Consider the following 288,358-nt stretch of genomic DNA (forward strand, 5'->3'; position numbering starts at 1 on the left):
AGCTGGGTAGCTTTGGGCATGGAACCATGGCATCAGTCAGCAGGCTTCACCTTCAAGTCCTGCTCAAATTCACTTGAGTCTAACCAGGAGCTGGGGGGGGGGGAAGGAGAGAAGAATGTTGGGGTGTCTTCAGTTTGGAGTGTTAACAGCTGCCCAGTCATTCAGAAATGTAGTTGGAGCAAAAATGAAGAGAGCTGGCCAAGGAAGCCTGGTCTTCTCAGTTGATAGTATGGGGAAGATTTAATTATATTTATTTATTTGAGGGAGAGAGAGCTCGTCCATCTGCTGGTTCATCCTCCAAATGCCAGCAATAGCCAAGGCTGGGCCACACTGAAGCTAGGATCTAGGACCTCAATCCATGTCTGCTACATGGGTGTCAGGGACCCAAGTACTTGAGCCATCACCTCAGACATACAAAGGACATGGTAAATAAGAATGTGAAAGCCTCTAAGGTAATAATCAGTTGCATTAAAATCAGAGACTGGATGAGCACACAGGAGTTGCTCCATCTTCTGACACCATTCCCTCCACTAGCTCAAGATGATGGGCCGCCTCCCAGAGTGCACATTAGCAGGAAGCTGGACTCAGAAGCAGAGGCGGGACTTGAACTCAGACACTCTGATAGAGGTTATGGGAATCTTGATCGCTGTGCCAAACAATGCGGGGTTTTAAATCAGACTTTGCCCTTCTCCTTGGCTTCCTCTTCTGTGTTGGCTGAGCTTTGGGAAAATGCTCTCATGAAAACAAGAGCTCTTTATGTAATTTACGTAATTCCTGACTTAGGAAAAAAGTCTCTAATCCCCGTAAGTCACTATCTTTATAAGAACATTAAAAACAGACAAATGTGTGAGAAGCCAGATCGTTCATCCAACACAGGTGGACAGTGATTACAATCAGTAGCCCTTAAGTGAAAACCGTATATTTGAACCAAAACCATAGTAGCCCTGGAATCCGCACTTATGTAGCAGGTGTGCTTTTCCAGTTGTGTTGAGCTTACACTCTCTGGGAGGTGGCAGTGTGGCAAGGCTCTAAATGCTGAAGACAGTGGCCTTCGAATAAAAAATTCACCCAAGAAAATCCAGAGTGAATCATGAGAAATTTGCTGTCTATTAAGTTCATTATTTTTCAGCTTAAGAGATAGCCACAAACATACAAAGGACATGGTACATAATAATGCGAAAGCCTCTAAAGTAATAATAATCAGTTGCTTAAAATCAGACTGGATGAGCACACAGGAGTTGCTTCATCCTCTGACACCATTCCCTCCACTAGCTCCATGACGTCTTTTGAGGAATGGAATGAAGAAGACTTGAGGCAGGCAGCCTACTGCCCACAGTTGTGGTAGAAGAGACCAGTGCGACTCTGGGACATCCAGCTTGGGAAAACCAAGACCTCCTGAACCGAGTCATAGTCAGATGGCCAATGACAGCCGACTTGCTACCAACACAATAAATGCTTCTAGAATCCGGTCAAAATAAGGATAAAAAAAAAACACCCCAAATGATCCTAACAAAAAAGAAAAGAAACCATGAGATAGTGGATCATAAACTTGGAACATAATAAAAATTTGGGGCAGCATGAAAATCAGCAGGACCCAAGTCCGAGAGCAATTCCTGGGCTCCACCTGCAGAGATTCTGATACCCAGAGCCCAGGAATCCCAGGCTGAGGCAGGTGCTAGACTGGCTGTGGGGTGTGAATTCCAAGTGAAAGCACCTATGGTGTGTGGCTGGAGGGGAGAGAAGTTGCATCTTGGGCCCCTGAGGCCAAAGCTGTGCCCCCCCCTCCCCCAGACAGCTGGGCAGGCGCTGTCCGAGCTGAGCAGCTGTCTGACACAATGAACCGGTTCTGTAGGCAGCTGGGTGGCAGCCGCAGAATTGACCACTCCGAGCTTTACTGGGGAAGGGAAAGCAAACCTTGTGACCACATGTTTGGGGAGCGCACTCCCAGAAGAGCACGGTTCACCCCAGCGCTGAGGACAGAGGCACCCCCTGCCCTGACGAATGTCAACACACTTGGCGGAACCTGACCCCACCCTGCAAATGACTCTTGCCTCCTGCTCCTGGATCCTCCCTATGTTAAGTCTAATTCACAACCCAGTTCCTTTAAAATAGAGGTTTTTATAATTTAGATCTGAGTGGAAGATCTCTTTGGGAGCAGAGGCAGTACTATTTTTGGATCTTGTTTATTTTATAATTTTGCATAAAAGATTAGGCAGCCAGAAACACAAACGATCTGCTTTTTTTTTTTTTTTTTCTCAATTCTCTTCCTTCCAACAGAGTTCACATTAAAACTAGAGCGATTTTATTTTCTAAATTGCCATGTAGTGGGTGCAGGAAGCAGTCAATTCAAGGTGGCATAAATGCCCTCCACCAGCACACACACACAGGCCCCACGGCAGGTGCACATCACAACACACAGCCCCAATAGCCTTTCTTCTCTCATGCCCATTCTCGCGCTCCCTTGCTCCCAACTTTGTGCTGGGGTCCACTTTCTGATTCAGTCAGGGCGGTAACGATCTTACCGCTGACCATTAGATTTCATCAGAGGTGTTGCCACTAATAGAGGAATGCAGGCAACAAATGGTCTCAGCACAAACAGAAGAGATTAGTGAGCCCCCCATCTGCAGCTGGTCTTTGTGAGCTTAATGAAAGCAGGCTCAGGTTGGAGATCTTGGATATACAAATTGGCCAAACTAGCATCAATTTGTCTACCAAAGTCCCTTTGAATTACAAATGAGTAAAATAGAGTTGTCTTGGGATCTGAGTTATTTGACTTTAACTTGGCTAGCAGGACCATTAACTATTGATCTGGTAATTTATGATGGTTTAGAACAAGACTTTGATGGAAGCTGCTAGGGCTTTGACCAGAAAGTCGATAAGTCTCTTCTGGAACAACCTTAGCCATGTATTATACATGGGTGCGCTGGCAAGACCTCAGCTGGGGCATATCTCAATCAGACTTGAATTCCCCAACCTGTTCATGATGATGAACACCTCCTATGAAGTCCAGGTCACTTACGGTTCTAATTACCTGGCCATGATGCCTACCTCAACACTGATGACTCAGGACCCTGTGCCTCTGTAATCTGCTAATAAAAAGAAGTGAATCATTTTCATATGTCTCCCCCCCCCTTTTTTTGTGTGTGTGGAAGATGAATCAGAGTCTGCTCCAACGCGTGCATTCAAAGTGTGTTTCAAAACCGGAATAATTGAAAAACATTTCTCTATCTGGAAAATCTAATAAAAATGTTCTTACACTACTGCAGAAACGCGGGCGAGCTTAATGGGGCAAGGGATAGGGGACCAGAGTGGCCTGAAACTGGGAAAACCAAGATCAAGTAGAGAGAAATGCTGTCCTCACGTCCCTTGTGACTGGTCCCGAGTGAGTCTTCGTCCTTGCTCAAGCTTCCCTTCCCTTCACACATCTCCCTTCTCCCCACCAGACTTCCAGACTCCTTGTTAGAGCACTCCCCAGACCTAGCTCTCCATAAACAGTCCTGAAAGAATGACCGCATTTTGGATAGAAGCCCATTTCATGGCGCTGAAGACACTTCGCCAGTTGAAGGAGTATTTGCGTGAAGACAAGCAACAGAAGTCCTTGGACACCTTCAGGCTTGGTTCCAACGTGACCTTGACCCCGTCTTCTGTGGACTGCTGATCTTTGAAAAGTCTTTCCATGGTTTAGGAAAGGCCTACTTCAAAAAGTTTTTAGAAAACAGAGTTAACAGGAATTCATTTTGGTGCAAAACTCTTCGAAATCCAACAGAGATCTTTCCTAATACACATTTCCCATGAACTTTTTGGAGCTTCCTCATATCTAAGAAAACTCTTTGTAAAGTATTATTAGCAACTATGGCAACTCTGAAATATAGGTATTCTTGGGTTCATTTTGCAAATGAAGCAACCAAGTCTTAGAGATGTTCAGTAGCTCTCCAGACTCACAGAGCTAAGTGGCAGAACAGGGATTTGAGTCCAGGTATCCCTGGCGGTTTGGACCACAGCCCCATAGTTGAGGAGCAATCCTCTCTCTTCCATGTTTATTGTTCCTTCTCTGTAGCTGATGGATAAGCTATCCATGACTTTAGCTACACAAGCAGAATGAGCCCCATGTTTAAGAAGGCTGGTGCCTCCCTCCACCTGTGATGCCAGCAGCCTATATGGATGCTGATTCCAGTGCCAGCTGTGCCACTTCTGATCCAGCTCCCTGCTAATGCACCTGGGAAAGCAGTGGAGGATGGCCCGAGTACTTGGGAGACCTGGAAGCAGCTCCTAGCTCCTGGCTTCGAATCAGCCTAGCTCCAGCATTTTTGGCCATTTGGGAAGTGAACTAGAGGATGGAAGATCTCACTCCGCCTCTCTGTAACCTTGCCTTCCAAATAAATAAATAAATAATTTTTTTTAAAGACAGACACTCAGCTGGTGAAGTGAAATTGAATAAGGACAATGGGCAATTGAGGGGCCAAGAAAGGAGGGGGGATAGGAGAGTAGGAGAAGGAGGACAGAGAGGTGACGGCAAGGACTACTGAGGGCTTGGAAGTGACCTGAATTTTCCGATGTCCCTTGTAGCTGAACGTGGTCTCAAGTCCAGCTTGGTGCGCAGGCCCTGCTGTCGAGGATGGTCCACGCTGATTTGCCAAGAGCCTCCAGCCATGCCCCAGGTGCTTCAGTGGATTCTGGATCCTGGCCTAGTTCCGATGCTCATCAGAAACCTCTGCCACTGGGGCTGGCCAGATCAGAAGGGGATGGTGCATATATGATGATAGGAGCAAAGGTGGCCATTGGTTGAATTATGCAGACATTTGAAAATGTTCATGAAAATGGAATTAAGAGATAAGCTTATTTTGGTGCAAAACAACTTTGAAATGCTTATATAGCTTTCTCATAAAGCACGTTTTCCACAATATTTTAAAAAATATATGTATTTATTCGAAAGGCAGAGAGAGAGAAAGAAAAGAGAGAGAGAGAGAACTCTTCCGTCCACTGGTTCACTCCTTAGTTGGCCACAAAGGAGCCAGGAGCTTCTTTTGGGTCTTCCCATATGGGTGCAGGGGCCCAAGGACTTGAGCCAACTTCCACTGCTTTCCCAGGCCATAGCAGAGAGCTGGATCAGAAGGGGAACAGCCAGGACCTCAACTGGCATTCATATGGGATGCTGGCACTGCAGGTGGCGGCTTTACCCACTACACCACAGCACCAGCTCCTTCCACAAACTTTTTTTAAAGAAGATTTATTTTATTTATTTGACAGGAAGAGTTAACAGAGGGTGGGGGGAGACAGAGAGAGAGATATCTTCCATCCACCGGTTCACTCCCCAAATGGCTGAAATGGCCAGGATGAGCCAGACCAAAGCCAGGAGCCAGGAGTTTCTTCCCAGTCTCCCATGTGGGTATAGGGACCCGAACACTTGAACCACCTTCTGCTGCTTTCTGAGGCACATTAGCAGAGAGCTGGATCATAAGTGGAGCAACTGGGCTTCGAACCGGCGCCCATATGGGACGGCAGTGCTGCAGGCAGTGGCTTAAACCACTATGCCACAACACCATCCCCTTCCACAAACTTTTTGAAAACTATATGTCAAATGAAAGAGCTACCTGCACTTCCATGTTTATTGCAGCTCAATTCACAATAGCCAAGACGTGGAATCAACCTAAATGACTGTCAATGGAAGACTGGATCAAGAAATTATGGGATATGTATTCTATGGAATACTACGTAGTGGTAAAAAAAATGAAATCCGGTTATTTACATTGATTTCCAAATTTTTGTGTGTGTGTGTCCTAAAATAAATTTATCTTTTACTTCCACTTTCCCCGTAGTTGTAGTGCCTTCCTATTGTTTAGAACAATACTCATAGCCCCAGGCAAAGGATGTACTTGCCATTAATCAATGGAAGCAATTGAATTAAAGAGATCAACAAACAGAAAGGACACGCGCTCCTGCTGTTGTGCACACCAGTGCTGTCTCTGCGAACCCACGCCCACAGCAGGCCCAGCGACACACACAGGCTGCAGATGTAATCTACAGATGCAGAATTTATCTAAATACAGGCGCGGTTGTGTTTGTGTTTAGATGGTGACCAAGAGAACCGCCAATCAGGCCTCCGCGCTGTATTTTCACCACCATGTCCACCTGGGAGGCGAATGTCTGCTGTCCCAGCATCAGAGTATGGAATGATCAGCATCACAAGTCCCCTGGCTCCCTTGTTTGTAAGAGCAATGCAAGAATCAAACAACCATGCAAGAATAATGAGCATCACAGCTGATTTTGGAAAGCCCATTATAATAACAAATCAGTACTCTCTACAACAAAAATCACGGGCGATAGAAAGCACGCACAGGACCAGTTCTTTCGGAGGCAGCAATACATACTGTGGCTTTCTGATTCTGCCGGGGCATTTAAAGCTAATTTAATCCCCCATTTAATATTTTTAAACATATTTTCTATGCTTGATGTTTCATATCTAGCAATGCAGTAACTACAGGGAGAGAAGAAATTCTTGTAGGGGCGGAATCGTCCACGTGGACACTTCTCCGTGCTGGGTCTGTGTGGATTTCCCCCGTGGGCCTTGTGTAGGCAGCAGGCCACCCTGGCAAGCTGAGCCCATTGCTGGAAACCCTTTCTCTACAAGGGCTTTCATGAGCACCAGTCCAGAAGTCAGGAGAGGCGGCTCAACAGCCTGGGGCTCCCCCTGTAAACCCACGAGGGAATTCTTTGGAGCTTAGCAAAGGGAGAGGACCCTGGGCTCCAGACTCTAGGGGGCTTAGTCCTGCCCTTGATAGGAGCTCTTTAAGCGCTGGTAAGGGATGAGACCCGGGGCTGGGACCTGTTGGGCCAAAGTGGTAACCAGAAGAGCTGGGAGCAGAGGGAACCAGAAAGGGGTGGGGGTACGACAGACTAGATTTGCCAAAGAAGAGGCGAAGCTAGCCCCACTCAGAGCAAAGGGTCAGGAACAGAAGGCAAGGCTAAAAGACCAAGAGGGACGAAGCAGAAGAGGTGGGAATGAAACCCAGGATTCAGGACTGGGCTCTCCAAAGAGCTGCTCATCTGCCAGCCTCCAAGAGTCTGGGTGAGAGCAACTGACCACAAAGCCCGGTGCCCTGGGAGGAGACCTCTGGGAGCACCTGCAACTGGCCTAACACTGAGTACCCAGCACAGAGAACGTCAAGAGAAGACCAGAACAGCTGCTGTCACTCCGCAGTTGTCATCTTTGTCCTGACAATTCAGTTCTGGTGAGAGCCAACTTCAGTGAGCAGCACAGGAAGGACCTGCACGGTGTAAGCTTTCTGTCAACTCTGACTAATTGTCAGGACCAGTGACATCTTTGACATGGCCACCCCAGGAAGACACGTTACCATACATGACTGCCATGTCTGATGTGTCCCTGGCTGTGAGGTGAATGGAATCACCAGTGTAGGATGTGAGGGGCAGGGCCATTGCTCCAGGGTACCGGCCAGAGGGAGCACCCACCCAAGGGATCTCTTCCCTGTGGGCACTGCCCTGGGGACCTGCGTGCTGAGTGACCTGTGAGGATGGAGGAGAGATGAGGGAGAGGTGGTGAGCAGCCTCAGTCCCTCTATCAGAGATGACTGGAGGAGATCACGTCCAGGAAACCTGCACACGAATCTTCCTAACATTTCCAGATCTTGTGCTGGGAAAGCCCTGAGCTGGTGTCACTCGGTGTCATCCAGGAACCCAGTGCGGGCCAGGTTTGACCTTGGGGAGTTCAGTCAAGGACATCTGCCTCAGGAACAGGGTGTGCATGTCATTCCCCTGGGACAAGGGACATGGGACATGGCTCTGAGGACAGCCACATGTGGACTTCTTACTGGTTCTAAATCCCAATCTGCTCTAAGAAGGAATTTTTTTAAATAAACTTTTAATTTTAGAATAGTTTTAGATTTATAGGAAAATTGTTAAGATAGTACAGGGACGTCCCATGTATCTCATACCCAATTTCCTAATTGCTAATACCTTCCATCATTAGTGAGGTAGGTTCATCACAGTGAATGAGGCCAATATTGATACATTATTATTAACTAAAGTCTGTATTTGATTCAGACTTCCTTAGTTTTTACCAACGGTCCTTCTTCTAGCCTAGGATTCCTTCTAGCAACTGTATTACATGGAATTGTCACATTGGCAAGCTGGGTTATAAGTAACAAAAAACGTGTGCAAAATCACCTAAGTGTTTTCTGTTCTATACTCCTACCTGGAATAAACATTTTATTCACTGATAAAGGAGGACTTATCTCTGAGGCTGCTTTGGTCAACAAACTATTCCTGAAATAAATCATCAGAAGCAGTTTCAAATTTTCCTCTTATAATGCCTACAGCGCCAGGCCACAATCAAGTCTCCAGGAGAGAATAAGGTCTGGAGTGAGAAGCCACAGCCTTTTGTACAGTGTCTGTCATTGTGTCCTTGATCCATGCACAGTTTTCCTGTAATGCACAGTTTCCATGCTGTTGTTGGAGACTTCCTGTGTGCATGGGTTTCAAGATTTTTGCACCCAGGTAACCTGGTCTTTTAGTTCCATTTTCCATGCACGTGGTGGGATGCTCTTCCTCGTTGTTACTTTTCAACCCTGCCAGTTTCCGCTCCTTCCCACTTCTCATCCCTTCCAGGTGTTTCAGGTCAGTGGTTTGAGGTGGTGCTTTCCAGCTTTCGAATTTTAGGAGGTGCAAAGGTTGGAAGTCAAACATGCTTCAGCTGGAAGAAACAGGAACTGCCCTGAAAAGCGAAGTTTTCTCAAGTCCAAAATGACTGGCTCAATAAGCAAGCAATTAGGTTCTGAACACAAAGGCTGGCGAAGCCCACCAGTCTATTCAAAGTGTCTACGGAGCATTGCACCTGCCTGTGTGTTGGGCAGAAGGCCCATGGGACAGTCCTTGCTACTGGGAAGAGTTTATCTGGGGAGATCTGACTTCGCTTATTTTGCCTTCCTATGATTTAACACGTTTTTGGAATAATTTATAATAATTATTAAATATATCTTGGAACTATGCTTTAACTGTGCATTGTCAATGAAGAGAAGTTTGATAGAAGGGATTTTTTTAAATTGTGAAATAAATTTAGTGGACACATATGAAGAAAAATCTTTTAGAGAAGAATGATTATTGATATGATACCAACAAAGACCCCAGAATGAGAAGTCAGGGGACTCTTTTTGCTCTCTTTATACAGAGAGTGTTGTACCAAGAACAAGATTTATGACCATGAGAGTGACCTTTGCCCTTGCCTTCTCCCTCTCCACATTCGCTCCTCTGGGCAGTGTTTGTCATTGCCAGATACTCTTTTCTGGTGTTTTTGATGTTGGATCAGAACTACCAGCTGGGAGAGACAGGAGGAAGAGAGCAAGTAAGGGGGTTCCCATCCACTCTCCACCACTTTGCCCCACTGTTACTGTCTTATATTGTTAGTATTAGAAAAGGTATGAGCCTCTTTCCAGACCACCCGTCATAAAGAGCTGGATAAGAAGGGAGGAGGGGAGGCCACGGCTGCTCCTTGGGCTGGGCAGGAGGAGGTGTTTCGGTTTTGGCTTTGGTGTTGCAGTGAGGTCTTGGGTAATGGAGAAGTTCCTGACAATCTGATGGCCACACAGCTGGGAAAGCGAGGGAAGGTTAGCTGAGGTTTTCACTTCTACCCTCTTTGATTCCCCTAAAGAGATTCAAGGAAGTAATAGAATTCCTTCTTGGGTAGGGCTTCTTGAAATATGTCTTAGCTCTGAGCCTGGGCCACTCGAACTGCAGCTTCAGGCAGACTGCGGATCTACAATGGTAAGAGCTTACCATCTTCCAGCTCCTGGCAAACTGATCTTATCCGTCACTAGAATTGCTGAGCATGTGTTAACTCATCTTTCAACTGGATGATCAGTAGGATCAGCATTCTAAATTATGCTCTATGGAAACTTAATTCAAATTACCCGGGAGAAAGAACGCCTAAACCTAACCAGTTTTGGAAACAATGGGTTAGATACAATTAGACTGACTTGTTACCTCAAGGGTTGGAGATCAAGCCAACATGACTTGCTAGTTCACATCAGTGTTCTCCAAACTTGTTTGATTATGGAAACTTTTTGGCACAGCATCTCTCTTCCTGGGGGTTCTCAGATTAAACTTTGGGTAAATGTTGAGCTAGAGGTCCTTTACATTGCCTTCCTCAATGCCAAGATGTGTGATTTTATGGAAAATCATATCCATCAATAAAAACAGTGACTCATTGATGAGTTAAGAAAAAGTGAGTCCTGAGAAATCAGAAAGTCAGATTCAGTTCGTGAAGATGGCAGAAGAGAAGGTTCTGGAAGGAAGGGTGGGAGGAAGAGGAAAGATGATTGTCAGGAGGGAAGTCTAATTCTTCCAGGGATCTCAAATTCACTTGCCAATGGAATGGCGAGAATGCCCATGTATATGTGCTTTTTTTTTTAAACCGTAGTACAAAACACAGGAGACCTGTCTATCATCTAGGACAGTGGTTATGAAGCCAAGGAAGACAGTGTATTATAGGCTAAGAAGTTCTGCCAGCAAGATCTCTACCCATGGAAAACACAAGGTGGCTGAAGAGCAAGAGCCCCTTTCACAAGCTGCAAACACAACCCAGCGTGTGTGCACGCCCACACTTCCCTCCGAAGGTTGCTTACTTTCTTCCCTCATTCAAAATCCGTGGGTGGGGGTGGGGTGGCACTTGGCACCGCAGTCACGATGCTGCTTGGGATGCCCACATCTTACGCTGGAGTGCCTGGGATCAAATCCTGGCTCCACTTCCAAGTCCAGCTTCCTGCTAGTGTGCACCCTAGACACGGCGACGACGGTTCAAGGGCTTCAGTCCCCGCTGCCTATGATCTACATGGGGTTGAGTTCAGCTTTAGCCTGGCCACGGCCCAGCTGTTGAGGCCATTTGGAGAGGGAAGCAGCAGCATAGAGGAGATCCCTCTCTGTTCATTTGTCCATCTGTTTCTCTCTCTCTCTCTCTCTCTCTCTCTCTCTCTCTTTTTGCCTTTCAAATAAATAAATAAATGAAATTTTAAAAGAAAAAGAATACCCATGGACATGGAGATCTACAAATGTCAGTCATTTCTAGAGGCCAGTTTCACAGGAATGACTCACGCGAATTGATCGTAGTGACATTTATTTCCTGTGAATGCCAGTTTCCTATGGGCAAGCCTCAACAAGCAGAGTTACACAGGAAAACAAAAACAAACCAAGATGGAAGTCAGCATGGGCTGCCTTATCCACTCCGCACCGGAGTTCCCTTCTCTCGTTCAGGGGTGGCTAGCGACTGGTCTGGGACAGGTTGGCTGTTTTCACTCACTGAAAATACTGCTTATTGAGAGTCATTTTTTAAAAGCATGTACTGTGAAGTTTCTCAGTGGTAAAATCTGGCCAGATAATCAGACCCAATTACTCTGTTCATTTGCTCTGGGAGCAGATCTCTTTGCTAGCATGGTGAGGGTCTTGCCGAGCCCACTAGCAGATCCCACCCCACCCTCCTAAGCTGCCTCCCTTAAAGGAAGACAGCAATTCAATCACAACATAAAAACAGCATCGGGGGGAAGCAGAGCCGGGCGGCCGAGACTCACCCAACCAGATTGCCGTACTATTTTTATCTCTTGAGCTGAGCGTATTGATGGAATGCAGAATTGCTTTTGTGATTAAACGTGGCCAAAAACCTAGCAAGTGTTAATCTCTGGAAATCTGTTACAAATTGGATGGCAAGCGCCTGGAAGCTGCTATTTTTTAAGTCTAAAAATAATTCTTGGTGTTCTTATAAGTAATACATCAGGAAGAAGAGAAATTTTAGTTTAATCGGTTGGGCTGGATTGGTTTCTAGCAGTCAATTCCTAAATATAACAGTGGGTATGGACCCCGGGGCCCCCGTCGTATGGAGAGAAGTCGGATGCTGGGGGGTTGAGCAGAGGCTCCAGCTAGTCTTTGCTTTTTCATTGTCTTTGTTACTCTGGCCAGGAGAGCCCAATTTAGAATGAGAAATACTCCAGCTCCGCTTTGTAAGGAATTTATGTGATTGGAATAAGAGTAGTAGAATCCAAGGACAAGAAGAGAGTGGCAGACTCATTGAGCAGGAACCAATTTGAACTCACGGTGGATGTATCGGCCGTCCAGACTCAGCATTGGCCCCATTGCCTCTGGCTCGGCCCCTTGGGAAAGCAGATCATTTTTGTTCCGTCATAAAAACGAGTGGAGTTTCCAGTTGGGGTCCATGTGGAGGAGGCTGGGGCCAAACCAGTCGAAGAGCAGTCATCTCCAGATCCAGGTCGGGCAGCTCAACCACTCAGTAACCCGAACTCAGGCCCTCCACAAGCACCTTGCGTGCAGTCATTCCATGGCTTGGTCCCACTCTTCATTCCCTGTTCCCTTTGAGGAACTCACTAGATTTTGGTCCAGTGTCCCAGGGTTGAGAGCCTAGGCTTTCTCATTCTCAGTGATGTTCATCCTGGTCCTGGAGTGTAGACCCTTCAGTTTCTGAACTTTGTTCCTAGAATAAGCCTAACACAAAGCTTGAGGAAAACACAATTTCCTCAGAGAAAGGAGGAAGCTGTGACAAACAACTGAAATCATCCAGCAATAGCAAAACTAGGAGTTTAATGAGGCTTTGCTATCTCATTCTTAAACCTTCATAAACCATAAGGAAAACTCTTAAAGATTTTCCAGGGCCACTTCCATTCTCCCATATGTATTCACCTTAAACAGTATGACAATGTTATATGCTTCTTTATGCACACACATATGTTGATGAAATTTACTAGCAGATGTTCCTATACACACCTACCTCACAGGCAGGAATAGATGATAACCCTTTAAAATTCTCTCTTTCCCAGGTAACACCTTCCTCAGTGAACCATTGGCTTTTGGACACCGCTGGGGAATAAATTCATCTGGATATCTGGGTACACAGGAGTCCTAGTAAATCAAGACTTGACCTCTTCAATCACCAATTTTAGTTTTTGCCTTTCTGGACAGCAACCTTTCTAAAAGGTGCTTCCTCTTCCTCTACAGTCTGAAGAGAGAGTACCAGACCCCTCGTTCTGCAGCATCTTGGTGCTGTTGTTGAGGACATCGCTAACACTAGGGTGTAATACACGCCCTTGGAGCGCATTCCCGAGATTTGTGGTACTGGCTATTTTCTACTCTATGAAATGGGTTCAGCCCCCAGCACTCTTTGAATTCTTACTTTCTACATTTTATAGATTGCTCTTTCTACTTCTGTGTTTCAGTTTGCATCTATAGTAGCCACGTGGCCATCCCTTTTAATTGCTGCTTCCAGTTTGTCTTCCAAACCAGACAATCAAGCTCGTTGGTGTGTGAGCACATAATAGAGACAAGAGAGCCTGCAGAGCACCTGAGATCCTGTTGCAGGTGAAGTGTGTGACCTTCAGTGGCTGCGATTTGTGAACATTACAACAGCGCTTTGCTGCTAAGAGGTCTGTTTGGTTGCCTTTCGGATTCTCAGCCATGTTTCACGTAAGGGAAAGACACTGTCAGAAAAGGGTTGTTTAGAAACACAAGATAAAAAAAAGTGTCCTTGGAGTGTACTTGACTTGGAGGCTTCCATTAACTCCCATTAGAGAAAATATATTTTAGTCTCATGGGAAAGAGGATACTGCTTTTCATAAATTCACAATGTACTCTCATTATTCTATGACTCCAAACTCAGAAATTACCCTTTTAAAGCAAAACACAACAGGTTTAATATCTTCCTCAGTTCCTATTTGAAAAAAAATTCACTGTTCAATCCAGACTCCTGGAAAAATAATGAAATTTGCAAAGATCATATTTAGGGTTTCTGCACATACAAATGACTGGTGGCAATATGAGCATTTCATTCTCTTGAATGGTTTACTGCTTAGAGAATTTTCTTGTCCCAATCCAGGTAATACTTGGATGTAGTTGGGGTAGGCCTGGGAGATTGATTTCTTGAAGTACCCGGTTGAAGTCCGTTACTCCAGCCTTCTAGCCTGTGTGGCTCTCACTCCCTCATCTCTCCCTCTGTCAGTGTATGATCAACACAGCACAGATGCTCTATACGATGTCACACACTATCCCCAGCCCCAACTTCTTTCCATTAGGTCCTAGGCATCCTCAAACTCATCCAGATTAGATAAAAAGTAGGTGCTTGTGGATAACAGCCAGAACGCTTCAGATCCCCTTTATAAAATCCACTAGTGCTTTCCCAATTAAAGTGGGCTTACCTGGCTCCTTGCGATCCGAAGCGCAGCGTCTGTGGTTTACTGTGTACGCAGAGAGTAGACTGCGGGCCTTAAGAGCACCAGCAACGTGATCCTCGGCTTTTCTGAGCCCAACAGCTCCCAGGCACACGGAACCATGAGTGTGTTACTGCAGGAGCAAAGCATTTTCATGGAAAACGAAGCCGTTAGCACATCCTCACAGCACCTTCTCTCTATGTGCCTGGACACCACAGGAGGAAACTGACCTGACCCGATGCATCCCAATCCCCTTTAATTGTGGTGAATAAGCCAGCACTGTTACTATTTGAGTCCAACATGTGTACTCGCCACTATTCAGACACTTGTTCTCTTAAAACGACAAATATCTTTATGGCAGCTAACTGTTCCTGACCTGGCTGGCCTCTGGCATATTCTGCCTTTATTCACATTTTAATAAAGTATCAGTGGGGGTGGATTATAGGAATATGAAGACAATAAAGTTTTCTGTTTTGGGGATCAGAAATACGCTCAATTTCAAAAAGAATTTTCAGGCTTCTACTTATGTCTTCATATATTATGCAGTTATAACTAAATTGACTTTTTTTTTGAAAAAAAAAAAAGATTCATTTATTTGAAAGGCAGAGTTACAGAGAGAGAGGGAGATAGAGAGAGAGAGAGAGAGGTATTCCATCCACTGGTTCACTCCCTAAATGGTCTCGATGGCCTGGAGCTGGGCTGATCCAAAGCCAGGAGACGAGAACTTCTTCTGGGTCTGGCATGCGGGTGCAGGGGCCCAAGGACTCGGGCCATGTTCTACCACTTTCCATGCACAGACAGGGAGCTGGGTCAGGTGGGCCTGTCTGAAGGGTTGGCTAAGTCTGTGTTATCATGAGCCAGCTTTAGGTGGAAGAAGAGAGACAATAAAGAACGGAAGTTAAGTGCACAAGTCAACTTAGACTGATCAAAGTGATCAACCCACTGCAAAATAGCAGGATGATCTTTGGCCTGAAATGGTTTTAACAGGGCAAGTACTTGCAAAATTGTTGGAAGAGCTGGCACATTTTCTAGCACCGATGATGGCAAGCAAATAGCCACCACTTCATCTCTATTTTTCAAATTTTAAGCCATCGCCTCTCACAGGTGGAACTTTCCTGCATCTAGCGCCCTTGATTTGAGGGAATACGGCTTTCAGATTCCCAAGACCAGCAAGGTAGGCATGTCCCTGGGAACGGGTGCAAATGGATACTAAATGGCAGTCAACAATGTCAAGGGCATGACACCTACCCCACTGATTGGCTGTTAGGAGCACAGGAAGTAATAGGAATAAAGCACTCAACACAGTGACTGGAAGTTACCAAGCACTAACCTCGTGCTGATTTTTATTTATACAGTTATCATGTTACTAAAATGTGCGCACCCCTGGGCATCAGACGCCTCTTATTCCCACAGCCCCTTCCTTGCAGAAGGATCTCTCTCTTCCTGAACAACTTTTCCAGTATTAATTCCTAGATGTCCCAGCACCAATTCCAAGGCCCTGCCTCAAAGCCAGCTCATTTTCTCCTGGTTTCCAACTTGTTCCAGGCTTTTCTCAATTCCCAGTTTCACCCTATCTTTATCCCTCCACATATCCTCAACTGGAAAAAAATGTTTCTCCTGTTTTTTTTTTTTCCCATCATTAGAGTCCAAATTATTAGTAGTCAATCAAACAAACAATCCTCCTTTCCTTTTGGGCAGAGAGGGGTTAATCTTCAAAGGTTCCCAGAGTGAGAATATTTCCTTTCTATCTGTCGATTGCGGAAGAAAAGGGAGAGTAGCAAACAGGCACTGGTCCATTTTGCAGTAGGCTCAGTGGCAGCACCTGACAGAGTTACAATCAAGATTCCAGGGGCCAAGGACTGCTCAGATTGCTAAATCAGAATCTTGACTATGTTCCCTGTTGACCTAAGGTTTCCAAAGCCACAAGATCATCAAGAATTTGCATGACATCACCCAGTCAAGATGGCAAATTCAGCATGTGTAATTCTTTGCTGTCTTCCAGAAAGTTCTACGGAAAAGGAAGGACACTGTAAAAGGAAAGCCAGTTGTGGTGGTACAGAAGATAATACAGTGCTGCCACCGTCTCAGTATAGACTCCCCAAATTCATATGTTGAAACTTAAATCGCCGACGCAATCGTGTTAAGAGGCGAGGCCTTTTGGGGGTGATTAAATGATGAGGACAGAGGCCTCACATATGAGTAGTGATCCTTATGAAAGAGGTGTGAGGGAGATGTCCACCCTTTTTCTTGCTTCTGCCCTGTGAGTCTGCAGGAGGCCTCATCTCAGAGGAGCAGGCAGCAGACCCCAAATCTGCTGGTGTCTCCAACTTGCACTTCTTCACCACTAGAATCATGAGAAAGTTCTCTTGGTTGTGAATTACCAAGACCGTGGCAACCCGAGTTGACTAAGGCAAGAGCCCTGAGCAGATTCGATGTCTGATGGCTTTTCTGAGAAAGCAAACGGGCATTGGATGGATGGATGGCTACATGAGCCAGAGCAGCAGGAAAGAGGTCAGAAACACGGACAGCAAGGACACTTGAGGGGCTGGCGCTGTGGTATAGCTGGTAAAGCCACCGCCTGCAGTGCCGGCATCCCATATGGGCACCGGTTCAAGTCACAGCTGCTTCACTTCCGATCCAGCTCTCTGTTCTGGCCTGGGAAAGCAGAAGATGGCCCAAGTCCTTGGGCCCTCACACCCTCATGGGAGACCTGGAAGAAGCTCCCAGCTCCTGGCTTCGGATCAGTGCAGCTCCAGCCATTGTGGCCAACTGGGGAGTGAACCAGTGCATGGAAGACCCCCCCCCTCTCTCTCCCTCTCTCAGTCTCTCTGCCTCTCTTTCTCTAACTCTGACTTTCAAATAAACAAATAAATCATTCAGAGGAGAAAAGAAAGATATGACAGAGGAAATCAGGGAGAGGTGATTCTTTTCAAAGCAAATGCAAGAAAACTTCCCAGAGATCTAGGTTTTTGGGAACTTTATGCCAGCAAAAAAACCTGCCATCTTAGCCTGAAAGGGTCAGCGAGGAAGAAATGGAAGGAGGTTGTCAGATCTCCTGATTCCGCAGACAAGAAATAGGCTGGTAAAACTACACAGCTGCAAGCAACACTACACTTTACGGGAAAGGAAGAACTACGGACGCAGGCGGAGGGGAAACCTTCCTCGCCATGTAAGAGCTGCGTCTCCTCCACACTCCTGCAACCCGCCTTCCTCCTCTCAGCCCCCCACCCCACCCCGCTCCGCCAGGCTGAGCTAGTGCGTCCACAGGAGCCAAATGCACAGATACTGCAGCTCCACTGCCCTCGCCTCCTACGGCAACGAGTCAAGAAATACCGTCCGCCCCTAATAGAGTTAGCAGCAGAGGCTTGGCCACGCCATGCACAGTGGAAAAGGTAGAGGGCTTTACAAAAACGGCGTCGCTGTATCTGGAGAAACTTAGGGCGCGGTGGAAGTGAGCCGAACGCGTCCCTCAGGGCAGGAAGCTGATTGATAAGGCTTAGAGTCGATCACCGTGAGCAGCACACACTTGGCAGTCCTTACACACATGGAGGGAAGCACTTGAAGACCTAAAATACTGAGAGAGGGAGCGCAGGGAGGGGAAGAGAGGCAGCAAGAGCTGGCCGATGTTTAAGTGACTGCCAAGGACGGCGGCACTTGTAGCCCACGGTCGGAAGGAGGTGGACTTAGACTTGTTCCTCATATGAAAACTTTAGTGCCTCTGCATTCATTTTATAGCACTAGGACTTGTAAGATCACCAGTTAAATATATGGTTTCTATTTTATAATTCAAATTAGACCGTTTAGGCGAACACTGTTGTGTGAGCTTTATTCCTGGGATCCCAAAAGTCCCTACCTTTCTCCAGAGTCCCACTGCCTGCAACAGCGACTCCCAGTGGGCTGGTAATGTCCCTGTTGCTGCTTCCCCAGCGCCCGTTCTGCAGCTCATTGGGCCTCACACTTCCCACATCGGAGGAAAATCCCCTTTCATGCGTGCACCCATCCATCGCCATCCAAGTGAGACCAGCTCTTGCCTTTGACTTTGCAAGGCTTGAAACTAACTCCCAACCTTTCTTGCCTTTTCTTGTCTTTTTACCTGCACCGTTCCCCGACCCTTAAAAAAAAACTTCCAACAACTACCACAACGGTTGGACTAGAAGACATTTGAGAAAACGAATCTCTGTAATGTAAGTTTCCTACCCACTGGGCCCTTGATAAATCCTCTCTTACCCCCACTCTCCAATTCAAGAGTAGATTAAGCTCCAGTAACACTGGATGGGTATCCAACAGGCTCAGCAAGTTTCCGAACAAACAAGAATGAAACCAGCCTCACCATGGTGACTCCCAGCGCCATGTTCTTCTGAGTGACTGACACTTCTGAGGGCCAGGGATGACTCTTGCCACTCCAAGAAGCCTGGGTGTCCGATTTGGGGCCATCTCAACCTTACACCTACCAGAGCCAGTAGTCAAGGCCTCAGCATCTGTTTAAACCCCTGCCTGGTGGAAAGCCAAGACACTCCGGCAAAAAAAAAAAAAAAAAAAAAATGACCTAAATGAAAGATCTCCGCGAGTGAGATCCCAGTGGAAAGAACAGGTCATCAAAGAAGGAGGTACCTTTCTCTGAAGGGAGGAGAGAACTTCCATTCTGACTACGACCTTGCCTAAATATGATCAGAGTCGGTGAACTCAAAAGGTTTCCATAGCCTTGACAGCTCATGACAAGAGCCTAGGGTGATTACTGATGCCATAAACAAGAGTGTCAATTTGTTAAGTCAACAACAGGAGTCACTGTGCACTTACTCCTCATGTAGGATCTCTGTCCTTAATGTGCTGTACAGTGTGATTTAATGCTATAACGAGTACTCAAACAGTATTTTTCACTTTGTGTTTCTATGTGGGTGCAAACTGTTGAAATCTTTACTTAATATATACTAAACTGATCTTCTGTATATAAAGAGAATTGAAAATGAATCTTGATGTGAATGGAAGGGGAGAGGGAGCGGGAAAGGGGAGGGTTGCGGGTGGGAGGGAAGTTATGGGGGGGAAGCCATTGTATTCCATAAGCTGTACTTTGGAAATTTATATTCATTAAATAAAAGCTAAAAAAAAAATAAACCCCTGCCTGGAATGATCTCTCGGAATCCACAGCTGTAGGTTCCGCCAGGGGAGATGCTGGAACTTGAAGCTGCAGTGAGAACGGGCCCAGTGGATGCCATGCCCAACAGCACTCGCTCAGCTGGGCCCGCTGTGTGCTGACTGCATATGGCCAAGTCTAAACTCCTGCCTTCCATTTTTGAGCTATGAGACGTTGGGCAAGTCCCAAGCTTCCCGGAGTTGTCTAATTTCCCCCATCTGTACAATGTAGTCTATTAATAACATTTGTACATTTATCCGCTATGGGGTTGACATGAAATGGTGTTCAACATTTGCATAAAGTACCTGATGCGTATTTACTGAATGTTAGCTCTTAATATTAACAGCGTGATTTTTGTTCTTATTATAGTTGACACACAGATTAACCGGCTTTACTAAAATGGCCCAGGAGACAGAGGTGAAATCCCAAGCTGCCATTAGAAATAGAGAGAGTTGAAGTCCAAAGATTGATCCCTTCAGTGGGGCAGGCGTCTTGGCACACGCAATGTGGAAAGAGCACTTTGGCATTTGGATCGCTTTCAACTTCCCTGTCCAGTATCACAAGCAGCTTTGCCTGGGTCATGACAAGGACATCCCAAATGAAAAGCTGGAAGGATGACTTCTAGCAAAATCAGAGGGAGATCACTGCTATGCGCTGAAGGCCCTCTCAAGGGTTAACATCCTCGGGGCAGAGCAAAGCGCTGTGACAGCTTCCAACAAGCAGCTATTTTTATCTTGTGTTTTGAGCATCTGACTCAAGCTGGGTAAAAGGTTCATTTTCTCACTTGGAAAGTTTTCAAAACACCAAGAGGATTTGGTCAAAAGGGAAATATACCCACTACAGCCAACTCTTTCTCAGTGGTCAGGAAAAAAAGCACCAGCAAAAAAATTCATCATCAATCTGCTTCAGGCGATATATGGATCCATTCAGGGGAGGTTGTCATTTGTTTATCAGTAGTGGACAGCAGCTTCCTGCAACCAACAGCAGCTGTCACCCTGCAAAAGGACATCTTTTCATTTTCATGGAGAGTAGTGAAAATTTTAAGGCAAAGCAAATGACAAAATATTGGACTGCATTTATCTGCCTTCTGGCTATTTCTGCTCCTGTGCCATGCGGATGCCTTGCAGGCTTCCCTGACAACATCTTACTTTTCATTCCCGTCCTGCGCAGCGGCCAAGGCACAAGTGTTGCCATCTACATATTGCGGATGGAGACACTGAGACCCTGAAACCCGGGTTACACAGACACAGCGGGGCCAGGCAGACCTGGAAACCACCCCATGGTGGACTTCCCCCCAGGTCCCGATGGAGGGACAGCGCCATCAGGAAAAATGGGGACGAGGGCCAAGTTCATGAACAACCACTTGCAGCAAGGCAAGATGTGAATGTGGTGACTGAGAAAACCAGACAGCTTGACTGCTCCTCTTTTTCCCCCAATGAAGAACCTGATATCCGGCACCCAGGGCATCCTCTGCCCACAAGGTTAGAATTCTGTTTTCACAGCGGGGAGTGAAGAGTGGGGTCCCGTGCCTCTTGGTGCCGTTTATGCCCCACCATTCCTTCTGCCAGATTTGTAGAGTGGGAACTTCCTCTTCGCACGTGTGCCGGGCTCCGTAGTTCTGTCCTCGTCCGGAGTTGCTCTAAGGACTCTGCTGAGGTCGCTGCGTCCACTCCTCCGTTTATTCATTTATGGATCTCACACTGAGTCCCTGCTGCAGGGCGCAGGGCTGAGATCCTGGGGACACAAAGATGAGCATGTCTCCGTGGCTAGTGGCAGGGGGTTCAAGCCTAGCTCGGGAAAAGGACATGGAAACCAGCAGATCTGCAGAGAAATGTCCTGGAGGCGAAGAAGGATCCGTTGGTGAGCCATTCTGGGTTCTCCCTCCTGGTCACCTCCTTGTGCCACTGCAGTTCTGCCCCGCCTGCTCTGCCCAGTGCCCTTTGGTGTTGACATTACTTCTGCCATCTCCCTCACTGCACTTCCGGTGTAGACCTACACCACCTATAGTTAACATATGCTAGACCACAGAGGACAGGTTCGTGCCTAGAACACCGAATTTTCCAGATGTTTTGCTCATGGGCAGTCTTCCCCGCAGAGTAGATCAATGCTAATCCTTTAACACAAAGCAAGGTCAAGGCCTTATTTCCCATCCCCCTCCCCTGCCCTGGTACACATCTGCAGATTATAATCTACAAAGGATATGAAAAGATAGGATACCTGGGCTGAGCTTGGTACCAATTTTTATTTGTCTGATTCACAGCATTGATAGGTAAGGCAATGTTCTCATCTCTGCACTGAGCATGTGCTGTGGCTCTATCCATCAGGCAGGTTGTCAGAGCACAACATTTCACAGAAGCTGGTAAGCAAAGGTCTGGCTGCTAAACAATTCGAGGAGATGCGAAAGAAGAAAGTGAGCCTGTGTGTCGGCAGAAATGTGTTCCATTCAGCCAGCAGGGGAATGGGCATAGCAATAAAGTCGTTAGGCAGAGGTACTGGGTTTTACTTTATATATTTTTAAAAGATTTATTATTTTGAAAGGCACAATTATAGAGAGAGGTACACACACACACACACACACACACACACACGTCTTCCATCTGCTGGTTCACTCCCCAACTGGTTGCAACGGCTGGAGCTGAGCTGATCTGAAGCCAGGAGCCAGGAGCTTCTTCCGGGTCTCCCATGCGGGTGCAGGGGCCCAAGGACTTGGGCCAACCTCTGCTGTTTTCTCAGGTGCATTAGCAGGGAGCTGGATCAGAGGTGGAGCAGCTGGGACTTGAACCGGTGCCCATCTGGGATGCAGGTGCTGCAGACTGGGACTTTAACCCACTGTGCCACAGCGCTGGCCCCAGAGGCATTGGAATTTAAAGACAAATTCCAAATTGATGGCTGCATTTCTCTTTCCTTTATGATCCTGGGATCAATCTCTGCTTGGAATACATTGATAAATAGCCAGCCAGCAATGACCACCTCAATGAAACTAACATCCATATGCATTAGCAATTGTAAAGGTCAATACGTGTACAGAGAAAATGCAGAGAAACACCCCCAAGCCACAGTTGTGCTGATTCACGGAGTGGCTGGACCTTAATAAGCAGGAACATGGGAGTAGGACAGCCACCACCTACTCGGTCACATTAGCAGTCTGGCTGGTGATCATTTTATGGCATCTTGAAGAATTTTAAACACATATAAAACATCCAAAGGATATATTTTATCTGCTAGACTTAATGTATTTTTTCTTTCCTATTAACACCTTCAACACCTTTCAACAGTGTTGCATCCTGGTGAGTTTTAGATTACCCAGGTTCCTCCAGGACAGAGAGCGCTTCCATGAGGGTGTGAGAGAGACTCATAGAATGACCTCTTCCAAAGTCAAGGTCAAAGAGACAGCAAAGTGCTTCCAGTGGTGTCAAAGACCTTGGCCAGGCTTGGGGCCTGGAGTAGAGCTTCTAGGTAGGGACGAATGTGACAGTAGCACACAAGGGCTCTCCACCTGCAGGTGGCACTGCAGTCTTTGGCGACTGGAGCTCCGGGGGTGCTAATCGCGGTCTTTGTTGATCATCACTCTAAGCAAAGGGTTCCCTTTCATTGGCTTCTCTGCCCTCATTCGACTCGGCTGAGTCATTCCATGCTGCGTGAAAGCAGCTCTAAACCCTCTGTGGCTGGTTCCCGGGTCACCCCCAGTCACGCCCAAGAACCCCAGGGGGTGACAGAGGAGAGGATCTGCTCACAGGAGCAGTCCAAACCTCAGGGAGGCGAGGGGGCCATGTCAGTGGTGCCAAACACGCCTCTCCAATGCACGTTCCAGCCCCAGACATAGGGCGTCCACAGGGCATCGGCAAGCGCATGGCCACTCAGAAAGACTCCAGCTGTAGGGCAACCCTGTGCACCTCACAGAGAAGGGGACGTCCCCCTTCCCCCTGGGCCTGGGTCAGCTGGACATGGAGAAAGCGGCGGGCCACGCTCTCCCCAAAGGCACAGGTCCACCCTTAAGGAGAAACTCTGCTCGCTCTGCTGGACTGGTGAGGATTGGGAGCTGGTGGGGGGAAGGAGAGAGTTTTACAAGCCCTTTCTAATAGGAAGGACCCCAAAGAAGAGCCCGTTAGGAGCTGGGGAGGACCGAGGTGTTGGGTTGATCTAGGGGAAAGGATGCACACTGGTGGGGGGCACCTAAAATATTCTGGACGATAGGGGAGGGGGGTAGGGAGGGCAGAGGGGAGAAGGGGGAGACTGTGAAGTTTCTCTGGGCAGGGTACGATGTACTCTCCTTCTTCCTAGGAAGCCACCTATGAAACCAACCTCTCAAAACAGTGCTTTTGAAGTTCTCTTGGCGGGGGTGAGGGGGAGGTGGGAGCCTGAGGAGGGGTTCAATGTTTGAGCAGATGCCGGGCACCAGCACAAGGCAGGAGCAAGGAGCACCTAATGGGCGGAGTCTGAACTGGACATAGTAAGGTCAGCCCCAACGTGGTGAGGGGCAGCACTCCACATAGGTCTGCTATGTACAGGGCCAAGACCATTTGAAGGTGACGGGGCCACTTTCCAGGAGAGTCCTGGGAAAGATCTCAAGGGACCAGGGGAAAAGGCTCGCTCAGCTACCTCTGCTGGGGATCTGAGAACAGAAGGCCCTCTCAGGCTGAAAGCAGGATTTCGTGGGCTTCCATGGAAATGTCCGTGTTGATAAGCAGCTGTTTTAATCTCACCCGATGTTTGGTATGATGGTTACACTTGCCTGTAAGTACAACCGGGTCCAGCTATCATTAACTTAGTGGTTTTCTAATTGTGAACCGTGGTCCTTAAACATCAGTATTGGGTCCAGCACTATGGCATAGAAAGTTAAGCCTCTGCCTGTAGTGTCGGCATCCCTTATGGGCGCCAGTTTGAGTCCCGGCTGCTCCTCTTCTGATCCAGTTCCCTGCTAATGTGCCTGGGAAAGCATTGGAAATAGCCCAAGCACTTGGGTCCCTGCACCTGTGTGGGAGACCTGGAAGAAGCTTCTGGCTCCTGGCTTCAGATCGGCCCAGCTCCAGACATTGCAGCCATTTGGGCATTTGGGGAGTGAACCAGCAGATGGAAGATTTCTTTCTCTTTCTCTCACCCCCACCACCTTCTCTCTCCATATCTCTGTCTTTCAAGTAAATAAATAGTTCTTTTAAAAACATCAGTATCAACTGGGAACTCAACAGAAATGCCAATTGTCAGGCCACACCCAGAGACACTCGGGAAGAAAATCCTGCTGATGTGGTCACATAAGTCCCCTAAGTGATCCCCATAACTTTGACCCTGCAGAATATTTGTCTTACATGGTCCCCGATATTTGGTGGCATCAGAACTCTCAGTAGTCACAGAATGCCTGGCACGCACCCCAGTAGTTTTGGCCCTGTAGGCCTGCAGTGAGCTTGGTATCCCATGTTCAGCAAGCTCTGCAGAGGATTCTGGTACCTATCTGTTGTATGTCTCCCCTGAACTCATGTAAATATTTAAACTCTGGTGTCTAAATGTTAATGGTTAATTGATTGGGGGCAGAGACTTGATCTAATGATGGCATCTAAGTGGGGGGCACTGGTGTGAGATCTTTGGATTGTTTGAGGAGGTGTTTCTAGTGAGAGGTCTGAATATTTAAGTTCCATTTCTGCCTAGGTTCTCTCTTTTCTCCTTCCTGCCTCACCATGTGATCAGCTTCCATCAGAGGCTGGACCACAGGGCCACCCAATCCTGTAACCTCCAACTATGAGCTGAGATAAACCTCTTCTCAGGTATTACAGGTAAAGTAATGAAAAGTGGGCTACTAAACTGCCCAAACAGTAGTTAAGAAGAGACCAAGTCTCAGAGCCTGAAACTATGAGCCAATGTTGCTGGCCAATTAAACCAGGTACTGAAACAAGTATGGCCCTCCAGGTTGGGTAAAGTAGCTTCATTAGCACACTTCATTATGCAGAGTGTCCTGCAAACCACGTGGCCTGGATGGAGACGCATGGAGGACCCAGGTCTCCCAGTCCCACCCCAGGAAGGACAGCGGGTTGCTTGCTCTCAGCAAGGCCACTATGAATTGTTGGTTTTCATGACTTGGCTAAGAACTACTGCCTGAGATCGGCACTACATAGGATCTTAAGTATCTGAAATGTCGTACATCTCTGTAGTAAGAGTGCTTGTCTGATATTTAAAATATTCCTCAGGGTGCCAGCAAGGTAAGACAATGCCTACCCAGCAATTTACTATGAAATTTCCTGGGGAAATTGCTCCGATGTAACTATAAATAGAAGACGTCCCATAATATTTAATTCCCTCATTTCTTATTCTTTTTGTTACTCCTGCTTTCCTTTTGGTGTCCATGCTAAAAATACCTTAAGAAATAACGAAAAAGACTAGTGGGTGCATAATTTGGAGACAGCAAGGAAGAGGTGCTGCTACAGAGGCTGGAAAATCGGTTCCATTCTGCGGGGGAGGGGGGGGAGTGTGGAGGTCAAGAGGGAGACTGGGGAAAGGAGTTCCTATCCTTGGGGCTCCTGGAAGTGGCCAATGGGAAAAACTGTCCAAGCGTTCTATTCCCATCCCCCACTGTCTCCCTTCCAGGGAGCGAGCTGGCTGATGCACAGCTGGAATGTTTATCACTGGTTACCCTATTGGACAGTAGGTGTTGGAATACACACGCCTATAAGCACCCGAGGATTGAGAAGTAACTAGTCACCTTACCAATTTTCCTAAATATTTGCAGGCCTACTTCTGCAGTACGGGCTGGGACTATGTTTTTAAAAACCTACTGCTTTGAGTGCAGCTTCATTAGAAGTCAGCTGGCCTTCGGACTAGCGTTTCAGACTGATGATTTCACCCAAATCCATTAAACACATAAAATCTCTTATTGGAAACTCCAATTAAAACTTAAGACTCATAAAAGTGGATGGAGTGATTATAGGAAAGCGATCTAATACAGTGCAGAGTGTGAGGAATAATAATGCTGTCGATGTTTGCAATGCCTTTTGCCCAAGGAGCTAAAAGCATATTCTCTAAGGGAGCAGGTTTTCGTGCCTATTTTGTTAATTACTTGACCTTGCCTATATCCAAGTTTTTCCACCTGTAAAATGGGTGTAACTGCTTAGCCTAACATCTAGAGATAATTATTTTATATGAGGTGTCTTCAAAAAGTTCATGGAAAATGAATGTTATGGGGGAAAATAGCTGTACGTGGATTTCAAGTTTTTTTGCACCCAAATCAACTTACATATGTGAATTCTTCTTCCAAGAACTTTTTGAAGTGCCCTCATACAAAGCCAGAGGCCAGGTGTCTTTTTCATAGTAGAAACCAGGGTAGGGTGGTCCCTTGCCTTCAGGCTTGTAAACCTTATGATACGTTCAGTGGAAGGTTTTAGGCTGCCAGTACCTAGGGATTGCCAGTGTCCACGCACAACAGGGCAATGGTTCTCATACTTAATTTGCCTAAGAACCAGCTAGAGGGGCCTATAAAAACAGACTCTTGGGCTTACATCAGATATTTTTTTCAATGATTTTGGATTGGGCTTGAGAAATTCATTCATCCGGGACTTATGTGCACCAGACACCATTAAAGACATGGTGGGTGGTGGGCAGTGTGTGGCAGTGAATAGACAAGAATCCATTCACAGCGCTAATGATCTACTTGCATTTGTAACCAGTGTCAAACTCTGAAAGGGCCAGCCCTTGAGGACCAGAGCTTCAACAAAACTCAGCAGGCCAGATGCTGTCGTCTGCCACACCGTAGAAACTTGATCACATTTCTGAATTGTGAGTCTTGTTCTTCTCCTTGGTTACCTACTTCTTGGCCATAATCTCTCTTTTTTTTTTTTTTTTTATTGAGGAGCACAAGGTTCAGGAAGGAGGGCTCATTCCTCCCTTGCTTTTCATCCTGGTGCCACACATCATTTATCCCGGTTTCCCGGTGCTTCCCAGAGGACTCCGGTCACATCAGTCTTTAAGGAGCCTGGTTTCAGGGGCTTTCACAAAAGGACTCCTTGTGAATAGGCTCCTTGTGAATGGGTGTGGATTTGCACCCCCCCCCCCCCCCCGGGGGTGTTCAGAGGGAATTCCCTTGTCTGGTTCTCACCTGAACCTTGTGTTTTCTTTGAATGGAAATCAGCCTTGGACTGGACTTACTCCAAGTCATTTCGTTTACATTTTCCTTTCTGTATCATTTTGAGTTGGGGAAATCAGCTTTCTAACGCCTCCCCTCCGGTTTCCTGTGGCACAATGGCTCCATGCTGGGCTGCGGTGCATTGATTTCTCTTCGGCTTTGGACGCATCCACCCTGAGGATGTCCTGGAATCTCAGCTGACCCGGAGAGCAGAGAGCAGAGCCAAGGAAGCGCAGCTGCATTGTGGCTCTGGCATTTTCGTAAAAAGCAAAAACAAACAGAACAATTTTTACGTGCAGTGCCTACCTTTAAACGTTGTGCTAATAGACAGAGCAGCAGAAAAACAAACCATCATTTCACTCCAACCAACCTGCAGTGCCCTAGGATGACAGCAGATGATCCAGGGAGCAAGCTGGAGGGAGAACAAAGCGACAAGGACAAACACGACTTCAGGTCGGTGAAGAAAATGAGGAACTAAAAACGCCCCGATCTCAGGTTCATTAACAAATGCATCTAGCGAGTAACATCTGACATCCACGTTTTGTGATTTATGTCTTGCTTCCTTCCCAGAAGGAATTGAGGCAGCTCGTTGAGGCAGCGTAGCACAGCTAACATTTGAAAGGGAAGGATCATCTCTCTACCTTCATCTCCGCCCTCCTCACCAGTTCCCCAGCCACTTAGGACTTCAGACGCGCACCGGACAGCCTCGACTCACCCTCGGGTTACTTTTCCAACACCTCATCTCTCTCAGGCTGGCAGCCATTCTTAATCTCAGAGTCCTCCCTAACAGCACAGTCTACATGCAGGCAGGGGGTTTGTAAGGATGGCAATAGAGAGGTCCAAGTAGACATCTTGCTTTATTTTCATTTTTAAATGTAATTACAGAACTTTAAGAAAGGATTCTCCAGTTTTGACAATTTTCCTTTTCCATGTCCCTCCAGGGCCCTGTCCTCCTGTATACATATTATATACCCATGCCCACCTGGTGTGCAATTATTCTACACAATATTATATTGCAAACATTTTCTACATTGTTTCAAATAAAGACTTCAAAAATGTGTAACGCAGAGTGTAAAAGCAAGCAAGCAAACTAGCGTGGCATGGGGTTGGGGGTTGGGGGGGGCGGGCCAGCTCTTCCATCTACTGGTTCACTCCCCCAAATGCCCACTACAGCCATCACTGAATCCAGGAGCCAGTAACCGAATCTGGGTCTCCCGCATGAGTAGCAGGAGCCCAAGGACTTGAGCCATCATCTTCTACCTCCCTGGCACATTAGCAGGAAGCCAGATCAGGGGCAGAGTCAGGATTCAAACTCAGATCCTTTGATACAGGATGTGAGCGTCCCTAGCAGCAGTTCAACAGTCTGCGACCCCCCCCCCCCTTTCAGTATTTTTTTTAAGTTGTCACACATTTTTAGGTTTTTTAATTACCCTTTGTAATGGTGATCTAATTGCCTGTACGGTTGCTGGATGGTGATAAGGAGAGAAAAAGAGGGGGGTGGGTGAGCAGGTGGCCATGACACAGTGTGGGAAATGAGTTGTGTTGCTGTTCTTTACTGAGTCCTGGAGCACTTACTATTCCAGGGAGAGCGCTCTGCTGCCGAAGAGTTTATTTCTGTGACAGTTTATCTACCACGCCCAAGACGGAAGTTGTCCTGGTCACAGTTTTGTTTTGAATCCCCTCTGTATTCATTTCCTGTGTTAATATCCTGCAAGTTCTGCGAACAGCAGACACAATCGCTGGGATGAAACGCCCCATGCCCAGCTTGTGCACAGTGGCTTTGCTGCGGGAGGAGGACTGGGTGCTCCTTCACAGCCCAGCAGGCCTGTGGGTGCATACACGCACACGCACATGCACACGCACATACATGTGCATGCATGCACACGCATGCACACATTCCACTTTAGCAGAATCATAGAGAACATAATTATGAAGATACGCAGTGCAGAGGGAGCAGGTATGTACCCTGGAACCAGGCGTTGCCAATTGTGTTCTCACAACCTAAACCTTCTCATCTGTAAAATGGGGGATATGATAAGGTAATACGCGTGAACATAAAGATGGGTACTTGGCACACGGCAAACACCACGTACGTGTTCATTATTATCACCTTTCCATTCACCTCATAAAGAAAGCAGAGAAGAGGTTAGAGTGGCAGGACACTTCTGGATAACAGTAATGATGATGATAAAAATAACGATCAAACTTTCCACTACAATCCTCCTCCCATTTCCCTGTATCCACTAGAGAAAAAAAATGGCACGGACTTCACAAAAATTTTAACTCAGGGACAACATGCAAGACCATGTGGATGCATTTTGAGCCCATCACCTGAAGAGCAGCTCCTGGAAGTTTCAGCTTTGGTTTTGACTGCAAGGACACAAATGAATGCTTCTGTCATTGGCTGGAGGAAGGCTCTCTCACCCCCAGTCCTTTCCCGTTTGCGCACCATCTGCGTGCCAGGACACTCTCCCCTCCACGACAACCTATTTATAGGCTAAGTATTATTATTCTTGTTTTTTTTATTCATGTTTATTATTCTTGTTTTTAACAGGTGTGGTAACTTGAGGACAGAAAGATAAAGTGATTTTCCTAAGGCCAAGTAGATTCAGAATCTGGAATTTAAATTCAGGTCTGGGTGATTCCCAAATCCATTCTTTTCCCACCGCACCCACTCAGGCTCATTGTGTTGTTCGCACAAAGATGACTTGAACCCAGGGGGCTTGCGCTGCTGACTAAATACCCTTGCTGATGCCCACAGCATCTTCTCTGAACTTCTCGGTGCTGCCCACACATCCTGGGCTCCATGTCAGCCTTGTAAACCCTGCTGTTCCTCCCACACTCACACCCACTCTGCAGACTCAGCATCTACATTCTGCCCTTGGCCCGTGTTGGCTCCCCTCACCCACCAGTGAACAGAGCGGTGTGCAGTAACACAAAGACAATCAGATAAAGCCTGCTGGATCCGGTCCCGCTGTCTGCTGCCTACTCTGTTCCCACGTCTCTTGACCTTTGGTCTTACTTTGCCTCCTCTGCCCACGTCTCACCCTCTCATTGCTAGAAAGCAGGCTTTGGGGGCCAGCGTTGTGCTGCAGCAGGTTAAGTCACCACCTATGACACCAGTATTCCATATGAGCACCAGTTCAAGTCCAGGCTGCTCTGCTTCTGATCCAGCTCCCAGCCAGTGCACCTGGTAAAGCAATGGAAGATGGCCCAAGTGCTTGAGCCCCTGCCACCCATGTGGGAGACCCAGAAGGAGTTTCAGGTTCGTGGCTTCAGCCTAGCACAGCCCCAACTGTTGCAGTCATTTGGGGAGTGAACCAGCAGATAGAAGATTGAATGATCTCTCTCTGTCCCTCTCTCCCCATTCCTCTCTCTGCAACTCTTTCATAAAATAATTTTTTTTAATAAAGAAAGGCTTTGAAGCATGAGGGAGACTCCTTGACTTTGTCCCTTAAATTCCAGCTGAGGGGGCCGGCACTAAGGCACAGCAGGTTAAGCCACCACCTGCAATGCCGGCATCCCATATGGCGTCCGTTCAAGTCTTGGCTGCTCCACTTCTGATCCAGCTCCCTACTAGCTGCCTGGGAAAGCAGTGAGGATGGTCCAAGTGATTGGGCCCAGCTGGGAGATCCAGATGAAGCTCCTGGCTCCTGGCTTTGGCCTGGTGATTGTGGCCATTTGGGGAGTGAAACAGCAGGATGGAAGATTTTGTCTGTCTCTCTCTCTCTTTGAAACTCTGCCTTTCAAATAAATAAATCTAAAAAAAATCCCAGCTGGCACTGGGAACAGGGACCCCCGACTCCACTCTGGTGGTGAGGGTACATACCCTTCCCTTGCGATGGAAGCTGGGAGAGATGAAATGAGGGACAGACAGGGGCATCACGCTGAGCTGCTGTCTGGAATATCAGGCAGAAGGGGCTCACGCTAAGATCACAGGCTTAGCACACACTGTTGTGGGTTCAACAGCGCCTCTTCCCCCTCCTCCAACGAGTCCTATGTTGCAACCCCACTTCCCAGTACCTCAGAATCTTTGTGACCTCACTTGGAAACAGGACAGATGTAATTAGTTGAAGCGTCTTACTGTTTTCTGTTGGTATAACAAAATACCACAGGCTCACTGATTTCCAAAATAATCAGGTTGATTTTGGCTTGTGGATCTGATAGATCTCGAAGCTGGGAAGTCCAGGAGCATGGTAGGAGCACCCGGTGAGTATCTGGGCTGCCCCAATTCTTGGCAGGAAAGCAGAGTGGCTAGCACACCCATGGGAAACAGACCAACATGAGGAGCTACTTCCCTTGATGGCAGCCTGCGCTCTCAGGGGCTAATCCAGTCCCGTGGGAGTGATTTACCCAGTTCCTGGGAGAGTTAAAATACTCCCTCGAGAAAAACATTAATCCTTCTTTTGTTTTTAAGATTTATGTATGTATCTGGAAGGCAGAGTTACAGAGAGGAGAGGGACAGTAAGAGAGCTCTTCTACCTGCTGGTTCACTCCCCAAATGCCTGCAACAGCCAGGGCCAAGCCAGACCTCAGCCAGGAGGCCAAAATTCCTGGTGAATATCAGGGACCCAAGCACTCACCTGCTACCTCCCAGAATGCTCATTAACAGGAAACTGGGGTGCCAGACCTGTGGTGTAGCAGGAAAAGCCACTGCCTGCAGTGCCGGCATCCCATATGGGAGATGGTTCAAATCCTGGCTGCTCCACTTCCGATCCAGCTCTCTGAGATGGCCTGGGAAAGCAGTAGAAGGTGGTCCAAGTCCTTGGGTCCCTGCACCTGCGTGGGAGACCTGGAAGAAGCTCCTGGCTTCGGATTGGCCCAGCTCTGGCCATTGCAGCCTTCTGGGGAGAGAACCAGTGGATGGAAGACCCCTCTCTTTCTCTGCCTCTCTCTAACTCTGTTTTTCAAATAAATAAATAAACCTTTTCTTTTCCATTTAATTTTATTTTTAATTTCATTTTTTTAGAAACTTAATTAACTTTAATGAAGCACCCAAGTATGATATATCTTTTGGGAGCACTAAGACATAGTCATAATAGAACTCTTTGAGGACAGAAGTCCTATGTGGGAAGTTAGTGCACAGACTCCTGTTGATAACTTAACTAGCACTCTTAATGTATGATATCAGTGATCACTCTAGGTTCTTGACATGAGCTGCCTAGGCTATGGAAGCCTTTTGAATCCACAAACTCCATCAATATTTGGACAAGGCCATAAGTAAAGTGGAAGTTCTCTCTTCCCTTTAGAAAAAAGTTACCTCCTTCTTTGATGACCACTTCTTTCCAAAGGGGTTTCATCCTCTGAGGTCCTTCATGTAGGACATTTTTTGCCACAGTGTCTTTGCTTTTCATGCTGGAAATGCTCTTATGGACTTTTCAGCCACACCAGAATGCCTTCAGGGCTGATTCTGAGGTCAGAGTGCTATTTAAAGAAATGGGCGTGAGTCTGCTGTACGGACTGCTTCCCATGTTAGAGCAGTCACTCCTTTTTAAATCTATCTATTATTATCAGACCCTTAATCCTATCCATATGATCACTTTAACACTTAAGATGGTATTTTTACCACCCAGCTTAAGGGGATTTGGGATCTCATGGCAAGTTTTAAAACTGTACCTTTAGAAGTAAGTCCATAAGAATGTATGCAGAACTATACAGCTTTATAATTATAAGCATCATACTCTTCATAATTATAACTTTAGGAACATGGTGATTCTTCCCACCATTCTCACCCTCCCACCCATACTCCGAACCTCTCTTCCTCCTCTCTCTCTTATTCTCACTCTTATTTTTTTTTACTAAGATCTATTTTCGATTGACTTTATACACATATGTTTAACTCTATGTGAAGTAAAGAGTTCAACAAATATTTAAAGAAAAAGCTGTTCCTCAACAGTCAAGACAAGGGCTGTTCAAGTCATTGCTTCTCAAAGTGTCAATTTCACTTGTACAGATTCCCTTTCAGGTGCTCTATTAGTTATCACAGGTTGGGGAGAACATGTGGTATTTATCCCTTTGGGTCTGGATTATTTCACTAAGTGTGATGTTTTCTAGATTCATCCATTTTGTTGTAAATGACTGGATTTCATTTTTTATTGCTGTATAGTATTCCATATTGTACATATCCCATATTTTCTTTATCCAGTCCTCAGTTGATAGATATTTGGGTTGATTCCATGTCTTAGTTATTGTGAATTGAGCTGCAATAAACATGGGGGTGCAGATAACTCTTTCATATGCTGATTTCATTTCCTTTGGGTAAATTCCCAGGAGTGGGATGGCTGGGTCATATGTTAGGTCTATTCTCAGATTAATGAGGTATCTCCATACTGTCGTCCACAGTGGCTACACAAGTTTACATTCCCATCAACAGTGGATTAGAGTACCTTTCCCCCCACATCCTCGCCACTAGTTGTTTGTTGATTTCTGTATGAAAGCCATTCTACCTGGGGTGAGGTGAAACCTCACTGTGGTTTTGATTTGCATTTCCCTGACAGCTAGTGATCCCGAGCATTTTTTCATGTGTCTGTTGGCCATTTGGATTTCCTCTTTTGAAAAGTGCCTGTTTGATTCCTTTGCCCACTTCTTCACTGGGTTGTTTTGTTATTGTTGAGTTTCTTGATCTCTTTATATTAACCCTTTATCAGTTACATGGTTTGCAAATAATTTCTCACGTTCTGTCAGTTGCTTCTTCATTTTCCTGAGTGTTTCTTTTGCAATACAGAAGTCTCTCAATTTGATGTAATCCCATTTCTGAATTTTGTCTTTAAATAAATCTTTAAAACCCAGGTAACTGGATTGGAAGTGGAGGGGAGACTTGAACCCAAGCACTCTGAAACGGGCCACAGGTGTCTTAAGTGGCAGCTTAACATCTTAAAAGGCCTTACTGCTTGATACTGCATGATAACAATCAGATTTCAACGTGCATTTCAGGGGGACACGAACCACATCCAAACCATAGCACGGGGTCCTGGTGGAGTGACCCCTAATTCAATATGGCAAGTGTCCTTATGCAGAGGGAGCTTCAGACACAGGCCCTCCCAGGGCGATACCACGTGAAGACAGAGGATCAGGGTGCTCCTCTATGAGCCACGATGTCAACAATCGCCACCATGGGGCGGATTCTTCTCCGTGGCCCTGGAAGGAGCCAATTCTGGCGGCACCTTGGCCAGAACGCCCAGCCTCCAGCACTGCGAGAGAACAGATCTCAGCTGGGGCAGCCCCCAGCGTGGGAACTTTGTGAAGGCTGCCCTGGGAAGCCACTCGGAGAGAGGCCTCCAGGAGTCACCTGGAAGCTCACGAGGAGCCAGCCCTGGGGCGGATAGGGTGTGGTAAAGTCAAGGTAACACAAGTGCTGCCAGGAGGGACTACAGGTAGTTACAGGTTCACGGCCAGCCCCAAGGCCTCCCCGAGATCTATGGAGAAAGATCCAGACCAGAAACTGTTTGCCTCCACCAAACCCCTGATGCCAGGGGCAGGCTCGTGTCTGCCTGGCGGGGAGATGCCAAGAAGTTAGATTTTAAGCTTAGCATGATCTTCATGGCACAGACTCATGGCTCTCAAGAACCTTGGGCCTTTGTGGCCCATTAGAAAAAAAACAATTGAAATAGTTTGTTTCCTTGGTGTAAAGACCAGTGTATATACTGGATCCATCACTATATGTTCATTATTATTATATTCACATTCTTTTGATTTTTAAAAGAAATTAAAACATGTTTATGGGCCCTTGAAGCCTGATGGGCCCAGGCACTGTGCTTATTGTACTTGGAAAAGTCAGCCCTGCCACACAGATGGAATGAAGACCCACTGGGGACACAGAAAGCCGCCCTTCACTGTATGATTTTGCACAAAGAACCTGACTTTGCAAAGAATCACCAGCAGGTGCACTGTATTAAGCTCTCTCTCCATTCTTCAAAAGTCATGCACTCACGGCACAGGTTGCATTTCTTGTTTTCAAAAGTCCTTAGTTTGCCTCACAGCTTTCCTTTACCTCAGGGTGAACCAAAAAAAATAAACACCCCCAGGTATAGGCAGAGAACCAGGCTACATATTAGCTGCCACCACCTGCAAGTGTGGGACCATAAATCCACACCCCTCTGCCAAGGCAGCCATTGTACATTGTCAGAACCATACATTAAACATCCCCTATGCGCTGTATTATTGGCCTTCCTGATTTACTGTATATACAGTCTCCAAGTTAACTACCAATGGAAGTGCCCAAAAACACATTCTCTCCCAGCCCCTGTCGGAAAAGCACATTGCCCAAATAATGTGTGCTCATTCATCATCAACTTCCCATTCTCCGACGTGCATCTCTACAGCACCGCCCTGGGAAAACCAGGAGCACCGAGAGAGGGAGGCAGAATCTTGGGCCCTCAGGCCCAGGCATTCTAATGAGCCAGCCTGTTTCAGAAACGAGGCTGAGCCATTCAGAGAGTTGGTATCTGAGCCCTTGTTAGTGGGACTTTCACTGGGGCTCCTTGATGTACTATCTGAATCCATCTTCCTTGGGTGCTCACCTCCTAGGAATAGGAACGGTGATAACAAATTGCGTACATAAGCCCACACCAAATGGCTCTTCCCAGAAACCACTGGGAAGTAAGTGTCCGTTTCTGCAGAATCCCAGTGGCTTTCCGTGGGGAACCCCGGAGCACAGATCCCTGCTCAGTGACAAGCCACTGGAACGCAAGCACCAGGAGCTAGAAACCCGTCCCCTCGTTACGGGGTATCAGGGTGCAGAGGGGAGTGAGGTCATGGAAATGCACTGGCTTCCTAAACCGACCTGGACTTGAATATCAGCTTCCTAACAACTACACAGCTGACATCCAGGAGCCCCCGGTTCCTAATCTACACAAGGAAGATTCTGATGATGTCGTTTGGGAAGTCAATCAAGAGGTAACTGCCCACCCCAGGTTGGCCGGCCTGACACTAGGAGGGCCCTGTGCTCTGCTGTCACTGTCGCGCTGTGCTGTGTGCTTTCATCTCCCGACTTGCCATCGGGATGTGCACTGGATGCACAGTGGAGCGCGCACTGAGCGGAGCAGGTGCTTGTGATTCGCACGTCTGCTTCCGTGACCTGCCTACCTCCAGGCTTGCTGAACTCCCATCGTCTGGGGGAGGAGTCACTGGAATTCCATGACCATGCTCTGCAGCGACACGTGTACAGCCGAGTGGGAGCTGACAGCCCCGAGTGGCCACACTTTGCGTGTGAACCAAACTTGCTTTGAAAACATAAAGAAGGCAGCACAGATGGCTCAGAAACACGGATGACTGAGGGATCCTGCCAGAGGTTCTCTGATTCACGTAACTTCCTTGTATTAGCCAACCACTGATGCTGAAAAGGATGTAAGGGGGAGTGAGGCAACCCAAGGTTCTTTGTCCTTTGGATCCTTCTTTATTCAGTGAGAGTAGAAATGGAGAGCATTGGTCAGATGCGTACATACCAAGAAACAAAATAAAAACCCCAGGTGAATGCTTTGTGCAGCATATCTCTGGTAAGAACAAGATACCTGTGTATGTGCAAGCTACAATTTACAAGTGAGGTAATTTTAGAGACTCCACGTGGGAGTTAAATGCTGTCATACAAGGGTCTTCAAAAATTCACAGAAAAAGTGTATTTTGCAAAAACAATGCACAGCTTTCAAGACTTTTGTGCCAAAATAAACATCCGTAATTCCACTTTCCACGAACTTCTTCATGTGTTCTGACCACACCCTGCTCTCCAAGTGTGGTACCGTAGGACGAGGGTAATTCCATCCACTTGCCAGTGATTGGTTCAGGACTCAGCAAGAACTTCAAATCTGACCATTGAGAAGCTCGCTAGGAGCTCCGGAAAAGTTCTGTCTTTTGCTCCCAGAATGCACTCTCTCTAGTTCATCTTTCTAGAGGAGGAAGGATAAACCAACATAGAGAGGGGCACAGAGTCAAGAATTCCTAAAATGAATTTCCAAAAGAAAATGCAGAAAAGTAGAGTTTAAGCTTCCTGAATAAACAACCTAAATGCTGGCCTTCCCTATGGACTGCCAGTAATGCGCACCAGCTGTTTCATCCTCACTAATCGAGTTCAAGATGGACTTCCTGTACCCCGATGCAGAACGCCTGTTGATAAATGTTTACTGAATCAGTGGGAGGGTATAGCATTGAAAAACCAGCAGTCATTCCTGGCATGGCCTTTGTGAGTCTTGTAGAAGGGGCAGATCCAGTAGGTGAAGGGCAAGGTAGAAGGGCATGCTGGGAGGAAGAGGGAGAATGGCAGGTGCAAGAGCAATAGGCAGATAGGCAAGACGTGTGGGAGGGACCTACTCTGGAGAGGCCAGCAGAGCATGTGAGGACAGTAGGTACCAGGGAGGGGCTGCCTTGAGTTGTGGTAGGTCTGGGGTTTGTTTGGGGCATGCAATTAGCTGCAGGAGAACCCCATGCTAGGGCATGGACCAGAAGGACTTGGGGGTAATAAGATCTGCAGTCATGCAGTCCATGGTAAGATCGTAGGAGATCTTCCTCTCTCTTTCTCTCTCTTATTTATTTGAAAAGCAGAGTGACAGAGAACAAGAGAGAAAGCAAGAGCAAGAGAGAGACTGCAACAGCTGGGGCTGGGCCAGGCCAAGGAACCCAGAACTCCATCTGAGTCTCCCACAAGGGTGGCCTCTTCTGCTGCCTTCCCAAGCTCATTAGCAGGAAGGCGGATATTCATCCAGTGCCTAGGGCATGCCATGTCCCATTGGTCAAGCTGCCCCACTTAACTGCATCCTCCATACTATACACCTTGTGACTGATGACCACACAAATATACTTCTGCATTGTCAAAAATAGCTCGAACCAAACCACAAAAGAAATGTGTAATTCACCCCTAAGCAACCCATAAAAACTTCCCTTCCAAACTCCAGTCAAGAACTGGAGAGTCTAAAATTCAACTCACTTCTGACCTCTGGGTTAGTCTAAGCTTTCTGAATTGGATATGGAAAGGTAGCTTCCTCCAGCCATAGTTACTACTGAGATTTACAGCTTTCCTTTACAAAGCAAAAAATAAAAATAAAATAAAAATGAGGAGGAACCAGAAAAATCTGACTTCCTATACAGGATACAGCAGGCTTAAGCTGCTGTGTCACAATTCCAGCCCTTCATCCGAGTTTTTTCCGATCACACTTGAGCCTGTGATGGGGAGCGTGGCACGGCAGGACTGCCTTCCTCCACATGCATGGGACTGTGGCTGAGGGTGGGGATCCGAGGACCAGACTGGACTAGGGCCATAGGGCACAATCCATCAACAATAAGGGTAGGGCTGGGCAGTGATGTTGGGGCGGGGCGAAATGTTGAGCTTCCTGTGAGGTTGTCTTGGTTCATCATCCACAGAATTTGGATATAGCACTAGTCCTATAAGAGACAGAACGCAGCCACCAATAGCCAGATTTAATTACAAGATCCTAGAATACTGGAGTTTGAGGTCAGTTTTTAAATAGTAGATTTCCTAGAGCCAGAATCAGAGACAAAATGAATAAACACTTTGTGCTAACTTCCGAGATGCAGAGCAGAGCTCTGGTTGAATGAATTTCCTTAAAAATGGGTGCCTTCTCCTGCATCCAAGCAGCCTTTACACACAAGCGAGTGACACTTGATAGCTTTCTCTATGGACTCAGTCTCCCTAATTATGATAAAATTATGCTGTCATCCGATGCAAGTCAAAAATGAAAACAGTGGGACAATCTGAATATGCATTATTATATTCATTACCATGATTGAACCATTAATGTGTATCAAAGTCTTGAGTAAAATAAACATGCCTTTGTTTTAAAAAGTCAGTGAAAAATCCTATTATCCTCATTTTTGTCTTTGCTGTTCCCTTTTCTGGAGGAACTAAGAAGCAATGAAGCATCAAGAAAGTTGTCCAACTTCAAGGGGAAGCTTCTTGGAGCACCTGTTGTCTTGGGCACAGAGTCCTCAATCTGCAGGGTGGCCCCTTGTCACCAGAGTCCACACATCTCTCCTCACTCCCAACAGCAGGCTGAAGGGGCTGCTTTTCCTTCAGGCCCTGTGATGAACAGATTGGTGATCCCCATCTTGAAGCTTTCCACGCAACCCTCCTAGAGAATTCAGCAATTCACTCCCGATAGTTCATAGGGCAGGCACGGTCCCAATCAGGAACGAAATGAACAAGCACTGGTAACTAAGCAGCTTCCTGAAAGGGGCAGAAGTTTCCCCAGGAAGTAGAGGGTCAAGTGCTGGTGCCTACTGGAAGAGGGAGACCAAAGTCCCTGCAATGGACAAGCTATTCTTTGAGATGAAATCAGACAGCTGACTCTAAGAAAAAGATCACTGTTGACCTTAGCTGCAGCTCCCTTAGGTGGGGGAATCGGCCTGGGATTGGAACGCCCAATTCTTCCAATGTGTTGGACTCATCACTATCTTCCACCACAGTCTACAACATCCAAGAAGAGGAGAATACCAACAAGCTCTGGTTGCTATGCTGAGGCAGTTCTTGGACCTTAAGTCAGAGGAGGGGGTTGACAGCATCCTACTCCTCTTTTGGGAGAGGTAGAGCTTTTGAAGGAAGGGTCCAGGCTGCCTGTGCGGAGTGAGGGATGGGGGAGGGGCTAGAAGCCAGGGAGTGGAGACGGGTGGTGGAAGGACTGTGGTCTAGAAACACACGCATCAGAGATATCGGTACGGGGAGCTGCTCCCATCGCACTACTGTAGGCAGCCAAGCAGACTGCTGTTGTTGCTTGTTCCAACCCTTATTTGTCCCAGCAACATGCACAGTCTAAGTCATACTCAACTGAGCCACCAACTAAGAGTGCAACCCACGAGGCCACAACATTCTTAAGTGACTTTGAAAAAAAATCTTTTTTTAAACAGCCTTTCTTACTGGAAGTGTGTTTTCCTCCCTAGAGAACTCCCACATAGCTTTTTTGTTTAAGATTCATTGATTTATTTGAAAGGCAGATATATATATATATATAGAGAGAGAGAGAAAGATCTTCCATCCACTGGTTCAGTCCCCAAATGGCAACAACAGCCAAGGCTGGGCCAGGTGAAGCCAGGAGCTTCTTCTGGGTCTCTCACGTGGGAACAGGGGCCCAAGGACTTGGACCATCTTCCACTGTTTTCCCAGGTGCATTAGCAGGGAGCTGGATCAGAAGTGGAGCAACCGGGACTCACACTGGTGCTCATGCGGGATGCCGACGCTGCAGGCAGAAGCTGACTTCTACGCCACAGTGCCAGCCCGAAACAAGAATCTCTTTAAGACCAACCACACTTAGTGGTGAGGGGCATGTGGAACACTTGACTCGAGAGATCACAGCCAAGTCAAAGTAAGACCTGAGGAGTGTGGTGAGAACCACAACAGCCCCAAACGGCGGGACTCCAAGATGCTCCGGAGTGATCACACGGATGCAAACCCGAAAACTCACTGAATGTTCACAAAGTGCCAGGCACTGCTCCCAGTGCTTCCTCGGTGAGAACTCATTTCACAGTAGGTTTGCAAAGCCAGAACAAGCAGAAGTTTGTGCACAGTCTCGACTGTTCCTCTTACGAAACACACCAAGCATGCAAATGATCTCTTATCTGCTGTATATACTCCGTTGTTCACCCATCACCGATGGCATCCCCGGACAACCAGCAAGAGCCAATCCCAGACACCCATGTGGCAAGGCCAACTCCAGATTTTCCTAATGATGAGGTTCCTCGTCCATGTTCCAGAGATCACAGACAGCTGTGGAAGTGAGCGCCCTTCCTGGGTGATAATGATTCGCATTGAAAGAATGGTCTGTTGTTTGAGCAGCATGAATCGAAGCAGTGTTTCTAAATAGGCTATCTTTTAACCAAAACCAATTTAACTACCTTTTTCTGTTTACAATTCATTAATTTTAAAAACATGTTATTATACAAAACCTAGGCATCATTAATTAAAATCCCTACAATCAATTTAGGCTCTGTAGGTCTGGGACATTTAAAAGATAATGTACAGGGGTTGCTATGGTAACTCATCAAGTGGTAATTCTGAACCTTCCTGAATACAAGCCGAGAAAGAAGACGCCAAGCAATCTGGGGACATAGTGGCACCAGGAATCCAGTTCATCTGTGACTTACGCCCTCTGCCATGTTGGTTACCAGTTATTTACCATGGGAAAGAAAACCAGATAGAAGGCCTAAGAGATTCCATTTCAAAGCTCCTTAAAATCGCCTGTTCCGATCTATGGCTGATTCTTAGCAGAGGAGGAAGTGGAAAGGGTAGCAAGGAGACAGCGCTGCTATCAGACGGTGAGCTGGAAGCAGGAGCACCAACCACTGCTTCAGAATGGCAGGAGGCAGGTGCTTTCCCTCGGGGCACGGGTTCTGTTTAATGCTTAGATTAGAATCCACTGTCAACTCAGGACCCCAAGCCAGTTACCAACCCTGGACAAGGAGGAACCAAACTCACCAGCTGGACCCCGTTCCTTTCCAGCCCACCCAGGGTGGGATTTCACCAGCCACTGGGTGAAAGACAAGTCCCCCCTGCCCCCTGCCCCGCCCCGTCACACCTGTGGTTCAAGATACCTGCATGAAAACGGAGGGGGAAAACTTACCCAAGGTGGTCGGGAAAGACGGACAGCCAGAATAATTTTGAGGACATTGTGAATGGCAGGGCAAGCTGAAGAAGTTCCGAAAGAATGGAGATGACGGAGCCCACGGTGTGGCTGCCGCCCACAGCACTGTGTCACTGTCTACAGCGGTCTCACCTTCCCCCCGCTGGCGCTGCAGCAGTTTGCGGTTCTTACAAACATTTCTCTGCTGGGTTCATGTCTCGTGAACACGAGAAATGAGGAGCACAGCCAAGGAAGGGTGTGGAAAGCAGAAGCGGTTTGCTTCAGGAGGCAAAAGTAAAGGAGGGGAAAAAATACAAAACAAAACAAAACAAAACATCTCAATAGCACTAAGGATCCCTAAAGAAAGGGACGGGGCGAGGAAGACTCTATAGACGGGAGCTGTGTTGAAGGCTGATTGACAAGGGTTTTGTAGGTTGTAAAAGGGGCCATTCTCATGATTGGTCCAGGAAAGGTACAGTTTTCATTGGTTAATTGGATGATAGTTCCAATCAAGACTTGACAGAAAGCACATGAAATTCCCCCAAGACACACAGAATTCTCATTACCCAGATCAGTTACAAAAGTACAGAAAAACCTGAATTACAAGGACTAGCACATGACATCACATCCTCCACCCCCGCGGAAGCTGGTGGCTTGAATTTTCCCACCTCCAGATAGGGAGACGGGCCCCCGGCCCCTGTCTACCTAGCCAGGAGTCTCTCTCTCTCTCTCTCTCTCTCTCTCTCTCTCTCTTTCTCTCTCTCTCTCTCCCGCTCCCCGACTGGATGCACTGGTATGCTGGTATGGCGTGCTCTTGTGCCCAGAGTGAGGCCAGAGAGGGGTCTCCTCTGAGAAGTTGTGAGTGTGCTGAAGTTGTCTAGAATGCAACTGGAGATAACACACTGACCCCAAAAGGGGCAACTATTGTCCTAGTTACCAGCACAATTCCAATACTTGTTGGAGTTGCATTGGCGACTATTTAATTTCTTAGGAACTTATTCAGCTTCCTACCTTGGCACTGGGGAGTTGCTTATAAGGGAACTGGAAGGAGATCTAATGCTAACCTAACTCAGTGTTGTCCACACCTGGGCTCAGTCTACTTTTCAACACAAACCAGCAGCCACAAGTTGATAAGTCACACTGGCAATGAAGAGTTACTCTTCTGTGAACGGCAACCTCGGCTGGTACAGCACAGCATGGTGCACCCAGGCTTCCTTCCTTGTCAAGGATCGTGTCCCACCCTGCCTTCCACAGAATGACCCCAGCCCCCTCTGACTGCCTGCACCAGAAGAGGAAAAACTTGACTCAAGTCAACTTGCTATGGAGCATGGTGATGGTTATATGACATCGCAAATGTACTTAGTAGCACTGAATGGTACAACTTAAAAATGGCAAAGTTCATGCGATCTATATTTTATTACAATAAGAAATTGCTATTATCAAGGTTTTTGAGAGAGAGAAAGAGAGAGAGAGAGAGAGAGAGAGAGAGATGTTCAGTGTGGTGGGAATTTTTCAGGCAGAACAAAATGATGCATTACACAGATGCTCTTTGCACATTTCTCTCCAGCTGCCTGGTATCTGGACACCTTTACCATGGAAGACTCTAAGCATGGAAACCATAGGGTGGCATCTGGGGGGGAGGTGGCTGGCCTGCAATGCTCATGCCCAGGATCTCGAGGGAGGGTCTTAAAGCTGCAGGTGCAGCTGGAGACTGGCTCCACAGAGTGGCAGGGCAGTGCGGGGCAGGCTGGTACCACCAGGGCTGCCTCCTGGGCCAGCTAGGGGAGCTCCACTGTGTCCTGTGGTTCCTGCCCACTTCCCTGGCTCTTGTTGGTTCTGCAGTGATGTTCTAGTATTTTTCCCCCCATGGAAATGACCTTGTGTGAGTTCATATGTTTAACAATGCTAAAATGCAAAGAGGATTATCCCCTTGTTGTGCAGCAACACAGTGTTGCTGTGGATTCGTTCTGAGAGGCGGAGTGTGGTGGGGGCAAGAGGTGCGGAGTCACCACACAGACCCCAGAATCTGGCAACACCAGGCCAGAAGCAGCAGCCTGCAGACTCGTTTATTTCAGTTGCTACAGCAGCTTATATAGCCAAGGTGGCCAATCCAGTCAAGGAGCGGTCTATGCCCTAACCAATCACAGCCTGTTGCTAGGCGGTTTCCGAAGCCATCCAATCACAGCCTGTTGTTGGTCAGGCTCTGTTGCCATGTGGTTTCTGAAACCATCCAATCACAGCCTGTTGCCAGGCAGGCTCCGTTGCCAGCGGCCATCTTGGCATGGCTTCTCATTTCTACCACAATACAGTTCTTCAAATCAAGTAAAAATGAAAGCTCAGTTGTTTTGTAACTGAGAATCTTAAAGTGATTTTGTAGCTACAAGTCTTCTGTGGCCCCCAACCATTGACCCTGTCCATTCTCTCTGGGGCAGGGGCTCCGACCATCAGGGCATGGTTTCCTTCCCTACCACAAAATGCCAATTCTCCAGAAGATGGGAAGGGTTGGTTTCATGTGCTCTGGTTTTGGTTACGCTGCCCTCACGGTTGCAGTGGGAATTCCCAAAGAAAAAAAACATAGTTTTCCCTTAAAAACCTTAAGGACAATGGTGCAAGCAGCAAGAGCTGGGTCACTCCTCCAGGGTGATGCAAAGGAGCCGTAGACTACCCGGGATCCAGGCTCCAAAGGCCAAACCTCGAGTCCTGTGCAGAGACAAGAGCTCATTCCTGCTCTGGGGCCCAGAAGGGGAAACTCCCTGCACCTCAGTGCTGTGGGAGTGAGGGCTGCTGGCCGACCGGCATGCCCATGTTCCCACCTGTCCATCCTCCCTCCTTCCTTCCCTCCCTCCCTCCCTCCCTCTCTTCCATCTTTAAATGTTTATTTACTTGAAAGACAGAATGACAGAAAGAAGGAGAGACAGAGATTTTCCATCTGCTGGTTCATTCTCCAAATGGCTGCAACAGCCAGAACTGGACCAGGCTGCACCAGGAGCCAGCAGCTCCACCTGGGTCTCCCACACGGGTGGAGGAGACTCAAGGACTTGGGCCATTGTCCACTGTCTTCCCACAACAAGCAGCAGCTTGGGATGCCATCTCAGTACTCGGTCCCCTCCAGCACCCCAGCCAGGGTGCCTGCGTTTGGGAGATCCGGGAGCCAGCGGGACGGTAGGGTGTAGCACCAAGCACAGCGCCCCCTGGAGGTGATCCGCGAGCATCGTGCCTGATGGGAGTGCTCGTGGCCAGGCTTCGGAGTAGATAGCAGGTGGACAGTTAAGGGGCGAGGGAATTATGGAAAAGCTTCCATTTCTTGTCGTAGAGAAGAGAAAACAGATGGAAATTCAGAACGGGAAGGACTCGGAGGTAAGCCGGGTCCTCTCTGGGAAGTCTGAAACACAGGCTGAGGTGGAAGTGACCCTAACGGTATTGCCATTTTCTTTCCTTAGCACCAGCCTCCTAGTTAGCCTCCCCTTGCTTTGCTTTCCATCTGCCCGCTTATTCCACCGGAGGAATTATGTGCTTATCCCAGGGAAAGAGGAGGGGCAAAGACAGGGTCGCTAAGGAACAGGCTGTTACTAAGGCATCCTTGTGATGGAGAGTAGCCTTTAGGAGGCTACCCAGTGATGGTTCTTGACCAAAGTAAAAAATAATAACAACAACAACAACAATAATAACCAGACAGATTCTGTTATGGAATCAGCACTGTCTTTTGTAGCAATATCATACTATTTTCCATGACAATTTTATGGGGTTTCCAGAAATTAAAATAGTCATTAAAATGATTACATTAATACCCACACAGGCATGCTGGTGTTTGATATCCTTGTAATATTTTAAGCTCTCTGCATAATCAGATTAAGTAACATGAACACATAACTCCAGTGCTAAGCGCTAAAGGCCGCTGTCATCCCAGGAAAGATTCCAGCATCGGCAAACAAATTAATTCCTGGGCAAACCAGAGGGAAAGAGCGAAGGCTCTGATCCAAGGTTTCTTATTTTCACAGCATGTCCAAGTTAAAGAGACACGTCCTGGAGCCAGTCATTGGAAATCGGGGTGCAGGTGCCACCCCCTTCACTCCCACTCAAGCCCCGTAGAGGGAAACACGCTCTTAGGAGAAAAACCCATTGTTCCAGTGTGGTAGGAACCGCTGCTGCATTTTGAAGCTGTCGGCCAGCTTCCCCCCTTCACGCCCTTGGGTGAATGACTTGAGCGCTTTGGAGCGGGGAGCTGCCTTTACCACACCATGAGAATGGAGATGGTGTCTGCCAATCATGCAGAGGTGCTGCGAGGATTAATTTAGTAGTTAATGTTTCTGTTACACTCTGCTTTGCTTGGATAGATGGTGCTACGGAAACACAAAGCAGCGATAGATGGCCTCCACCCACCGCTGCCGCCTCCAACAGCTCTCTAGCAGGTGTGCGTTGCTTGCGCAGGAATGATTGCTCCAAAAATGGACGATTTCATCCAGGTCCTTCTCGGACTGTAAATTGTTCCCCCTCCTCCCACGGCACACAGAGGCTCTGTGCAGAATTCACGGTGCGTGTTGTCCCCCAAATGGCCATGTGCACTCTCTCCCTTGTGTGCGTGCCTTATCATCATTACTCACCGGTCTACCGTATTCCTCCCCATGCCATGGGGCCCTTAGAATCTGGCTCTTCCTTTGTTGTTGAATTTTGTATATGGGCATATTTTATCTAGCCCAAGAGTTTGGTGCTTTAAAATTTGGCAGTACAACCAAGAGCAATCCCTTAAACACTTCTCAAAAATAAAAGAATTCAAAAAACATTGATTCTCCAAGTCTGAATATGTTCTGATGAGATTAAATTAGCTGCTGCTAATAGTGGACATGACTTCTGCTGGTGTTAATTCTGCCTATCATTTTGTTAAAACTCTAGCAAGAATCCCATGTTGGATCATTCTCTCCCTTTTTTATTCTATCAGTTAGTATTAGCAGACACTAGTCTTGTTTGTGTGATCCCTTTGACTCTTAGACCTATCTGTGTGATCCAACATGGGAAGCGGGATACACAGCAGACTCATAGAATGGCAGATGTCCTAAATAGCACTCTGGCCTCAGAATCAGCCCTTAAGGCATTCGGATCTGGCTGAAGAGCCCATGAGAGTATTTTAGGCATGGAAAGCCAAGACACTCTGGGGGAAAAAAAAAAAAAACTAAATGAAAGATCCCTGCAAGTGAGATCCCAGTGGAAAGAACAAGGCCATCAAAGAAGGAGGTACCTTTCTCTGAAGGGAGGAGAGAACTTCCACTTTGACTATGACCCTGTCGAAATAAGATCAAAGTCAGCGAACTCAAAAGGTTTCCATAGCCTTGGCAACTCATGACTAGAGCCTAGGGAGATTACTGACGCCATAAACAAGAGTGTCAAAATGTTAAGTCAACAACAGGAGTCACTGTGTACTTACTTCTCATGTGGGATCTGTCCTTAATGTGTTGTCCAATGTGAAGTAATGCTATAACTAGTACTGAAACAGTATTTTACACTTTGTGTTTCTGTGTGGGTGCAAACTGATGAAATCTTTACTTTATATATACTAAATTGATCTTCTGTATATAAAGATATTTGAAAATGAATCTTGATGTGAATGGAATGGGAGAGGGAGCGGGAGATGGGAGGGGTGCGAGTGGGAGGGAAATTATGTGTGTGGGGGGGAAGCCATTGTAATCCATAAACTGTACTTTGGAAATTTATATTTACTAAATAAAAGTTAAAAAAAACTCTAGCAAGAATCCTACAGCAAGTGGCTAATTATTCCTGTAGAAATTCCATAGCTTCACTTACATGTGGGGGCCATGCAAAAAGTTTATGGAAAACAGAGTTTTTTTGAAATCTGGGCATTTTGCTCATAATATGCATCTTCATGAATGTTTTGAGGCCCCTTCATATGTATGGCTTTCAAACATTTTTTACACCAAAATAAACTTATGTTGTAATTCCATTTTCCTCTAATTTTTTGAAGTGTCTTTGTATGTGTTTGGATTTAGTGTCTTTTCCAAACATGATTAGAGAAGGAAAGAAATCATTTAAATTATTACATCCAAAGGTTTTACTCCTCCCATCTTTTTACTTCCAGTTCAACTTTTAGAGTATATTTTTTTTCTTTGCATATTATTCTTCACTTCTATGGTTTGTGCTTCTGGGGGTGTCTGACCGTGTACTGGGGACTTGCTGGAGTCGGGGATAGTAAGATGACGGAGATAACTGCTTTTGAAAGAAGAGTTTATGACTTACAGTTCCCAAGAGGATGGGCAGGCCATGTCCTGGAGGGCTCCTGGGGCTCCCGGGTCAGGCAGGAGGCCTATGAAGCGGGGAGAACAGCATGACCCACACACTTGGCTTTGGTTTCTGTGGGAAAGGCTGGGTGTTGCAGAGTAGGCGAGCGTGAGAAGGCTTAGGATCGGATTGCGTGAATCATTCCAGTGGGCTCCAGGCTGTAGGGCTGGTCTCTGGCTGCCTTGGGATGATTTAGGACAGATGAAATATTGGCTGGGTGTGCAAGAGTTAGGTCAGGGAGGCGGCTGGGGGCTGAGACCTCGTTGGTCTGTATGCAAGAGGTCTATCGCTAAGAATCAGCAGTTTTGGAAAGGGCACTCCCTTCCCAAGTCCATAAGGCCTCCAAGATGAAAAAGCAAGATACAGAAAAGTAAAAAATTATTAATAAAGGGAGCTCTTCTGGCATCTTCCAAGGAAATCTTTAAAAATAAGTTTGGCTCCATAATTCACTTTTTATGTCATGATCACATCCATGCTTCCTAAGGAAGAACAGTTATAAAATTAATCACAGAAACTGCTTCCACTCTGTCTACCCCTCAGTGAAATTGCTAGATATGTACTTGTGCCATAAAAAGTTTGTGGAAAGTGGATTTAAAGTCAGTTTATTTTGGTGCAAGAAATTGGAAATTCATGCATACAAGTGGTCTTCAGTAAGTTCATGGAAATGCAGGTTATGATAAAACTACACATGACTTTCAAAATTTTTTGCACCAAAAGAAACTTTAATTATATTTTTCCATAGACTTTTCGATGTACTAAACTGCATGAAAGGTAAACATTTAAATTACTTCTTTGTCTTTAACTATTTGTTGTCCTCCATGAAGTGTTCCAAGGTAAAATTGGTTTGTGAGAAGCTGACGCAGGGATCTTTGCAAGAGTGAGAAGCCAACAGGCATGGGGACTGCCTCTCTTCCCCGCGGAGGTGAATTGGGTGTGTGGCGGGGTGCAGCTGGCCCATAGGGGTGCGCTCTGCCGCACTTGGCAGTGAATGGCCAACGTGCATGAGTTGCGGCATTGTTTGGAAGCTCCGTCCTGACACGTGGCTCTAGTTGGAAGCCTGTCCATGCAGGCGACCTCTGTGGGTGAGGGTTCCTATGCTGGCGCTATCCAGGCAGCAGTTCCTGGCAAATGGGACCGTGTACCATGACGCCCCAGACCGCGCTCATGGCACGTGTCATTCTGTCTGGGCAGGATACAGCCTCAGACTCTCAGTCCACTGTCCTCAGGAACTCACACCCAGTTTCCGGGTGGCATGAAAGAAGAAAAATATCTAATATATTTATACAGAGGAATGAAGACCTTGTCTTTATATATTAGTTCAATTAATTTTTAGAGTGTTGTAGATTTAAAGATAACCAATACATTATTGGTATTATTATTATTATTTTAAAGATTTGTTTTATTTATTTGAAAGACAGATTTACAGAGAGAGGTAGAGAGAGAGAGAGAGGTCTTCCATCCGCTGGTTCACTCCCCAGATGGCCACAACGGCCAGAGCTGCGCCAATCCGAAGCCAGGAGCCAGGTGCTTCTTCCGGATCTCCCATGTGGGTGCAGGGGCCAAAGCACTTGGGCCATCCTCCACTGCTTTCCCAGGCCATAGCAGAGAGCTGGACTGGAAGAGGGGTAGCTGGGACTAGAACCGGCGCCCTTATGGGACGCTGGTGCTTCAGGCCAGGGCTTCAACCTGCTGTGCCACAGCGCCAGCCCCAATACATTATTATTGATGAAAGGAAATTAGAGACCTAATTAGATATTTGTGTTTAAAATAGATCGTTGTCTTATGCAATGTAGCACCCTATCCTTTCCAACTTAGCATCAGATGGTCATCTGTTGCTTTACACCGCGTGACATCACCCCAAACAGAACTGTCACATGGGGACTTGACTCTATGGTTATGTTGGCTTGGTTTGGTGTGGGGTGATTGAGTTGGAGTTGTGCTATCAATCTCGCCCTCCCTGCCCCGCCCACAGCCCTCCCCCACCCCCTAGAAGCGTTGCGGAAGAAGGAACCTGATCCTGGTTAGATACCACCCTTCTACCCACGGTGACGAGTTCTAGGCTGAGACCATCAGGAATTCTTCATGGAGCTCCTTTGTGGGAGCGTCAGGGGAGCCCTGTTAGCTGGGCCGGGAGGGTGCAGGTTGGTGGTGTGGACAAGTGCAGGCCGGAGTCTGCAAACACAGCCAAGAGATGGAGAACTGGAGACTCCCCAGGCTCAAGAGGCCATGAATTTCCTGTTTCAACCCTGTAGGCCAGTTCCGAAACTGGATTTCTGAATTTTGAAGCCATGGGGTTTAAGCTAATGCAAAAGTATTTAGAGGCCGGTGTTGTGGTGCTGTAGGTTAAGCTGCCGCCTGTTACGCCTGCATCCCATCCCAGCTGCTCCGCTCGCAATCCAGCTCCCTGCTGATGTGCCTGGGAAAGCAGAAGAAGATGGGCCAAGTGCCACCCATATGGGAGAACTCTTGGCTCCTGGCTTTGGCCTGACCTTGTCCTGATCATTGTGTCCATGTGGGGCAAACCAGTGGATGGAATATCCCTCTCTCTGTCTCTGTAACTGCCTTTCAAGTAAAACAAATAAATCATAAAAAAAGATCTCTGTCTCATCTTTTAAATAAAATGAAAAATAATTTTCAAATAATTTAAAAATGATATTTAAAATATATAAAAGGAGTATTTTTATTCTCTATGAAGTGCTATTTTGTTGTGTTTCAATTGTTGGTGCTTATTATTGAAGAGATATATGAGCTATGTACAATATGGTGACAGAGGGCCAGCGCCGCGGCTCACTTGGCTAATCCTCTGCCTGCAGCGCCGGAACCCCGGGTTCTAGTCCAGGTTGGGGCGCTGGTTCTGTTCCAGTTGTTCCTCTTCCAGTCCAGCTCTCTGCTGTGGCCCAGGAGAGCAGTGGAGGATGGTCCAAGTGCTTGGGCCCTGCACCCCATGGGAGACCAGGAGGAAGCACCTGGCTCCTGGCTTCGGATCGGCACAACGCGCCGGCCATAGTGGCCATTTGGGGGGTGAACCAACAGAAAGGAGGACCTTTCTCTCTGTCTCTCTTTCTCTCACTGTCTAACTCTGCCTGTCAAAAAAAAAAAAAAAAATAACAGATAGCATTTACTGTCCACCATTGTGGGGAGCAACTGAGACTAAACTAAGTTACTGGAATTAAGACTTATTCTATGCATCTGCTCTCCCACAATATGGCGCTGGGGAGGAGTAAACTTCCTCACAGCTGCCTCTCACCAATTTGACTGATAAGCTGCAGGAGCTGATCCTGCTCCTGATTGGAGGAGAGCAGCGTGCTCGACGTGTGGGTAGCAGAGTTGGGATTGGTGGACGAGGACTATAAAGGAGGAGAGAGACAACATGCACCAGGAACATCTAAGGGGAACATCTATCTGAAGGAACACCTGAGCAGCCCCCGAGAGAGCCCGCCGGCGGTGTGCTGCTCCCCCGCGGAAGTGGGGAAAGTGGCAGGGGGAGCTGCCCCTCCATGGAGGTGGAGGGGTCGGCAGCCAACCCAGGAAGGACCAGCAGCAAACCCAGGAAGGGCCGAGCAGACAAAAGAACAGCGCAGGGTCTAGTGTCGTTCCTCCGCAAATGGGGGAGCGACACACCATGTGATAGGCATTGCTCTAAATACTTTCCATGAAGTGAATCTCTGATTCTCACGAAATCATTTATGATGCGAACTCTCATCACTGTTACACAGAGACACTGGGGCACCCAGCAGCTGAAGAACACAGCCAGGTTTACACAGCCTGTAAGTGGCAGAGCTGGGATCTGAATCGAGGCAGACAGGCATGGGTCTGCATTTTTAGTCACTATGGTGATACAAATTTACGACCTAGTTTAATGCTAGTGTGAAAGTTTTTCTAATAACAAGCGGACGAGGCATAGATCCTGGCTCCTTTGAATGTCTGCCTGGCCCCTTGTCCAGCCTCCCAAGGTGAGCGAGAGCACCTGTGACCCTATCCACAAACCGTAGCCCAAACTGGTGCAGCCTTTCTCCCTGAAATTGCCCGTCTTCCTGTGAGTTAATTCCAGAATGTTCTCACACAGCAGTGAATTAACCTGGCTATATTAGGTGCACTGCGGTGTATCCTAATGGGTAAATATATCTAAGAAAGCCAGGTGTTATGGGCTGAGGGAGGGGATCCCTTCTGTTCGGGGATCAGAGTCACAAGCCGGGAAATCTGCCGTGCTCAGCTGGGGAAGCCCCGGGGCTGACGATTATGGCTGATGGCTATGAAGCTGGTCCTTGCAGCTCCGGTCCTCGCCGCCCTGGGTCCCCGGTCGCTGTGGACTTGTCACATCCCGTGCTGCGCGGAGTGACTTGATTACCGGCTCAACTCCTGAAACCGCCGCAGCTGCTGCTAGTTTAGCTCCTGCATTCGCGAGCAGCAGTGCGCTCCCCGCAGCTGCTTCGGAAATGAGGCGCGAGCACCAGGGGCGGCTCGCACAGTCCTGGGGCAGCGAGAAAAGGAGCCGTCAGCGTCATGGCAGCAGCAGAGGACGATAAGTGACGGCTCTGCCTTCTGAGCACTGGCAAGTGCTTTTACAGAGCCCTGCCTCAGCAGGCAGAAATACAGGAAGGCACACGGGACGCAGTTGGTGTGCGGTGCAAGGTCTGGCTGCTCTGCAGGCGTGACGGTGAGGGGTCAGCTTCTGAACTCCAGGAGCACCTGACACCAAGAATACCAGGGACCTTTCTCAAAGGCCCCTGGCAGCCCAGGGGCTCGTCCTCTCAGATGGTTGACAGGGAAGGGCAGGGCTGCAGGGCAGGGAGGGAGACGGGTATGGAGATGGAGAGTGGGGTTATTGTCTCCTCATAAGCATTTTTCTCTCTTCAATGGAAATCAACACACACTCTGGCCTCTTCAGGGTCCCAGATCTGGGTGACTTTGAGCCCAGGGCCAAGCCCACCAGACACCCTTGACAAGTCCCCCGTGTGGGCTTTGATTGGGGGTGGCCTCTTCTCCGTGTTTGTCTGATCTTTGACCTATCCCTTTTTCCCCCGTGGCCTCAGAGGAAGGCCGGTGGCTGAGCGCTCACACACGGTTCGGTTTGGAGCCTCAGCTCAGCCGGATGTTTGGGATGCCACCATGGGGTCCACTGGCTCTCCACGCACAAGTGCCACACTCACCGACTGAAACGCCCCGAGTGACACCGAACGTCTTCCAGCCCTGGAACCGCCAGCACCTGCTGTCTCTCTGCTCCCAGGCACAAGTCTCCTAGTGACAGAAGGAGAGGACCCATTTCCCCACCAAAGCAACGCTGGCCTCTCAGCCCTTTAGGAGGAAAAGAGGGTTCGATGGGCAGAACTGGATCCCATTTGAATGATCAGAAGCCCTGAATCAATGGATTGATTACAAATTGCAGGTGTCACCTGTGGCGTGTCAGGCCACGACGGGACCGCAGCTGCGACACAGCTGTGAGTACACTGCACGCGGGGCTCTCCTAACACAGCCTCTCCCCAAATACCATTGTTTCTGCTTCTTTTGTGTGTGTGTGTGTGTGTGTGTATTTCGCCTGTAGTAAGAATGTAGTCTATCCACTTGCTGTCTACCTCTACTTACTGGCTATGCCAACATGAGCTATATAGATGTCTTTGCACATAGGTGCCATTAGGTGATTTTTGTCTGACACTAATAGGTGTGATATAATTATTAGATATCATAAATTATTTAACTTCTAAAATGTTCTATTACTTTTCTTTCAAGCTTCTAGTTTTGCTTTAATTCAAGAGTATTAGGATGGCAGGTGAACCACAAATCATTTTTTCTCCAACACACACACACACACAAAATGAAAAATGTTTGCTATTTTTCCAACCGTTTGACATGTTTTCTTCCTAGATAATTTTCCCCGCTGAGGCTTACTATGCCACTAAAATATTGCTTTTATCTGTTTACCTATTGGGAAGCTACATGGGATTTTTTTTTTAATTTATTTATTTGAAAGGCAGAGTTACAGAGATGGAGAGAGAGAGATTGTCCAGCTGCTGGTTCACTCCTCAAACGACTGCAATGGCTGGGGCTGGGCCACCCTGGAGCCAGGAGCCAGGCCATTTCACGGCACGTCCTGCAACTGGCTGTGGGCGTCCAGGCTAGCAACAGAGTCAGGATTTTGCTGAGGCTTACAGTTCAGCACTCACAGCAGCCCTGGCCTCCCCTGGGAGTCTCAGACGTGTTCCTGCTACAGACATGCAAGACCTCGCCTTTTCCTGCTCTCAAAAATACAGCCCAGAACCAAGATAGAAATGGAAGTCTCAATGTAAAATTACTTTAAGTTTAGAAAGATTACTTCCAGGGGCTGGCGCTGTGGTGTAGTGGATAAAGCCGCTGCCTGCAGTGCTGGCATCCCATATGGGCACTGGTTCAAGACCAGCTGCTCCACTTTGGATCCAGCTCTCTACTATGGCCTAAGAAAGCAGTAGAAGATGGCCCAAATGCTAGGACCCCTGCCCACATGTAGGAGACCTGGAAGAAGCTCCTGGCTCCTGGCTTTGGATTGGCCCAGCTCCAGCCGTTGCGACCAGTTGGGGAGTGAACCAGTGGATGGAAGACCTCTCTCTCTCTCTCTCTCTCTCTCTGCCTCTCAAATAAAATCTTAAAAAAAGAAATTACTTCCACATATCGATAGTGTTATCCTCTGGGTGATGGAATTATGTTTTTTTTCCAATCATACTTCCCATGTTTTTAATTGTTTACATTAGCCCTATATTGATTTTGATCATAAGCTTACCTTTTCAAGAATGTGTATTTTGAAACCTTTCAAAATAGCATTCTAGGCTTTCATCCTAATAGGGGAAAAGTTATTAGGGCCTTGGGAATACGCAGTTGTCTTCTAAGCTTCTTTGGAAGGCCTATTTGTTCTTTTTTATCTAATGGCGAGTGGCAGTGCGTTAGAAGGAAAAGGCCACGCGTTCAGACTCTGCAGAACCCCCCGGCAAACACGGGAGGATCCCAAATATTCCCACGCGAACAACCAAAGATTATGGTATTTCAATTCTAAGACGCAAATTCTTCACAACCTAACATCTCTAAATTTAGGATGTATCTTGTTAAAAATAGCTTTCCTGAGAAACAACTCACATACTATGAGTCACTCTGAAGTGCACAGTTCACTGGTTTTTAGTATATTCACATATTCGCATAGTTGTACAAGCGTCACTCTCGCCCAGAGAAACCCTGCAACTGTTAGTAATCACTCCTTATTCTTTCCTTAACCTCTGACATCCACCAGCCTACTTTCTGTCTCATGGATTTGCTTATTTCTGACATGCAGTCCGGGGACTTTCATGTCTGTCTTTTCACATATTATGTATTGGAGCTTCATTTGTGTTGCACTGTGTACCCGTATCTCCATTAATTTGTATGGCTGAATACTACTCCACTGTATGGATACACAGATACTTTAAAATGTTCAAGGGACAATGGGATTAGAGGGTAAGTTTATTCTGGTGCAAAAAAAAATTGAAACCCATGCAGTTTCTCACATGCATTTTTGTGAACTTTTTGAAGATCTTTCATATGCACGGCTTCTCAATTTTCTTTGCATTAAAATAAACATTTTTAATTCTATTTCCTGTAACTTTCTGAAGTTCGGAAGTTCTGAACATTCATAAGCCATGATTTTGCTCAGTTGGACATTTTTGGGTTAACACTTTTCAGCTATTATGAATAATGTTGCTACAAATACTCATGTATGTGTTTGCAATGAACATTTCTTCAATTCTCTTGGGTATATACCTAGAAGTTGAATTACTGGATCACACAGTAATTGTGTTTTCCACCAAACTCTTTGTCCCATAAAACAATCTCCAGTATTCATATCTCTGTCAACATTTGTTAGTCTTGTTGACTTCGGCCATCCAAGTGAGTAGAAAGTGTTATTGTGTGGCTTTAACTTGCGTTTTCCTGCTGGCTAAGTTACTGAACATGTTTTTAATGTGCATATTGGCCAGCTGTATATCTTATTTGAAAGATATTTAGTGAAATTTTTGCCCATTTTTAAAAAACATGGTTTTTATTGGTAGTTGTAAGCATTCTACGTATGTATGTATATATACGTATATGCATACACACAATATTTACACACACCCTGTGGATGCAAGTCCTAAGTCAGACTTACGATCACCAAATATTTTCCATTTCATAATTTTTATTCTTTTGACAATGTCCTCTTTAACTTGAAGTTCAACTTGTCATTTTATTATTGCTTATGGTTTTTAAAAATATTTTTATTTTACTTGAAAGAGAGACAGAACAGAGACCTTGCACCTGCAGCAGTGAGGGTTGCTGGGTCACAGAAGCCAACCTGGGTCTCCCCTGGGCACGGCAGGGTTCCAAGCTCTTGACCCACCACTTGCTGCCTTCCAGAGTGCACGTCAGCAGGAAGCTGGAATCCCAGGAGGTGGGACTTGACTCAGCACTGATACGCGATGCAGGCGCCCAAGCACTATCTGTCCTCGCTTCTGGCATTTTCTTCACATTGTATTTGAGAAATTTTGGGGTCATCCAAGGCTGCAAGGGTTGAATCTATGTTTTCTTTTAGGAGTTGTGCAACTTCAGCTCTTTGATCTAGCTTGAGTTAATTTTTCTGTGTGTGAGGTGGGACTGGCACATGCTTTGTCTGGTGGATATCCCTTCGTCCCTGCTGTTTTTCCTACCCATTAAGTAGTCCCGTCACCCTTGCCAAATGGGACATGTCTTAAGAACATAACTGGCTGTGGTTTTTAGAATAATGCATCTTAAAATCTGTGACATCTTAGATTTGATGAAGTATGGAACACTTATTCCCTTATATGAAAACCTATATAAATGAGCATTTTCTTTTTTTGGAAGTGAAAAACTTAAGACTCTATGAGTATCAATGCAATGAGAAAAGTGTCATAAATACATATATTTCCTTATGACAGATACACTATTTTAAGGCTTGAAGGCTCATACATTATCTTTGTTGCCAGAATGAATGAGCGTTGCCACAAAAGTAGCAACATGACTATAGCGATCATGAAGGAAGTCCATTAATTCTACAAGCCGGGTTATGTTCTGCTGGATGTTAAATACGTGTGACAGTCATGTAGTCACAGAAATAGTAACACACACACCAATGGAGGTTCTTCAATAAAACAAAAGTGGCGAATTTTCAGAATCTGGATTTAAACATGTATTGTGCAGGATACAAATAATAACTCACTCAACTGGGACGAACTTGCCAAGTTCTAGAAATGCCAAACTCGAGTCTCCTTCTGTGTCAGCCTTCTACTCAATGACCTGAGGAACCCAGTGACAACCATAGACCCCAAGGACAAGGACTCACACACGTACGGAGATCCATTTAATAGTTTCTGAAGATTTTTCCTGTAAAATGGCTTGTATTTCCACAGGTACAATAGTGAAGAAATAAAAACTTTTCAATTTGACATGAAATATAAAAGAATGATCTTACAAATATATCCATAAAATTTAACTGCTCATAACACTATACGTGGTAAATATGACCACCCCCTTGATGTCCGGACTGTTTAACACAGAGAAGCAATCTGTCATCTCAGCTGGGAAGAAGTCACTTCCCTTTCGTTCAGTTTTGTTTAGAAACAACGAAGTAGACCTGGAAAAATAGTTCTTCCCCATCTTTCCTTACGGATTCTTCATGAGGGTAAAACGTATCTGTGAGGATGTACGTCTCACTAAAAGGAAAACACTGAGCCGCCTCGTGTGTCACTGCTTCAATCCTGTTTACATTCTTTGCAAAAGTTCCCGATGCTGTTCCCTGGGACTCTGGGGCACAGACATGGCCGCAGAGCTGTGCTGTATCTCCAGCACCGGAAGAGCTGCACGCTCTGAGCTGGCAGAGGCAGCACAGCCACCGGAACAGGACAGGATGTGGCTTAGAGGTCCCGGGGTTTGTCCCTCAGAGATTCCACTGCTGTGGGGCGAGACCGCACGGAGCCCTCCTGTTTTACCCAGCACTGGCAATGGTGTGGCCACACACTCTCAGAGAGAGAATGGCTTCAAAAGAGAAGACAAAGTGAGCAGAACCACACAGAACTGCGGCTTACAACTCCAAACCTCGATTACACGTAAGTAAAAAAAAAAAAAAAAAAAAAAAAAAATGTGCTCCTTACACTCTCAAAAGTGCCCAAACACCACCACCAAGCTCTCCAAGAACAGAGGTTTGAGTTTTTCTATGTGTGAGAAAGTAAAAGGCAAGAGTTGCCCTCACCTTCCCAACTATGGTACAAGTAATAACTTCTAAGAATGATTGCCCTACTGGTACTGGAAAATAAATTCTACTACAATCATGTTTACGCCAGTCCCTGGCATATTTCTGCATCCGGATTCATTAGTCTCCTGAATGGAGCCCACCGTTTTTCCAATGGCTTTCTCCTTTCTTTAAACCCTAACCCTGAAATTCTATAACCAGTCATACCATGTGGCTTCCCTGAGGCACAGAGGTACCAAACTCTATAATTAACTATCGAGGAATGATAAATATGCTTTCTATTTATATTAAAAGATTTCAATTCTTTTGGGCCACAGTTGGGGGGGGGGTACCCAGAAAGCTAAGTACTTATTCTGCAGTGTGAACTGTAGCCCTTTTTGCAAACAGTTTAGCCAAATAAGAGAAATGTTGAGAGTTACAGCATGCATGACCCGACAGCACCGATTAGTAATAATAAAAAAATTTCGGACTAGAAAAATACTCAGAGTTATAACCAGTTAACTCTGAATCATTGTGGTTTCTTTTGTTTGCTTTGTTTTTGTAGTAAATTGACATAAACAACTGAAAAAAAAAAGAACATCATCTATGGGAATACGTCACTTGGGATTCGCTCCTGGAAACTTACTCACAAAGGCATCTTAGCCAGGGTAACTGGTGAGCAATTTCCTTCCGTGTCCACAAGGGGCCTGAGACCTGCCTTGTAATGTGACAGCAAGCAAGACGGAGACACAGAAGTGGCCTTTTCTGAACTGTATTATTCCACTCTGCTGAGCTAGAGTTCTTCATTCCCACGCACGGAAGTGCTTTCAACGCTGAAAAAAAGTATCCTTCGTCCACATTTTAAGGGAACCACGTTGAAGGGGGCCACGCTCAGCATGGTTTCCTTGGGTCAGACCAAGCACCTCTCCGCGGTTCCCTGGGCAGAGGGAGAGGAGGCCTCACCTGGGACCCCACGGGAGAGATGTGGATCCCACAGGGGATGGCTTTGCTGTCACCGCTTGAGTCATTACCCAGATTTCAACTTACACATAAACTCTCTGCGCTTATGAAAGTCAGAAACTTTTCAAGTGGAAAGACCACTTTATGTCGGGGTGCATGTCTCAGGCACAACTGCTAGACATGGCTCCTGCAATGGAAAATCATGACATCGGAGCATTACTTTTTGGAAAAAATATATTTTTTTTTGGTAGGTAAAAATCTGGCTTTTCTGGATGCGAAGCCATTTATCTTACAAGATGATTTTTAGGGTGTCAAGAATCCTCCAATCAGCTCCTAGCCACAAGCAAAGGGAACAAGCTGCCTCCTTTATTATCCTTTGGAGCCCAAAGATTCACAGGCTAAACAGACAGTCTTGGGGAAAGCGAATCACCGGCGACTCTGGCTACGTCAGAAGGCATCCGCTGTATTATTCCAGGTTATTCCATGTTTCCGCCTCTCGTTTTCTGGGTACAGGAAGTGGAGGCTGCACAGAGCAGAGGAAGCCACCAGGAAGAGGACTGTTGTTGGATTTTTGCATCGTTTAAAAAAAGAATGACAAAAACAAAACCCAAAGCCAAAAATGCCTCATCCTAAACAATGCTCGCCATTGTAAATAAAGCTATTTTTAAAACGGAGAGGCTGAACTTTGAAAATATGAAGTCCAATTAAGCAGCAGCGGTCACAAGGAATATATCATCACTTTTAAGGAAAAGGGCAGTCAATAGATCAGAATGACTCAACAGAGGCAAAAAATATTTGCCGGTAGGCAAAATATGGAAGAACCAATTCAAGTAAGGATATAACAGTATATTAGAATCATATAAATTACATATGTCTATATACAAACATTAAAAAAGGTAGCTCAAATCTGCAGTGGTCAGTGTAAGAGGATGTTAGCTTACATAGAGACTAGCCCCAGGCGGCAGGGACCTATTTTATCTCAGCCAGCCCCTAGCAGTTCAAGGATCTCTACTGTCTGGGTGTGGCGATGCTGGTGGTACCGAGAACAGAGAAATGAGCATCCAAGAATTATTAATCAAAACGAACGAAGCTAACGGAGAGGGATGCCGGTGCATGTGAAATTCTGGTTTAATTATTCTTCTGTAAACACTCGCTCACTCTCCCAAAATCAAGAATTTCAAATTACCTCTGCAGATGTACCACTTGGTGTGTGTGTATCTAATGATCACATATAAATTTAGTCTGATTTGCAAACATTTTCAAAACTTCCAGAGCGCCTTAGGCTGCAGGGGAAGGTGACAGATGGTGGGAACTGAGTGAATAGAAATGATTTTCGCTCTGATTTGTTGCTTTGAGGCTCAGGGATTCTTGGCTTTCTTATGATCCAACAAGTGGCTTCAAAAAGCAGCAGCTTATTTTTAACCACTCTTGTATCTTACACAGTTCAGCAAGCAAAGGAGGTTGGCATCACAGTGCTGAGGCCACGCCTCCTGCTGCAGGAACCACCCTTTGTTATGGAAGCTCCGAGAACTGCTGCGGTTTAGTCAACCAAACCGTTCTGGCTAAGCGAGATGGGTATCACGGCCCAAGAACATTATGCACGAGTAACAAAAAGCTGACGGAAAACTTGTGGGAAATTCTTTGAAATGCCAAGTTATTTGATGAATGAGTAAATTCCACTAAAGTTAAAACAAAATTAGGTGACTATTGTCTCCCCCAAAATTAAGAAAAACAGGTCAGAAGAGAAGCCCCAGATTCTGGGACCCCCCACTTGTGCCTAAGGCCCCCTGCTCCCTGTCACACAGAGGGAGCCCCCTTTGGCCTCCGGTGGCGTTCCCACCACCATAGAGGCTGCCCAGGGGCGGCCCCCTCGGGTGCCCACTGACCGTCAATAACCGGCCAATCCATGTCTTCTACAGGTGTAAAACAGGACTTGTCCAGGTTTAAAAAGGAAGAAACAACAACAATAACAAAACACTTGGTTTAAAAAAAGCCCCAGGTTACAAACAAAAGCGTGGCATCTGCAATGCAATTCTTAAGGAAGCTGTTACGCTAGGATCCAGGCAGAGCCCGCGGGGGCCCCATCACCGCCCCCGCCCTGCGCCGCGCGGGCGCCGCGCCCTCCGCTCATCCACAGCCTTAGGAAAAGGTCGACTTGAGAGCCAGGGCGGAATCTTCACAGTAACTTGTTAACAGAAGTCGAGGGTGGCGGGCGCGGGCGCGGGCGCTAGTCGATCGGGCCCTGGAAAATGAGTTTGATGCAATTCTGCTCCCCGACCAGCTGCGTGGCGCAGAACGGGCAGGCGGCGTGAAAGGCGTGCGTGCCGTGGGGCAGCGGGATCTGGGACCAGTACTTGGCCGACTTCTCGGAGCACACGTGTCCGCAGGGCGTGAAGGCGTGCGTGGGCGGCCCCGCGTCCACGTAGAAGCCGGCCTCGCAGCCCAGCCACAGGGGCACGTAGGGGCCCACAGTCCTGCACATGGGGCACTCGCGCTCGTTGGCCTCCGCGTCGCTGCGGTGGCCCCAGTCGTGGTAGCCGTGCACGTGGCCGCAGCTCAGGTAGGCCCAGGGCTGCTTCTCCTCCACCACCTCCTTGCGGCTGATGCTGGGGAAGGCGAGCGTGTTGAGCCCCACGGGGCACTGCGGCCGCGCGGCGTTGATCTCCTGGCGCAGCGCCTCGATGTGCTTCTGCGTGGGCGTGTGCAAGAGGCCGTCGGCCGTCCTCCAGAGCAGCGTGGCCCCGCACAGGTCGATGAGCGAGCCGTCCTGCAGCGCGTTGCTCTCAGTCTGCACCTGCACGGAAGGGGCGCGGTCAGGGCAAACCCCAGCCCGGCCCCGGGCAGATGGCGCCGGCCTGCCCGCCCCCTCTCGGGGAGCACAGACCGGGAGGCACCGTGCTGCACGGAGGACGGGCCCGGGGCGTGCCTCGGTTTCCCCTCGGGCCCCGCGCACGGCTGACCCAGCTTTACACGCCCAGTGGACACGGGGGCTGTTTTCGATGAACTTTACAAATCTCCCTAAATTTTTATTTTTCATACTTTTGTATTTGAAAGGCCAAGTTAGAGGAGAGAGAGAGAGAGAGAGAGAGAGAAATCCATCTTCCATCTGCTGGCTCACTGCCCAAACAGCCCCCGCGGCCAGGTTCGCGGGACAGCACAGGTTTCCCCGGATCTAAGCATCACTTCAAGGGGCTAAATTCAGAACTAGCCCGTGTGTGGAGCCCACGACATTTTGGCACTGCCTCTTCTCCGCCGGGGCTCACCCAGCTGCCTAAGCAGGTGCATATCCCACGGCCCAGAGCCCAGCGCTCCTGCTCTCAACTCGAGAGCCGAGGCTGCACTGTATCCTACCCCGGGGCGTGGGTCCCAGGACGTGGCTCCAAGTGGCAGGGAGCCCAGGCTCATGGCCGTGAACTCCCCCGTGCCACACCGTCCTCATCCCTAACTGGGACGACGCCACTTCCCTCAGAGGGCCACAGTGCGCATGCACACAGGCCTGGAACCAGGGCACAGCACGGCGCCCGCAGCCACAGGCTCGCGCTCTCCTCTCGGGCCCAACGATCAGGGACCAGGGCGGCCAGTCGAGGTCAGTTTTGTGCACAGCTATCCGATGCTCAGAAACAAAAAGTTACTTGGGAAAAGAAAAAAAAAAAAAAAAAAAAGATCTGCGTTCACATTCCTTTTCCCATTTATAATTCCTTGAAAAATGTTCCAGCGAAATTTCTGGAACTTGCTTGGCCTGGGAAAAGCCTCCTAAACTGGTTCAGCAGTGATGCTGCAAGACCAGGCTTAACTGTGCGATGCAGACGCTGGGCCCACGGCGGGGACGTGGTGGACGATGGCCCCACAAGCCAGATTGTCTAAGGACAGGCGTCCAGGAGAGAGCAGCAAGGTAGGCGGGCAGAGCCGCCTGCCCTCTGCTGTGGTTCCAGCTTTCCCCCGGGGGACGCACGCGGCCTCTGCCCCCTACATTTTCCCGTGGGAGGGCCCGAGAAGGCCCTCTTTCTCAGCTTCTACCTAAAAATTAGTGAAAAGTAAAGGAGGGGAGAGTTTAGCTTTCTTTGGTGGCTGTGCCCTAAAGCTCTGGCAAGATCCGAAACCGAAGGTTTCCCATGGAAGGTACTAGAATTAGTCTCCATAGAAGAAGGTTAAAAAATATACACCGCTTTAGGACAGGGCGGAGGTAAGTATGATATTTACAAGAAAACAGTCACATGGAGTTTAGAAGTCCTTTCAAGTTAAGACGTGGGAGCCTGGAGAGCAAGACACAAAGTTCCACGTTAATGCTTACTATCATGTGGGGGGGGGGGGGGCAGTCCATTATTTCTTGGCTCTAGAAAGTCTAGTGGATCATTCTTGCATTCATAAGTGTGACTCATTAGTGTTGGAATACTCAGGATTTTTTTCCAAATCTGTGGGGTCTTACACCAAATCAAGCGAGCCTAAGCAGAACTCTGGTGAGGACTCTAAGGAAAGACTCCGTTCTTAAGCTGCTGAGGAAGGAAAGATAGTTTGCTTGCCCTACAGGAAAAGCTTAATCCCGATGGCGAGTGTGGTGTCGCCCTCCTCCTCCCGGGGCTGTGGGGTTCCACCCTGCTTCGGGAGAGACCCCCAGGTAGGGTGCGGCACCGTGCCGGCTCGCCGGGTGGAGCCTACTCACCAGCTTGCCCCGCTGCTGGGCCGACCTGGTTTCCCGCAAGGTGTACACGTCCCCACAGACGGAGATCTCGCGCCAGGCCCCCGGCTGCGACTCCTCGGTGAAGCCGCCCCGCGGATGCATCACCAGCACGCCGTTGGTGGTGAGCCCGTCCATGTGGCCGTCGGGGTTCTTCCACTTCGCTGCCTTTTCCTGCAGAGCGGTCACAGAGCAGAGCAGACACGTCACGCCCACGAGACAGCGGCCAGCGCCTGGGCACTCAGCAGTCTCCTTGCAAGACTGAGCAGGGGCAGGGAGCTAATAATCACGGGGAGAGACCGTGCAGCTGCCCAGGACACGCCCGGCGTGCACCTGCAGACTTCCAGAGCTGCTGCCCCCCGCCCCCGCCCTTGCTCCCTACCCAGCCCCGCCCCGTGCTGTGTCTGGGGACCCCGCGCTTGCGCAGTGCTCTGTGCCTGTTACCCAATGAAACAGGCTCAGAGTCGAGCCCCAGACGGCACGGCGGTCATCAAGCCAGGCCTCTGAGCCAAAGGCACAAGCTTCCAGCAGCCGTGAAGCCAAGCGCGTCCACACGTCGGCGTGAGGTCCTCATGGGAGGGGTGCTCTCACCCTTCTCTGATGGTGACAGAACCCAGACGTGGCCCACGTGCCCAGGCTGAGTGCCAAGCCCGGTCCCTTCCCAGCGCCCGGCTTCCGGGGGGAGGGGGCGGTGGCTGGGTTCTGGCTGACCAGACACAAAGGATGACTCTGGGGCGGCTCCTCCCTCATGCAGGAGAGGGTTCTTGGCTCCAAAAGCCAAGGAGGAAACAGCGGCTCTGCAGCTGCCCTGTCGGCTATGCGTTATCCTGTCGTAAGGGGATGCTGGGGTGACCGGGGCACCTCCTCCAGGAAGCGGGAGCACTGAGGGGACGGAGAGCAGAGCACAGAGGCCTGGGTCCCCTGTGTCCCAGAGTCCCTGCAGCGAGCAAGCCCGCGCCTGGCCTTCCCTCGGACGACGCGGGCCAGTGCCCGGGAAAGCCATTTTAGTGTGTTGCCCCCTGCAAAGATACCCTGACTCCAAGGGGAATCAGAGTAAAGCTAATAGTCACTGGGACTTCTGGGGTGATTTAGATGCGGGCAGAGGTTCTCAATGTCTTTTGTCCTCTGTGGTATCACGTGTGTAACAGCCAGCGCGGAACACAGCCGAGGGCCACAAAACACTGTTGAATGAATGAGTTTAGGAGGAACTAATGTTCTCCTTCGAGCCCTGCCCCGATGGCTTATATTTGGCCATCTATGCTTCTCTCTGAAATAAACCTCTTGGATCACCCGCAAATACAGAACCTACCTTGTTCTCTGTTGTATTTCTTATACCTAGCACAGTGCCCGGTGTCTAGCAATGTACACTTGTCAGTTATCTGTTTCTGTGTTAGTACCCCAAATCTTAGAGGCTTAAAACAAAAAGGAAAAAAAAAAATCCAAAACCCTACCACAAGCATGCTGCACACAAATGTTAATACACATACTTTTAAAAAAGTAACATACACATTACCATTAACACAGCAAATCTAACAGATAACAAGCAATGACTTAATGCTTTTCTGATTTCTAGCAACAGCTTTGCAAACTGGCCACCAGGATGGCAAAATCACAGACCGGGCGGCACCACACGGAGCAGACACTCTAGCCCCCGGTAAATGATCTGTACAACAACAGTGGCCGCTCTGGGGACAGTACTTACCCCAAGGAATATGTTTCTGGAGGAGTCGAACCCGGCCGCGAATATCCGTGCCGTGTAGGGTTCGTTCCTGTCGCACACGATCCTGCAGGCGAACCTGGAGATGGTGCTCTGGGTGATCTGGGCCTCCTCGGCGCCCTGACTGCCCGAGATGGTGTCGGTGACGACGAAGTCGATGGGGCTCTCCGTGGATCTGCCCACCTGTGTCGGCCAAACACTCTGGTGACTCGGCGCTCTCTGCCACGCCAGTCGGCACACAGCCGAAGATGCCCAGACAATGATTTTCCTCACCAGCAAATCCAACCATGACCTGGAGCAGAGAGCAAGAACTGGCCCGCCCAGACCCAGGAGAGGAAGCCTGGGGCCACCCCTCAGGGTACAGGAAGACTGGGCTGTAGATGAATAAAAGACTTAAACGGCCGCTCTTGGCATGTTCATGGTTGAGGTTTAGGGAACTCTTTGGGGGAAGTTTAACAGGTTGCCAATAAGATTCTATTGGCTCACTTTTGCTGGTAAGGCTTAAATGCTGCCAGAGAGAACACAGCGGAGTTCCAGCAAAGCTGTTCCTATTCAATATAAAGGCAAACCAGACAGGTGTTGCTCTCTCCTGGGAAGTAGGAAGAGTTAAGCATTTGTTTACAAACATGGAACTCTTCAAGATGGAATATCAAAAACATTTCTGCAATGATGTTCTAGTGACCTCTAACTAGAATCAGGGATAAGTGTTATACGTGCCAAAAAGCAAGCAGATTTCTTTTTTTTTTTTTTTAATGTATCTTATTGATTGGAAAGGCAGAGATACAGAGAAAGAGAGAGCGCGCGATTATCTTTTCCATCTGCTGGTTCATCCCTAAATGTTCGCCATAGCTGGTGCTGGGCCAGGCTTAACCCAGGGACCAGGAATTCCATCCAGTTCTCCCACATGGGTGCCAGGCATTCAAGCACCTGGGCCATTATCCACTGCCTTCCAGGTGCGTTAGTAGGAGGCTGGACTGGAAGAGAGCAGCAGGGACTCAATGCAGCACCCTGATAGCTGATGTCAGTGTTGCAGACCATGGCTTAACCTGCTGAGCCACAATGCCAGCCCCCCAAAGAGATCTCGTAAATCAAAATCATTTACATGTAAGTGAGTAATTTCTCACTAAATGTGACAACACTGTTCTCTCCTAACAACAGTGACCTCGATTGTGGTGATGGCAATGGGCGGACTGCATAAGGCTGCCAGGCACATAAGGCCAACAAAGTCAATTGCTGGGGTGGGTCTTGGATGCAGGGGTGGGGAAGGGCGGGCCCCTGTGCCATTTGAACTCTGCAAAATCATCTGGTCTGGCCCTGCCAAGGCAACTGCAGGCAGGACTCGAAATTCAATACATCTGTAGAAGGCTAGTTTTTAAGTTGATAATATTGTATGGCCTGTGAATGGTGCTGTAACTATCCAAATGGCTTTTTGGCAGGAAAAAGGTTTGCCGCCTCTGGAGTGGTTAAGACATGGGCTAGGATGCCCACATCACACGTCTGAACGCTTGGGTTTGATTCCTGGCTTCTGCTTCTGAGTCTGGCCTCCTGCAAATGCACATCCAGGGAGGTAGCAGGTGCTGGCAAGTGACTAGGTCCCTGCCCACCCCACGGGAGGCCTGGACTGGCTTCTGCTCCACTGCCATTGTGCCACTGGGGACTGATCCAGCGTGTGAGTGCTCTCTTTCAGTCTCTCTCGTCTCTATCTGTCTCTGCCTCTCAAATAAGTACACTAAAAAAAAAAAAAAAAAGTTTCCAGTCAGTTTGCAGGGCATTTTAATCTCAAAATTCTATCTGAAACATAAACATTGTAATTTGCATGAAGGAAATGAAAAAAAAAATCTTGCTTCACTTGCTCTCTGCTTGCTTGCTGGAACAGTACTATTACATTTATTTTGCAAACCTCACATATACATTTCTCATGCATAGACAATCTCCAAAGCCAACAGGCGACAGACATCTACTGTCTCTTCTTTTTTACAACCCTTAATTTCTTGTCCTAGGGAAATGCATCTGGAATAAACTAAACTGGTTTCACTCAAACTCATCCACCTGAACAGATGTATACTGCCCAAATGTATGCATTTCAGGCTAAGAAAACATATAGCTTGTTAAAAATGCAACAGAACAACTAAATTAGAGCTACAGTAAAATCATATCACACAGTTCATCTGTCTGAAGTACGAAAGCACCCCCACACGGGACTCATTTAAAAGCTGGGTGTGGTACTCAGGGGCTCTCCTGAAGAAGATGGCTCTAATTCAAAAAAAAAAAAAAAAAAAAAAGTTTTCAAGGGGCCGGCACTGTGGCACAGCAGCTTAGGCCTCCACCTGCAGCACGGGCATCCCATACCGGTGCTGGTTCAAGTCCTGGCTGCTCCACTTCTGATCCAGCTCCCTGCTAATGCACCCGGGAAAGCAGTAGAAGATGGCCCAAGTGCTTGGGCTCCTGCACCCACGTGGGAGACTCAGAGGAAGCTCCTGGCTCCTATCTTCAGCCTGGTCCAGCCCTGCCTGTTGCAGCCACTTAGGGTATGAACCAGTATATGGAAGAGCTCTCTTTCCTTCTCTGTGTGTCTGCCTTTCAAATAGATAAATCAATCTTTAAAAAAAGATTTTTCAAAAAAAAAATAAAACCTTCAAAACAGATTTTCCCCAAAACATTCAAAAGGTGACAAATACATATTGCAAAAATACTTAACAAATACAGAAAAGTATATAGGAGAAACTCTGAAACAAATCCATCCTGAACCTCGGTTCCAATGAAGTGTAGGAGTGAAATGTGCACAATTTCAAACCCCCCCCCCCGCCCCGGTCCGGGGCACCACCGCCATGGCACAGTCGCTCTCCTAACTGCTGTTCACCTCCGTGGAAGGCGGCAGAGGCTCCTCAAGCTCTCCTACCAGCGCAAAGCTAAAAGCACCCCTTCTAGAATGTGGGCGGCCCCTTCCTGTCAGCACAAGTTACTCTCCTGTAGGAGGGCCCCGTTCTGAGCTTATCCAAGCTCATTAAATTAACGTCTTGATGAAGTACCTGAGACTGACCGGGAAACATGAAATCTCATTCGGAACGGCTGTGCTGCTAGGATCAATTATTCTAACTCATGTAACTCATCTGACTGGTCCTGTTATATTTGTTTATCAGTTCACTTCCACTTAAATCTAACTTCCAGAGCGCTAGTCAAATCTTATATGTTAGGACACAATCCTAATACTGCTTTTGCCAAGGAAAAGAAACTCCTACGTTGCTGAAAAATCACTGCGTGCAGAACGCTTGCTGCCTGCACCTTTTCAGGCTGCTGGATCGATGCGAGGCTGTTTCAAAGGCGTCGTGTTGTCAAGCCAGGATGCTGCTGAACTTCATCCGTCTTCATGTGCTGGCTACAGTGAGACTTCTAGTCCACTCAGTACTTCCAAGCTTATACATGCGGGTGCTTCTGAAGGTTCATGGAAGGGGCCGGTGCCATGGCACAATGGGTGAAGCCTCTGCCTGTGATGGTCAGCGTGCCAGAAGGGCACTGGTTCGAATCCCGGCTGCTCCACTTCTGATCCAGATCCCTGCTAAGCTCCTGGGAAAGCAGCAGCAAATCTCTCTCTCTCTCTCTCTCTCTCTCTCTCTCTCTCTCTCTCTCTCTCTCTCTCCCCCCCCCTTCTCTGTAATGCTGCCTTTCAAATAAAAATATAAAATCTTTTTTAAAAAAAGTTCATGGAAAATGGAATTACAATGTGTTTGTTTTGGTGCAAAAACACATTTGCAATCCATGCAAATATTTTCTGTGAGTGTTCTGAACACCTCCTGTATGCATGGATTACATACAACGTTTCCGAAGTTCCCTTGTGCCAAGGAGAGTAAGGGAAGTTTGGCTTTGCCAGATGTCAGCTGAAGCCAGTTTAGGTACTAAAGCACCTTTAAGGGTCTCCCTCACCTTCCCCCGCCGTCCTCACCCGTCTCCCTCACCTGACCTTCATGTCCTGACAGCCTTCCTACGACCAGGATCAAAGCCTGCTGATCCCATCCGAGACCCCAACAGTGCCCCCTTCCCCAGCGTGACAGTGCCTTCTCTCCTCAATCTTCCTTTTCTTCCAATGCTCTCCAATGCATTCTGCAGAATGCGTTTTACATTTCAACCTGTCATTGAAATCTTTAAAAACTGCGGTCACAACGAGTACCAGAGACACCTGCATGGAGGTTTCAGCAAAGCCAAACTGCCACAAGGGTTTCCAAACACCTCTGCTGGAATCCGTACACATTTCTCTCTGCGCGCGGGGGATCCCAGTCTGAGCAGCTCCACTGTGGCCCAGGCTCCCATCTTTGCAAATGCCTTCCTGGGGCAGGCGCTGAGCCAGTGTGGAAACTGTGTCTCCTCTCAGGCTACTTGGGTTCAATCCCCTGCTCGGCACTGACTCCAGCTTCTTGCTAAGGCAGACCTGGGAGGCTGGTGGGATGGCTCAGGTAATTGGGTTCCTGCCACCCGTGGGGGAGACCCAGACTGGGCTCCTGGCTCCTGGCCCCACCCGGCGGGTGCAGGTTTTTGGTAGTGAACCAATGAATGGGAGATCACGCTCTGCCTTTCATTTTCAAAATGACAACACTTCCCCTTGGCTGCAAGCAACCCTCAGCTGGAGCCCCCTTCTCTGTCACTCAACAGCAGCAGTGCCTGGCAACCCTCTCTCTAGTCCCTCCTTCCCTCCCTCCTCCTCAGCCCACTCCTCTGAGCTCCCCTACCCCAGCTTACTGAAGCACTCATGCTACCCTGCCCATGGTCGATACACTGTTACACGCAGGTTTCCAACGATTCAGCAAAACTTACACCATCCGTACCCAGTATTAAAGTAGTGAGACGCCTGGGGCTGGCTGGTAAGAGGGGCCTTCCCTTCTCTCTGCTCTCTCCCTGGAATCCTATCAGACCCCATCTCTTAGCCCCAAAGCCCGGCTCTCTCCAGCTTCAGGCCAGCCACGGGGATGTCCCACAAGCATCTCCAACGTGACCCGTTCCAGGCAGGATTCGCATCCTGCTCAGCGACAGGTGGCCCCTGCATTCTTCCTCACACAGTAGCTAGAGGTATCTATGGAAAACAAACCAGATGATAACTCTCCCCTGCCTAAAATCCTCTAACAGCTTCCCAAAGCCCCTGGAATAAAGCCCAAGCTTCTGACCTGGCCCAAAGGACCCCTCTCTCTGTCCTCTGCCACAGGGACTTTTGTGCAGTGACTTAGGGGCTGAGCTTTGGGCACACAAACTTATTAAAAGCAGGGAAGAGTTAAAATAAATGTCTTTTTAAGGCCTTCCAAGAGTTGCTTAATTCTGCTATTTAAGGTGATCCAACACTGGGGACTGGCATTGTGGCGCACTAAGTGAGAGCTGTTGCTTGTGACACATTGGTGTGTCTGGTTTGAGTCCCAGCTCCTCCACTTCTGATCCAGCTCCTTGCTAATGTGTCTGGGAGGCAGCAGACGATGGTCCAAGTGCTCGGGCCCCAGCTACCCATGTTGGAAACTCAGTTTCTGACTCTTGGCTTTGGCCTGGCCCAGTCCTGGCTATTGTAGTCATTTGGAGAGTAAACCAGTGGACAGAAGATCTCTCTCTCTCTCTCTCTCTCTCTCTAATTCTGCCTTTCAAATCAATCTTTAAAAAATAATACAATGACCTAACATTAGCCCTTCAATATGTTTTGTGCACAGAATCAGACTGCTTTAATACAAATGATAAATGTAGGATTTCTTAAATTCTTGTTTGAGCTGCCATGCTTGACTGAAAGAAGGTGACAGCACACAAGGAGCGAGGAACTCGCTCTTTAGTTCTTCCACTCATGCTTTCCTGACACTAGTGTAGCTTACTTCCAGGTTTCTCAGCTATGTAAGTAAGCGGCTGCTTTAAGGGGGGTATGTCTTAGAGTGTGGTCCATATGCCTCTGAGGCTCCCTGAGACAACCCCCCCCCCCCAAGAGGTCCAGGAGGCCAAAACCGCTTCCATGATGACACAAAGATGCCCTCTGCCCTGTGCTGCCCTTGGCACTGATCACTGATGGTGCTACAGCGGAGGTGGGCAAAGCTGCAGCGGCTTCGGCGTGAAGCGAGGCAGCAGCTCCATGGCTCCAAGCCGAACTCCGCTCCTCACTGCTATGTGCTTGCAGGGAATACAAACTGGTGTGTGTGTGTGTGTGTGTTTAGTTAAATCATGAGTCTTTAATACTCTGTGTTACGAAATGGGAAAGATGTGCATAAAGCACTCAGAAGTTAGCAACAGCTGAAAAAACTCAACCAAATCTTTAATTCATTCTGCAGACGAGAAGGAAGAACGTGAACAGTCTGAACAGACCGTGACTGCACACTGGTGGAGACGACAGGCACAGCGTGTCCCTAAGAACTCCTGCAGAGCGTAAGAAACAGGAATTCAGTGTCTCTTACCTAACAGTATACGTGTATGCGTATGTGCATGTGTAGGGGTGTGTGCGTAAGCATATGTGTAGGGGTGTGTGCATGAGCACTCCCCAAATGCCAGTGCCAGCTGGTGCCATGCCAATGCTGGGCGCCCAGAGCTCAATCCAGGTCTCCCATGTGGGTAGCACGGACCCAAGCAGCTGAGTTGTCACCTCTGGCCAGGGTGTGCATTAGCAGGAAGTTGGAATAGAAAGTAGGTCTGAGACTCAAACCCAGCCACTCTAACAAGGTATGCGGGCATTCCAAGCAGTGTTCTAACCAATGGACCAAATGCCTGCCTCTGTTATTTCTTAATTACTTATGCATGGAAACTGTAGAATCACTGGGTCCGTGGGTGTGGTCGTGGGGATTACTGGTAACACGGCACTGTAGCCCTGGAGAAGTGCTGTGCCACTCCAGGTCCCATCAGGAGTGCGAGTTCCACACAAGGCTAGTCAAGGCTATATTTTCAAGTACTTAACAGCAAGAAAGAGCATTTTATTATTAATCTATTTGGTATTTTTAAGAGTCATTTTCCTTATTTATTCACCATGTATATGACTTCTTTTAATAAGTGTGTGTTTAGTGGGGTAAGAGATACTACAGGTATCAATCATTTATCTACTTGGTTGTTCCCTAAGTTGCTACTAGTATGTTTGTTCTGTAACTTTTTTGACAATGAAAAAAGAAGCTAATTTTGTAAAATAAAATCTATTTCTTCATTTGCTGTCAGTTCTTCCCAACCTTGAAAATATGAATTCATCTAAAGTTTGTTCCAGGATTTTATTCCTTCACTCCTACGATTAAATGCTTACCTTTTCTAGAATTGATTTTGGCATCAGGTATGATGTTAATAACTGCCATGCTTTCTTGACATTTATTTCACCATCATTGATTTAATAATGTGACTCTCCATACCAAAATGCTAAGCCTCAGCACGCCTAAGCTGTCTGCTCTCTTCCAGTGTTAGCCTAAACTTAAATCTTCTGGCTGCTTTACAGGACAAAATCTTGGGTGTATTTGTTAATTCTCTCCTTTTAAAATTTACTAATTAAAAATATTGTTTCTTTATTTCCATCCTATTTTCTTCAGGTGTATTTCTGTGTTTCTATTATATTTCACTGAAGCTATTCTTGAACCCCTCCTGTACTTTCTTAATTGCTGTGGTTTTTTAAAAAAAATAGCTTTTTGAGATGTTTAGATCCTTCATTTTCATTCTTTCTCTCCTTCTCTGTTTCCTTTTCAAATTTTTAATATGAAAGCACTTAAGCCCTTACATTTTCTATAAGAGAGTGAGATGCTGGCCACATCCCGTGAGCTCTGCCGTATAATTCCCAGTTATATTTCTGAAAAGGCCTCTAATTGTAGTTTTGATGTCCTCTTTGATTCATGTTAATTTAGGAAGTATTTTCAATATGTTGGCTTTTAAGATTTTTATTCTTGTTATTAATGTCTATTTCTATTGCATTTAGATCTGAGAATGTTGCCTTTATAATTTCTTTGTAAAGTTTTAGAATAAAGATTTTCTTAGTCCTTCAAAGATCAAATAGGAAAAATGTTTACCTCTTCCTCCCAGACCTCACCAGACACTACTGTGCTGGGTTTCTGATTCAAGTTACAGAACTGAAGGGAAAGTGTTCTAGAAGATTCCATTGAAGAAGCTGTGTTACCTGAAACATGTCCGTATCTTTGTCATGTGTATACTCGACCACCACAGTCTGACTCCTTGACAAGGTGTAGGATATACTGTGCTGGCTTTTGCAGCTGATAGCCTGGTAGTGAAATAAAAGAAAAGAAAACTCATTAAAATGTTATTGTCGCGACTTTTGCACAGCTCTGCCTGTCGTTAGGAGTTGGCAGCCCCCAGCAGAGGCAGCGAGGCCAGCACTTCCCCTACAGTTGGGGCCTGTGCTGGCGCCAGGATCCGGGCTCCACCCAATGTTCCGTCTTAGCGTGAACAGCAGTTCACCTGAACCAAGTCAGAGTTCCTCCACTAGCCTGCAAGACTTGATTTAATCACAGTCGCAGGAAAAATACACACTTTCTCCACATTACCAAAGCTCAGTGATAGAATTTTTAGGCCAAAACAGTGATTTACTCAAAATTTTAACATCTATTTTACTCAGCAGGTAAGTTAATAAGAATGTGTTATAGTTTCTTAGGTGACAGATTATAAGCACAGTTAAGAAATCATTAAAAACTGTCAACGTTCTATTTCCGTATGTAGAATACACTATTCCAGCCAATAGTAATCATGCGTATACTTCTTTTACATCTCATTCAAGTCTTGTATAAGCAGTTGCTTAACCCAGATATTTACCTAATTAGTACGTAAGATAGCTTAACTTAGTCCTATTTTCTTTTTTTCAGATTAGAAAAAGCTAATATTCTTTCTCAAATAATCCAGGAATAAAAAGGTTAAGATATTGCTCTTTTTTTCTCCATAATAATATATTGGAAAACATCGTAAGTTGTGGCCACATACTTTTAATATTCCTGAGTCAACAAAGAAATTGATTTAAGTTGTACTCCAAATTATTTCAATTACATTTACCCATTACTGTAACCTAATTTATCTTTATTTCCAGTCTTTTACGTTAAGTATAACAAATAAAACTTTAATAAGCCTTTTTATTAAACATTTATTGGATGACGACACTGTATGAAGAGCAAGAAAGCATTTAAAAGCAGTTGGACAGACACAGCATGTGAATGAAAATGTACTCTCAACATTCATATTTGACTAATATAATTGCTTCCAGCAATGAATAGTACAACACTCCAAATTGGCTTTGAAGTTAGCCTGGTTTGTCTCACGGCTATTTAACAGTCTGTCCTGTGGAGCTTCACATCTGAATTGATGTTTTATTTTCTGTGCTTCATTAAGATGATACAAGTATTAGAAACAATATAGGCCGGCGCCATGGCTCAATAGGCTAATCCTCCGCCTTGCGGCGCCGGCACACCAGGTTCTAGTCCTGGTCGGGGCACCGGATTCTGTCCGGTTGCCCTCTTCCAGTCCAGCTCTCTGCTGTGGCCCGGGAGTGCAGTGGAGGATGGCCCAAGTGCTTGGGCCCTGCACCCCATGGGAGACCAGGAGAAGCACCTGGCTCCTGCCTTCGGATAAGCGCAGTGCGCCGGCCGCGGCGGCCATTGGAGGGTGAACCAACAGCAACGGAAGACCTTTCTCTCTGTCTCTTTCTCTCACTATCCACTCTGCCTGTCAAAAAAAAAAAAAAAAAAAAAAAAAAAAAGAATGCACTAACCTCAAACCTGCAAAACTAGTAAGTGAGGGTGGTAGTATGCCTACAATGTATCAATTCAAATACAACATTCTTGGTGCATACAGGTTACACAGAGTAAGAATGTCTATAGTTCCCCAGTCACCTGCACACTGAGGAGTGAGCAAATGCCTGAACAGAAAATCTTCTAAAAGTCAACATTTCCGTGCGATAGTGCCTACTTAAGGGCAGTGTTTTGAACTTTCTACAAACTGCCTTAATGGAAGAGAGTTCCTTACATCCTGAGGAGGTGCGGGTGGGCAGGCCTCTGGCGAAGCCTCTTGTATTAGACCTCTTACATTCTGACTCCTGAATTTCCCACTTCAAGGTGTCTCGCCAATGTGCTGGGAAACCCACGTCCCCGGGGGCACAGCGTGGCCCCAGGCAGGGTGCCCTGCGGATGCCTGCCTGCCAGCCACTTAAGCAGGCACCGGAACGGCCCAGTGTCTCCAAGGTGTCTCATCCTAACGGATTCTTGCAACCCAAACCCTGAGCCTGTGGAATACAGGAGGAGGTCTATTTACAAGGACACAGTCACTATCCCTAGAAGCCTCAGCAGTCCCGGACCAGAGGAGGCACTGCTGGTACTTTGGGGCTTTGAAAGAAGCCTTGAGTGCCTGACCCAGCACACCCTGACCGCTGAGCCCATGTAAAGAAAAGTCATCATTTCAAACATGACCCAGCACACCCTGACCGCTGAGCCCATGTAAAGAAAAGTCATCACTTCAAACATGACCCAGCACACCCTGACCGCTGAGCCAATGTAAAGAAAAGTCATCATTTCAAACATGCACTTTTTTTTACATTGCCTAAGGCAGAATGGTCAGGCTTAGGAACAGAGTGAAGAAAACACAATTTCTGTGCTTTTTTGACTAAGCCAAGTGCTTGCCTGGGGCCAGGATGTAGAGGCCCCTGGATGAGAGCAAGGGAAAGTGGGGGAAGAGAGACTGCAGGAGATTCCGGGACCCAGGAGGTGGGCGTGGCTTGGAGGCAGCAGATGATGCACAGCCTGGGGGGCAGGGTGCGGAGAGAATCAGTGCTGTCCACCCGGGAGTCAGCCCCAGGGCCAGCAGGGGTGAGTGCTGGTGCCCGGGTCCACACCAGCAGCACAGGCAGGGAGCAGAGGCCCTGCGGAGAGCTGGTCCAGGGGATAGAGGCCAGCCCCAGTGAAGGGTGGCTCTGCAAGAAACCATGGCAACGAGGAGTGGGGGCAGCCCCCAGCTCCCCGGGTCAGGGCTGCCTGCACCCAGGTCCAGGCTGGGCTCAGATGTAGGCGGGTGGGGCAGGTTAGGAGAAGAGGGCAAGTTTGAGACCACCTTCTACTTTCTTGGGTCATGTCTCACAGAGGAGCTGGCAGTAAGCATTTGTGGTGTTGTTAGAAGTCTTAATTTTTCAACAATATTCTTTTTACCATTTGAAATACGACTGTCAGAAACACGGTTTCTAACACATCACAGATTCCTGGCTTGAATCCATCAGGAGTCGCCACGAGGCACCAGGCTTCTACTTCGGAAATGACGTTAGAGGAGCTGGCGGGGCCTCCTTCCGGCCCTCCTGTGAACCTGTTCACAATCGTGGCTGCGTGGCGCCGTGATTCGCCCTCATAACCCAAATGTGGACACCGCGCCGGTACTGAACACCGCCAAGCTCATGGCCCCAGTGCCTGTGGCGTAGACAACACTCGTTTCTCACGTTGGCTTTCCTAAGTTCTCACGGGGAGGAAGCTGCCTGATGGTCCACCCTCCCGAGACCACGAGCCCTTCACAGGCAGCCCCAGCACCCAGGGCAGGGCAGGAGCCTGGTGACTGCTGAATGAATGAATGAACGAATGCGTGAGCGAGTGAATTACCCTGCTAGAGACGGGCAGGGATTCAGAGGTGCTCCCAGCTCAGATGTTCGGAGTCCACCAAAGCCATTGCACTCTGGGTATGGATTTTTCTGGGGTGAAAAATACACAATGAGCCAGCTACAGAGTCACAGAATGAAGGATTCCACCTGCAGCCAGCTGGAAAATAAGCATCGCTCTACCATCCGAGGAGCCCACGGCAGCACCCCCCCCCCCGCCCCCCGCTCTTCCTCGCCCTCGCCCCTGCCCAGCTCAGCTCAGCCCTCACCTCTCAGCTGCGGGCCTGACTCGCTTAGATCCCAGCTTCCTGCCCGCCAGGCCCGGCTCGCTGGCTGCGCTCTACTACTCAGGAAGCAGGGCAGTTGGAACGCATCGTCCCGGTTCAAGTCAGAACCAAAGACGAGATGTCGGGACTCCCGGGTCTCCATCTCCAGGGTGTGAGACAAAGGCCGGCCACCAGGGCTGGGGAGTTCTCCTCTTCTAAGCCCTGAGAACCTATGCGCAGGCGCCACAAGTTACAGAAGTGCAGGCGTCACATCCCGCTTTGTTAGGAAGCTGTGGGGTAGCGCTCAGCCCCACGGTGACAGGCAAAGGGCGGCTGAAAACCCACCTTATTATCAGTACGATTTCATCCACGCTCCACACGCTGCAAAGCGAGCCCGCTGGCTGGCCCGACCACACTGGTGCCAGCCCTCCCGGTCCCTCGGTGGTCACAAAGACGACGTGCGGCTTGCACTGGGGTGGCTGCCTTGCAAGCTGACAGGGAGGCCGCAGACTCCCAGAGGGGTCCCTGGGGGGCACTGCCATGTCTGAGATGCTGAGCCAGCCCGGGGACCGCGTGTCCCCAGGCGTCTGGGGGAGAAGTAAGGGTCGAGGGCTCCCACGGGTGCAGCATCTGGGGCCCTGCCGTCTAAAGCATCCCTCTGCGGTCTGACCCAAGCACAGAGGGCTTCCTCCATAGCCCAGCGGCACGGCCGCATCCCCAGGCCTCCTCCCAGTTCCCATCATTACCCTCCTCATCACCCAGCAGGGGGCCCGGCGACACTTGCTGGTTTCACCATAAGCACTGAGGCAAAAATCAGAGCAGAGCAAACAATGCTGACGTGGTCTTGTTTTCTCTCCTGAAATACAAAGCAGCTGCAGGACACGCTGAGCTCACGCAAGTGCTTTGTTCCCCAGAGGCATTTCATCGTGGTCCCTAACAGCCCTGGCCTTCTGCTCTGACAATCCCGAGCTACGAGTGGATCCGTCTCCCCTGGGACGCGGGTGGCCTTCCTCAGCTGCTGGGTCCCTGAGACGCACTCAGCAGTGCCACCCGGATTTCTGTGGTTCTCAGCCGGGCAAGCCCGAGCCACGTGCAGAGACCCTGGAGCAGGCACCACCCCAGGGGAGAGGGAGGCCCAAGGGCACGTGGGCCAGCAGCTGCTCTGCAGTGGCCCCAGCGTGCCTCCTGTGGATTGTCGACACGCTGCCCAGCAGTGCCTTTCCCAACCCCATGAGCCACAAAACGATGGTTTCTGGGAAGTCGCTAACTTGGGGTCGTGTGCTACACAACAACAGACAAGTCTAACGATCTGTTTGCAGGCTTGCAGGTGCCGGGGTTGCTTTTCCTCTCATGTTGGGCACTACTGGCCCTGGTGTGGGCATGTGATCTATACCCGTGTGCAAGACAGGTGTGTCTGCTACAGCAGGTGGCCCAGCTCCTGAGTGTATGCTGAGAAGTTCTGAGTTTAGAGCACACGTGTATTTTTATTGCGATAATTTCAGTCTGCTGGAAGACAATTTACTGTTGCTATTTGAAATGAACACTTGCAGATGAGTGCGCACTAGGACACTGTAAGGCTTTCAGAGTCACCGGAGGAGGCAAAAGCCACCATATGTCACAGGGACATTTTTTAGTCCTTGCGTGTTTGCAGCAGGAATAGAGGGGGAGATTAGGAGAGCAGAAGAAAATAACTGCTTATGCTAGAAAGCGAAGCGGACTTTGGCCAGCGGCACGCGTTACGGACGCCCAGGGTGGGGCCTCACCACACCAGACCCAAGCCATTTAAGGGAATGGGGTATTTGTGTGCGTGTGCATCCGAGCTTCAAGTGCAATGCAATGAAATTCTTTCTTGTCAAAACTACACCTCATTTTTCTATCACTGAGTCTTTCTGAGAACCCAATGACTCAAGAGTTTAATAAGCCCCCTCGTCTAGACAGCTGGGATGCTGACTCGGCTGCCAGGCCACCCAGCAGTCAGGGGGAATGAAACAAACGTGGCTTTGGAAAGCGCCCGCCCAGCACAGCGCAAGGAGGTGCAATTGGTTCCGCCCCCGCATTGTGGTTGACAGGCTGCTCCCAAGGGCTCTGCATCCTGCAGCCCCGCACCCCTGCGCCTGTGTGCGGTGGTCTCCCACGCTGTCACAGCAGTCAGCGTCCGGGGGCCAGCAGACACCAGGAAGAAGAGCTCAGGGGGCTGAGCGCCTCGCCCTGCTCCTGCTCCCACCAGCTGCTCTCTGGGGAAGAGTCCGAGGTGTCCTAACAGCTTGCCCTACGTGGGCGGTCCTAGGAGATAAGCTGAACGCTCGACTGGGGAGCCACGGACCCCCTTGTCTCTCAGGCTCCACCATGAATGTCGCAGGCTTGCGCTGTCGCCGACCTTGTGAGGCCTCCACACACAACTCGGCCCTCTTCACAGAGGCGGCGCAGGCCACGGAGGGGCTGCCCCGCCCATCAGCGTGTGCACTGCAGGCAGAGTCGTTTTCAGTCCGCTTCACTATTGACTCGAATCTGCGATTTAATGCTTCGGAGCCCATCGGGTGATTTCAATAAATAAATGCTGCAGAAAGGACGTGTGGAAATCAGAAGAATAACAGTGGCCTCTCACCGCAGTTCTGCTCACTGCACGCCAGGGCCTCAGGGCCCCAGGACACTCCGTGCTGCTGGAACACATTTTCACTGGTCACAGAAGCACCGTAATGCAACTCTTTTGGGGTAGGTCGGAGTGGGACCCATAGCTTACACTTTTTTGTTTTTGTTTTTGTTCAAAACCAACTTGTGAGATTTATGTTTATGGCAGAATACACACATGTGTGTCCAGATCAAGGAACGCTGGGACTTGTGACCGCCTGGGAAGAACTGCGGGCGGGTTTCACGGGCCTGACAACAGTGCACTCAGTGGGGCTGGCACAGGCGCGGTGGGTCCTAGTGGGAGTCGGGCTCATGTGGGCACGGATCAGCCAGCTGCCCCATGAGGTCACTGGCACTTGCACCTGCCGCTGTGTGGCCTCAGTGCAACAGGCACTGATAATCCAGCACACGCTGGGACCTTGAGCAGAAGGAAAATAGCTGTGCCCAGCTGGCTGCCCTGTGTGGCTGCCCGGTGCCCAGCTAGCTGCCCTGTGTGGCTGCCCGGTGCCCAGACGGCTGCCCTGTGTGGCTGCCCAGTGAATCCCGAGCTCCAGCCCGACCTGCACTCTAGGTAGGAGGGCAAGAGCACCCGTGGGTGCTGCACAGCTCCAACTGGCTGGTAGCTTCCAACGCTGAGCAAACAGCACATGGGGCGGGCTTGAATCCCAGCTCTGTCCCAATTCCTCCTCCTCCCTGATTCTCTGGTTATCACCCTTATAATCCACTGACAGAGGGAGTCCATGTGAGCAGCATGGTGGGGCACAGCCTGGCATCTTCCTTGCTCCCTGCACTGCACACCTGGACTGAGCGCACTGCCGCACGGCCCCAGGCAGTACCATCAGCTCCCTGGTGTCCACAACACCCACTCTGGGGATGACTGTTCTGCTTGGCTTTAAATATACACCGGATATTGACTGTATTCATTAGACAGTCCTGGTATGACAAACACGTTTTTCCAGAACGAATAACGTTTATGTCAAGATGACAAGTATAATTAGGCAATAAATCCTCCATCAGTCGGGTTCAGACTGCTACTGGGAAGACGAGGTTTCTGCCACCCTTGTCAATGTGTGTGTTAAAATATGGATGAGCGCTGTTTCTAGACAGAGGAGGTGGCTGCAGGACTTCACAATTTATACCGCACAAATCCACTCCACGACAGTCTATCTTTTCAAGGACCCATATTTCAAACAAGTGCCCAAACTATGGCTATGATAAGAAAGTCACAGAATACTAACCTGGATTTCATCGAAATCAACAGAACTTCTACTTCCTGATAAACCCAAAGATGAGCCGATTTTAGAAGCAATGACTTGGACCTTGGCAGTGGTCACTCCTGCACCTGCCCCGGACTGGCTTACAGAACTACGTGGCAACCCTTGGCCGAGAACGAACCATATGCTGGGGCCGGCCAAGTCAAGGTCCCGCAGTGGGCAAGCAGAGAAGGCAGGCAGGGACAGAACATCTGAAAGGAGCCCATTTCTAACCTGGGTCACTCCTAATTACGGAGAAGCTGGATTTTGGTGGCACCGGTTACGAGAGACAATCTGAAGTGGGAGAGCTGACAAAGGGGATGGCTGGAGATCGAGACGAGACCATGAGCTTTGGTTTGTGGAGCTCTGTCCCAGGAATGCCACCACTCCCAGGTACATGAAAAGCTCTTTGAGGGCGAGAACTTCTGCCTCATGTTAACTTCCAACTGGGCAGTATATGGTGGGGCTAAAAGTGCAAACCAGGCTGAACTCCCTCTCCACTGCCTGCTGGCTGTGAACTCTGGGAAGGGCTCCGTGCCTTGGTTTTGCCGTCCGCACTGGTGCTGGGCTCGTGTCCTCAGAAAGGTCACTGCTGACTTACAGCAGAGAGATTCAACAACTTCTGCATCCACCTGGTTTATCTCAAAGTGCTGAACACGTGAAGCGTTCGCCTTCAAGTGTCTGTGGATTGCTGCATTGCATTTTGGAACTTTCGATCTCCCCTTTTAATGGTTTGGCTCATGTCTTAGGAGGACCAGGGGGGAAGTGCAGTTTTCCTACACAGGAATGCTGTGAGTCAGACACATGTCTACAGACGTAAACACGCTCACAATGCTAACCGCACATGCTGCGCTAGCTGCCAAAAATGACAACCCGTCTATTTTTAATCAAAGTTCTTCTTCTGGTCTCAGCTTAGAAAGGGCACACTCTGACGCAGACCCTGGAGACATCTCACATGGGCGCTGTGGGGCAGCTCCCAACACTGTGAGAGGATGAGGAGCAGGCAAGGTCCTGAACGCGTCCCACGTCCCATCCCACAGTGCAGGGCGCTGCTCTGAACACGCGCGGCAGGCATCGGCCGCCAGCCCTGCAGAAGGCATCTGGAAGGGGTGGGCAATGTGACCCCGAGCAAACTCAGTCTTCAAAACACCAGGGCCATTTGCTTTTGAACGTTTTATGAAATGAGAAGACATGAGATATAAAATTCTTGTGACATTCCAAGTGTTTCCATGAAAATTAAAACATTCACAGATTTCTCATTGTAGGCCTTAAAACCAAGGGGGTAGGCTGGGAGCAGGGAGGGGGAAAGAAGGAGAGAGAAGGACAGAGAGAGGGAGGGAGAGAGGGAGGGGGAGGGAGGGAGGGGGAGAGAGAGAGACAGACAGACAGAGAGAGACCTAACTATAGTCTCACATAAGAACAATGGTGGGTAAACTTTATAGGGCACTATTTAATTAGTCAACAAGGCTTTAAAAGCTACATGTGAATCTGTCCGTTGTCACATACCACAGTAACTTCTCTAACATTTATGTGCTGGCATATATATGAGCTGCTCACCCCAGAAAGCCAAGTCCATTGAAAGAGTGAACTCTAATAAATATGAATCATAAATTCAAAAAGCACCTTTCAAATGAATGAGTTGAAAAACTAAAGTTTTTGTTCATAACTCCTTTTACCTACTGCTCTTCCAGAAATGCGTTTACTGGACCAAACAAGGATGCCTTGTTTCTAAAGAGCAATGGGGCAGAAGTACACAGGCGCCTGGAGCATTCTGTGTGTTCCAGTGACTCAGTGGCAAAAGCAAGTCCCAATTTGTTGGCATGGGCAGGCAAAGCTCCAGATGCTATAAACTGAATCTGACATAAATAGATTTTATACTAAGATACCCAAAGACCTCCACATAACTATTCTAATATGTAGGCCAATTTCTCAGCTGTCAAAACAATCCCTTGACTACCAAGCAATCAAAAGACTAAAATTTACACTTGCTCCAAACAAAACACAAAGCCCCATTTATTTATGGTGATAAAAGCAGAAGTCCTCAATTAAAAGATGTAAGGGGAGGTGGGCTCAACTTTCCCTCCGTGAACTTGGGCTTTATTTTTTAAGACTTGGACCATATTTAAGGTTTCTCTATCCACGAAGAATCTCATTTTTCTTTATGGAATATAACCAGGCCAGTAAGTCCACATCTCGGTTATACACAACCATGAACACATGTATCCTCAAAAAGGTAGTGGTATTTCAAGGTGTTGAATCTGCTGGAATCATATGGATTTTGATTCTAATACACAAAATTGAGTGTAAGAAAGTGGCTGTCTTTCCTAAATGGTGGGAGCTTGGATGTACTGGGTGTTACTCCTCAATTTCATTCCATAATGTTCCGTATCAGCTGTGTGTCTCCGGGCCACATGCTGAATCCAGTTCATAACCTGTAAAGTACTACAGCCACCCAGCAATGTTGCAGGACTCAGGATGCCACCTGTCAAGTGCTCGGAGTCCAGCGTCCACCCCTATTTTTACAGTCCATCACTGTGATTGCTACAGCATTCAGAATCTCAGATACTTTAGTACTTCATTTTCGGGGTCCTCTAGGTTCTGATCAATTTGTAGGAGAAACAGTATTGTTAGCAAGGTAACTTTTGCATGAAGTATCAAATATTATCACAGAACCGTAGGTCCCTTCCAATTCTAGTCTTTATCACAGAGGCACTATTGCTGTTTTGTGCATCCTCCCAGAGAAAATTCTGTGCTGATACTAGCAGATTATATATGTAAGAAATGATAGTGTGTTACACACAGTATTCTGTTGTCTGCTTCTTTTATTACACAGTAACCTGTAGAATGGTCAATGTCATAGTCTCTCTTTAAATACCCAAATGTAACCTGGTTTATTTAATACATCCCTATTAATTTATTTTAAAATTTATTTATTTGAAAGTCAGAGCTACAGAAGAGAGAGACAGAGAGAGAAAGAGAGAAAGAGAAAGAGAGAGAGAGAGAGAATCTTGAATTAGCTGGTTCACTTCCCAGATGGCCTCAACGGCTGGAGCTGGGCCAATCTGAAGCCAGGAGCCTAGAATTTCTTCTGAGTCTCCCATGTGGGTAGCAGGGGCCTAAGCACTTGGGCCATCTTTTACTAGTTTTCCCAGGCCATTAGTAGGGAGCTGGATCAGAAGTAGGACACAAACTGGAACCCAAGTGGGATGCCAGCATTGCAGGCAGCAGCTTAATCCACTACACCATGACACTGGACACCAATATATCTCTTTTTAATAGAGATTAATTTAAAAAAATTTTTACAAGTAATGTTGTAATAAATATTCAGTTATTAATTTTCCATATAGGAAAATGTATCTATAGGATAAATTCCTAGAAATAAAACATATGGATCAAACAGTGTATTTTATATGTATTTTTTTTTTATTTTTTTTATTTTTGACAGGCAGAGTGGACAGTGAGATAGAGAGACAGAGAGAGAAAGGTCTTCCTTTTGCCGTTGGTTCACCCTCCAATGGCCGCCGCTGCAGCCGGCGCACCGCGCTGATCCGATGGCAGGAGCCAGGAGCCAGGTGCTTTTCCTGGTCTCCCATGGGGTGCAGGGCCCAAGCACCTGGGCCATCCTCCACTGCACTCCCTGGCCATAGCAGAGAGCTGGCCTGGAAGAGGGGCAACTGGGACAGAATCCGGCGCCCTGACCGGGACTAGAACCCGGTGTGCCGGCGCCGCAAGGTGGAGGATTAGCCTATTGAGTCACGGCGCCGGCCCTATATGTATTTTTAATATTAAAAATTACTGTCAAAGTATTTCTCACCAGAAATATACGAGGCCATGTTTCCCTCACTGGTCACCAACATAAGGAATTACATTCTAATATGTGAAAATGATTTCATTGTGCCTTTGGTTGGTATTTCTATTAATATGAATGAGGCTTAAGATTTTAAAAGCAATTCTTACAACCTAAATTTCTTACCAATGTTTCAGGCTCTTTGAACGACAAAGTTTTTTGTTTAACAGTTACCTTTTGGGGGGCCAACATTGTGGCACAGCAGGTTAAGCTACTGTCTGTGATGCCAGCATCCCCTATGAATGCCTGTTCAAGTCCTGGCTGCTCCACTTCTGATCCAGCTCCCTGCTAATGCAGCCTGAAGGCAGTGGAAGACGGCACAGCTCCCTGCTATGGCCTGGGAAAAGCAGCCAAAGACGGCCCAAGTACCTGGGCCCCTGCCACTCACATGTGAGACCTGAAGAAGCTCCTGGCTCCTGGCTCCTGGCTTCAGCCTGGCCCAGCCCTAGCAGTGCAGCCATCTGGGGCGTGAACCAGCATATGCAACATCTTTCTCTTTCTGTCTGTCTCTCCCTCTCCCTCTCTCCGCAGCTCTGACTTTCAAATAAATAAATAGATGTTTAAAGTAAAAGTATCTGGGCCATCTTCTGCCTTCCCAGGAGCTCCGCAGCTCTGACTTTCAAATAAATAAATAGATGTTTAAAGTAAAAGTATCTGGGCCATCTTCTGCCTTCCCAGGAGCATTAGCAGGGAGCTGGGTGGGAAGCAGAGCCACTGGGACTCGAACGCAGGATGGCGGTGTTGCAGGCAGCAGCCCAACCCACTGTGCCACGACGCCAGCCCAGGTAAAGGGATCCTGAACCGCTAGGTCATGAAATCCTAAGCAAATGATGTATGGCATTCAGCATTCACGCAGGGGCCTAGGAGCAACTCGCAAGTGAAACAGGTCACTAAAAAAATATGCATAGAAGGGGGTCATACTCAAAAACACCTCCCCCTGTGCACAGTCTATAGCCACATCCTTACCTCCTGGCTATCTTTCCCAAAGAAACCAGGGATATTTTATAACACACGAATTAGGGAGGTGGTGGCCACAGCACTGGGGCACACCATGCAGCTGGGAAGGGTGACTGAGCAGGCGGGAAGGCGGCGGGCTCGGGCCCAGCCAGCCGTGAGCCCGCTGGCAGGTTACTAAGATCAGCAAAGGAGGAAAGTGGTGACACCTGCTGTAAATGCCTCACCAGAATATACTGTCCCTATAGTCATCCCCTCCCCGACCTGACATTATAAAGATTAGTTCATGTTTCTGGAGAAATTAAGTATAGGAGATAAAGGTCACTGTAAAAAAAAAAACAACACAATAGTGTGACATGAAAATCTGTAGATAGTCCATTTCCACACAGCCAAACAATGCGAGAGATGAACTGACACCAATTACACTAGGGGTACAGATCCGGGTGACTGAACCAACCACACTGCTGCTATTGATGAAAAGGTCCCTGCATCAGGTGGAGCACCCTTATTCCTTGGGCGATGGTGTAGAGCCAACTCTTAGAACCGCAGCTGAAACGTGGCCTGGGCCAGTGCTGGGTTAGTAACCTTGCACTCAGCTGAAGGAAGGCAAAGGAACAGGCTCATCGGCCTTGGGAGTCTGCCTGAAAATCGCTGCTTTCAATAAGCCCGCTGTCTCTAACACTTTATAGAGACAGAAATGTAATAAAATTCAACGCATAAAATGGATGTGCTGTTTCGGGGATGGAGCCTGCACCACACGGCGAGCCCTGGGGACACTGCCCGCAAGGCGACTCTGGGAGTTAAGCCACGTGAGCGCCACAGCAGGACAGCCTCAGCCGCGTTCCGGGGGAGTCGGCACTCCCTGTCAGCACGCGCACACTGGATGTGTCACATCAGATGAGTTAACACTCGCATGCATGAAATCCTCTGCCCGAATACAAATCTAGTTAAAAAATATATATCTATATATATAAGAAGCAGCCCAAAATAAATGTATAAAATAAGATAAACATTCACATCTTACTAACCAAACCAGAAATCGCTTCTGTGTGAATAGTACTTTTCAAAGGTACGAGATTTTCGTGTATCATTTTACTTAATCATTTGATCTGGACAACCAGGCGGCAGGTCGTGCTATCCCCATTCTGTAAAGCCAGCGGGAGTGCGCAAGTCCACATTGCATGGCACACTTTCCTCATTGCTTTGTTCCAGCTCTGGGAGACGGGATTTACGTGAACTTTTCAAATCCTCCTGTGAGGTCGCAGGATTGGCACTGAGGTCCAGACACTGATCAAATCCTGTTTCCACCACTGGAATGAACGGAAGGCACCTAGGATAACCCAGGGAAGGAGGCCACGGGCAAAGTCGCGTTCGTGAGAATGAGTCACCAACAGGAGCAGTGACCAAAGCTGAGAGCGAGGGCAGGGATGCGGAGCGGAGAAGGGAGCAGAAGCCGATACATCTGCCTCTGTAGACTCACAGGACACAATGAACAAGTATCACCATGAGCTGAATTGAGCTCACTCTTCAGAAGTTTCTGTCTGTATGCCAGCCTTGCAATGACACCCATTCACAACCATTCCCAAACCTGAGCCATCTGAGATGCTTTGTGCTGGGCAGAAACTTATTTCCGTGTAGCCAGAACATCTCAGGAAGAAAAAAACAAATCCCGATCCCGCCCCACACTAGAGTCCTTGGAATATCCGGAGACAGCTGCCCCCGAAACACCTCTCATCCTCTGATTGTCTTCAAAATCTGCGGCCTGAAATTGCTTCCCCTGGCTCCACTTCTGTGACCACAGATTTTCCCATCTGCGTTCACTGTGACGTCTCAACAGAACTTCGTAATCCACAGATGGCATGGGCAGAAGCACAGTTAAGTGATTCTGCCTTTGTCACTCCTGCTTCTCAGCGTGCCCCACGGTACCATGTACTGCCAGAGCTTTACAGAAGTTTGTTCCTATGTTTTTAGAGTCAGTTGTACTGAGGCACAACGTACACTGACCAGGACTCACCAATTTCGAGGGTACAGACTTGATGAGTTTTGATGACTCTAAACCATCAGGCCGCCAGCATCAAGCTGTGCTGATGAGCTCCGCCTCCCCAGGCAGGCCCCGCCCCACCCCGCCTCACCCTTCCAGGAAACCTTACTACACCTGCACTCTCTAAAATTCCATGTAGATGGAAACATGTAGGCATTGGGAATCTTTAAATTGCCAACATTTTTTGAGATTTACCTGTTTTACTGCATATCTTGGTAGCTACTGGTTACTCTTTTCTTTTGTGGATATACTCTTACTATAATTTGTTTACCCATTCATCAGTTGGTGGCTACTAAGTTTTTTTCCCTCCATTTTTGGTTATCTCAAATGCAGCTCTGAATATTTTCATTCCTTTTGGGAATACCTACACAAGGATTGCTGTGTCATGTGATAAATATGCATTTGACTTTTTTTTTTTTTGCCACCAAAAAAGCAGTATGGGAATTTGATTGCGATTATGCTGAATCTAGGTCAATTTTTGGAAAAATGATATTCAATAATATAAAGTTCTCTAATTCATGAACATGGTATATCTTGCTATTCAAAATTTTATTCATTTATTTATTTGAAACACAGAGAGACAGACAGACAGAGACAGATGGAGGAAGTAAGCTACCACTGCTGGCTCATTCCCCAGGTGCCCTCAATGGCAGCAGGAACCCAATTCAGGTCCCCTGTGTGGGCACAGCCTCCTCGCTCTCTCACCTCTGCACTGTTTCTCAGTTTTCAGCATGCAGTGCTGCATGTGCTTTCCTATCCTTATCCTCAACTGTTTCTAACAGCATCTTTTTTTTTTTTTTTTTTTTTTTTTTGGACAGGCACAGTGGACAGTGAGAGAGACAGAGAGAAAGGTCTTCCTTTTGCCGTTGGTTCACCCTCCAATGGCCGCTGCGGCTGGCGTGCTGCGGCTGGCGCACTGATCTGATGGCAGGAGCCAGGTACTTCTCCTGGTCTCCCATGCAGATGCAGGACCCAAGCACTTGGGCCATCCTGCACTGCACTCCCTGGCCACAGCAGAGAGCTGGCCTGGAAGAGGGGCAACCGGGACAGAATCTGGAGCCCCGACCGGGACTAGAACCCGGTGTGCCGGCGCCGCAAGGTGGAGGATTAGCCTAGTGAGCCGCGGCGCCGGCCTCTAACAGCATCTTAAATGCTTGGTTTTCAAACTCTCCATTCTCAACTACTACTGGTTTCTGTATATTGGTTTTATATCCCATAGACCTGCTAAACTCACTTATTAGAATGAGTAGCTGGGTTTTTTGTTGTTGTTGGTAGATCTTCTACATGGATAATCATACTGTTGTGAATTAAAATGTTTGTTTTTCCCCTTCGTCCAAAGAGTATGCAATTTTTTTTTCCTTGCTGGATGATACTGCTGAGTCCTTGTTAAACAGCCCTTGTGGAAGCACACACTCCTTCCTTGTTCACAGTGTAAGGGGAGGAGAGCATTCAGTCTTTCACCAGTGAATGTGATTATAAACTTCTCATGCACTCCCTTTACCAAGTTAGGAAGCTTCTTCTATGCCTCATTTCCTGAGTGCTTAACTTATCACTGCTTTTTGTAACACCTGTGGAGATGACCGCATGATCTTTTTTTTAGTCTACATATATGGTGAATGACATGGATTTGAATTTTGGATGATGAACTGACCTTGCATGCTGGAATAAACACCACGAGAATCTTAGTTTTCTTTCTCTTGTCCTTGATGCCTCAGTCACCCATTATTAATCTGCCTTTAAAGACTCAATTCTTTAGAGGGAGGAGGAAGTTTTTAACTGCAAAGCTATATAGTTATGCACACATTCCTATGGACTTACTCCCAAGGGTACAATTTAAAAGCTCGTCATAGGACTCCAAATCCCATTAAGCTGGGTGGTAAAAATGCCATCTTAAGTGTTAAAGTGATCATATTAAGTGTTAAAGGGAACATATAGATAGGATTAAGTGTTAAAGTCATCACATAAATAGGATCAAGTGTCTGGTAATAATAATAGAATTAAAAAGGAGAGAGTGTTCCAACAATGGGAAACAGTCACACAGCAGATTCACAGAATGAAAATCACTTTTTTTTTTTGACAGGCAGAGTGGACAGTGAGAGAGAGACAGAGAGAAAGGTCTTCCTTCCATTGGCTCACCACCCAAATGGCTGCTACGGCCGGCGTGCTGTGCCGATCTGAAGCCAGGAGCCAGGTGCTTCCTCCTGGTCTTCTATGTGGGTGCAGGGCCCAAGGACTTGGGCCATCCTCCACTGCCCTCCCGGGCCACAGCAGAGATTAGCCTAGTGAGCCGCGGCGCCAGCCAGAATTACAATCACTTTAAGTAATATTCTGACCTTAGAATCAGGACACTGTGGTAAAAAATGTTCTACATGATGGATCTCTGTGAGTGAGACTCCAGAGGAAAGAAATGGCCATCAAAGAAGGATGTGCTTTTCTCTAAAGGGAGGAGAGAACTTCCATTTTGCTCATGGCCTTGTCTAAATAAGGTCGGAGTCTGTGGACTCAAAGGCTTCGATAGCCTAGGCAGCTCATGTCCAGAGTCTCGGGTGGTCACTGATGTCATATGTATGAGTGTAAATTGTTAAATTAACAACAGGAGTCACTGTGCACTAACTCCCCATGCAGGACCTCTGTGTCTGTCCTTAAAAAGTAAGTTAAAAAGAAAAGAAAGAAAAGACTCAATTATTTAAAGAAATAAAAATGTCTTTATATTTACCCCCATTTTACCATTTATATTTTATATAAATCCAAATTTCCATCTGTTATATTTTCTCCTATATTGGTTTCTGGTGATAACCATTTTTAGCTTTTGTTTTCCTGAAATAAGTTTTAATTTGTCTGAGGCCAGTGCTGTGGCATAGCAGGTTAAGCTGCCATCAGCACTGCCAGCATCCCATATGGGTGCCGGTTCGAGTCCCGGCTGCCCCACTTCTGATCAGCTCTCTGCTATGGTCTGGGAAAGCAGCAGAAGATGGCCCAAGTGCTTGGGCCGCTGCACGCTCAAGGGAGACCCAGATGGAGCACCTGGTTCCTGGCTTTGGCGTAGCTCAGCCCTGACACTGTGACCATTACGGGAGCAAAGCAGCAAATGGAAGATGTCTCTCTTTCTCTGTGTCCCTCTCTATATTATTCTTTCAAATAAATAAATAAATCTTTAAAAATGTTTTCACATTTCTTTCAGTTTTGAAAGAAGTTACACTACATACAGAATTGGGGGGCTTGGGCCGTAGACTTATATTTTCATCCAATTTTGGCCTTTCTTTCCTCCTATGCCCATTTTTCTCTCTGGCACACCAATCGCGCCTATCACACAAATTTGAGACAACCTGGTCTTTCCCCAGGACTTACTGCAGCTCTATCTCGTTTTTATTTTCAGTAGCTTTTCTTCTCTTGCCTCATGCTGGGCACTTCCTACGGTGAGAGCTTCAAGCTCACTGGTCTCTTCTTCAGCGTCTAACGTGCTGTCACCCCAACCCGGTACAGTTTTCCCAACAAACACTTCACGTTTCACCTTACGTGTCTCTCCTCCACACGATCGCGTACATGTTCCCTCCACACTCCTGCTCGCAGGGCATGTATCCGTGGCGGTGGTTTTAACCTCGTCTCTTCTTGTCTGTTAACTCACCTGTAACCTCTGGATTTGCCCCTGCAGTCTGATCCCCATCCCGACTCCCAGTCTCACTTCACCACTTTCTGCGTTAATGGTAACTTCTGGGGGATGCCAGACAAGGTTCACTGTATGACTTCACGCTGGATTGGGGTAAGGGTGTTGAACGTGTTCTGGCACGCGGCTAACTTGGTCTGGATCGGTGTGCTTGCTCAGGACTTGTCTTTTAGCCTTTTCAGAGCAGACTCTGGGTAGGATTCACCCCGGCGGCTTGCTCTCCTGCATCTTCCCAGAGATCACGCGGCTTCTTCACGCTGCAGGTGGGAACGTGAGCCAAGCCAGCAGGTGGCGGCTTAACATGCTGTATGTACCACAATGCTGGGCCTTCACATTTTTTTGCACTAGAAAAACTTTTATCTTTTTTTTTTTTTTTTTGACAGGCAGAGTGGACAGTGAGAGAGAGACAGAGAGAAAGGTCTTCCTTTGCCGTTGGTTCACCCTCCAATGGCCGCCGCAGCCGGCGCGCTGCGGCCGGCGCACCGCGCTGATCTGATGGCAGGAGCCAGGAGCCAGGTGCTTTTCCTGGTCTCCCATGGGGTGCAGGGCCCAAGCACCTGGGCCATCCTCCACTGCACTCCCTGGCCACAGCAGAGGGCTGGCCTGGAAGAGGGGCAACCGGGACAGAATCCGGCGCCTGACCGGGACTAGAACCCGGTGTGCCGGCGCCGCTAGGCGGAGGATTAGCCTAGTGAGCCGCGGCGCCGGCCAAAACTTTTATCTTTTAATTCTATTTTCCATGAACTTTCCAAAGTCTCCTGTGTGTATGTGTGTGTGCATACATGTGTGTACGTACACATGCACGGAGAGGAAATCCAGTACACCTGAAGAGATGAATTTTAGATTTAAATAATTCAACCTCTTGAATTATTACACTCCTAATAACATTACATATTAATGAACCCTCAGCCCAGTCTCCAGTTCTCTTTCATTTCCTTGTGAGCACTTAACAAAAGCTGCTGCTTGTTTCCTGTCTCCCTCCAGGCCCACATCACAGAGCCCGCTCTGAAAGGCAGAACAATGTTCCGTGTTGTTCACGGCTTTTATCTCTGGTATCTAGAATAATTCCTGGTGGGCACACACAGTACGTGGTTATTTAACTGTGCGTGCCTCTTCTATAGCAGATAATATTCTTACTTACTAGAAAGCGGATTTTTGTTAAATAAACTCCTACCTGCCCTAGAGGCCCCCAACCTAGTGCAGCCTTAACTGTGAGCCGGCAGACACTAAGAAAAAAGGTAAACATTAAAATTCACATTGAAAGGTAGGAAATGTAAGAGCAGATACTTGCACGTTTATCCCAGCAAATAACAACGTAAGTGATGCAGGGACCCTACGTGCCTATTCATGCAGTAGCTACCCTAGAACCTGAAAATGAAGACAGAAAATGTGTTCTCGGCCGGCACCGTGGCTCACTAGGCTAATCCTCCACCTGCGGTGCTAGGATCCCAGGTTCTAGTCCTGGTTGGGGCGCCGGATTGTGTCCTGGCTGCTCCTCTTCCAGTCCAGCTCTCTGCTGTGGCCCAGCAGGGCAGTGGAGGATGGCCCAGGTCCTTGGGCCCTGCACCCGCATGGAAGACCAGGAGAAGCACCTGGCTCCTGGCTTCAGATCGGCGCAGCGCACTGGCCATAGTGACCAGTTAGGGGGGTGAACCAACGGAAGGAAGACCTTTCTCTCTGTCTCTCTCTCTCTCTCTCTCTAACTCTGCCTGTCAAAAAAACAGTGTTCTCAAAGGCTGCCACATGCAAAGGCGTGGCCTGTGCAAACCAGAGGACTCAGGGTGTAGGGGACCTGCCGGGCGTCTACCTGCACACAAGATCTTTCGTTATTTCCGAGGTGCTAGCATACATTCCTGGCAATTTTTTTTTATTTTACACATTAGTTACTTCCCAAGAAATTCTGAAGTTCTGTGATATTTAACAACAGTTAAAGAAGAAAAAAAGATTTAGTCTCCACATAAAATCTTTGCCAAAAAAAATCTTAAATACGTGAAGGCTTACATTCCTAATTAATTTTTATTTTGAAATAAATGGCATTCTGTCTTGCCTAACCAAAACTGACTCCACCATGATCACCAACACACGTAACACACGTAAGCTCGATGTCCTTTTAAACCAATCAGTGACACTTCTGTTGTCTAAAAGTGCTTTCAAAGCTCCTTGACCCAGCAAGTGATGGGCTGGGCAGGACCTGGTCCCAGTGATGACACTGTCAGAGTAGCGCGTGGTGTGCAGCCCCTCTCTGCCTGGACAATCTTACGGGAAAGCAGCACTGTGCTCCCGCGAACCAGTTAAGCCATTTCAAATGCTCAAACCCCCTTGTCTCAAGTCTGGCCCAGGCACAGCACCCCTGCTGCCTTCTGCTATGACACCATTTATTTGTCTTTGCTTATTTTTTAATGTTTATGTATTTATTTTCATTTTATTCGAAAAGGAGAGAGAGTGGGGGAGAGAGGAAGGGAGAGACAGAGAGATCTTCCATCTACTGGTTTGCTCTCCAAATGCCTGCGACACTGGAGCTAGGGCAGGCCGAAGCTAGGAGCCGGGAACTCCATGAAGGTCTCCCATGTGGGTGGCAGGGACCTGAGCCACCACCTGCTGCCTCCCAGGGTGTGCATTAGCAGGAAGCTAGAGCAGAATTGGAGGTGGGACTCAAACCCAGGCACTCTGATAGAGGATGTGCGTGTCCCAAGCAGCGACTTAACCACCTTGCCAAACCCCTGCCCCACCTGTCTTTCAATCGGCATTCCTTAGAAACATTTACAAAATAAGAATTACGGTGCACATACTGGGTGTTTCTTGTTGTCATGTCCATGTAGACAAGAACGCCCGACACATATGTACTGTGTGCCATCACGTCACGTGTGCCGACTCTGGGCGAGGCGCTCTTGCAACTTGTCCTGACCGGGCCTGTTGCCTTCCGCCATCATCAAGGCCAGTGTGTCCCTTCATTTACGCTTCGCAACTCCTCACCAACGGCTGCAGGGGCCAGAGCTTGGGTTTGGGACTTGGCTGGAGTCATCCAGTCCTCGTCCCCTTCCCTCTGCACGACTTTCCGTGGTGCAGACTGAAGCCTACACTCCTGTGCCCGGCATTCACGCCTCTCACGGGTTTGGCCTCCTCGCGTCCCTCACTGGCCTCAGCCCCCAGCACCTGTCGGCTGCATGTCTGCCTCCTTCCTGCTGCTGCTGCTGCTGCTTCATCTGCTTCTTCTTTTTTTAAAAAATATTTATTTATTTGAAAGGCAGAGTCACAGAGAGGCAGAGGGAGAGAGAGAGAAAGACAGAGAGAGGTCTTCCATCCTCTGGTTCACTCCCCAGTTGGCTGCAACAGCTGGAGCTGCGCCGATCCGAAGCCAGGAGGCAGGAGCTTTTTCTGGGTCTGCCACATGGGTGCAAGGGCCCAAGAACTTGGGGGCCATCTTTTACTGCTTTCCCAGAGAAATGGAGCAGCTGGGACTCGAACCGGAGCCACAGCGCCAGCCACAAGACTCCTGCTTCTTGACCCTCTTGCCTCTGGGCCTCTTGGCCTGGCTGGTCCTTGTTACACTTGCCCTTAACAACCCTTTGAGCATTCACTGAGGCCACCTCTTGGGGGAAGCTTTCCAGGACTGTCCCAGTGGTCAGAGTCACTTGTCTTTCCTGGGTGGTTTGAAAATTCCTTTGTGCTCCACTTCCTTCTGTTGCAAAATGGGAACAGGGATCTGCATTCTGTCACTTTGGAGTTCTTGAAGAGTTCAAGTGAGGTAATGCGTGTGGCTGCTCTAATCTCTGACATCCGAAACAGCCAAAGACGAAATAAAAACGGGCACCAAAGGCGAAGCTCTCACTATTTACTATGCTCAAGGAAGCTGGGTATCTGGCTGCCTCTCATGACGTGCTCAGTGCAGAAGCAAAGTTAGCAGAGTAGACACCGAAAGTCAGTTCTCTACTCTACTTCACATTTAGGCAACAACTTTTAATGGTTTAGATTAACCCGATATTCTGAAAATACATTTTAACTCGTTACATTAAATGCAATCTTGCTAAAAAATTGCCAAGTGGAGCGGCAGCCCTGGAGCCAGCTATGTGGCAGCTAGCCTAATGGGATAAAATAGCATTCACACTTCTCCTTTCTTTCTTGTCTTCTTGGCAATAAAGCTGTAGGCACTTTTAGACAGTTTTCAGACATTTCCCCAAAGTATAGACATCTGTCGTTTATACTTCAAGTTTCCTCAAATAGTGCATGCCATCCTTCCAGACTGGATAAAAGACCTCTCCCTAAATGGCTACTTTTTTTTTTTTTAAGATTTATTTATTTATTTGAAAGTCAGAGTTACACAGAGATGAGCAGGAGAGGCAGAGAGAGAGAGAGAGAGAGACAGAGAGGTCTTCCATCCACTGGTTCACTCCTCAGTTAGCCACAGCGGCCAGAGCTGTGCTGATCCGATGCCAGGAGCCAGGAGCTTCTTCCAGGTCTCCCACACAGATGCAGGGGCCCAAGGACTTGGGCCATCTTCTACTGCTTTCCCAGGCCATAGCAGAAGGCTGGATTGGAAGTGGAGCAGCCAGGACTCGAACTGGCGCCCATATGAGATTGTCAGTATTGTAGGTGGCAGCTTTAGCCGCTATACCACAGCGCCAGCCCAAATGGCTACTTTCTTAAGACTCCAGGAAGGGAATCTAACAATGCCTGTCCTGACCTTTTCCTTCAGAAATACAGGTAGAGCTGCACACCTGGAGGAGACCCGCCCCTGGGGAGGCAGTGACACCCGAAAACCTGGAGGAGACTCATCCTGAAGCACAGTGACACCTGCACACCTGAAGGACACTCTCCCCTGGGGCACAGTGACACCTGCACACCTGGAGGACACTCTCCCCTGGGCACAGTGACACCTGCACACCTGGGGGACACTCTCCCCTGGAGTACAGTGACACCTGCACACCTGGAAGACACTCTCCCCTGGGGCACAGTGACACCTGCACATCTGGAGGACACTCTCCCCTGGGCACAGTGACACCTGCACACCTGGAGGACACTCTCCCCGGGGCACAGTGACACCTGAACACCTGGAGGACACTTTCCCCTGGGGCACAGTGACACTTGCACACCTGGAGGACACTCTCCCCTGGGCACAGTGACACCTGCACACCTGGAGGACACTCTCCCCTGGAGTACAGTGACACCTGCACACCTGGAGGACACTCTCCCCTGGGCACAGTGACACCTGCACACCTGGAGGACACTCTCCCCTGGGGCACAGTGACACCTGCACACCTGGAGGACACTCTCCCGTGGGGGCACAGTGACACTTGCACACCTGGAGGACACTCTCCCCTGGGGAGCAGTGACACCTGCACACCTGGAGGACACTCTCCCCTGGGGCACAGTGACACCTGCACACCTGGAGGACACTTTCCCCTGGGGCACAGTGACACTTGCACACCTGGAGGACACTCTCCCCTGGGGCACAGTGACACCTGCACACCTGGAGGACACTCTCCCGTGGGGGCACAGTGACACTTGCACACCTGGAGGACACTCTCCCCTGGGGCATAGTGACACCTGCACACCTGGAGGACACTCTCCCGTGGGGGCACAGTGACACCTGCACACCTGGAGGACACTCTCCCCTGGAGTACAGTGACACCTGCACACCTGGAGGACACTCTCCCCTGGGCACAGTGACACCTGCACACCTGGAGGACACTCTCCCCTGGGGAGCAGTGACACCTGCACACCTGGAGGACACTCTCCCCTGGGCACAGTGACACCTGCACACCTGGAGGACACTCTCCCCTGGAGTACAGTGACACCTGCACACCTGTTTTCAATCCAGGTTTCTCAGTATGTTAAGGCCGGCAGGTGGGTGGATCACAATCTCAACAAATAAGTGAAACCAAGGACTAGGAATCCGGTGGATGACAGGGTCAAAATCTACGCAGTGACATCACATCTTAGCAACGGGCCACATGTATCAGGATAAAATGTTACAAGGAGACACATGTAAATTTCAATGCGTAGGTTCAACCACTTCTCATGAAGGGCGATGTATGCTCCAGAAAGCTTCCTGTGCCATTGCCCCCAGACACCCATCAGTCAGGGGCATCACTAACTACGTGAAGGGCAGGCAGCACACCGTGTAGTGGGCAGAAAGAGAACGATATGGAGGAAAGTCTGTGATACATTTTGGGAGTGCAATGGAGGATCGCCCAGGTTCTTGGGCCCTGCACCCCAGGGGAGACCAGGAGAAGCACCTGGCTCCTGCCTTCTGATCAGCGTGGTGCACCGGCCGCAGCGCACCAGCCATGGTGGCCATTGGAGGGTGAACCAACGGCAAAGGAAGACCTTTCTCTCTGTCTCTCTCTCACTGTCCACTCTGCCTGTCAAAAAAAAAAAAAAAAAATTGGGGGGGAGATAAACCCAAGCTAACGACGTCATACACAGACCACTCCCATTCTTGTTTTTGTTGCTGGGAGATTTTTACACATTTATTTTCACATTATGCACCTGTTTTGAGGGTCAAAAATGTTAGCAACATTTGAGCTCTCACTACGTAGCAGACACCACTGCATACTTTATCAACTCATACAGTCTTTCTAATGAAAACATCACATATTCATGTCTCCATTTTATTTAGGTACAGAAAACAAGAATATAAAAAGGCCATGGCATCTGACCCCGCCCTCACGGTACTGCAGTAGGGACAGGTTCTCCCGTATTTCTGCAGTGTAAAGGTTTTGGGAATCCTGTAATACTTTTGAAACTCACAAAGTGGAATGTGTTTTGGCACTAAGAATGAGCAAGACTGCACAACGTGACTCAGGGACGTGGAGCAATGACTGTCAGGAAGAGAGACAGAGCTGGTACCTCCGGGGCGAGTCACCTGGAGCAATGAAGTTTCCTCATCAGTGTACTACAGGGAACTGCATCTACTTGTACGGATTAAACAGAGACAGCACAAGCCTGGGCCAAGCCCCTACTTCCTGGCACACGTCGACCTGCCTCAGCAAACACTGCTTCTTCCACAATGTACAGCATCCTGGTGACGAGAGGCAGGCCACAGTCCCGAGGCACAGGGGGGCGGGGACGGCGCAGGAGACGGGAAACCCAGGGGTGAGGGAAGACAGAACAGGAGCAATCCATCCTAGGAGTGATGTTTTCACGCCAGACCAGTAGCTGACTTTAAATAATTAAAGGGCTATTCATAGGAGGGGAAACTTTGACTCTTTCTATTTTGCTCTGGCAGTTTCAAAACCAATAACAGAAGACTCAGGAGAGGGGAACTGACTTGGGCACAAATAACAACCTGTGTAAGGGTGACAGCTGTTGAAAAGATGCCCCGTGGAGGGCTGGCGCTGTGGCATACTAGGCTAAGGCTCCGCCCGAGGCACCGACATCCCCTATGGGCATCAGTCTGTGTTTCTGCTGCTCCACTTCTGATCCAGCTCCCTGGGAAGGCAGCAGAAGACGGCCCAAGTGCTTGGGCCCCTGCGCCCACATGGGAGACCCTGGAGGAAGCTCCTGGCTCCTGGCTTCAGATTGGCGCAGCTCCAGCTGTTGCGGCCATCTGGGGAAGTGAACCAGTGGATGGAGACATTTCTCTCTGTCTCTCCCTCTCTCTGTGACTCTGCCTCTCAAATAAATAAATATTTAAAAGGAAAAGAAAACGATGCCCCAAGGGGGCGTCACAGAGCGCGGGGCAGGTGGGCGGCAGAGGCCACCTCCACCTGCTGAGGAGCGAACCATGTCCCTTCCTCAAGTCTCTGTGATGCAGACCTGATCAGTCCACGGCCGCCGTGGGAGCCCTTCGGTTCCAAACACCTATCAGTGCAGTAAGAGGTGGTATTCTGATGAATCAAACCATCTGGTGAGTCTCATCTTTATAGATTTAGAAGCAGGGCTTGGAAGAAGACATCTGCCCATAACACTGGACAAGAAGAAGGCTTCAAAGTCTCCAGTCTCTGAGACAGGGGATCCCCCACCTTGCCAACTACGAATCCACTCCACGGGTACTTGATACACACGCTGAGGATTTGCTGTAGTTGATAATTTTGTATGTTCATCGTAAATTTTAAGTATCTATAACATTTTGCAATCTCTTAGAAACACTTAGTGTAAGCACATTTTTCAACGACATCTTTAGATGGCACAACAGCCTGGCCCCATATCTAAGCTGGTTAATCTGGCACACTTCAGTCTGTACATCGGACTGCAGAGCCTGGGCGAACTGCGGCTTCATTTATTGTAGGAAGAAATGCAGCAATCTGCATCAAGGAGGAACTCTGATGATGTAAGCCTAACCTAGCCCTAACCCTAAACTCATACTAAAGGCTTATCTCAGCATCAGTCAGAACCTGAGTTGTCCTTAAGAGCTGGGAGACGGAACATTTCAACTTGGGAGAGAGTGGTGCGGACATTCCTCATTCAATCTCTGCACTCACCCTGGATTTTCACGCAGGCCCGGCCTATCAGTGCTTTCTTGCTAGTGAAGAGGCATATTTCTAACAATCCAGTCACTGGCACCAGCACCTGCTTTTTAACATTTCTCAGAATCTTATCTCCACCACAGACCAGGAAAAGTGATTCAGCTAGAGAAGGTAAAATGACCTGGGCGCTGTGCCGTCGCGCTCAACCAACTGACGGCACACACATCACGGCCGCGGGGCAAGTACGTGATTTCATAACTCGTTCCAAAAGCATCTCAAGCGAATGAAATTCGAGTTGAGGATTTCTCCATCCAGCCCAGTGGAAATGGCATAATCAGTGGTGGGACTCCAGCCACCTCTGGGAGGAAGAAGCGGAGGGAGGACAGCACTGGCCCAGGGTGCCCTCCCGCCTGCAGGCGCCCCGCGGGCAGTCACACACCGGACCTCCTGGTCAATGTCAGTGCCCACAACACAAGCGACGAAGTAAACACCGCCACCCTTCCCCACACGTGTGATAGGCAGGAGCGTCCAGAAGGGATATATTAAACCAGTGTCCACTCTGGAAGTCTTGGGGTGGCTCCCCAGGGATCTCCCCTTAATAACCTCTCCTCCCTGCCGCCTCAGAGACCGACTGCCACAGGTGTGAACAGCCAAGGGCTCCGAGAGGTCGCGCTCCTGAATGGCGGCTCCCTGTCCTGTACCTTAAGCCACACAGGAGTGGGAATTACAGCCTTCCTCGGCAGGCTGGTGTGGGGCCACCCGGTCCTCCGAGCTGCTCTGCCTTGATTTTCCAGGGATGTACTCCTAAGGCTTCAGGGCCCCCTCACAGACACACACCCCCATTCTGCAGCTGGAATCCAGTGTCTCCATGCTGGCCACTCTCCCCGCCACACCTGTTTCCTTTCTCCTGGAGCTGGCTAGGACACTGCGGATAGTCCCCTAGGTTTCCAGCATGAATTCACCTCTATACCTTCTGTCACAGTGGTACAACCGCTCTGAACAGGAGCCCAGGGGGTCATCACGGAGCTCCCAGGATCCTGGCCTCTGTAACCCTCCCAGCACAGCTGCTCCTTCCAGAACCCCAGCCCCTGGCCCCCCAGCCTGAGTGGGCCATGCACCTCCCACCCCCTCCATTCCTTCTGTTGTCTCCTTATTTCCTGCGTCCATCCCACATCTTCCTCTTGTGTTTTACTCCCTCATTGTGTGCAGTGGATCCACAGTAGTTGCATTCTCTTGCACTTGACTGTTTGGCTGGGTATAGAACTGTGGGTTAGAAGGCATTTCCTCTAAAAAGGAGCATATAATTTCATTACCGAAAGGATCAACGCTATTTGAGTACTGATCTCTTAAACATAACCTTATTTTCTCCTCTCTTAAACATTTTTACTCCATTTTCTCCATCCACAGTGTTTTGAACATCACAATGAAGTGCCTTGGTGTGGGTCATTTTTAAGTCCTTCCAACAGAAGGAGAACTCCACAATGGCAGATTTTTGTCTCCCTCCCCTTGCTCCTGTCCCTCTACTGCATTTCATGGTGCCCGTGCCATGAAGACACTCAGTGAACACCAGGGGAAGAAAGAGCAAAACGTGCTTGTCCTTGCTGAGCCCTCGCAGTGCAGAGGTGCGCAGAGCACCCTGTGTCACCCCTTCCACCATCCAGTCCAGCACACAGGAACCCGATCCTCACACACTCCTTTCCCTCGTTGTTCTTCTCTCGGGAGATGTTTCTCACTTTTACCTAAGCTGTTTCCGTCTTGGGTCACCACATGTTTTCAGGGGTGCTTGTTTACCGGGGGCCTAACACTGGGGACCAAGAGTCCCATGCGTTTTGCTGCAGGAGCAAACTCCTGCAAGTCAGATGGGAAGACAGACAGGGAGGCACTCATTACAGGCGCTGCCAGCAGTGCTAATACAGGCAGGTTTAAAAAGCAAGACGTAGAGAGTGCCTGGCACTACTCTCCCCTTTGCCGCCAGGCCCTACCTGGGCCACAGCTGCCTCACTCAGACGACTTAAACCAAGGCAGGCAGTGAGGTGCTCTCCTGCTCACTCCACTGAGGATTTGTAAAAGCAGTGGCTCCGACATACGCTTTCTTTGAGGATCATTTCCCTGTTCTCGTTTCCAAGAAAGAACGCACAGACGTTCTTCCTCTTTCCAGGCTGCTTCGCACTTAGGGAATGCACAGAGCAAGGCCGGCAATCAATATTATTTGTGGTGTAATAGCTCATGTTTTTCATTATTTTAGCCCTTTTATGAAGATGAATTTAGATTTAAAAGCTCTATCTCCAGCTCACTAACAGACGGTAGCATAAAAAGCCCTCTCTGAAAAATATGTGGTAGGACTCCGAGTTAATTCATGCTTCTAATCAAAACCAATGAAAGAAACATTTTTCACCGTTAACAATAAAGCATGTTTAATTTACTGCCTGAGTTGGTTTAATCACATCTAGGAAGCTTTCATCTACCTCCCTAACTTGGGACTCAAACCACTTTTATTTCCAGAAAAGAAGTTTTGTAAAAACTCACTGAACACATCTTTTCTCGTAAACCTTGAAATAACTTTCAACCCACAGCTCTTCCTGGTTAAATGTCTCTGTCAAGGATGTTCAGAGGCACGGAGGCGTCCCTCTCCTGGCTCTGACACACACTCCAGGGCTGAGTCCCTGCTCTAGCGGCTTCATTAGTCATCGCGGTAATGCATTAACTAGATGCCAAAGTCATCGTGTGCAGTTTAGAACGATTCTCATCACGCACGTAATCACGGCGAGCCTGTGCAGCCGTGTATCCCTACAGCCGAAAGGAAGGAAATGCAACAGGGAAGCTACTGAAAAGCACTCGTGGACTCAGGCTTAACTTGAGAAGAGAGCAGAGTCCTGTGTCAATGAATTAAGAACAGTAACGCCTTTAACTGTGACTTCCACTGCCTCTGAAAAACATTTATGGCAAAAAATCTAAATTGCAACTAAGGGATTTTTTTTTTTACTATATTATGTACAATAAGACTGAAATCAGCAGGATAGCTAATTGATGCATTCAGCATAAAACAGCAACTGACGTAAAAGGTAAGAAATTTCATCTCTTCCGTTAGATAGAGCATGGAACTCCTCTGTAAAACATAATCTTTCACAGTCAAAGTAACCACAAGGCACACGAATCCAGCAGATTTGGTTATGACCAATTATCGCTGAGTGACTACCAACTTCTGCAGGCAGAACTGATGGACAACACGTTGAAAATCAAAGTGATAGGTTTTTTTAAACAACTTGGGAGCTCTCCAGATTCTCTCTAATTTTCTATTCAAGGAAATTACTCTTAAGTAAAGATAGACAGAATCGTGTCAGGGCCTTAACATGTCCACTCAAACAGGAATCACACCCAGGGTGGTGCTTGGCCTAGAGACTAAGACGCTTCCAGTTCACAGCACAGGGCCAGCTCCCAGCTCCGGCTCCCGGCTCCAACTTCCTGCTAATGCAGGCTCTTGGAGGCAGCAGCAATGGCTCAAATAACTGAGTTTCTGCTACTCACACGGGAGACCTGGACTGAGTTCCTGGCTCCCAGCTTCAGCTTGGTCCTCCTGGCCACTGCGGGTATCCGGGGGAGTCAACCAAAAGGGAGCTCTCTCTGTCTCTCAAGTAATTTTTTAAAAATGCATCATTATAATAGCATATATTTTACTTTCGTTTGGTGAAGGCATGTTATCCATAATTTTACAATGAAGATCTGGCTTAAAACCATTCACACGAGAAAGATCGGGTTTGGGGGTAGCAGGTCGGGGGGCAGGGACGACTGACCACTCGCTCTGTCATCTGTATGGAAATGTGCCACAGGGCTATGACAGAAAGACGCTGAGAGCATGAGAGGAGGGTCCCGGCCAGTCCACACACTCGGATGAGCCACGGCCGTGCCCTATTTGGGGTATTATGAGTAGTTATGAGATGAAATTCCTGAAAAACCAAAAAACTCGATGCCAGACTGAGGGGACTCATCAGAAACACTGCTGCCTGGAGAAGCGGCTGGAGACGCTGAGGGCGTTCGATCCACACGAGAGAGCGGGATGGAAGCAGGGAAGGAAAGGCCATTTGGAAAAGGGAGAACATTAAACAACCGGGAGAGATTGAGGGGAGACAGAATTTAGCTCAGTGTAGGGGAAAAAAGGCTCTAAAGATTAGAGCTGTCTGACTAGAGTGGGACCCTGAACAAGCGGTGAGCAGAATATCAAGCAGGGCCTGGATGTGTTCCCAACATTAATTCTGTGGGCCGTCCCAGCCCCTGCAGTGCAAGTGGCCTGGCTACGGAAAGAAGAGCTCAGGAGAAGCGAGGACTCTTCTTTCTGGAGTCACTGCTCCCACTGAAAACGGACAGTGTTGGATGAGACATTAAAAACACAACTATGACGTGGCTGTTCATTAAGGAGATCAGAGCTCAAAGACTAAGTGATGGCAGGACCTCCCTCTCCCCACTCCCCATCAGAGGTAAGCAGGGGACAAGAGGTCCCTGCCCTGGGGGGACTTGCTGGAGTGGGGGTTGACTTTAGGTTCAGTTTTCACAGTCTCAGAAGGGTGTCAGAAACACGGGGAGAGGGGTTGGCACTGTGGCGTAGCGGGTAAAGCCACTGCCTGTAGTGCCGGCATCCCATATGGGTGTCCGTTCAAGTCCTGGCTGCTCCACTTCCCATCCAGCTCTCTGCTATGGCCTGGGAAAGCAGCAGAAGATGACCCAAGTCCTTGGGCCCCTGCATCTGTGTGGGAGACCTGGAGGAAGCTCCTGGCTCCCTATTAGCACAGCTCAGGCCACTGTGGCCAATTGGGGAGTGAACCAGCAGATGGAAGACCTCTCTCTCTCTCTCTCTCTCTCTCTGTAACTCTGACCTTCAAATAAATAAATAAATAAATCTTAAAAAAAAAAAAAAGAAACACAGTGAGAAACCCAAGGCCTTCCCAAAGGACCCCATTCTCAGTGTCTGGCAGAACAAAACCTGCTGCCTGCCTCAAATCCTGACACTCAGTGAATGGGGGGCGATTCGTGTATCTCCAAGAACTCACAATGAGAGCCAGCCCTGACAGAGCTGTGGCCAGTAACTCGAGGTCCCCGAGAAGCCCAAGTTGAGCCTTGAGTCTCCGTGGCCCCAGGGGTCGGGAATGGCCCCGGTCACCCTCGAGAAGCACAGGCAACCTGCTCTGGAGGAACCGTCCTCGACTCTTGCCTCAAAGAACCCTTGCAACACAAGGGCACTTCAGATAGTAGGTGGGAGAAGGGAAGTAAAAGATGTTTGTTTTGGGGAAAAATTTTTGAAATTCATGCAGTTTTTTCATAATAGGCATTTCTATGAACTTTTTGGAAGATACCCACATATGCATGCATTTCAAACATTTCACATCAAAATAAGTTATTTTAATGACACTTTTCTAGAACATTTTGAAATGCCTTCATAAAATTCTAAGAAACATGAATCCATAGTAAAACAAACAAACAAACAAACAAAAAAACTTAAAAGGTAAACATGCCAAAGTATGGCTTTATTAGTAAAAGTTGGCAGAAACAACAGAGTAGAATCGGAACTGTTAACGCTGTGGCTACTGCACTTAGCAGAAACAGAAGTCGGAGACAGAAGGCAGGTGCACACATGTGCTACACACACAGCACCCAACGCCGGCCGGGAGTCCAGGTACCCTGTCTCCTTTATTCCTCACAAGCATTTGAGCACAAGGGCTTTGAGCTGCTGGGAAAGTTACTACTTACATTGTAACTGAAGTCTGGAAGTCAGGTCTCCTCCATGCACTCATTACGCCACAGCTTCCCTCTGTGCACAGAGCTACACCAAGACAAATGCTATGCACATACTAGTGTGTGCCTACCCATACACAAGTCATACTCCAACTATGTGTTTTAAGTCAACTTTGGGTATGCTTTTTTTGCAACATGGGAAGATAATTAAGTGGCTGAATTCATAAACTCTTAAATATTTAATTCTATCAACCTCATAAAAGAGTTAACAAAAAAAATCGCAGCGAATAAAATGTTTACAGTGCTCCGTGAACACTGCGGTGGACACTGCCGCGTGGACTGTGACTGTGATGCTGCACTCTGACCTCATTGGTGGCTTCCAGTGCCGAAAGCAGTTAAGGAAAGGTGGGAAATGGTCCCACTGATGTGAGTTCCAAGTTGAAGAATCTTCAACCAACTGGATCTAAAATTCAGTAAAATTCAACATGTGGACATTTCACTGAAAAGTGAAGAGGTTAATAATAAACTAGTATCTGCATTTTTTAAAAAATTTATTTATTTGACAAGTAGAGTTGTCAACGTGAAAGGGAGAGGCAGAAATGGAGAAATCTTCCATCCGCTCGTTCACTTCCCGAATGGCCGTAACATAACAGCCAGGTCTGGGTTAGACTGAAGCCAGGAGCCAGGGGCTTCTTTGCGTCTCCCACATGGGTAGCAGAGGCCCAAGGACTTGAGCCATCACCTGCTGCCCTCCCAAGGGCATTAGCAGGAAGCTGGATGGGAAGCAGAGCAGCTGGGACTCAAACCGGTGAGGGGTGTGGGGTGCCCGCGTCTCAAACGCCGGCTTAACCCGCCGCACAGCGCCAGCTCCTGTACTTTCTGTGGCTCCCATTACTTACACTCTTCCCTCAGCTCTCTGCACTTGGGTGCTACTGTGCATTGATATAATACGGACCAGGTAATATCACCCAATGACAGCGTCACTCTCATTCTATCGGGTTTAATAACCCAACAAACAGTTATCTGACGCTGCTGGAAATTCAGGACCCTGGCGCTGCTTCCCACGTTTCCTGGCCCAGAATCGTTTATCACGGTCCTAACACTCCAAATACGATCATTCGCAGTCGATGCTGACAAACCAGAGGGCTGAGAAAAACGCGAGCTTGTATGACGACCGTCTGCTTGATGTAATACTCCAGGGAACAAAAGTTAAACCAGAACTTCCAATCCTTAAAACGTATTCAATTCAATTTAACAGATTTTCCATCCACAGCTCCTAGTGCAACCTCTTCTGATATTCCACTAAACAACTAGAAAGACACAGAAAATGAGAGGGGGTGAAAATCCCACTAAAACAGAAGCAGAAGCAAATTTCAAGGACCAAGAGTTAAACTACTCTCTGAATTTGATTCTTTATAATTACCACAGCTAATGAAAGTGAATCAAAGCAAGCAAGCAAGTAAAAGGAGGCACAGGAGCCCCAACCCCCTCATCTCAAAATAGGACACACTCTTGCCCGAGCGCTGCAGAACGGCCTCTCCTCCGCCGTCTTCCCCAAGGCTTCCACGCAGGCGTGGAATGAGCAAAGCAGCAGGCAGACAGCTCCCGTCTGCAGGGCAGATGCTTATGAATTAGCAATGTGCTAAGGAAATGAAAACATCCATCTTCCAGGCTGCTCTGCAGCTGAAATATCTGGAACTGCTCCGAACGTGACGATGCTCCGTCAACAAGCACCGCTGGGGCCACTGCTGCCCCGAGGGGTCAGGCCTGCCCTGCCAGCCCCTGCCCACGGGCGTGACCACAGCCGCGCTGGCAACCTGAGGCCGGGGCTGGCCCTAGAAGGTGGCCGAGGCGACACAGCGATAACCGCCACCCCTCAGTGTAGGAGAGGAGATGGAAACGCCAGCAGCATAGTCTGGGAGGCCCGGCCACAGCCCAGCTGAGACACAGAGCAAACAGCCAGAGCGAGGAGACCGGAACAGATTCCCACTGGGACCCAGCAAGGACAAGAGGCCCAGCTGCCCTTGAATTCTCCCACGACCCCCGTGACGCCCTCCCCCTCTGCCAATCCCACTAGCCTTGCTCCAGCAGCCCTCTCTGGAATCCCGGCCTGCTCCCATGGGCGCCAGGACGGCCAAGGGCGTCATCGGCCGGCGGGTGACCTCACACGGAGGAGAAGCGGGGACGAGAGCAAACACTGGTCAAGGACTCACTGACATCCCTTTCCATCAGTGGGAGAAATCAACAACTTCCCAGAAACAAAACCCAACACTGGTGCTAACTCCCAGCAAGGCAGGCGGGTCCCTGTCGGGACAGGGCCTCACAGGACACGCAAGGTGACTGAGGACAGGCTCCGGAGCTGCCAGCCCGGGGGACGCGCCCCACACGCGGCGCACAAGGGATCGCGCCAGGGGTCTCGGCTCCCCTGAGGAACAACACGCACCCTCACAGATTCCCTAACAATCCCACGTATGGGGCGATTTGCCCAGGCACTGCAGTAAGCATATTAATATTCTTCCCTGCATTATTACCTATTTCTGGAGCAGGTTAACATTTCGTCACTCAGCGTTTTTCAGGAGATGACAATAAAGCAATGTTTGCTACTAAACGTTGAGGTGACAATAAAGCAATATTTGCTACTAAACGTTGAGGCAGAGACAATCTGAAACCGGGTCACTGAGCCTTGTCTCAGTCTCCTTAGACGTGAAACAGACAAGATACCCTGGGGACAGGAAGTCAAGTGGGAGGAAGGAAGGGGCCCTCTGCTCACCCGCTGGGAAAAGCCCGAGCTGGAGCCTGGGCCATGGACGACGGCCCCTGTGCCCCTGCCTCTCGAGCGCACGCCCCTAACACTGCTACCCCACCCTGCTCCCTCCCCTCCCCCACCAGCCCACAGTGCTCTGGCTGCCCCTGTTCCTACAAAGCAGCAGAGAGCACACTCCCAGGCCCGATCAGGTTTCACTGTTTCAACCTGAACTAACTACAAATCTAGTAAACCAGATTTTTTTTTTTTAAAATCTGGTTTTTAAAATCTTAACCTTATAACTGTTTACCTAGAATACATAAAGTTATCGAGTATTTTAGTTAAAGGATGACAAAATGATACTGACTGTGAACAAAATGCAAATGAATGAAAGAGATCCAACATAGGCCTGCCTGGAAAAAACAGGGTCTTGTAGGTATATCGTAAAGATCCAAAGTCCAATGCATCCGGTTTCTTAGGAACTGCTGTAGATCTACACGGGAGGGGGTCACCCAGGGAGCACAGCAAGACGAGTGGTGATGTCCGTCCCTGCACACAGCAGAACCGTCTCAATACCCATCCTAAACGCAGCCGTGGCCCTCTCGCCTTTCCTGAGATAGCTGCGGGGCTGGGAGCTTCTTCAGCTGCGGGCCAGTCTCCGCAAACCGCCCTGTGCGCACTGGGAGCACTGTGTGATGCTGCACACCCAGCAGCAGCGAGGAGGTGCCCCTGGCCCTGGAGACTCAGGCCGTGCAGCAGTGCCAAGCCCCTCCTTGCTTGGTGTGGACAGTGCTTCTCTTGGGGGAGTCTCATGACTCCATCTGATGCTGGCCCTGTCCAGCCTGGCCGGGGGCACTCCTGCAATGCGGCTGCGGAGCCCTCTGGACAGCCGCTGTCCTCTCTTGGCATGTCCTTACTTGCTGGCGCAACGCCATCAGCAGGCTGTGCGCTCTCCCACCAGGCCCTGCAGTCAGCCGGCTCTCCACGGAGCCCTGGCTCCTCTCGGAGCACAGTGGTGTTTAGAAGCCACGATCTGGGCACCAGGGGTGCTCCTGGCTGCTACAGGTCAGGGCACAGGACCAGGGAAGTCACAGAAGTCTTCAGACCCTTACACACACACACACACACACATACACACACACACACACGCTCACATCTGGCGGGAGTTCATGCTGACAGCCCCGATTTGAAAGTACCCCCGCAGCGTTCAGTTTCACGTTTCCCCTTCCATATTGCGTTTCTGCTTCTCTTCTCTGCAGCGAGAAACGTGATACCCAGTACCCGAGGTATCTTCATGTCTCAGCCACTCCTCCTGCCATGACTGACCTCCCTCCCATCACTGCAACTGAGCCCCCAGTCCCAGAGCGACACACCACTCGCTCAACGTGGCTTCCAACGCCGCAAGCGTCAGGCTGCAGCCCACACGCACCCAGGACCTCCTCGCCCACACTGGGCACGGCTGCTGGCCCCCCACCATCAAGGTGCCCCCTCCCCTGTCCCCACAGACAGCCGCCTCGCCTGGGTTTGACCTCGGTCTGCTTTCTACCGAAGGGCAACTGCTTCTGGGCCACACTGCTAAGGAAGGGGGGAAGAAAAGCTCGGTCATTACCTTTAAAGTAAAAGACAAGCAGAACCAAGACTTCGTCAGGCCGTCACTTCGACTTTATCGAACGGCAGGTCTGCACAGGCATTTAGGTTTGCATCTGGGAGCCAGGGGGCCTCGTGCCTAAGGCACACTGTGGGGCGTGGGCCCAGGAAGCACAAAGCCGCCCTCTGGGGTGAGCACATCTGGTCCATGGATCTCATGTGCAGGCCCTGAGGGCGGGTGGAGCTGAGCACAGCCAGCGGTGTGGCGGGCTAGGGCTGCCTGCTCCCGCCAAGGCCTCCGGCCAGGCCGAGCCCTGCAGGAGGGTGCACCCGGCCAGTGAGCAACCACTGGTTGTGCAGCTGGGGCCACGTAAGGGTCCCACGCAGCATATGGGGGACCAGGCAGGGTGCAAAGGGGGACAGCAGGTGGGCACGAGGGCCTGGTCTCTACACTCTGATTCAACTATTTACACACTAATGCTTTTATGAGTCTCACAACGAAGCAAAGAAGAGCTTGCTAAAATACAATGAAACAAGCCTTGCACCAATGTAGTCAAACACTCTCTTCCATGTACACTAATACAGAATTAAACTATTACACATAAAATGTATTACCTAGATTCTGAAGTGCTCCTGCGACTTACGAATGCAAACGGGATTCCAACAACTTACAGTGGGTGGAACTTGCCTGTGAGTTCAGTTTCTAGAAGGCAGGGAATGAAAACCTCGTCACCTTATGCTGGAAGAACCGCCCCCCGCCCCAGCCTTGCAGCAGCTGACTCCTCTCTCAAGGGCAGCGATTCACCGGCTGAGTTTCAGAGGAAGCTATTAATGAGATTTAAAAACACCCATAGAGGGCAAAATCACGGCGGCCCTTCCGAATGAGGGGACTCCAGCTAATTCACCACGTGGACCGCACCAGGTCACCGACCAGGAAATGACTCCTGGAACCCGCTTTTCCCTGAATCTAAGACACTCATCTCCGTACTTCACTGAAAGACATAATCCTCTACCTGCAAAGTCGAGCCTTTTGAATGAAATCAGCCTGTTCAAGCGAACACCGAGGCCAGCCCGGGACATTCTGGACACTTCTGAACCCGTCCCGATCCCAGGCCGAAACTTCTCCAAGTCCACGGGCGCAGCCATCAGTCCCCTTTCTTCTGCTACTTAAGACGCTACGCTCATCTGTTCCCACGTCAGAGCCATCTAGACCGCCCATTATCCTGCAGTCACCCCAGTAACACGACCTCAAGTGTGCACTGATCTGTGCCAGCCTTTTACACTTAGAGTTGCCAAAGGGAGGTGGGGTGGTTACTGTAGCATTCAAAATGCAAATTAATCTCCTAGAATTTTAGGAAACAGAACTCAGCAGAGAAAGTGCTATCTAAATAAGAGGAACGGATGAAAAATCGACTGTGGTTTCTTTCACCTCTGAACTCCAGCAAGTTACTAATCGCGGTAGCAAAATCCTCCGTGAATCTGGTGATAATAATGAGTGATCAGTAATGTTCCCTAGGATGGAAAGAGTCAAGGCCACCACGACGTGTATCCAGCTCGTCAACAGGCCCCATCACAGCACAGTGGCCTCTCCGCAGCCGACACACATCTGCTTCCGTGCTTTGCTTTCTTGTTATTATGACCGCACTCTCGCCCTTCCTCTGCACATCTGCACTCCACAGGGGAACTGGACAGTACGGGAGCAGAGACAACGCTGCCCTCAGAGACCAAGGACCGGCTCGGCCCTTGGCTGAAGGAAATCTGGGCAAGGGAGGCGCTCGTGTGTGAGCCCAGGGGAGAACATCAGAGCCCCAGGGCCTCCAACTCCTCTGCTCAGAAAGCTCTGGGAGCCCAGGAACATGCTCAAGTAGGCCCTGAGCAAGCCCTGCTCCAGGCTCCGCGGGGAGGGGATCCAAGGCCGGCGAGAGACAAGGTCACGCGGCAGCAGCGCGGTAGCGACTGGAATGTGACTTGGATTCTGGCCATGGGTTCCAGGGGACGGGGCTACGAGCAACAAGGGGGGGACGGGGACCCTAAATCGAGCAGGGGCCAGCTGCAACCACTCCTTCTCCCTCCCCTCCAATTCTGGAATAATCTCTCCTTTTTAAAAAAGAGATGTATTTATTTGTTTGAAAGTCAGAGTTACAGAGAGAGAGAGAGTTACAGAGAGAGATCTTCCATCGGCTGGCTCACTCCCAAAAGGCAGCAATAGCCAGGGCTAGGCCAGACTGAAGCCAGGAGCCAAGAGATTCTTCTGAGTCTCCCATGCGAGTGGCAGGGGTCCAAACACTTGGGCTATCCTCCACTGTTTCCCAGGCCATTAGCAGGGAGCTGGATCAGAAATAAGGAGTCAGGACTCGAACCAACACCCATAGAGGGGATGCCGGCATTGCAGGCAGCAGCTTTGCCCACTATGCTACAGCGCCGGCTCCATGATTTCCCTTTTTAAAAATATTTATTTATTGAGGCTGGCTTGACATCCCGTATGAGTACTGGATGAAGTCCTGGCTGCTCCAGTTTTGATCCAGCTCCCTGCTAATGGCCTGGGAAAAAATGCGGAAGATGGCCCAAGTGCTTGGGCCCCTGCCACCCACATACGAGATCCAGATGCATTTCCTGGTTCTTGGCTCCAGCCTAGCCCAAATGCAAACATTTGGGGAGTGAATCAGCAAATGCAAGATTGATTCATATTCTCTCTCTCTCTCTCTAAAAGGCAGAGAGAGATTTTCTATCCACTAGATCACTCCTCAAATACCCATCATAGTTAGGGCTGGACTGGGGCCTAACCCAGGAGCCCAGGCCTCAATCCAGGTTTCCCATGTGGGTGGCAGGGATTCAAGTACAAGGACCATCATGTGCTGCCTCCCTGGGTACACATTAGCAGGAAACTGGAGTCAGAAGCGGAGCCAGGACTCGAACCCATGCACTCCAACATGGGACACAGAGGTCCCAAGTGGAGTCTTAACCACTCTGCCAAATACCTGCGCCTGGAATAATTTCTTTGTTCTCCACTTGCCAACCTACCATTCTGTTCTGTACCTGTGTCCCTCTGCTACCTTCTCTCCTTTAATATTGTGGCTTTCCCAACCAAGCCCATTCCAGTGAGTGCACACACACACACACACACACAAAACCGTCACAGTCGTCACAGAGCTGCCAGGTTGTGCAAGGCACAGGGTGCACCAGGAGCTGGCCGCCAGCTGGCACTCCGCTTCCTGAGCCACACACACTGGTACCAGGCTGTCACCATCCATAGAGAGAGGGAGGCCTTGCTCTATTCTGCACAAAAGCACCTCCCGCGCACCAGGCCTAGTGCCCTAAGAGTAGCATCATCCCAGACAGGGCACCATCCTCCAATCAGTATGGACTAGGGCTGTTCTGGTTCCCACCTTCTGTTGCCATCACCAGAAACCAAAAAGACAGTTCTTCCATCAAAACAAATTCCTTTCAGACTGCCTTGGATTAAAAAAAAAAAAAAAGCTGTCATTTCATGACACAGTATGACTCCAGCATCTTCTTCCCATGGACATCGGGCTCCTTCTGAGCCACATCTGGCAAAATGACCTCTGGGACTTGGGAAAACGGATCATCACAGCTGCAAAATGTATTTAACTGCGACCCATAACCGCAGAGTGACACAAAGGAGACCTTGCTATGAAGATTTGGTGAGGTGACAACAGACACAGCTTCCAGCACGAGACAGGGGTGACTCGGCAAGCTTTCCAAAGAATTAAGGAAAGGAGGCAGAGAAACTATTAGAAAGCAGCCCACAGGTTAAAATGCTGGCAGCCTAGGGCCTTGCACAGAGGACGTAGATACCTGGAGCCTAAGTAGCTGCTGCTCAGTCAGCCCCTTCAAGCTCTGTGTTCCCATGAGCGCACAGGCAGGAAGCTGACCCTAACCGAGCCCCCCACCACGGGTGCCTGTGCACCAGCAGGTACGCTCAGCTCTTCACCTTCCTTTTAACTGAGGGTGGCTGACATGAAACGAACGGAACGGTGAGTCTCAAGGGACGACATAACCACACAAAAGGCTAAAGTAGACCTGGAGCGCTGAAACCAGCAACTACTGATAGAATCCATCCACACACAGTCAGCCATTCACGGATGGTTTCAGGAAGCCGAGGCTGTCCAGCAGTAAAAGGGCCCTTTGCCTGTCCACACAGCAAGGCGGGGGGCGGGGGGACTCGGGCTTTGTTTTAGCCTCACCCCCACTCCAGCTGTAAAAGGCCTTGTTACCGTGGCCATCGGCAGATGTTTCGGAGAAGATGCTCCTGTCCAGTGTGGGTCTGGCACACAGATGCTTTCTGCAGTTTGCTTTAAAAAAACAAGGTGATTACTCCTGAGCTCGGTGGGCAGGTGGGGACTGCAGGGCTCAAAAGCACGCGCCTGTTCCCAGAGTTTCAGCACCATCAGCTTGGCAGGCGCCTCCTTGGAAGGCCTCGCACGCCGCAGGTGCGGAGCATGCTGCAGCCTCGAGCCCACTCCTCACTCTCCAAGCTGCCTGGGCCGGCTGCCTCCCCTCCCGCAGTCTCAGTCATGGCCGCCTGCACTGCTCTGTTTCATGTCCCGGGAACTCAGCAGCACTGCCTGGGCGTAGGGTACCCTCTGGGGGGCTCTCCCCTCCTTCTCAGGCGCCAGAAACAAGAGCATGCGTGGTGCCTCCTCTCCCCCAGAGCCCAGGTGCTACAGGCCTCAGGGTAGCCTGCAAAGCACAAGTCCAGCTGCCCGGAAGGCAGGGCCAGCTCTGTGGGGAGAGGAGTGGGCTTTGTCTCAAGTGTGGATTGGCTGCCCATGCCACGGGGTCTCACGGGGCCTGCCCCACTGGCAGGGGCATCAGGGGCATGTGCTTCACCTGTGTCACGCACTGGGACAGGGACAGCGTCGTGCGCCTCTGAAAACGCGGAGTACAGGCCCCGTGCATGTGCACGTGCACGTCACAAGGTTCATGGGAAATTTCCATCATGGAGAAACCAGGCGTGGATTTCAATTTGTTTTTTACACCAACATAAACTTACCTTTCAATTCCATTTTCCCAATTACTTTTTTGAAGTCCCCTCATCTCTAACTTCAGCTCCGGAGCTGTTCAGGTTTTCTGGAAAGCCCGATTGGATTCTGGATGTTAGGCACCACGGTGGTGTAGGGTGGTGTTGCTCAGTGCCTCCTGTTTCCATGCCCACCTGCCTCACCCCCGCCTCCACGCCGCTCAGGGCTCAGCAGTGTCTACCCCGGCCCTTCCAGGACCTCACAGTCAAGCTAGGCTCCCGCACTGTCCTCCTCAATGATCGAGCAGACTTTTCTCCTTCGTGTACTGTCATACTTTGAAAAAAAAAAAAAGCACACTGACTGTTGCATCTCAAAGTTTTGGCAAAATGAGCACACGGTAGTGGATTCGCTTTCAACAGTGCTGTCCTTTCATATGAACTGTTATAAAACTGGCAAAACACAGAGCAGCTGCTGCTTGGTGTCTGAGTGTTTTTCTAGGGAGAAAATGTTGATATCTTTCAGAAGGGAAATACTGGTCGCTTGCTGTGTCTACAACTGGTCGTTTCAAAACCGTCTTTTTCTGTTCAGTTATTTTCTCCCCAAAACACCAGCTTCCAGCCGGAATGTCCTCTGCGTGTCAACAGGCCGATGCACCTGCTGGAGCGCTTTTGCCCGAGTGAAATGAATCTGATTTCAGAGTGGCCCAGAGTCCACGCTACTCCCGTGGTGTGGCCGCCGTGGACCCCCAGTGCCGGCGCAGGGCTCTGTCACCCGCTGTCAGCTGTCGTGTGCCTCTCATCCCAGGTCTCAGGCGGAGAGGGGAGCAAGGAACAAGTTGGTGCTAACCACCTGCAGCCTGCCCATGAGGCCCAGGGCTGTACAACAAGACCAGCTCCAGTGCCTGCTGTCACCTGTCTAACAAGGCCACTGGTGACAGGATTCCCACGGCACATGACACACAGTGTCAGCGCCCCACTTCAACCACCTGCTCCACAGCAGGTTTTTCAGTCCCGAGCTGCTATGCAGAGCCCGTGTCCATCAAAGACATGACAAGTGCCCCTTCCTGTAGGATGCCAGCGGCCTCGTGTCCTTTGTGGATTGGGCCGACTTACACACCTGTCAAACAGACCCAGGGCTCAGACAGAATGAGACGGACGTGTGTCATGTGAAACTTTTCACTTACAAACCTAATGACACCTGTTGAGCTTTCTGCTTTTAAATTGGCTACAGAAACAGAAGTGGAAGAGTAGGCTGGTTAGGAATCAGCTGTGAGGGGCTGGCATTGAGGCGTGGCGGGTTAAAGCCCCATCTGCAACACTGGCATCTCATATGGGCGTTGGTTTGAGTCCCGGCTGCTCCACTTGGATCCAGCTCCCTGCCTGGGAAAGCAGCGAAGGGTGGCCCAAGCGCTTGGGCCCCTGAATCCACATGGGAAACCCAGATGAATTTCCTGGCTCCAGCCTGGCCCAGGCCCCGTCATTGTAGCCATTTGGGGAGGGAACCAGCAAATGGAAGGCCTCTCTCTCTCTCTGTAACTCTGACTTTCAAATAAGTAAAAAATAAATCTTAAAAAAAAAAGTAGCCAGCCATGAACAAGAGCAGTGGGCCTGGGAGCCGGCCTGAGGTAGCCTCACAGTGCTGCTGGGTCACTTGCTGATGCCAGAGCAGGCTGCTGAGAGGGCTAAGATGTGGCTGGGAGAGCCAAGTGCTCAGGGCTAACCTTGGGCGGTGTGTCTGTCCCAGGAAGGGAGAGGACAAGGAAGCAGCGGGGCCTGCACAGTGCACACGGCTGTGATGGTTCCATCTGATGCAAGCTGACACTGATCAAATACAAACCTAACAGGAGCCAAGACATGAGGATGCCGGCCATGGCTTGCATTTGAAGAAACTTTTGGTTCCTAAGATTCTGGTCACTGCTAGACAAGAGAAAGGGAAAAGGAGAGAGCAAGAAGTCGACGAGGTCCAGACCAGGCCCCTGAGCAAACCCCGGCTGCCGTGGCTGGGCCACGCCGCCTGCTGCCGAGGCGTGCACAGCACCCAGGCCGGCCCCTTTGCATTCGCTGTGGTGGGGAACTAAACTCCAGTCATTTCAGCTGGACTGGATTTTCTGATGTGAACCGGAGCATACGTCGCAGGCTTCAGACCGACAGCGCTCTTACTCTGTGCAGCTTCATCTGCAATGATCTTAGCAAGGTGAGCCCTCGCTCTCCCCAGTGAGTCTCTCTCTCTCTCTCTCTCTCTCTCTCTCTCTCTCGAATGTGTGCACAGTCAGGATAACATTTCCATTTCCATCTCTTAGGGAGGATAGAGGAAAACCTTCTGGGAGTCAGATGAGCAGGCAGCAACAAAGCAACCTCAGAACCAGGCATGAAGCATTGACCTGTATGCGCCGCAGCCCCCACTCCGCAGTCCTAGAACTCATGGAATGAGCTACACCCAGACGCAGAGCTGCCCTCCACACAGTCCTCTCCAGCACCACAAGGGCCACCCGGAGTGACTTCTGTGCACTGGGATCGTGAAGGTGCACATAAGAAAGCACAATTCACGGGGCCGGCGCTGTGGCACAGCAGGTTAATGCCCTGGCCTGCAGTGTCAGCATCCCACATGGGCGCCGGTTCTAGTCCCAGCTGCTCCTCTTCTGATCCAGCTCTCTGCTGTGGCCTGGGATAGCAGTGGAGGATGGCAAAAGTCTTTGGGCCCCTGCACCCACACGGGAGACCCAGAAGAAGCTCCTGGCTCCCAGCTTCGGATCGGCACAGCTCCGGTCGTTGTGGCCATCTGGGAGTGAACCAGCAGATGCAAGACCTTTCTCTCTGTCTCTACCTCTCTCTGTAACTCTGTCTTTGAAATAAAATAAATATTTAAAAAAAAGACACAATTCTCAGCGCATATTTTAAAGACCAGACCAATTTTGCTTAACTGAACATCAGAACAACAACAACAAAAATCTTGAAGTCAAAAACCCTCAGCTTTTATCAACAACAACAACAACAACAGACACCACATTCTCCAACAGGAGATGTCCCAGGAGCTGACGACACACACGGCTACTTCATGTGGGTGGAGTCGGCCAGCTCATCAGAGCTCTGGCTGTGGAGTCTGGCAGAAGGCGACTCAGACCACAGCCTTGCCATCCATCGGCTGTGCCGTACCAAGCAGGCTCCCTCATTATACCTCAACGTCTAAAAAAATCTATGAAAGAGCGACGTTAGGATCCCCAGCTTACAGCATGAGACCCGGCACGAAGAGGACCTAACAGTGCTGGCCTGGTGCGGCCCGGGCACGAACAGCGGTCCTCACTGCTGGTCCAGCTGGGACGCGAGTCCACGGTGTCTGCCAGGAGAGCGGTGACATGGCCAGGAGAGCACTGGTGAGCAGTGAGCGGAACAGGAAGGCAACGGTACCCAGGAGAAACGATGTCACAGTGGAGAGAGGGAGAGGGAGAGGGAGAGAGGGAGAGAGGGAGAGAGGGAGAGAGGGAGAGAGGGAGAGAGGGAGAGAGGGAGAGAGGGAGAGAGGGAGAGAGGGAGAGAGGGAGAGGGAGAGGAGGCCTGCCCCCATCTCAAAGGCTGGCTGGGAGGTGACAGAGAAATTGCATTGTGTTGCTCCTGTCACGAAATGCACATGGAGCTTTCGGCGTGAGCAGGACAGATGGGATCAGATGCCAGCCTCATCCCCGCCCGCCACGCGGCACATGCGGCCAGTGTCCTGCTGCACCAGCCGGCCCTCTGCTACATTCCCTGGCCAGGAGGGATGTCCCTCCCCCCCCCCCCCCGCCATCCTCTTCCTCCCCCACCTCCTCCTCCCTTCCCAGCACAGGACTGTCCCATCGGTGAGGTAACTGTCGCTGCAACACCTGCAGACAGTCGACCGGGCCCTCTGATTCCCCCAGTGCTCCAGCTGTGGCTGGGCCAACTTCTCCCCCAGGAGACAGAGAAAGCTCCACAGGCTGCCGGGGGAGGGGGGGGGTGAGGGTGTGGAGCTGCAGGCCGCAGACCCCCTGCAACACAGGCCGTGAGGTGGGGCCCACTCCTCCCCGGCTCGCAGGCCCCAGCTTTCTCCTTCATGAACAGGAGGGGGTGGAGTGGTTGTCCGGGACACTCCCGCTCACAGGGCTGTTTGCAGAGACGTGCGCCCCAGAGACGCGCGCGGGACTGGACCTCCACTGCGAGCAGCGGCCATCTGCTTGAGTGCTGACTGTGTTCTCGCGTCACTGTGTAGGGAAGCACTGAACACCGCACTGCTCATCAGCCTCCAACAGGCACTAACTGTCGGCCGTGTGTGGCCAAGCACCAACTACCTGCCGGGTGAGGTGAGAAACCCGGCCCTGGGCCCGAGGGCAGGACTCCTGACCGCAGGGAGCACTGAGCACAGCCCTGCCTACAGAGCACAGCCCTGCCTACAGAGCGGTGTAACCAAGCCCCTGGCCCGGTGCACTGGAAAAGGAGCACACAACGTGGGAAGCCTCAGTCGCTACATCCGGGTCAGAGGGTGGTGACTTGACAAAAAGGATCTAAACTCTGTGAGCTGCCCGCCTTTAGGGGCGACCCTGTTTGTCTGGGGGGGTGTGAGCAGGAACGCGGCTGCCTGCACACCCAGCACCAGGGGCTCACACTGCTCAACAGCGCGGACGGCACCCGGTGACACGCTGGGCCCCACGGGGAGAACGCGAGGCAGAAAGGAGCCTCGGCAGCTTCTGTGCCAGCCACACACGCGCATCTGCCCTGTGCAGCCTCCACCCCGCCCTGGAGCCAAGAGCGCAGACGCGTGAGATCGGAAACGAACCCGCCCTGAGAGACGAGCAAGTCCACGGCGCAGGAAAGCCAAGCTCACCCGCGCACGCGGCTCTGCTGCTACTTTCCCTGACTCTGGTGTCACGACGAAGCCCAGAGCGGTCACCTCTGCCAGGTGTTGGCCAGGGGGAGCAAGATGTCAGGGCACCCACTTGGGTTGCCCACACGGAACTGAAAGTAACACACGATCAGATATGATGTATGTTCCACACATGCATGTCATATTCCACACACAGACACGTCACACGTTCCACACATGTCATACAATGTTCTACATGTGCATGGGTGTACTATATGTTCTACACACACACAGCTGCAGTGAATATTCCATACAGGCACAGATGTCATACATGTTCCGCACACATACAGATGCGTTCTACACATGCACAAATGTAAAGTATGTTCCGCCAGATGTCATACATGTTCCACACATGGAGATGGGACACATTCCACACAGAGATGTCATACATGTTCTGCACACATACAAATGTGTTCCACACATGGACAGATGTGATGCATGTTCTATACATGCAGGGATGTAATGTATGTTCTACACACACAGATGTATGTTCATAACACAGATGTATGTATCACAACAATGTGAAACTCCCAGGGAGCACCTGCACGCATTTCCCACACAGAAAGGAAATGAACACAGGCACAGACGTGCTGCATGTTCCACGGCATCGTAAAACGAGAAACGTGACTACGAGAATGCACAGCACGACTCTGACTTCCACTATGGTGTCTTCAGCCTGCAGCCACCCTCGGTCCGTCCAAGCCGACCGACGCTCACAGGTATCAGTGCTGACTCCCACGGCACTGGGAGCGTGACAAGATCTGACAGGTGTGATTAAACATCTGGAAGTTCAATTAAGAATTGGATTTGCAAGACTGGGCTACATTTCAAGACTGATTCTTTCCTAAGCCCCAGTTGATCCTGCAAATAAAATGCCCCTTAACCCACGTGCACTGCAACCAAACCAGAGTTCAGTCACAATACAGTTTCATATCACCACGGATTTCCAACAACCGACGTGAGATGTTTTGTTTTTCCTCAGTTCTCCCAGTCTTGACTCATGAACTAATGGCATTTTTTAAAAAAAAGATTTATTTATTTATTTGAAAGGTAGAGTTAGAGAGGAGGAGAGACAGAGAGAGAGAGAGAGAGAGATCTTCCATCCACTGATTCACTCTCCAAATGGCCCCCAACGGCCAGGGCTAGGCCAGACTGAAGCCAGGAGCTTTTTCTGGGTCTCCCACATGGGTGCAGGGGCCCAGGGACTTGGGACATCTGCTGCTGCTGTCCTAGGCACATTAGCAGGGAGCTGGATCAGAAGAGGAGCAGCCAGGAATCCACTGGCGACCCCTGACCAAAGGGTCTGCACCCTCTTCCTAGCACAGGGCAAACCAAGAAGAAACCATGCGATCATGCCCCCCCCCCCCCGTCACCCCCAGGGCAGTGCTCACGGCCGGGCCACCGTGAGTGCGAGCAGCGCTGCCAAGGCCAATCCCTCCACCAGCAGCATCCGGAGAGAGATGCAGAGAAGGAGCAGCATCACCCCCGTGCCCAAACCACCCCCGGCACTGCTCAAAGTCACGGCGCAGGGCTCCGGGCTCCGGCCTCAGGGCCACAGACTCCCACCCCTCCGAGGAGGAGAGGAAGCCAAGCTTCCCGGCCTTACGTCATGACTGACGTAAGAACACACTTGTCTGTGGGACCCAATTTAGGATCTGGGCATTGTACTGCATCATGGCCTGGTGACACTGGGGCAAGCTGAATATACAAGTCTTTAAAAATGTTCAGAAACTTGATATATCCTCCAGAAGAAAATCAACTAAGGAAGTAATAAGACTTTTGGCTGGCATCTCCCTACCCATTCTTAACACTGCTGCCTCCAAGCCCCGATCTCACCACCACCGGGGCTCACCAACCTCACCCCCTTTCGCTCTCTGCATCCTGGAAACATGGCCATCCAGTTCCCCCCTTTACCAGCAAACTGTCAGACTTTTCAGGAACAACATTCCACACATGGCTTCCACCTTGTCTTTTTTTTTTTTTTTTTTTAAGATTTATTTATTTATTTAAAAGACAGAGTTACAGAGAAAGAGGGAGAGACAGAGAGATCTGTCTCTGGCTGGTGCTGAGTCAGGCCAAAGCCAGGAGCCAGAAGCTTCTTCCGGGTCTCCCACATGGAGACACTTGGACCATCTCCTGCTGCTTTCCCAGGTGCACTAGCAGAGAGCTGGATGGGAAGAGGAGCAGCTGGGACCTGAGTCCATATGGTGCCCATATGGGATGCTGGACTCGTTATGCCACAACGCCAGCCTCTCTACCTTGCTTTTTGCTGCACTCTGGCCTCCATCTGCTGCCCCAAGCTGCCCAGTGCGAGCTTGTCTCCATCACCCCTGCTACGTCCAGCCCTGCTGTGTGCTCACTTCAGCAGCCAACTCCACTCTGGACTTCCTCTGCCTTCACCTGGGCCTGAAAGGGAGAGTGCAAACCAGAAACCACAGTCAGCAGCCACAAGCTGTCACCACATCCAGACACACTGCAGGAGGCACAGTGGCATCACCGGGAGGGGTTCCGGGTGCCAAGGATGAGCTAAGGAGCGGTGTGTCTCCGGGGCCAGGGCCACGCTCTTCCCAGTCTGATGCCCGACAGTTTCCAGTTTCAGGAATATTCTAAAGGTGGACTAGAGGCCATAGGAAGAACTGCAGGTCTGGGAAAAGACCCCAGCATCTGCTCCTCGGGAGGGCGCGCCCAGCAGGGGTAGACCAAGGCCACCTCTGCACCAGCACCTCTGGTGTCCCCGAATTCCCAGGCGTGGCTCAGGTCTCCCTCCCCTGCCAGGCAGGTGTGTACTCGCTCTGGGTACACGGCCACATGGTCCCTGACCTGGTCCCACCTCCAGGCCTCTCGCAGCTAAGGAGCTGCTGCAGGATGGTGAGGAGCCGTCAGAGTCCTGGTGCACTCCTCCATTGGCTCAGGCCATCACTGCACCACCGCGGCCGTGCAGCTGCAACCTGCAGAACCCTGATGGATGCTCCAAGTCAGCATCCTCCTTCCCCAAGAGGAAGACAGTCAGTGCTCAGCAAGCCCAGCACCCGCCACGCCTTCCTCATCTCTGTGTCTGCAGCTCCCCGACAGGGGCTCCGCCAGGCCTGAGCTGGGCCTCCCTCCCAGGGCCAAGATGGAGGGTGTGGGGTCCCAGCCCCTGAAGGCTCCATGATGCACTGAAAGTCAGGCCTGGTGGGAGAGGTCAGGGGAAGCAGGGAGACATTCATGGATGATCCAACAGAGCACAGCTGGATCTGTGAAAAGCAAAGCAATGGAGGGGAGAATGCGAAACAGGAGCTCAGGGCTCCACAAGGTGACGGAGGAGGCGGTGTCGCCGACTGCAGACCCCAGCCCCAAGCTGGTGTCGCACACATCACCGTCCTAGCAAAGCCGTGCCTGTCTGCCCGTCCTCCCCCAGCAGATGTCACCGCCCTGCTCGCCTTGGTTAACAGCCGCCTCCACTGCTTCTCTTGTGACCGCGAGCCCATCCCTAGCACAGGACAAGCTGCTGACCAAGAGAGGGCCCCGGTCAGCTCCTGACCTCAGAGCCTCCACCTCAGTGTTCCACAACAGTGCAATTCAACTCCTGCAGGAAAGCCGACATGCAAGCAGCTGTGTGGGACTTTGAGTTTGGGATGCGTGGAGTTTTTCCCTTTGAAAAAGGATGCGACTTAGCAAGATCTGCAATTGAAAAAAAAAAATTTTTGGCAAATATCCCTACCCCATTTCCACTGGAATTCAGTCATCTGGTAGACTTATTTGTTAACAAATACAACAACACGCATTTGTTTAATACTTTCATAATGAAATTTCCCTAAAGCTTTTATGTACGCCAAACATCCGTCTTTTTTTTTTTTTTTTTTTTTTGACAGGCAGAGTGGACAGTGAGAGAGAGAGACAGAGAGAAAGGTCTTCCTTTGCCGTTGGTTCACCCTCCAATGGCCGCTGCAGCCGGCACGCTGCAGCCGGCGCACCGCGCTGATCCGATGGCAGGAGCCAGGAGCCAGGTGCTTTTCCTGGTCTCCCATGGGGTGCAGGGCCCAAGCACCTGGGCCATCCTCCACTGCACTCCCTGGCCACAGCAGAGAGCTGGCCTGGAAGAGGGGCAACCGGGACAGACTCCGGCGCCCCAACCGGGACTAGAACCCGGTGTGCCGGCGCCGCTAGGCGGAGGATTAGCCTAGTGAGCCGCGGCGCCGGCCCAAACATCCGTCTTTTTTTTTTTTTTTTTTTTTTTTTTTAATTTTTTGACAGGCAGAGTGGACAGTGAGAGAGAGAGACAGAGAGAAGGGTCTTCCTTTGCCGTTGGTTCACCCTCCAATGGCCGCCGCGGCCGGCGCACTGCAGCCGGCGCACCGCGCTGATCCGATGGCAGGAGCCAGGAGCCAGGTGCTTTTCCTGGTCTCCCATGGGGTGCAGGGCCCAAGTACCTGGGCCATCCTCCACTGCACTCCCTGGCCACAGCAGAGGGCTGGCCTGGAAGAGGGGCAACCGGGACAGAATCCGGCGCCCCGACCGGGACTAGAACCCGGTGTGCCGGCGCCGCTAGGCGGAGGATTAGCCTAGTGAGCCGCGGCGCCGGCCACATCCGTCTTTTTTATATTCATCCATCCATCTGCCAAAAATTACACTGTACTCAATCAACGCCAAGGACTATGAGGCTGGGCATACACACAGCAGTAAGATGCACTCCCTATCCCGGCAAAACTGGAAAGCGTTCTGTAAATACACACAGAACACAACAGAAGATGGTTATGGGAAGTGCACAGGAAGTACCATGGACGAATCCAACGCACCCTGTGGGTGATGGGGGGAGGGGAGAGGTGGCAACTGGCAAGGCTGGGACATCTCCACTCTGCGGCCTGCCTACCAGTGAGGAAAAACATCATCTCATCACCCTGTGAGGACCTCCACGCTGGCCACAGCCAGCCAGCCGGCGCCTGTGTGGCCCGCAGCGCTCACTGTGACTGACAGCAGGGGCTTCTGCTAGGGGAGGGCCTTCCTCCTCCTCCTCCCTGGGGGAGCGAAGTGCTTGACCGAGGTGAGGAGCAAATGCCCCGGCCTGAGACTGCCCACCCTCGTGGTGGCTCCCCTGGAGGCCGTGCAGGAGGATGCTGGAGGACAGGGGAGCCTCCTGGCCCGAAGACAGCTGAGCTGCGTCGGAGTCCTGCGCGCACAGTCTGCGCGGGTGGTGTGAGCCCCAGGCAAACCCTCTGCGTGGCTAAGACCCAGGGCGGGCAGCACCTACCACCACTCCCACCACCCATCACACAACCGTTACTCCTGTAGTTCAGGAGGGAAAGGCTCACCTTTCACTCACATGGAGGGCAAACGTGCACACGGTCAGCCCTGGGTCAGAGCAGCTGGGTCCCAGCTCCCGGAGACTCGCCTGCCTGCACCCCAAATCCTGCCATCACTGAGTGCAGAGGCCAGATGGAGCCTTGGCCTTTCGGCTCACCAACCTCATCAACTGCAAAGCCTTCACTCTGCCTCCCATCCCCAAAGTCATCCTCTGGGCCGCAGAACTTCTTGACATCCAGACATCTTTTTCTTTTAAAGGTTTATTTAAAGTAAGAGTTACAGAGAAAAGGAGCGACAGAAGCAATCAATTTCCAAATGACTGCAATGTCCAGGGCTGGTCCAGGCTGAAGCCAGGAGCCTGGAACTCCAACGGGGTCTCCCACGTGGAGGGGGCAGGGGCCCAAGACCTGGGGCCATCTTCTGCTGCTTTCGCAGGTGCATGAGCAGGGAGCTGGATCGGGGGAGGAGCAGCTGGGACTCATATGGGATGCTGGTGTCGTGAGTGGCAGTTTAACCCTCTGGACCACAGTGCTGGACCAACATTTAGAAATCTTAAATTTGAACCAACCAGATCATCATAAGCTTCTCTCAACTCTTTCACTTGGAAATAATTTATTTTTTTTGCAATTTATCAAGCCTTCTACCCCTTTTACATTTTTTATTTAAGGAATACATGTAATAGAAAGCAGTTACCAGAGGCTGGGGAAGAGTACGGGGGAGGGAGGGATGGAACAGCCTGCCAGCGGGTACTAAGCCGGCATGAGATAGGAGGTATAACGGCTGGCACTCCACTGCACAGTGGGGTAACTACAGATAATGATAATGTACTGCGTGTATTTTTACATTTTAATTGAGAGGCAGATACACACACACACACACACACACATACACACATTCATACACACGAAGAACTCTCTTGCACTGGTTTGCTTCCCACATGCTTACGATGGCGGGGGCTGGACCAGGGCCACAGCCAGGGGCCTGGAACTCAATCCAGGTCTCCCACATGGCTGATGGCCGGGATCCAATGACTTGAGCCAGCACCTGCTGCCTCCAGCGCAGCATCAGCAGGAAGCTGGATTGGGAGTGGGGCCAGGACTTGCATTCACGTACTCGAGTAAGGGGTCGGGAGTCCCAAGAGCATCCTAACTGTTCGGTCAGATGCCTGCCCCAGAACTGCACATTTTTACAGAACTAGAAGCAAGGATTTTAAATGTGTTCACAAAAAAATGATAAACATTTGCAGGAACAGATATGCTCATTCTGATTCAAACACTACACAATGGATAGTGTAGCAAAACATCAGAAGGCACCCACAATCAGTACAAATTTTAATGTGCCAACTGAAAAGATTTTTAAAAAAATGCAAAAAAAAAACCAAAAAAACAAAAAACCCCAAATTGCTCTAAAGGCTTAAAGTCCAACACAGAAGTCCCTGCCCTGCCTCTTTAACACGGATTCCTCCATCTCTGAGAAAACCACTTTAAACTCTTGTGCTTGTTTCCTTTATTAACTCTGTGTATTTTAATAGGAAGAAATACACTTTTGAAAATTATATTTTTTATGTGAAAGGCAGAGATAGATGACAGACAGATAAATGATCTGCTGGTCCACTCCCCAAATGCCTACAACAGCTGGGTCTGGGCTGCATCAAAGCGGAGCTGGGAACTGAACCTGGGTTTTCCAGGTGAGTGGCGGGAGCTGAGAGCAGAATGGAGACGTGAACCCCAGGCACTCCAACGTGGGACGCGGGCATGACAAGGTGGTGTTTTAACCACTACACCAAATGCCTGTGCCAACTCATCATTGAAATAGCACACTCGACTATTCCGGGTAGTATTTACTGATTCACCTACCTTCTTCTCCCTCCTCCATACTCCTCCCCATCAACATATGCCAACAACTCTTTCTATCCTTCCAATAGGGCTGTACTACTTACTGCTTAAATCAATATTCATGGGCCGGCACTGTGGCTCACTTGGTTAATCCTCCACCTGCGGCACCAGCATCCCATATGGGCGCTGTGTTCTAGTCCCGGTTGCTCCTCTTCCAGTCCAGCTCTCTGCTGTGGCTCGGGAGTGCAGTGGAGGATGGCCCAAGTGCTTGGGCCCCTGCACCCGCATGGGAGACCAGGAGGAAGCACTCGGCTCCTGGCTTCGGATCAGCACAGTGCCGGCTGTAGTGGCCATTTGGGGGATGAGCCAACAGAAGGAAGACCTTCCACTCTGTCTCTCTCTCACTACCTAACTCTATCTGTCAAATAAAAAAAAATCAATATTCACTGTTGCCGTTACTTTGATGATGATGTGAACATTGTTCACAGCTGAGCCTGATCAAATTTCCTTTCTTGTTCAACCGTTTGTTTTCCCTGGGGTTTTGCTGATCCTTTGATTTCTCTGCTCACCTTGTTTCTATCGATCATGAATCTCCTATGGAGGTGTGACTCTCAACACGGTCCTATGCATGAGGGAATCCCTGTGGGCCACGTTTTTTTCCCTGGAGGTTCCTTTGTAAAACCTTCCCCCATCCCCCCACCCCGTTCTTTATGTCCCCTCTCCAGGTGCCATCCTGGGAACTCCCGGGGGTCCCCCTTGCTGGGCTTGTCCTGGATCCCGTGCTGTGCCCTGCTCTCTGCACTTCCCCTCCGACAGGGTCCATCTGCAGCCACTTTCTGGGCAGGGGCACAGGGCAGTTTCGTGTGCGCACCCTCTCCTATTGAGGGTGCCTCCTCCTACGCCCACACCTGACTATTCGGGGAGAAAGCAGTTTCAGGTTGGGAAGCATTTGCACTCACAGCTTTGCAAACAGTGCTTCACCTGTCGCCGGTGGGTAGCTCTCCAATTTTCTACACCTCTCGGTGTGAGGACTTTCCCCTTGGAGAGTTGCTGGGTTCTCGCTAGGATCCTGAATCTCGCCAGGGTGTGCTCTGATGGGGCTCTTCCTCACCCCTGTCTAGTGTGAGGGTTCAATCTGCACATCCATTTGGCCCAGTAGTTAATAATCCTTTGCAGGTTCAAATACTCAGATCCCTGCTCTCAAACCTTTTGGTCTCAAGACCTCTTTACATTCTTTCAAAATGACTAAAAAAAAGGTGTTTGTCTGTGTGTTATATCCACAGGCATATTCTGTACCATGAATTAAAGTTGGAAAGTTTTAAACAGTCACGAGCTCACTAGAGAAACACAACAGTAAACACAATAGATTTTATCACAAAATACTTTACAAAAACAAACCTCTATTCTACAACATGAAAGGACAATTTGCTGGGCAGAGGGGCTCTGCTCTGACTCCTGCTCTTTCCTGTCTGGCTGGGCACACCGCTTCTGCACTGAGTCTGAGTGGCCCAACGATCTGGCTGAGGTTTCTGCAGAAAACCCAGACTGGGATGGCTGCAGTGATACCTGAGTTCAGCAGCTGCCTGGGATTCCTGTGTCCCGTATCAGTGTCCAGCTTCCTGCCAACACACCTGAAAGGCAGCAGGAGACGACTCAAGCACTTGCTTTCCTGCCACCCTGTGGAGACCTGGATGGAGTCCCTGGCTCCTGGTTTCAGCCTGGCCCAGCCCTGGCTGGTGTGGGCATTTGAGGCATGAACCAGTGAACAGAAGCTCGCTCTCTCTCTCTACCTCTCTCTGTGTCTGTACCTCTTTCTCTGCAGTTCTGTCCTTTAAATAGATTGATAAAGGAATCTTGAAAAGAGAGAGAGAGAGAAGCTGTAGCTGGTACTGTAATATCCTTTTCAGACAACTGCAGCTATTTCTGAGGCCACACACTGAAACTCGACAGACTGTCAGTTATGTAAGGTTAGCTGCAGTGTGGAATCTGAAACCTTATCAATCAACTTTTCTTATTTTTTTCTAAGGTTTATTTTATTTATTTGAAAGGCAAAGATAACAGAGAGGCAGAAAGGCAGAGAGAGAGGGAGAGAGAAAGGGAGAAAGGGAGAGAGGGAGAGAGGGAGAGAGGAAGGGAGGGAGAGAGATCTTCCATCTGCTGGTTCACTCCCCAGTTGGCTGCAATGGCCGGAGCTGTGCCAATCCAAAGCCAGGAGCCAGGAGCTTCTTCCAGGTCTCCCAGGTGGGTGCAGGGACCCAAGGACTTGGGCCATCTTCTACTGCTTTCCCAGGCCACAGCAGAGAGCTGGATCCAAAGTTGAGCAGCCAGGTCTCGAAAGGGCGCCCATATGGGATGCTGGCAGAGTAGGAGGTGGCTTTGCCTACTATGCCACAAGGCCCGCCCCCCCATCAACTTTTCTTTCTCCATCACAGTAAAATCCATTAGCCTAATTGACACTTTCGGTGGATCTTTTAACTACTCATGTCTCTGTAACATGATGCATTGGTCGTCTGGGACATCTCAGATCACTGATTGAGGTAGACCGTCCAAGTGTTGACACATTTCTTATACAAATTGGAAAACCACACTTACTAGTAATACCATTACCAAGCTCATCCGAAAAGTCTTAAGTATTAGCAATTGTCAAGTCTCAGTAGCAGATGTAAGTCTTCTAAAATCCTACTTTTGCTTGAAAACTTGAATTTTAACTATGCCAACAAAAGTTCTCTGTAGTTTTCCTTTAAATGCCTAAACCTGAATCACCGTATTTAGATGCCATACTTTTGGGTAAGATCAGCATTTCAGCAAAGCGGCCAGGTGAGCTTACAGATCAAATAGCTGCATCACGCTGTGGGATGGGACAGACATGGTATACCCACGCTTCCCATCTCATCACATACCACACAAAGGCACGTGCATTCAAGGTGGAGGCTTAACTCAAAACACCGCTTACTGCTGCAACAAGTCAACCTGCACTGCTTTGAAGACCACACATGCTCTGTGGCAAGGAAGAGTAGAATGCCCACAGCTCGGAGCCACTGCACTAACACACATCAAGTGCCAGCCATCCTCCCCACCACTGCTTCTGCACCAGTAGTGCGAATGCCAACAGGGGACAAGGCAGATCCTCCCCTGCTCCCACACCTCGCAGGGAAGTGAAAATATTGGTAAATCTTGGAGCAGATTCTGCTGTGCTGGCTGAACAGTCACTCCTCCTCTCATCCTATCCCACCCCGGTGTATGGATGTCATCTCCTCTGGGAAGCCCTCGCTCTTTCCCTGAAAGCAGGTCAGGTGCCCTCCCCGCCCTCGCATCTGCCTCAACATGCCCATGGCACTTGCACGCTGTGCTATGGTGAGTGAGCTTCAGAGGGGCTCCTGAGACACCCCCTCTCCCACGGATGCCGGCCTCCAAACTGGCAAGCACTCAACAGTGATACTTTCTTTGCTTGCCAGACTGATTCCTGTATGGTTAAAGCTGTGTGTGTGAGGCCGGCCGGGGCTCCCTGATAACCCAGCACTCTGCATTTAGGCACCCAGGCCATATCTGCCACATAAGGGGTACTTGGCTTTTCCTGTTCTACGTCTGGAAAGGATGAGAGCTTTGTGCCCACCTTTCAAGTCCCAGCCTGAAGCCACTGGGATGAAGGCCGGGGTCTCCTGGGCAGCCAGGGTCCACTTCGGCAGGGCTGCTACTCTGTGCTCCTGGACCAGCCCAGGCATGATGCAGGGGGCCCCCCTCTACTTTCTGGCCAGACAAGGAGGCTCTTGGCTGCCCTGCCAGCTGCCACCCTGTCCAGCCTTTAGCTACAGGGCTGGGACTCCGCAGCCCCCTTCCTGGGCAGGCCATCACCCCTCTTCCCGCACTGCTCCAGGTGACAGGAAAGAGTATCTGTGCGTGGTGCGCGCTGTGTGAACCTGCATTTCTATGTAACGTGGTCTGCTGAGGGAAAAGGAACCTACTAAAAATCGGCCCCTGGTAAAACCCATGTTCTCATGGGACTTCCGGTTTGCTCGCTGGAAGCGCTCATTAAATTACACATCCCTCCAAGTTACTGAGCGTAATATCCCCAGTTTCCGTGACAGCGCCTGGTACGTAGCAGGTGTTCAAAGAAGTATTTGTTGAAGAATTAAATGAGGTGCTGAACATAAAGTGCAGTTAGCGCGGGGACAGGACACAGTCAGCAGCCCACGGCGGGAGCTGTTCTGGCTTTGGTGTGATGACAACTACGCAAATAGCAGGGCCAATGCAGCGATGACTCAGTGAGCTTTCGCTCTGTCCGTCTCCCTGGAAATGTGTGACGCGAATTATCCGTTAGAACCCAGTCGTCCTAGCACACGTCTAAGGGCAGAGGGACGTGGGACAGCTCACGAATCTCAAGACTGCATTCTCTCTGCTTGGACGCTCCTCGGGCGTCCAGTGCAGATGTAGGATTCCACAGCCACGTGACCCCCGAGAACACGGGGCCATTCTTCCATAACTCGCTGAGCACACGTGGACGAGGCACAGCGGCCGCACTTGCAGCAGGGACAAGCCATTCCCGCATGGTGCGCCGCGATGCCCTCTGAGGCTAGCAAGGGCAAGTTTACCAGAAGGAGCGGCAATGGCCTCTGAGTTCAGAAAGCACCGGACAAGAGTTCCCTCCCAGAGGTAAACTAACAGCCAGCGTATGAGTGTGAAATCAGGCTCAGACTGAGAAAAACCCATAGGCAGAGGGGAAACAAAGGGACTGGCGATAAGGTTCAGGGTCATTACCCTTTTTCCGGCACTGACAGGAAAGCACTCTGTTTTCTAGGAACGCAGAGCCATTGGAAAATCAGAGTGGCCTGGAATGCAAGAGGAGGAACAGAAAAATCTCTCAGCCTCACTCCTAAAAGCAGTCACTTGCTGGACGCTGAACTGGCTGCTTCCCTGAGCTCTTGCTCCCCCCACAGAGACGCTAACCTGGAAGGGAGCCCTTAAAAGGCTTACGAAGCACAAGCCACCCCAGCGAAGAAGCACGCAGTGGCTGCAGAGGCGTCTTCGCCACGCTCAGGACCTGAAGCGTCTGTCCTCGGAAGGACGCTGTGCAGTGGTCAGGAAACCCCCGCTCCAGCAGAACTCTGGGTTTTCTCTGATCAGGTCCCGGAATGGGTCACAAGGAATCTGCTGGAATCAAGTGGAGGCACTGACCCTGTAATCAGAAAGCTCCCTAAGTTGCCACTGGTTCTCCGGAGGCCACCCACCTCCTGCAGTGTCCCTGGTCAATCAAGTGTGTGCTCAGTCGAGCGCCAACCTCTGTGAGACACTGGCTGCCGGGCGGCGCCGGCCCGAAAACTGCCTGCTGCCCGCGAGGCTGTCTGCGTAGTGCAGGTTACTGCTTAGTCTGCAGGAGAAAGCAAAGCCCACTCTCCCCTCCACCCCCAACCACCCAGGGTACTTGGGGGGGGGGGGCAGCGCTTAGGTCAGCAGCACTTAGCTGTCGCCCTCCCCACTACTTCCCAAGCCCAAGCCCCAGCTCCAGGTCAAGTGTGCACAAAGTGGGGGTGAAGGGGCCCTGAGACAGACCCCTCAGCAGCCCTCAGGCGGTGCTGCCCGTGGCGAGAACGCCCCACACCGTCCACTCCAGGGGAAAACTCCCAGGTCACCCAGCCGCATTCACTTTTGAGACCACTGAGCGGCTTTGCCTGTGAAAACCTCACTTTGCGGTCATCTGCGGCCCCAGGGAGCATCAGGAGCAGACGCTGTGCCCTCGGCCTCCTGGGGACCCCCTCACTCCATCCCCCGCCCTGCATTGCCACACTCAGCACCTTCAGCACTGAAGCATGTTCACGGATCGTTGATGCTGAAGAAATATGAAGAAACCCTTCCCCAATGCCACTTCTCGCCAGTTTCACACTTGCCTTGCCTCTGCCCGGGGACCAGATAGCTCCCTGCCTGCATCTCTGTCCACGCAGGCTCATCCGTATCAGGGCCAGCCCCAGCACCCCATGTTCCAGGGAAAGGACACCCTGCAAGGTGGCCCCGACCGTCTCCTGGCAAAGCTGGGCGGGCATCTGAACCCCTTGCAGTCCGAGTCAGCTGGCCACCGTCTGGTCCTGCGGGCCCCTTGGTCTCGCTCCCTGGCCTCAGACGCTGGTCCATGGCCCCCTCCCTGCCTACAGGCCCAGTCTTCTCTTCTGAACCATCTAGAAGCCCCTCCCAGGGCAGCTCACTCCCTCTCTCCAGCGCCAGCTTTGTGCCCCCCACTCATTAACCTTACGCAAGCTCACGTCTGAGCTCCAGGCCCAGATGTCCTACACTTTCTGACTCCCAGCACTTGGAGGTCTCACAAAGGCCTCACACTTGAAACATCAAATCAAAGAGCAAAGTCACCTTCACCTCCACCTGTACCTCCCTCCCCCAAGTAAAAACAAACCCAAAAAGACCCTGGGCCCCTCCACATGTCAGACCACCTTTCATTTCTTTGCAACAGAAGCTCAGGAGTCATCCAAGCTTTCCTACATACCCGCCACGTCCAGCCAACCTAAAGGTTGACCCGAGCACCCAAACCAATCTACTGCGCAACAATCACTCTGAGACGCCCGCTTCCCCTGAAGTTCATGGCCACAGCTCAGCCTGAACCTCACCTCTCCCTGCCTGGCCGGCAGCCGCTAACTGATCTCCAGGTGTCCAGCAACTCTGACATCTCCACATCATCACAGCCATCACTAACGCAGCCCCTCTGAAGTTGGAGTTCAGTCTCACTGGCCAATCTGCTGTTGAGAGCTCTGCCCCTTAGTGCCTGCCTGACGCCTGGACCAACAAGTCCTTCTACTTCCTTCCCAGGCCACTAGCAGAGTGCTGGATCAGAAGTGGAGCAGCCAGGACTCAAACCAAGGCCTATGTGAAAGGCCAGCATTGCAGGCGGTGGCTTAACCTGTTATGCCATAGTGCCAAACCCTGTGGCTGCATTTTTTAAAAATCTCAAATCTAAGGGATGAGCACACGCTGCATTCGTCTGTCTTCCCTCTTTAACCTTCGTAGAGCAGCTGCCCTGCCTTTTTAGAAAATAGTCTAACCTTCTGGCCTTTCATTTGCACAACTTCTGACGAGCTCAGTCCAGGTGTGTTGGAAAGTGCTGGGAGATCTGGATTCTCCCCATTTCTTACGCTCAGATTCAGGCTGCAGAGGCCGCGCAGAACACCTCGCGGACGGTGCGCTGTGTGCTTCCCACTATATAACATGCCAGGAGACATAGCCCTCTCCCCCTCCCCACCCCCAGACCTGGCCTTGTCCTGGCAAGAGCATGCCACAGCCACGCCCACACTGCTGGAGCCCCACCCCTTCCCTAACTGACCGTCCAGCAAAACCGCCACCCAGGGACCCTTAGCCACTAAGACGCCTCTCTGATGAGGAAGACAGGGATGGAGCCGGCAGGACACAGGCTGCGAGCAGGCCTGGAGAGTGAGTTCCGAGGGAGGCAAACGAGGGTCCCAGGAGGGCGGTCCCCGCCGAGAACAAAGCTGACAGGCAAAGTGATGAGGCCAGATGGAGCCAGGGGGAGATGGGAGCCAGGAAACCAGCAGAGAGCCCCAAAACTAAGCACAAAGAGAAACGAGCCAGCTATTAACTGAAGGAGTATTTTAGAGTTCAAGGCAAAATTTGCTGAACTAATTTTCTTACTAAAGGGCTGACGTCCTATCTACTCCTTCCTTTCACTCCCACAAGCACAGTGCGGTCACCCTCATTCGGCTGCAGGTGGATGTTCGAAGCTGGGTGACAGTGTGGGACTGGGACTGGAGACTCGGTGTGTCACAGTGGTGCGACCTTGGCAGGTGCGTCGTCTACCTCTGTGCCTGTTTCCCCATCTGCTGCACTGGGCCACTCAACTCACCTCGCCAGAGCGTGGGAACAGACAGGCCGTGCCAAGTGTCAGAGCCACATCCAGCGAGGGGAGACCGGGGACCTTTCCGTAATCACAGAGTTCGTATCATTGCAGGGTTGTGGTTAAGAAGCCTCTTCTTCCTTGAAATGACGTGAGCTAGGGGAATTCAGCCTTTGTAGAACAACGTGGACTGACTGACCACGGATGGGACTGCTGGGAAGAGTCAGCTAGCTGAACTGTCGGTTAAACACCCCTGCTGTGTCTGGGTGAACCACGGGGCAGCTGAGCCACCACGAGCAAAAGACAGCGCCGACCGCTCCAGAGCACGCTGCGTGCACTGCAGTCTACGAGGCTGCGACGGCTCCAGCCGGAGTCCAAGCTCACGGCTCAGGCCAGCCGCGCAGGGAGCAGCAGCGTGCCTTCCTGCACTATTGACACCCACGTGGTAAGCCCTTACAACTGTCAGCTGAGGGAAACGTAAATTCAGGAGTTGCGGACTACTGCTACCCTTTAGAAAATCCCAAGGTTCTTCCTGGGTATCGCTCACGAGTGGGCACGTTACTGTCCGAGACTCCGGAGTAAATGACCATCTCACATTAGGCCCAGGCCGACTGAAAGAAAAATGAAAGATCAGCCACGGGTTCCACTCTGCCTAATCTTTTTTTTTTTTTTTTTTTTTGACAGGCAGAGTGGACAGTGAGAGAGAGAGACAGAGAGAAAGGTCTTCCTTTGCCGTTGGTTCACCCTCCAATGGCTGCCGCGGCTGGCGCGCTGCGGCCGGCTGCTGTGGGCGGCGCACCGTGCTGATCTGAAGGCAGGAGCCAGGTACTTATCCTGGTCTCCCATGGGGTGCAGGCCCCAAGCACTTGGGCCATCCTCCACTGCACTCCCGGGCCACAGCAGAGAGCTGGCCTGGAAGAGGGGCAACCGGGACAGAATCCGGCGCCCCGACCGGGACTAGAACCCGGTGTGCCGGCGCCGCAAGGCGGAGGATTAGCCTAGTGAGCCGCGGCACCGGCCTCTGCCTAATCTTCTACCGTTCTCCTAGGTGCCTCGGGATGGACAATCCGCAAATCCAGATCCAGCCTCCGCAGAACACGGGCATGGGAAGCACTGGGCAGAAACAGGCCTGACCTGGCACCCTCACTAAGGCTCCGGGACAGCGAAGCTCTCGGCAGGGAGTGAGTTCATCCCAGGCTTCCAAACGCGGAGGACGGCACTCTTCCTTGGGTCCATTTCAAGCCTGAAGATTAATGTTCTTTTTAATAGTGATTTATGGCAAGATCAGATGCTTCTTCATGTCAAAGATGACTGTGTGTGCCTTTCCAATGTGACAAAGAAAACCTGCAAGAGCCAAACAAACGTGTGCAGTGTTTTCAGACAGGCTCAGGGCATAATGACCCCTAACGGCCTCGAGACCAGGCAAAAGCAATGAGCCAGGCATTAAGCAGGCTGGTTTGAAATGCTAAGGTGATGCAGTGAAAGTGCCAACAGTGCAGCTAAGGCCCGCTGGGATATCAACCAGTCTAGCAGGAGAGACCTGAGTCAGGAATTCGGTTACTGAAACACGAGTCGCGTTCGCCTGAACCGCCGAACGTCCTCAACATCGAAACTCCACTACTTCAACATGTGGGTGTGGATTGCTGGCTGAGTGGTGGTCCTGTTGATCAGTCCATCGCTTTGTAGAAAGATTTCTTCCTGTCTTCGGGCTCACGTCTGGCTCTAGATCCTGCCCTGCATGGCACCAGAAGGCAACAGAGACTGCGCTGGCTGGGGCAGCAGAGAGACCAGAGAGGAGTCTCTTCTCCCCTTGGCGCAGGCTGCGTGATCCCAGACTGGTTACATAACCACCCCATGCCCTCAGAATCTGCACTTTGAAAAATGGGAATGCTGGGGCCGGCGCCGTGGCTCACTTGGCTAATCCTCCACCTGTGGCGCCAGCATCCCATATGGGCGCTGTGTTCTAGTCCTGGTTGCTCCTCTTCTAGTCCAGCTCTGTGCTGTGGCCCAGGAAGTACAGTGGAGGATGGCCCAGGTGCTTGGGCCCCTACACCCGCAGGGGAGACCAGGAAGAAGCACCTGGCTCCTGGCTTCGGATCGGCACAGCGCCGGCCATAGCAGCCATTTGTGGGGTGAACCAATGGAAGGAAGACCTTTCTCTCTGTCTCTCTCTCTCACTGTCTAACTCTATGTCAAATAAGTAAAAAATAAATAAATAAATAAATAATAAAAGAAAGAAAAGGAAAGAAAAATGGGAATGCTGAAAGCCCTACTTTGCACAACTGTCGCAAGAAACAAGAATTAGAGAACTAGCGAAAAGCTCGTGGCACGCTGCTGGCAGACCTCTCGTAATTACTGCAGTGCTGGGCTGTGCGTGTGGGGAAGAAAGGCAGATGCAAATGCACTGCCTTCTTCAATAACAAATATTTGGAAAATGAATTATGACTGAGAGTACAAACAATATAAGCCTTTATACTTGGTCTTTGGTTTGAAATCACTACTTCTTGTTTTGTAAGGACTCCCCATTAAACAGGTAAACTGCCGGGGCTGGCACTGTTGCACAGTTAGTGAAGCCGCTGCCTGCAGTGCTGGCCATCCCATATGGGTGCTGGTTCGAGTCCCGGCTGCTCCTCTTCTCCTTTTTTTTTTTTTTTTTTTTTAATTTGACAGGCAGAGTTAGACAGAGAGAGAGAGAGAGAGAGAGAGAAACAGAGAGAAAGGTTTTCCTTCCATTGGTTCACCCAAATGGCCACTACGGCAGGCGCTGCACCGATCTGAAGCCAGGAGTCAGGTGCTTCCCCCTGGGATTCCTCCTGGTCTCCCATGCGGGTGCAGGGGCTCAAGCACCTGGGCCATCCTCCACTGCCTTCCCGGGCCACAGCAGAGAGCTGGACTGGAAGAGGAGCAACTGGGACTAGAACCCGGCACCCATATGGGATGCTGGCGCCACAGGTGGAGGATTAACCAAGTGAGCCACAGTGCCGGCCCCGCTAGCTGCTCCCCTTCTGATCCAGCTCTCTGCTTTGGCCTGGGAAAGCAGTAGAAGATGGCCCAAGTCCTTGGGTCCCTGCACCCATGTGGGAGACCAGGAAGAAGCTCCTGGCTTTGATATTGGCCCAGCTCCAGCCATTGAAGCCATTCGGGGAGTGAAGCAGCAGATGGAAGACCTCTCTCTCTCTCTCCCTCTCATTCTCTCTCTCTCTCTCTCTGCCTCTGCCTCTCTGTAATTCTGCCTTTCAAATAAATAAATAAATCCTAAAAAATAATTAAAAAAAAACAGGTAAATAGCTGACTGCCAGAAAACCTAAGCCTGATGTGGACCTGCTGTCTCCCAGGTGCACGTGCCATGTGCTGCCACCCATGCAAGGGAGAGTGACTCCCACAGTGAGGGTGAACCCCAGGTACACCTGATCAACATCGAGCCAGCAAAGCCTGAGCGAGCACTGCCTGTCTATATGGCAGGGACACAAACTTGCACTACAGCTTAATTCAATCCCCAGGTCCTGGTACTCGTAGCGAACATTATACATAAATACCAAAGAAACAGCTGGTGGGCTCAGATATTTCAATTTCCAAACCAACTTTTATCTGCCTATCTAACCAACAGCTTTGTGTTCAGATCAGGATGAATGTGTCAGACTGGCCATTCAACTTAGTTATTTACTGGGGTTTCCACCAAACTTGGTAATTTTAAGTTCTGCTTCATGGCTAACCGTGCCCTGAGAAATCAACAGCAAGAACCATGGAACATTTCTACATTTAACTAACAGATCATTTTAAATATAACCTTCGGTTTTAATATTCCCAGTGGTTTTTAATGAAGCTTCAGCATCTACCATCTGTGATCAGACGCTGCCTTCTCAAGTTGTTGGTCTTTAACTGGATTCTGCCTCAGCAGCAACACGGGAAAAAGGGGAAGAGAAGATGCAGCTGAAGGCCCAGGTCAGTGGGGACGGCAGCCCCAGAGGACGGCTCAGGGACACCACGCGCTCACCCTCGGGGGTAGGGGTGAGCTCACACGTGACTGCACTGCAGCCGCTCTTGTTGACAGAACCGCAGCAGAGGAGAGGAAAAGACAGGAGCTCCAAGTCATGAGTTCAGGAAAACACACAAAAAAATAGCAAAAAAAAAAAAAAAAAAAGTGAAGTCAAAAGCTGGCTCTTGGAGAATACGAGGCTATTCACGCTGGGAAAGCACATTCAGATCAATGTCCCCGTGAATGCTCAGCCCTGGAGCGGGCTCTCAATACTATCTCAGGGAGCAAACTTTGCTCCCCCACTCTGCTCCCTACCTCTTTCTTCAAATTCCCTTCTTACCACCCCCATCCCTTATGTAGCTTTTTTTTTTTTCCAGACATAACTTTTTCGTTGAGAACAGAAAACCACCAAGCAGGTGGCCTTCCACGCTGCTCAGGAGCAAACCTGCCTGCAGCCTGCCCCGACTTCTCCGTTTCTACCCCGTCACTCCCCTCCACCTGGTCACACGTACGGCACCTGTTCCTGTGTCCAGCCTCCCACCAACAACTGCCTGTGCCGGGCCACTGGCGTATGCCCGTGCTCGCCCACCACCCTCCACTATAGGTGAGAAGGCACCCAAGCCCCGCCGAGCCCCCGGCCAATGCTGGCCCCAACACTGCACACTGTCCTCGCCATCTCCTATCTGGCCGACAGTGCCCAAAGCCTCAGCCACAGCAGCCACAATCTGCATGTGGCCACTTCCCCGCAAGCCATGCCTTCCCGGACCCCAGCACCGTGTGCCACTGGCAGCCAGTCCCTTCTGTTTCAGCAAGCTCCCTGGATTATCCTGCCCACTTTCTGCTCACTCCTTTTCAATCCTGCCCCTCTCCACACTGCTGAGTTCCGGAATCATCCAAGTGCATCCAACTCGTGTCCCCAACCTTCCACTCGTATCTCATCAGCATCTCAAATCAATCAGGGTCCAAATCAAACTCCTGAATTTCTCCCTAAGCTGCCTCCCTCTCCTGCCTCCACCTTAGTGAATGGCGTCACCAGCCACTACGTTCATTCATGATTCCACGGAGTCCTGTTGTTTCTGCTTTAAGAATCTGCCCACGTCTCTGGAACACTAGGGTCACTCTCCTAGTTGTACTATGGTTTCCCAGAGACGCAAACCAATAGGGTACATGCGGACGACTGTGCACGATTGTGCTAGCCAATGCCGGGGTGATGCGGGTGGACCAGGGTGCACCGCAGGGCGGGTGGGCTAAGGGCTCCCCCTATCCACGCCTTCCCGGGATCGGCCGAGGCCCCACCCACGTGGTGGAGGGCAAACTGCTGTTCTCCAACCCTACCAGTTCACATCAATCTCATGTAAGAATGCTCCCCCACACCCAACAGACATCCAGCATCCCGTCTGATCACCCACCCAAGGACTGTGGTCGCTCGGCCACGTTAGCACAGAAAAATCAATGGTCACGCCTGCCTGAGCTCCCCCATCTAGGGCCTCCCCTGCCCCCTGGGCTAACTGCTCTCCCTGCTCCCACCCTTTCCTTCCACGTCAGAGCCGGGGCACCCTCTCAGACCATGAAGCTCCCCCTCAACCCTCAAGAGCCTTCCAATGCACCTAGCCGGAAAGCAAGGCCCCTCCCTTTCCAGGCCTGGAAGGGCTCATCCCAGGCGCCAAGTCTCAGGAAACCAGCCCCCCAGTCCGCCCAGGGCCTTGGAACAGGCCACTGACTACACCCTGCTGCTCTCCTTGTAAGGCTGGGATCTATCATCCTTCCTAACCCTGCATAACTCAGGCCTGTGTCCCTGGCCCTCAGGAATCTCTGGCACTGCTGGCCCCCTTCCGGCACGGAGCACACAGCAATGCTACCTATCTGCTTATTTGGCCACTTATTTATTACCTGTGCCTGCCACGGTGACCTCAATCAGTGCAGAGGCCACGTCTGAGCTAACTCACTCCCTGCACAGCCCAGGGCCTGGCACGTGCAGAATTTCATCACCATTAATCAAACAAACAGAAGCATTCAACTAGAGGAAAAATTTAAATAGATGACACAATAACAGTATTTTTAAAAAATAGATGCAAGTGGGAAAAAAATTCCAGCTTCGATTACATCAAGGTTAAAAAGAAACCTCAAATACAGGATAAATAAAGTTAAAGGACAAAGAAAGCAAGTGTAACCCTCCTAACAGAGCCTTCCTAAAAACAAACGCAAGTCCAAGGTGGGCAAGGAACTTCACCACCAGCTGGGCAGTAATGCTAGAAAGTGCAGATTCCCACACTGGCACATCAGGCTGCAGAACTGACAACCACCCTTTAAAGATCTGACAAGGGTCCCATGGGTCCTTTCTCAAGTGGGCAGAGAGAACGAGTGCAGCGTGGGGGGCGAGACGGTGGGGCTGGGGGGTGGGGCGTGGGAGCCCCCTCTGGTGGGGAACCCCACGGAGGGGCTGTGAAGCACAGGACGACGCAGTTTCCAGAGCGCAGTGACCAAGCCAGCGCCGGTGGCATCCTCCCCATCTCATTCCCGGACAGCAAGGCGGCATCAGGCACCAAGATGTCTCTGTGCAAACACGGACGTGGAAGTGCCAGCTCCTGAGAGACCAAACTCGTCTCACAGTCACAGTCTGCACCACAGCCAGCAACGCTACCCGGTCTCCCCCGGCCCAGCAATCACAGGGATATGAAGCCACGTTCTGCCATGGGGGGGGGGGGGGAGACGTCAGGGAAGCCGCCCACACGCTGACGGACGCCACGGGCGCCACGCCGTCCCCTCCCGTCCCATCGCCCAGCCCAGCCCAGAAGCCATCGGGGGCCCGGACCCCAGCCCCACCCCCACATGACTCATTATCGCCTCCACCCAGCCCCACTTAATTTTCCCATTGTGGATTCCACCTGGGTCTCGGTTGAGATTAAATTTCACAAAAGAAGAAAATATTGCAACCAACTCAACCATCGTGAATGCTAAGAACATGTATTTTCTGAGAAAAGTTTTTATCTGTCTCTGGCCAAAAATTATTCAAACGCCATGGCACTTCAGGAAGTCACATACATTGCCTGAAAAGCAATGGATTCTGGAAGCCACGGTGGCCGCTGTTCATTTCATGGGTTACACGAAGGCTCCCCACAGGCAAAAAATTAGAGTTCTCCCCACAACATTCAACTCTGTAAAGTCCTTACTGCTTAAGTAGGCTGAGCAGTTTTCTAAGGAGGCACATATTGGGTATTTTTTTTTGTTTGTGCAACAAATAATTAGGTTTTAAATATGTTGCAGGTACTACTGACTTCTGTTTATTCTGATATAATATCCTAAGGTAAAATAAATGGCAAACTTTTAAAAATACATTCAAAAATTTACAATAACTGATGTCTTAGTGCTATGAAATTTAAAAACATACTAGGTAACAGAAGGGACATTCACAATGGAATATTTACTATACAGCAACAAGCAAATCATTATATCCAATGGGATACTTTACTCACAAATATAATGTTACAAGAAAGCCAGAAATGATAAAGTATGTGCTACAGACCCTATTTATTAGAGTGTGAAAAATATCCTACCGACCCACGGCAGGCTGCTGGTGACCCGGTCACTGCTGCTGGGCAGGGGGCACTCAGGACACAGGTGTGAATGGGTATGGTTTACTTTAAGAAAACTCAACACAGTCTACACTTACGAGCTGAGCACAGGCTGAGCTGGAGCCAGAAGCTCAACCCAGCTCCCTGTGTGAGGGGCAGGAACCTAATCACCACCGCCTCCTGGAGTACACGTGGGCAGGAAGCTGGAATTCCGAGCCAGAGCCGGGACTTGCACGCCGGCATCTTGACTGATCTGCGTACTTGAGAGAGAGGCTTCTTAAGATACAAAACACTCGAAAAGAACTGCTTACCAGAATTCCCTTTGTACTAAAATTCAAGGGATCCAGATTTAGCATTAGCTCTACTCGGCTCGTAAGACTTAAATATCAGTGCCGTTTAGAAGTTCATAGACACAACATTCTTGGGTTTATGGTACCAGACTGCAGGGTCCAACAACAGATGGGACTTCTCTTTAATTCTGGCGGGAGATCACGGATGGTCATGTTAACAGTTCCAACCAGCCACTCCAGGATGACTTGGACGAACTTTTGAAACCTCAGTCAAAGGCTCGACACCGCACACGGCAAGGAGCCCAGAGCTACCCTCTGGTAAACAGCAAGCAGGGAAGCTGAGGCTGCAGGCTGGGGAGCACAGGGCGAGGAGCTCCGGCGCAGGCAGGTGTGCCGCCCCCGGCGGGCCCTGTCCTGGGGTCCCCGTGCCCCACCCAGGAGGGTGCTGACCGCTGGCAGAGCTGGTGGGCTCGAGGGTTCAGCAACTGCTCCTTACTAAAGCTTCCTGCCCTGTCAATTCCAAAGTCCCGGGGAAAGCCTGTGTTTAGACCGTGAAGATGCAGTTCTAACTTTGACCCTCTCAGAGCGTTTTAGCTGAGCTTCGTGCAATTGAACAAGAGACAGGTAAGTATCAGCCCGACACCTCACTGCACACTGAGCCTGTTTCATAACACGGTGGATACATTCAACAGAGACGTTCCCTAATATCATTAACATTAATCAGCTGCTACCGCCTGGGTGGCATGGGACGTGGCCCCAGGGGTCCATCCCCTCCAAACTCGCGCTGGGTCACCAGGAGCACACACTGTGCCAGGAGGCGGGAGTACCGAAATGAGAGCCCGGCCCTGCCTCCCAGGAGCTGCCGCGCGGGACACCAGGAGAAGCCAGACCACCTTCCAGAGCTGAAACCGCTCGCTCTGCTCACCTGGATCACAGGTGTCACCAAGAAAGAGCTTGAAATTCGGTACGACCTATCAGCCAAGGCGGCACACCAGAGGGTCTGCAGGACTCTCACAGAGGCTAAGGCCAATAACGCACGGGCACGTGAGAGGCAGAAGGGGAAGCCACCGGCCACAGATGCACAGGTTTCCCGCGATGTGCCGCGGCAACCATCCCCGCACGCCAGGCAGCCGCGTGGCGCTTCCATAGGACGCACTCTCCTTGCGGAGCCCCAGACTTCAGCCGACAGCTCAGCCCGGCCGTGCTACCAGGCCGTGGCTCCACAGAGCACGAGCGTGGCGCCCCTTCAAATGGCCGTGGTGCCCAAGTCACACTCGTGGAAGAGGCTGGGGCGGATGCCGGTTTGGGCCCCGACCCGCAGAGCCTGTCTGTGCCACCTGCTAAGTACAGCCACAGCGTAATTAACACTCCTGGGCCCCCGGCACCACCCCACTTTTGTGCCCTGACACAACGTCCTGGACTTCTTCAAGGAGTCAGGCTGAAAAAAGTTCCTTCCAACTTCAAAGCGCCATGCTTTAAAAAGGTAAATTTACAGCCATGGATTCTCTTCCTCCGTGAGAACACGGGTGCAACTGCCCGGGTCATGGTCATAATTCAAATCAGTTTGTATAAAAGCGAAATTATAAATGCAAATGCAAATATTCTCCCACACTGACATGTTAAAAGCATCTCTTTAATAAAACCGTGCTTTAAGGACAACCCAATTAAACGACTTTTTTCCGACGAACACGTGCTTCAAGCGAAGCCTGTAATTACTGCATATCAGTAATGCAGACAGTTATGCCAATAATGAAGGCGCTGCGTGCTACAGTCGGGCTGCCCTGCTCTGGAGCTCCAGCTCCAACAGACTTTTAAAAAGACACAAAACCCTCTCTCCTTGCCCTCCAATCCCCTAATCCCTTCCCAATCCTTTCATCTCCTCCAATGCAAGGTTCAGGGCTGCTCAGTTTGGACGAGGCATCTTTTTTTTTCATCTTTTTTTTTTTTTTTTTTTGACAGGCAGAGTGGACAGTGAGAGAGAGAGACAGAGAGAAAGGTCTTCCTTTTGCCGTTGGTTCACCCTCCAATGGCTGCTGCGGCCGGCGCACCGCGCTGATCCAATGGCAGGAGCCAGGTACTTCTCCTGGTCTCCCATGGGGTGCAGGGCCCAAGCACTTGGGCCATCCTCCACTGCACTCCCTGGCCACAGCAGAGAGCTGGCCTGGAAGAGGGGCAACCGGGACAGAATCCAGTGCCCCGACCGGAACTAGAACCCGGTGTGCCGGCGCCACAAGGTGGAGGATTAGCCTAGTGAGCCGCGGTGCCGGCCTGGACAAGACATCTTGCATTTACTAGTCCATAAGATGGTTTTCACAAGTTTTCTCCCACTGCTCTAACAGATGATACAACACAGCAACTAGGCAGCAGTGCAAGTTCATGACCACGCAGGAGTCCAGTAGCCCCGGCCAGTTTCTCCACCAGAATCTTAGAAGGCCAAAATCAAAAGGGCACCAGGGGGTGCTCCTTCATGGCGTCCCAAGGAAGACTCTTCCAGACGCAGTGGATGTGGGCAGGACTCAGCGCCCTGCAACCACAGGACTGAAGTCCTTGGGGGCTGACTGCTGGGCAGACCCCGGGTCCACAGCCCCCTGCCTCTACCTTCAGGTCTTTCCTGCCCCTTCTGCCCTCACATCTCTGGGTTTTCTGCCACCCGTGTCTACTTTGACAGACCCCTGGGGTTGCAATGTGCCCATGGATACCCCAGGATCATCCAGTTTAAGTTCCATGGTCTCAACCCCACCTGTGAAGTCTCTTCCACGTTGGAAGGGAGCAGCGCAGGCTGCAGAGATTAAGCACGGGCAACTTTGGGGTGGGGATGCGATGGGGGGAGGGCACTATTCTGCTGACCACATAATACAAACAGAAAAGAGATGCATGTCCCTTTTCCTACAAAACAATGAGTAATTCTTCTGCCCACACCACACAGCAGAGCAGAGAGGTAACATGACGTTAGGTATCAGCACACACACAGACTCGCTGCTGGTGCTGGAAAAGACACACACTCCACGTGCTGGAACAAAGATGAGAGGAAGCCAAAGTCGGACGTGAGCGTCAAACCACCCGACTGCCCAAACTAAGGAACCGGGATACTCCGATGCAGTCCTTGAACCCTCTGTAAGTGGTCACGGTGGGCATTGTGAATCGTATTTCAAATTTTAATTTGAAGCACAATGCAAAATTTTACCTGCAATTTTATCTAGAAGACACTTGGACAAATCTGTCTGGAGAAACGGTACCAAGGAACTCTGCTTCAAACCCCAACACACTGCGAGGAAGCTGCCTGGCTCAGACGCGGCGGCACCAGCGCAGCTCACTTAGCTGACTGCACAGACGTGACTCGGGGGCCGGTACCGTGGGGCGGCAGATGAGGCCGTCACCAAGACACTGGCACTCCATATGGTTGCTGGTTCACGTCCCAGCTGCCCCACTTACAGCCCAGGTCCCTGCTAACGCACTGCGAAAAGCAGTGGAATATGTCCCAAACGTTTGGGCCCCCGCCACCCCCGTGAGAGACCCGGAAGAAGCTCCCGGCTCCTGGCTTCGGTCTGGCCCAGCCCTGGCCATTGCAGCCATCTGGGTGGAAGATCTGTCTCTCTCCCTCCTTTTGTCTCTCCCTCTCTGGTTGTAGCTCTGACTTTCAAATAAGCAAGTAAACAAAAAAAAAATCTTTAAAAATTTAAACAAGAACACCTGATGTTCATTTTGGAAAAAGCAGAACTGAAAATCTAAACCAAAAAGTATAGGAGAAAAAGATAACTCACAACTTACTGTAATTAACACTATTTGCAATGAGAAAACAATTAAAAACTTTTATAAAGCATTAGAATATTGATGAGCCGAAATTTATAGAAATGTAATTGATTTAATAATAACCATTTATTTCAAGTACTTCATATATAAGAACATATTGAAACTTCCCACTCTCCCACCTCCTTCCTCTCTTACTTTCTCTTAACTTTTGCACTGACTTTTTTTTTTTTTTTTTTTTTTTTGACAGGCAGAGTTAGACAGTGAGAGAGAGAGAGACAGAGAGAAAGGTCTTCCTTTTTCCATCGGTTCACCCCCCAATGGCCGCTGTGGCTGGCCGTGTTGCGGCCGGCACTCTGCGCCGATCCAAAGCCAGGAGCCAGGTGCTTTTCCTGGTCTCCCATGAGGGTGCAGGGCTCAAGCACCTGGGCCATCCTTCACTGTACGTCCGGGCCACAGCAGAGAGCTGGACTGGAAGAGGAGCAACCGGGACAGAATCTGGCACCCCAACCGGGACTAGAACCCTGGGTGCCGGCACTGCAGGCAGAGGATTAGCTTAGTGAGCCGCGGCGCCGGCCATTGACATATTTTTTTTTTAAGATTTATTTATCTGAAAGTAAGAGTTACACAGAGAGAGAAGGAGACAAAGAAAGAGGGAGAGAGGGAGAGAGGGAGGTCTTCCATCTGCTGGTTTGCTCCCCAGTTGGTCACAACAGCCAGAGCCTCTCCCAGGTCTCCCACATGTGTGCAGGGGCCCAAGGACTGGGGCCATCTTCTGCTGCTTTCCCAGGCCACAGCAGAGAGCTGGATAAGAAGGGGAGCAGCCAAGACTCAAACTGGCGCCCATATGGGACGTCGGCAGTGCAGGCGATGACTTCACCTGCTAAGCCACAGCACCAGCCCTGGACATACTTTCAATTTAATTTATAATCACAAGCTTAATCCTCTGCTAAATAAAGAATTCAACGAGAAGTGTAAAAAAAAAAAAAAACAAAAACAAAAAAACAAAACACTGTTCCTCAGGAGTATAGATAAGAGATACAAACAATAATGAAATCTCAAGATGTCAATTCCGCTCACTTACGTTATATTCTTTTGTACTCTGTATGTCAGTTAGCACAAATCAGAGAAAATGTATATACAGCACAAAATGGGATCATCACCTAATTGAAGATCTATTTATGAAACTAATTTCATGCCAGGGATGAAAACTTAACCACAATTTTTTTTTTAAATGAAGTATATAAATTAAAAACTTTTAAGCAATCCCATTTCTTCTCTAACTAATACAGCCGACTCATGAACCTGTGTAAGTGGTGTCTGGTGACTGATGGCACTATCACATGCAGATCACTTCCAAGCCACCTGCTCCTATCAGACATTACTGATGTGACCCTGTATTTTATGGATCTGTCACAAGCTAAGCAATGTGCGAGCCATGATTTAAGAAACCAAACTCTTCCAGTAACATCTCGATTTAACTGAAGACAATGGATGGACTTATAACCTTAACAGACACAGATTTTCCCACAACAAAATATTATTCGTGATAAGTCTTTCATTACTTTCTGCTGAACTGTAGTTAGGGTTAGGGTTAGGGTTATACTGAGATTTTTATAATCACTCTATTATCATATAAGATGGGAAACTCACTTATTAGATTATCCTGTTTAATTATCTAGCTTAATTTTATAAAATTGCATTCACCCTATAATCTATTGCACTTTGAAAACATTGGTCAACTTCTAAGAATCAATGCATCAAAAAGACTTTTATCCAGAGTTAACTGTTCTCCACGTCTGTCATCAAATACCTGTATCTTCGTGTGATGTTCTGAGTAACTCAATAGCTTTTCAAGTAGAATATTTTGTTGCATTTCAAATGTGTTTGTTGTTCTAACATCCTCTGCTTCTCTGTCGCATGTTTTTCTAACATCTTCTGCTTCTCTGTCGCAGTCTCCTCTATGTGGTGGTCGGGGCTCTGTCACCTGTTATTTGTCAGATAAATACTTCCATTTTAATCACCGCAGTGTTCCTGTCTCCTGAAACCAAAGAAGAATCTGACACTGGTTCCAGCGTCAGGTAGCAAAGGCAAATCTCTACACTGTGTAGCTGTCCAGTGTCTGCCACAGCCAGTACCCAGGTCTTCACAGAGGGTCCTACTGAGTGTTACGCGGGCAGCACTACTTGCCGCTCACCAGGTCTGAGTTCTTCCTTGCTGTAACCCTAAGTTCTCGGACATGAACTCTAATTCTCTGGCATTTATTTCACGTAAGGTAATGAACAGAAAACTTCTTAAGAGGAAAACGTTCAGTGGTTTACCTGGTTTACCTGTTATCCAGAGATAACCACACAAATGCCCAGGTGCCAGCAAGGGGGCTGGGACCAGACGGAGGCGTCTGGAAGGTTTTCTAGAACTCTGGCTGAGACAACTGCTTTTCTCCCTAGCCTTATACTTGCACCAACTCTACAAAATTTATAAGGTCTTCATGTCGGTCTATCTCGCTAAAACAGTTTTCTTGAGAATGGCAGTAATGTAATATATTTCAGATATTTTTCCTTCCAGCTCCATGAAATCAACAAAAGCTATCATACTGTCTTCAAAGTCTTGAATACTGCATTTTAAGTAAATTATTAAAACACTTCAACATGAAATGGTTGAAACTTTGTCAATGATTACACTTACTGCCCTGATTTGTAAGTTTTCCAAAGTGTTTTTTCACCTCAGTAGATGTATGCTTCACAGCGCTCAGTACCTTGAGTGAATATGTACATTTCTATAATGAAGTCTCAATAAATATCAGGAAATTACTCTAAACTGAGCCACATATTATAACAGCACCTCACATATGGCTGTCTTTTGCTCTATCAATATTTTTAACATGTTCTGAAAGTTGTTATTTTAAGTTTTTGGAAACTGATTCATGCTTACATTTTTTGTTGATGTAACCAAGTTATCTTTCATTCTAGACATACAGTTTAGTATCACAAGCCACTCTGGCTTGCAGTTCATCACTACTGTTTATCTTTTTCCCTCACAGGTTCAGAATATTCATGTTTATGACACCCAAATGCATAAAATTATCCAAACTTTGTTGCCTCTTTTATAATAAAATATTGCTAGATTAACAAAACTATAATAATCTACTTCATTAAATTGATTCTTCAACTTATAAATACCAAGAAATATAAATATCACCATTAACTGCTAACCCAAGCATTATAATGCAGTAACAGTGAAAGAAACCAAAATAAGAACCATCTAAACCCAACCACTTAAAAACAGCAGCCGTCAGAAAGTCTGAGCAGAAGAGCCGACAATCGCCCTCAGCAGGCAAGGGGCCGGGCCGCTTTGTGAAGAGCACACAGCACCGTGAGACGCAGGCAGAACAGCAGCCCCGCCCAGCGATCCCAACAAACAGCTGTGGTTCTTCTCTCCACCCTCACTCCAACACCGCTGTACTCCACTCTGAGACAGGCCCACTGGAACAAAGTCAAGTGCAGTTACTGTTCAGATATATGAATACCCAGAAAAAGGGCGGTTCAGGGAAGCACGACCTAAGCAGGGCGACCATGAGGAAGTCCTTGACTGCAGTGCTGCTACATTTAAACCATGCTGCTCAACGCCCCCTGATCAGGCTCTGCAACCTCTCCATCAGCATCGCCACCATGCTACGGGCTGGCTAAGTTAACAGCGGAACGGCTGTCCCACCTCCTCGCAAGTAGAGGAACACATCCACTCGACTTCTCCGCCATGCCACACCACCCCTCCGCCTAACACCTTGCAGTGGTTCCCACTAGAGAGCATTCTCTGACTCTGCTCTCCTGCCTGACTCCCGTCTCCCAGGCAGGATCCCCGGCTATTCAGCCTGACCTTGCACCCCTTTCCTCCCAGCCCTTCTCACAACGTGCAGCTCCATGTGTATTCCAGCGGTACTTTACGGTGGCCTCCTCACTGGACACCTAGCTCCAGGCAGATGTGTTCTGTTCGCTGCAGAAAATTCAATACCTGGCATGAAGCCCGGCCTTGGAAGGTGCTGGATAAATATTTGTTGAATAAACGAAGGGCTGAATAAATTGCCCAAGGCCCTGCGCCTATGTAACAGAATATCCAAAAGTAAAACAGGACCTTAAAAAGCCACATTATACAATCAGAGAAATACCTGGATTACTCCCAGAGCAAATATGAACCCAAGTAAAGATCATGCAAATAGGGGTTACACACCAATAGCACACGCACACTGGCCTTACTCATCCAGCTCAGCTGGGACACGGCCTGGAGGGAACCAAAGAAGTCCCATCTCCCAGATGCAAAAGGCTAGCCCTGCTCTGCCCCCAGACTGTGGGCCAGAGTGGGGTGACTGTGGCAGCGGAAGAAGCAACATGGACTGAAGGCAAAGTGCTCCAACCCCAACAACAGGAAACCACTGGTCCACCCCCTCTCAGGCTGCAGGATCGGAAATTTCAGGGCAAAGCACCACTGACCCAGGTCACAAAGTTTTGCCAGGCACTACCACGGCCACTGGCATTCTGAAGGGACGTGGGTGAGCAACAAGGAAGACAGGAGAAATGGGCTGGCAGCACGGAGCCAGGGACTCAGGAGGAGCAGCTCCGAAGGAGCCAGGACACACCTGGAGATGCCAAGACAGCTAACAATCATGGCCATCAAAGACTGGCTCAGGCCGGTGCTGTGGCATGGTGGGTAAAGCCACCGCCTGCAGCGCCGGCATCCCATATGGGTGCCAGTTCATGTCTCGGCTGCCCCTCTTCTGATCCAGCCCTCTGCTATGGCCTGGGAAAGCAGTGGAAGATGGCCCAAGTGCTTGGGTCCCTGCTCCTGCATGGGAGACCTGGAAGAAGCTCCCAGCTTCGGATCGGCTCAGTTCCAGCCACTTTGGCCATTTGGGGAGTGAACTAGCGGATGGAAGACCTCTCTCTCTGTCTCTCCTTCTCTCTGTAACTCTCCCTCTCAAGTACATATAATCTTAAAAAAAAAAAAAAAAAAAAAAAAAGACTGGCTCAAGGGCTGGCTGCCTGTGAGATGGGGCAGACAAGAAAGCACACACACACATGCGAGTGGAGGGACTGGAGGTCGTGCTCACAGCAGGCTGGCGCATGGGAAAATGCAATGGTGGGGCAGCTGACGCTACTGTCCCGTGATGCCCGGATGTGACGGGGGTCAGTAGGAAGGAGAGGGCAGGCTGGGCTCTGAGATCCGTGCAGGAGCGGGAAGGTGAGCAGAAGCTGGGGAGGAGGCAGCTGAAATGAATGATGCAGACAAGAGGCGACTGACAGCCCGGGCAGCAGAATGAGAGCCCTTCTAGTTCCATGGATGCGAAGAGACGCAAGAGTGGGCAGGGCACACCCGTCTGCAAGCCAGTGCTCGAAGGCCAGGCGCGGGAGGAGCCTGGGAGGAGCAGATCAACTTGGAAGGCGCCCCCAGGACAGGCAGCCGCAGCCACCCTGCAGCAGGGAGGGCTTTGCCACAAAGGTCCTGGGGCCATGCAGGCAGCAGAGGGGCTTCCGCCCTCACTCGCCCTACAGACCAGGATGCAGCACCTCCCGTGGGCAAGCCCTGGAGGCAGAGATGCCGAGATGAGGAAGATGGAGTGGCTGCCCGGCTTAAGCTAAGCGTGCCTGCTCTCCTCGTCTCCCACGCCTGCAGTGGAGAGTCAGGCCTAGCCTACAGATCCTCTCTCCTGAAAATGTGAAACCTTTAAAAGAGACAGATGGTGCTGGAGTCAAATCACTTTATGACACCCTTGAAAGAATACATGTTTGTTTGTTTGTTTTTAACTTGACAGGTAGAGTTATCAACAGTGAGAGAGAGAGAGAAACAGAGAGAAAAGTCTTCCTTCTGTTGGTTCGCCTCCCAAATGGCCGCCATGGCCGGAGCTGTGCCGATCTGAAGCCAGGAGCCGGGTGCTTCCTCCTGGTCTCCCAAAGTGGGTGCAGAGCCCCAAGCACTTGGGTCATCCTCCACTGCCCTCCCGGGCCACAGCAGAGAGCTGGACTGGAAGAGGGGCAGCCGGGACTAGAACCTGGCACCCATATGGGATGCCGGCGCTGCAGGCAGAGGATTAACCAAATGAGCCACAGCACTGGCCCCGAAAGAATACATGTTAACCAGAACATGTTAACAACACGTTAACACCTGTGGACACTCCAGTTCCCCTCTTTCACCAGACCCGGTTACTCGACTGTTCCTACCTTATCCTATAATAATCTCTCCGCGTCTGCCTTCTGTTTGTCGGTCAGAATGCTTTCTGTTGCTTATAACCAAAGTACCTTATCAGAGTCAACACGGTTCCTGCTTGCGGCCACTTAGCTCATCAGAAAGTAAACGGAGGCCCTGAGAATGCATTTTCCCCAGATGACAAAATAAGAGGTCGGGGCAGGTGGTATGTACGGCACGGGGGACGCCTGCATCCCACAGCAGAGTGCCTTTCTAAGTCCTAGCTCCTCTGCTTCCAATCCGGCTTCCTGCGACTGCATATCCAGAGAGGCAGTGGTGATGGCCCAAGAGCTGGGGCCCCTGCCACCCACAAGGGAGACCTGCATGGAGGTCTAGGTTCCTGGCCCCCAGCTGGCCCAGGCTTGGCAGCCGCAGGCATTTGGGGGGTAGTGATGAAACTAAATAAACATCAAATATGTAAGTAAAAGGGTCAAGGCCAAAACCCAATGCCCTGTTCTCAGTCCTGCAGCTAATATTTGCAAGCACAGATTTAGACAACTACCAAAAGATTTATAATCTGAATAACTTGATATAAAATTGAGGCATAAGGGACAAACCACAAAAGGCTAAGACAGCAGCAGTTCGAGGTAGGGAGGGACTAGGCAAGAACCAAACAGCAGCATATGTTCTGTCCTGACACGGACCCTGAGTAATCAAAGGAAGATTCCTACCCATTTCCGAAAACGGCAGCCACTGTGTTAACACAAAACTAAGGTTTACAGAAACAAACGTAAGGGCTGCAGATCCAGCAGGAGGAAACACGAGTGCCGACAAACTGCCAAAAGCCCGGATCACAACACCTGTGGCACATCACACACTTAAACACGTGTGTCCCCAAACATGGGTCAGAGACTGCCTCTCGCGCTTCCTCAGCCCCCGAGACTGTTCGCGCTTCCCCTCTTTCTTCAGAGTCCGTGTAAAGCTGCGTTTCCTCTGTTTGTTTTTTTTTTAAAGTCCTTTCCTCCCTAGACTTTTTAGTTTATTTCTCTTTCTCTAGCCAAAAACTGGAGCACTGAGTAAGAATCTGCCCTTCCCTGTCTTCCTGGGCCTCCATATTTTCTTTCCCACTCCTTTCCCCTCTAACACAGGGCAGTCTTCTCCAGCACATTCATTCCAACCGTCTCTGTCCCTGGCACCACTTCAGAAACAACACGGGTTTTTGAAAATAAAAGCAGGAACAAAGGGACTCTCCATAGCTAACTGTGCATAAACACCATGCACACTTCCTGAGTCATTCACTTCTCTCTGAAAACGGGTTTTCAGGGAAGGGCGCTGTGGTGTAGGGGTAAAGCCGCCGCCTGTGGTGCTGGCATCCCATATGGACGCCCACTGGAATCCCAGCTGCTCCACGTCCAATCCAGATCCCTGCTAATGGCCCGGGAAAAGCAGCACTAGATGGCCCAAGAACTTGGGGCCCTGCCCTGCATGGGAGACCCTGGCTCCGGGCTTCTGCCTGGCCCAGCCCTGGCCATTGTGGTCTCTGGGGAGTCTAGTGGACGGAGGATCTGAGAGCCACCTTCTGTTGCTTTCCCAGGCCATTAGCAGGCAGTTGGATAGGAAGTGGAGTAGCCAGGGCTAACTGGTGCCCATATGGGATGCTGGTATTGCAGGGGGCAACTCTACCCACTATAGTACAATGCCGATCCCAATAAATCTTTTAAAAAATGATAATGGACTTTCAGCAAAAACAGTAATCAAGATTTTTATTTATTCCAAATGGTACAAACCCTTGATGATGAACACACCTGGCCCCAGATGAAATACTTTAGGCCAATACCATTGTTTTTTTTAGAAAAGGAAACTACTGGTATATTACACACCAAAGCATTTAATGAAAACTGTCACGAATCTATTTAGTCAAATCTATCAAGCAGAATGGAAACTCAGATTTTCTCCCACTTATAGATCAGAAAAGAAATGAAACAATCTTGTAAGAAGAAATTTAGTATTTTGTTCATTTCCTATTTAAGAGGAAATCTGTTTCGTTGACTTCCATCACTCAGCTGTTTAGTTCCTACATTTCTAACTGGCACCAGAGTCCGATTCCACGCACACGCACACTCCGTGAAAACACCCACTACACACAGTTCACAGAAGGAACGCAAGGTACCAAGGTTTCACACGGAAACTCTAAGATACAGGACATCACCCATCTTTCAACCACGGCGACCGCCATCAGCGCCGGCTGCTCCGTGTGCTAAAGCGATGACTCCTATGACGGCAGACGGCCCCTGCCCACGCCTCCCGAGGAGACACCCAGGAATATACTGGGACACTTCTGTTGTTAAAGAGGCGGGGTGCGGGGTCCAGGCAGGGATGCTGCCACTCGCCCTGCAGGGCGCAGCACCACTCCCCCCACGGCTGAGAAACTCTGCCCTCCGGGAAACCGGCACTGCAGGGAGCTGGCCAGGCCCGGCCCTCCAGCTCCGTCGGGCCCCCTCCTCGGTGGCTGCCTACCTTGGACGCCTGCGGTGTGGAGATCACGTGCACCGTGCTGGGCTTGACGCCGTTTGCCTTGGGCCGCTTGTACAGGGCGAACCTGCTCTTCCTGCGCCCTCGGTCTCCGTTAGGTAAAGCACCATTGTACCTGGAGGAGATCAAAGAGCTCGTTTACTTGCGGGAAGAAGGGACGGGCAGGATGGACACACAGCACTGCCTACTTTGCGGCCCCCGCCGGGAGGCGCCACGCACGGACTTCTGCAGCAGCCAGACTCCAATCGCTTCCCCGCACTTGGGAGCGACGTGCCAGCAATTACGGGCTTCCTGCTGTACAAAGCAGACTCTTCCAGTCTTTTTGGAGAGAGGCAGGGTTTAAATCAGCAAGCGCGTGTTCTGCAACTCAGCCAGCACCATTCCAACAGACCCCGGAGAAACACTTGGGAAATGGTTTTAAATGAACTAGTCAGAAAATAGCATGCCACTTAAACATCATCACGCACTCGCAGACCATGCTAATGTTGTCTGTAGGATCTTTATTTGTAACAAGACCAAATGCAGTTACTTGCTTCCTTATGCTTCAAATTCCCTACATTCAATCCAGCTTCTCTCAGAAGTGTACACTCCCTGGTTGGCCAAAAACAGCTTGCAAAAATTACACACAGGTTTTAATCCATCAACTTCTGAAAAAACTTAAAAATTCACCTGGAAAATTTATGATGTCCGTGCTGGGGTTGGATATGCTTCGAGTATTTGGGGAGCCTGGTCCTTGGGGTGGCCATGTTCAGAGGTGGTGGGGCCTTTAGGAGCTGGGCCTTGTGCAAGGTGACTGGGCCCCTGGGGGCACCACCCTCAGAAGGAATTACAGCAGTTCTCACGAGACCCTTAGTTCCCACAAGACTGCACCATTACAGTCAATGCACCTGCTGGCTTCCTGTCTCACACGCTCTTGCCACTGTCACACTGTCCCCCACGAGGTCCTCCCCACAGCCAGCGCCAACTAACTAAATTAACATCTTGTTATGAGGTACCCAGCATCTGCTATCTGAATAGAGCCACAGAAACTGAGCACAAGTTGTTAACACAGAGCTAAGCAGCTAAGTCGGGTCTAAAGGCAGAACTGCTGTCACCTGTTTCCTGATGCTGGGTGAGCCGGCCCTGGTGTGTCCTGACCACTGACCCATCCTCCCTCCCTGACATGGTTATTCTCGGTCCCCACCTTGGCAGAGGCTTTTTTCAAGAAACAAACAAACAAAAAAAGACTGTAACACAATCTCCCTCGGCACATCAACGTCAGGGGGCCGCTGGGCTGCGGGCTTGTTCCTGTCCGCATGGTCTTTACCCACTGTTGCAGCTCCCCCCCGGCAGGGCGGGGAAGCCAGGTGTGGGAACCTCGGAGCAGCGCACGCACGGGCGCCAGGCTGCGTGTGCTTTACGGGGGGAGCCAGCAGCTGCGACATGACAACAGCTTCATCACTGAAGTTATTCCTACTGTGCTTTTAATGTTTCCCTTTCCATCACAAAGGAGTGTCAGCCACACAAAATGCCTCTAGAACAGGGAATTCATTTCAAGCCTCCTCCTCTTCTTCTTGGGCAAGATCAGAAAAATCTACATGAATGACTGTCTTGTATTTCTGACCACTACTCTACAGTGTCCACGAGTAAACAGCCGGTGTGTACCCACTTCACTTGAGTGTACCCTCACACCACTAAGTCAAGATGCACATTCTACACGAAGGGAAACACACGGGAACCGATGAAAGCCAGGACAGTACGCACTCTCGAGGGCACTGTCACTGCTGTGGCTAACAACCCTAGTGCCCCATCTGGCCAGGTGTGCTGGGCCTCTCCATTCTCCCAGCCTTGTGCCGCGTCTCTCCCTCCTTGGTGGGCACTTCTGGTCAGAGTGGGGCCATCTGCTCACAACAGCACTCCCTCCTCGGAACCCCATTCCTGTTAACTCCTCCCACGGGGGCCCCCAGCTCCACCTCTGAATGAAACAGCCCTGCCAGCACCATCCTGCACCCTGGGTTGACTAGTTGCAGGTGGACATCTGGCCCATGCTGACCAGGGACATCCTATCCTGAGAGGGGGGGCCCAGACAACCGTGCAGCCTTGGGGTGGCTGGAGCTATGGAATATGAGTGTGGGCACTGTGCAGATGTCATGGTCTCTGACGCGGCTGGAGAAGCAGGTGAATGGAGCAGCAACTCACAGCACAAAGGGATGGAAAGGGGTCCTACTGGCTCATGCACTTGACCCTTGGTCATCAAAATCTTTCTTCTTTCAACAGACTCAGGTTAGCTTCAGCACTTACACCCCCAAAGCTGTATTTCACATAAAGAGGGGGGAAAACTCAGGAATGTCAATCTTAAAACATGCAGGAGCATTTTAATTTAAATTGGTTGAGCACAGATATTGCAGGTAACGCAAGTAAGAAGCCAGTGCAGGTACAGAATGTCTACTTACCTAACACACCTAGATGATGACTAGTGAAAATCCTACTGGAAATAGCTAAGCTCACAAACCCGGCGTCACAGTGAGACAAGCTTCTAATCAGGTTAAGCTCCGTGGCCGCTCAGTCAACGCTGCCAATGCCAGGCTCCGGCACTGCAGCGATGACTCCCAGCCTCCCGGCTTCGCGGAGCATGGTGACAAGGGCAATGAAAGGCCTCTGGAACAAGACACACTCACAGCACAGCGCACGTGGGAGTGCGGAGGAGATACTGCTTCATCTGTTTTGAAATCTGAGCAAGATGGCTCAGTGAGGGGTGCAGGGCCGGCACCAAGTTCAGTTAGAGGAGAGAGGCAGCAGCGGGGAAGAGGAGGGAAGGTGGGCAGGGGGCTGACACTGGCAGCCTGGAACTCCAGGGGAAGCAGCCTGGATTTTTACCGGAAGCTGATGTCCATGGCAAGTGCTGCGGGAGCAGAGTGCGGGGCAGAACGGAGGAGGGACCCAGACAGGGGGCAGGATGATCAGACGGAAGAACATCACAGCCAGAGAGGGCGCGCAGTGCGGGGCGGGGGGATGGTGACTCCTAAGAAGCCACGGGCCCTCGGGGAGCTCTGAATGTGACCTCTGGGAAAAGTCTCTGCAGATGCAATTAGGTTAAGCAGTCTCAGGATGAGCTCCTGGATCACTGGTGGCCCTAAACACAAAAGCCACACATCTCTGCAGGAGAGACATGGCCCAGAGAGGAGAGGACCCGTGGAAGTGGGTGCAGAGCGGCCCTGCCGACACCTTGATTTCAGACCCGTGACGTCCAAAACCACAAAGAACCAGAGTCGGTGGTTTCGGGCCGAGTTGAAGGTAATTTGCTGTGACAGCTGCTGGCAACTCTAAAAGCCTGAACCGAAACAGCAACAGTGGAAGCGAGCAGAGGAGGAGAGAGACTTCAGACTCATTCTCCACGTGGGGTGACGTCACAGTCACCCAGGAAGCTTTATAAAGACACAGAGGAACCCAAATTCAGGGAGTCTGGGAGGGGCTCCAGGCGGGCGTCTCCACAGCCACCATGGAGGACCTGGCTCTAACAGCAAGTCAAGGGCTCCCGGTGACTGCTCCCATGCACAGAGTGAGCAACAGATACAGGGCAATCTCACAGGCCTCTGGGCTGGCCAGGGCGATGGCCTGATTATAAAGAGAAACAGGATCTGTGACATCCAGGGACAGAGTGGGGAGACAGGTCGGGAACTGCAGACAGCCACGGACCTAACCTTCCCCGCGGGTGGCTGCTGGAATCATGAACACCAACAACAATGTTCGCTTTGAAAAGGGCAGAGCAAGGGAGGCTGGGACAGAGCTGGGAAATGAAACCAACCAGGACACAGCTCCTTCGGAACACCGGGCTGGAGGAGGGGAATGGCAGGCAGGGAGGGAGGCTGCGATGAGGGCGTGGGACGGGGTTCAGGACGAGGATCTGTAGAAAGGGGGCCGCTACAAACAGGAGAAGCCCAGGGGCCAGGCAAGAGAATGACAATGCACACCACCCCTGGGAAACACTGGGACACTGGGGGCCTCACCCACCCTCAGACAGACCGAGCCCAAACAACCAAGTGCTTCCAGCCCCAGGCCTCCCCCCTCTCTCCCACTTCCTCATGGCTAAGAACCTGGACGGAATCCCCTGCTCCCACTAGTCCACGTCCAGCGCGAGCTGGCTCATTTCAGCTCTGCCCCAAATCCACAGGTGCATCTGATCACCTGTCGTACACCCGCACCCCATTCCCACCCCCACCCCCCCCACCGAGAGTCTCTACAGGAGGCACACCTGGAGGGCGACCCAAGAGGGCCACACGTGCCTCAGCACTTCTCCCACAGGCGGGCCGAGTCTGGAGCCCACTTCCTAGGGCTGGCCTGGCCTCACTTGCTGACCGACAGGATGCACAGGAAGTGATGTTCTGAAATTGCTAGAGCCAGGCAGGGCAGGGCCTTGCAGCTGCTGCCCGGGGCTCTCGGAAGGCCTGAGATGCTGCTTAAGAAACCCAGCCGCCCTGGGACTGCTGTGCCGTGGAGTCTGCGCCATGGTCAGCAGCCGCGCCGGGGTGCAGGCCAACATGGACTGCCCAGCCCAGCCCAGGCATCAGCTGACTACCGCCAGTGCCCCAGAATCATGCCGTAAATAAAATCATGGTGGTCTGGGGTCGCTCATTATCCAGGAACAGGTGCCTGCACAACAAGGCCCAGAGCCTTCGGCACAGTCTTCCTCTACACCTCCATGCGGTTCCCCGTTCTACATCGAGTTGAAGACAGCCACCACTTTGACAGAGACTGTCACCCTGGTCCTGCCTCCTGCCCCTCCCCAGCTGGCCCTCTGCCCATGGAGAGTAAGAATTCGGAGAAACCGAGGCTCTCCGTACCTCCAGCACAGGGCACACCAGGGGCGACACAGCAGGCGCCCGGTGAGGGAGGGGCCCCCTTGCTTGCGGTGCAGCACAGCCCAGACCTGCTCAGGGAGGCAGAGATGTGGCCGCCGAATGCAGGAAGGTCTGGGCGAGCCCCGGCCCCGCGGCTCAGCACCCAGGAGTGCGCAGGGGTGACACGGCCCGTGCAACGCCTTCCAAACTTCACCTGACTTCTGCTTCAAACTCCAGAGACTTAAACAGGTCCACTTAGCTAGCAAGCGTGAGACGAAAACTTGACTCCTCGTGCACGCAGTTGACGATAACAAGAAAGGTTCCTGGAAGCTGCAGAGAATCCCGAAGCGCACTGACACGCCTAAGAAGCCCTTCCAAGGGGCGGGGGCTCTTCTCGGTGTACGATTCATAGTTCAGAAGTTAATGCGCAGTCTGCCAAGAAACCCAGGGAAGGAGGCACTGTCCGACCGAGAGACGTCCAGATATCCACACACCTCCGCGGCCCGGGAAGGAAGGTAGCGCCACTCCCAGTTTTGTCTGCCTCGCAATTTCATACTCTTTCCAGGAGACAATGCCGACAAGTTTTTGACTCCAGGTGCTCATTCCAGACGGAAAGCTCTGCCCTCTGGGGATGTCACACACACCCACAGAGCACAAGCACCCGGAGTCCCACACAGGCTGTGCACCGCAGAGGAACAGGGCAGACACTCCAAGACGGGGCGGAGGCTGGCGCACTCCTGCCACATGGGCCCGTCCTGAGACAGCTCACCTAACTGCCCACCTGGAGCCCTGAGGAAAGCCCACGGACACCAGGCTGCGCCTGACACTGGTTCACAGAGAGGCAGGGCCGACCCCCATACTCTGCAACGTGTCACCTGCGCCCTGACATGCCCCACCCAGTCAACTCTAAGTAAATCAACAGCACTGAGTCCACCGCGCCTAAGAAACACTGCTTACTGGAGAGCCTCCTAAAGTAAACAGACGTCGATGTCTGGCCAGAGAACTAATTACGGCAGCACCATCACACCATCACAGCCTGGCCCCTACGGAGGTCACCGGCTGCGACTCTGAATGGCCACTCATTCAGAAAACCTTCCTGAATCCACACATGCAGGTCGGAAATGGTCTTTGCGTCAAGGTACTAAGACCTATCCAACAGGAAAATGTGTGTGTGTGTGTGTGTGTTCATTCCCTGTGCAGCCAGTGACGTGCACCGGGTGGGCCAGCTCAGCACAAATATCGTATGTTTTTCTCTGATCTGCGGTAAATGAGTACAAAAAATGTAACGTATATGAGCAAAACTGACATTTTAACATTTGATGATTGTCTACAGCTCATCTCGACTGTTGAGGAACAGTGTTTTTTTCTTCTTACTGTTTATTAAGTTCTTAGTGGGGGTTAAGCTTATGATTATAAAATAAACTGAAAGTAGATCATTGCAAAAAATTAAAAGAAAGAATAAAAAAGGAAGGAGGAGGGAGGGTGGGAGCGTGGGCGGGAGGTATCACTATGCTCCTAAATCTGCATATATGAAACACACAAAATCTGTTCACCTTACATAAAAAAAATGTTTTTTAAAAGAAAAAAATCCCAAAATGTTACAAGAAATGACTTTGATATAGTACATGATTTACACAACTCAAGACAGTAATGATTTATCATTATATATCATTGAATCTGTGCTAATTTATAGTAACTCCATACTTCTTTACCTATTCACAGCAGTTTTGAAAAACATGAAACTTCACAGATTCCTTTTCCACCACTGGGACCTTTTCCTATCTGAGCCTCTGTCACAGGATTTCAGGAGGCCAAGTGCATGAACTGTAAATGAGAGGCTGAAACATGCACCCCACTCCTTCCTCCCCGCTGCAGAGTGCCCTTGGCCTCGTGGCACTAACAGTTCTGCTTCACTCCCTGGCCAGCATGCTGGCGGAGGCCACGTGACTTACTGGGGACAATGGATCGGGTGCTGAAGTGTGTAGGAGGAGAGACGACTACAGCAGACCCAAACCAACAAAATGCAGCCCAGGGCACAGCCGCCCCAGCACAGCCAGACCGAGGACTCGCAGCCCCTCATTTCCGGACAAGTCCAGCTCCTTACACAGCGCACTAACCCACGCTCTGCATTTCAAGGCCAAAGTTACCTAAGCAGCTTCCTTAGCACCTAGATCTTGGGGCTAAATATTCACCAAAAATCAAATACATACCCTCTGATAGTTTTCTATAAAAGAATACTACTTCGTTCAGAAGGAAGAAGTCTAGAATTAGAGATAATTTCATATGCATCCCTCTTAAATTGGTTATGAGAAAATGGAATTTTTAAAAAATGCATAGGGAAGATGTTAACATTATATTGCTCATCTTTTACTTCTCTTCTCAGTAAGTCATTATGTCCATTAAAATCTGTGATCCCTGAAATAAGCCAAATCATATGTATATATATATAAAAGTCTTAATTCCTCTTGATCAAATTTATACAGAAAAGAATTAGGACAAAATCATGAATCATTTGGCGAGGCACTGATTCTCTGAAATCTTTTCATGTACAACTTTTATTTATTTATTTATTTATTTTGGCTTGGTCTTTTTATTTCAACCAAGTTACAAAAAAGTAGTACATGAAACAACTGTCTGACATAAACACCTAGATTCTACCATTATCAATATTTACTCACATTTGGTTCACTTATCCCCATTTTGTGTCTGGAGTTCTTGAAAATCTTCATACAATTTCACACTTAAATATAGTGCTATGAATATCTAAGACTAAGGGCACTCCCAAAATCTAACATTACCACATCCAACAAAACTGACAGTTTCCTAGTATCACCTAACACAAAGCCATGCTCACATTTTGCCTACTGAGTCTGAAGTTACCTCTTCCAGTTTTTCAAATCAAAGAATCCAAAAAAAGATCCACTTATTAACCATATCTGTTTTCTTCAAAAATCAAAGATTTTTATTTGGAGGAGAAAAACAAGTAGAAATGACACCAGAATAGGTCAACATTAGTAATGTGAGGAAAAAGACTAATGTATAAAGTTGTTTCAAGTAGATGTGAAAATTAACTTTAGTGCAGACACACACACACACTCATTAGTAAATAATTTCATATCCCTAAATTTCTTGCTAAGTAAGTATTATCTACATTTTGCAACTGCGTTTAAGACCACTGCCAGAAATTATCAAAACCTAAGCCCCAATCTTTGTGGTTGGGTTAGTGGAATGCCAGGTTTAAGCAGATATCTAAGGCTGTCTCCTTTAGTATAGTTGGAAGGGGAAATACTACCTCACTACTTCCTGTTTATATAGACAGCATTGTATTGATAAACCACTTACTCATGCTGGCCTATCAGTGTCTTGAAAGCACCCCTTGATGTCTCTTACTACTAGCTCTGTCAATTCAACAAAGGTACTTTGTGACTATATTCCTAATTTTGAATTGTCTTTTAACAGTCTCCTGCCTGCACCTTGGAGCTGTTTTGAATATACTACAACTCCCAGGTCACAGGGCTCAATAAATATCAGCTATATTCTAGGAACTTCTAGTTCTCTACAACGTCCTAACAAGTCACCATGCCATAATCTACTATGTGCCACGGCAAAAAAAAACTAGGATGCAGTGAAAGTTATGTAGATCAAAGGGTTTCTAAGAACGATGATGTGGTGAGTGCCGCCAGAGGGCAGCTTCTAGAGTTAACAGCATAACTTGTCAGTAACTGATAGCGTAGAGGCAGATGTGCTCAGCGCCTCTCCAGGTTCCCCCACCACACTGTGCTGGTGACATCACTAAGGTTACCACCTGCTGCCTGGTAAATAGTTTTGGACAAAAGGTTCTCAAAAAGCTCACGGCAAATGCATATTATGAAACAGCAGTGCACATATTTCAAAATGTTTTATACCAAAATAAACTTCTAATTCCATTTCCCACAAACCTTGAGAAGTTCCCTCGTATGTGTCAGGAAAAGCACAATTCAACCTTCACAGAGACAAGGCAAGGTTGACCAGTTCTGTTTTGGTTCATTCCTTGTTAACGATGTCCACACTCACTGCCAACTTGAAACCACCACCCTCACACCTAGCAACGTCCATGCAATGACAGGTAAGCCCTGACACTACCCCTGTGGGACAGGCGTTTACTGGCACTGTTTTACAGATAACCATGGAATCAAAATAAATGAAACTCTGTTCTTGGAAGTGGTGAAATTAAAAAAGGAAAAATTCAAGGGATTATTTTCATAGTTGTATTAACACAATAATCTATGCACCTTCCATTAAAAAAAAAAAAGAACTCACCTATTTAGAATGTTTAGGCTATCATGGGGGGTTTTCATTCAGAGTCTGTTCTTGTACAGATTCTGAGTCAGGTCCTACATAGAAGTAAGGTCGGAGAGGTACAGTAAAATTGTCAGTGAAAGTACACATGAGCGACTTCTCCAGCGTAACGTAGAATGAGATCTCACCCAGCTCATAGTCCAGGTAAATGCCAATGCCCTTGGGCTTCTCTCCTAACACCCGGGGGTTTGGAACAATTCCTTGTGCATCACAGCCACCACCCTTCAGCTGGACCCTCCAGCATCCCTGTGGCACTGATGGGGCCCTCCTTCCCTCGGTGGAGAGAGAGACTGCACAAATGCCAACAGCCCATTCAGGCTTGTCTCCCACTTCTACCTCCCAAAAATACCTGCCAGAATGAAAATACGGGAATCCCAGCACAACTGGATTGATTACAAATCTTTTTGGAAGATCAGGAACCTTTTGCTTTCTCTTTGTATATCTCACGGATTTTTTTATCTTCAGAGACAATCAGGTTAGTGTGTGCTGTTTCAGGGTCTAGAATTACATCCACTTTAAATTTCTTTATAATTTTCTGCAGAGCAGAATACTGGGGAGGAAAGTTACAACTTTCTCTCTTTAAATCAACTGAAAAGATAGATGGACTAACCTCATTGTCAGACTTCTTATAAAAATTTTTGACTTATGATAGTAGCTCCACTTCAGGCATCACACTGTGCTCTTGTACCTTGTTTAAGAGGTGCTGGAGGGCTGAACCATAGTTTGAAAATTCTGCTATGTTGGTGCTGAGCGTCTGTTGATTGTCCCTCTCACTTTCAAATACCCTCCAGAGAACCGCTTGTTGCTCACGTTCTAAAAACTGGTTCAAGTTCTCAAATTCAGAGGATAGTTGTTTTCTTTGGTTTTCCACTTTCTTTCTCAGCTCAAAGGGCTTTTTGCTTTGAATGCTTATTAAATTTTGAATGTCTGCCACTTGCCTCTTCAGGGGCTCAATGTAACTGTGGATCCTGCCCCTGTGATCAGTGGCAGCCTCTGTGATGGGCCTCACGTGGTGGCCCTGGTGGTCAGGGAGCTGAGGGCACCGGTGACACAACACCTCCAGGTCCTCCTCACAGAACAGGGTCAGGATCTGGCTGTGCTTCTCACACCTGGGCGACTCTCCCTGACTCTTCGTCTTGTTCCTCCTGGGCTGGAGACGCTTGGCAATTTCTATCATCCTTCCCAATTGGGCATTGTCCATGACACGCCCTTCTCTGCATTGGTGACGGCAGACAGGGCAAGGGAACCTGTTCTGTAGATCTGCCCAGGACTGTTGGATGCAAGAGCAGCAGAGGTTGTGTCCACACTCAGTGGTGATGGGGCTTCTCAGGTAATCAAGACAGATGGGGCACTTGGCTGCTTCCTGCAGTGCTGCCAGGGTAGCTATCTCTGCCACTCACCTGTGAGTAAGGCTGGGGACTGAGCTGAGCTTTCTTCAGGACGTGACACTACAGGTGTCTCCAGTGGGAGGCAAGTGTGCCCTTGGACTTCGCCGACCTTCCTGGAGATAACTGATGATCTCACTGCAGTCCCCTTTCAGTCCTTCAGGTCTTAGTGTCAGTCTTAGAAGTCCTCTGAGTCTTCAGACCCTCGAATTCTAACTGGCAAAAGGAGTTCCACCCACAGGCCTGCAGCCAATCACAGCTCAGTGGGAAATGTACCCTTCCAGCTTTTGGCAGCTCAAAGTTGATGTGAGTGAGAAGATTTCAGGGCCCGGGGGCTCAGGCGGCCCTGAAGACCCCCAGCTGGACGCCCACCACGGGTTCCTGGCGAGGCGGCGGCCGCGAGGGCCTCATGTACAACTTTTACTACAGGAAGAATCTAAAAGACAAGCATCTGAAAGGCTACCTGGAAAAAGAAGTATCTTAAACCGTCACTGGCCGCAGCATCCAACATGTATTAAGCGATCAGCATTTCAAATAAAGAAACTTGATAGTACAAAATGTTTGATGATGGGTCCAAAGTTCAAGAGTAAGTATTGAGGCCGGGAATAGAAACCAGCATTGGAAAATCCTTGTATCCATAACTCTCCCTTACTACTGAAATAACTGCTGCCAATCTCTTTTCCTTTTTGCATAAATTTCCTGGCAGGCCTCTCTTACTACTCCTAATATAATCACACTGATGTATGTTTTTTTTAGAAATTCCAAAAAATATGGGCACATCAGGGCAAGCAAACACAGCCTTAGAACTTCCCTGGGCAGTGTCTAACAAACTACTTACTGAAGAGATATCTACTTGCTACTGTATGCAACAATAAAATCCCAAGACAACTTCTTAGAAAATATTTTAGCTTGTTCAACTGTGCATGACAGAGTTTTGAGGGGACAAATGACTTTAAAACAAATTCAGACTTATGAATACTTTTTAATGAGCTAGAAAGCACAGCACAATTTGTAGCTGTACATGATGCACACTGATTCCATGCAGGCGCACTTCCTTTTATATCACTTTTCTTCTAGAGTACGTCTGATCAATCCCTAAACCATGAGATCAGGAGGTATTAGAAATAAGAATGTAGGGGCCGGCGCTGTGGCATAGTGGGTAAAGCCGCCACCTGCAGTGCTGGCATCCCATATGGGCACCAGTTTGAGTCTTGGCTGCTCCACTTCCGATCCAGTTCTTTTCTATGGACTGGGAAAGCAGTGGAACATAGCCCAAGTCTTTGGGCCCCTGCACCCATGTGGGAGACCCGGAAGAAGCTCCTGGCTTCAGATCAGCACAGATCCCGGCCATTGTGGCCAACTGGGGAGTGAACCAGCAGATAAAAGTCCTCTCTCTCTCTTTGTATGTGTGTGTGTAACTCTGACTTTCAAGTAAATAAATAAATCTTAAAAAAAAAATAAGAATGTATACAAAATCCAGTTATTCCAAGAAATGGAAGCACTCTCTATTGCTGCATTTTAAAACTGCAAAGTAATAGATAAACTAGGTCAACTGCACAAAAGCGTTTTTGAGACTCTTGATGGTAAATGATGCTTGCCACAACTCCAGTGCTACAGAAGCATGGCACCCAAAGTGCATTTTGGCTTGCAGCACCAACCCACCAGCTGCACACTCAGGGAGCAAGCGGAACCTTCTTGCTCTCCATGAAAACACAGAAACAGGAGAACTTCTCCAGGATCACAGACAACACATTGCTACATGGATTCTTACAATCCAGCCACGTCTATCATCGGAATACAGGGAGAATGCAATCAAGGGTTTAAGAATTAGAAGACACCAAAGGTCCCCTCTCCCCCAAAAAACATTCCCATTTACAAAATCTTGAGCCATCAGATTCTCGGGAAATGTCCAGCCATTTTCAGAGAGGCACAATTTGAGAGTGACAAGTGACCTTAGATACACTGGTTCACGGCATAGATGTGCGCTGTTCAACAGGCCCGTGCTGTTAAAATGGAAAACTCTGCTCTCCACGTTAGCCACACCCCACGTGCTCAACAGCCACTCCTGATCAGTGGCCCAGTGGCTACCACGCTGGACATCCAAGACAGAGAACATGGCCACTGCTGGGCAGCACTGGCACAGCTTTCCGCACGTGCCGAGTGCAGACGCACCCTCGAGGTCACACGGCCAGTCAGTGGCGGGCTCGGGCTCAGTTCTGTTCTCAAGATTTATGCATGTTCATAGAATCTGGACTCTACGTTTCTAAAAGAGCTTCTGGAAACTACACCAGGGCTGGAAGACACTCTCAAAGTTCCATTTCTCTCCCTGGTCACGAAGAAGATGTCCCACTGTCCATTGAGGGAAAGGAAACATTCCTGCAGCAAAAACAATGCTTCCCTTGGGACTGCCACATTTTCCCTGGGGACGCCTTTTGGAATCTGCAACATAAACTGCTCTCAAAGTGTGATTCACCAATAAAAACTCACTGCATAAACAACTTCCAAATTCAGAGCTCTTACAGATACTGAACAGGCATTCGACGCAATTCCTTGCCATTCTGGACTGTTTATAAGAGCCAAGAATAAAAAGAAAATTCCCAAAACAGGAAGAGCATTCAGATCACAAGTGAGAAACAAGGCAAGGATGTCCACTATTACCACTTTCACTAAACACCGTTCTGAGAAGTCCTAGCCTAACCCATGAACTTGAAACAGAGGACGTCAAACAGTGTCACTGCCACAGCAACGAAACGGTTAAGAGCTACTTGAGAAGAGAAGGCACAAGCCCATGGAACAGAAGGGACATTTTAGAAACAGACTTCTCAATATACAAGAAAGCAATGGGGGATGGAGAAAGGGCAACCAGTAACTAAGAATCAGATTATTCAATCAATCGTACTTGGAAATGGATGCCACTTGGAAAGGAGGGAAAAAAATGTTTGGAGTGGCTTCTTACAATCCACAATGAATTTTAAAATATTCAAAAGATAAATATACATAGTCATAAAATTAAAGAAAAAAAAATAGGTTCACTTCTTATCCCTAAATTAGGAACAGTGTTTTAAACATGAAAGCAACAGAAAAATCCAAAGAAAAAAAACTGGAACACTTGAGTATGTAAAATCCAAAACTTCTGCATAATGAAAAGTATAAAATTATATATCCAACAAAGCTAGAAAAAAAATCACAATACTGCGTCACAAGCTTAGTATTTTTAATAGGTAAATAATTTAACAAATAAAAGGAAGAACACAGATATCTCCATGGATACTTCATAGAAAAATGGGCCGAGAACAGGAATAGGCAATTCACAGAGAAATCAAACAATGGCTAATGATCCTCCTCCATAGTTCTAAAGTGCTCAATCTCATCAATTTTAAAATGTAAATTAAAGCAAGATTCCATTATTCACCAATCTAGTAATCTCATTTTGTTCAAGTAACACTGCTCTAACATACCACAGGTGAGAAATCTGGCACAATAATTACAAACTAACTTAGCAACATATACCACTCCTATAGAAACATTCATTAACTGTGCCACAGCAATTCTAATTTAGGGTAACTTTGAACTGAGGTCAAGTTTTATGCAGTAAGGTATTAATTATGTCATAATAATGGCAAGAAACTGCAAATAACTAAGCGTCTGATAATAATGGGTCAATGAAATAAATCCTGTAATTCCACGTGATGAAATCATATTTACCACAAATTCCCAATAGCAATGAAAGAGCATTAGGAGAACCAAGGAATACAAAATATATACAGGGTACACCTGAAATGTATTGAAAATATTCAATAATGCTTGAGAAGAACTAAGGATACCATAATATTAACAATGGTTATGAGAGTAAAATTATGACTTAATTTTTAGATTTTCTGGTATGTTCGAAACGTCTACATTGAGTATCATTTATTTAAATTGGAACTGAACATATCTGAAGCACACCTTTTGTTGACTAAGTTGTCCTCGATGCTTCCATTTCTAAGGACAGGTATCACTCCAGCCCTCTGGCTGAGAGGAGGCTCGGGATGTGTGTTCAGCAGAGGGCCACGGAGCATCCAAACTGCTCACAATCCCCACCCCCCACGGTGTGTCGGGCACACGGCCGAGGCAGGCGCCGTGGCAGCAGTGACTCTACGCAACCTCTCCATGCACCTGTCACTCCTCCATCCTTGGAGCAAGAAGAAAATCCAAGTCTTCTGCTTCCACGGCAGATATTCTTGGTGAGGATTCCATCATGGGGACGCTCACTCAAAGTTCCCACTCACGTCAGTTATCCTCGGAGCACAGATTGGCTGCTGAAGCCTAACGGCCTACTTGGAAATGTTCCAGTCTACAAAGCTTGTTTTTGGATGAATTCCAGAAAGAAGAGAATTCTCGACACCACGCACCAGGCAGCGGCCGACTTGCCCTCCTCTGGCCTGGGCCCACCTTCCCGCACTCTCGGGCTGCGTGTGGATTTGCCTTTTATTCTGAGCCCGGCTGAGGGCAGGACAGCAGGCAGCTCAGAGACGCAGCGGTGGTCTCACCTGTACCTGCCAGACGGGTCTGCGCGACACACCAAGGGAACATGCGCACTGATGCACCGGGGCCGGGGGGCAGCTGGGGGCAGAAGAGAATTCACGCACTGGAGGGGACGGTGCACGCACAGGCGGTGTGGTTCCAAGTGCTACCAAAGGTGCTCCAACGAGGCACGCAGGGCCCTGTGGCCAGAACAGGGCAGATGACAGAGCCAGGAGACTGCCGGCAGCACCTGCCTGGACTCAACCTCACTCTCACCTTCCCTGAGTCCCGGCCGCCAGCATGGCAGAGGAACCCGACCCTCTCCTTTCCTGAAATCCCTAAGGTCCAAAAGGCAAATCCCTTTCATCTCCTTAGGCCACAGTCCTAGCTGTGAGCCTGGATCGGGTTTCTCGGGATCCAGGGTAGAGTGGCCCTGCCGGACACCGCCACAGGGAGGCCGGCTCGCGGTGGCTCTCTGCGTCTGTCAGCCCAGTGCCCACGTCTGCTCAACCACCACACACGAGCCTGCCGCTCTTCCCCCTGACAGCCTGGACACAACGTTGTACGGGCTTCTCCAAACACTCCGCACACCCCAAACATACATGAACAACGCTGAAACATGCTGACTCGCCGTGAAGCACCGACTCCCAGAGTTCACTAACTGCGGAGGCCTGCGGCAGACACGGGCTAACTGGAGGACACCACTCACCTCAGAGAGACCACCGCAAGTGCTCATCTAAAAGTGGTGGCAAAGAAGAGATTAAACACAGGGCTACCAGACAATGGGAGGCTACATTGGACAGCCCATGTCTAAGGCATCTGTTACACCACACCTCATCCCTGCACGGCTGAGCTGAATTTCTTTACTGGGGTTTCCACGTGGGGACGTGGCTTCCTCCTGCTGGCCCGATCTCAACATCAACAGACACGCCTGCCGGCGCCCCTTGGCTTCTGCGGAGGACTTAATCCCGTAACATCTCCCCCCTGAGCCTCTGCTCTCGAGGGGAACAAAGCTGCCTACTCGATCAACCTGACCCCTGTGGGGAAGTGAGGTGGCTAGCCTAACTACAGAGGACAGGAGCACAGAACTCGCCGTCGAACGGATGGTGTCCATGATGTCTGTGTCCCAGCCTTCTAGAAGAGTCTTCAATCGCGTGCACAACGTCACTGGCGCCAGCACGGAGAGTTAGAGCGGAACAACAGGTGTTCACTCTCCCACCGTCACCTAAAGAGGCAGAAGGCAGGAAAAACCCTGGCCCTGTACACGGGAGGTCAGATGGATACCAGCCTTTCAAAATACACGACACACAAAATGTTTGCGTGATACCCTGGAAGATACCTGAGCTCTCGGGCCAAGAACAAAAATCCAGAACAGGCGGCATCTTCAACAGGGAGCTCAGCATTTTATCCCTACACGCTCCTGAGTGTGGGTACCAGCCAGTGCACTGAGGCGACCTGACTCCCCACGGCCAAGTGCACATCTAGCAGGATGACCACAAAAAGAGACTTCACGGGTGAGTTTACAAACAACACAGCACACACCACACTGGGCTCCAACCTCCAGGGACACTGAACAGTGAGACGGCATTGCTGACGCGCTGGGTCCGACATCTCTTCCCTCATAGCACCTCCTCCCTGGACACCCCGCTTCCAAAGGCAGGCTTCTTACTGTATCAAGCCCATTGCCTTTGTGACTGTGCTCAGCAAACTGCACAAACGGAAAAAGAACAGAGGGTGAACTGCAACACACCACATCCTGAGCCGAGGGCATAAGGCAGAACCATGCACGGCAGGAAGCTGAGCCAGGGAGGCGCTCTGCAGGCAACCTCTTCCCTTCCCAGGGACTGTGGTTATGTGACTTAAGGCCTCTCGGGAAGGTTCACACTTGTGGCATCTAACTTCACAGCTCTTGCTTCTGTTTTATGACAACTCTGATTGCCAACGCTGGTTCAAGTATTTCGTTTGCCTCTTTAGAAGGATCCATGAACACCAAGGCTTAACCCCTCGTGGAAAGGATGGGGATCACACACACATCCACCCTGGCAGAGCACAAGGGCTTTTTATCCCTAAAACAAGACTTGCAGGAGGCAGTACCTCTGCAGTGGGCTTGGGTCTCCAACTAAGACAGTGCTAACAAACAGGGGGATCCCCCAGGCCTCCTCTGATGACCCTGGACTGCCTCCTGCCCCTCACAGGGGCCTGCTGCCCCAGCCCCTGGCCCTGACTTTTCTCCCCTCTTGCTGAGTGCACCCTTGGTGCCGAGAGCACAGTACCAGATGCCAGAGTCACCGACACGCATGAAAATCCCTACTACTACAGGGGAGCTCACGGTCTACAGGGCAAACAGAAGCAGAGACACAGCTCCAGTTCTCGGGGACAAAGCCAAGCACACGTGCCTGAGGAGTGCTAAGGGAGCACAGCATGAGAGGGGCCGGGGCGGGAACAGGGTCTGGGAAGGTTTCCCATAGCAGAGGCACCTGTGCTACATCTCGGAAGGGTGATCCCACCTGGCAGGGCAGACCCAGCGCGAGAGGACACATCTCCCAGGAGACCACAGCGGCACCTGCCCAGGCCTGGAAGCAAGAGTCAGGGACACAGGAGACTCCCTAAGCACCCCACGGGAAGATGAGCAGGCAGGCCCAGCGCTGTGGGAGCCCTGTCTCACCAAGGGACACCTCCACTGCACCCCAGAGTGCCCGCGTGCGCACACACACACACACAGACACACACATGCACACGTGCATGTCAGGAGGCTCCACGCCTGGCTAAGCCAGGAAAGAGAAGTTCCCTGCAAGGCAGGAGCTGAAGGCAGGATCTGGGCCGACCTTCCGGTTCACAGTCACAGGGTAAGGGGCCAACGGCCCAGAGAGGAAGTGGAGGGGAAGGAGGCAGAACCATGGGGAGAAAGATAACAATCTCGGTGCTGACCTTTATATTGTGGCCAAAAGCTGCGAGGTTATCTGCACTTCCCATCGAATGCTATTAAAACACCAAACCTAAATCTGTCTGCTCCCACGCTGTCCGCACAGAGAACATTCAGTCTTGTACCAAATCGGATTCCAAGACCCTTGTCACGGTCATGATGCTGCGGTCAGAATGCCACCAGGGCAGTAACACGACAGGACCCGACCTGTCATTCTCAACACACCCAAACCACACGCTCCAAACCACGGGTGCTAGGTTCTCCTCCCAGCTCACGGATGGCTCTCCTGTAACTTCCCAAACACCTGGGCCAGAGAATTCCACCAGACACGGTGAGATGGGGGGTACTGTTTGGGATCACCATGGGTATGTTTTCTCCAGGCCCCAGTGACTGCAAACAGCTCACATAAAACCAGAGCTCATGAGGCCTCGTTGTAGCACAGTGGTTGAGCCGCTGCCCCCAATGCTGGCATCCCATATGGGAGGCCGGTTCAAGCCCCAGCTGCTGCACTTCCCATCCAGTTCCCTGCTAATGTGCCTGGGAAGGCAGCAGAAGATGGCCCAAGTGCTTGAGCCCCTGCACCCATGTGGGAGACCCAGAAGAAGCTCCTGACTCTTGGCTTCAGAACAGCCCAGCTCAGGCCATTGCAGTCATTTGGGGAGTGAACCAGCGGATGGAAGACCTCTCCTTTCTCTGTGTAACTCTGCCTTTCAAATAAATAAACAAATCTTTAAAAAATCAGCTAAAGAAAAGAAGTAATAGTAACATAAACTTCAGAAAGAAGAACGCCATTTCCTCCCAGTGCTGTTCTGCACAGCAAGGTCTGGGTGGGGCCCAGAACACACAGAGACAAAGACACCCCCTTCCCACCCAGTAGCCTCCCTCTGCCCAGGGGACACACCACTGTCCCCTAACCACACACAGCCACGCAGTCGGACAGACGGCGCAGCTTCTTCAGAACGTGGCTTAGTAGTTTTGTGAAAAGTCAGACGTACACTGTTTCAAGAGACCCAGTAACTCCACTAGTAAACATCTACTGAGGAAGACCAGCAGGCGTGTCCACACAGAGACCTCGCAAGCGAGTGTCCATTGGGAGCGTCGCTCCTGAGCGCCAGACCTCGGAGACGGTCCAAGCATCTGTCAGCCACTCAGTGGATACACAACGTGGGACAGCCAGGTCACAAAACACGTCTGGTCATGGAAACACAAAGTACTGGCACACGCTCCAACAAGTGTGCACACAGAAAACAGGCGGTGAAACTATACAGGCTAGACACAGAAGGCTAGCTACTGCATGATCTTACCCGTGACACTTCTAGAAGGGCAGAAGAGTGGTCGCCGAGAGCCGGGCATGGGAGCAGCAGGAGCAGGTGCAAGAGGGAAGCGACCAAGTCCCAGACACTTGCCAGCCCACTGAGTTACATGCTGGAGCAGGTGAATTCCACAGCACGTGAAGTAAGCCCAATAAAGCTGCAAAGAGGAGGGGTGGAAACCAGCACACGCTTTCTCCCAGCGTGTGAGAATTCCACTCCGAAAGTCCTCCTCTCGTGGCATGGATCTGGGAAGCCTCCCCCCTCCCCCTACATACACACACACACACGCACACACACTTGCCCACCTGGCCAACTCCTCCTCAGGGCATCAACCTAACCGCTGAGCTTCTCCTGGCACCAGATGCACCTGCACACCAGTGAACAGGACGTTTGTGCCTCTCTCCCAGGGCAGCCGGGACACACTCTCAGGGGCCACGATACGTCTAGGAGCATGCTTCATCCTCTCATTCTGGCGCGCAGTCGCACTGCATTGAGAGTTAGGCTGGAGCAGACCATCAGCACTTGCACCGTGTGGCACTAACAAGACGCCAAGAGAGGCAGGGTTACAGCCCAGGCACTGCCTGAGGGCAGCGGCAGGCCAGATGCAACCACGCCGCACAGGGCAAGGCCCAGCATGCCAGCAGTTCCCAGACGGGGCTGCTGGCCGGAAGCCTTGAGTCGTCCGTGGCAGGAGAGGCATCCTGAGCCCAGACGCCTCAGCCTGGATGAGTCCATGCAGGATGCTGGAATCGTGAAGAGTGCTGTGTTTCAGCAAAACAACATCACACACAGAAGCACAGTTATGTTTGGATTTTAATGACTTTGCACTTGGTACTTCATGATGGACTGGCCTTGGTTTGCAGTTACAAAAGGGACAGAAGCACACGGAGCTGATCCCTAGCTGCAGGTTCCCACACACCTATCTTGTAACAGAGGGAACCAAGTAGTACAGGTGGTCCACATAACAACAGAACCCCGCACAGCTGAAGCCAGGGGCACCCAGAACACCCACCCTTTAAAGGACTCTATCTTCCCTACTACAGCCCAATGCGTGGCACAGGAAAACCCGCACACACACAGGAGAGTAGTTGAACTGCCACTGACATGGCCCTCGACTGCTCTGTCCCCAGATTAAGCAGCTGGTCACCGTCCAGGCACCGCTGTACATGATGAGATTCAGGGCAAGACCTGGAGGAGGAGGAACGAGAAGATTGCAAATAAAAGGGAAAACTCAGACACTCTGGCAAGTGCTAGTCTAAACAAACCGCACAACTCTTGACACTTGTAAGTGTCACAAGCGGGTCTCTAAGCCTCCGCAGTTCAGCGACTATGTGACGCGTGTACCATGTGTGATGGTTCATTTTACGTGCCAGTTTGGCCAGGCCACAGTCCCCAGTCACCCAGGCAAGATCTAAGCTAGGTGTCGCCGTGCACTGTGGTTAACGTCCGTGCACCATCTGTTAACCTGACGTAAAGGAAACTGTCCTGGGTAATCCATCCCGAGCCCTGGAGAGCAGCCGAAGCTCTGGAAGGGGGTCCCGGCGGGGCACAGCAGCTCCCCACGGCCCCGGGAGCTGCACCCGCTCCTTCCTCACCGTCGGGCCGGCAGCACCCAGAGTCGCCTGAGCCCGCTGCAGCCACTCTTCTGATACACCCTCCCATTAGCTCTACTCCTCTGGCCGCACCCTCAGTAACACCACAGGACTGCACAGTAAGCCAACACGCTGTAGTAAGGAGAAGCAGGTTTGCGGCTGTGTAAGAAAGAAGTGACAGATACAGAAAGAGGGAAGGCTGGAATGGACCTCATGGTGTCGGACAGCAATCGGAGGGATGAGCACAAACTAATGGTCTTCATGTGTGTCTATGTGCAGACGGTACACACACACACTCATACACACACACGGATCAGTGTACAAATACACGCGCGTACCCCGCTCTGCCTGCCCACCGAGAGGGCCCACGAGCAAGCACAGCTCACCCAGGCCCAGGCCCTGATTTCCACGCATCATTCTCAACACCAGCAATCAAGGCTCCTGGGTCAGTGGTCAACTCCAGGGCCGTGCAGGGAAATGACAAAACAAGCCGAAAACATCTTGTGCCAAAACACCAAGACAGGGCTCGACAAAGCATGGGGCTGGCCCACAGGACACGGCAGCCAACAGCCTGGGGTCCCAACGGCCAACTCTGGAGTGATTTGAGTGGTAAATTAATAAAGCTTTTGGATGACAACCCACAGAATAAAATTACCATCCACACCCCGTTTGATGTAACTGAATGCGACACACAGAGGTGGAAGAGAAGGATCCCTTACAGGCCCATTCCAATTAACAAACAGAAGGAATGGAGGAAACACAGAATCCCCAGCATACAGCAGTAACTGCTGCGGGCAAGATTCACTGATGATGCTAACATCTACGGGGGATGCGGAAGGACAAACACGAACAGCAGCCACAAAGCGTCTCGCACCGCCGTATTTTTCAGTGTCACAGAGAAAACAGCAACTTCAGGCAGACACCGCTAACCAAGTGAGCGGGGTCAGACGCTTCCTCATCACGGGCTCCTGGCGTGACGCCCGGGGAAAGTATTCCTCCTGCGGACTTTCTGACAAAACCACACGGCCTCGGTCTCATCAAGGAAGCCGCCGGACCAACCCAGATTGAGAGCGAGCCTGCAGAATGCCTGGCTGGCACTCAGCGAGGCAGGCGTGGGCGCGAACACGCGGGAGGCGGCCCCGGGCTGCAGGTGATGAAGGAGACCCGACGCACGCGGTGACATGCGCTCCTGGGCTGGAACACAGAGCAGACCACGGGGGAAACCTGAAACCCACACGAGACCTGTAGCAGGAACAAGCACTATACTGGTGCTACTTTCCTGGCTCATTCGCCGTTCCACGGTGAGGAAGGCTGGCAACACCAGTGGACAGGTCCATATGAACTCTTTGTGCTACTTGGACAACTGTTATGAAATATGAAAATTATTTCAGAATAAAAAAGGGGGGCAGCCACAGTTAAAAAAAAAAAAGAACTACATCAGGCCCTATTTTTTTAAAAAAGTTTTAAAAAATCATGAACTTTTTAATTTAAAATAGGAATACTATATACTCCAATTTTATTGCAATAAATACTATAAGCAGCAATGTTTAATGTAGTTTTTTTAAAAGCATGCTATAATCCCACCTTCTCTGCTGAAAATGAAAGGAATGGTCCCCGTGGGAGCGGGGAATGGGGGACGGGGGGATAAAACCAGGAATTCTGTACAGGACCAGTGAGTCCTTGTGGATGCAAAGCGAAGGCTGAAGCAGTCTCTGATTCACTCACTGTTTCGCAGATGTCTGTGAAGTCCCTGCTGGGCTGTAGCACCTGCCAGGCCCGGGGACACTCCTGTGACAGGGGCCCTACACCACAGAACTCACTCACACTCCAGCGAGAGGGACCGGCAGAAACCAAGGCAGCAAATGAAACACAAGCAACCCGGCCAGGGCCCACAAAGGACACAGGACTCTGTGACAGAGAAGAAGGGGCAGAGGAGGGAGAACACGCCACAGGTGCCAGGCCCCCGGCCTGGGGCCCCACGCAGCTTCAGCAGCCAGGTCACCCCACCTGACTCGACTTCCAGAAAGGGCCCCCAGCCCGCTGAGGGGCGGGGCGGGGCAGAGCAGAGCAGCTCGGCCTGGGCACAGCAGGCCCCTCCAGGTGATGGGGTCTGACCCACTTGTCCTTTTGTACATTTTTTGCATTTTCCATGTGTATAAACACATATACATACATACACATATATATATACATAAATGCATATATGTGCAAACATACAGGATGGAATATTACCCAGCAATAAAAAAAGAACAAAACCCTGTGTTTTGTAACAAAAGGGATGCAACTGGAGACCGTTCTGCTTAGTGAAATACGAAGGACGAAAAAGTCCTTATTTCCTAGACCACTGAGGCGGCGTGGGCAGGCCCCAGTCACAGTCATTAGAGATCATTGCACACCAAAGAATTCCCTGGGGCTGGGAAAGGTCGGAACCGTGCTGGCCCTGAACCCGGCAGCCGCGTGCACCCCGCCTTGCATTTGCTAACGTCCTGCCAATGCCTTTGGACAATGCCGCAGGGCACTGTCCCTGTAACCAGATTCCAAACGAGGAAAATGCTCCCTGGAACCAGCCATCTCCTTAGCCCTTTGAGGCAGATCCCACCTCAGGGGGGGCCTGACGCACCCAGGTGCTGATCCACCTACCTGGGCACCCCCACGCCACCGGGCGACTGTGCAGCAGGAGCACCAAGGACACACGGACACACACGCAGGATTCTGGGCTGTCTCCTCCTACCCTTCATTTTCTGCAGTCACACACACAGCAGACACAACAGGGCCGGCACCACTCTGTCCTAGGTAGCCTAAAACAAGCTACACCTTCTCTCACCCAAGGGAGACCCAGGCTTCCTAGGAAAGCACTAAGTGCCGCCCACCGGCCACTCCTGCCCGCTAGGCCCAGCCCCGCCACCACCAGCCTTTGGGGCTCCCACCGAGCCCGACACCCTCCCGCTCTCATGTGACTGAAGCGCCATTGAGATGCCGTCAGCAGCTAACAGGGTGGCTGAGCGGCAAGGCACCAGGGAGAAGGGGTGAGCACGCCCACGCTCCGGCCAGCGCGAGGCTCCCATCCCCCTGACCCTCCCTCCCGTGCCTTCTGATGAACCTGAACCTCGATGTTCGTGGCTTCTCAAGTCACAGCCAGCCACCTGCCCACGACAGTCCATCAACGTGGTCACTGCACATGAGGTTGTCCCTGCCTCGTGGTTGGGGACATCCTGAAAACCCCACCGAGTGCTTGGCATGAAATTAAAAGTGAAAGCCAACTCGAGGCCGGCGACATTCTCCCTCCCTGCTGCTGTCCCCACCAAACCCCTCCTGGAGCCCCAGGGACCCTGCTGAGGGCCACGCTGCACCTGCAGGTCCCCACTTAACCCAACGGCCTTGGCTGAGAAACTCCTAAGAGCAACTTCTCTTCAAAGCAGGAGACATTTTCCAAAGATTCGGTTCAGGTCTTTTCCTTTGTATACCTCTCTGCAAAGTCAAAATGCGACCTAAGGACACGTGATTGCCTTCTGACGCTGCGTTTACGACTCTAGAAAACTAGACTCAGCGGGGTTTCGTGCACAGCCGCCCCTGACAGCACCTTGAACCCATTTCCTGGGAGCAGCCACGACTTGGGCGAGGGGCCTGTGTTTCCTGAGTTCCCTCCACAAGTGCCCGGGGCGCTCCCGGGAAGGGCGCACAGCCCTGGGACACGAGGACCAGGCAACCAGGCTTGCAGCTCTGCCCAGCATGTGTCTGAGGCATGGGCAAAGGTGTTCTGTTTGCATTTTGTTCAGATGTGAACAAAAGAGGGAAGAATGAGGGCCGATGGATGGAGGGCTCCTTGTCAGGCTGTCAATCAGATTCCATGACGGCCGCTTTTCAGGACAATGAAATGGGCCAGGGACAACCGAGCGACTGGAGCCCCTGGTACAGAACCCCACAGACCCCACACCCTCCTGTGAGGGAAGAGGCTGGTCTGTGCCGGCCCTCCCCAGCCGGCAAGTTTGCGGGATGGGAGTGGCAGGCCGTGCACACCTGCTCTCCGTCTCATCTGTACTAGTACAGCCTCACTGCTCAACAGAATCGGATTTTTAGAAAATTAACTTTCATTAAAAAAAATTTCACAATATGCAAGGGGGAAAAGAGTCAAACTGCAGCATAAAAAGGCCCCCAGGCACTGGACTCCAAACTCCTCAGATTTAAAGAAACGCACCAAAATGAAGAGGTGGCCCAACAGGAGGAGAGAAAAGGAAAGGGAAATACCACAGGGTCAAAAAGCAGCAAACGGGGGAGACGGAAGCCAGTTTAATAAGAAAGCAACCATCAAGGCTCAAAGCACACAGAATACCTACGAGTGGTCTTCAAAACGTTCCTGCAAAGTGGCGCTGAAAGCAAAGCTTATGTTGGTGCAAAAATATCCGGAAAGCCACACACAGGTTTTTTTTCCTAACATACATTTTCATGAGCTTCCTCAACACCCCTCATATGCACGGCTTTCAAAAATTTCTGCACGGAAATCAACAGCGCTTCAGTGCCACTGTCCACGCACTTTGTGAAGTGCCCTCATTTATACATATATATACATTTATATATATATATGTAATTTCATAATTTAAGACATTTAAGCTGTGAAACTACCAAACTCAGATGAAACCCAGTATTCTGAAATGCTGCTCCCTGTAGCACCCACACAGCAGCCCCCTCCCCACGCCCTCTCCCCACTCTGCCCTCTCCCTGACCCATCTGTCTTCCTCTCCTTCCTCCCCTTCCTCCTCACCCCTCCCAAGTGCAGCAAGGAAGAACACTGGGCACATGACTGGGCACATGGGGGGGGGGGGGTCTGAGACACTCAAGGATGCCAGAGCGTGCCCACCAGGTCCCTCCACCCAGCGCCCCCAGCCCCTATGGCTGGACCAGCTTGAATCACGCGTGACCCTCAAGCCCCGGCCTGTCCCTCCCCTCTCCACACATTCCTGGACTTCATCAGCAGGGAAGACTCGGAAGCCAGGCCGTGAACAGGCACCTGAGAAAACAAATCTCCCAACAACACAGAAGCAATTGTTCCAGCCCGAACCGGGCGCGCCCACCACCAGGCTACGGGGACTTCAGACAGCCTGAGCGAGCAGTCCTGGACCGACAAGCAGCTACAAACAACTCGCTCCCACCGCTCTTAGCGTCACCACAGAGCGACCACAGACAGAAACACGATCAATGCTGAGATTAGCCTGGCGCATTGAACTTGCAGCGTTTCACTAGTCCCCCATTATCCACACATCTCTGCCGGGGAAGAACCGGCTGTTCACAGAGTGCACCCAAGTTTCTGAGGTCAGAACTTCACCACGGAAAAGGAAGCGAATCCTCGGACGCATTTGTCCAGCAGCTGCCGCTGCAGTCTTCGCCTGCACAGAAAAAGGAAAGGAAAGGAAAGGAAAGAACTCATGGGCACCTTCGAGTTTCTGGAAGGCAGACACATCACAGAACCATCTGCACTTTGATTTGCTTAAAAAATTGCAGGAATTCTGAAAACAGGAAATGCTCAAATCCTGAAAAATGCTCAGTCAAAACTAACATAAAAATACGCCATTCTGAGACGCTGCGCCTTTCCTAAACACACGTACAATTTTCAAAGAATACTCCTGAAGTAAGGAGCCTGGGCTCAGCAGAGAGGCGGCCAGGGGGCTCCCCGCTGGGCACAGGCCTGGCGGCTCCACCCCCTGGATGCTTGGGAGTGCACGACGCCACCTCCTCCAGCAGGTGCACAGGCAGCAGCCCAAGGCTGTGGGGTGTGGGGGAACCCCGCCTCCTGGGGCTGCCCATAAGCCACAGGTAAGAAGCGACATCCAGCAACAAACTGGCCTGCAACAGGTGAGCCCCCGGCCCCACCGCAGGCTGGAGCCTCTGGAGGGAAGCAGCTCTTCTGAAACGAGAAGGAGCCGCACTCCAGGCTGAGAGACTTCTGACAACATCAAGCTGGCCTTAACTCCTAAAGCATGACGGCCAGTTACAGATCTTAACTGCAAACGACCAGCCCCAAGTTCGGTCACCCTCCCAGCCAGCCCTGTGCAGGCATCGGTGCCCGCAGGCCTGTGAGCCGCTGGCGTTCAGGCACTCATGCGCTGGAATCCCCCACAGGTGGACAGCGCACACGAAACCGCCTTCTCGGCACCGCCCTCTGCACGCATGGGAGCCTGGTTTTCAGGAGATCAGTGACGTGAGGGGGAAGGGAGAGAAGCTGGCCCAAGTCTGCTGTCCTGGCCACGGTAGGGTACGCGATCCTACGCCCCGCTGAGCCCTGCCAGCTCAGGTTTTCATTCTCTTCCTCCCCTGGGATGCAGAGACAGATCAATGTTATGTGACCCAAAAAAGCTTCTTCCCCCATTACCCACTTCAAAGAGGAAGAAGTAAATCTCTCAAGTTTCACGTAAGAAAAATCATCCCACGCTCAAGAGCCTCGTCCACTGAGGAAAAGCAGAGCTCCTGCGGAACTCCCGCATTCACGGGAGGACGAGACACACGGGCAGACACGGACCCCCCCGCCGGCTCCCTCTCGCCTCCTGGGCAGCAGGTCAAGGACACGTGTCCGCGGGGAGGGTGTGTGTGGAAATCCTCCGCTCCGCTGACACCCAGCGAAACCTTCCCAGGTGATGCGGACCAGCCACCAACCTAACGCGGTCACCTCCATCCAAGGGGGCTGAAAAACGGGCGGATGCTGCGTCAGTGGGCTCTCTCCACAGACGCCTCCAGAACACCGGCACAGTGCACATGGAAGGGATGACCTCACGGTGTACACCTGTGATGGGGGGGGGGGGCAGGGTAGGAGGAAGAGAGAAGGAAAACACACACACACACACACACACACACACACTCAACTTAGAGGCAGGCAGACCACTGGCCACAGCCCCATACAAATTCTGTACTTTACACATCAATTAAAACCTTGGCACTCAATAAATGACACTAATAAATGACATCAGACATCAGAGAGCGGCACAGTGCCCAAGGTCAGTGGGTCAAAGTAGCCAGTTACTATTCTGTGCGCATTTAAAAAAAGGCGCCCTCTCACCGACAGCCCTGGGGAAGGGGACCTACCCCAGGCGGCGTCTCCAGCTTGGCTTTCCCGTCCCCAGGCCACTTCTCTTCCCAGGGCCCAACACGTTACAGGAAACTGTCCCAAGGTCACCTGGCAGCAACGTCTCTGCATCACATGCCCCACAGAAGCCCCAGGCCAGAGCGTTGATGTCGTTGCCACGAACTCTAAATCCACAGCCTCTGGGCCCCACCAAAGGGGACCCAGGGAACCCCGGGCAGACGGGGACGCCCTCCCACAGTGTGCCCTCACGGTGAGCTGCATCGCCTTGAACGTGGATCTCTGGGGCCAGTGTCGGGGCACAGCGGGTAAAGCCACCACCTGTGATGGTGGCATCCCATACAGGCACTGGTTCAAGTCCCAGCTGCTCTATTTCCAGTCCAGCTCCCTGTTAATGTGCCTGGGAAAGCAGCAGCAGATGGCCCAAGTGCCTGGGCCCCTGCACCCACCTGGGAGACCCGTAAGAAGCTCTTGGCTCCTGGTATTGGCCAGGCTCATTTTGGGAGTGAACTGGAGGATGGAAGCTCTCTCTATATATAACTCTGCCTTTCAAATAAATAAATGCATCTTTTAAAAAATGCATTTTAACTTCTCATTTTTCTCTATGAGAATAAAATTTCTGCAAGGATTTTCCAGAAGATTCCTATGGGTCCCAGTTTTCCTGCCTTTTTAAAGTCTACAGTGCTATTCAGTGATCGTCAATACTCAGGAGAATCCAAAGAAAGACCCAAGCAGTCTCCAGGGTTGTGCTTGAAAAGGCAGAGGCACGAGCCATGATTTAAAAGAGAAAGCCCTCGACAGAGATCCCGGCTGAATCATTATGCCTGCTTCCAACTCCACTGGTCCACAGAGTCAGGCTGAAGCCCTCCAGGTACCCGGGGCCTTCACCGCAGGGCCTGAGGTCACTGGGCACGCAGCTCAACCGTCCCTGTGAGCAGAACGCTCCGCAGAGCACCCTGCTGGTCTTAGCCTTGTTTTCTTTTTTTTTTTAATCCAGTTTCTTGTGTACAGAGGAAACAAGAGTTCCGTCTTTTTTTTTTTTTTTTTTTTTTTTTTTTTTTTTTTTTTGACAGGCAGAGTGGACAGGGAGAGAGAGACAGAGAGAAAGGTCTTCCTTTGCCATTGGTTCACCCTCCAATGGCCGCTGCGGCTGGTGCGCTGCGGCCAGCGCACCACGCTGATCCAAAGGCAGGAGCCAGGTACTTCTGGTCTCCCATGGGGTGCAGGGCCCAAGCACTAGGGCCATCCTCCACTGCACTCCCTGGCCACAGCAGAGAGCTGGCCTAGGAAGAGGGGCAACGAGTTCCGTCTTTTGAAACATATATTATCTTTTAAAGACTGCTAGCAACTAAATAATGGTCACCATCTGTAGCTAATACCTCTGTAAGAGACAGCCAAAAATGTCAGTTCTTGGAGAAATCTCACGTTACAGGGATCACCCCCCAAAATCTCTGGGACCCCACGTCTGCACGTGACTTCTCACTTTGAAAAGATTCCTGCCGTTTCTGGATCATCTTGTACTGCGGGCATGTGCCCAGCATACACCAGAAAGAAGAGCCACAAGGCAAAACTAATATGCCTGCTACCATAAGGCAGCCTGCTAGTCTAACCCAATCAAAACAAGATGAGCAAATTCATTAAGCCACTTTGTAGAAACACAGTCCACAGAGCGCTCGCTCCGAGGCTGGAGCACAGACTGGAAGCAGCCGACGGCTCTCCCGCTCTTGCCGGCGGGTCAGGGGCCAGCACGCTGCTCACGTGGCTCTGGGGCTGCAGGGACTCTGCCACCCACAGGGACCTTCGTTCAGGATCACGGATGCCCTCACGTCGCTCACCCTTGTACACGTACCGCTTTTAATAGCACGTTTCTCTTTGGATTTCTTATAAAGCACACAAATAATCTGCATGTGAGACATTCCCTTACTTGCTATGGGCCCTGTAAGAACTGGAAGTAGCAATGGGGAAAGGAGAGGAATATTCATTTGGGAATTCTAGGAGCTGAAGGAAGGCTGGGGGAGCCGTGAGGGGGAGGGGGCAGAAAGAAGACTCACATCCCTCTGCGGGCCTCAGCTCTCTCTGGCAAAAAGAAAACTGTTCCATGACAAGACCTCTCGTTCCTCATCATACTGATGTCCAAAAGAAGGGGAAAATACACTCGAAGCGGCATTCCAAGCACCCCAGCTGTCTTGCTTCAACTACGTAACTAGCTGCACTCAACACCTCGGGATGGAGGGAAAAGAAGACAAACACCGGGAAGTCTGCAGGGACCCGAGACAGAACGCACGGATGGGCTGAACAGCAGCAGACGTCACAGGCGCGGGGGAAGCAGCAGGTTCTCCAGGAATCCAAGGAAAGGAGGTGCACACGGAAGCAGCAGGTGAACACACACACACACACACACACTCACACTCATGCTCACAGCCAGCACACACATGGAAGGAGCAGCCGTGATGAGGACCAGGACAAAATCATCCGAAGAATATTTTTCTGAAACTTCAGAGTGAAAAGATAAGAAAGCAGAGCAACTAATTTTGAGTAGAAAAATAGAGATTTATCATTGTCAACATGTTTGGGTTTGCTGATGCTTCTGAGAAGATTTTTTTTTTTTAAGATTTATTTATTTATTTGAAAGGCAGAGTTACAGAGAGGCAGAGGCAAGCAGAGAGAAAGAGCCAGGAGCTTCTTCCAGGTCTCCCACATGGGTGCAGGGGCCCAAGGACTTGGGCACCTTCCACTGCTTTCCTAGGTGCATTAGCATGGAGCTGGATCAGAAGCGGAGCAGCTGGGACTTGATCCAGCACCCATATGGGATGCTGGCACAGCAGGCGGCAGCTTTACTTGCTATGGCACAGCACCAGCCCCGTTCTGGGAAGATTTTTAGTATGACATACAAGATCATTTAAAGCCAAAAGCTAAGATTACTCTCAGCTCCAGGTCACAACCCTGCCCTCTTCCACTTGAACCCTTCTTTTTCTGAAGTCTGAAATCCACCTGCATCTCGTTCCAGGGCCACGAGTAGACACCCTGTGGACACTCTGAAGCACTCTGTGATCCACCTTACCCCGGGAGACAAAGACAGAAGAAAACCTCACGGAAGCTTGCTGAAGACCTCTAAGTATAAACTATTTCAAAGCAAATGGTGCATTCTTACTGGCTGGAGCAGGGAGCAAAGGACAGGGGACGAGATGGCTATCCACAGCAGACCACTACTTCCAGGGCCACGTGTCTCCATCCACACGGCGGCGCCAGCGCTGGGACAGGGTGCAGCTGAGTTAGCTCTGGGCCCTGCGAGGAAGGGGCCCTCTAAGGAGGGGAGATCGACAAGACACGGAGGACTCTTGAGAAATCCTCGCTCCTGGCTGGGAAAAGGAAGGGAGGGTCAGGCAGGACTCAGGCTGGGAGCGACACCTGTGCTAAAACCTAACCGGTGAGCAGAACATGGCTGGCAGAGGAGCTGCCCGTTCTGGTGCACAGAAGCCCAAGAAAACAGGAGGGAAGGACAAGGCACAGGGGTGGTGATGGAAGACAGGAAATCGGTTCTCCCGGGCTTGCCCGAGCCCTGACTGTATAGACTTCACCTGTACTGAAAGCGCCAGTCCCTCGAAGAACCCAACAGAATGTAAAGGGCACTTTCAAAACTCAGTAGGAAGTGGGATGAAAAGATAAGCTTATTGTGGTATAAAAAAATGTGAAAGCCATGCAGTTTCTTCATGCTGTGTGTTCGCCATGGACTTGCTGACTGCTTGCATTTGCTGGAGCCATGCCCTCGCATGGCTTCTGGGCCCCCCAGGCGGAGCTCGGCCGCCCATGCGTGCAGAGACCCCCAAAGACCACAGGGCAGTGCCGCCGGCGGCCCCCACCACAACGCAGAGTTTGCATCAACAGCTATGAACACAGCCCTGCTCCGACCAAGAAAAACAAGGTGGGGGGGGCTTACTGTAAGTGTATTTTAGCACCAAGCAAGTTCTCCGAAAGTGAGGCTGGTGAGTGTAAGGTGTGTAAAGTGGAGCACATAAAAACGCAGGTATCTGAGCACTGCCTGGAAATGCAGGTGCCAAACATGAAAGTAATTCAGCATGATGGGCGGTTTTCCCTGCTTCTTCCGAAATTCTCCTTCCTGCTCTGTATGTGTCCTTTCAGCATACAGCTCCTAAAACGCGGCATTACCTGAATCCAAATGACTGGCCTTGGACAGCGTTTCCACTACCGAATCCTCAGAGTGAAGTGAGGAGCGTTAATGACTGGTGTTAACAGCTCCCAGTGACAAGACTCCGCGACATAACTTACAGCCGCTCACCTGGGAGACCCCCCGCGCGTTCCGGCACCGGCAGGCCAGGCGCTCCAGTGCGTGGAGACACCTGCTAAGTGCAGAGCAGGCAGCAAAGCTCCAGTGTGCACCTGTGGCCCGAGTGGGAGCAACAGGAAAGACGGGGCAGCATCCTGACCCTCCCTGAGGGCAGGCAGCGGCAGCAAGCGTGGGGCGGGCCGGCTCCCGTGGGCTGACCGCCTGCCTGCTGTCTACGCGCCCCGGCAGCCCCAGCGGGGACCTAGTGTCCTTGCGCACAGTGTGACCACCGCAACTGAGCAAGCCAGTGCCAAACAGCAACCTCCGACCTTCTGCAGAAGGCGTCCCGGAGGTGACGGGGCCGCAGCACAGCGCTCCAGGCTTGCAAAGCCCAGCCTCGTACAAGTACAGCAGGATGTGAGGTTTTTGTTTTTGTTGTTAAAAAAAAAAAAAAAGTTGAAAACCATACTGGAAATTTCTGCAATTTCCAAAAATTTTTATGAAAACAAAAACCTATACATGGGTTTCAATTTTTGTACCAAAATAAACATTTCTTTAAAAGTCATTTTTACATGAACTTTCTGAAGTACCCTCATAATACAGCGACTCTGAGAGGCACAGGACCCCTGAGCTTTGGGTGGGGGGGGGACCCAGGAATCCTGGACTGACTGTGTAGCCTCACCCAGGCCCCTCCGGCTCCGGGCATCGCGGCTCCCTCACTGGTCCAGTGCAGATGACGTCACCTCCTCCAGGGCTGCCGGGCCAGAGCATCTGCCACTTAGCCCAGACATGCGCTGTGACCGGCACTGCTGGGGTGGGGGTGGGAGGTTAGGGAGTGAGAAGGAGGGCGGCACACAGACCATCAAGGTGATGAAGACTGGTGTCTGTTCGCTCCCGTCTGCGGGCAGATGGACATTTGGAGGGGGAGACTCACCTGAAGGGCACGCTGGCAAACACAAAGCGCTCGCGTCTCCCCCTCGGCCGCTGTTTACAGTATCAGAACATGCTGACTGCCTCACTTGCCTGCAGCGCTGCCAGCCTGCTGCCTCTCCCCCCATACAGCACCTAATACTGTGCGTCAAGATGCTCGCGTGGTCCCTTAGTATTTCACCATCTGATATCCTAGGACCACTGCTGGTCAGAAACGCTCTTCAGACTCCCTGGCCCCCATGCACCTCGCTGCGTGTCTCTAGGTTACACCTGCTCAGAACAGAGATGCACCAGCCCCCAGCAGGGCCAGGGCCCCCGCCCATCTACCGACGCCTAGGAACTGGCACCTGCTCCAAGCTAACAGAGCAGGTGAGTGAGCGGCACACTGCAGACAGCAGCTGGCCCCTGCTTTTCAGATGAGCTGAGGCCACACGGTTGCTGTTACGGGCACAAGTGGTACTGGGTACTGCCCGTGAGGAGCAGATGCCATGCAGGGGCAGGGGGGCTTCCCCTTAATCAATACTAACAGGAAGACCATGAGATAGGACAAGACTAAGCGACATGCAGGGGGCCTTAGGACCCAGGCAAAGACAGATGCGGAACCCAGGGCGTAAAGTGCTGGAAGCCCCTTGTCTGAGCTCTAAGTGAAGAGTAAGTGGGTTCTCTGAAGCACTGGCAACAAGGGAGCAAGGACAGCGGCGGGGCTGGGGCGCCACGGCCCCAGCTCATGGGGTGACAGGGCTTTCCTGCAGGTGGCAAGCGCAACTCTGTGCTCACGCTCACACCAGAGGAACGGACTCTGGATCCTTCCCGCGGGCACAGGCAGGCCTCCCCTGGAGTACTATGTCAATGGTGATACACTCAGGTCAATACGAAGGCTGGCAGGTGAGGATTCGTTTTTACTGCCTAGAAATCAAGTATTTAATTACCAGCACAATAGGTAATATAGGCAAGTTTCAAAAGAAAGTGCATCTAAGTTGTGAACACAAGAAAAATGTAATCCTACCAGTCACTTCCTTACATGAGTAACGTTTGGCATCGCTGTACTTAACGAGAACTCCCAGCCGTGGCAAGGACTTGGATGAAAACAGCATAAAACTGCTTCTGAACACGTGCAGTAACGGCGGGATTTAAGAACCACTGTGTTGCTGTCAGAAAGCCCAGGTTCAAATCAACCCTCACTAGTGACTCCAGCACTGCGACTGTTTCGTCATCCGCACAAGGATGAGTAATGGTCCCTCCCTTGGTCACAACTCAGATGTCACGGACAGGCGGGGCTCTGCACAGGGCCCCGCTAGAGTAAGCACCCGATGAAGGACGGACGCCATCGCCACCACCCAGCAGCCAGCCCCCTGGGCACCTCCCCGGGGAGAGGAAGAACCAGGCCACCGAGGCAGGACAGCCTCGCTGGGATTCCCTACTTTCCCTACTCTCCGGGGTGGGGGTGGGGGTGGGGAGGGAGGGGGAGAGAGAGAGAGAGTGCGAAGATTCAGATCCTGTTGTCTCCTCCTTAAGGACCTGGAGCTGCAGGTTCTGATCAGGAGCCTCCACTTCCGTTCAGAGGGAGTGCAGTGCCCTCTGAGTAGCAGAGGTGGAGAGGGGAGCAACGGGCCACGCAGCGCGGGCAGACAGGGCAGCTGTCAGTGATCAGAGGCCCACGTGCCTCCTGCAGACCTCGCCAGAACCGCAATCTGCACAGTGACACCGCCAGAGGGCCTGGTCTGCGGGGGATCGGTGCCAGCCTTCCCACACCACTGCTGCCATCACAGCTCAGCAGGAGACGGCCACGACCCTGCAGCGCAGGGACAAGCCCACCCTGCACACAAGGAACGGTGTGGGCGGAAGAGCTGGCCCTGCTCCCCCAGGAGACCCTCTGCATGGTGTGCACATGCAGGGGATGCCCGGGGCCGCCGGCAGCCAGCCTGGGCTCACCAGTCTCTGACTGCTGACTTCTGGGCTGGAGTGGTGTTCACCCCCAAAACACCTCTCCAGCCACCATGTGGCGTGATACCAGCAGCCCTATCAGAGCACCGGGCTGGGCCCCAGCTCCTCCACTTCCTTTGCAGCTTCCCGCTACTGCACCCTGGGAGGCAGTGGAAGGTGGCTGCTTGGGCCCCTGCACCCACATGGGAGACCCCGACGGAGTTCCAGGCTCCTGGCTTCAGCCTGACCTAGCCCTGGCTAGCGTTTGGGAAGGGAACCAGCGATGGAAATCTCCTCCCACTCACCATGTCTGTATACTGCTCTGCCTTTCAAACAGATAAAAATAAACAGATACCCAGTCCTTCCTTTCAGGCCCTCCAACCCATAATCTCCAGGCCCGCTGCCACCTCTCTGCTCAGCCACCCTCAGGGGCCTCCGCGGACACTGCTCACCCCTTCCATCACAGGCTCCACTGGATCTCCCCCTGTTACGAAGGCAGCTTTGCCCCTACATCCAGCCCTGGACTTCTCCTTGGTGGCCCCTTACCAGGGTTCATTTGTTTAAAGTCCACGAAGGCAGGAGCCACCGGGCTGCCACCTACCACATCCCAAGCCTAAGCACCCGTGGACTCAAGGCCAACGTGCCAGCCCTACTTCCCACTCCCTCTCCTGCCCCAGGCACTCCAGCCTCAGCCAAACCCCTCCAAGTTCCCAACCCCCGCTGCCTTTATTACCTGTGCCCTGCAAAAACCCAAGTCACCCTCCACACCCTGCTCCAGGGCTCCCGTCCCAGGAAAGCCTGCCCGCCTCCCAGCAGCGTGCGGCCTCATCAGGCTTCACAGCCATACGGCTCGGCCCCCCGCCCCCGATGAGGGGCGTGGGCTCCAACGGGCCACTCGGAGGGAGTCTCATCTCACAGCTCATCCAGGGAACAGTAACGTGGCACCTCTAACAGACCTTGGCACACAGCACACAGCTCCTCACCCCATGTTCGCCGGACCCTTGGAGTGCCCACGCCTGGAGGGCACCTTCCTTCCCTGGGAAACCATCTTCGTCAAAGAGCAGCAGTAACAGCCTCCCCCGACACGGACGGAGCAGCCCAGGTGCCTGCCTGAGTTTAGAGGGTAGCTGATTTTTAGGACGCAGTCAGGTCCTATCTTTAATTAAAGACACCCATGCAGAATGCAGTAAATAAACACAGGCAGCATCCCACCAGCCTTGGAGTACTTTTAAGTTTTAGAAACTACAGAATTATAAAAACTACAAACTTAAAAAACTCATCACATGGACATTTAATTATTTAAACTTCTTTTACACTGAGTCGATAAATTCTGAATGCAAATGTTGTGCCCTTACACGTTCTAATCCTTCTGATTCAAAGTAGAAAACGCAGGGCCAGGCACTTGGCGCAGTGGAGCCCACGTCGGAGTGCCTGGATTCCAGTCCCAGCTCTGCTCCTGATGCCAGCTTCCTGCTAATGTGCAGCTTGCGAAGGGACTGGCGGCAGATAACGGCTCAGGTAGCTGGGTCCCTGTCACCCACGTGGGAGACCCAGACTGAGTTCCCAGCTTCTGGTTTGGGCATGGCCCAAGCTCTAGCTGTTGCGGGCATTTGGGAAATAAACTAACAGATAACCACCAGCACCACCAAACAAAACACATCCAGTTAAAGACAGATACTTAAAAAGCAGAAAATACCAAAACTCTCCAAATGGAATGTTGGCTACTCTGGCAACTAGAGGCATTTTTTTTCTGTCTATGGCCACGTGTTCGACTTGGTGGCAGTAACTGGTGGATCCCTGCACCCTGGGGACTGCGCAGGTTGCTGGCAGCAGAGAGAACGCGGGCCCAGCCTGGACCCGCACCATGCAGGAGGCACCTCTGCCATCGCTCGCTTCTCACCTGGCCTGGAATCACCCTGCAAGACGTGCACGATGCGTCAATTATCTCAGGCACTGTCTCACCTTCTTAGTGCCGCCCCTCACAGACAGGTACGACCCAGCTAAACCAGCTTTCCAGCCTGTCTTTTAACCACTCCAGTGTAGAGTCGAAACCCCCAGTGCAGGCGTCACCCTGGACCCACGGGATGTGCCAGTGTAGACTACTGCCTCCGCCACTCGAATCCGTTAGTGCTTTAGCTCACATCAGGTGACCTTTGAAAGCCCGGCGATCTGTGTCATCCATCAGCTGTCCCGGTGAAAGCGGCTTACATCCCAGCCTCCCAGCCGACGGAGGCACCGCCCTCCGCTAAGCTGGCTGCCGCCAAACTCAGGAGAGAATACTGATCGCAGAGTTGAACGAATGCAGGCCAACTCGTGGCTCATGGACCGACGATAAAGTGAGGCCACAGGTGCCTTTGCTGGCCAAGATTTCAAACCGTACAGGACGCAATGTTTGGAATAGTTCATTCCAAAGGCGGAAGCTGTGCTTATCAGAATAATCAATAACCTAATGGGAATTTAAAAAAAAACTCAAAGAATTTCTTTCCTCCTTGTCAGGTCTGATGGCTGAGCCACGTGCAAAGGTGGCAGAGGGTGGCTAAGCCACCCCAAATACGGGTTAGAGCAGCACTGGGGCACAGCACGGGGGCTGTGCCTGGTGGAGGTGGCTCCCCGTGCTCCGCGGGCACTGGCTCCAGGCTGACCTCCCCATCAGCCTCTGCGGCTGGCTGGCCGCTCCCTCTCCTCATCTCTCGTCCCCAGAGCCCCTGGCTCAGGCGGGGGAGTCAGCCTTCTTCATGAGGGGAGCTGCCTTCTAAGAGAGTGTGGCGGACTGAGCCCGATGTCCCGTGGACTCCACAGCTCGAGGCCCTAACTCCCCGTGCACCCCAGAACGCATCTGGAGCCCAACTCTCTAAAGAAGCAAAGGTGAAATGAGGCCACGTGGGCGGGCCCTAACCCAGTCTGACTGGTGTCCTCACAAGAGGAGGAGGAGCCACCAAGGGCACAGAGGAGAAAGCCGCGCGAGGACACCACGGGCCAGCCACCTGCATGCCAGGAGAGAGGCCTCCGGAGAGACCAGACCTGCCAGCACCTTGACCTTGGGCCTCTCCCTCCAGGACTGAAAGAAACTGCATTTCTGCTGCTTAAGACACCCAGCACCTGTCTGAGGGCAAAATGAGAGGCTGCGGCACCCACGCAGGCAACACAAGTCACACGGTGCCACTTCCGCACCACAGAGCCTGGCCACGACCCATCCCAGCACCCCCCAGACTCAGGGGAGGGGAGCCTTCCCACCCCTACGGAAGGCCTGGCGTGCCCACACACGCACGCACACACACACACACACACACACACACACGGGGACAGGAGGAAGTCACTCTGGCAATGTGGGACGGACGTGCGGAAAGCTGCCACCGGCCTTCTTCTACCCGATCTCCACCGGCTACACCACCAGCAGGGAAGCCAGCAGCCCCCTGCTCAGCGACGCGGCCACCACCACTGAGCGGGGTCCTCTCCTGCAGGGACAAACACTCGCGGGCCAAGGGCATGAAAACCTCGCTGGAGAAGCACGAGCTGCTGACACGCTGCAGTCACCTGCGCTGGGCCTCTCCTGCCTGTCTGAGCCACAGAGCAAAACAGATTCCATTCTGGGTGGCACCCAAGCACCCGCGCCGCGCCACGCAGCGGTCCCATGTGCTGCAGCAGCAAATGGCCCGTGGGACCACGGGGGGACAGCACACCCCTCTCTGTCTGTGGGCCTTCGGCAGGAAGGGCCTCTCCTCCCAGCAATCAATCAAGGGCTCTAACCTAACTGTATACCCAGGACAGGCTCTAATTACCATTAGAGGGTTCTGAGTCAGAGGACAGGAGGCAGCACCTGGGAAAAGCACACAGCCACTGCACGGAGCGCCTGGGAGCCCAACACGAGACTGCCCACGCCGGCTGGATTCGGTTAGACTGGGGCTAATCAGAACACAGGCACTAAGCCCACAATACTGATTTCAAATCCCAGCGACAGATTCTGCATGAGCTGAAAAGCGCGGAGCAAACAGAGCGAAGCGCTGGAGAGTGAGATGCATGGTGCCAACGGCTGCAAGGAAACCTCTGCCAAGCCTAGCTCCTGGTGGGCTCCAGCCCACTGCCAAGAATGCCCCTGATGCATATGTATTAGGTTTGTCACCCCAGAGGCCTGCAGGCCACAGGATCTGCAGCCATCATGAACAGGCATTAATGAGCACAGCCTTTCAGTGCCATGGCGGCGCAGTGCGGTGCAGCTCGGAGCGGCTGGTGGCATCACAACAGATGGCCGGCTTCCCTTCCAGGCGGAACTTTCTGCAGGTGACAGGCCACTGTTAGGTGACTCCCACCGAGAAAAGCAAACGGAAGTTGACATCGGAACAGCTGACTGGGTGCAGGGCAGGTTTAGGCTCCCGGGGAGCCTCTGGCTTGGGCCCTAAGGGTTGCTTGCATTGCTTCCAAAACCGCAGCGGTGCCACAGAACTGGCTGGCGGAGGCCCGGCCCTGCCTCCAGGAGGAGGGGACTTCCGGAGTGCCCAGCACCCTGAGAGAGGTGGAAGCCAGGGTCCCTGCCCTCCAGAGGACTCTGCGGGAGGACCTGGCCGTGCCGGTGCATTCTGGTAGAACCTGACTACCACTGCAGGCACGTGGCAGGCAGTGCGGCGGCCACGTTTGTTTACACTTCTCTGTTCCCTTTGATAAACTGTGTACAGACTTCGCCTCCTTAACCAACGCATACTCAGGATCTCTGGCTGCAGGAACAGAACCCGCTCAAAGTGGCTTAACCAGAAAAGCGGGTGAGCAAAACCCGAGAAGGCTGGGGCTCTCCAAGGAGACACTTTCTCTAAAAAGCTTCTCCTGATTACTCCGTCTAAAGGGGCCCCAGCGCCTGTACCCTAGCACTGTGCCCTGCTTTTATGCTGTTTCCCACAGTGCACGCTCTACCTGCTGTTGGCCTGTGCATCTCTCCCGGCAGAAGGCAAGCACCACAGCGGTGGTTAGGGAGGTCGCCTGGGGCCAGGCCCGGCGCTGGTCCTCAGCCAGTCCTTTCTTTCCGCATCACTGAGTGAGTGCTCGGGCACATGGAACCCAGGACGAGGTGTGCCCGGAGGCCTCCAGCGGCAAAGGGACCAGGAAGGAGAAGCAGGCCAGCCGCCTGGGGCTCCCACCCCTTTCTCGCTGCCTCCATCCCTGCTCTGCCCTCTTCCGGGATTTTGCGTCTGCTGTCTCACACCTGAAAACCCTGCACCAGTCCCTTCATGACCCAGCCCACCCCCACCTCGCACGTCACTTCACCCAAGTGCGCTTCTCCAGCCTGCTCCCTGAAAGTCAGGCACACCAGCCTCCAGGTCTTACAATACTCCGAATCCCGCTTCCTTCTCACCTGCATCCTGGCTGGCCCTTTCTCACCCTGGGGGTGCCTGCTAATGCACCTGCCACCACGGCCTAGGCTGCGAGCTCCCGCATCTGTCTTGTTCACCTGTGTGTCCTTTCGGACACAGCACAGCATCTCACACCGAGGGTGTGCAAACACTGGGAGAACAAGTGACTGTCCATCAGCAACGGCTGCTCACGAGGGGGCTGTGACCGAGCCCAAGACACTAATTCACCAGGACACGCGACGGGGCTGCTGTATTCCCAGAGCCCGGGACAGCAGACTCCTAGTAAGTATCTGTTGAATGAACAAATTCCTGACTTGCGTGATGCCGCTCCACCCCCTTCTCTCCCCACATGGGATGCACGAGGATGAAAACAGTATTAAAGGAACATCCCTGAGCCGTCCGTAAGATGCGCACTGATTTGTCATAATTTACTGGCCACGCAGCTCAGGACATTGTCACACTGTCACATCCGAGTGGCTGAGACAGTGGCTGGGAACAGTAGACTCAGCTAAGAACTAGGAGATGCTCTCTACTCTTACAACTTTCAGTAGGAACAAAAGAACTAACATCATTCTAAGCTTCCCTTTTCTTTAGAAAGAGCAGATTTCTCCACACCTAAGAAACCTGTAAGTAACTAGGTCATTAGAAAAGACTTCACAAAGTTATTTTTCTCCCTTACCAATGAGGTCCACCGAGTTCCTGCTGCCTGCACTGGAAAGCCAACCCATGCTTCCGCGAGGCCACACCGCGACCACCAGCATAGCAGATGCAAAGCCACTATCTCAGTGTGACAGTGCTGGTCTCCTTCAAACACAGTAACTGCTGGGGGATGGTGCTGTGGTCCTGTGTATGTGCGAGTCTTAGCTTGTGGATCAAATATATTTGACGAAGTCGCTGGTTCTATGCTCACTGGCAGACAGCATCCCCATGTGGCGATCACGTGATGAAACACAATCAAAAATGGAAAGTCCTCGCCAGGGGCGGCGCGTCAGTCTCCGTGCGTACAGAGATGAACCAATCTGGGAAAGTCAGACCAAAAACCACAGAGCGACACAGACAGCCACATACTCCAAACAAGGCTAAAGTTAGCAAAGCAAAATATAGCAACCCAAAGCCTGCCACATCCCAGGCCTTAACAGTCTGCAGAAGCGCCCGGCATCCACACCCCCAGATCACCCCGCACGCGGAGTGGCTGCACAAAACCTGTTGTATTTAACAGAAGCAGAAGAGCGTTCAGAGGGCTTCTAGCCTGGAAGAGTTATGAGTGTTTGCCGTTTCTGGGCTCAGATGAGAGTGGCGGCTGAGAGAGAGAGAAGTGTTGGGGTGTATTTGCGGGTTTTCTGCCGCTGCCAAAGGGCGAGCTGGCACAGGCAAAGGGCTGGGGTTACAACAAGCAAGGCATCCAGAAATTGGAAGCAGCGTGTTGAAAAACTAAAAACCGGAACTCCTGGGCCTGTCGGAGAGAACGCTGGACAACAGGCGAGCCCTGCCCCCTCCTGCTCACATGCGTACACACGCGTACACTTCAGTTTCAGCCACTGTGCCAAACCCGAACTTCTTTTTGTGCCCAGGATCCCTTTTGTCCATCTGGTGAAGCCCACCAAGCCCCTGTCAGAAGAATGTGTTTAAATGAATAAGCCAAAACACAAAGGACTGCAAGTGAAGGCGGTTACACTTAGCGGCCAGCACAGCTTTAACCCCTGGTGGTCACGCAGGTGCTTCTGTGCTAACGCGCGGAGCAGCACGTCTCTCGGCAGGTCTTATGTTGCCTACACTCATAAACAGAAATGCTGAACTTCAGATGAGCACTGTGAGAATAAAAATACATTTTTTCTCCATCCCAGTCCCAGGATTCCCTGTATTCCACCTTAGGTTAGGAACCCTCGGCTGAGACAGCCAATGAACACGCACGAGGTGAAGCACCACATGAGAAAAACCAAAGCGTTGCAGAACGGGCTACCCACCAGCTGCCGAGTGAAGGGGGCTGACAGAGCAGGCACGATTTCTCCAAAAGCCACCGCGGGCTGCCGGCCAGCAAGGGAGCGGCGCACTGCACACGGAACCCAGAGAGGGCAGCCTGCGGGACGGCAGGCACACTCTGCTGCACTTTGAACCTGAGCACGAGGACCCAGCTCAGCACAGGCAAACCACGAGCCTGCGCACAGTTCCTTCCGGGAGCCCTGGCTTCTTCAAGCACGCTAGAAAAAGGCTGAGCACCGACCCTCAGCTTCCAGGCCCAAATTCTATCATCATCCTAACATCGCTGCCTTCCTTAAACTTGGGACAGCAAGTTCTACCCAACCTGGATGCTCCTCCTGAACAACCTAAAACAAGTGAATCCAACTCTTCTAAAAAGCCTGGCCAGGGCACACCTATTCCGTAAGAAGCAATCGAAAGCCTGGGTCTCGTCTGCTGTGAAAACACACGATGTGTTCTCCTTTGAATTCTGGTGCCATCACTTCTAGAGCACACACACAAAAACACCAACAAACATCACACTCTTTGGCAGAGGGAGATTACCGGCACATTTTCCACATCTGAATCAACAACAGAACCAGCACAGAACGAGCGCCCTGGACGATGACCTAAGCCAATCACAGCTTCTTGCTGCTGAAGACACAGAGACGAGTAGGAACTAAGACAAAATCACACAGCGACTCCCAAGAGAGCAGGGCTTAAATTCATGCTTTGCTTTGCCCACTACAAAGAACACATTTTCTCTCTCTTTTTCACTCTCTCTCTCTCTCATATCCCGAACCACTTTCCCAACTTTGTCAGCCAAGTTTTAACTTTACAGCAAAAAGACCCAATGGTTACCCAGTCATTATCTCCGGCTTCTATTAACCCCTGTGCACTACGCGAGTGGCTATGTGGCTATGATAACACTAAGTGGTTGGAATCGTGAAATGGTTAAATTCCACTGATGCTCCCAGGGAGTGGTGCCCTGCTGGCATCCTCAGGAAAAGATGCAGAAGCGCTGTGCCCAGATCGCCTGTACCTCCGTCCACTCTGCGGGACTCCCTAGGAGCGCGATGAAATTCGGAACAAAGCCAGAACGGTCACTCATCTGGTTTTTATAAAGGGGCATTTTAGAAGCAAAAGCTTCTCTCAGTATCAAACACTGGGCATTCTTAAGATCAGGAAGGGTATTTTTAATAAAGATTTATTTATTTATGTTAAAGAGTTAGAGGAAGAGAGATCATCCCTCCGCTGGTTCACTCCCCCAGATGGCCACAACAGCCAGGGCTGGGCCGGGCCAATGCCAGGAGCCAGGAGCTTCCTATGGGTCTCCCACGCGGGTGCAGGGGCCCATCACTAGGGCCACCCTCTACTGCTTTCCCAGACCATCAGCAAGGAGCTGGATAGGAAGTGGAGCAGCCGGGACTCAAACAGGCGTCCATATGGGATGCTGGCATCGCAGGAGGCGGCTTCACCTGCTGCACCTCAGTACCAGACCTAGGAAGGATTTTATTAACAAGACAGTCTTCCAGAAATTCTCTCTGCCAGTGTCTGTGTGCTAGGGGATCAGACATACACAGGGGACGTGAGCCAGTATGCAGAGCCAGGGCACCGCCTCAAGTCCTAGGGGTAGGATGTGACTGAGTAAGTCTCTCTCAAGATCTCCCTACTTTGTATTTCACCCGCGCTCTTCTGAAGAGCCAGCCATGTCCTCGCGTGCACTTCCTCGGAGAGGCCTTTCCTGACCTCCAAGCAAAAGCAAGCAAAGACTCATCTCAGACACCCAGCTCGCCTCGCACCACGCGTGAACTTGAGCAACCGCCTTCCTTCTGGAAGCCTCGATGTCTGCGTGCACGCAGTGGCGCGGCGAGCAAGTGTCGCGGTGAATCCCGCACCCCTGGAAGGAGTCCCCTCTCAGGGGACCGCCTTCGGTTTACCTTGTCACTCAACTACTTATTTCCTCCGGTCTGCGCCTGCCAGGGTCCCCACTGCAGCGCGCTGGCTCCTAGTAGGTGCAGGAGTAACTGCTGCGTGTGCGGTGCGTGCCACGGCCGCACCAGGCGCCCCGCCACGCCTCCCGCAGCCGAGGACCCGCGTTCACGCAGCCCACCTCCTCCGGGCCCAGCGCGGACGGCACCACCTTTCGTGGCCTCGGAGTTGCCCCGCGTTTCCGGCCTTGAAGACAAAAACCTTCCCGGGCCCGCGCGCGGCTTTTCCGCACCCTCTCGGCGGCGACTTCCTCACAAGGGCACCACGAAATCCAGTCCTGCCCCAAGTCCATCTCCTCCTGGGTCAAGTTCAGAGAGTCAAACAGCACACCCGAAACAGAAGCGCACAACGCGAGGCGGACGCTCTGACCTGTGTCTTTCCAGGGCCATCCAGGGGCAGGTGAGGGAAAGACGCGCGCGCCCACCGCACCGACCACCGCCGCAGACGCCGGAACCAGCTGCGCCGCGTCTAGAAGCTTCTCGGAGAAGCCCCTCCCGTCAAGATGAGTGTTAGGTCGGCACTCACTGGAGGTACTCAGTCACCCGGACGCGTTCTTCAAAGTTTCCTGAGTCTCTCGTGACCCCGGGCTCCCCGGGCGCGCGTGCGGCGCGGACACAGGTTCCCGCCGGCGCAGCCCCCTCAGGAGCCGCGCGTCCCGGGGGACAGCGCCCAGCCGGCGGCGCGGACCCCGAGCCGCCTCGGCGCCCAAGTTTGCGGCGCGCACCCCGCCCCCGGCCCGCTCTCCGCCGAGCCCGCCTCCCCGGGCTTCCCGCGGGGGAAAACAATAGCCGTGTCACCAGCGAACTCGGGGAGTAGCTGCAGGCTCTAATTGCTGCCGCTTCCCAGCGGCAGATAATTACTGCCTTCAAAAAAAAAAAAAAAAAAATGTGGTTTTCACCCGCGGGGAGGGAGCCCCCGAGCCTGGGCAGCGAGGCGGGCGCGCTCCCCGCCGCCGGCAGGCATCCGCGAGGCCGAGCCGGAGGTAGGGGGGGGACCCGGGCACCAGCGGGTGCGGGAGCGCCGCGGGGATGCGGTCACTCCCGGCGCAGGGGGCTGCGCAGGGCCGGCGGGCCTGCCCGGGGCACGGACACTTCGCTGTCCCGGCCGCGGCTGCCCGCGGCGGTCACCAGAACAATGCGCACAGCCAGCGTAGCTGCACAGCCCGCTGTCCGCGCGGCCCGAGCCCGCAGCGTGGCGCGCCGAGTCCGGGGAGCGGAGAGACCCAAGGCCCACGGTCCGCAGGGGCCCCCGGAGGGGCCCCCCGGGGAGGGCGGGCGCGGGGGCTGGCTCTCGGCTCCAGAAGACGCTCCCGCGAGGTGTCCGCGTCAGCGGCGCCCGCACCCCGGGCCGGACGCGACGCGCCCGAGAAGTCGGGCCCCTGCCCTCGCCGCGCCGCCGGAGCCCGGGTCCCCGAGTGCCGCGCCCCGCGGGGCCGCTCCAGCCGGCCGCCGCCACTTCCTCCGCGCGCCCGGCGCATCCCGGCGCCCGCCGCAGCGCCCCGCGCGCGCCCGAGAGCGGGCATCCCGAGCTCCCCAACGGTCCCCAGAGAGCGCCCAACCGTCTCGCCGCCCCCCCCCCGCTGCCCTCCACCCCGGCCAGGGTCCCCAGACTCACCCCAGGACCACCAGCTCCCCGTATTTCACCGCCTCCTTATTGGGGGCGCAGGGCTCCTCCGGGCCGGGGGAAAACATGGAGCCCCGCTCGTCCGCCGCCACCGTCTCCTCCGCGATCCCCGCCGAGTCCGCGCCGCCGCTACAATCCCATCCCGAGAAGGGGGTGAGCGCCCCGGGGAAGGGCACCGCGGCCAAGGGGGCGCGGGGCGGCCAGTCCCGCGGCTGCTCCGTCGTGGCTGTGCGGCTGCGCCCCGCCTGGCTCCCCGGAGCTCCGCACGCAGCGGCCGCCCCGAGCCAGACAAGGCAACAAATGGGACCGGGCAGCAGGCGGACCTGCCCGCGCCGCCGCCGCCGCCGCCGCCGCCGCCGCTGCCTCCGCCGCCGAGGCCCCGCGGGAGGGAGCGGGCGGGCGGGGGCGGGGCGGGGGCAGCGAGCGGGGCGGGCGGGGGCAGGTGGGAGCCGCCCCGCCCCCGGCCCGCGGGGCGCCCCCTCCCCGGCGCGTGGGGCCGCCCGCGCCCACTCCCCGCCCCCTCGCCCGGCGGCGGCTGCGGCCCCCGTGTTATGTAAACATAGAGTAAAAGGGAAAGGAAGTTCTTAAAGGAGCAGCTCTGTTTTTGTTTTGTTTTTTTTTTTTTCTTTCTCCCTCGCTCCCTTCCCGAAACTTGGAGCGCGGGGTCGTCAGCCCCGGCGTGAGCTCGGTCGCCGGCAGCCGGGGCCCGGCCCACGTTGGCCCCGGTTCGGCCGGCTGGAAATGGCACAGCTTCCTCTGGGGGGGGTTCGAGCGCGGGCCTGCGCGGGGTCACCGAGCGCCCGCAGCCACACGCACCGGGGTCGTGCGGGGCTCGGCTGAGGCGGATGCGGCCCCCGCGGCTGCTGTCTGCAGAGCGCCGCACACGGCTTAAATAAAAAAAAGTTGTTTTTTGATCCATGCGCTACCCGCCTTGCCCGCGCCTGGCTTTGGCGGATACTCTCCCGAATGGAAAGGTTCCTTTATGACCATGATTTAATCCCTGCGCTGTTTGCTGCCTGCACGTTTTTAAGTAGTTAACTACCGGGGCTTTAAACTATCGGGGACTGCAACAGTGTAGTGCGTGCTGTTTTCCATCATTCGGGATTTTATTATTCCAACATCCACTAAGCGCTCGTGGTAGAAGAACCTCTGCGTATCGTTGCCAGTGTCTGCCTCTCCCGGCTGTTAAACACTGCAGGAGCTGCCGCAGGTATAACCACAAGGTTGGGTCTGACCCTAAGAAATAATAATAAAATAATAATAGCAGTAACCTTCCGTGGGGCTTTTAAGGACTCCGTGTAACACCCACCCACAAGTTAGGACTGTGGTGCCAGCATGCCTCAAGTAATTTTGCTCTGGTTACTAACTAATGTTTTTAATTACAGCGCTAGACACAAATCATTCCAAAAAGCCACGTGGTTGGCAAGTCAAAAATAAATGTGATCAGTTAGCTGATTTCAGCTACTTCTAGAAATCCTATCCTTACCCCGAATGTAGCCCGTGCTCTGTAATTTTATGTGTTGTTGAAGCCTGCCATAGTTTTAACCAACTATCCTGTGCTAAAGGTGCGAATTCTTTGTCCTGGCTGGTGCCGGGTGTGAATGTTTGTGAATTTCTGCTTGATGGATGTGATCTCCATCTACCCCTTGCCGCTGCCCACCCTACAAACGTGTGAGCGCTCAGAATCCTGCTGCAGGCGCTCCCTTCCCGCCGCTGGGGTACCTGGCTCGTCTGCCTGCCTGCCTGCCTGCCTAACTTCTCCAGGCCGCTCTCCAGACTACAGCCCCCCTCTTGTCTCTGGCATGCTGTGCCTTTGTGCATTGCTTTACACAGTGCTGGCTCCATTTCCTGCTCGCTGGGTTCTGCATCTGCTCTTGGGAAGATGGAAACAAATATTTATTGGCCTCCTAGTCAGCTCCAGACGAGTTTTCCATGGGGCATGCCAGTGTGGGAGGGCCCTGGTTTCCAGCTGTTGCCCCCTGCACCTGTGACTTCCAGGGGGGTACCTCTGGTGCTTTGTGGCCTGCCTCTGCATCCCAGTGACTTAAGGAAGTGTGGCTCGCTGTGAGCTTTTGTATCAGTGGGGGCTTTTTCTCCCAGGCAGGTCAGGGGTCACAGGTACTTCAGTTCCCTGAACCACTCTTAGCCCTGAAAGCTTCCCACTGGGAAGGGGTATTCTGTTGATCTGGTTTGATGGACATTGTTTGTCAGTGGCCAGCACCATCTAAAGGGAGCATATGCCATTGTCTGATTTAGGTACTTGGTGCTTTTTTTTTTTAAGTTCCCTGATTTTGCCAAAACTCCCAAAATTTTTTTTATAAAAAAAAAGACATTTATAGCCGGCGCTGTGGCTCAATAGGCTAATCCTCCACCTTGCGGCACCGGCACACCGGGTTCTAGTCCCGGTTGGGGCGCCGGATTCTGTCCCGGTTGCCCCTCTTCCAGGCCAGCTCTCTGCTATGGCCAGGGAGTGCAGTGGAGGATAGCCCAGGTGCTTGGGCCCTGCACCCCATGGGAGACCAGGAAAAAAAGCACCTGGATCCTGGCTCCTGCCATCGGATCAGCGCGGTGCGCCGGCTGCAGCGGCGGCCATTGGAGGGTGATCCAACGGCAAAAGGAAGACCTTTCTCTCTCTGTCTCTCTCTCTCACTGTCCACTCTGCCTGTGCAAAAAAAAAAAAAAAAAAAAAAAAAAAAAAAGACATTTATTTATTTGAAAGGCAGAGTTACAGAGAGGCAGAAAGAGAGAGGTTGGTCCTCCATTTGCTGGCCCGCTCCTCAAATGGCCACAATGGCCAGAGCTGAGCCTATCTGGAGCTAGGACCCTCCTCCTGGTCTCCCACGCAGGTGCGGGGGCCCAAGGACTTGGGCCATCTTCCACTGCTTTCCCAAGCCATAGCAGAGAGCTGGATCAGAAGTGGAGCAGCTGGGACTCGAACCAACACCCATATGGAATGCCAGCATTGCCTGCAGCGGCCCTATCCTCTATGCCACAGCACCGGCCCCAAAACTCCCAATTTTTAACTGTCGGCAATTCATTCAAGCTTTTTGTTTTGTTTGTTTGGTTGTTTTTTCCCTTTAAACACGAACATGGCTCCACCCAAACTGTGTCTGTTTTCTAGATGGCACTCGTGGTCCCCAGACTTCGCTGTCTGGAGTTTAACGGACACACAGGAATAAAGGCAGTGCTCAAAGGGGGGCGAGGGCAGGGCTAGGAGGGTGAGAGTCGGGGTGCAGTGCAGACAATACACCTGAAGTTCCCAGAGGATGAGAGATGTCCCTGCTAGCACCTGTCTCTGCCCACCCCTCATCAGCATTATGGGCTCTCAGCACCCAGCACCCCGGCTGATAGGAGGAATCTGACTGCAGCTGAGTCTGTCCGCTCTTGGTTGTAATTGATTTAGTTAGTAGCTCCAGGCTGGTGGGACAATCTGGCTCTGCCATCTGCCGGCCCCACGGAAGGCCAGGGCGGGTTTGGCCGTCCTGGCGTCCCTCCTGGCCACGGCATTTGTGTCCCCTCCCTGACCCATGCACAGCCTCCCACGGGGAGCTAATGCTATTTCTTGGGCTACCAAAAGGCATATATTTACTTTACAAAGAAATACTACAAGGTTTTTCATTGATTTGTTTCCCTGTTACATTCAGCTCTTTTATGTGAGAATTACAAGACTCAGTGGAAAAGTTTGTTTTTCTTAACCATACATTAAATAAAGTTGGTTCAGTACCTCCCAGTATTTCTGTATGAAGACTCTGCATTTTAGTAACCCGACCTTTTATCTTACACACTTATGTTTACAAAGAATAAAGAGCACTTTGAAAAATATCTATTTGGACAAGCTGATCAGGGCATACTATTTCATGGAAGCTTGGATTACACTTCATTATTTATTTTAAGATTTATTTATTTATTTGAAAGTGAGATTTACAGAGCAAGAGAGAGAGGGAGAGAGTGAGAGAGAATCTTCCATCCGCTGGTTCACTCCCCAAATGGCTGCAGCTACTAGGGCTAGGCTTATCCGAAGCCAGGAGCGAGGAGCTTCTGCCAGGTCTCCCACTTGAGTGCAGGGGCCCAAGCACTTGGGCCATCCTCGCTGCTTTCACAGGCTGTATCCAAAGTGGAGCAGGTGGGCCGGCGCCGCAGCTCACTAGGCTAATCCTCTGCCTGTGGCGCCGGCACACCAGGTTCTAGTCCCAGTCGGGGCGCCGGATTCTGTCCCGGTTGCCCCTCTTCCAGACCAGCTCTATGCTGTGGCCTGGGAGTGCAATGGAGGATGGCCCAAGTGCTTGGGCCCTGCACCCGCATGGGAGAGCAGAAGAAGCACTGGCTCCTGGCTTCAGATCGGCGCAGTGCGCCAGCCATAGTGCCATTTGGGGGGTGAACCAACGGAAGGAAGACCTTTCTCTCTTTGCCTCTCTCTCTCACACTAACTCTGCCTGTCAAAAAAAAAAAAAAAAAAAAAGTGGAGCAGGTGGGTCTTGAACTTGCACCCATATGAGATGTTAGGGTGGCAGGGGGCAGTTTTACCTGCTGTATCACAACGTAGGCCCTACATTTTATTTTTAAACTATATGTTTTTGTTTGTTTTGTGATTGAGAGAGTATTTTGTCAAAAGTTTGGAAAACATGAACGGAAGTACTCTTTAAAAATCTTGTTTAAATCACCCATAATCTTCTTATCCAGAAAAAATCTTGTTTATCATTTTTGTGTATTTCTTTCATCTTTTTATTTTTAATTTTCAACGTGGTGGTGATAATATGGTTTATAATCACCCTTTATAATGCTTCTTATCCTGCTTTTTTCAGTCAATATTATTTTAAGAGCAGTTTTCTTGTCACTAAAACTTCATGAACATTTTTGTTATTTCATCCACATATATTAGCCATTCTCTCATATGGAAAATTCCTAACTTTTGCTCTTATAAACATATTTTCATTTGTTACTATTCCAGGAAAATAGAATTCTATGAGCAAAATTATCACATCAAAAGATAAAAACATTTGTAAGCTCCTTTGGTGTGTATTTCCAAAGTGTGGTGCCTGCCAATTCACACTGCCAGTTCACACACTGCGAGTCCTGGTAACTGGGAGTGGGCCTCAGGGATCGCTCACCAGCGCCTTTAAATCCTTTCTAATTTGGCAGGTGGTGATTTTGCGTCTGCATCTCCGTGGCTGTCACCGTGCCTGTGTTTGCCTTTCCTTGCGGTAAAGCGGAGAGCGTGAGATGTGCCCTGCTGGCCGCTCTGCAAGTGTGCAGCGCAGGGCTGGGGATTCTGCAGCTCTCTGGGACTTCCCTCCTGCATGAATGCATCTTCACACCCGATGAACAGCAGCTCCCCGCTGCCCCCCCCCCCCAGCCCCTGGCAAACGCCCTTCGTCTTTCTGCTTTCATGAATTTGATTATTTAGATCCCTCCGGGAAGTGAATGCTGCAGTCCTTCTGTGGCTAGCTTATTCTCCTTCCCATAGTAGCCTCAAATTCCACCCCCGAGTAGCACCCAGCACAATTTCCTTCCTTACGTGGCTGAATAATACTCCGTTGTATGTGTGCTCCACATGGCCGGGATCCGGTCATCTGTCAGTGGACATTTAGATTGGTGCGTATAAATACCGCTGCCCCAAAGACGGAAGCACCGATATCCTGATTGCAATCCATTTGGATGAATATCTAGAAGTGGGGTTGTAGATCATAAGGCAGTCCCATCTGTAATCCTTTTAAGAACATTCATCAAGATTCCCGTCATACTTGTACCATTTTACATTACACAAGGATTCCAACTTCTCCACATCCTTCCCCACGTTTGTTATTTTCTGTTTTGGGGTGTGTGTGTGTGTGTGTGTAATAATGGCCACTCTAACAGATGTGAGGTGATATGTGGTTTTGATTTGCATTTCCCTGATGGTCAGTGACACTGAACATCTTTTAATGTGTCTGTCAGTGGTTTGTGTATTTAAGCCCTTGGCCCATTTTTGAATCAGGTTATTTGGTTGGCTTTTGTTTGCTTGTTTTGCTAATGAGCTGAGTAGGTCCTTACATATTTTGGATCATAGCCTCTTATCAGGTATATGGATGGCAAATAAATTCTCCCAGCAACATTTTAGTTTGATGTGGTCCTACTCGCCTGTTATTGCCTTGGTTGCTTGTACCTTTGCTGTCATAGCCAAGAAATGATCTTCGTGTCATGAAGCTTTTCTCTTGCCCTTTCCAGAGTTTCGCAGCGTCAAGTCTTACGTTTACGTCTTTAGTCCCCCTGGAGCTGACTTCTGTATACACTGTAAGATAGGGTCCTGGTGTATTCTCCTGCATGTAGATTTACAGTTTTACCACTGTCATTTGTGAAATAGACTCTCCTTCCCCCAGTGTGGAGTCTTGGCACTTGGTCAAAGCTCAATTGGCCATATGCACATAGGTTCAGAACCAGGCTCTGTTTGCATGTCTGTCTTCACGAATGTGCCATACTGTTTTGATCAGTGTAACTTTGAACATGCTTCCTAGCAGGACGTGTGAGCCCTGTAGCTGGAGATGAGAGGTCTTTGCTTACTGACTCAGTCTCCTTGTCAGTGATAGGCTTCTTCATATTTCTTGCTTCATCATTCAGTCTTGGTAGATTACGTGTTTCTAGGCATTTGACGTGTTACCCAACTTGATACCCAACTTGTTGGTGTATAATCTTTCCTAGTAGTACTTTATCATCCTTTCTGTTTCTGTGACACCCTTTATAACGGTTCCTCTTTCATTTCTCATTTTATTTATTCCAATCATCCCTTTTTCTGAGTTATTCTAAGCTAATCACTTTTGTTAATCTTTTCCAACTAAACTCTTAGTTTTGTTGATTTTTTCCATTCCCTACTTTGTTTCTGTTCTAATTTTATTATTTTCTCCCTCTTACTAATGTTGGGCCTAGTTTGTTCCTCTTCCTCTGATTCTATGAGACGTAAAGTCAGGTTGTTTATTTTGGATCTTTCTTCTGTAATGTAGGTGTTTCTCACTCTAAACTTTGCTCTGAGTGCTGCTGTTGATGTATTCAATAAGTTTGGATACATTGGACTTCCTTTTTGTTTTTCTCAAAATAATTGCTTCACTCCCCTTTTGATTTCTTCTCGACCCACTGGTTGTTCAAGAATGTGTTTTTAAATTCCCACACATTCGTGACTTTTCCAATTTTCCATCTGCTATCAATTTCTAGTTTCATCCCATTGTCCTTAGGAAAGATCATTGGTTACTTCAATCTTTAAAAATTTGTTAACACTGGTTTTGTGACCTGACATGCGATCTTGGAGAATGTTCTGCCACTGTTGGGTTCATACACTCACCTGGCCAGTTTGTTGGCTCATAAGGAGCTGATGGTCAATGGAATCTTAGATTTTCGTCAGATCAACTTCTTTTTTAAAAAAATTATATTGCAGGTTTTTTTTTAAAGATTTATTTATTTTATTTGAAAGGCAGAGTCACAGAGAGGCAGAGGTGGGGGGGGCGGTGTCTTCCATCCGCTGTTCACTCCCCAGATGACCACAACAGGCAAAGCTATGCTGATCTGAAGCCAGGAGCCGGAAGCCAGGAGCCAGACCTGATCTGAAGCCAGGTCTCCCATGTGAGTGCAGTGGCCCAAGGACTTGGGCCATCTTCCACTGCTTTCCAGGCCATAGCAGAGAGCTGGATTGGAAGTGGAGAAGCCTGGACTCACACCAGCGCCCATGTGGGATGCCGGCACTGCAGGCCGTGGCTTTACCCGCTGTGCCACTGTGCCGGCCCCAGATCAGTTTCTTTTAAACAGAATCCATATCACCAGGACCTGTGCAATTGAATTACTGAATTGCAGTGAAATATTAAATATTTATTCCTAGTCTACTCCCAATACGTTGGCTTCAGACAATCCAATTAATTCTTTTTTTCTCATTCCTTTAAAAAAGTTTTAATTATTTAACTAGGTAGCCCACACAAATGAAGTGAGAAATGTCTTCATCATACAATTCTCCACCTTAGTGGAAAACACTGTTAACAATTTATTGTGCATTTTTTACAGCAATATTCTCTGTGTGTTTATGTAAATAATAGCTAGGAAAATACACAGGAATGGCAGCACACTGTACACAGCATTTCACCAGGAGGCCTTGAGCAGATGACAGAGTCAGAGTTACCTGTGCAAGATCTGAGGGGGTGACCATGTTTCCTGCAGAGGCACAGCAAGTGCCAATGTCCTGAGGCCAGCACAACCTTGGTATGTGTGGGAACAGGAAGAAATCCATATGATTAGAGCTTCCTGAGTGAGCAGGAAAAGGACAGTAGACAAAGCTGGAGGAATAAACAGGACCCTGATCAACAGACCCTCCAGGGTAATGGTGTGAAGATTTACATTGCTGCTCTCTGATACTGGAAATAGCCCACGAGTTGGATAGTTGTTGAAACAGTGAAAAATAAAGACATCTAACAATTTTGCCTGCAGAGATGTCATGAGAGACCATGAAATCAAGGTAGAGATATTAAAAGATGTGCAATAGGGGCCGGCGCTGTGGCATAGCATGCAGAGCTGCTGCCTGCAGTGCCGGCGTCCCATGTGGGTGCCAGTTCAAGTCCCGGCTGCTCCACTTCCAATCGAGCTCCCTGTTAGTGCACCTGGGAAAGCAGACGAGGATGGCCCAAATGCTGGGACCCTGCACTCATATGGGAGACCCGGAAGAAGCTCCTGGCTTCTATCTGGCCCAGCCCTGGTTGTTGGGGCCATTTGGGGCGTGAACCAGCTGATAGAAGATATCTCTCTGTGTGTCTCTCCTTCTCTGTAACTCTGCCTTTCAAATAAATAAATCCGAGTGAGATTGTACTGGAAGGTGCCTCCATACCCCATTCACCACGGAGACAGGGGCCCAAGGAAAGAGCTTAACGAGGCATGAGAAAGGCATCCTAGCAGAGCGGAGGGTGGGCTAGGTTAGGAGCCAGGTCTCTGCCCTGCATCACAGACTTCTTATGCCTGCCTCAGTTATCCCATCTGTGAAATAGACAGAATTTCCTGCTTAAAGTTCTGAGACAAGCAGATGAGATAACACATGAGATGAAAAACTGCACTAAAAGTATTAAAACACATATACTCTTATCATTCTTCAGCAAAGCCACAGGAACAATATTGCGGGACAGGGGGTGTGGATATATCGAATGATAACACATCAGTAAACACGTGTTGAAAGCTTCCTATACTTGTTATGTGCAGCCCTGTGATAAAAAGCCAATTTGACAAATATTTATTTAGCGTCTATTATGTAGAAATTGCAGGGATGGACAGAGCAGGTGGTAAGGCCCAGCAGAAACTCAGATTCCCAAGGCTGATTCACTGCCCTGACCCCACGATGGGAGCAGTTCAAAATTACTCAGGGGCGTGGGATGTGGGGCCCTGTGGCACCCACACACCGCATAGCTTTTCTGCTAGTTGTGAAATGTTCCAGGTGTGGCAAATATAAGAACCTCAGCATCAAATCAAGAAAGGAACCCCAATGAGAATACTACGTTACTGTGAAGTGCTCTGCACTCGCATGACTACGAGAAAGTAATAAAAGATCAGCTTACAGGAGGGCTGCATCTAAGACGTGGATCCAATGTCTCCTCCATCTCCAAGTAGCCCATGAGGGTCTCTTTGGCCTTCGATTATACAGGATGCGCTCATTTTATTCTTGCCTTTTCATAATCTTCATTAGTACCCTAGCTGCAAAATCAGCACATGAGGCAGCGTGACCTGATCTCCATTACCACGTGCCAGTTCACACGAACAAATCCAAGCGCACACTGAACACAGCCCAGCACAGATGGAACTGACCCCCGCCGTCAGCAGTGAGAGGAGGAGCAAGCACCAGATCGCACAAGTTATTATTACTCCTCTAAGATAAATAAAAAGATGAAACAGACATTTTTCTCCCCCTCCGAAAGCAATTAAACCAAGGTTACAGTTTAACAACAATAATGAGAGAATTAAATACTGTAAGACCCACAGAATCAAAACTGTTAATTCACAGACTATTCACCTGCCTGTTAAGGTTCAGTTCCCATTAACCTTTCTCTTCGCTGGTCCATCACAGGAGGGGAGCTTTCCCCTCTGGTGTTCAGCTCTGTGTTACTATTGGCTGGAGTCAACATACCAGGAAAAGCTGATGTTGACCAAAAGCAAGCCACAGACACGCAACAGGGAAGTAAGTAAAGTATCTGAACTGCCCAAACCCAGTATTTAAAGAGCTATTCATTGCTGAGAGCAAAGAATCAAACTTAGTTCCTCTATGAAACAATGACTTTTTTATTTAATGTTAAACATCTTATTAATTGCATCCTCTACTATGTCCAGATCAATAGATACTAATAAAAAAAAAACTTAGAAAATTAAATCTCTGGCTCTCTTTCCTCCTTTAGGCATTTTACATTTCATAATCTTTCCAGCATTTATCACAGAGTTCCTATGTTTGCTATTATTCATCATATTCAATCAAGAAGTTTCTTACAACAATCTTTTATAATAAAATCATATGGATATTGAGTTGAACTATGTTCTAAGCATTTTTATTCATAATTAGTAATTTGATTTGGCAACTTTTGAGGCTGGTGACTGTATCAGTTATGCATTACTGCAAGACAAAAGCAGTGGCTAAAAACAAAAACGATTTATTTGTTCATGAATGTGTGGGTTGGTAGCTGGAGCAGAGCTCTGCTGGGTGGTTCTTCTGCTCCACGTGCCTTGGCTGTCTCATGGGAAGTTCAAAGTCTGTTGGGTCTTCAGCTGGGAGCTCTGTGTTCTCAGATACCCTTTCCCCACGTCCAGGACCTCAGCTGCAGTGGCTGGAACACTCTCTACACTCGTGGTCTCTCTTTCCATGTGAAGGCTTAGCTCGGGGGAGCCACCAAGGCATCACCACAAGGCAGCAGTCTTTCAAGAGTGAGATGTGAAATTGCAAGTTCAAGGGTTCCTTGTTGCGTGATGATACTGGTACCAATAAGCAAGGTGCTGCCAAAGGAACAGTGTAAAACTTAGGCCTTCTGCTTTGGGACTGGGCAGTGAGTGAAGAAGACAAGGCCAGTGGAGCCTGTTACTGGAGGCTGGAATAGCAGTGAGGAGCTGTTCTTGGAGAGTGGAAAAATGACAGGCAGCTGGGGCTGGCGCTGTGGCACAGCGGATTAAAGCCCACGCTTGCAGCACTGGCATCCCATATGGGCACTGGTTCGAGTCCAGCTGCTCCACTTCCGATCCTCGGATAGGCTCAGCTCCAGCTGTTGTGGCCATCTGGGGAGTGAACCAGTGGATGGATGACCTCTCTCTCTCTCTCTGTCTCTACCTCTCTCTGTAACTTTCAAATAAATAAAATAAAAAAGCATAAATAAAAAATAAATAAAACGAGAAAAGAAAGCTGTTTCTTGTCCTCAGTCTTTGCAGTTGGCAAAAAGTTCTCAAAGTGCGAAAGCGCAGAGTAAGGGCCAGAGTAATGGTGTAACTGCAGGATTCTTTGATCTGATCTCCTTTTTTTTTTTTTTTTTTTTCAGCCAGGAACCAGGTGCTTCTCCTGGTCTCCCATGCAGGTGCAGGGCCCAAGCACTTGGGCCATCCTCCACTGGCACAGCAGAGAGCTGGACTGGAAGAAGAGCAACCGGGACAGAATCCGGCGCCCCAACGGGGACTAGAACCCGGGGTACTGGCGCCGCAGGCAGAGGATTAGCCTAGCGAGCCGCAGCGCAGGCTTGATCTGACCTCCAAAAGATGCAAGGTGGCACCTCATGAAACCTCTTGGCTTGATGAAAGGGGCTTAAGGTCTAGCCCCCATCAGCCTCGTTTGCCTCAAAGAAGAGTCTGTCTCAAAAAGAGCTAGGATATGCCTAAGTGGGAGACCGGGGCCGAGGTCCTGCCTCCTGAGTTCAGACCCAGCCAAGCCATGGCCTTTGTGAGCATTTGAGGAGGGAACCAGCAAAAGGAAACTCTCTCTCTCTCTCTAATAAAATTTCTAGAAGGGATTTCTCTTCCTTTCCTATATTCCACTCCCCAGGAAAGCGCTGGTGTGATTTCCTTCACAAAAGACTGGCTTTCGTTTCTGAAGTTCTTACATAAGTTGAATTAAACTATACACACTCATACTCCTTTTGGGGTGGATTCCTTCACTCAACGTAACGACTTGGAAGTCCTTTCATAATGTCGTGTGTATCAGTAGTTTGTTCCTTTTGATTACCAAGTAGCCGTCTGTTGTACAGATCCACCATGGTGTGTCTATTCATTCAACTGTTGGTGGATAGTTGAAATTTTTGCAGGTCATAGCTTCCTTTTGAGCATTGCAGGCAAAGCTGCTATGAACATATGAATATTCACATATGAGTCTTTTATTTCTCTTGAGCAAATTTGTGGAGGGAAATGGTTGGATCCTGTGGTTATACTATGGTTAACTTTTTTTTTTTATAAAAACCTGTCAAATTCTTACCTACAGTGGTTAAAAGTTCTGTTGTTCCTCATCACCAGTAATACTTGATACCATCAGAATCTTAAGAATTTTTTAACCGTTCTGATGAGTGTGCAGTGGTATGAGTATTTCATCGTAGTTCTAATGAGTATTTTTTGGATGACTAATGACATGGACTATCTTTTCATTCTCTATCTATATACTCTTTGTAGAAGCATCTTTTCAAATCATTTGCCCATTTTTAATGTCTTTTTATTTTTCAGTTCTAAGAATTGTTTAAATAGCCTGTATAGAAGTCCTTTGTGTAATAGAGATTTAGTGAATATTTTCTCCCAGTTTGTGACTTAAATTTTCATTTTCTCATAATGGATTTTTCACAAAGCAAGTGTTTTTAATTTTGTTGAAATCTAATTTATCAATACTTTCTTCCACTGCTTTTACTTTTTGTATTCTAAGAAATATTTGTCTATCTAAAGGTCACAAGTGGTTTCTCCTTGGTGTCTTTCTAGAAGTTCTGTAACTTCTAGTTTCATATTCATATCTATGATTCATTTCAAGTTAATTTTTACATAGGATCTGAGGTTAGACTGGATGTCAACTCCTCCCATCCGGATATCCTGTTGATCTGGCATCTTTTACTTAAAAGACTTTTCCCATCTAATTGACATCTTTGAAAAACATCAATTACTTATATATGTGAGTCTGAACTCTATTTTTTCACTGATTTTTATGTCTTATGTAGTTGCCAATACCAACCTGTCTTGATTAACATAACTTCATACTAAGTCTTAAAAACAGCAGGGGTAAATTCTCTAAGCTTGTTTTCTGTTTAAAGAATTGCTTTGCTGGGGTCGGCACTGTGGCACAGCAGGTTAAGCCACGGCCTGCAGTACCACCATCCTTCCTGGGCACCAGTTCGAGTCCTGGCTGTTCCTCTTCCAATCCAGCTCTCTGCTATGGCCTGGGAAAGCAGCAGAAGATGGCCCAAGTCCTTGGGCCCCTGCACTCACATGGGAGACCTGGAAGAAGTTCCTGGCTCCTGGCTCTTGGCTTCAGCTGGCCCAACCCCAGCCAATGCAGCCATTTGGGCAGTGAACCAGAGGATGGAAGACCTCTCTCTCAGTCTTTCTCTCTCCCTGTCTGTAATTCTGCCTTTCAAATAAATAAATGTTAAATAAATAAATATAAATAAATCTTCTTAAAAATTGCTTTGTTATTTTACAGCCTATTTCCATATAACATGTAGAATCTACTTGATCATTTCTACAAAACATCCTGCTAAAATGTTGATTGGTATTACCTTGAAGCTATACTTCAATTTTGGGAGACTTAAATTTTGCTACTGAGTCTAGGAATATGACTTTTTTTTTTAATTTACTAAGGTCAATTTCTGTCAGAAGTGTGTTTGGTAGTTTTCAGTTACTTGGATTTTTAAAAAAATGTATTCCTAGGAATTGACTGAATCCTTTTTACCCAACTGTTATTGGGATTTTTAAAAATGGGATCATAAATAAGCATGAAATTGATGTTCTCGCCCCAGTTTTATGTGAAAGGCAGAGAGACAGAGAGAGAGGGACAGCGAAGACAGGTGGACAGATACCTTCCAAACAACAGTCCACTCTTCAAATGCTGGTAATAGCCAGGGCTGGGACAGACCAAAGTCAGGAGCCTGGAACTCTGTCTGGCTCTCCCATGAGGGTGGCAGGGACTCAAGTATTTGAGCCATCACCTGCTGTCTTCCCAGGGTGCACATTAACAGGAAGCCAGATAAGAAACAAGGTGGCCAGGCCCCAAACCAGGCACTCTGATATGGAATACATGTGTCCCATGCGGCCATTTAACCTGCTGTGACACACAGTACCCACCGCAGCTGAAGGCTTTTGAGATCACCTATGTCAGGTTGAAGCAGTTCCTTTTATTCCTAGTTTGTTAGGAGTTTTCTTTGTTTTTAAGCAATTATGGATATGACATTGAATTGTGTCAAATGACTTTTGTGCATCGACTAGATGATCTTGTTTTTTCTTTATTTGTTAACATAATTGCATTGACTGCTGTTTCAAATATTAAATCAACCTTGCATGTTTGGGATAAATCCTATTTGGTCATCATATGTTATTGCTTTATATATTATTGAGTGTAACCTGCTAATTCTTTGTTAAGGATTTTTCCCACTGTATTTATCAGAGACATTGGTCTATAATTTTCTTTTGGGACGATCTCTGTCAGGCTGTTTATTAGGTTTTGCTGGTTTCATGAAGCATGTTGAACAGTGATCTCATTTCTATTTTTTGAAAACACTGATGTAAAATGGTGCTATTTCTTCCTTAAACATCTGATGGAATTGGCTGGTGAAAGTATCAGAGCGTGGACGTGTCTTTAGGAGAAAGTTTTCCATAAACTCCCGGTATTTATATACTTGGAACTATACAAATGGTCTTTTAATGTCAATTTTGCTAAGTTGTATTTTTTTTAAAGATTAGTTATTTATTTGAGAGAGAGAGATATCTTCCACCTGCTGGTTCCCTCCCCAAATGGCTGCAGCAGACAGTGCTGGGCTATGCTGAAGCCAAGAGCCAGGAGCTTCATCCAGGTCCCCCAAGTAGGTTCAGAGGCCACAAGCACTTCTACTGCTTTTTCCAGGTGCATCAGCAGGGAGCTGGATGGGAAGTGGAGCAGCGAGGTCCTGAACCAGCACCCATACGGGATGCCAGCGTCACAGGCAGCGGCTTCACCTGCTGCGCCACAGCGTCGGCCCCTCCAAGTTGTAGTTTTCAAACTATCTGTTTTGTCGAGGTTATCCATTTTGCTGGTGTGCGGTTGTGTATAGCGTGCTCTAATTACCCTCTTTGTGTCTACAATGGATGCAGTGACAAGCCCTTTTGCGTTTCTGATACTGGTGACTTGCGCTGTTCTTCTCTCGGTGAGCTAGAGGGGGGACTGTCAGTTCCTGCTCGCCTTTGAGTGCATCCTTGCAGCCTTGGCATTCTTCTCTACCTCTATTGGCTTCTCATGTATTGGCTGCTGCTCCCATCTGGGTTATAGCTTCCCATCCAGTTACTTTAGGTTTACTTTGCTCTTCTTTTTCTAATATTTTAGTGCAGAACTTTAGCTCACTGATTTTAGACCTCTTTTTCTAATATAAACACTCAAAATACAAGTTTCCTTCTGGGCACAGGTTCAGCTGTATCACTAAGATTCTGACATGCTGTATTTTTATTGCTTTTGGGATAAAATATTTGCTAACTTTCCTTGAGATTTTATTTCTGGCTTATGAATTATTTAGAAATCATTTTTAATTTCTCAAATCTTTGGGTTTTTCTCGACTTACTGATATCTTATTAATTGAGTTGTAGATTGGAAAAACACTTTGTATTGTTTTGGTCTTTTTAAATACGTTCAGAGTTGTTTACAGCCCTGCATACGTTCTGTCTTGGAGAATGTATTATGTGAACTTGGAAAGAATGTGTATTCTGAAATTAGTGAGTGTAATGTTCTATGAATGTCAATTCTAGTTGAGTGATTGGTAGTGTTGTTTTTATTCATTTTGTCTAGTTTTTTTTTCCCCAAGAGTAATGGTAAAAATGCACTATAATCGTGGAATTTCCTATTTCTCATTTTCACAAGTTTTGCTTTATTTACACCTGTTGTATCTTATTGAAGATATGTCCTTTTGATCATTTTTCTTAGATGCCTTTTCTGTTGTCTTCTAAAGGACACCAAAGCTGTACTCTTTGTTTGGAAGTTTATTCCATCGGATACTGAAATAGTCACGTTAGCTTTCTGATGCTTACCTTTTGCCCAGTTCAGCTTTTCACATACTTTTACTTTTAACCTTTCTGTATCTTTATATTAAACTGTGTCTCTTATATGTGGTATCATCTTGCTTTTATACCACTTTTTCAACTTCTTTTTTAATACAACTGTTTATACTGTCTAACATGGTATCACTATCTCCAGGTGTCCATTTAAATTAAAGTGAGTAAAATTTAAATAAAAGTTTTAAACTATGTATTTTATTTATTCAAAAGGTAAAGAAACAGACATAGAGACAGACAGAGACAGAGACAAAGATAGATCTCTCATTTGCTGGTTCACTCCCCAAATGCCCGTAACAACCAGGGCTGGACCAGGCTGGAGCCAGAAGCTCAGAACTGAATCCAGGGCTCCCACGTTAGTGACAGGGACCCAAGGACCTGAGCCCCCACCCGCTGCCTCCCAGGGTATGCATCTGTGGGAAGCTGGAACCAGGAGCACAGTCAAGACTCAAAGCCAGGTGTTCCAGTATGGGATGTGGGCATCCCAGGCAACACCCTAACCACTGTGCCAACCCCGGCCCCTTGAATAACACTTGCATTCAGTGTTTGAGTCACAGGGGCCGCATTTCAAGTGCTGTATTTGCGCACTCACACGCTGGAGTATGCCCTCTTCCAGGAGCTTCTGCTGTCATGGGAAGAAGTCCAGCCCAGGCCGCTGAAGGATGAGAGGCCGAGAGAGGAACAGAGGCACCCCGGGAGCAGCCAGTACCGACTGCCATCCTAGCACTGTCAGAGGATGGCAGCCATGAGAAATACCCCAGGCGAGACCAGCAGAGCCCCACCGTGCACAGCACAACCGATTCATTACAGAACTGCTCTTCTCCCCACCTCCCTTTTTTTAAAGATTTATTTATTTCAAAGTCAGAGTGACAGGGAGAGAAAGAAGGAGAGAGAGAGAGAGAGAGAGAGAGAGAATCTTCCATCTGCTAGTTTACTCCCCAAATGGCTGCAATGGACTAGGTCTGGGCTAGGCTGAAGCCAAGGAGCCTGGAACTCCATCTGGGTCTCCCATGTGGGTTCAGGGGCCCAAGCACTTGGGCCATCTTCTGCTGCTTTCCCTGCACGCTAGCAAAGAACTGGATAAGAAGGAGAGCAGCTTGGCCGGTGCTGCGGCTCAATAGGCTAATCCCTCACCTGCGGTGCCGGCGCACCAGGTTCTAGTCCCGGTTGCCCCTCTTCCAGGCCAGCTCTCTGCTATGGCCTGGAAGGGCAGTGGAGGATGGCCCAAGTCCTTGGGCCCTGCACCCGCATGGGAGACCAGGAGAAGTACCTGGCTCCTGTCTTCAGATCAGCGCAATGCGCCAGCCACAGCGGCCATTGAAGGGTGAACCAACGGCAAAAAGGAAGGCCTTTCTCTCTCTCTCTCTCACTGTCCACTCTGCCTGTCCAAAAAGAAAAAAAAAAAAGAAGAAGGAAGTAGAGCAGCTGGCATCCCAGGCAGCAGCTTAACCACTGCAGCACGACACCAGCCCCACAATCGCTGTTTTAATGCCTTAACCTGCAGGGTGCTGTGTAGCCCAGTAATGGATTAAATAAGACCATCACTCCCTTCCTTCTATTTAGTGTAGTCTTAATCAAGGGTGCTTGGGTGTAAGTATCAAAACCCCATTGAACCCATCTTTTATCAAATGGGGAACTCATAACTCGAGTAGGTAGTTTATGGGTAACAAGGGCACGGCGTTCATGAGGGCCTCACCACAGAGCGAACCAGAACACGGCAAATCCACCAGGAAGCCAGGCAGCCGTGATCTTGTCTGTGTTCCTGAGGCACCGGCTGTGTCCACTTTCTTTGTTTCCTTATCTTTTTGCTTCTCTCTTTAGGTTCACTTTCTTCAAAAACTTTTTTTTTCTAATTCAGAAGGAGAGAGAAAGAGACAGAAAGAGAGCTCTCCCACCCACAGGTTCACTCCCCAGATGCGTGCAAGGGCCCCAGGCCAGGGGCTGAAGCCGGGAGCCAGGAACTCAATCCAGATGTCCCTCGTGGGTGGCAAGAACTCAACTGCTTGAGCCATGATCGCTGCTTCCCAGAGTCCGAATGAGCAGGAAGCTGGAATCAGGAACCAGAGCCAAAATCGAACCCAGGCTCTCTGGTACATAATGTGGGCAGCTTAGGCAGCGCCCTAACCACTCTGCTGAGTGTCCACTCATGTACCCACTTCCATCTCATTCTCTCATTGCAGTCACTTTTGACTATTTCTCTACTCGCCTGGTACAGGATGGCCACCTGCTATCCCTCCAGGTTACAGATCCTCATGTGACAATCCCAGTTCCAGACTGTAGGAGGAGAGAATTCAATTGGTCAGTCTTGAGCCAAGTGACTCCTCTGGATCCCACCAGCTGGATTACGGGTCAAGGTCATGAAGTTCAAGCATAGCCTCTGTGGGAGCAATTTTTAGAGAAGACAGGAGAGAGTACAGGGGGAGTCGAGTGTAGACATATCACAGAATTACATTTGGCACCACTGGGAGGGGTAAAAGTGAGTATAGCCCAGGAGGACCCCTTAGCTGCGGTGTAGGGGGTGTGGCTGTAATGACGGATGTATGGGCTGAACTGTTTGGATGTATAGAAGCAGGGTCTTGTTGAAGACTCGGAGGCAGGAGGCGATGAGCTCAAAAGGGCAGCAGCAAAACTATGTTCACTTAAAACCGTCTCAGTGAGCATCTACTATGTGCCAGGCCCCGAGCCGAGCCCCGTGGTTATTTTAATACTGTGCCCTAGAGCACCTGAAAGGCCCCTGCTGGCTGGAGGGTGGCCAGGAGACGGCACTTCTGTGTGAGGACAACAGGGTCAGAACAACACTGTGCTTAAAAACTGCTTAAAGAAGCACAAAAGGAAATTTGATTTATTTGAATGGCAAGGACACAGAAACAGACAGATCCTCTAACTGCTGTTTCACTCCCTCAAATGCCTGAAACAGCTAGGGCTTGGCCAAGCTGAAGCTGAGAGCCAGGAATTCAATCCAGGTCTCCCCCATGGGTTACAAGGATCCAACTACTGAGCTACGCCCTGCTACCTCCTAGGGTGCCCATTAGCCGTGGAGCTGGGACTCGAACCCAGGCACGTAGGTGTGGCATGTGGGCATCTCAAGCAGAGTCCTAACCATTACTCAAGACACTTGCTCCCGATTTTACTTGTCAGTCCTTATTCTCTGCCCTGTCGTGGAGGATAAGGTATGAGCAATGTCAGACTCCCGCACAGATTCGGGAGAAACACAAAATGTGGTTTTATTGCAAAGTGTTCACTAAGAGGCAGTGTCAAACAGGAGCCCGTGTTCCTCCTGACACTGTGCTGATCACCACACAGCCTTCACCAAGCCTCTACCTCTCTGTGCCTTATTCTTCAAGGGGAGGAAGTGATAATAATACCACCAGTAACACCCCATGGATGTGTAGGATGTCCCAGGTACTGCCGAACAGACTTTACCGAAGCGACAGTAAAGTCACTCACAGTAGCTGAATGACGTAGGTGCTGTTATCATTGTCCCCATTATATAGATGAGAAAATTGAAACATAGAAATTTAAGGATTCTTCTCAAAGTTTCATAGCTAGTGAGTGGTAAATAGAACCAGACTTTAGACTCAAAAATGTATGGTTCTTAAAACCCATACTTTTAAACAGTATGCTATAGTGCCTCTTACCTACTTTTAAAATTCTTTTTCTTATTTTTTTTATTTGAAAGGCAGAGTTACATACAGAGAGAGACAGAGAGAGAGGGAGTGAGATTTCCCATCTGCTGATTCACTCCCCAAATGGAAGCAATAGACAGATCTGGGCCAGGCCAAAGCCAAGAGCCAGGAGCTTCTTCCTGGTCTCCCATGTGGGTGCAGGGGCTCAAATACTTGGGGCCTTTATTTGCTGCCTTCCCAAGTGCATAAGCAGAGAGCTTGATTGGAAGTGGAGCAGCTGGGACTCAAACTGGTACCCGTATGGGATGTCAGCACTGCAGGCAGTGACTTTACCCACTACGCCACGGTACCAGCCAAACCTACTTTTTAAATTCTATGTCATGCCTTTGGCGCTGTCACCTGAGTGCCCTTTAATGTGTCCATGATGCTCAGCGGTTTTGGTCACACGTACACTGCTAGCATGGGCCACCCTTGTTCCTCGGGATGTGCCTCCCTGTCTCAAAGTGACTCCAAGCACGGGGCAGGGAGGCCCACCCACAAAGGGCTGCGAGGGGGAATTGTGGCCTCTAGGAGGAAGTCCAAGCTCCTGAGGCCAGGCTAGGCATGCTGCACTCCCCCTAGGTGTACAAGAGCTGTTCCTCCTTCCATGGAGGCCAGCGATGAAGATGGAACCTCGCTTACTCACCTACTCCACTCAGAGGGCAAGGTCAGAGAGGGCCTGGCACACCCAGGTCCTCTGCTGCCCCCAAGCACCTTAGCTCCCACAGTGGCCCAACTCCACCTGGGGTGCCCACAACCTTCCTTCAACCTCCTTCCACCTCCCTGCACACAGGACAAGAGTTCACAGTCTTGCTAAGAAACCCCTTTGCTTGTTCAGAGACTGGAGAGGTATCTCAATCAACCCCCACCCTGTTCTCCATAGGCCCTGGAAGGGAATGGCCCAGTCTCCTCCAAGCAGCAGAGGTTTGTTGGGCTTCTACCGGTGGGTGTGACCTCTGTAGCTGAGTCCCTGGCCTACATCACAGTGGGTGAGGGAGAGACTTGAACTTGTTGCTACAGGAAAGTAGGCCAACGTGCGAATGTCATGCATCTCTGCTAACTCCAAATTTGCTTAGATTTCTTATTGAAAGAATCAGTGTCTGTATCCTGAATGTCAACTTATCAAGTTCCGTGGCCAAATGTGAGTTGGCAGCCCTTAGTCTTTCTTATTTTATTTTATGTATTTGAAAGGCAGACAGAGAAGGAGGGAGGGGAGGGATGGGTGTGGGGAGACAGAGCTAGAGACGAGAAAACATGTCTTCCATCTGCTGAGTCACTCCCCAAATGCCCACAACACCTGGGGTCAAGTCAGGCTAAATCCAGGAGCTAAGAACTCCATCTGGGTCTCCCCTGTGGGTGGCAGGGACCCAGATACTTGAGCAATCAGCTGCTGCTTCCCAAGGTGCACCTTAGTAGACAACTGAAACTGGAAACAGAGCCAGGACTCGAACCCAGGCACTCTAGACGGGAGGCGGGAGTCCCGAGTGGCATCTTAACCACGGCGGCAAATGCTGCCCCAAGCCCTTGGCTTGTTGCACGTGAACTCCAGCTAACAGGGCACTGCAGTGAGGTCTTTGGAATTATGGGAAGCAGGAAGTCACTCAGGGAGATTTTGAGGGGCATCTCTAACCGGAGTGAAAAAGGAACTGGGTGTGGTGGGGGCGGGGGGAGGTGTGGTGGCTCTAGGCACCAGTGGGCCATCCGTGGTTCATACGATGCAGGATTTCTACCTGTTGCCACTTTTCTCTTTCTCTCTACGGGTGGGCTTCCTCTGCTCACTATGTTTGCTTCTCTCTTTGGCTTCTCCAGCGCACACTGGAAATCAAATTTCTCTGCCATAAGGGTTCCACTTCTGCTCTTTTAATTTTTGAAAGGCAGAGTTAGAGAGAGATTGAGGGAGGGATGGATCTTCCATCTGCTGGCTTATTCCCCAAATGGCCGCAATAGCCAGGGCTGGGCCAGGCCAAAGCCAGGAGCCAGGAGATCCTTCCTGGTCCCCCACGTGGGTTCAGGGGTCCAAGGGGGCCATTCTTTGGGGCTTTCTCAGGTGCATTAGCAAGGAGCTAGATCGGAAGTGGAGTAGCCAGGATTCAAATGGGGACCCATATGGGATGCTGGTGTTTCAGGTAGCAGCTTTACCAACTATGCCACAATGCTGGCTCCTCTACAGGTTTTTTTAACATCAGCTCAAAAATTATAGAAGCCAGAGTTTTGATGTACCTGGTTAAGCCCCTGCCTGCAGTGCCAGCACCCCATATTGGCGCCAGTTCAAGTCCCAGCTGCTCCAGTTCTGATCCAGTTCCTTGCTAATGCACCTGGGAAAGCAGCCAAGGATGACCTGAGTGCTTGGACCCCTGCACCCACGTGGGAGACCTAGAGGAGTCTCCTGGCTCCTAGCTTTGGTTTGGCTCAGCTCTGGCCATTGCAGCCACTTGGGGAGTGAACCAGCGGATGGAAGACTTTGTCTCTCCCCCTCTTTCTCTCTCTCACTTTCTTTCTCTCCTTCTCTCTCTGCAATGCTGCAGATAAATAAATAAATAAATAAATAAATAAATAAATAAAATAAGTCTCAAAAAAATCACATGCCAGTCTTGAGCGGGGTTGTCTCTCCTGGTCCAATCAGCTGTGGTGGAGAGGAAGAGTTGTGTGTTAGAAAGGTGTGGCCTTGGGCTCTCTTCAGGTAATGCCTGCCTCCCTAGGTGCTGCAGGGTCCTAGGAACCTGCATAAACACAGCTACTGGACATGGGGTATTTGGGGACACAACTGATGCAAGATCTTGGGAACAGGATTTTAACATTACCCACTTTTTACAATTAAATTAAAATGGGGGAGGGGTCAGGCATTAGCACCATGGTTAGAGCACAGCTTGAGATGCCAGTATTCCCCATACCAGAGTGTCTGGGTTCAAGTTCTAGCTCTACTCCTGGCTCCAGCTTCCTCCTCATGCCCACCCTGGGAGGCAGCAGCTGATGGCTCAAGTACTTGGATCCCTGTCATCAGACTGAGTTCTGGGCTTCTGCCTGGCTTCAGCCTGGCTCACTCTTGGCTACTGCAGACATTAGAGAAATGAGCCAGAGGATGGAAGTTCTCTCTCTCTCGGCCTCCATCTTTCTGCTTTTCAATGTTAAAAAATAAAATAAAAAATGAGACCTTTAAAACCAAATATACAGTCATGTCTAGCCAATCAACCTTTATTTTAATCATTAAAAGGTAAGAGTATCCATATTTTATCTTTGTAATTTTTCACTCAATTTATGTACTATATTTGAAGAAAGCAGATTTTTTTTTTTAAAAAGATTTGTTTTATTTGTTTGAAGGACAAAATTACAGAGACAGAGAGGTCTTCAATCTGCTGGTTCATTCTCCAAATGGCTGCAATGGCCCAGGTTGTGCCAGGCCAAAGCCAGGAGCCAGAAGGTTCTTTCAGGTCTCCCACATAGGCACAGGGGCCCAAGCACTGGGTGTGGGGAGCAACTCGGACTAGACTAAGTTACTGGAATTAAGACTTATTCTATGCATCTGCTCTCCCACAATATGGCGCTGGGAGAGGAGTAAACAACTTTTGCACAGCTGCCTCCAGTTCGACCAATAACCTGCAGGAGCTGATCCTGCTCCTGATTGGAGGAGAGCAGCGTACTCGGCGTGTAGGTAGCAGAGTTGGGATTGGTGGAAGAGGACTATAAAGGAGGAGAGAGACAACATGCACCAGGAACACCTAAGGGGAACACCTGAGCAGCCCCCAAGAGAGCCAGCCGGCGGTGTGCCGCTCCCCCGCGGAAGTGGGGAAAGTGGCAGGGGGAACCGCCCTTCCACAGAGGTGGAAGGGATCGGCAGCCAACCCGGGAAGGACCAGCAGCAAACCCGGGGAGGGCCGAGCAGACAAAAGAACAGCGCAGGGTCCTGTGTTGTTCCTCTGCGAAGAGGGGGAGCGACAACTGGGGCCATCTTCCACTGCTTTCCCAGGTGCATTAGCAGGGAGCTGGATTGGGAATGGAGCAGCTGGGACCCGAACTGGCACCCATATGGGATGCTGGCATTGCAGGTAACTTTACCTAACATACCACTATGCCAAAACTCTGGTCACAGGAAGTAGAGTTTTAAAAGAATAAATTCTCAAAGAAAATTTAGATACTACTTAACAATTTCTTGCATTTTCCTAACATCCAAAAGAACCCCCAACTTTTCTGATCGTTTTCCTGGAGTTCGATTTCCGCTCCCTCAGTATCACTTTTTTTTTTTTTTTTTTTTTGACAGGCAGAGTGGACAGTGAGAGAGAGAGACAGAGAGAAAGGTCTTCCTTTTCCGTTGGTTCACCCTCCAATGGCCGCCGCGGCCGGCGCACTGCAGCCGGCGCACTGCGCTGATCCGATGGCAGGAGCCAGGTGCTTCTCCTGGTCTCCCATGGGGTGCAGGGCCCAAGCACTTGGGCCATCCTCCACTGCACTCCCTGGCCACAGCAGAGAGCTGGCCTGGAAGAGGGGCAACCGGGACAGAATCCGGCGCCCCGACTGGGACTAGAACCCGGTGTGCCGGCGCCGCAAGGCGGAGGATTAGTCTAGTGAGCCGCGGCGCCGGCCGGCCCTCAGTATCACTTTTATTGGTGCCAGATAGTCATTACAAACAAAGCTATCAGAAGCAACAGGAAATGTTCCAAAGACTTATCCTTGTTATTTGGATTCTAATATGGGATTTACAAAGTGAGAGTCCACAAAATTATACTCTATAGACAATTGCTCATGGAGAAATAGTACACGGATAAAGGTACATATTAGCAAATAAAAAGTGTAGTAGTATTAGATAGAAAGAACGAGACTAATTTTCACCACCTTTATTTTAAATGTCCTCCTGGCCCTCTTGTCAAAAGTATTGCATTCTTCCAAAGACAGGTTTCCATGGCGATTTTTGGAGATTCTTATGTTAGAAATGTCCATAGCTTCCTCTTGCCCACACCCACTTCCTGAGAACTTTTGCTGTTAAGAACCCTGAAGAGAAATGACTCATTCCGTCGTAACTGGACCAAGAGTGGGCACGTGACTCCAGCTGGCCCATTCAAATCCTTTCTCCCAGAAACTTTGGAAATTGAAGCATAAGGAACGAATGAGCCAACTTCTTAGACTTAAGAGCCATCAAGTTGAACAGAATTAGTACAAACTGAGTAGCCCTAGTCTGAGAATCCAAAATCTGAGATGCTGTAGTACCTGAAATAATCCGAGCACTGACATGACACTGCAAGTGGAGAATCTGGCACCACGAGTCTTCGTTTCATCATGCACAATCTATTAAAAATATTGTATGGAACTACCTCTAGGCTATGGGTATAAGGGGTATATGAAGCATATATGAATTTTGTGTTTAGACTCAGGTTCCATCCTCAAGATATCCCATATCCGAAATCTGAAAAAGGAAAAACACACCTGAAATCTGAAATGCCTCTGGTCCCAAGCATTTCGGATAAGGGAGACCCCATCTAAATTAGAATGAGCTTTAGAGCATCCCACAGTTAAATCCTGCTAAAGTTACAGACTTTCCAAGACCTAGGGAAGACGGCACTGACAGCAGAGGAGAAGACAGCACTGGGGGCAGGACCGAGACGTTGGGTCCCCACAAGTTCCCAACTCCATCTTTAGATTCACAGAATTCCCTCAGACCTTTACAGTAAATCCCCTTTTTCCAACCAGGTGAGTACATTTCTTTCCTTCCTTCTTTTCTTTCTTTGTAATGAGGTTAAGATCATTCGGTTTCTTATGTGCATATTGTTAATCCGGATGAGGATTTCTTTTAGTAGCAGGTCAGAAGACAGCAAGAGATGGCCTTCACCGCTTCCAGTGCTCTCTGAAGAAAACTGAAGTCAAGTACCAAAGCATGCATATCTTAAGTATTGGCAAACAACAGCAGTTTCATCCGGAATGGGATTTGATGAGTGACTTCTACGACTGAGATGGGACTTAACAGGAAAGCTCTCCCTAAAATGGATGGTACAGTCATTGCAATCACTCAGCAAGTTCTACTGAGTGTCCACTTCAAGGGCTAGGCACCCTCAACAGCTCGGGAGTCCCCAAGGAGATTGGGTGAGTTGTAAGTAAGCATCCAGTAAGACAATGAATCAAACACGGCCTTTATATGACACCTTAGTCTGCTGAACGCTAAGTTTTCAAATGGAAAGTACTGGGCTGGAGAGTGGGGGGTTCGAACCACACATAAAAAAGTTCAGCCCTTTTTTCCTTGAATGTTTCAGATAATGGGTTCCAAGTTAAACAAAGCCCTGTGAGTTTCTGAAACAATTCTGAACAAGTCCTCAGACACCCACTAGAAACTCATTATGTACTAGACACTGAACATACACTAAGATGAAAAGGTCTGGGCTCCTGGTCAAAGAGAGCCTTTGTACTAGAAAGTGAACGAAGATAACCACATCCAAAGGCTTTTATATCCTGTCAAGTGGTAGCGTTCACTCCCTCACTTCCTGTTTGCATTGATGCCCGGGGATAGTGTTGGTGGATCCCACAGCTGTCCAGGAGCTTCGTGACTTCTTGATCTCCTATCATGAGCTGAAATTCTGTCCCACCAGGGACAGATGTGATTGCAAATAATGCCATCATTGCTTGGTAAGACTACTATTAATCCTGAAAACCCAGAGCCTACTTTGTGGACAAAGTCTAGGAATGTCCACTTAACCCTAAAAGCCACAGCATCATTTTTTCTTGTTGGAGAAGAGGGCAGGCAGTGTGACCCTTTGAATTCACAGGTCACGAGCAAGTTAACACATCAGTGGTCAGCAAAGGCAGGAAGTCAAAAGAGAGCTTCCTGGTACAAGAGCTGAAGCTGTCCATCACCTCAGTGGAATAATCAGAGTATACAAATAGCGTTGGATTCCCAGCCCAGATCGCGTCTTGCTGTCATGGCAGTTCAAGAAATGTTCTCAGAATCACTTAAAACCCTCATCACAGCTGAGATGGGAGACTTACAGGGAAAAGCACAAGATAAAAAAAAATATTGAGAAAGCATGTTGCCGAGACACAGCCGTCCCTAAGTGCTTCGTAATCATAATGTTATGGTTGAGTGCCTATCAAATTATAGCTGAAGACCAAGCAAAACACAGACCTTTTTCCAGAGCAGTTACTGCTTACTTAATGGTCTGCTAGGGCAAAGGATAAATTCTTGAAAATGTCAGGTATTCAATAAGGCATATTCTTAGAAAGAGAAAAAAAAATCCTTCCCGAATCCAGGCTTATTACCTAAGATGAAAGCCAAAGTTCACATCCAGCAGGAATTCACTAAGGCAAACACAAATGTTACTGTGTGAGTCCCAAAGCCCATGATCAAACCAAGAGGTTTTAGCTGCTCTCAGTCGTTCAGCAACGTCTCCAAAATGCCACACTGTCAAGGCCAAAGACTCCGCAGCAAATCCTCTCAGCCAGGATCCACATGAACCCTAGCACAAAACCCTCCAGAACAGGTGGACTGGAGCTGCGGCAAGACGCAAAGAGCAGGTACATGGAAACCAGGTGGGTCTGGCTTTGAATCTCACGACCTCCCTTTGCAGTTCTGTGACTTTGCACAAGCTACTAAAGCCTTGGGACCTCGATTCTCTCTTCTGTTAAAAGGCAGTACCCAGACCTCCCTCCATGGGGTTATAGCGAGAATCAAGGGAGGTCACGTGTGCGGCATCATACCTGGCGTGAATAGACAATCAGCCAAGACCAGTGCCTCTTCCTTAGGATGGCCTAGAAATGTCACTTTATAGTTTGCTCTGTGCTATCCTTTGCCTATTTCTTCCATTTGACTGGAGAGGCCACACTTGCAGAGTGGAGTGAAGCACATAGCAAATGGAGCCGGTTTGCCCGGGCTGACAGCCTGGCTTGACTGTGCTCCACAGGGTAACACCGGGCTGGTTACTTAACTTTGCATTTGCTTCTGTCGCTGAGTTCACCTAGGGAAAGCACTTGGGCAGAGGCAGGTGGAGAGTGATCGCGGTGAGAGTTCGTCGCTATCGTTATTAGCATGTTAACTGGGTGCGATGTGCCAGTCATCAAGGAGCCCACTCCAGCGAAGTTCCTCCCTCCTGCTGTCAATCGGCTGGTCAGTGGTCCCACTTGGCGAGTTACCTTGGCCCAGGGGCCAGACAGGACGGTGATGCCACCTCCAGAGGCTTCGGGCCCATAGCCATGGAGCTCCCCTAGCTGAGCCCTCCGACTTCCTGGAACAGACCCAACACCGTGTCTGTGGTGCTCTAGTCTCACTTCCCCGTCCACAGAGCATGCGTGAGCACACAGAGTTAAACTTTGAATCTGTCATTGAGGCTGATAGATTTTTGGGATCATTTGTTTTGCAGTGGTAGTGGCTGGAACTCTTTCAAGGAAAAAGCCCCACTATTTTAAATCTCTGTGAAAAATGTTACGTTTTTGATAAACAGGAAATGGGGTTCACATCCTAATCATTCTTAGTAGTAGTCATCAGAACATTAGGTACTTTCTATTTACCTCGCACCTGTGGATGGGCAGGGCCAGGAAGGGTGTTTATGTATTATATATCAGGAAGGCTTGCATGATCCCTCTTCTCCAATACGCGAGCAGTTAATTTCCTAGAAATAACACTCCCAAGAAGAAATTCCTTTTTGGTAACTGGAGCAACAAAAGTCTCTCTGGTGTTTCCTAGCTCTGAAATAGACATCATTTATGAATGCTCAACAACTGTGCTCAGTTATTGCTGAGGGTTTGCAACAGCCAGCGAGCCCAGAGTCACAGGTATCTCCCAGCAACCTGCGACCTTGGCGGAGGAGGGTCTCCGGCAATAACCAATCCCTGCCCTGTGAGCTGGATCACTCTCACCAGGGGAGAGGCCAGTCCTAGGCTTTCAAACGGGAAGGCCTGTGGCAAGGCAGGCAAGAGACCCAAAGGAAGGGTTGCTCCGTGTTAAGTAAGGACACAGAATGCTGCTTTCTCCGAGGAGATTTCTCTGAAAACAGCCATCTGTCGTGTGTGTGTGTGTGTGTGTGTGTGTGTTTTCAGGTTATCCTGATTTCAACCAGAAGTTCCAGTCAAAGCTGACCTGTAACATTCCACCTCTCATGGGCAGACAGATCCCTTCTGTCCGCTCAGCACTGGGAGGGCCTGAGCTGGTGGAGGGAGACACAGGAGCAAGGATGTTGAGTAGTGACGTCATCCCTGTCACTTCTTCCAGATCTGGACCTCTTCTTCCTTGGAAGAAGCCTGTGCGCCGCCTCCCCCCCCCCATGCAAACAGCTTGCCTCCCTCACCCCCAGAGCTGTGACTTCCAGCGTGGGCTGTGCCACTAGAGACACCTGGATTTGAAGCCTGGATCTTTTACCTACTAACAGCGTGACTTTGGGCAAGCTCAATGAAATTCTCTGATCATCAGTTTCTCAGCCTCAAACGTGAAGACAATTATATCCCGAACTCGTGAGGTTCTTGCACGAATGAAACAAATAAGCACCTAGAACAGTGCTTAGAACCTAACTAAATGAGGACTGTATATTTTCACTGTTGCTTAGAATCAATGAATACACAGCATAGAGATGAGAGCAGGGGATGTCTTTGGAGTCCTGGGCCCTTTCCCTAAAATGCCCTTCAGATTTCATGGTTATTTCAGGAGTGCTAGGGATACACACAGAGGTAGCCAAGCCAGTACAAATATTTCCAGCGACACCCCAGGCACTGCCTGCAGAAGTCATGCCCCAATGGGGTCAAGGGTTGCTGGCTGAAGCGTGCATGACTGTGCAGATGGCAGCTCGCAACAGGATTTGGGGAGTGAGAGCAGGTGGGCTGATGCAGAGCATCCCACAGGCTCAAGAATCCAGGTACCCCCTTGCTTTCTGTTCATCACAGGAGGCACTCTCCTGCCAGTACGTACATCCTCTGAAGATCCATTTGCACCTGCCATAGCGGTAGGCTACCTGGTTCAAATAGACACGAATTCTTGAAGGAGAGACCGACATAGCTCATTTCATGTTTATGTAGCAGGCCAAACCCGAGACACAAGCACCACTCACTTGATTGTCTGTGCTACAACGGCAGCAACCTCCAGGGCCCTAGGAACGCAGCTAAGGAAGGAAGTGCGGTTTGAACTTCTCCTTCCCCCTGTTTCCCCTCCCCCTTCTCCTTCAGTGCTAGGACAGCGGCCCAGCTTCAACCAGCACCCTTGCTGGCACGCCCTCTCCAGTGGTCCTCTCTCCACTGCTCTCCTCCCCCAGCGTGTCCTAAACACAAGAGGGCCAGCTGGCCTTCAGTCCTCAGCACGGCACTACTCTCATTGTTCTTTACACAAATCTGTGGTCAGCTTAGACTAGCTGACATGCTGAGTTAGAAATGATCAATAGACCTTGAGACTTGGGATCCTGTGCCATGGGTTGAATGGTGCCACCCTGCTTCTCCCCGCCCCCCCCCCCAGAGATGTCAAAGTCCCAACTCCAGGACCTATGCACGTGACCTTACTTGAAGAGTCCTGCAGATACAATTAAGAGTTTTGAGGCCGGCGCCGCGGCTCACTAGGCTAATCCTCCGCCTAGCGGCGCCGGCACACCGGGTTCTAGTCCCGGTCGGGGCGCCGGATTCTGTCCTGGTTGCCCCTCTTCCAGGCCAGCCCTCTGCTGTGGCCAGGGAGTGCAGTGGAGGATGGCCCAGGTGCTTGGGCCCTGCACCCCATGGGAGACCAGGAAAAGCACCTGGCTCCTGGCTCCTGCCATCGGATCAGCGCGGTGTGCCGGCCGCAGCGCGCCGGCCGCGGCGGCCATTGGAGGGTGAACCAACGGCAAAAGGAAGACCTTTCTCTCTGTCTCTCTCTCACTGTCCACTCTGCCTGTCAAAAAAAAAAAAAAGAGTTTTGAGATGAGCAACTGACACGTGTCCTCATACGAAGACAGGAGCGTGTAGGAGAAGGATGTGTGAAGACAGAGGTGGAGACTGGAGTGACGCAGCCACAAGTTAATGAACCCCTGGCACCACCGGAAGCTGGCAGAGGCAAGGAAGGGGTTCTCCCCAAATGCCTTCAGGGAGAGCAAGGCCCTGCCAGCACCTTGATTCTGGGCTGTTGCTCCCTGGAGCTGTGGGAGAATCCATTTCTGTTGTTAGAAGCCACGCAGTATGTGGTCATTTGTTATGGCTTCCCTAGGGCACCCAGTAACCCCAACTACCACAATCCCGGGGACCCACCGAGCACAGATTTCCCATGCATTATCCCAGTGGATCCTCCCAGGGAGTAGACACCTGACCTCACCTTGACCGCTGAAGACCCACAAGTTCAGAAAGGTTCACGCAACCCATCACTCCCATGCCCTGTTATCCCAGCAGTTCCCCTAGGAAATTGCCGTTGATTTTCTTTTTAAAGAGAAGCATGGGGTCCCAAATGTGTAGGAAATTGGAGCAAACATTTCTCTCCCTCCTTCCATTTCCCTTGCTCCTCCACTTGGTCGCCAGAGCTCAAGGCCTTTAGTCCCCGTTGTCACATGGTTGCTGGCTTCAGAGAGAAGCAGGGAGGGCCCAAGGCTGCAGGGAGCAGTACCAGACAGCATGACATCGCCCTAGGCAGCGCTGCTGCTTCTCTCTTCCCGCTCCTTTGTTCCGGCTCAATCCACGCCCTTCTTTCTCTCATCTGTGAACAAACCCTTCAGCGGTTCACTGTGTCCCAGGCAGCTGTGCCTAAGCAGCTGTTTAATTAAATGATATTATCAAATTTGGGTCACAGTTCCGCATCCTCTAATCTTCAATAACAAGTATGCTTCCCGTTGTACGTTTCAGTATGCTTCAGCAACATGTTCTTTCTGGTGGCCTCATCAGAATTCTCCCTTGAATTTTCCTTAGAAATCAGAAGCTGCCATCCACTCACACCGTCCTAATTTACGAAGGCCCCAGGCAGCTAGGACATCAGCCATAACCCATCAGATTTTTCCTCCTTGTGCTCATCATTCTCCTCTTTCTCTGCAGTTATGCCACCGTTCCAGAATCTTCCTTCATCGGGCTGAGAGGTGCTAACGTTGGCATGTATTTATTGAGTGTCTCTCCTGTAGATAGCACTGTGCTCTAGTTGCTATAGAAATAAGCCAGAGAACCCAATTCTGGATTCTTATGTCTCACATATTCAAATTTAGATGAGCTATGACGTAGCACTGACAACAAGAACTTATGCTATCTCACAAGGGAGAGAAATACAAACCCGTACTTCCATTTGAGTTCCTTCAACCGCCAAAGCCATCACAGGAAGACCCAGGAAGTCATTCCCCCGCTCCCTTTCATTGTCTTTGGACTTGAGTGAGCCTCGTTTATAGTGGAAGCTAATTCTGGGTATTCTTGCTGCCCCTGGAACTTCATGGAAAAGATGGAAGAGAAAGTAGAGTGGCAAGGTGCATCTTCTAGTGTTTGAGATGACAAATCCCTCTTGCTTTTCTAGTAGTACAGCACATCAGTAGGGTCCACTTGGAGACTGGTAAACCTGAGACACAGTCCAGGTGAAGTTAGTCCAAAATGTGTACTAAGACTCAAAAGCCCTGGTTGCCCCTCTTCCAGTCCAGCTCTCTGCTGTGGCCAGGGAGTGCAGTGGAGGATGGCCCAGGTCCTTGGGCCCTGCACCCGCATGGGAGACCAGGAGAAGCACCTGGCTCCTGGCTTTGGATCAGCGCGGTGCGCCGGCTGTAGCAGCCATTGGAGGGTGAACCAACGGAAAAGGAAGACCTTTCTCTCTGTTTCTCTCTCTCTCACTGTCCACTCTGCCTGTCAAAAAAAGAAAGAAAGAAAGAATAATAATAATGAGGAACCAAAACCTAACACAGAGTATTGAGAGAAACACAGGCAGCATACTCAATTTCTGACTGCCTTTCTTTTAAGCCAAGCCATCTTGGGTTTTTCTTGAAGAGAAATTGAAAATCAGTCCAACACATACACTCTTCTTTAGCTCTGGGTGCTGAGAAACTCGTGTTCAAGTTTAAAGTGCTGCTGCTGAGAATAAAGCCCTTGAGAAAAACCAAACAGGAGGGAAGAAGTGAGACCCAGGAGAGTGTGGATTAACCTCCCAGCCATCTGCATCTTAGCCTTCAAAGTGGCATGGTGTATGGGCCCACGCTTCCAGGGACTGCAGGCGACCCACCTCAGCCTGGAAGGTGCCCCAAGGTTAGCATGTAAGTCACTCGCTGAGGGTCTCAGGGGAGCCAGTGACATGAACTCAGGAGGTGCAGTGCGCCTCTGTCCTTGGGAAGAAGAGGGGATCATGTTGACTGAGCGTCCACCTCTACAGGAGGCAGTGGCTGCAAGGGCAGTACCAGGCACGGAAGGTGGTGGCTGAGCAAAGAGAAGGTGTCTCTGGAAGCAGACATTACTTAAGAGACAGCAAGAGGATAAAAGCCTGGGCTGTGGCGGCCGCCTGGGCTCCCCCAGCCCAGCCATGGGCGTCTGCAAACGAGAGCAGCGGTGTCCACGGAGAGGTAGCGGAAGGTCCTAAGTGCTCTCACCATGGAACTGGAAGGAGATCCAGCTCCCACATCCAGCACGTGACGGCTGAATAAGCCAGGCAAGGCATTTGTCCTCTGCGTGTTGCAGTTTGTTCAGTTGTATGATCATGACATCCCACATGGGTTCTGGTGAGAGCTAAGTGAAATCGTGCTTACGAAATGCTGACTTTCACATCTGGAGCATAGCAGATACTCAACCAGTATCATCAAGTGTTATTACTCCTGTTGCTGCCACTTCAACAGAAGCCAGATCATAGCTACTTCCTTCTTCCAGTCTGCGCCTCCTGCCAGCAGGACACCGGTCTGATCACATCCTGTTACAACTTCACGTCTTCAGGAATCCCAAGTGTACTCGGCCTACATCTGCCTCCCCGTTTCCTGGCTGGGAAGATCTTCAACCTCGTGCAGAAATAGCAGCTCAACCTGATGAATTCTGCCACACTTCACTAGATCAGTATCAACTTAGGCTTTGCATCGCCAGGAACACACAAGCTTCCTGTCGCTAATTTGCAGGTTTTCTGGTGTCTTAGGGCTTTCAAAACTGGAAGTGGTCCGTTTCATTACCGGTGGTCTGCAGAGTCCATTCTAAAATCATGAATCTTTGTAAACTCACAGGTGCACCCATCAGCAAGTTTCCTGCAGAGTTTTCATTATCCTTGGCTACAGAGTAGATGGATATGCAGGCAAAATCCCCCTCATAGCAATAAGATCACGTGACTTAATTAACAGCGAAATGATTGCCAACAGCAAGTGGTACAGGACTCCTGCATTAAAAAAAAAAAAAAAAAGCTGCTGAAAACAAGGTGCTGGGAGTCACTGAGAGCATCCAGCTCATGAGGGTTATGCATAAAAGCTCCTAGAGGGGCAAGCGTTTAGCCTAGAGTTAAGGCCCTGAATCCCTGTCCCAAACTGGAGGGCCTAAGTTCAAGTCCCAGCTCTGCTCCTGATTCCAGCTCCTTAAATGCAGACCTGGGAGGCATCTGTGATGGTTCGAGTGCTTGGGTCCTTGCCACCCACATGGGAGACTCGGATTGTGTACCTGGGCCGGGCCGTTATGGCATTTGGGGAGTCAACCAGTGAACAGAATCAATCTCTCTCTCTCTCATTCTCTGCCTCTCAAATACAAAAATAGATAGAACTCATTAATTAAAACAAAAAAATTTGAAAACTCACAAAGAGATTAGTGGACACACCAAAAAGGACTGGACACTTCTTTGTTCAGGCCTTGAAAGCAGAGGGAAAATGAGAAAGGTGTGTATCTTTACTTGTTTTTGAACCCATATATGGCAGCTGAGAACAGCCACACATTGTTTGTTCACCTGCTTTCTTTCCTTCCCTCCCATCCATTCTTTCCTTCCCTCTCTCCTTCCTTCCTCCCTCCCTCCCTCCTTCCTTCCTTCCTCCCTCCCTCCCTTCTCCCTCCCTCCCTCCTTCCCTCCTTCCTCCCTCCCTCCCTTCTCCCTCCCTCCTTCCCTCCTTTCTTCCTCCCTCCCTTCTCCCTCCCTCCTTCCCTCCTTCCTTCCTCCCTCCCTTCTCCCTCCCTCCTTCCTCTTTCCCTCCCTTCCTCCTTCTCTCCTCCCTCCCTCCCTCCCTCCCTCCCTCCCTCCCTCCCTCCTTCCTTCCAGTTTTTCCTGGTTTTTAGCCTCAAGCAAATAGGACTAAAACAAGAAACAGTGAGCAGTAATTGCCTGACTGAAGAACAAACACTCACGCAATGACGCAAGCTGCAGCGAGTCTCCCAGGTCAGAAACCACTACAAGAATGGGGAGGCTCCAAGTCAGCCTCCAATAAATCAAGTTTTGGAGGCGCAGCTTCTGCAGAGCCGTAAAAGAAGAACACAGGCAGATGGAGGAAAGAGAAGCTACTTTACCCTGCAGAGCTAAGTTTAGATCCCGTTTGCTAAAATGTTTTCTGCGGAGTTCAGGGCTTGGGGGAGAATTAGCTTAACCAAAGGAACAGAGAACTCCTCCCTAAGTGTGGGGAGCTTTGTAACCAGCCTGGTGACCAACAGAAGCATCCCTTTATGCTTTAAACAGCAGCAACAGAAAGTAAGCCCAAGGATGGAAATAAAAACCGTTGTAGATCATTTTCCTAGGAACGGCCAAATCGGGTGCCTTGGGAAAGAAAAGCTTTTGTTTAAAATCCTGTGAGCACGATTTTCAGAGCAGATGGGGCCAGGGTCAGTTCAGGCTTCTTCACTTGCAGAGATGGGCCCGATTCGCCACTAATTAGCAATGGGCCCCACTGGTCAATGGCCCTCCGTGTCCATTTGCGGGCCAGGGCCTGGGCAACCCCCCAGGGCACCACCTGAGACCACCACCCATAAATCCTCCTCAGTGGCTGCCTGTCAGCTCTGTCCAGTGTTTGCAATGGCAGCCTGCAGGCGGCTGCACTTCCATTTTTAACTCCTCTGAAGGAAATTCTGATTTCTCAAATGCCACTGGCCTAGGAAACAGATATTTTCTGTCACACCACTTCCTCTCCCCACTTACTCAATGTGTGGGCATTTCCCAAAATGTGTGGGAAAATCTAATCAAAAGACAAGTTCATTTTGAGGCAGAAAGTTTGAAAGCCATGCATATAAGGATCTTCAGCAAGTTCAGGGAGCATGCATGTTGTGCAAAAATGATACCTGGATGTCAACGGTTTTTGCACCCAGAGCAAGGCAAAGTGGAGGATCATTTTCTCCTAAATTTATTTCTCTCTCTCCTTTTTGTTTTTGTGTCCACGTGGTAATTGTTGAGAGTGTAAGTATCTACAATTGATTTTTCTCTTGTCTCACGCCATTGGCAGGCAGGACATCTGGCCAACCCTTCTAACAGGCAAAACAGCACGCGTGAGCGCAGCAGCTGCCCCGGGCGCCTCCTCTCTGCACCTTCTCCAGCCTCAGGCACTGACCACCGATCAGGGGAGCTGGGGCCTTCCGGCTTTCATCTCAGCCACGGAGGCCACCGACCCCTCCCTGAGGTCCCCAGGATATGACTGGCTCTGGGAAGTCCATGAAAATCAAGGTTTTCTGATTTTTTTTTTTTTTTGGTCCCTTTTTCCAACGCAGTATGAAGGGAAATACATCAGCAAGTTCAGAGATGGTACAAAGAGGTAACAATTCTGCTGAGGGCAAAAAAAAAAAATAAAATAAAAACAGTTCTGCTTCAAATGTGTGTGTGTATTTGTGTGTGTGTGTGTGTGTGTGTGTGTGTGAAATGTTCAGGGAAATTTTACACTTACACCTTATCTTCATAAACGGTCCAGCACTTTTCGAAGCTTTTTTTTTTTTTTCACAATAGCATCTTCCTAGGAAAAGTCAGTATGTATGGATATGTCCTACTAGGGTAATGCTAGAACAAGCATTATGTTACCTCCCAAATTAAAATCTCTCACCCCTTCTATTCGCACCTCAAATTGGAACTGTGGATTTCTAATATTTTAGATTTTTAAGTAGAACAGATTTGTTACCTTTGTCTCTGAAAACATGAGGCAAGCATTCTAACATTCTTACCGATTGTTTTCTGCCATGAGAGTCTTTAATTCCTGGGGACAAGAGCCAGCACTGAAAGTGTAGCTGGTAACCATCATCATCTTTTATCCACACTTAATAAGAGCCTGAAGCTATGCCAAGAACTGTGTATTTCTTACCGTATTTTCTCAGGATACTAGTGTTAGCCTCACGTTAGAGAAGACAGCTCGGGAGATCAGGCTGGCCTGGGATCACACAGCCAGGGGGTAGCTTACCTAGTTCATCTGGGCCAGGAATCGGAACATTTAACCACGACACTAGCCTATCTGCCCTGAACAAATGGCAAATGATTGTCTCCACAGAGGAAAAGCTTACCTTGGGTGTGTGGGCCAATCCCATTATCCATAAACAAAGACTACAACCAACACTCATGGTCTCCCAAAAAGTTAGTGCAATAGGTGTATCATGAAAAAAACTACGCTTGGATCTCAAACAGTTTCTGCATCAAGGTAAATGCATTTTGTAATTCCTTGCTTCCACGACCCTTTCGAATCAGCTTTGTATTCTGGTCCAAAATTCAGCAATCAAACCAAAACAAACCCAAGATCTCTAGGCAGGCCAAAGGTTTGTAAGGAAAAGAATGAGTCTCCTCCCTCCGCCTGCCACTGCCCCGCCCCTACCCCAGCAGGGCCTTTTGTTCCTTCCCTTTGTCCTTTAATCTTGCCTTTGCCAGATTCTCACATCACCCTAAGTCCAAAGACTGCAGACCCTAATTCCTCTTTCCCACTACAAGTCCTTGTGGGAGAGGCCCTGATGTGGCTAACCAGGGCTCACTGAGTTTTTGTAACAGACACAAAGCTCCCACCAAGGTCTTTAAGAGCAACTTTCTTACTGTTTTCCCCTCTTTACTGAGAAAAAGGAAAACCAAAAAGGTGTAATCTCTTCTGTATCTTCCTTCAAGCTGGTGACATTTTCCGTCTTTATTGAAATAGTGTGCCTGGTAGAGGCATAAACAAATTGGAAGAGCCCGTTTACTCGAGGGTCTGACAGCTTAACCGAATCTCCTTGGTAGCAAAGCTTCCGTGATAAGATTCAGGGCTTGCACAGAGGGAAATGCATATTCACAGGCAAGTGTCATCCCACATGCTAGCGACAGTGATGGTGCGTTCCTTACGCGGTTTGTAGTGGCAGCAGCCACATTACCATATCCACGCCGAGGACCCGCCATCCCCTTCATCGCGGGGAATCCTGGCACCGGAGAAAATAATGGAGCTGAGCCTTTATGCAAATAGTCCCGGGAAGTATGGACCGCTGAGCATATGCGCCCTGCTCCGCCATAAGGAGCGTTAGTATTGGAACACCCCTTTCTGCCAAGAACGGGAGCCGTCCTGTCGCGAACTATGAATGTCGAGATCAGTCACCGCCTTGGCAGCCAACCGCCCAAGCCCCCACGAAGTTGAATTTAATTGGCTCTTGGAGAACAGGCTGAGCGCCCCTCTCTGAACCGCGCCAGGACGATACCTGCCCCGGGGGTGCACCGGCCAGGTCCGCCCTGGGCTCTGAGCGGTGGCTACAGCCCATCTCCCGCTGGCTCGAGGCCTGGCTGATCCCTCCCAGCCAGGCTGGCCCCCCAGCACAGAGATCAACACAGCTGACCGCACCGACTCCGGGCGGGGGATGGGGTGGGGATCTGGCTGCCCTCTGCGCACTCCCAGCTTTCTATTACACTGTCTCCCACGGTCGGCTTGTTTGCACCGTAAAAGGACGCGCTGCTTTCTTGGCCACAGGAGAGCCTCTTAGGCAGTGACAGTCGGTGCCTGTATTTCCTCCTCTGAAATGTGCACACGTGGCCCTGCCTCCTCAACTGGCTACTCTCCAGGCCACATTGCTGCCCAGGGAGCCGCCCCTCAGCCACTCCTCCAGGGCTCTGCCCCAGCTTTGGGAGAGACATCATACCCAGGCCTGAGCCAGAGATTTATATTTTTCCAAAAATGTTTCGGGAACAGTAACATTCTAAACACACCTGACCAATTAATAGGGAACAGTAATAATAAATGCTTCGCACAGGCAACGTGCTTTAGTTGACCAAGAACTCTCAGGGGCCAGTGTTGTGGCACCATAGGTTAAGCTGCCACTTGCGATGTTGCTAATTTGCCTGGGAAAGCAGAGGATGATGGTCCAGGTACTTGGGCCCCTGCTAACCATGAGAGAGACCCAGTTCTGGGCTCCTGGCTTCATCCTAGACTAGCCCCAGCCAATGTCATTTGTGAAATAAATCAGCCTACAGAAAAACCTTTCTTTCTTTCTATCTCCCCACTCTCCCCACCAGCCTATCATTCTGCCTGTGGAATAAATAAATATTCAAAAAGAAGTTCAGGGGTTGGTGCTGTGACACAGCAGACTAAGCCTCTGCCTGTGGAACCAGCATCCTATATGGGCACTGGTTCTAGTCCTGGCTGTTCCTCTTCCGATCCAGCTCTCTGCTATGGCCTGGGAAAGCAGTAGAAGATGTCCCAAGTGCTTGGGCCCCTGCACCCACATGGGAGACCCAGAAGAAGCTCCTGGCTCCTGGCTTCCAATCGGCTCAGCGCCAGCTGTTGCAGTCATCTGGGGCGTGAACCAGCAGTTGGAAGACCTCTCTCTCTCTCTCTGCCTCTGCCTCCCTGTAACTCTGCCTTTCAAATAAAAAAATAAATCTTAAAAAAAATGAGTTCATAGCATTGTCTCCTTTGAGATACTAAGAAAAATATGAAATATACAGGACATAAACATAGCAAAATATGAGGCATATGGGACAAAGATTAATTTTATTTTATAGGAAAAAGGGTTAATTGATGTCACATCAAAAGAAGACACAGGCCTTGGCCTTATATAAGGAAACTGACTTCAGTGACCCGATCCCCCACCCTGCCACATAGCAGGTGCAGACATCGTTCCAAGAAGCCAAGACACTTAACATCACACAGCTAATCACTTCCTTTAGGGGAAGAATACTTTAAAAAACTCTCTGTAAGTTGTAGAGGCAACTCCCTTTGTAGGATCCATAAATCTCTTCATAGCTCAGTGCTTGAGGTCAACTTCCTGCCTCTCTCTCTCAAAAAAAAAAAAAAGGTCAGATCTCCCTCATCCATAAAGAATATTGCACGAATTCAGTCCAGGCTGCCGAGCCCCTGAAATGGGACTTGGTCACAAACTCGACAGAACAAATTTGCCCATCCATAACCATAACCATAACCATATAGCCAAGGCCACAATACGGTGACTTTCTCACTGCCTGAGACGTTACGCTACCATTTGGATGTCATAAATCAGTAAGGCATGATTCCATTCTGAGTTCTTGCTCAGCCCACTAGGGTCTCATTCTGTAAATAGAATATTCTCTAATACAGAGTCACAAAGTTGCCTCTCCACTGGCAAGGGAGACTCTTGGGTTGAGACCTGCCCTTAGCAAGATGCTGGATCAGATCCTCCCATCCCTGCTGACCCTGGGTGAGGTTACTGCTGGGCGATGGAGTTCCCAGGTCTGGTGTAAGCTTAAGCACTCCAGGTCATTGGATTTCTGCCACTTCCCTCCCCAAAGAGCTTGTAAAAGATTTGATGGCAATCTCTTTTGGTTACTCAAATATATTCAACTAATGCAATCGTTTATTCAATTTTTAAATAATACTATGTGCCAGGCACTGTTCCGGGTGCTGGAATAAGGATGTGAAAAAACACAAACAAAAAAAAAACAATCGTTTGACCCTGATGGACATATATTCCAATGGGGAAGACAATAACAAGGAAGTAAAATACTTGGCTGCACAATAACAAGTGTTAGGGACAGAAAATGAGTGAAGTAGAAAGTGAGTGAGCTTTCCTGAGATGGTGACATTTGAGTAAATAAGGAAGCAAATGGCCATAAGAAAATGTGAGAGAGGAACAATCCTCAGAGAAGATCAGCAGATGCAAACGTCCTGGGGCAGAAGCCCATAGCACGTGTATTTGAGGAAGAGCAAAGGGGCCAGCTTGGCCTCATTGGCACGAGTGCCAGAAAATCTGCGGGAAACGGGGTCAGGTGATAACAGTACGTCTTGACGTCTATTCTGGGGGAGACGGGAAGACGTGGAAGGTTTTGCACGGAGGGGTGCAAGGCAGACACGGAGGCGACCACTGCAGTGAGCGATGTGGAGAGCTGACCAGGACAGCAGGCGGGAGAAGCTGGCTTCAGGGAGGTGGCCAGGAGCCTGGTTCTGGACAGGCTAAGCTTGAGCTGTTGGTGAGGGAGCCTGGTGACGTCAGGTGGAAGATGGTTTCCGGTGTCAGAAATTTAAGGAAGAGATGCAGAGTGAAGGTGCAAGCTGGGGGCATCGTCAGTACAGCGAAGGGCCTGAAGCTGAGACTCACTCCCCGGAAGTGGTACATGCAACCGGAAGTGAGAGGCAGCTAAAGGCCAGGGCATGGGGAGAGCCCGCGCCCAGAGGCTGGGGAACTGAGGCAGTCAGGGTGGAGTGAGGGAGGAGCAGGAGAGGGGGGTGTTTCCAGGAGGAGGCGCCCGACCTTGACCTCACGTGCTGGACAGGCTCTGAGAAGCTACAGTGAACATGGCGATACTGTAGAAGACTGGTGGCCTGGAGCGGTTTCAGGAGAGAGGTGAGCGGCCCAGATCTTCTTCCTGTGTGGCTTCAAGAGAGAGGAAGGGGGGGAAACTGGAGGGTCACAGGAATGACTGGAAGATGTAAGGTCAGAAGAGGGTGACTTTATTTATTTGTAAGACAGAATTACAAAGAGGGGAAGGAGAGAGAGAGCCCGCAAGAGAGGGGGAGGGGGAGGGAGAGCTCTTTTTCAAATGCTGGTTCACTTTCCAAATGGCTTCAATGGCTGGGGCTGGGTCAGGACAAAGCCAGGAGCTTCATCCAGGTCTCCCACGTGGGTGCAGGAGCCCAAGGACTTGGGTCATCCTTCACTGCTTTCCCAGGCCATTAGCAAGGAAATGGATCAGAAGCGGAGCAGCTGGGACTTGAACTGGTGTCCAAATGGGAGGCTGGCATCACAGGGTGATTTTTAAGTTGGCAAAAACAACAGTATTGTTTATAAGCTGGGGGGGAATGGCCTGTAGAGAGAGAACTTGCAGGTGCAGGAAAAGGGGGGGGGGAATGCAGGAACAGAACAGTCTAGGAAGAGACTTTGGCGGGAGCAAAACCGGGCCGCCATGGTGAGAGGAGAGAAGGAGGAGGCGGGGGGTTGGAGACATAAGGTACACTCTTGGGCTGGCTCTCGCATCACTTCCATTTTCCCGGCAAGAGGTGAGTTTCAACATCGTGTGATGCTGGCGAATGTCAGGTCTGAGCACCCTGTGACTAGCAGGAGTGTGCTGCTATGATGAATTCCATGCCCACCTTAGCAGACTCTGGAGTAGATGGCTCTACTGCCCCAGCACCGGGCCTGTCTTTCTAGAAACAGATTCCTGATGCACAGATTCACTGGGCCTGAGGATGTCTCACGCAGCCCACTGCATCGCTCCCGCGGGACTGAGGGACCAAGCCTCCCGTTACCGTAATTTCGGGAGAGATGGCCTTTTCTCTCTTGCACGCAGCTCCTCACGCTCACATCTCTTGTCAGATCATCAGAAGACAGCTATGGCGCCAGTGGCTGCAAACAGCAGATCCAAGAGCAACTCCAGGTGACTCTTAGGCCGGCGCTGCATTTTAATGGTTTTCTCAGGTTGACACTGGATTTGTCCCTGATAATTTCTTTCTTTGCTTTTGTAACTCTTCAAAAAATTATGCTTAGGGGTCGGCACTGTGGCATAGTGGGCTAAGCATCTGCCTGCGGTGCTGGCATCCTATATGGGAGCTGGCTCACGTCCCAGCCGCTCCACTGCTGATCCAGCTCTCTGCTATGGCTTGGAGGGCACTGGAGGATGGTCCAGGTCCTTGGGCCCCTGCACCCATGTGGGAGACCCAGAAGCTCCTGGCTCCTGGCTTTGGATGGCACAGCTCCGGCCATTGTGGCCACTTGGGGAGTGAACCAGCAGATGGAAGACATTTCCCTCTGTCTCTCCTTCTCCATCTGTAATTCTGCCTCTCAAATAGATAAATAAAATCTTTTTAAAAACCATGCTTAAATCTCTGAGGGAGATATCTGCAGAACTATGATGGGTATAACAGACACATACTTCTGCAGCTTAGAATTTGAGATTTTCAAAGAGTCCAGGCAGGTAGCCAAAGGAAGGGGGATTCGGTGTGTCATTCAGTTTTGACAGTTCTGGCAGTAGGTATTTTTATCTCCCTTTTTAAGATAAGGTTCAGGGAAATTAAGCAACTTGCCCAAAGCCACGAATAAGTAGGAGCCATGGACTTGAGGCCTGGGCTTGCACAGCATGATGGCCATGCTCCCTCCACTCCACTCTGCCCTACAACCAATTAGGAAGAGCAAACGCTGGGACGATAAGTGACGGAGGGCCTTTCTCCCTGTCCCTAAGCTCTCCATGTCGTTCAGACATTCCTACCTCAAGCCCTTGTTCTGTGGGGTTTCTGCTACAAAGAACCCTTTGTTCCACCGTGGGCTTTCTGCCAAGGTGACTTTGAGGTTTTCAGAGGTCTCTCTGGTCCGTGGACATGCAGTCTCTTTGGTCTACCGCTCTCCTTGCCAAAACTCAGTGAGGGAAGAAGTCTAGGCGCTCAAGTGGAATGTGAAGCTGCTGTTTTGTCTCTGAGATTGCTCGCTTGCAAAAACAGCTTTGCCTCCCCCCAGGGCAGTACAGCCTGCCCGCTCTGCAGCTCTGCATCCCAAATAGGCTTCCGAGGCCTTCCAGGCGGACACAGCTCGCTGCGAGTGGGCTCTTCCGAGCACCTGACCTACCGTGACCACTCGCGTTTCCTTTCTTTTTTTTTTTTTTTTTTTTTGACAAGCAGAGTGGACAGTGAGAGAGAGAGACAGAGAGAAAGGTCTTCCTTTTTGCCGTTGGTTCACCCTCCAATGGCTGCCACGGCCGGTGCACCGCGCTGATAAGAAGCCAGGAGCCAGGTGCTTCTCCTGGTCTCCCATGGGGTACAGGGCCCAAGCACTTGGGCCATCCTCCACTGCCTTCCCGGGCCACAGCAGAGAGCTGGCCTGGAAGAGGGGCAACTGGGACAGAATCCGGCGCCCCGACTGGGACTAGAACCCGGTGTGCCGGCGCCGCAAGGCGGAGGATTAGCCTACTGAGCCGCGGCGCCGGCCCACTCGCGTTTCTGTTTGCAGAGTTCCACGCCCCTCAGGGTCATTAGAGGGAAGACCGACGCCATCCTTCACCATCCTCAGTACCTCTGCCCTCTGCCCAACCAGTCCTTCTCCTTCCACTTCTCTCAGAGGCAGGAAGCCATGCCCTTGCCTTTTCAAGATAACCTGTGTGTTCTCGACTGCGCTTCCACCCATCTACTTCATGGAAATTGTCTCTCAGCTTTTTCAAGTTCAACCTCAACCTGACATCCACATAGCCCCCAGTCTGAAAACTGTCCTCCTGTCTGCCTAAGCCACTGTCCACTGTTTTTGGAAGAGATGCAACACTGGATACTTTTCTTTTTCCTTTTGTGTCCACCTGACCAGAGAAGTCTACTGAAGTCTCCCACACAAGATGTCACCCATGGGCTCCCGGCTCCCAGGACGAATGTCATGGGCTAGGTCTTGGTTCCGTCGTTGGCTCAGGCGGGTCCGTCTGGGTTCAAGGCCTCGCCCCAGCACTTCTCAGCTTGGCGGCACGTTCCTGTCACGCCTGGCCGATAGCCCATAGCCCACTAACGTTGGTTGTCGTTCGTCCCTTGGCTGTCAGCAGCTACCGCTGCTCTGCGGAGCTGTCGCTCTCTTGATTATCAATCCCGCTCTGGAGTCCTTTCATTCTCCTCCGATCTCTAATGGTTTTCTCTGTCCCCGCATCAGTCTCATTCTCTTCTCTCTCTGGTTTTCCTTTCCCATCCCGTTCTCCCTCTCTATGATCTCATTGACTCTTCCCTCCACCCCCACCCCCACCCCCACCCCGAGGGAGCTGCCACCCTCCTACCCCAGGCCATGACTTATCCAATTGGCTGCAGGTCCCCCTGCTGTCTGCTCCCCTGTGGAAGCCCATCTCCAATCCACTTCTTCCATGAAGCCTTCCAGGCTCATCCACCCTTGGCCAGGATAAGCTCTTCCTTGGCAAGACCCTCACTGCTCGGCAAGATCCTTACTGTGTTAGCTCCCGCATTAGCCTGTGAGCTCCACCGGGCAGAGCCCTGTGTGTTCCTGCTCTCCCACAGCGGGCTGATCTGAACACCAGAACAGAACTCGGGAAAGGCAGGTGGGCTCCGGTGAGCTCTCAAATGTCCGAGCACCTTTGGCCCTGACCAAGCTATGGGGCAGCTTGGGGAGGACAGGAAGCAGGGGTGAGGAGGAGCAGAAGGAGGAAAACATCCAAATGGTCGAAGTGGGGAGGGAGACAGCAGAGGGACCACACCCTGGGAGAGGATGGAGACGGCAGAGCCCAAGGAGAGGCCAAGGACAGCCTGCCAGGGGAAGGGACAAAGAAGACGGAGTCTGTTCCCTCGGCCACACTGCTCAGGGCCTTTGTTCCTCTAATGTAAATCCCCTGGCCCAGGGAGAATAAAGCCAAGTTTTTATAAGGATATTTTAAAGCTATTGTTATTTTTTAAATTATGCATTTATTTTTATTTATATGTATATCTGAGAAGCAGAAAAGCACACAGAGTACGAGAGACAGAGGGAGAGAGAGAGAAACAGAGTCAGCTTCCCTTCACTGGTTCACTTCCCAAATGCGTGCAACAGCTGGGGCCGGGCCAGAGCCAAAGCCAGGCACTGTGGACACCTTGAGGGTGGAAGGAACTCAACCACTGGAGCTATCACGGCTACATTTCAGGGCCTGCACTGGCAGGAAGCTGGAGCCGGGAGCCAGAGCCAGGAGTGGAAGGACTCGCGTGTGAGGTGTGGCTGTCTTACCCTTCTAAACGCTCACTCCGCTGACACTTGTTATACAGTTTTGGAAGATCTGCAAGCACAAAGTACAAGAGGGAGAGAGAGAGAGTTTGTATCTCTTCATAAGCAGTCTTCAAATCTTAGGGTGAAACAAATGTCTTTACATATGATTAGAAAATATACCCTGACTTTCCTTTTGTTTTTCTAATGAAACATGATAAATAAGATACACTAGCAACACTAACTATAATTACCTACTGAAGGCATTCTTAAATGTCTAGATGAGAAATAGTGATACTTACACAGGGAATGCATATTTATAACTTAGTGTTTCACCAAAAGAGGGGGAAAGCAGTACATTAAACTCATGTTTACTGGAAGTTATCTTTCCCTCATTTTTTAATCTCAACAGTAAATATTACAGTTAATTAAGCCAGAATTCCACAGGCTTCTCTTCTAATGTGATCCTTTAAAAGCAACCCTACTTAAGACCATCTCCTACTCTGGAGGTCCCTCCTAGAATGTTCCATGGACAGTTTTAGAACTTTTATTTCTGAAAACTGTCATCCGAATGTTTTCCACAACATAAAAAAAAAAAAAAAATCCAACAGCTTCCTATTTGTGGCACAAGAAAACAGCCTCAAAAAAACATTTGGGAGATGGCAGATCACAGACACTTGGAGTCAAGATATCAGATTTCAATCAAAAATATGTAGACTGGATATGAATAAACTCTTCTGCAAATCTAGCCCTCTCTGCTGGCTGGGGATTCACAGAACGGATCAGTAACACTTGCAGATGACTCCGGAGAAACAAGGCTCCCATCTGTAGACAGATGCAAAGGAGGACGTTTCTCTTGGGTGCATTGCTGGAGACGTGTTAGAAAGAAAATAGTCTATCACATCCTTTAGACACCACCGGCTGGCACTATCTTGCCAACAACTCACGGGTTTGGACTGCTAAACTTGGAGGATTGCGTCATCTGTCTCAGAGGTCTGCAGGCTCGCTCCCACCTCGGTCCCCCAGGAAAATGAAGACAGGGAAGGGTGATGGCACCCCAGCCTCAGCAGCCCAGTATGTTTGCTGTCTGCACTCACAGGCAGAAGACGGTCCTTGTGGTTTGGATTAGAGTCTAGAAGCTTCCCCAAACCCCGTATTTTAATGGCCTGATCCCCAGAATTATATGTTAATGGATTAAGGATGAAGTTGTACCCAATCATAGTGTCTGAAGGTGAAACCTTAGAAAGCGATTCCTGCCAATGTGGTGGTTAGAGTGGAGCCCCTGTGATTGGAGTGTGATGGCTTCAGGAGAGACCTACAGACATGAAGACTGGCATGTCCTCTCTCCTCTGTGCCAGCTTCCACCCTTACCAGACGCCTGCCAATGCTGCCACCTGATCCTGGTTGGTGAACTTCCAAAACTGAGCCACAATCAACGTTCTTCCTCCATCAGTAACTTCCCTCGGGTATTTTAGATATAGTGGCAAAGAGCTGACAAGGAGCTAATTTATAAATGGCCACATAGTTTCAACTCATCCTACATCAGATATCTTCCACTGGACCCTACAGCTTTCCTCTCCACTCTGCTCCATCCTCCACCAGGGAGCAGACCTGCCCAGGCTGCACCAGGGGGGCTTGGTGAGCCCACACAGTGGGAAGAGGCTGGAGGGGGAGAAGTAGGGGATGGGTATCTATTTTGCCTGATGGCAAAGGCTCAGCTCTTTTACTATATCAAGGGTTCCTGTCAAGTGCTCCTCTCTGCACAGCCATTCCTTTTGGATTCTTGTAATCACTGTCCCTTCCCTTCCCTACCTGTGGTGAAGTTAGCAACAGCCCCAGTAGTCAGTAGCCCTAAAGTGATCAGATAGTAGGGACCATCACTTCCTGATGGGTCCCCAACTGAGATATAGGCTGACAGCGATGGATGATTGGTGATTTTCACCAACAGTATAATAGTGGAAATTCCAAGACAGTATATAGATGCCAAAAATGAATGTTGTGGTTCTTTGTTGTTGTTGGCCTTGGGCAATGGAAGAAAGGAAAGCCAATAAAACCTCATATATTTCTACTCCTGTCATAAACCTTTATCTTAGTGGGTAAGATTGGGTCACAGATCACATCAATGTAGGGTCAGGTATTTGGCCTTAAAATATAATTAAGGCTTACTAATCATTTTCCTTTGCATATTAAGGATATCTAAGCATTAATAATAATATCAAGGGGAATTATTTATAACAAGAATGACATTAAACTTTAAAACGATATTGTCTACAATCAACTAATCTTTGGCAAATAAGCCATAATCACTCTTGAGAAAGGACAGTCTGTTCAACAAATGGTATTGGGAAAACTGGATCTCTGCATACCTAAGTATGAAACAAGACCCCTACCTTACACCTTATACAAAAATCAACTCACAATGGATCAAGGATCTAAATCTATGACATGATACCATCAAATTACTAGAGGAAAACATTGAGTAAACTGTAAGAAAATAGCATAAGCAAAGACTTCTTGGACAAGACCCCAGAAGCACAAGAAATCACAACAAAAATAGACAAATTGGGATTACATCAGCCTAAGAAGCTCTGCACAGCAAAACAACCAGTTACCAAAGTGAAAAGGCAAATGACAAAATGGAGAAAATACCTACAAACTCTGCAACTGATAAAGGAGTGATATCCAGGATACATAAGGAGCTCAGGAAACTCAGCAACAACATGATAAACAATCCAGCTAAGAAATGGGAAAAGGACACAAACAGGCATTTTTCAAAGGATAAAATACAAATGGCCAACAGATCCAGAAAAAATGCTCTGGATCATAGCCATCAGGGAAATGCGAATCAAAACCACAGTGAGGTTTTACCTCATTAGCTTAGGTTAGAATGACTATCGTCCAAAAGTAAAAAAGTAATAAATACTGGCAAGTATATGGAGAAGAAGGTATCCTAATCCACTGTTGGTGGGAATGTAAACTAGTGCAGCCATTATGGACAACAGTATGGAGACTCCTCAGAAATTTGAATGTAGATCTACCATATGACCCAGCCTTCCTGCAACTGGGAATTTACCCAAAAGAAATGAAATCAGCATATGAAAGAATCATTTGTATCCCCGTGTTTATAGCAGCTCAGTTCACAATAGCTCAGATATAAAATCAATCCAGATGTCCATCTACTGATGACTGGATAAAGAAAACGTGGTATATATACATGATGAAATACTATTCAACCATAAAAAGAAATAAATCCTGTCTTTTGAAACAAAAAGGATGCAATTGGAGACCGTTATGCTTAGTGAAATAAGCCAGTCTCCAAAAGGCAAATATCATCTGTTTTCTCTGCTATGTGATAGTTAAAATAGAATACAAAAAAAAGTGTAAGAATGAAACTGATAGCTTATGATTTGATTACTGTTTATAGCTGTTGTCTACGTTCTTGTGGGACAGTGGTCTTTTTACTTTTTACCTGTTGAACACTATCGTTATTGGTACATTAAGCCTGTGATTATCAGGCAAATTTAAAATATGTTATTGCCAAAATTAAAGAAAAAAAGGAAGGAAGGAAGGAAAGGAGTATTGAGGGAAAGGAGGGGGAAAGTGTGGTTATCTTCTCAGAACTGTATATATGAAATGCAGGAAATCTGCTCTTTATAGTAATAAAAATTTAGAAACATCAAATTTTAAGTCCCTAAATTCTTTCTTGCAGTGAATTACCTTTTTCTCTCTTCTACATTTTTTTATTCTGTATCTCATTAAGGGGCAAAATGAGACATTTAGGAAACCTCAAAATAAAAACACTTAATTTTAATAAGGAAAAAAGTCCCCAATATTGTCTATAGATGAGATTTTGAAAAACACCCCAGCTGGAGTTGGGGTTTGTTCCGTGGTGTGTCCTGTTTTGGGCTTTTCTCTCCTGGGTTGTTACCATTTGCCTGGCAACAAGATCATCACTTCTTTAGTAAGCAGTTCTCTTTACTCCGCTTCCCACTTGGAGTTATTTCATCCTCCTTAAAGAGGCAAGCACATCCCGGAAACTGGAGTAAGACATGGGTGCGCCCTGATCAAATCCTTCTCCTTTCAATCCAGTGACTTTTCTGGTGCCTAAATTTGCCTTTTGGCAAAGTGAGAATTAATGAGAGGTAATGCCCCTGCACCTCAAAAACTGAGGCACACAAAGAAGCCAACGATGAGTCCCCGAGGATTCAAGGGGACCCCAGTTTTACCACACAGAGCCTGTTTTGCTACAGCACACAGCTCTGCACCCTGGAACAGACACATGCAGTGAAAGGCATAGTCTGAAAAATCATTCTTTCATAGTAAATTAGGATTCATTATAAAAATATTAGAAAATGTACTCATCTACATAAGATGTAAATATAGATTTCTTTTTAAAGGAGAGGTATTCTCCTTCAACTGTCAGCATCTTCCAGCCAGTTCTTGCTTGATGAGTTTGTGGCCATAACTGTCAAGACTCTCTCTCTAGGTGATTTATTATTATTGTTGTTATTAACACTGAAACAGAGCTTTGCTGCTCATCACAGGGGAACGGGTTTGGATCAATGAAATAAGGATCAGGACTATGGAGTGTGGTGGACATGATCCATATGCCTTTCCCATCTGCCATAATTCATTCATTCAAAACACACTTAGTAAGAAGCAGATAACTGTGATGCAGTGTAAATATTATGAAGCTTTGGGCCACAAGCTATTGGAGCACAGTTAGTTCTAGAGTCGTCCAGTCCTAAGGAGAGGCATCTACGTTAATACTTGCAAGATGAGCAAGAGTGTACCCATCAGAGTAGCAGGTGTAGAAAGAGGTCGAGGCATAGAGGTCAACACATATGCAGGTCCGGTGGCCTGGCCAGGTTGCATGAGGGCAAAACCAGAGGGTCAGGTGTGCCGGGCTAAGCAATCTGAACTTGACCCTGTTCACACCGGGAACCTTTAGGACATTGAATTGCCTTTGACTCAGAACAAGGCACAATCATCTTTGCATGTTTGAAAGGTTCTGTTATCGGGCATTTGGATACATTTGGAGGAGGCTTGGAAACCAGGCAGTGGTCACCATAAGAGTCCAAGCGTAAGGCAGTGTGGGTTTGCATCAGAGCGCTGGTCTAGAAGGGAGAGAAAAGTGTACCTCCGAGAACTGTTGCAGAGACACGAATCAGAGGGCTGCAGGGTGCAGGGAGCGGCAGGAAGGCATGAGGCAGAGTGGGAGGAGTTGGAGATGATTCTGAAGGCTCTCACTGGTGACCCAGAGCAGCACGCCCATGAGGGAGAGTGGATTCGGATGCAGACCTGCGCAGCTGCGTTCATGGAGCCATCCAGATGGAGGTGCCCAATGGATAGGTGGAACCTGAGGCTGCAGCTTAGCAGCCAAGGTGGACTGAAGACAGATTTTAGACGTCACCAGTTCATAAGCATCAATGCCGTGGGGGTGGATGGGATCCCACGAGGACACACACAGGCTAGGAAGAGGACAGAGAAGAAAACACCCAAGTCCAGTGGGGTGTGCTGTGTCCACTGCCCAGTGCTCCTTCTTCCTTTCTTTTCTCCTAGTGATAGTTCTTCAATTATCCTTGGGCCAGCCACCCTTCCCTGATCCACCTAATTCAGATGAAGTGCCATTTTTATGCTGTTCTGCCCAGTAGCTACTATGCCCTCTGCTGCATGTTGGGCACAGTATATGTCTCATTGTCCTGACACCAGGGATTTGATCGGCAATGAGGCAATGTGGCTGGATCCTTCCAGAGTACAACTGGCATCACACCAGTGCCTGGAAATCAGCCATGGTGGAGGTATTTACACCCCAGGCATGGGCAACCACTCCCTACGGGCAGTACTTCCCACCCCACCCAGGAGAAGCCAGGTTCCCAGCACACTGCTGAGCAACACAGGTGTTCCCAGACAGCTGATGCCTAGATCTCAGAGAAAGGATGCCTGTCCTCATTCTGGATTTCAAACTGGGACTTGTGCACATGGCCAACTTGCTTGCTGCGTAGAAGACCTCCCTGTGATAGAATCATTTACAGAGGGAAGTTGAAGAGATGGAGAAGCAGCACAAGGTTTGCTGCTGTCTTGTTTTTTTAATTTTTAAAATTTGTACATTTAAGAATGTGACCTACCATAGAAAATTCTGGGGCTGGCGCTGTGGTGTAGCAGGTAGAGCTGCTACCTGCAGCACTGGTGTCCCATACAGTTGCTGGTTCGAGTCTGGTTGCTCCACTTTCAATCCAGCTTCCTGATAATGTGCCTGGGAAAGCAGTGGAGGATGGCCCAAGTCCTTGGGCCCCTGCATCCACATGGGAGATCTGGAGGAAGTTCCTTGTTCCTGGCTTTGGACTAGCCCAGCTCTGATTGTTGCAGCCATTTGGGGAGTGAACCAGTAGAAGGAAGTTCTCTCTCTCTCTCTCTCTCTCTCTCTCTCTCCCTTTCTCCCTCTTTCCCTCTCTCTCTCCTTCCCCCACCCCCATCTCTCTGTAACTCTGCCTTTCAAATAAATTTTAATATTTATTTATTTATTTACTTGAAAGGCAGAGTTACACAGAGAGAGAAGGAGAGCCAGAGAAAGGGGGAGAGAGAGAGAGAGAGAGAGAGAGAGAGAGAGGTCTTCCATTTGCTGGTTCACTCCCTAAATGGCTACAATGGCCGGAACTGCGCCAATTGGAAGCCAGGAGCCAAGAGCTTCTTCCAGGTCTCCCACACAGGTACAGGTGTCCAAGGACTTGGGCCATCTTCTACTGCTTTCCCAGGCCACAGCAGAGAACTGGATCGGAAGTGGAGCAGCCAGGACTCGAACTGGCACCCATATGGGATGCCAGCTTTACCCACTATGCCACAGCGCTGGCCCCAATAAATCTTTTTAAGGAAAGAAAATTCCACATACTTTCATAATCTATATATTCACTTAGCAAACAAAAAGCTCCTGTTGAATGCCCATTGCCCAGCTCAAGATACAGAATATTATCAATTCCTGGGACCAGCACTGTGGCACAGCAGATTAAGCTACCGCCTGCAATGCCAGCATCCCATACTGGAATGCTGGTTTGAGTCCTGGCTACTTTGCTTCTGATCCAGCGGCCTGCTAGTATACCTGAGAAAGCAGCAGAAAGCTTCCTAAGTGTCTGGACTGCTGCCATCCATGTGGGAGGCTCAGGTGGAGTTCTTGGCACCCGGCCTTGTTATGACTCAGCCCTGGCCATTGAAGCCATCTGGGGAGTGAACCAGTGGATGGAAGATCTCTCTCTCTCTCTCTGTCTCTCTGTCTCTGTCTCTGTCTCTCTCTCTCTCTCTCTCACACACACACACACTGGCTTTCAAATAAATCATTTTTTTTAAAAAACAGTATTACCATTCCTCTAGAAGCCTAGTGTACACTCTCCCTTTTCTCTATCTTGGCTTTTGTAAGAATTTCCTAGTTTTTAAAAAGGCTTTTACTATCTAAGTATACATTCTTAAATATAAAGGCCTCCCTCCACCCCACCCTGCCCCCTGCCAGTTAATCACTCAAGAGAAGCCAGCTTCGGGGATGTGAATAACAGAACATGTTTACAGGATGACATGAGTCCATGGAGACAGACAGACTGACGATGCCAGAGACAGAGTATTTTAGCACATGGTGGCAGGGAAGAGGGAGGAACATGAAGCTCACCAGACTGGCAGAGGCCTTGCCTGTGGAACAGAGGACTGCACGGTGCCTCTTTCTGATACAAGAAAGAGGATCGGTGTCTACTCCTGAATGCCCTTGGCTACTGCTGAGGTGCAGCTGGAAACAAGGCTCCTCCAGTTTCATTGTAGCCCATTCTCTGTGAGCTCTGAGCCTGTGCTGGACAACGCTTTGCATCCTGGAACGCTGGAGCTAGCGGCCTGGGATCTCCCCTCCTTTACCCCTTGGCCCTGGCATCTCTAGGCTCAGCTCTTTTTTTTTTTATTTGACAGGAGAATTATAGACAGAGAGAGAGAGAGAGAGAGACAGAGAGAAGGGTCTTCCCTCTGCTGGTTCACTCCCCAAATGGCTGTTATGGCTGGCGCTGTGCCCATCTGAAGCCAGGAGCCAGGTGCTTCTTCTTGGTCTCCCAAGCAGGTGCAGGGCCCAAACACTTGGACCATCCTCCACTGCCCTCCCAGGCCACAGCAGAGAGCTGGACTGGAAGAGGAGAAACCAGGACTAGAACCCGGCACCCATATGGGATGCTGGTGCCGCAGGCGGAGGATTAACCAAGTGAGCCACAGCGCTGGCCCCTAGGCACAGCTCTTAGTTCACAGCTCTGGCTCCTGGAACTTGCTTCTCCTTGCCTTTCTCCCTGGCATGGGGCTCTGGCACTGGCTTTGTCCCATGGAGTCTCAGGCTAGGGCTCGGCACCCCCTCTTGCTTTTGGGAGCACCCAACACATTGGCCCAATGTGTTGGCGCTCTTTCTCTTGCCCTAGTTTTGTTTCTAAGGCAACCAGCTCCTGTGGCGGGTGAAGGGTGGTAAGGAGATGGGCGGGAGGGGAGCAGAGTAGATCTCTCTGAAGGCAGGGGCCTGAGCAGTTGAGTTGATGGAGCCTGCTCCTGTGACCCCCGCCGGCTGACCTTGCTCGCCAGCCCACGATGCCAGGTCCAAAGCGTATTTCTGGGCCCTCTGGGGGCTCCTTGCCCAGGAGTCTTGAGACTTCAGTTCCATTTCCCAAGCTCCTTCCTGCTTGGGATAAAGCGTATGCGTCAACAGCTGTGGCTCCATCAAAAAAACAAAACATTTCTATAAATTCAAAACTCTGGATTCCTTGCCTTGTCTCTGAGCTTGCTTTTGAAATACTAATTAGCTGGGAGAAACATGTGCTTTGTGTTTCCAAAAACAGAGGGGGAGGAGGGTTGGGGAGACCTTGCTAAAGATAGCTCGTTCTGGTGGGAGACTTTTTTTTCTTTAAGAAACTGCACCTACATGTCTGTGTATCCCAACAATACTTAGCAAAGGACACTTCCTGTCCTTAAAAGTATGGAAGGCACTCAGTGAGGAGGCTGGCACAGGGCAGGCCACAATGCATGGCTATGTAGCTTTGTGACTGGGGGCTGGGCGGTGTCAAACATTCTTCGGTGAGAGAACTCCCAGCATGCCCTGACTCTGGCTCTGAGAGGATACACCGGGCCTTATAGGGTGCTTAAACCAAGCTGACCACCAAAGCTTTTCGCCTCATCCTAATGGCTGGTGGAGGTCAGGCTCTCCCTTCGTTTGATGAATGACTGAGGGCTCGTCACATTTGTCTTGCACCTCAAGCTTGTGATAACGAGGTCTTCCTAATAAGGCAGCCATACGCTCGGGCGAGTTCACTGGCCGCCTTTGCTTCAGCCCAACTGCTTCATATGAACTTGACAGTTACACAAGAATCCTGCTGGCCAGAGGCAGCAGTAATGAGACATGAATGCAACAATGTTTCCAAAGAGAGCAAGCCCCAAAGAGGGATCCTAAAAACCTCCCACAAATCTTGTCTTTACTCATCCATAAAATGAGCAAAGGAAAAAGGAAACATTTGCTTCCCCATCTGGGAGGATCCTGGGAAGTGAGTTGTTCCCATGCTACGTCATCAGCTTGTTAACTCTGCACCCCTGGCAGACAGGTGAACGCCGAGCTGAGCGCTACTGCCTCTGACTTGCAGAAAAACGGGGCAGGTGGGGAATCGCGGCCATTTCTCAGCAGAAATGTTGAGCGCCAGAGAGCGGCTATTGGTCGAGCGAGAACGTTGGGCCGTGGGTCCCAGAAGACAGAAAACTGAAGAAGGAAGGCAGAGCCGGGCTTTTGCTGGGGACCTCCTGGATTCTCTGAATCTGGAATGTGTTTCAAAGAGGAGGCAGCATTCACGTTCGCTGGCAGGAACACAGGAGTTCCTGCAGTCAGCAATGCCCGCGTTTTCCGGAACACATTTCATAGCGGCTCAGCAGCTGTTACAGTCCTGGGTTCCCTCTGTCGAATGCTGACACAGAGCGAACGCAGGCCCCGCCCCTCCCTGAGCTCCCTCACCTCTGGGGGGTGCAGCGCAGAGTGGCCGAAGAACAAATGGGGTGCAGAGGGTCTGTGTTTTTAGCTTCCCGATACTCTCCACGGGATTCAGTGTTGTGATGCACATTTCACTTCCATGCAGGAAACTACAGGCGCATTTCTTTCTTTTCATTCATTCATTCATTCATTCATTTGTGCTTTATCACGTATTTTTAAAAACATATACATTTATTTTTAATTTTTATTTACTTTTATTTTTTATTATTCTGAAAGAAAGAAGAGGGGAGAGAGAGCAAGAGAGAGCAAGAGAGGCAGAGAGAGAAAGAGGCAGGCAGCAATTTATCTTCCATCACTGGTTCACTCCCCAAATACCTGCAACAGCCGGAGAAGGGCCAGGCTGAAGCCAGGAGCCAGGAGCTCCAGCTGGGTCTCCCACACGGGTGACAGGCACCAAAGCACACGAGCCATCACCTGCTGCCTCCCAGGAAGCTGGATCACAAGTGGAGCCAGGACTCAAACCAGACATCGGGACCTGAGTACCCCCACGGGACCACTGTGCCAAATGCTCACCACAAAACTCACACATTTACTAAACATGTTCTTTGGGCCAGGCATTGTGCTACACATCAGAAAATCAAAGGGAAAACCAAAACCAAAGCACGATACTAGTTGTTGAAGGATTCTTAGTGTCTAGTAGAAAGAGATTGTCACAGGAAAAAACCAGCCAAATAAAATCTTACATTTGCTATTAGTGGAAGTATTTCGTGGGTGTGGCAAAGAAACACAGGAGAAGATGGCCACTCAACTCTGGGTGTGTGTGTGTACATACAAGACAGGCAGAGGCAAGTTGATAAGAAAATGTTCCTAGAAGAGATGACCCTTGAATGCAGTCTTGTAAAGTGAGATCTGACGGGTAGGCACCTGCCAGGCAAGCAGGGAGGTTGAGGACAAAGCTCCCTGGAAGAGACAGAGACAAAGGAATGCTTGGGTTCAGACTTGAGAAGGTCTTCTCCTCGCCCTAAGAGGCTGGGGGCTTATCCTGCGGCCATGGAAGGGTTTAGACCCTTGCAGCTAGGAACATCCCACAGCAGCGTGGAGGGGAGGCTGAGCAGACAAGCAAGGCAAGCGCCCAGCCAGCCTAGACCAAAGGAGGGGAGGGGTGGAGCGCATCTAAAGCACACCAAGGAGGAGAGTGGCTGCCGGACAAGGGAGACAGCAGCCTTGAACCAGGCAGGTGTCGGGAGGTGGGTATCGCAGCTACGGAGAGAAGGCTGGCCCAAAGAGAAGAAAGGGCTTCTTAAACTAAAGCGTTCAGGGCCTCTGCACTTGCGAAAGAGCTGCGCCTTTCTTGGAGCTAACCTCTAATTAAGAAGTCTGTATTTCTTGTATGAGGGTAGGCAACAGACCAGAGTAGAAATCCCAGATGAATTCATTTCACTTTTCACTTAAGGCAGGCATCTTGAGATACTGCTCACAACAATCACTTCTTCAACATGATGCTAGCGATTAGGCCTGCTGCTACATATTGTTATTTAATGATCCGTCAAAAGCATACACACTCTGCTTCACATTCGGTTTCGCTATTTTAATAACTTTATTTGGATATGACTGGTTTCATTAGTAATCCCACTTATTTCATGCCAAGTATTTAAAAATATTATTCCAAGAAGGAATGCGTGGCCTTCAGCAGGCTGCCAAACGCATCCAGAGACCAAAGAAAGGTCGAGAACCTCTGGTCCAGAGTTCGAAGGCACCAGGACTAGTGAATAATTCATGGGCCTCTGCTGACCAGCGATCCGCCGGGAAGGATGTGGCCTATTCCAGAGCCCCATAAATAGATCAGGGAGAGAAGAAAATGGTTGACTGAAGAGGAAAGCAAAGCTTGTACTTGTTCTGCTTGCCATGCAGATCCCGTGTCCTCTCCCATTGTGCACTGAGCAGGACTCGTTTGTACTGGTGGGAAGCTGTGATGACGAGAGCCCTGGGCCGACAGGATGTCGAGCGTGGAGCGCAGCGTGGCATGCTCTTAGAACGCACATCGCTTGGCTAGGAGGTTGGCTCGCCCATCAGAACTGGTTATGATGAGAGGAACATAAAGCAAATGGCAGAACTGTCCCTAGGACATCTTTTCTTTCTCTGAATCCAGGTCCTCGTGTTCCATCGGCCACAACGAAGAGTTGGTGGTGACTCTGGGCTGAGAAGATACAGCAGTCAGAGAGTAATCAGCTCATCTGGCCACAGGCTAGGTGTGGCCACAGGCTCTGTCCCTTTTCTAGGCTCACAAAGCCCCCTCCCTTCATTGAGCACCTCCCTTTTCAGCCGGCTGGGGCCAAGACATTGAACAGGACACTTGGTGTTCCTGCTCACCTGATCATATTCTTTTTTTTTTTTTTTTGACAGTCAGAGTGGACAGTGAGAGACAGAGAGACAGAGAGAAAGGTCTTCCTTTGCCGTTGGTTCACCCTCCAATGGCTGCCGCGGCCGGCGCACCGCGCTGATCCGATGGCAGGAGCCAGGTACTTCTCCTGGTCTCCCATGGGGTGCAGGGCCCAAGCACTTGGGCCATCCTCCACTGCACTCCCTGGCCACAGCAGAGAGCTGGCCTGGAAGAGGGGCAACCGGGACAGAATCCAGCGCCCCGACTGGGACTAGAACCCGGTGTGCCAGCGCCGCAAGGTGGAGGATTAGCCTAGTGAGCCGCGGCACTGGCCTAACTGATCATATTCTCTAGTTGCTCTGGGGAGGCAAAACAGACAAAATGTCCACACGGCTTCAACCCTTAAAAAATTGTGAAAGTTGGGACTGTGCTATGGCGTAGTAGGCTAAGCCTCCTCCTGGGGTGCCGGCATCCCAAGTGGGCACTGGTTCAGGTTCTGGCTGCTCCACTTCCCATCCAGCTCCTTACTATGGCCTGGGAAAGCAGCATAAGATGGCTCAAGTGCTTGGGCCCCTGCATCCCTGTGGGAGACCTGGAGGAATCTCCTGGCTCCTGGCTTCAGATTGGCACAGCTCTGGTCGTTGCGGCCATCTGGGGAGTGAGCCAGTGGAGGGACGAGCACTCTCTCTCTCTGCCTCTCTTTCTTTCTGTGTAACTCTGACTTCCAAATAATAAAGAAATGTTGAAAAAATCAAATACCAGTACATACAAATGTTGATAAGCTGTTACAAAAGTTCCACAATTAAATTTATAATTTACTATCACATACATGACACTCTTAAATTAAAAAAAATTGCAAAAGTCTAGGCCAGCATTGTGCTCCAGCTGATTAAATCATCACTTGGGATACTCACATCCCATAATGGGGTACCAGTTCAAGTCTGGCTTCTCTATTTCTGATCCAGCTCCCTGTGAATGTGCCCAGGAATCAGCAGATGTTGGTTTAAGTACTTGAGTCTCTGCCTTAGCTCTCGGACAACCTGACCCAGCCCTGTCTGTTGCAGCCATTTGGGGAGTAAACCAGCAGATGGAAGATCTCTCTCCTCTGTCTCTGTCCATCTGCCTCTCAAATAAACAAACAAATAAATCTTTTCAGAAAGGTGAAAGTCCAGTGCAGGAAGTCACAACCACACAAGTCACGTCTAGAAATCTCACTCGTGTGCCTAGGGTTGTCTGTGATGTGAAAACTGCAAACCAGTTAAAAGTCCTCAAGAGGCAACTAGTCCACTGCTTATAGCTCATCCCTGCTTAGGAAGTCTTTCCAAGAGGTTGAAAGGAAGACACCAGGAAAGACAAATACCCCGACTATATTGTTAATTGAAAAAAGTGCAGGCAACTGTACATAGGAGGACCACATTTTTTAAACAGAAGTGTGAGCAAAGGCCTCTGTGTGTGTGTAAACGTCTAGATAAGAGCCTAAAGGATAATCCTTGCATGTAGCCAGGCTTGTTTTGGATTTCAAGAATGGAATAGGGTAAGGAGGGGGAGAAGGAGGAGTAGAATTACCAAGAGAAATTTTCACTCCACTATTTCCATAGTGTTTGAAAATACAAAATTACTTATTGGAAGAGCACACCAGCTTTCAATACGTGTGACAGTGATCATATGGTAACTGGTCCGCAAGCTTGAATTTGTCAAGAAAATCACGCAGCACCAGAAGCAATTGTGTATCAGTTAGGATTAGGGTTAACTGTGAATAACAGAGCAGAGACCCAAAATGTGAGTGTCTTACCCAAGGGAGGGCCACATTTCCCTAGAGGGAGACAACCTGGGCTTAATTTGGCACCTCTCTTCCCTGATGGCTCCTTCAAGTTCGATTTTCAACTCTTCTGTCTCAGACTGTGTGGGGGCATCCCTGTGGTCTAAGATGGGGGTGGAGCTGTGGCTGTCCCACTCGTGTTCTCACAAGCAGAGCAGAGGAAGGACATGGAGAGGAGTCATTAAGGGGCCAACCCAGTCCCTGGTCTCCAGCTTCCATAGAGTCTATGCGAGTTCCACGCAGAGACACAAGCTGGAGGTGCCTCCCCTGGTAACCCTAGACCAGAGAGGCCGCATCCAAACCTCTCTTCCTCGGGGCTCTTCCTTTTCTTCCTGCACTGCACCCCTCTCCTCCTGCATCTTCTTTCCTCCCTCTCCCTCCTCCATTCACTAACATCAGTTGGCCAAGCAGTGCCACTCAGAGCTAAAGAGTTGACTGCGACTGAGGGTCCTTTGGGGACTGCACCCAGATCCCCACGGCAGGATGGCAGGGACCACCAGGAAACCATGATCTTCCGAGCAGATCTGAAGGATTGGCTTTTAGGATGCCAGACAGAGATACAAAGCATAAGAGATAAAGCTGGGGCCAGCGTTGTGGCACAGGAGGCTGGGCCTCTGCCTGCGATGCTGGTACTCCATAAGGGTGCTGGTTCAGGTCCTGCCTGCTCCCCTTTCCATCCAGCTCCCTGTTAATGCACCTGGGAAAGCAGAAGAGCATGGTCCAAGTGCTTGGGCCTCTGCACCCTCATGGGAGACCCAGAAGAAGTTCTTGGCTCCTGGCTTTGGATTAACCTATCTCTTGCCATTGCAGCCGTTTGGGGAGTGAACCAGTAGATGGAACACCTTTCTCTCTGTCTGTAACTCTACCTCTCAAATGAGAGAGAGAGAGAGAGAGAGAGAGAGAGAGAGATGAAGTCTTCCAGCCAAATACAAGATTACGCTCCTAGCTGTAGCTATGGTTAATTATGGTGTGTGTGTGTGTGTGTGTGAGAGAGAGAGAGAGAGAGAGAGAGAGAGAAGAGAGGATGTGTGTTGTCTATTGAAAGTTTAGCTACTTGATCTCTCAACATCTCTTTCGCTAACACCGCTCATGGGAGAGTGCCTTTGTCCTGCGTCATAGTTATTTGTACTTTTCTCTCTCCTGCTGGACCATACACTTGTTGAGGGCAGAGACTATTCTGGTGCATCTGTGTATCTTCTGGCATCTAGAACGCCTGGTCTATTGAAAGAATGACTGCGCTGAACATGTTTGAAATCCAAAGTCATGGATGAGTCACTACGTTCTCCAAAAAGGCAGGGCACAGCCACACGAAGACCGTGGGAGGCCTTCCTGAAACCAAAAGTTTAAAAAGGGAGAGGATCGAAATAGGAGGAAGATGTGCAGAAGCGAGGCCACATTCTTCCCTCGGGCCTCCGTCTTCCGGAGCCTTCCTTCACTACAGCGCCAGACTCTGTCCCATCCCTTCCCCAAGCTCCTGCCGCACTGACAAACTCTCCCAGACAACGCTGCTTGCTCTGTGTCTGAAGCCCTTTGTGACTTCCACCATCACCGGCAGCTCCTTCTAGCCATGGGTCTTGCCTCCTCTGGGGGGACTTCAAAGACTTCAGGAGAACATGGAGTTACAAGAGAAGTTCTTCTTGGTGCAGAATAATTTTAAATATTTGCTCCTGGGGTCAGCAAGTGGACATCCCCATTGTACACCTGCCGAGGGCCCACAGCTTGGTGTCTCAGTGCTCCTTGGAAGTCAACCAAGCTGATGATCCCAGCCCAGCTCCCATTTCACCTCAGGCCAAGTGGGATTGGGGCAGAGACGATGCACAAGCAGGCAGGCTCCCGCGGTGGTAGGAAAGGCAGGCATGTGCTGCCTGGGCTCTTAGTCCTCTTCCCTTGGCCCAGTCAACACCTGTTTTGGGGACACAACTTAAATAAAGTTAATCTATAGATCGCAAGGCACTGCGAAGGCTATCGGGATCTCTGGGTCTTGGGACCCATCCAGGCTGTACTGGAGCGGTGTGTAGTAGTAGTTCCCATGGTGTCTTTTTCTCCGCATTCAGTGGCAGCAGGTTGGTCACTTGTCAGCCCCGGGCAGAGTGCTTATAACAGAGACATTGGCACATGTTACCCATCAGAGCCTTTTTTCAAAATTTGAGAGACAGATAGAAAGAGAGCTCTCTTCTGTCGCTTCACTCCCCAAATGCCTGCAACAGCCAGGACTGGGCCAGGCTAACGCCAGCAGCTGGGAACTCAATCCAGGTCTCCCACGTGGTTGGCAAGAACTCAGGCACTTGAGCCATCACCTGCTGCTTCCCAGGGTGTGACTGGCAGGAAGATGGAATCAGGAGCAGAGTTGGAACTCAAGCCCAGGCACTCCCATCGGTGATTCGGGCATCCCAAGTGGCATCCTAGCACCAAACCCCTGCCCCACTTTTGGCTGTTTTTGAGAACAGTTGTTGAGCATTAATGAGCACACGACTGACTGAATGCATCAACATTATTCTGTATCTGTCCACCCACCCACTTTTCTAGAGAATTCTGGACCAGGCTTAATTGAAACAATGACTGACCAACACAGAGTTTCAGGCCACACATTTATAAAGCAAAAGCTTCCCCCCACAAAAGCTTTCACAGCTTTTGATGTTAAGTGCTTTCAAACTGATTCTGTTCTTAACAGTGCACTTCCCATCTGGCTAAAACGAAATTAGAGCATCTTAGGGATTTTAGCTAACTTCCTGCGTCATCACAGGGAGAGTGAAAAGGCTAGCGAATGCAGACCTCTCCCCATTCACAAATTGCTCCAGAAGTTGTGCTTAAAACTGACTTTTGTTCATGTATATGAGGAGTCTTGAACAACTTCAGAGGAAAAAATTATGAAAAATTTTAATAATGAAAAACACTGTGCTTTTATTTCCATTTACTACTTTTGTATCAAAAATAAATTTATCTTTTAATTCCATGTCCCATTAACTTTTTAAAGTATCCTCAAACAGTTCACAGAGGGGCTGGAATTATGGTGTAAAAGGTTAAGCCACTGGCTGCGACACCAGCATCCCATATAGGTGCTTGTTCCAGTCCCAGCTTCTCCACTCCCAATCTGGCCCGCTGCTATGGCCTGGGAAAGCAGAAGAAGATGGCCCAGGTGCTTGGGCCCCTGCACCCATGTGGGAGACCTTGATTAGGCTCTTGACTCCTGGCTTCGGCCTGGCCATTGTGGCCATTTAGGGAATGAATCAGTGGGTCAAAGATCTCTCTCTCTCTCTCTCTCTCTCTCTCTCTCTCTCCTTCCCTTTCTCTCTGTAACTCTGCCTTTCAGCTGAATAAAAAAACCTTAAAAAGAAAGTTCATGGAAAGGAACACTGTTTTTTATTGCCATTGCCATTTTCCACGGGCTTCTGAAATACACTAGCGTGTGTTCATGTGTGTGTGTGTGTGTGTGTGTCCACATTTTTTCTCATTCAACCTTTTTTATTTCTGCCTTCTAAGCCCCAAACTACCCTAAGATTACATGGAAAACAACTTTTTTCTTGGTCTAGTGATTCTAGCGCACAGTCTGAGAATTTAAGTTCTACTAGAAAAAAGTAAGAGACCATTGAACACAGAGCATCCCCTGGGAGCTTGAGACGAAATTACAGGTGTCTAGGCCCCGGGTTGGGACCAGGACATTGCTATTTTTAGCAGCTCTCCAGGTGAGTTGAAGGGAGAGCCACTGATGTCATCACCTCTCACTTTTCAGATGACAAACCAAAGCCCAGCTCTAAGAGCCCTGTTCAAAGTCCCAGGGTGGCTGAGTGCAGGCAGAACTCGCCTAGGACTGAGGTCTCTGGGATCCCAGGACCGCAGATCTTTCAAAATCATGGCCAAAACCCCTTTCCGGTTAACAAGTTCAGTTATAGACACACAGTGGTCTCCAACGGCAGAAATCCCATCAGGTCTGGCTTCTTCGCTCATGAGTTTCATTGATCCTTGATCCTCAGCAAATGATCTCCTTATATTTTCCAGTGTCTCTAAAATTAAAGGGAGAATCTTTGTGATACAACAAGAACATTATACAGTCAGGACCTACTGTATCTAATCTTTGCCATGTCAACCATGGGGCCTGACCAAGGCCACAAGCCCCCGAATCCATATGTAAATACTTGGAGTGTTAGTGCCTCAGCCACACATTTGGAGTCATTGGATCCTGTGGTTCGGGTATCGACTGTGACATCCTATATCCTGGCTTCCAATCCTGGCTCCATGACTGAGTAGGCTGAGGCCTTCGGTAAGCTATTTAAGTGATCTGTGCTGCAGTTTCTTGCCCTGGAAAACAGTTTCTCCATCACCACGTACTGTGTGGATCAAAGGGGTTACGTACACACAGCACATCCCCTGTCCAGAGCCACTCAACAAATAGTTGCTACTGTTTGGTTGAATCAGCCTATCTCTACCTCTTTGTTAAAGTCGTACTGGGAGAGGAGAGAAGGAAGAGGACAGGAGAGGAGGGGAGGGGAGGGGAGGGGAGAGGGAAGGAGGAGAGAGTAGGCACAGGGAGGGGAGAGGACAGGAGGGAAATATTGGAGCAGCTGGAGAGTGACAGCCTTTGGGTGACTTGTGCCCAGAATCACTGCTGGCTAAGAGGAAGCTGCCCTGCACCCCCGGGGAACCAGCGCAGGAGGAGGCCGCAGCAGGGCACCCTGTATGAATGGCATGGGTTCTTGAGCCACCTGTTCTCTCCCATTCCTCTCACTTGGCATTGGGCTTCTGTTCTGAGCTGCTCTATCCAAAGGGACTTACACAGCGCTGCTCCCACAGCCACGCTCTTACCTCCTCCTGTTCCTGCTGGGGCCGTCCTCAGCTCAAGTCTGCTTTCTCCCAACATACTCGTTCAGTAAGTACCTCCCTCCCAGCCCGACAGGAGATGCTATCAGAAACCCGTCCCCATTCATAACACTGACGTGACTCTGCTCCTCGGATCAGTTTTTAATGAAAACTCCCAAGAGATTAATGCAGCACAGAGAAAGGAACACAGAATGATGAATGTCTTAAAGCAAAATGAGATACCGTTAGGAGATGGTAGGGTTGTGGTTGCTTTTAGACAACGCTTCTATGAGAGGCATTGGCAAAGCCTGTCTGAGTTTCAAATATTAGCACAGCATATTTCCTTCTGGTCATGACTGGAGGCAGAAAGTATTCCTGTGCAGGGCCCCACGTGGAGCTCCATGTCCCCCTTCAACGGGAGCCTCTTTCTGGAAGGGTGTGCTTCCAGGGCATAGAAGGCAGCAGAATTTGATGCAAAGAAGAAGCAGAGACCCAAAGGTGGTTTCATGTGGTTTTTGGAATCTCATTACATGCAAACCTGACTGTACAAAATGCTTTAAGGGCCAGCACATGGAGTACTAGGTTAATGCTCTGCCTGCGGCGCTGGCATCCCATATGGGCGCTGGTTCTAGTCCTGGTTGCTCCTCTTCCAGTCCAGCTCTCTGCTGTGGCCTGGGAAGGCAGTGGAGGATGACCCAAGTGCCTGGGCCCCTGCACCTGCATGGGAGACCAGGAAGAAGCACCTGGCTCCTGGCTTCGGATCAGCGCAGCTCCGGCCATTGCGGCCATTTGGAGAGTGAACCAATGGAAGGAAGAGCTTCCTCTCTGTCTCTCTCTCTTACTGTCTGTAACACTACCTGTCAAATAAATAAATAAAATCTTTTTTAAAATGCTTTAGCACACAACTATTTACTTTTCAGAAGAATTTACTGTCCACCCAGGCAAGACTGAATGCACGCATGTAGGTGTATACATACTTTTCACTTCTCCTTAATAATTGCCCGCCCACAGCATTGTTCTTAGCAACCTGACTATGTTTGAATTTCCTGGGAACGATGGCCAGAGGGAGGGAAGAAACCTCCCAGCATCTCAAAATAAGCACCCTCCTACAGCTCAAGGTCATCTGTTTCCTATTGGGATGATACGTAGGCTCGGACTGATGGAGGAGATGGCTTCTCTTTGCTGAGGATTAAGACTTTCCTATAGAATTTTACTGAAAGGCAAATGTTAATAATACGTGATTTACACAAAAAGTGATTTGCCCATAATATCTCAGGACTATTAAGTCTGGAGTGGAAAGGCTTAAGACATTAGCCAGCCCCAAGCCTCCACTCTGCTGAAGAAAACAAGATCTATGAGAAGACAATCTTTCCAAGGTCATGGAGCTGGCCAGAAACAAGGTTAGAATTAGAACCCAGGACCTCTGACTCATAAATAATTAATTAAAGAGATCATTATTGAGCAATTATTATATGCCAAGGACCATGCTGAGTATTAGAGAATGAGAACCAACCAGCAAGACACTCCTGTATCCCTGTGCTCACGCCAGGTTGGGAATATAGACCTATAAATATGAAACTGAGTGCTGTGAAAAGAAGGTGAGAGGGGACTTGCCTTTGTCCGAGGGCCAGGGACAGCCTCCCTGAGGAAAGGGCATCTGAGCTGAAATCTGAGCGCGGCTGAGTAGGAATTCACCAGATGAAGCCAAGTGGCCTGGTCCCAAGACCCTGAGTGTTTTCCAGGACTCATCACCACGTCTTGACTACCGAACCAAGCAAACTCCAGCTGGTCTTTTCCCAGCCACCTTGACTTTGTCTTTCCTTCCGTTCAGATAGGTGTAATTCAAGAACATAATGCCCAGTTCCTAATCCCGGTGGCTGCCGGGATCTGCAAGCACCAGCTGTACTTAGGAGGGAGGAAAAAACAGCCTGGAGAGACGTTTCCGGTGTGATTTTAGCCATTCTAAACAGAAGGCATTGATTGGAACGCATTCTAAACTCATCCAAACATTGATTGTTGGTCTTTTTCTATCATTCCAGAGATGAAAGATCCCCCTTACCCCAAGTCTCTTGATTTCCACTCACTCCTGTTAGCCTCAATCTCTTATTTATGCTCTCTCACTTATTTTCTCTGAAATACAAGAGTAAGAATGGAACTGTGGATACACAGAGACCATGATGCCAGATAGGAAATAAGAACTTGGGGATTGTTAAAGAGACTCAATATCCTGCTTTCATCTCAAAAACAAGATCACTTAAAATGCATCAGATGCACCCCACATATGGAAGCAAGTGGGATAGAGTAATTAGGGGGAGGACCCCAGGGCGGGCACGCTCTGGACAGTCAGAGCAGCCATCCTCCTGCTAATTGGAATCCCTCACTTGTCTGATCTTGTCATTCGCTTGTCACAACCCAACCCACTGCACTTTCTTAACTGCAAAGTCTTGAGTAGTTAAAAGTTTTAGTGAGACATAAAACACAACCAAGCAGGGGCTGGCGCTGTGGCTCAGCAGGTTAACGCCCTGGCCTGAAGCACCTGCATCCCATATGGGCTCTGGTTCTAGTCCCGGCTGCTCCTCTTCCAGTCCAGCTCTCTGCTATGGCCTGGGAAAGCAGTAGAAGATGGCTCAAGTCCTTGGGCTCCTGCACCCATGTGGAAGACTGGGAGGAAGCTCCTGGCTCCTGGCTTCGGATCGGCACAGCTCCAGCCATTGTGGCCATCTGGGGAGTGAACCATTGGATGGAAGACCTTGCCCTCTGTCTCTACCTCTCTCTGGAACTCTGTCTTTCAAATAAATAAAAATATATCTTAAAAAAAAAAAAACACAACCAAGCAAGTTTGCATTTCAACTCCATAGACCCCTGGACATGGGGTTCCAGTCCTGATCTCAAATGGGGAGAACAATGGCATTGAACTGTGTCTGATAGAAAGAACACACCTCCTCATCTTGAGAGAGGAGAGCTTGGGTGGCAAATGATCAGATAAATTTATGAGGGTGCATCAACAAGCTCATGGAAAATGCATGTTATGAAAAGCTATGCATGGATTTCAAAAATTCATTCTACCGGAGTAAATGTATCTGATTCCATTTTCCACGAATGTTTTACAAACGAGTACCCTTGTTTTATCCAGTGTGACTCCTATGCTTCTGTGTTTGCATAGGCTCTTGCATCTTTTACCAGGCCAAGGCTCAATGGGCGCTGCGATCCTGTGGGTTCCTCCGCGTGACCATTTTGAAAGAAATAAACATCCTTCACAGTTCTCAGCTCGATTCTTCCAAACGCGTGTGAAAATCAATACCAAAATGGATGAGGATCCAGGCTACGAGGTTACACAGGAACACTGATTTAGGAGATCGAGAACATCAGTGGCACTATATGGATGAGCCACTCAAGGCCTGATATATGGTTAGTCCTTAGAGATGACCTTAGAGATAGGGATTAGCTAGAGGAGTTATCTTCACCACAACCACTGACTGGAAAAACGAGGAAGCCATCTGTCCCCATTTATTCGGCTTCCCAACCTTGCTTCAGTCCCCTCTTCTCAGTTTTTATATCTGTCAGCAATGCCAACCACTCTTCATCGATGCCAGGACAAGAGCCTGGTGCTGGCTCCCTCCATTTCCCATTGTTAACTGTCTACACCATCCATCACCAGGTCTGTTTCTTCCTCCACTAGCCTCTCAGATCAGGTCATTCAGCTTCTCTTTTCTGTGTCATCTTCCAGTTCCAAGCCTTCACCCCCTCACCTGGGACCCTGGCGTGGTCTTCCGGGTCCATGATCAAAGGACTCCATCGCCTGTGTTTGAAGAAGTCCCTATTGCGTGAATCTTGATGGGAAGCAGGGACCACCTCTTGCTGCAGAAGGTCGAAGAGTCAGAGGAAATGTTTCCCAGCCTCTTTGGCAACTGGAGCCCAGGTGCCTGCCCCAGGGCTTGGCCAATCCGAAGAACCCATGCTGGACACTAAATCCAGGGCAGAGATGCACAGGTCGCAGAAACAGCTGAGAATTCTTTCATGGCAGCAACCAGGACAGCAATGGCAGTGGTCACACAAGAAGACCTGGCACAGCAGCTCAGCGACCGTACCCAGGGTCAGCACCTGTGCTGTTGACCACACCAACTCTATGAGAATAATTTCAACTGTAATTCTAACTATAATTCCATGAGCCTGGTTCTCTAACCTTACCAGCATGACTGTGAGTGATGAGATGATATACCTGAAAAGTTTCTTTCATGTTTTAAACACCAGGAACTGATTTTTTTTTTATTCTAAGTACTTTCAATGATATTCCAATTTCTCACTCCAAGCCATTGGCCAAACTATGAGCCACAGTACTTTTACAATCCTCACCTTTACCCTACCATTTCTCTTTGGAAGAAGATACAGTGGATTCTACACGAATCCAATCTCCTTATCTTGACTTTCAGCATCCTGAATAATCCAACCTTTCTTGACCTAACAGCAACTGCCATTTTCTCTGCTGTCTAGCCAGCAGCCTTCAACATTTTTTATAAGATCATAGAAATACTAAAATTAAGAACCAACACACACATAACTGTAGTAAACACTTCATGACAAATCCCTACTCTTACCAATGGCCATAAACTCTGATGGTTTCTCCATTTCACTTTGTAAAAAGTACTGGTTGATACTCATTAGGTTGATTTGTAAAGCATAGGTTTAGCCTACACTGTGGTTTTCGGATCACCCACATTCTGTTACCAGTTCAAGACATGGGCAGGAAGCACATAAAAGAATTAACTCAAAGCTATCTGTTAATCCCAGTTTCCCTACTAGGGTTTTTTATATTTACACAAATTTTGTAGGAAAAACAAAACAAAACAAAAGAGAACAAGGAAGGCCTATACACTATCATGCTCAGGACCACTGAATAGTACTTGCATACATGGTTAAATCAATTACTAATCTTTTTCCAAACATCTAATTTTGCTCTGCTAGGGGAGGTGATTTTTGATTCCACATTCCCAAGGCATTGCTTTTGCCCTGGCTGTGTCCAGGGCTAGGGCACTGTTTACCCTGGTTTGACCCAGGATACTTTGCTGTAGAAACTCAAACACCTGTGGAACAAATCATTGCTGACGTGGATTCAATGCGTGAGGCAGACTTATATCATTAAAATGATTTGACTAAAGTGACGAGGATAAAAAGGCAGGCCTGCCAGGGTGGGCATGAAGGGCTGTGATGAGCCTCTTGAACTGCATGTCTCTTGATGGAAGCTAGGAGGTTGATTTGGGAGAGGGGAAACGGGCAGGGGACGAGGATTGGGGTCTATAAACAGAGCTGACCAAGGACGGGAAACTCAGGGCTGAGGGTGTAGGCCAGCCCCTGCCCCGGGACACGGCCCCCCAGCCGCTCCCTTGCCCTACCTCCCACTCCCTTCCAGTAGGTTTTGGAGGTCAGTGCGCTTAATCCTTGTGTGCGATGGCCTCGCCTGCGTGCTCTGCAGGGCACTCCGACCATCTGCTCACCGTTGTGAAGATCTAATAGGCAGTGGGCATGCCCCCTCGGGGTCAGGATGCCACACCGAGGTGAGCAGGGAACAATTTTCCTTCCATGCACCCACAATGCTTCCTCTTGCAACGCATCCTCCGATTCAGCTGTCATCGTGGCTGGAATGCTGGCCATGTGGAATCAGAGACACAGAGCCGAGGCTTCCCCTGGGAGCTCCGGTGAACACAAGTCAGGGCCCTCTCTCTCTTCCTCCTATTGGCTGGACTCCTGGACTCGTGGCTATTTCCAGTAACTTCGGAGCTCTCCGCTTCTCAGCGTTTTCCCTTTCTCTGCATTAAAAAAGGCACGGAAGAACCGTCAAGATAAGCCCAGACCAGAAAAGCCTTGGCAAACAGTAACATGTATCCTGCATCTTGCATGCTGATGGGCCCTCTTCTGCTCTGCCTGCCCACCCGCCCCTCCTGTCCTCACACCGCTCCTCAGAAATCCAGTGAGAAGCTGCTGGGAGTGGGGAGATGGGCATTTATTTGTTTTTCTCTCTGTAAAACTCACAGGGACGTCTTGGCCTTTCTCTCTACTGCCGTTTGGGGGTGGGGCTAAAGTAAGAGAAGGTGAGTAATGGGTCCTGGAAAAGAGCTCTGGACGCTGGAATCGGTCAATAACAAGTGATCCGGATGCCGCCCCGCCCCCCAAGCAGAGGGCTAACCAGGCCCGTGCTCAGAGACTTGGGTTGAATCCTGCTCTCGCTCCAGCTTCTTATCTGACCTTGACCTCCCTAAGCAAAGCTTCAGTCTCCTCCTTTGAACTCCAGTGAGTATTATTATTATTATTACTACTACTTTATGCCCTGCAAGGACAAAGGTGTGTGTCCTACCCTCTAGGAGCTTGCACTGAAATGCAGTCTACAGGCCACAAGTTCTGTGTCACTGCCATCCCAGACTTTCACCACCATGGTCCTCGAGTGCCCTCTGAGAATGTCGGTCAGCCCCTTTCCCTAACCCGATTGAGCTCTGTGGGCCAGGGAGCTCACCTTACTCCACCCGAGTTCCTCTGGGCTTTTCTCACAAATGACACCCTGGGCCCTCTAGCTGCTTGACTTCCTAGTGATATGACACCGACCTAAGGATGCAAAGTAGACTCTCCCTTGTCAACAGCATGTATGGTACACAGCTGGCATCCTATTCAGAAGCAGTGATCCGTGTGCTGAAAATTGATGCCTCTGGTGGCAGATGAATGGATTTGTCTCCAGCAAAATTTCTTTTCAAAATGAGATGTAGTGCCTTTCCTCTCTTCCCTCCCTCCCTCCCTCCTTCCTTCCTTCCTTCCTTCTCTCCCTCCTTCTCCCTCCCTCCTTCTCTCTCCCTCTCTTCCTTCTTTCCTTTTTTCCTTTATTTTTTTGCATGTTTCCTCCCAGAATGTATTAGATTGCATGGGGGCATCTTCCTTTATTTTTGTTTTTAAATAAGGGCTGTTGACATTAGCTGGATAGTATCACTTCTTGCAAAATGTCTATATAATACATCTAATTAGATTCTGCTATTAGCAACATAGAGGGCCATTTTTTTTTTAAAAGAAATCTGGAGGACATCAGAGTAAACTAAAATAATTTCACCATCTGCAAAAGATTTCACAGACAAATAGCACTTAAGCTGAGCAATCCCTTGATAAATTTGCCAGTAGGCTGATTCTCCTCGCCGGCATGAGGGAGGTTTGTAGCATTGTGCAAGGCATACACACATGCATTTTACATGAGCAAATTCTAAACCAACTGTCCGTGATTTTTCCAATTACACTTTGCCCAAAATAACCCCTTTTAGAACATGTTCTCAAAGGTTTTGTCTCCATAATTGTAAGCTGTTCATGGGGCCCTTGAATGCACGGAGAGGGAAAACAAACTCAGAGCTTTCCATCTAACCACAGTTAGCTCTTACATTGGAAGCTGCCTATTTTTGTTCTCTCTGGAGAGAGAATCACAGAAGATTTGTAGGTCTGTCTCAAAATTGATTGTGTTTTTGGTTTTACCAAGCTCCAACTTAAAAAAAAAAAACTCAACAAAAGAAACATGCAAAATAACATGCATCATCCTTCGCCAGCCCTTGCCAGTGAGTTTGCTCAGAGCTTGGGCTGCTTGGGTACCATGGCTCAGTGGTATTTACAATGGAAGCTACAAATCGTTTGCAGCAGGAACACACTGTGAACACAGCTGTAATCTGTGAGTGAATTGACTCCAGGCTCTCATTCATAGCTTAGACGTTTGGGTCAGTTTTATTTTTATTTTGTAGGTGGATAACTCGGTAAAATCTAGAGCCAAGACCCTCTCAGGCATACCACTGTTTTAGAAAGTCTCCATTAGTCCATCTTTGACCTTTATAGCCGGGGTAGTGTTGGTATTAGTAAAAAGGTGCTATCTTATCTGTGGCGCCATCCATGCCCCTGTCGCCACCTTGCACAGTAAGCTCGGTCCTAAGCCCCATGGCCCAACCACAGGTGTCAGCTCCACCCCCACCCTAATGGGATTCGCTGCTCCTACTTCCCTGCCCCCCACCATCCCGCCCTGCAAAGGTATAAAAGGACCTGCTTCCCGTACACGTGCCCTCTTTCTTCTCCACCCATTACCTCCAATCTATTCCTCCGTCAATAAACCCTTCCCCTTACTCTGGTGTTTGGTGTGTTTTGTGGCGGCCTTACAGTTGGTGAGCAAAAGTCAAGTTTATGATTCTAGAAGCAATCTTAATTTCATTTTAAAAATATTTTTACTTTATTTGAAAGGCAGAGAGACATATGGAGAGAGATCTCCTATCTACTTGTTCACTCCCCCAAATACCCAAAACAGCCAAGACTGAACCAGGTCAGAGCCAGAAGCCAGGAACTCCATCCAGGTCTCCCATGTGAGTGACAGGGACCCAAGCTCTTGGACCATTATCTGCTGCCTCCCAGGCTGAACGTGGTCAGGGAGCTGGATTGGAAGCGGACAAGGCATGACTCAAACCAGGCACTCTAACATGGGGTGCACATGTCCCAGTAGGCAACTTAACCACTGTATGAATGCCCTCCCATTCATTTAGTTTTTATTCTTGCATAATTAGTTATCCTTTTACCAAGCAGAGATGCTTTATGTGAGCTAATATTTCAGTCAGTGCAGGTAGAACAGGTGGAGAGAAGTAGAAAATGAGAGGAAAGAGGCATAGAAGAGAAAGGGAAGGGACTAAAAGACAAGACTGGTTTTACAAGCCTGAACGAGGAGAGGGGGACAAAAGGAATGAATGATCGGATTCCCCATCATCACTGGGAGTGAGTACAGAGCAACAGGCACTGGGAGTTTCCCCAAAACATCCCTCCAGCTCTGATCCTAAGATTTCCAATGCATAGCCAAACCCAGCAGCCACCAAAGTGGCCCGGCTGAAGGTGATTCTTCCCCTAGCCCACAGTGGCTGGAGGCCCCCTGACCCGCGGGGCCTGGATGAGTGTGGCCTGGACAGGCCTGCAGAGGTCCAAATCTCCCCACTCTGAGATCCCTGGAACAGTCCAGGGAGTGCTGGTGGAGAAGGGGTATGGGACCGGGTGCGTTTATGTTCTCGTTCTTCTTTTTGGCTCAAGGAAACTGTCCTTGCTTAAAGAATTCCACTTCTGGTTGCTCTCACTAAAACAAATAGGTCATCTTTTCTTCACACCCTGATGTGAAATATTTTAATTTCTGAAAACATTTATGCAAGGCTTTTTTTATTTTTTATTTATTTTTTTTTTATTTTTGACAGGCAGAGTGGACAGTGAGAGAGAGAGACAGAGAGAGAAAGGTCTTCCTTTGCCGTTGGTTCACCCTCCAATGGCCGCCGCTGCAGCCGGCGCACCGCGCTGATCCGATGGCAGGAGCCAGGATCCAGGTGCTTTTCCTGGTCTCCCATGGGGTGCAGGGCCCAAGCACCTGGGCCATCCTCCACTGCACTCCCTGGCCATAGCAGAGAGCTGGCCTGGAAGAGGGGCAACCGGGACAGAATCCGGCGCCCCAACCGGGACTAGAACCCGGTGTGCCGGCGCCACAAGGTGGAGGATTAGCCTATTGAGCCACGGCGCCGGCTTGTATGCAAGGCTTTTTATTTGGAAGACATCTTGTTGAATATTTGGAGCAAGAAAAGATTTTTCCCATCTATATTATTGGGGTATCATTTATCCATAATGCAACGCATTCTTTCTAAGAGTATAATTCAGTAAGGCTTTACAAATGTAGTTATTTTAGAACCACCTTCATAATCAAGATATAGGAACTTGATAAATGTTGGAGGAAATCTATGTGAACCCTGATTTAGACATTACGTAACCCCCTGATTTGGGGGGAGATGAAGTGTCTGTTCAAAGCAGGTTGTCGTCTTACTAATAAACTGTGAGAGCTCTTTATACATTTGAGGTGAAAGTCCTCTAATAGAACATGTTTGGCAAGCATTTTCTCCCACTCTGTGACTTGTCTATTCAGTTCCTGAGTGCCATCTTCTGATGAGCAAACGTTTTTAATTTTGAGGAAGTCAAACGTATCGATGGTTTCTTTTACAGTTCATACATTTTCAACTTCATCTTGGAGACTTTTGTCTGTTCCAAAGAGGAGATACTTTAAATAAGTATTTTGGGCAATTTTAAATTGAATGGCAGACATGCCTGAGGACCTCCTCTGCCAAGATTTCCCAGGAGTCTCTCTGTGCAGAGGTACTTCAGGCCAGATCTACACCCTGCTTGGCTCTGCAACCCACTCCAGATGGTCACCCCCACCCCATATTCTGCTCCCCCCTAATCTATAACCACTCCAAACTCCTAAACCCATGAATAAAACCTTAAGGATGTCCATCAAGTCAAAAGTGTTTTCCAGGGCCGGAGCCGCGGCTCACTAGGCTAATCCTCCGCCTAGCGGCACTGGCGCACCGGGTTCTAGTCCCAGTCAGGGCGCCGGATTCTGTCCCGGTTGCCCCTCTTCCAGGCCAGCTCTCTGCTGTGGCCCAGGAGTGCAGTGGAGGATGGCCCAAGTGCTTGGCCCTGCACCCCATGGGAGACCAGGAGAAGCACCTGGCTCCTGCCTTCGGATCAGTGCAGTGCGCCGGCCGCGGCGGCCATTGGAGGGTGAACCAACGGCAAAAGAAGACCTTTCTCTCTGTCTCTCTCACTGTCCACTCTGCCTGTCAAATAAAAAAAAAAAAAAAGTGTTTTCCAGAACACAGTTGTCATTAGAATAACTGAATCAATGCCAGCTCCTGACCCAAGTCTCTCATCAGCGTGTTGGGATTTCAGCTGGATGTATCTCTTATCCCAAAGCTCTGGGAACCCCAGAAACGTGACTTCTGACTGTGATGCGATGCGGCTGAATAAGAACAGAATGCACCACTTCCCTCCATCGCAGCACTCTCGTCTCCCAGTCCTACGACATTCAACCCAGTCACCCACAGCACAGAATCGCATCGCGGCAATTTCTCCCTATTTCCAATTCCTGAACCTCTTCCACCAAATAACTCCACATGGAATTCCCAGACACTGCAGGGTCACGTCCCAAGATAGACTCTCAACCTTCAGTTGCTCTTCCCCGGGTTAAATGCCAACTTTATAATGCATACATATTTCTTGAAGATTTTTATCCTCTGCTGAATTTCAAACCGTCTCGTCACCTCACGTTTAACAATGTCCCGATGAGGAGTTGTCTTTCCACCCAAAGTGCCTCTCCTTTCCAGCTGTCCCGTCTGAAGCAGAGTCATGTCCCAGGCACTTGGGACTCTCCTGCCCTCATTATCCTGTCACTCTGGGCAGTCCTTTTGAAATGCCCGAGACTCGTCCCTGTCCTCCCTACCCCTCATCTCAGAGCAGGCTCTTCTTGTTTGGGTTGCTGGAGTCACTATTTTCGCTCAGTTCTTCCCCCTTTTCACTCCTGATCCCATCATTCACATCACTTTCATCCTGGGCCGATCTTGCAGTCTCTGTCCTATCACCTACCTGCCCTCACCTGCCTGCCTTTCTACCTCCTGGAGACAGATCTCCCCCTACTCCTTCAAGTCGTTTCTCTGTCACCCCAGGGCTCTTCCCCTCACTCCCCACCGTGTGCACGTCGGGAGCTCCTTCTGGCTCTGAATTCGTTGCTTGGCTTGCTGGCCCTCCCCATAGACTCCGAGGTTCTCAGTTACTTTCAGCCACTTTGCACTCGCTTTCTAAATCCTGCTCTTGCAGAACTTGCTTCACCTTTGCTTCTCAAACTAATTTCTCTTTTCTCAAAACTACTGTTTTTTTTTAATTTGACACACAATTTTTGCATATTTAGGGGGGAAGCATATGATGTCTCTATACATGCACACACTATGTCATGTCCAAATCAGGGTTCACATGTAGATTTCCTTCAACATTTATCATTTCTTCATGATGAAAACATTCAAACTTCTTTTAGCTTTCTTATCTTTCTTTCTTTTTATTTTTTTTTTAAAAGAAAAACTTATGGTACAGGCAGGAGGGGATTTTTTTTTCTTTTTGCCAAGGGCCATTTGGATATTTACAACATCACTCACAGGCCACACAAAATTACCAACTTAAAAACTGCCCTGCTGTAGAGTTACTGGATTTCAAGTTCCCAAATGTATTGGTTGCCTTGGCAGAGCCAGGCCAAATGCTTTCGTGGATCTGATACAGCCCCACCCCCGGTACTGTGCAGTAGGATCCCAAGCCTTCCTACTCCCATCCAACAACTTAGCACCTGTTCGTTAACTTTCCCCACCCCTCCCACCCGCCTCTCTCTCCACACTCTGGCAACCACCATTCTCCTCGTGATTCCTATGGCATCAATTTTTTAGAATCCACCTAGGAGTGGAATAAGTCACTGGATCCTGTCCAGCTCTCGGAAGCACACAGAGGGTAAGAGGTCACAGACTGACAGTGCAGACCCTCGGCAGCCGGGACCTGCACCCCGGAGGTCTCCAGGCAGTAGATCTGGACTCTGCTTCTCCCCTCCGTGTTTCCTTTCCCATCACTAACTTAGATGGAGACCAAAGCTTCCAGAGAAACGCATACGACTTGAACCCTGTCTGTTACTGGCAATCACACAGATGCAGCCGTTTCAGGTGGACTGGGTCGCCTTCGATAGGAGCCAGAGCGCCGCTGAGAGTTGAGAGAGAAGGTATCACCGGGAAGGAGGAGTTTAGCCCCGAGAGCCAAAACAGAGAGGTGATTTCAGAAACAGTCCGAGAGCTGATACCCGGATCTTTCTGACCTAGCCCAGGTGGCAGCACTAGTCATGGCAGAAAAAAAGGCCTAGTTGTGTGAAATAGAATGAGCTGCATATTGAGCACTGTCGTGCTCTGGGGCTCAATAAACCTTATTGACAACCCTCCCTTCTCTTTCCTTGTCTCCCTGCCTGGGCAGAACACAGAGAGCATTCTTCTCTCCCTGCCAGAGGGCTGACAAGATCTCTGGGCTCGAGGTACCACGGCATCATTCCAGTTCCCCCAACAATGAATGCAGTGGGTTCCCACCTCCACAGGTGGCTACAGGGACAGGAGCCAAGTTTCACCTCCAGAGGGGCACCCGTGCACCTGCCAGGGCTGCAGCCACACATTCTCAGCTTGTCTTGACCCAGACCAGAGTGGCCACAGGAGTGAGCAGAGGGCTGCAGCAAGGCTGAGGCACACTCAGTACTGTAGCAGGGGCACCTGTACCCAAATGAATGTCCCAGAGTGGATCAAGGCTATTTTCCACATCCAATTGTCCCCATATCGTTTATTGACCAAATTCTCTTTTCTCTATTGACTGCCTTTGCATCTGTGTGAAAATCAATTGACTGTATGTGTGGGTCTCTATTCATTCTATGAATTCTATTCTGTTCCATTGACACATTTGTCTCTACAACAATAATGCAGCGTTATAATAAATCAAGGAAAGCAAGTCCTCCAACTTTGTTCTTTTTCAAAGTTATTTGGTCATTCTAGTTCTTCACATTTACTTATGAACTGTAGAATCAACACTGATTTCTTCGAAGGCCTGCTCAATTTTGATTGGAATTACATTAATTCTGTCAGACAACTTAGGTGGAGTTGGTATATTAACAATCTTGAGCTTTTCTGATGCATGACACAGTATATGACTCCATGTACTTGGGTCTTTCATTTCTCTTAGCAATGCTTTATGATTTTTTCTATGCAAAGGTCCAGCATATATTTTATCAAATTCATCCCAAGTATTTCATATCTTTTTTAAAAAGATATTTATTTATTTGAAAGGACGTGAGAGAGTGAGGGAGATACACACACACACAGAGAGAGAGAGAGAGAGAGAGAGAGAGATAGAGAGAGCCTCCATCCACTGGCTCACTCCCCAAATGGCCACAATGCCTGAGGCCAGGCCAAGTTGAAGGCAGGAGCCAGGAACTCCGTCCAGGTCTCCCACGTGGCTGGCAGGAGCCCAAGTACCCAGGCCACACTCCACTGCTTTCTGAGGTGCATTGGCAGAGAACTGGATCACGAAGCAGAGCAGCCAGAACTCAAACCAGCGCTTTCATATGGGATGCTGGTGGAGCAAGCTGTGGATTAAACCACTACTCCACAGCACTGGCCTCCACGCGTTTTCTATCTTTGATGCTATTGTAAATGGTGGTTTTTTTTTTAAATAAAATTACTTTTTAAAAAATATTTATTTATTTACTTGAAAGGCAGTTACAGAGAGGCAGAGAGAGAGAGGGAGGAAGGAAGGGAGGGAGGGAGGGAGGGAGGGAGGGAAGGAGGGAGGGAGAAAGAGAGAGAGGGAGATGTCTTCCATCCACTGTTTCATCCCCAAGTAGCTGAGCCAATCTGAAGCCAGGAGCCAGGAGCCAGGAGCTTCTTCTGAGTCTCCCATGTGGGTACAGGGGCCCAAGGACTTGGGCCATCTTCTACTGCTTTCCCAGGCCATAGCAGAGAGCTGGATCAGAAGTGGAGCAGCAGGGACTTTAACCGGTGCCCACATCGGAGGCTGGAACTGCAGGCAACAGCTTTACCAGCTATGCCACAGCACCAGCCCTGTAAATGGTGTTATTTTAAAGTTTATAATTGGTCATCTCTAGCATAAAGAAATAAATTTATTTTTAAATTATTTCCTTCTTTCATGCAACCTTAGCTTTTTGTCAATTTGGTGAGATTTCCTCCAAACACTATCATATCATCTGCAAACAAAGATAGTTTTACCACTCCCTTCCCAGGCCTTGTTCCTTCTTTCTTTCTTTTTTTAATTTATTTATTTTTGCCTCCTCCTTTTCCTTCCCCGCCTCCTGCTCTACCTTATTCTTTTTAAAAAAATTCTTGGGTTATTAGTTATAACTCTTTGTTTCATTTTAATGGTCGTTTTAGGGGTTATAGTACCTACCTCATTTAATCACTCTACCTGAAGTTGGTATTATACAGTTTCACATGCAGTTTAAGAATCTTGCATACTTCCTTCTCCCTCTATTTCTATAACATACGTTATTTTGTTTTTATATAGCAATTATCTCTTAAAATGATTAAAAATGTGTTGAAGTGCTGTATTTACAGATACGTCCTGTCGAATTTCCATCTGATGTTAGTTTGCTTCTGCCTTTAGAAAGGCGAGCTTGTTGGTGAGGAATTCTTCTAGTGTTTGCATGTCTGAAACCCTTTGTCTTCGATAAATGATTTCCTGCCTGTACAATTTTAGATTTAAGGCTGTTGGTTTATTTTTTTTCTCTTTTAGTACTGCAAGGACACTGCTTCGCGGTTCCTGGTTTATACCGTTTCTGGTGATTAAATCTGTACTTTTTCATCTTTATTTTTCAGAAAACACTGTGCCTTTTTTTTCCTTCTTCTGGAGTCTTTTAAGATGTTTCGCTTTAATTTTAAGCAATTTAATTATGATATCCCCAGTGTAGTTTTGTGTGTGTGTGTGTGTGTGTGTGAGAGAGAGAGAGAGAGAGAAAGAGAGAGAGAGAGAATGAATTCAGGGTTACTAAGCTTCTTGAAGGTAGGATGATAATTTGCATCAAAGTTGGAAAAATTCTGGTCTTCTTCAAAGAAATTTGTTTTCACCCCTCCCTCTTCTCTCGCTGACTCAGATAATGACATCTTGGGCCACCTGAAGGGTCCCACAGCTCCCTGCTGCTCTGTTTATTTTTTCAGTCTTTTATCTCCTTTTGGTTTGTTTAGACTGTGGTGTCTTCACGTTTCCTAATGTTTTCTGTACCAGTGTCTAATACAGGAAGTGAGGACAATGGGCAGAAGCATGGAGAACTCAGGGGAACTAAAGTTGCCTCCTTTTTATCTTAAATCTGGAGCAAGAGTGATAAGCAGTAAATCTGGAGAGGAAGGCAAGTATCAGATAAAAGAAAATCGCAAGCAACTCTAGGACAGAAAATTTTGACCTGTAGGCCAATGCTCCTCAAACTTCACTGCACATGAGAATCTACAGGGGTCCTGCTAAAATGTTAATTCTGATTCGGAAGGTTGGGAGGGGAGACAGAGATTCTGAATTTTCTTAACAATTTTCTTAATTTATTTTTATATATTTGAGAGACAGAGAGCTCCTATACCCTGATTCACCCCCAAAGCCCACAACAGCTGAGGCTAGGCTGGGCTGAAACCAAGAGTTTGAAACTCAGTCTGAGCCCCTCGTATGAGTAGCAGGGATCCAACTACTTGAGCCATTGCCTGCTGCCTCCCAACCTATGCGCCAGATGCCTGCTCCAAGATCCTGCATTGTGTACCAAGCTTCCAAGTGATGACGCCTATACTGCTGCTCTTTGGAGCATATTTCGAGCAGCAAGCCCACCATGGGACTCAACGAACTAATCTGAGATCGGCATGCTGAAAAAGGCCCCATGTGGACACTCTAGTGGATGATGGCCAGGGAGCCCAGCCTTCCTGATTCTAGGGAAGCCAACAAGCTCAGTTGACATGAAGCTGAGGATCCACCAGGACAAGCCCCGTCTGTGAATTATGGCACTGTGAGATAAAATAACACGGTGCTGCACAACCAAGTTTTGTTGGGTAGCAATAGCTAAGCAGTGCCTAATATGCACTAATTACATATTAGAAGCGATTGGGGATCAATTGAAAAATTGATGCTCAAACCCTACCCTCAGAGAATTTGATTCACTGATCAGAAGCGGGACCCAAATATTAATAGTTTTAGAAGTCCCAGATAGATGTCTTATATTGGACCCTGTATAGATTTTTATGTACAGAGTTTATGACCATTGCAATAAGCAATCAAGAATCTTGAAGTTGTGTTTTAATAGGTCTAAAATGTGGTCCAGAAATTATTGTTTTTTATAAACGTCCCAGGTGATTTTAGCACTTGGCCAGACTTTAACTACTGACTTTCACTAATATATTTGTATCTTTGCTATTTTTGTGCAGTCCACAAAACCTTGTTTCTCTGTCCCATCTTCATCATTAAATTAGATGCTCACCTGATTTTCAGAGAAGAAACTGAGGCTGCTGTTTACCCAGACTTTTTCTCTGGTTGAAGTAAAACTTAGGTCACTCTGGACTTACAGAATTCAATAGCTGTATTGTTTATTTACCTGTGAACAATTTCTTTGCACCAAGGAGTCATACAATAAGCAATTGTAGAATGGATGCTATTGGCCTGTGTATTTCAGCTTTCTAATCTGTTAAATTTCCACAAACCATTTTTTTATAAATACATATTTATTTGTAACATGTTCATTGGCAAGTTAGACTTGGGATTGATCTGGAGTTTAGGTAAGAATACAGCACATGAATGAGATGAACTGGTTGAATCTGTTTTTTATGCCAACAGCGTCTAATCAGGCTCAAGTCCTTCAAGTCAGTTTTCTGATTAAATACCCCAATTACCAGTTAATTGCTAGAGAATAGAGGCAACTGACTCATTTATCTCACAAATTCCAAGTTGGAAGCCTCAAATGAGCAAGAATAATTCTGGCTCCACAGTTAGTTAAATGCCAGACTAAACCTGGCCCACGTCACTGTAAAATATGCCCTCCGGCTGCACAACCTTACTATATAGCACTGGAGAGATTTAGCATTAACAGGGTATTTTGAAAGGGTACTATCACAGCAGAAAGCTAAAATCCAATAGTGCGAGCACACATGGATCCACATTTTCCAAAATAAATACTTCACATGACTCCTTAATTAAAGTCATTAATGATAATTAGCCTCATGGGGAAAATGACTCATCTGATTGGTAAAAATACACTTGGTTTCATTTTGATCTATTGTCTTTTTCCCAAGGTTATAGATGGGCTATTTTTCCTCGAACACATGTCTACTCCCCTGACATGCAAGATGACAGAAAGCTCTAGATGCCCTTCCTGTCAAGTTTGGAAAGATGTGGAGTAAAAATCTAATGCTGCATAAAAAATCCTATCTCTCTCAAATAATTGCCTGCTAGTTTCCTCGAGGAGACACAGAAAGCACACATTGGATGACCAGTGATAAACAATGCAAGGTTTACTCACTTTATTGTCTTCCTCAGAAAAATTAATTCAGGGATTTAAAGTTATTATTCACCTACATGCATGGATCAATTAATATGCATTGTTTACTCCTTGGTTTAAACAGATGTCAGGATTATGACAGCTTGGCAGGGGTAAGGGGTGTCCAGGTTGCAATATGGATACAGAATCCTTTCATTTTTCTCATTTTCAGTGTAGATTTGCTGGTGAGGATGAAAATCCACATAATTACCAGACTGACACCACCCCACCCTACATGCTCATGGAGGATCAAGATAAATGCAATAGGTAAGAGATAGATGTGCTATTATTTTGGCCAGCAGAGGTGGGAGGGACAGAATCACAGTGGTTGGGAAGCTGTTTCGTTAAAGTAATATGAGGGCTCTTGAAAAAGTTCATGGAAAATGCATTTCAAAAATTTCTTGCTGCCAAAGAAGCTTGTATTTGAATTCCCTTTCCCACAAACTTTTAAACGTAGCCTTGCGTAAACCTTGACAAGTGGCTGCCCATGGATATTTAGTTTAAAGCAGATCTAGGTGACACTGATTCCATCCTGGCTGCTTCTCCTATTTCCACATAAGAACCCTGAGGAACTAAGACACAGGTACTGGTTCATGACCGAAACCAGGATCAGCAGAGGGATCTACGCCAGAACATTACAGTCAAACAGTACAACCAGCTGCCTCTTGTGTGGTGCACTGGGACCATGGTGTGGCCCTGGGATCTCCTTACCAGGATCTAAGTACACATCCCCTCGGCTCCCTGGAGTACTGGCTGCTGCAGCATCATGGCTAAGTTGCCCTTTGGGAATCTGCCAACAGCTAAAGGGAGCTGCCTTGCCCTGTGTTGTGCCGCCTCCATCCCCAGGCTGGGCAAAGCGTGCATACGGGGAAGGGGGGATGGGTGTGGGTGGTGGTGGTTATACAAAGAAAGGCTCAGACCCTTGCATGGATTTTGGGTAACTCCAAAGGGCCATCCAAGCCCCTGAGCTCCCTGTGGGCTCAGATAAGGCCTCTGTTGCAGCCATACCATCGTCTGCTCCTCGTGCCGGACCCTGCTTCCCTCAAGTTCTGACCAGTGGATATCACTGCTCCGAGCACCCCTAACAAACCTGCTGCAAAGAAATCTCCATCTCAGAGTTTGGAAAGCAACATATTGGCATAGCTCAGTTCCTGGCAATCTTGGTCGTGTGTGTGTGGTGTGTCCAGATTAGTGATCAGGGTTGGGAAACGCGTTGATTTGGGTCAAGATGGTATTTATGATCTCTTAGACATCATGGGACTGAACTGGTCTGAAACTGCACAGTTGGTTCCTTTGGGAAATGTAGAAGCCCATCCTGATTTGTGTGGTTGGATGGTGTGCACATAGCTAGTGCACATTGCTTGAAGTCAATTAAGTCTCTAAGTGCTGGAGAGGGCAAATTGTTTTTTCAAAAGCCAGGCACTTGAGAAGGGCTCTTTACAAAAACTGATATGCTAACTACAGATTACTTTGCTCTTTAAAGCAAAGCATCAAAGGGCCTTGTTTAGGAAACACGTTATTGGTTCTGTCAGTGATTCATTTTAAAAATTCATTTATGTTAATATAGATCTCTTTTCCTTCCATTTATTACAAGTTATTGTCATTTTGCTTTTGTGATTAGGGCTGCCCAAATTAACACTGAAATATCCTTAGTCAAATCGCATGTGGTTGGGCTCAGCGCTGTGGCTCACTTGGTTAATCTTTCGCCTGCGGCGCCAGCATCCCATATGCGTGCTGGGTTCTAGTCCCGGCTGCTCTTCTTCCAGTCCAGCTCTCTGCTGTGGCCCGGGAGGGCAGTGGAGGGTGATCCAAGTGCTTGGGCCCCTGCACCCGCATGGGAGACCAGGAGGAAGCACCTGCTCCTGGCTTCAGATCGGTGCAGCACCGGCCGTGGTGGCTATTTGGGGAGTGAACCAACAGAAGGAAGACCTTCATGTCTGTCTCTCTCTTTCACTGTCTATAACTCTACCTGTCAAATAAATTAAAAAAATCAGCATGTGATAATAGCTAATACATATTGGATGTGTCGTCTGTCCCAAGTGCTTTCTGGGTATAAACTCATACAGTTCTCTCCTGACACGGGCACTGCTGTAATCCCTGTTTTCCAAATGAGGACACCTGTCCAAGCTCACAGACCTAGGGGAAAGCAAGTCGGATTTTGGACTCAGGTGATCTGGCTCCAGAATCCATGCCCTGAGCCACCTCCCTCCTCCCTCCACAGCACTGAGGACTGAGAAGAAGAAAGGCAGGCCAGAACATCTTGGAAGTTCACGGCAGAGGAAGATTGCTCATATTTGGAGAAATCAGGAGAAGTTTCATGAAAGGGATTGATGCTTAGCCCAGTCCCTGAAAAAATAAGTAGCATTTAGAGGTCATGTGAATCTCTCTCTCCTTCAAAAATAGGCCCTCAAAGGAAACCTGACTTACTAGTAGTTTCAGCAACGAGAAAAAGGGCAAATTGGCAGGGATGAGATCAAAACAAAAGGCCTAGCATTTCTTCTTTTTTAACTAAGAATAAACCATTGCATGCCTGGCACTGGCCGGGCTATAAATACTTTGTGAGCATGGGCCATGTCTGTAGAAACATCATTTAGCTGTGCAGATGAGGCATTGAACTTGAAATGGTAACAAACAATGGCTATAAAATTCTCTGTGGTGAATGCCAGATGGGAGTATAACTGGATGAGCAGGTAAGAGAAAACCATCCAGTGTCAGCAACCCTGCCCTCCACCCCATCCTCAAGATGTATTTCCAAAGCCTCCTTAAGAGACAGTCCCATGGAATTCGCCAGAAAGAAGAGAGCTTACTGGGAAGGGTTTGGGGTGGTGGTTGTAGAAATGATATGGGAAACCGGAGTGCAGCAGATTTCTTGAGACCGGATGAGGGCTGAAGGTTTTGCTATCTCAGGATTGTCAAGATGTAACCCTGATAGCAACCCATGGCAGCTGCCACATCGAAGAGGAAAGTGACAGAGTGGAGTCTTAGGGAAAGCTGCATCTGGCGTCTAGAGTCTCACCTTTTTAGAGACCCCCATGTCCCACGTGGCATGGGAGGCAGAACTGATTGGTATCAAAGGACCAGGCGACCTCGAACAAAGAATATCCCAGCAGTACCCAGTAAGGGCAACAGGCCAGACCAGGGCAGATTGAGCTCTGGGGGTTTTGTGTGATCATGGTGGGAGGTTGGAAACCCCAATAAGAGCTAGATCAATTTTTTTCATCTTGTCCACCAGGTGTTCTCAGGCTTTAAATTCAATAGCCAAAAATGAAGTAATGGCATCCCGATAGTGCGACGGAATCACTATTCAATGATTTTTTTTGTTAACCCAGTATGGTGGCGTCACATAATTCATACCAGCTATAAGCAATACAAACACCACGTCTCATGGGATGACACAGAAATCACCGCTGCCTGGGTGTGTCGAGAAATCTCACGGAAAACAAGAGACTTAACAGAACACTCGAAGACAATGAGATCGAGACGAGCAACGCTCCACTGGCAAAGACATGAAGATGGATCTCTTGTTCCCAGCAGACAGGATTTTCATGCAGCAAGTAAAGTCTCAAAAGAACCACGCATGCCAATAACGCTGTCTCTGAGACGGCCCTGCAGCTCTAGGCAAGTCTACATCTGCTTCCAGCGAGGGTGTGGCATTTCTCATGCTACTAGCCTAAGGCTGCTGCAGTGCCTCAAACCTTCATTCCCTGGAGATGCAGGACTGGGTGCTGGGAGAGAGCAGCCTCTGCCCCTCTGTGCTGCACATCTCACTCGGCCACATTGTCCCACACAGCCAGGGTGCGATCATGGTTCTCCAGTACCCTTCTGCCTCCCTTGGGCTCCACCGGGTTCAAACAGGAGAATGCCATGCACCCGTCAGAGCTGCACCGGGCTCCCCTTTGTAGCGCTTTCAGACTGCAGCCCTGATGCATGGGTTCCTTTTGCTTCTCAAAGCTAAGCAACTCTCCCTTCTCACCGGGCAGCGAGAAACGCTGATGCGGGCCATTTCCTAAAGCATTCATTGTCCCCATGGAGGGAAGCTACAGTCTCAGCTGGGTGAGTAACCCACACAACCCCGTCCTTTCTCACTGGGTAAAGGATGACGTCCCA

At 49.6% G+C, this 288,358-nt stretch overlaps 1 protein-coding gene, 1 long non-coding RNA gene and 1 pseudogene across 4 annotated transcripts; all 3 read right to left on the reverse strand.

The window, feature by feature from the left end:
- Positions 1–26,892: 26,892 nt before the first annotated feature.
- Positions 26,893–42,486, reverse strand: LOC149122965 (uncharacterized). Its single transcript, XR_016218506.1, has 3 exons — positions 42,007–42,486; positions 27,819–27,860; positions 26,893–27,697 (listed from the first exon to the last, which is right to left on the reverse strand). It is a non-coding gene; the product is annotated as an uncharacterized LOC149122965 (long non-coding RNA).
- A 15,144-nt stretch (positions 42,487–57,630) lies between these two features.
- PELI2 (pellino E3 ubiquitin protein ligase family member 2) lies at positions 57,631–202,089 on the reverse strand. 3 transcript variants are annotated; one of them, XM_051822914.3, is made up of 7 exons: positions 201,611–202,089; positions 155,614–155,743; positions 148,736–148,909; positions 73,949–74,050; positions 65,848–66,045; positions 64,131–64,319; positions 57,631–62,264 (listed from the first exon to the last, which is right to left on the reverse strand). In XM_051822914.3, exons 1-7 carry the CDS (start codon positions 201,685–201,687, stop codon positions 61,698–61,700), a joined length of 1,437 nt encoding a protein of 478 aa, XP_051678874.2. In that variant the 5' UTR covers positions 201,688–202,089; the 3' UTR covers positions 57,631–61,697. The 3 variants fall into 3 exon arrangements, with proteins under 3 accessions (XP_051678874.2, XP_008267925.2, XP_051678875.2); XM_008269703.5 differs by lacking the exon at positions 201,611–202,089 and adding an exon at positions 200,366–200,820; XM_051822915.3 differs by lacking the exon at positions 148,736–148,909 and having other exon boundaries at positions 201,611–202,073.
- On the reverse strand, positions 164,746–166,171 carry LOC127483746 (tripartite motif-containing protein 75 pseudogene; annotated as a pseudogene).
- Positions 202,090–288,358: the final 86,269 nt, after the last annotated feature.

This window comes from Oryctolagus cuniculus, chromosome 12 (genome assembly GCF_051225735.1).
Source record: "Oryctolagus cuniculus isolate XC-2025 breed Fujian yellow rabbit chromosome 12, ASM5122573v1, whole genome shotgun sequence".
In the NCBI taxonomy this organism is placed as follows: Eukaryota; Metazoa; Chordata; class Mammalia; order Lagomorpha; family Leporidae; genus Oryctolagus; species Oryctolagus cuniculus.

Excerpts from the sequence above, each read along its gene's own strand:
- PELI2 (XM_051822914.3), bottom strand. The coding sequence starts at position 201,687 with ATGTTTTCCCCCGGCCCGGAGGAGCCCTGCGCCCCCAATAAGGAGGCG. Across the intron at positions 74,051-148,735 it reads AACATCACACGAAGATACAG|GCTATCAGCTGCAAAAGCCA; the intron begins GTATTTGATGAC and ends TTTCACTACCAG. Across the intron at positions 66,046-73,948 it reads AAGATACGGACATGTTTCAG|GTGGGCAGATCCACGGAGAG; the intron begins GTAACACAGCTT and ends TGGCCGACACAG.